General features: G+C 50.6%; 1 protein-coding gene and 1 long non-coding RNA gene across 8 annotated transcripts; one reads left to right on the forward strand and one right to left on the reverse strand.

Annotated features, from left to right (window-relative positions):
- Positions 1-49404: 49404 nt before the first annotated feature.
- On the reverse strand, positions 49405-238088 carry TTC7B (tetratricopeptide repeat domain 7B). 7 transcript variants are annotated; one of them, XM_036315423.1, is made up of 22 exons: positions 237942-238088; positions 219079-219233; positions 217143-217311; positions 195112-195242; positions 187324-187445; positions 163248-163326; positions 156044-156216; positions 148281-148344; positions 144393-144530; positions 130390-130473; positions 129362-129466; positions 126985-127102; positions 125746-125803; positions 119673-119745; positions 116969-117129; positions 103709-103825; positions 96558-96655; positions 92901-93065; positions 89957-90007; positions 82805-82945; positions 73801-74003; positions 49405-50353 (listed from the first exon to the last, which is right to left on the reverse strand). In XM_036315423.1, exons 1-22 carry the CDS (start codon positions 238060-238062, stop codon positions 50132-50134), a joined length of 2748 nt encoding a protein of 915 aa, XP_036171316.1. In that variant the 5' UTR covers positions 238063-238088; the 3' UTR covers positions 49405-50131. The 7 variants fall into 7 exon arrangements, with proteins under 7 accessions (XP_036171316.1, XP_036171333.1, XP_036171344.1 ...); XM_036315440.1 differs by lacking the exon at positions 130390-130473; XM_036315451.1 differs by lacking the exon at positions 92901-93065.
- Positions 118539-120574, forward strand: LOC118659244. The gene is made up of 3 exons (XR_004968477.1): positions 118539-118766; positions 119503-120065; positions 120160-120574. It is a non-coding gene; the product is annotated as an uncharacterized LOC118659244 (long non-coding RNA).
- Positions 238089-272404: the final 34316 nt, after the last annotated feature.

Genomic DNA, 272404 nt, shown 5'->3' on the forward strand with positions numbered 1-272404 from the left:
AAGCTCGGTGCCAGGTTTGCAGAGAAGGCACCTGTGGGGCTGATAGCTGGGCCCGATGGAGCCGGAGGTCCAGGCTCTGCCACTAATTAGGGGAGAGAAGCGGTGTCACCAGGCGTCAGCTTCCTCACGTGCCAGAGGAGAAAGTCCCTGCTGTACATTCTCCCCACTGCCCACACTTCAGAGCTCCAGGGACCAGGCTCCGCCCCGGTTCCCCCAGCACCACACATTCACCCATCTGAACATCCTCCCCGCAGGGCCGTGGGCCTTGAGGTCACAGGGGTCTTGTCTGGCTCCCTCTCCTTTTCATCCAAAAAGCCTGGCAGGATGTGGACATGTGTACTAGGGCAGGCATTTTGCTAAGCCTTACCTATTATCCTATTCATGTTGTAAACATGAACTCCCGCGGGCATTGAGGCTGGGTGAGGATTGCACTGGTGAGTGGGAACGCCAGGATGAGCACCCAGGCTTAGAGCTCCATCTGGAGCCCTGAATCCCAGGAGCTTTGAGCTCGGTAAAGGTAGCAGCCAGCGGCTGCCAGTCCCCCAGAATGAATACCCAGCCCTCCCTGTTGTGCCTGCTTCAAGCTCCCCGGCCCGATGGGCAGTTTTTGTCAGGAGCCTTCCCTGGACTGGCTTGCCAGGGCCAGGCTATCCTGCTGCACTGTCAGCAAGCCTGCATGGTGATGGGGTAAAGCTGTTGCTGGGATTTGAGGAGTTCAGTTCTGAGATGTCAGAAGGATTTCAGCTCTCCTGCCACCCCAGGGATGGTGGCACCTATATCACAGTGAGCTGGCTCATGTCAGGTCAACCGTGGCATGACACATCGCTGCCTCTTCTCTTTGCCTTCCTCTTGAGCTCCCGGGCATCCATGCTTGTGCCTACAATTTAGGTGCAGGTGTCTGTGTGCTTATTAGGACCAACACCTCTAACCTCAGGGAAGCTTCTGTGGAGTCAAGCTTTTAGAGCAGCGGTTCTCAACCTTGGCTGCACATTAGAATCACCTGGGAATCTTTTTTAAATCCTGATTTCTGGGCCTCATCCTCCGGAAATTCTGTTTCTTTGTTATGGGGTGGGGCCACAACATTAGTAACAAAGTAACAGAATTTCCTGAAGATGAGGCCCAGAAATCAGGATTTAAAAAAGATTCCCAGGCGATTCTAATGTGCAGCCAAGGTTGAGAACCACTGTTTTAGAGACTAAGAACATGAATTCCTGGCCCATTTCCCACTATTCCTCGGTAAGTGCTGTATAGGGGAATGGAGAGAAATCCAACTCCAAAGGATGGTCTTGAGAAAGAGGCGGCTGGCTTGCTCAGGGTGGCACTGGTAGGGTCCCAGGTAGAGGTTTCTGGTAGACAGACTTCAGCTGTGCCTAAAGAGCATTGAAGTTGCCCAGGACGAGCTGTCTTGTGAGAGTGAGTTCCCTGTCTCCAGAGGCATGCAAGCAGATCACTTTCACTCATGCGTCCTAATGGACCTATGCAAAGTGCTGTGCTAAGTGCTGGGGGCACAGAGAAGAATGAGGCCCAGTGGGGAAACAGGCACTTGAACAGATAACTGCAACGCTGTGAGTGTGAGCACAGGGAGGGAGTCTGCCTGGGAGTCTGCAGGCTGCTGTGAGGATGAGGAGGAGTCCCTTTGTTGAGCCTTCAGGAGGACCAGAAGTGTGTCAGGCAGCATTCATTCATTCATTCATTCGAGTCACATTGAATTATAGTTGGAAGGGCATGTTGCAGGAAAGATGCAAGTATCAGGGGAGGATAGGACTGGGGACTTTTAAAGTTCAGATTGGCTTTCACCATGGGTGGTCAGAATGAGTCTCCATGTAGAGATGCTTCTGGGGGAACATTTCCCCAGCTCCATGGGGCTCCAGGAGGGGCTGGGGCTTCCCCTTCTTGGCAGGTTTGTCTTTTGGGTGCTGCCCCTCCTTTTCCCTCCTCACTGCACACCAGCCCCTCCAGTGTCTGAACTGCTCTAGAAGGATGTGACTGAGGAGGCTGGGAGCTGGGTATCCTAGCAACCTCCGTAGCTGGTATCTGCAGGGCTCAGCCCAGACTCAAGTCTCCTTCGAATTCCCCAGCCTTCCATTAGCGGTGTGCCTCCCCCAGGGATGGGGTGTGGGCAGGAAGTGTAGCATCCAGCTCCATCACTCTCTCTCAAACAACACAGCCAGGAATGGGGAGAACAAGAGGTCAAGGGGAGTCTTTTTTTGTTTGTTTAATCTTCACCCAAGGATTTTCAGTTGATTTCTAGAGAGCGGAGGGAAGGGAGGAGGGGAAGAGAAAGAGAGAGAAACGTTTACGTGAGAGAGACACGTTGATTGGTTGCCTCCCAAATGCATCCCTATGGGGCCTGGGGAGCCTGCAACCAGAACGTGCCCCCGACTGGGAATCAAACTCTAATAACAAAGCTGCGACTACATTACCCAGCCTTCTTTGCTGCTAGATATGGCCATGCAACTAAGTTCTGGCCAAAGAAGTGAAAGCACGGTGTTCTGTAGGACTTTGGGAAAGGCTGCTTAAAAAAGATCTGACTCAGCTGGGAGGAGAGTCCCTTTATCTCCATTTCTTTCTTCTGCTGGCCTGAAATGCTGCTGTGATGGTTGGAGCTCCAGCATCCATTGTGGAATGTGAGTTGACGCTGCAGGTATAAAATGTGCCCTGAGGATGATGGAGCACGGTAGGAGCCGGGGTTTCTGAGGGCACAGTGGAGCCACTGCAATGTCCCTGGACTGCCCACCTCTTTACTTTGTGTGTGAGAGATGTAAACTATCTTAAGTTCCCCCCTCCTTTTTTCTGTTATATGCAGCTGAACCTAATTCCAGGAGTGATATAAAAAAATACTTAACAGCCAGAATGGCACGGGCACTGACCAATCAGAAGAGACTCTGGCCACAGTGTTAGGGCAGCAGAGGGAGGGTTTGGGGGTAGCAGGAGGACTAGCTTGAGTGGAGGTTTAGAGGGCGAGTGAAGCATGGTGAGTTACGAGCAGTGAGAATTGTAAATCAATGTGACTTGACGGAAATGTTCTTTCTTGCCCCCCCGTTTGTTTGTTTTTTATTGTGGTAAAATACATCTAACATACAATTTACGATCCTAACCATCTTTAAGTTTACAGTTCAGTAGTAATGAATACATTTACAATATTATGCAACCATCACCACCATCCATCTCCAACTCTTTTCATCTTGTAAAACTGAAACTTCAAACCCATTAAGCAATACCTCTCCACTCCCCCAACCCTAGCAACCTCCATTCTACTTTCTGTCTCTATGATTTTGACTATTCTAGGTACCTCACCTAAATAGAATGACATAGTATTTGTCTTTTTGGGATCGGCTTATTTTACTTTGCATAATATTCTCAAGGTTCACCCATGTTGTAGCATATATCAGAATTTCCTCCCTTTGTAAGGCCAAACAATATTCTGTAATATGTATATACCACATCTTATTTGTCTATTCATCTGTCAATGGACCCTTGGGTTTCTCTCACTTTGCTATATCAGTGGTCTCTGATGAATTTCATTTTATTAGAGTGTCATTTTTAAATATATATATTTTATTGATTTCAGAAAGGGAGCGAGATATAGAAACATCAATGATGAGAGAGAGTCATTGATTGGCTGCCTCCAGACTGGGAATTGAACCATGACCTCCTGGTTCATAGGTCAACAATCAACCACTGAGCCACACCAGCTGGGCTCTGATGTGTTTCTGATTTGCTATCCCTCATTTTAAGGCTACAGTGAGAGATCTGAACCCATATATATATATATTTTTTAAATTTTTTTTTTAACCTTGGCCTATGAGATAGACCAATATTCAGCAATAGTTCAGAATATCCAGCTGCAAAAAGCTTCCAGGGTCACCTGGAAGGTCCTTGCCTTGCTTTGCCCCTGGGTTCTCGGCACACTTACACTCTTTCAAAACCCAGCTCAAGGTGGGACCTCGAGCCCAACCACTCCCATGTTCCCAGGGCACCTTTTGCATCGCTCCATCAGGGAGCTTAGCAATCACAGCCCATTTTTATCTTTGTCATCTCAGTTGCTAAGTTTAAGTGCCTTGCAGGTGGGAGCTGGGTCATCTGTATCTTCCACCTGGACGTAGTGCCACACCTGGCACCCCGGGGACACTGGGGAAATTTTGCTAAATGAATGGCTTATAAAACCAGTAATTTTGGATAGCGATGGGGACCGTGTCACCTCCCACGGAAAAAGCCATTTCTCCTTATTTTTGAGTCATACTTGGCGTGTGCACTCTCCCCTCATTTCAATTACATTAGCTAATTAGTTCTTTGCTCAAGCTTTTCCTTGGACATTTTCCACCGAGGATATCGTTACTTCCATAAATAATTTAGGTGCTCACTGCCTATCCCAGTTACAGGACAGTGAGAGCCTCTGCTACTTCTGAACAGGCCCAACCCGCTAAGAAAGAGACGGCGGCCACCCTGCAGGGGTTCTTAGCGAGGCAGGTGCTGAAGGAAGGGCGCCTCCTGTGCCAGGCTGTCATTCCCACGGGTGGCTCCCAGTGTCTCCCACCCAACACGTGTTTCTGCAGTGTGGCCTTGACAGTCCTCCCGGGGAGAGGGGCACCTAGAGAATGTGCATTGAGGAGGATGGAGCATGGTAGGGGCCTGGGTTCTGAGGACATAGTGGAGCCACTGCAATGTCCCGGGACTGCCCATCTCTTTACTTTGTGTGTGTGAGATGTAAACTATCTTAGGTCCCCCCTTTGACGGATGGACTTGTGCTTTCTTTGACTAGTAGGGTGGCTTGTCACAATGCAATGGAAATGGAAACACCACCGGGCACTGGTCCCTCACTCACCCTCAAACCACAGATTGCTTCAAATTCAGGAACACTAGTGAATCTGCCTCTGACAGGCTTCTGTAATCCTTTCATCATAACTCTTTGATGTTATTTCCAATGATATCTTCCAGCCCCTCTTATTACCTACACACATACACACACGTGCACTCAAGGGACCATTTCTCTCTTAAAAAAACCCAAATATATATATATATATATATCCAAGATGCACAATGCACATGAGAAGATGCTCAGCACCACCAATCATTAGGAAATACAAATCAGAACTACAGCCAGATACCACCTCTTGCCCATTAGGATGGCTACAAACAAAAGCACAGAACACAAGTGTTGTCGAGGATGCGGAGAAATTGGAACCCTTGTGTACTGTTGGGGGGAGTGTAAAACTGTGCCACTGTGGAAGACAGCGTGGCTTGTCCCCTCCCAGCCTGTCCCCTCCCACCCATTCTCTCCTCTGCCACCAGTGGTCTTAAAAGTCAAGTGTCACCTGGCTGGCATTGAGTGTTGACCTATGAACCCGGAGGTCACAGTTTGATTTTCGGGGCACATGCCTGGGTTGCAGGCTTGATCCCCTGTGTGGGGCGTGCAGGAGGCTGGCGATTAATGATTCTCTTGCATCATTGATGTTTCTATCTCTCTCTCCCTCTTCCTTCCTCTCTGAAATCAATAAAATAAATAAATAAATAAAAAGAAGTCAAGTTTCTGTCCCTGCACCTCCTACCAGTGCTCACGTGTTGCCTGCAGGATAAAGTTCAGACTCCCCTCCTTGGCTAGGCTGATTCTCTTAGACCACATCTCCATCCTCATCTCTCACCCACCTGTGTGCTCCAAACACTCAGGCGTCAGCCCTTCTGAGCTTCTCATCAGCCCCCACAGTCACCGAGGAGCCCAGATGTGAACCTGTGCTTTTGCAATGCTGTTCCTTCTTTCTGCAATGCTGTTCCTTCTTTCTGCAATGCTCTCCCTTTCGTGCCTGTGCCAGGTCCCCAGCTCCTCAAGACAAGGCTCAGAACCCACCCTGCCCTTCCCCTCCAGGCTTCCTCGGCAGGTCCTGCATTCCCTCCCCTGTGCTCCCCAGGTCAGCACCCAGCCCCCAGCCCTTCCCACATGGCCTTGTTGTTGGCTCTTTGCTCAAGTGTCTCCCTCCCCAGGCTGGAAGCACTTGAGGGTCAGGATAGTACCTCATCCACGGTCATTCCCATGAGGCCCACAGTGATGGTCAAGCTCTCACACTGTCACACTGTTGTGCCAGAAGGAAGGGAGCCTGGGTTCTGTGGCCTGTTCTGCCCCAGGCTAGACTGGACCCTGCTGGGCCTCTCTGTGTTGGGAGCCTTTGTCTAGTCAGTGGTTCTTTCCCTGAGAACCTTGTGAAAATTATTGACGGCCAAGCGCCACCCCAGTGATTCTGATTCGACCCCTCCCAGGTGACCCTGCCAGGCACCAGGATTGAGAACCACTCTGAGTGCTTCTCTGGCTTCAATGTGCCCGCAACCCCCCTGGGACCATGTTGAAGTGCCCGCTCCAATCCAGGGGGTCTGGGCTGGGGTTGGAATGTCTGCCTTTCTCAGCAGCTCCCAGGTGATGCAACACTGCTACTTCCTGGATCACCATTTCAGTGGGAGGGACTTAAGTGATCTTTTCCATTCCTGGTCCACCATTCAATGGCACTGAGATAGAAGGAGGTGCAGGTCAGAAAGGAGGGGTGGGGTGAGGGAAGGTGGTGGGGGTGGGAGGTGGGTTATACCTGAGAGCTGTCATGAAGGATGCATAGGTGGGGCAAGGGGACCGAGCCCAGGCAGGCTGTGTGATTAACCCCTTCGCTGCATTGCCTCTCTCATTTCCGAGCCAGCACATATTTAATCATTTGTCCACCTCACCAAAGATTTGATAATCCCCTGCTCTGAGCCAGGCTCTGGTTGGGACCTGGGAAAACAAGGGTGTCGCTGCCCAGGACAGAGCCCAAAAACAGGCCCTGAAGAGGCACCTGGAGGGCTTTGTCGCTGGAGTGTCCCTGGGCCTGTCTGGCCACCCCACAGGGCACCCCGCCCCTCCCGCAAGACCCATGTTGGTGAGCAGCTCCTAACATGTGGCCCCAGACTGAGCTTGTGACCACAGGGCTCTGGACGGGAGGCGGGCAGAGCAGCCTGGGGCCCTCCCCCTTTCTGTTCACAACGTCCTTCCCCTCCCATCCCAGCTTCTTAGGGCCTTAGTCCTCTTTAGGCCTGCTGCCTGCTCCAGCCTTTAAATTCTATTGTCCCAGCCCACGGGCCATGTAAGCCCACCTGCAACATACGAATTTAATTCCATTCGATTATACTGCATTTGTTTAGTTATAATTTGGAGGAAAGAACAGGGCACTCACCCTCTGGGCTCTTGTAAAACAAATTGACTTCCAGCCCACACCACTCGGATAAATAATAGGCCCCCATGTTGGAAAGCCCAGGCGGGTGCCCTGGGGCGCCATTGGTCCCTGTGTCCCTTGTTCCTGGGGACTGACCACCTTCATCTGACTTCAGGTGGCCTCTCACACGTTGGCTGCCCCATCTGGTGACTTTAGTTGCTGAGATCAGCGTTCTCTCTCAGGGACCCTGGTTGCTATGGGGGCTGATGCCCTGAGCTCCAGACGGAGGAGAGAGGAGGGGGTCCAGATGGAGGAGAGAGGAGGGGGTCCAGATGGAGGAGAGAGGAGGGAGTCTAGGTGAGGAGAGAGGAGGGGGCCCAGGTCAGCAAGAGAGTTATCCATACCAGAGGGAGGGAAGCAGACCCAAGCCAAGGCCAGGCCCTACCTGGTCCCAGCCCCGTCTCATTGGGTCGTCATGTCGACAACAACAACAAAAACTACCATCATTGTCTCCACCATCCAGCTGGGACCTCCATCAGCATCTGAATTTTACTCACCTCTCATCCCAGGAGCCAGTGTGGGCTTGACAGAGAGATGCTATCCTGTGCCTCCCATGGGAGCGCGGAGCTCCAGGGTTGTGAGTCCAGTAGCTGGACCCAGCCTGGCAGTGGCCGCCATTTGCCACTCGTGTTTGACCCTTATTCCCAAACGCTCACGTGGGTGACATGCTAGGTTATGTTCTGGAATATTATTTATTCATAGTCAGTGTTTCCACTTAAAATCCTAATGGGACTTTGCAACTTATACAACAGACTCTTAGGGAACATTTACTCTGAGCCAACACTGTTTTAGGTGTTAACTCATTAAATCCTTATAATGGGCCTATGAAGTAGGTACAATGGTCACCCACACTCTACAGAAACCTGAAGAGGTTAAATAAAGCTGCTAGGCAGCGACCCTCAGCTAAGCAGCCTCTCCTGCTCTCAGTTCCAACCCTCCTTCCCATTCTCTGATGTTGTATGCCTGCCTGGGCCATCATAAGGCCACTTCCAAACATTCTGATCACTCACCCTGCCAGCTCAAATTTCTGAGCATGCGTCCCTCCAAATATGTACATTGAAGTGCTCATAAATTATGCTCAAGCACTGCTATCAGGAATTAAAATCTCAAGGCCCAATATAGACTGAGTGCAGCGCCTTCGTTTACAATGATGGAAATAAACCCACTCTTCAGAGAGTCTCCTTGAGAATTTAAAATTGGGGGCAAGGGGTAATTGCTTCTCAGAATTGTCACCGGTTTTATTTCAATGCAGCTGAAAGTAAGGGCTGTCCTCAGAAGAGAAGAGGGTCAGCATTGTCCTTTGCTTGCTTTTCTCCTGAGCTCACGTGTTTAGTACTATCTTCAGCCCATAGATTCTTGCAGGAGTCTTTGAAAGCCATCTGTCCACTTGGTGAGAGTTGATTTAATGAAAAACAACAACAACAACAACAGAGAGTTTGCAAGCCTAGCTGCCTGGGCAAACTCAAACTACCAAACATTGTAAAAATAATGAGAAGGGCCCTACCATGAACCCCTCTACACTGTGGTCACCTGACCAAGACACCCTAGAACAGCGGTTCTCAACCTTCTGGCCCTTTAAATACAGTTCCTCATGTTGTGACCCAACCATAAAATTATTTTTGTTGCTACTTCATAACTGTAATGTTGCTACTGTTAGGAATCGTAATGTAAGTATCTGATATGCAGGATGGTCTTAGGCGACCCCTGTGAAAGGATCGTTCGACCGCCAAAGGGGTCGCGACCCACAGGTTGAGAACTGCTGCCCTAGAGGTTAATTTGTAAGTGAAACATTCACAGAACTTCATTTCTTTCCTTTCACATCAGATCTTGATAAAAATTCGATTATTGTCTTTGTGTGCTCAAACAAATTAGCTTTCGCGCCCATCATAGTTTATTTCTTTGCTTCTCTGATGTTTGTTAGCATTTCTTCTATGGCTTCCCAGAGTTCTTACACATGATTCAGTCATTTTTCACACAGAGTAAATCTTTGGCTGACCAAATAAACATTTAAAAATATCCACAGATAATTATTTGATTAAATAAATACATGCTCAGAAACACAAACAGTTCTCAAAAACACTTCATGTGAGATAGGCTCAAAATAAGTGATCTGTGTTTCGTATTACACATGGTAGAAATTCTAAGCTTAATTTTAGGAGATCAAATAGACAGATACTCTGAAGGGCTTACAAACCTTCTCTAAATGGACCCTTCCTACCTGTCGCTTATTGGGTCAGTAACAGGCATGGGTCTTAGGTGGTCGTTGGCTGGAGTGATCCTGGGCATAGTGGGCCCAGCTGGACTTGTACTTCCCAAATAAGCAGAGAGATTCCATGGGGCAAACATCTGAATCTTGGAGAGATTAAAGGTCCCACAGATAGTTAATGGTGGAGCTAGATTAAAAGCCAGGTCTTTTAATAGCTGCTGCAGCATATCGAGCAAGTTCTTTATTCTTTGGTGTATTAGGCAGCTTTTGCCACAATAATGCTGTGTAACATAATATTCCCAACACATGTTAAATAGTCACAATGGACTGTTTTTTAAAGTGCTGTTGGTTTTTGTTCACTAGCATTTTTGTTTGTTTGCTACTACTTTATTTAATATTTTTTCTATCTGCATCATACATGAGATTAGTGGGGTCCGTTTTAAATCCTATGGAGGTAGCCATGACCTATATACATGCTTGATAGTGTGAACGGCAGATTCTCATGAACTTCACTTTGTAACTTTCTTCTCTTCTTTCACCAATGTGGAAGGAGGCTGGGTCCCCGAGTCACCACGTGGAGGAGAGTCACCTGCTCATTGGAAACACAGTTTGGGACTTTACAAGAATAAATAATGAACTCCCATCACATTTGGCCCACTGTCCATTTTGGGGTTTGCTTGTTACAGCAACTGGCCTTACCCTAACGAATACCATGCTCAATAAATTTGGCTTCTTCCTCTCACTTTTTCCTCTTCACGAGCCACCTGCTGAGACTTTCTCCAACCTCCTCAGACAAAATTAATGAGTCATTCTTTCTTTGTGCTCCTAGCGCACTTAGCATAAACCCCACCACAGGCGCAAAGTGGGTTGTGAATTCTTTGTTTACACGTCTTCTTTTTGAGGCACCTAGCCCAGAGCTGGTGCTCAGCAAGGGTTACTAGCTTGAATGAAGAATGACAGCCTAGTGTGCAGATGCATCAAATACATGTTCTCATAGAGACTGAAGGCTGGCTCATGTCTGCAAAAGAGTGTGGCAACAGCACATTAAGCTTTCATCCAACTTTAAGTCTCAGAGCAAACTCTTGGCCCAGTTACCACTTTGGCTCTCTGCCAGGGACAGCTCTCAGCAAAGGCTCCTGTTTTTGCAATGGTACAAATGACGTCAGTTACTCGAGTCCTTCACTTCATACCACATAAGGTTCAAGTCTTGGCTGTGTCTGGAACTGGCCATGTGGCCTTGGACATGTCACACACGCCCTTCCCTACCCCTGCCCCCACTTTTGCTCCAGCTCCAACTGCATCTAGGAGTGGGGAAGACCACTCCTGATCTGAAGATGGACCTAGACAAGCTGAGCTGCAGGCACCCGAGGCTGGGAGAGGCAGCCCTATGGCTTCTCTGAGGTCTCATGTGGCACTCATGTCAGCAGAATGCCCGAATCAGGGGCCCAGGCCTCAGCTCTCCCTGCTTTGGTCAGCTCCGCCCGGTCAGTCTCACTGCTCCAAACTCCCCAAAGGCAGGGCCACATTAAGACTTTCTGAGGGCCCAGCCGGAGTGACTCAGTGGTTGAGTGTTCGACCTATGAACCAGGGGGTCATAGGTCCCCAATGTGGTGCGCGCGGGAGGCAGCTGATCAATGATTCTCCCTCATCATTGATGTTTCTATCTCTCCCTCTGCCTTCATCTCTAAAATCAGTAAAAATATATTAAAGAAAAAAGACTGTGCCCTAACCGGTTTGGCTCAGTGGATAGAGCGTCGGCCTGCGGACTGAAGGGTCCCAGGTTCGATTCCAGTCAAGGGCATGTACCTTGGTTGTGGGCACATCCCCAGTAGGGAGTGTGCAGGAGGCAGCTGATCGGTGTTTCTCTCTCATCGATGTTTCTAACTCTCTATCCCTCTCCCTTCCTCTCTGTAAAAAACCAATAAAATATATTAAAAAAAAAAAAAAGACTGTGTGGGCCACAGTCAGCTTTCCTTTTCCCACAAGTCAGACACAATTCAAACAACACTGGAAATACCATAGTCCAGCTGAGTTTTGATTTTGTTTTTCATGACTATTATTTTGATGGTGTTTTTACTGTATTGCATATAAAATCCTTCTAAAATATTTTGTTTTTCTTCATTTATTTTGGGTCCCCTGTTTGTTGTCATCTTCAGCACTTGCGGGGCCTCCTTCTGTAGGACCCAGGAGGCAAGTGGTGTTTATCTGAAAGCGCCTTGGAAGTTGCGAGTCCCTGTATCCGCGGGAGCAGAGCCCGTTGCTGCCCACGTGGGTCGGTGCTAAACTTCCCCTTACACGTGGTCGCAAAGGAGCCAGGTCTTGGAGTTGCAGCTCCTTTCCTGGTGCCTATGGTGCTTGGAGGAGGCAGGAAGTCTTGCAAGCTGCAGAGTGTGGGGGTGAGGTGGTGACAAAGGGCGCTGGGGCCCGGGAATGGAGAGGCTGAGCTGGGCGGAAAGCCAACAGGGAGGGGCCTGTGGAAAATGCCACCTGCCCATCCCTTGGGCTCTGGGTGAGGCAGAACATGTGGAATGAGCCCACGTGCGTCCTGGTACAGGGCCTCAGAGTGACTGGCAGAGACGGTGGCTTGGTGGGCTGGGGGCTGGGGGCTGGGCACCTTCCAGCTTTCCTTCTGATGTCCCAGTGGTGGCAGTGACGCAGAATAGTTGAAAAACACGCTATTTGGAGCCAGATTGCCCAGCTTCAAATCTGGGCTCCATCATCTTGGGAAAATTACTTAATGTTTCTGAGACAGAAATTGGTCCAAACTGGAAGAAAATTTCAAAAGCCTCTTGTTTTACAGAGGATGCTGCTGAGGTCCTGGGTAGGGAAGGAGCTCACCAAGAACCCAGCTAGTAGCAGGTGAGCTGGAGCCTGAACCAAGGACTTCTGATTCCCATCTGAGTACTTCATCCATTACATCATATACAAATAGCATCTACCCACCAATTACCCCCATTTAACCATTCAACCATCCACAAATTCACTGATTCCTCCACTTATCTATCTATATACCTCATCCTATTCATTCATACCACTGGTGACAACCAAGAATCTCATGAGTCCATCTATCATCCATCATCTATCCATCCATCCAACCCTCTATCCAACTATTCCTTATCCACCCATTTACCCACCATCCTAGCCATCATCTATCTATTCACTTACCCATCTTTCCATCCAACCACCACTACATCCATCAACTCAGGGGAATGACTGTTGGGTATATAACAAGAAGTGTTTGTCATAGGGTATGAGAAGCTGCAATTATTACTATTACTCTTGTTTCTAATTCAATTCAAAGTACAGTGGGGCCTTGACTTACGAGTGTCCCGACTAACGAGTTTTTTTAGATACCAGCTGTCTCTCGGCCTATTTTTTGCATTGAGTTGATAGAGTAATTTGAGTTAACGAGCTCCTTAATGAGCTCTGTCTCTGAACGGATTAAACTCGTAAGTCAAGGCCCCACTGTAGTACTGAATTGCTTTTAAGTTCACAGCATTGTGCTAAGCACTGCTGGGTAGGGGTAAGGATTTAAGAAAAACACATATAACATTTCATCCTAAAGAAATATGACAACTAAAGGCAATTCAAGACCCTGGATTGGATCTTGGACTGGGAAAACAAAAACAAAAAACCTATAAAGGACATTATTGAGACAATTAATGAAATTCTAAAATGCTTAATTTCCTAAATTTTTAAACATTTTTAAAAAGGAAATTCCCACTGAAGTATTTAGGGATAAAGGGGCATGATATCTCTGACTTACTTGCAAATGACTTCAGAAAAAATTTTGGTATATCTCTCTATATAAAAGCCTAAGTGATTGTTACAACTGGTCAACCGAACAACCTGTGGACCAATGGCTAGGACAACGCACTGATCACCAGGGGGCAGACGCTCAATGCAGGAGCTGCCCCCTGGTGGTCAGTATGCTCCTGCTGGGGTCCAACCCCAGCAGGTCCAGGGGTCCCCAAAGGTGTGGACGGAGTCGGCGAAGAAGGAATGACACGGAGGCAGCGTTCAGGTGATCATCATAGCCGGGTTCTCTTGTCAGGGTTTCCAGCCAAGTTCTGGTCTGGATCTCCAGAGAGGTTCTGCTTCAGATCTCCAGCCAGGTTCTGTGTCCATGTTCTCTTGCTAGGTTCCCCAGCCAGGTTCTGTAGTCATGTTCCCTCGCTAGGTTCTTCAGCCAGGTTCTGTCCAGGTTCTCCAGCCAGGTTCAGTCACCAGGTTCTAGTCAGGTTCTCTTGCCAATTTCTGTAGTCAGGTTCAGTGCAGGATCTTTTGCCATGTTCTCTCCAGCGAAGTTCTTCTGTCTCTAGGTTCTGTGTAGGTTCTGTCTTCCTGGTTCTGTCTCCTAAGTTCTGTGTTCTAAGTTCTGTGTCTTGCTGTCTTGTTGCATCTGTATTTATACCAGTTGATTCAATCCTATCAATCTCTATTACAAAGGCTAGGGCGTTTCTTATCTTCATTCCAGGGAGTAAAGATTATGTAGCTTAAGCACGATTGTTCGTAGTTAAAGTGATTAATTACCCGCCTGGCACTTAGTTAAGAGGTTTTATTCCCTCCCTAACTTCAGGGGAAAATCCCAACCTGGGGAAACAACCTTTCTCAGAGAGGAGACCTTGGTTAAAACACATAGTGCCAAGAAGGTGAGCAAACATATTAAGAACAATATGCCATATATGCCAGGTCCCTTGAAACAGTAAGGATGGACCGGCTCCCGGCATGCTCCCACAACCAACGTTCCGTTCCGCAGGCAGCCAACCTCCCGTGGTCCCTCCCCTGACTGGCCAGCCCCGATTGCCCCAATTACTGGCCAGGCTGAGGGACCCCACCTGCACACGAATTCATGCACCAGGCCTCTAGTATATGTATATCTATCCATCTATAATGTATATATAAACATGGCAATATATAATTATATATGTGATGGATTATGAAAATTGATTGTTTTTTGAGAATCAAGAATAAGGATTGAAGTTTTCAAAATTACTTTTGGTTGCTAGATTGTCTTTGAGTGCAACTTCATGCAGAGACTGATTCCCATGGAGCCCTGCATTTTATTCAGGTTACAGATATATAACTACTCCCCACCAATTAGCAAAGAGGAGAATGGGGAGGGGGCTGGCTGGAGAAGGTCTGCCTCCAATAGTCATTGGAAGACGTTGGAGGTAGAGCTTGAGGTGTGAGTGGCAGCTGAGTAGAGGAAGAGGAAGCCATGGAAACCCAGGTGAGAAAGGGGAAAGGCACAGAGAAGATGGCTATTCATGGAGCATTGTACTAGGCTCTTTTACATACCTTTATTTCACTTAATCCATACAAATCCCTGCTAACTATTTCTTATTAATTATATTTTACCGATTAGGAAACAGAGTCCCAGAGAGATTGCCCATACCACTGATAAGTGGCAGAACCAGGAATCTCATGAGTCCAAAGACCTGCGATGCCTCAGGAAAGAACATGGCTCGAGAAGATGTAGGGAGAGATGAGATGGGAGTGAGCCAGAACAGAAAGACCTCGAATGCTAGGAGTGAGAGCCCAGACTTTACCAACACAGATTCCCAGAAACCTCCCATCAGGGAAGGAGCCTGGTGGATGTAGAATGTTAACAATTGGGGCCAGGGGTTCACAATGTTATTCAGCCACAACAGGAGCGATGACAATGAAGGCCCTCTTAGAGAACCCGGTGGGCAGACCCCGGAGTCTGATTGGTTCTCTTCAGGGTAGGAACTGTGTTTCACACCATAGCACCAGGCATTTAAATTTGGAGAGAAGGATTTGTGATTCTGTGTGGGCAGACTCCAATTGTGAACTTGCCAGCTGCTGCTTCCTGTTCCCTCCTGCCACAGGATGGAGGAAAGAGCCCCCCCGCCCCCCTTTCCGCCTTGCAGAATGGATGATGACTGGATGCACACCAGCTGTTCAGTGCACCCAGCCTCCCTCTTCTTGGTGACTTGGACTGCAGCCCTGCCCACCTGGCCAGTCCTGATTCCATACCAGGCCCTTCCTGAGTGGGCAAAGGGGCTCAACATGTGACACAAAGGGCCAAGACAAGGCTGAGGTCTGGAGGAATGGCTCAAGGGCAGGATGAGGGGAGCAGTGAAAGCCAGAAAAAAGTCATTTGGGATTTCAGCAAAGTAGAAGTAGAATTTTTCTCACTAGGCCAGGGGTCTGTTCTTTCTGTTCCCTGGAGGTGGACTATGATGAGGCCTTATAGGATAGCTGAGCCACAAGATGGAAGGAGCCTGGATCTCTGAAGGACAGTGAGGTGGTCAGCTGACCAACCACCCTGAATACATACCCAGGACTAGTGTGAGCAAAAATAACTTCAGTTGCAGTGATTTGTTACATGTTGGGGCCTATTTGTTATAGCAGTTAGCCTATGCTAACTAACACACAGTCTGAATAATCCAAATGTCATGCAAAGAACACCCTATTTCTGATTCTAGCACCAATTCACTCTGTCATCTTGGACCAGTCACTTTTCTGGATCTCAATTCCATCATCTGTGAGAAGAGAGGATCAGTTAGGTGATTTCCAAAGTCCCTTCTATTTTCTGAAAAGTGGACAGAATAGAACTCTACCACATATTTGACAAAATACCCCCAAATACCCTTATTTTACTGATAATATGGTAAAATAGAAACTCACAAATTATAGGCAGAGGTGGGTCACGGCAGGTTGATGCTTAAGGAGCATAGATTAATGGTAGATCAATAACAACCCAGAAAGGACATCTATAGTGACATACTATGGGGCTCTTTTAAAGTCAACAATTTGGATAAGTACACAGAAAGGAAGCTGAATAAATATATGGGAAATACAAACTGGGAAAGCTGGCTCAGAAATAAATGAGAGACTCAGGGTTCAAAATAGTCTCTATAAGGTAAGATGTTAGGACAAAGGCAACACAGGGAAATGGACTAAGATAAATTCAAGTCCTACAAAACTTGAGGGCGGAGGGAGCTTGTTTTGGCAACAGACCTTAGCAACAGGCTATGCAAAAGTGACCTGGACATTTTTGTTGACACAGGTTCTCTTGGAGCCAATACTCTTGGAGTCCTGGCTGCTGGAACCTGATAGCATCTGAAGCTGCACCAAGCAGTCACACATGGAGAAGGAGGAGGTGATTCTCCTAAAGGTCAGGCCATACCTGGTGTCTCCTGTGCTATTTAGGGGCCACTACTGCTTTAGAAGAGAGGTCAGAAAACTCTTTCTGTAAAGGGCCAGGTAGTCTAGGTGAGCTTCCATTTCAATAATAAACAGTAATAAACAAATAAGTGTGACTGTGTTCTAATAAAACTTTATTTATAAAAACAAGTAATGGGCCAGCTTTGGTCCTTGGACTGTAGTTTGCTAATCCCTACTTTAGGAAAAAAGACAGACATAAATGGCCGGTATGGTGAGGATTCTGGAGGTCAGGGGCCTGCCTGAATGGATTGGTAAAATCACCGGGTGGAATCAAGCGTGGAGAGTAAGGCATGCTCACTCAGTGGTTGCAGAGGGATAACCCTAATGACTGCAGTTACAAAAAGGCTATTTTCTTCCATGCCAACGCAGGCCCCATAAAACAACCAACGGATGATTCTGTGTCGTCAGAGGTGTACAAGCAGAGGCTGGAAGACGGGGCGTTGGGCTGGGTGTTCTGTAAAGCTCAGTCTTGCTCTGGAACTTCTGTGCCTCCCTTGACGGCCCTGTCTTCCCACCCTTCCTGGTACCCTGTACTGAGCAAGTACATCCCGTCCACATAGTGAGGCATAAGTAATACATTGAAGATGCAGCCATCGTCCCTTTGATCATGAGGCTCCAGGCGTTAGGGAGACATATGTAGGGCTGGCTGATTGGAACTTGTGGTGAAGCCCTGTGGGGGCTGGGGAGGCCTCTGCCTGCAGAGCTGTACCCCCACCCACACGGGTGATAGAAATATGGCTCCTCAAATGGGGACCCTGGCCCAGGACTGAACATTCAGAGCCTGGTTTGTGCCCTCCTGTGACCGGATGGTGGGAAGAGCTTGGATGAGTTGATTTCTCTGGTCCGTTGCAGGATAGGCATCTTGGGGGCAGGGCATAGCCATCAATGGCTGCGGATTGAAATGCAAGCCTCCCATGTGACTTCCGGCTGGCCACTGGAAGGAAGCCCATGAATAGAAGTGGGGCCTCCAGATTTCTTGGGCCAACATTCTGGATTCCCCACCTCAGTTCCGTAAGGTCAAGACTGACCTTGAACAGGTCTGACTCATTCAATCTTGCAATAAACCTATGAAATGGGGTGCCAGCCAGAAGGTTTTGGCTGCAAGTAACAAAAATCTCAATTCAACTGGCCACTTACCAGAAGCAACCGACTCATCACCAAGGGCATGAGGCCCAACTCCAAGTTAGTGAGATGGCTACTCATATAAAAGAATCCTCAATTCCAAATGGCTTAAAGAATGAAGAAATGCACCAACTATTTCAGTAACAATATTTAGTAACATGGGACCTGGCCTCCCTGGCCACAGTTGATTGGAGGGGTGGGGGCGGGGGGGGCGGGGGGAAGTACCAGACTTAGAGCAGATAATCAGTAGCCTGGCCAGCAGCCAATGGGATGGTCTGGAGCGAGATTTCTGCCCAATCAGGGTGCTAGAGGTCCAGGCTGGATCTCTCTCTTGGGAATTTGAGCCAGATTTGGAGAGACTGTGGGATGCTAGGTAGAGGCATCAGAAGACAAAACTCACACTGAAGGTAGTGAGTAGAGGAGCATGAGCTACAAGGATGTGGAAGCCAGGAGGGAGCGAGGAGTGGCGGAGCCAGCCTGGACAGAGGTCAACCATCTTTAAAGCTATGAAAAGGGGATTCTCAGTCCCTAGAGCTGAAGCAATTGTTCCTCAGTCTCCAGTTTGTTCTGGTCTTTATTAGCCTGGGCTGAGTGGCTCACCATGGAGGTCATGCCATGACACTGGCTGGGTTGCTATACCCTTTGCTTTCACAATCTCTTTATATATGATCTCCCACTAGCCCTTCACTATCACCTGGGAGGTTTCGAGGAGAGCAGTGAACCCTGTCCCCCAGCCACCACCCCCTGTCCCCTGTCCCCCGCCCCCAGGAATTCTGAGTAACTCTCTTGCAGGATCATGGAGTGGCATAGGCCGAGCTCCCTGGTCAGGTTCTCTCTCCCCAGGGCACCCTGCAGGAATGAGTTGGTGATGGGAATGGTACCTGGGTTTCTGGCCTCCCAGACCTCCCAGTGCCATCCATAGGCCAAGAGCCTTCCCTGGGCCCGAGAGAGCAAGTACTGTCAGCCAAGGCTGGGCAACTCAGCCACCAGCAGTGCCCGGGAGGTGTGGGCACCTGACATTGCCCTGGGCCTGGCTTTAGCCAAGCATGTTGGTATGAAGTACAGACAGAGTGAGGGGAGAGTGGGGAAGGCCCTGTGGGGTCTCCAGAGCATGGACATGTGCCACCTGTGTCCCCTGTCCCCCCCACCCCCTCAATTTATTAGCAACTCCTGGAATTTCTCAGACCAGGGAGATCCTCCAGACACCATAGTGGCTGAGTGTGCAGTCACTAAAGTCCAACCAAACTCCTGAACCCATCAGTTAGTATGTGAGCTGGGCAAGTCACCCCACCTCCCTGGGCCTCCACTTTCCCATCTGTAAAATGGGATGGTCATAGTATCTACCACACAGGGGTAGGAGGATTAAATGAGTTCATGTGTGGAACGGTGCCTGAGATACAGCATATGCTAAGTAAATGCTAGCCACTGCTCCTAAGGGCAAGGGCTCAGGGAGGAGAGCAGGAAGAGAGAGACCTAGAGAAAGGAGAAAAGGATACAGAGAAAAGCATGAGAAGAGGGGGAAGAGGGAATTAAGAGGGCAGAGATAAATTGTGGGAGCCACTTGGGTGCTTGCTGGTCTTGTCCACTTCAGGGTCTGCTCAGGGATCACTTTCTTGTTCTTTCCTCCCCCATGCAATCTCCCCGGAATTCTGAGGCATTCTGCTTCCACACCCCCCCAGCAGTTGCCATGGTGATGGAAACCCATACCCAGTGGAAAGTTCTCAGTGCTTAGCAACGAGGCTGCAGCACCCTGCCTCCCGCCTGTCTGCCTGTGCGTGGGCGGCCAGCAACGGCTGCTGCCAGGATTCGGGGCCAGCAAGGCCTCGGTGGAGACCCAGCCTCCCCCCACTGAATCTAGGATGGGGGCTCTGGCACGACTGGCACCAGGAACCCTCAGAGAGTATCTATTCCATTCCATTTTACAGGTGGGACATTGGGTCAGAGAAGTGGCTGGCTCAAGGTCAACCAGGACTCCTGACTCCCCTGGGTTCTCTCTCCTGGGCTTAGCTGTGAGTCCTGCAGGCACCCTGTATCTGAGGACATCACAGATAGGACTAGCAACATGGCAGGCCAGCCCCAGGAACAGGCCAGCTGCTGAGAGCCAGATGCAGGCAGGAAAACAAGGGCGCCTGGGGAGGGCCCCTCTGGCTGCCCCCCCCTTACCCCAGACACAGGGTTTGTTGGGGTGCTGTGTTTGCTCCCTTCCCAAAAGCCCCGATGCTAAAAAGGTCGCAAAGCTAGCCTTCAGCAGCCACCCTCTAGCCTTGCCTGACCAGGGTCCCACTGCCCCATCTTGGCTCTTCACTCTACCCCTACCCAGCTGATTGAGTCTCAGTCCAGAGCAGGAAGCCAAGGACCCCTTTCAGGGGTTGGTAGGTTCGGGCTTAACCAGGAGTCTCCTACCTTTGACTTACCCAGCTCCTTTTTTTCTTATGGATGCCGTGTTTTCAAAATTGTTGTCCCTCAGCAAACAGCCTTTATTGAGTAACCATGTTCATCATAGCCCAGTTTTTATCATTAAAGCCTTGTAGACATTAGCTCAGGTCTTAGAGTCCCCACCCCTCAGAACCCTGCAGGTGAAGGTTCCCAGGATGGTGACAATGGAATTGCTCCCAGGTCCTGTGACCACCAGCAGGTGGGATGTGGGTGCTCTGGACACTGACCAGACTGAGGCCGGGCTGGGCCGTATCACACCCACCCCCTCCTCCCATGGGCCTTGACTGTCCAGGCACTTTGGTGTCTCTTGTGGTTGCTGCTGAGCATCCAACTCTTGGGAAGAAGGGCCTCCCACCCTGTGTTCTGACCGTGTGACTTGGATCACAAAACCACTTATTGGAAACCAAGGGCTTTCCTTCTGCAGTCTTAGTGGCCCCAAAGAATAGAGACTACGCCCACGGTCCTAATTTTCCATGAACTCTGGGAGTTGGAAAATTCCCTTAGAGAGATCCAGCCCAGTGTCTTCATTACACAGGGACATAAACTGCAGTCTAGAGGGGGAAGTGATGTCATAGGCAGAGGACAGGTAGGTCCAGAACCAAGGTGTCGAGGGCATGGTCTCACCTCTGTCACCCCTGAGCTGTGATTATAGAATAGAATCACTTCTCTGAGCCTCAGTCTTTCCATCTGTAAAATGGGGCCTAGGTTGCCAGCCACTGTTAATTCCTCCACCTGTCATGTGTTCCTCAGGGAAAGAACCATGCCAACCTTTTCTTTCTTTTCCATGTTCCTAACACAGAGAGCTTGGATAGTAGTCCTGACTTAATCAAAAGGTAGGAACAAATCATGAGGGCATTTCCTCTCCAGACCTCTACTACTCATTCGTTTTATTTATTAGCTCATTCATTTGTCCAACCAACATTTATTCTCCTGTGTTACGGATGCAACAGTGTGGGAAGCAGACTAGGAGCTTCAAATTGAATGATAGTGCTGGACAGGTGGTCCCCACACACTGGAATGTGGGGAGTACAGGACACCATGTGAGCACAGGGGAGACCACCTTCAGTTTTGCAGAACCTAAGAAGACTTCCTTGAAGAAGTGACAACTCAGCCAAGACCTCAAAGATAAGAAGGCTTAATGTCAGTAAAGGGGCCAGGATTAGAGTTCTAGAAAAGGTAAGTGTAATTTGGAGGGGGAGGGGTTCCTCTGGGGCCACACAGTTCCACTTTCGTTCCCTCTACTTCGAAAAGAAACTACCTCACCCATAACAGGGACCAGGAGCTGGTTCAGGACCACGGAGAGCACCGCAATGACCTTCCTCCCACCATTTTGCTCTTGCTGATCCTGAGGGGCTGGCTCAGGCCCCAGAGCCCAGGAACCCGGCTGGCTACACGGATGATGGAGACAAGTGTTCTCAACCGTTTAGAATCAAAAAGCCTTTTGAGAATATGATGAGTAATAGAGAATAAATTTAGAAACATATCATAATAAGTAAATTATATAGTATGTCAGAAGGTGATAAATACTAAGAGAAAAAGACTTCTCCTTCATTCCCCACCCCTCCAAACCCCAAGTGAATGTATAAGTTTGGTGCACTTCAGGAGATTTTTAGCATTTCTGAGACCTCTGTGGATACAGTTAAGAATCTGCCACCCTCCCAGGTATAACCCACTTTGCATGAGAGAGGGAGAGGGGGTGGGAGAGCAGGTGAAGAGAGAAGCTGGGTTGATTCTGCCTGGACCCCCCATGCCAGGTATGAAGGTGGACCCCATGCTCCCTGACCAGCTGCTAGAGGCATCCCAGGACCTCGCTCCTGACTTGCAGTCCATCTCTCTATCATCATATTGATTACTTACACACCAGTATTGAAAGCAGCCACTGTTCTGGATGTTCAGGATATAACAATGAGCAGAAAAAGCAAAGTCAATGCTGCCACAGAGCTTATGGTGGATGGAGACATAATAAATAAATTTAAAATGATATTGTACATTAAAAGTGGTAAGTGATATGGAAAACAAAAAACAGATAGGGTATGAAGGATGGAGAACAACCAGGATGTGCTGGGGGTGAGGGGCAGTTGCAATTTTAAATATGGAGTTCAGAGTAGGGTTCACTGAGGAAGTGACCCTGAGCAAAGGCTTGATGGGAATGAGGGACTTGGCCTCGCAGACATGTGGGGAAGAGGCTCTAGGATGAGGGGCCAGCCATTGAGGAGGCCACGTGAGCTGGTGTGCTAGAGGAACAGCAAGGGATAGTCAGGAAGGAGGTGAGAGGGGACTAGGTCAGGGGGAGCCATTGTAATGACCAACTTCTGCTCTGAGTGGGTGGGAGCCAAGGCAATGGAGTCACTGCACCAGGTTGGTGGCCAGGGCAATGGAGGAAATGGGCCAGATTCTGGACAGATTCTGAAGGTATAACCCACAGGACTTCTGGAAAGGTCAAATGGGGATGGAAGAGAGAGGAGTCGAGAATGACTGAAGCAGCTGGAATGATGGAGTTGCCATCAACTGAGATGGGGAAAGCTGGACAGACGTGAGCTCAGTTTCCGATGTGCTCTTTTCAAGATGCCCATTGGACATCCCGGTGGAGACATGGAGGAGGCATTTGGAAATATGATTCTGGCTATCAGAGCTGAGTGGCTCAAATGGGATGGGCTCCTAAAAGGCCGATGGGGCCCAAGCTCCCATCAGAACGTGCACTCCTCCACACGTTTCCACCACTGCTTGCCCATTGTCACTGTCTGCCGGGGCAGCCCCTGGATGTTGGAACAGTCCTGACCGAGAGGAGTTCTTCCTACACTGAGCAGGTTTCTGTCCCAGGGGTCTCAGGATCAGAAAGGAGTCATGATGAGACACTGTGGCCTCTGAGTGTCAGAGAGAGATGTAGAGGAGGTATATGGGTTCTTTCATCTTCCTGGTGTCTGACTGTAATCTTCTATAAGACCAGGTTTTCCTCAGACAACCTGGGGCTTCCCCAAAATGCTCTCTTCCTCTCCAGCTGGCTCCAGGGAGCTCTGCTCTTGCCCCCAGAGGTCCCTGCCCAGCCAAGCCAAGTACTGACAATGGCTGTGAGGATTCAGTGAGAGAACATGTCAAATACATAGCCCGCTGCCTGGTGCAGAGAAGGTGCTGGGTGCAATGAGGTAATCAGCTGTGAGACAGAGTCATCTGTACTCCAGAGCACGGGGGTGGGGGTGCTAGTCCAGGAAGGAGACCCTTGACTTGATCCCGAAGAGGTGGGTAGGAGTCAACCAGATGGAGAGAGGGCAAAGGGATTTCTGAATCCCCACCAGTACCATGTCCCCAGGCCATTTCTTCTCCATAGTGATCATGCCTAGCTCATGCCCCACACCCCTTCCCCATGTCCAGTGTGATCTGCCTCCTTATTTAAAAGGTAGTGCCCAAGAGAGGGTCTCCAGAGAGAACATAGCACAGTGTACAAGCATGCGAAGATTAAAGCCTGGATTAGTCTGGATTCAAATCCAGGTCCCATACTTAACAGCTGTGTGACCTTGGATAAATTACTCAACCTCTATATGCTTCAGTTTCCTCATCTATAGACAAGGAGGATAGTAACGGGACCTACTTTGTAGATAAAGTGGGAGAATACCTGGGAAGAGTTTAGACATGGTGCGGGCTCAAGAAATGTAAGCGTCTGTTATCATGGTTGGGCCTGACACTGTACTGGCCTCAGCTTGTGTTCCACCAAGCAAACCCCGACAGGTCTGCCATGGTTCACAAAGCCTGCTCTAGTCCACAGCTCAGGTGGCCCTATTTTACAGAGAAGGTAATGCAGGCAACTCAGTGCTCAAATGACATATCTCAGACCCTATAGACAGTCCAGGGCAAAACACAGCAGGAAGTCCGGGGTCTGGCTAAGGATAGAGGCAGCTGCCAAGTGAGGGTGTGGTGGGAACTTAGGGTTGGGAGCAGGAAGCAGCAGAGACAGGATGGGTTGAGGGGTGGGGGAGTCTGTTTCCAGTAGGAAAAGGGAGAGGAAACCAAGCCGTCTCCCTCTGGGCAGTGGAAGATCGGTCCACGGACACCTGGCTGTCTCATTGGGTCCCCTCTCTGCTCTGCAGAAAATGGCTGCAGCAGAAAAGCCATTTGCTGAGTCACCCAGTCCTGGAGCTTCCTGTAGAGCTGTGTCAGCAGTCTTCACTCAGTTCTATTCCCCGGCCCAGCAGCTCCTGGGAGTCTCAGCTTTGGCTCTGGCCTGGCCGCCACCTGACTGTGTAGCCTTAGGCAGGTTGCTTCACCTCTTAGACTCCTAAACTTTCCAATGGCAGCTGCTATCCCCAGAATACTGCCTCTAGGAAGCCAGGGATTTTGATGGCCAGTTGGCTGTGTATCCTAGAGCCTACAAGTAAGTGAATGAATGAGTGAGTGAGTGAGTGAGTGATTGAGTGCCAGCCGTGGTCTGAGGGCAGTGGTGGAGGCCAGATGAGCTAATAGGCAGCAAAGGCCAACTTGGTCTGTGTTTGATCTGTGCATACACTGGTGGCTGGACCCCTCCTTCAGATGCGTATTCTCCCTAACTGGACCCAAACTCATCGCCTGCCATCCCACCCCTCCTTCTGTCACACATTCCTAGCTCCAGTAACATCACCCCTGAACACCCGCTAGGAGTCCCCTCAGCATCACCACCTTCATCTCCTGTCCATCTCCTGCTACCTCTCCCTCATAAATAACTCTCAACTCCAACACTCTTTCCATCTGAACTCCATCGCTTTAGCCAGATCACATCTTCTCTCCCCTCTTACCTACTGTTCTGTCTCCAGTCACACCCTCCTACTACCCACACCATTCCATTCCTTCTGCTGTAGTTTTTTCCCCCCCAGGGATCGTCATTGTCCTCAGGACAGAGTCCAAATTCCTCAACAGGGCCTGCATGGCCCTTGGCATCTGGACCCCTGCCTCCTCCCTCTCCATACTCCCCTCTTCCTGCTATACAACATTCCCCTTATGGTGCAGGAACTGCCATATTCTTTCCATGCCCTGTGCCTTTGCACATTCCATTCTTTTGGCCTGGAATGTACAAGGGCCTCCTTGTCTGCATGATAAACATCTGTTTCTCAGATCTCAAGAACATACAGGGAACCAGTCCTAACCACCCCAAAATTGACAATTCCCCCTCAGACCTGTACAACTTTTTATAAACACGTTTTTTTCATTATACCTTAAATATTTGGATGCCTCTTTCCCTTATGAGATATTTCTAGAATAGGCTCATGATTTATACAGATTGAACATGACCATAAATTTGAATATTTAAATGGAATCACATATCTAGCTCAAGTAGATGTTCATAAATATGTAATCAATGAATGTATTGATTGATAGAAAAGATGGGTGGACAAATAGGAGGATGAAAGAAAGAGTGATTTGATAAATGGATGGATGAAAGTAAGGAAAAAATGAATATATAGCTATACCAAAGGAATTAGGATGAAAAGAAGGAATGACAGCTGAGTGGAAGGAAAGAAAAATAGGTATTGAATGGAAGGGTGTAAGGATACAGAATGTATGTATGTATGCATGCATGTCTAGATGGTTAGATGAATGGATGGCTGGTTGAATGGTTGGTTGGATGGGTAGATGGATGAAAAGATTGAAGAGAGGATGGAAGGAAAATGGAAATATGGAAGAAAGGAAGAAACAGAGAAAGGATGAATGCATGAATGGAAGGGAGAAAGGAAACAGGAAAAGATAAAATGATGGATGATAGATGGATAAATGGGTGGTTGGCTAGAGGGGAACAAGAATGTAAGTGAAGATAGGAGGCAGGATGGGAGGATGGTTGAGTGAATGAATGACTGCTTAGATGTGATTCACAGGTAGATGTGACAGTTTTTACGCCACTGGTCAGCTTTCTCACACGGCAGCCTGGGGCTCCCAGGTCATCTCTGAAGCTGGTCCCAACGGCCTGATTTGGTACATTAGACCTTAGATAATAAACTAATCATCTATTTGTGATTATTAGGAAAAACTGGAATGCGATTTAGTTCAGCAGACTCAAGGGCGTGTCAGAGGGTGTAAGCAGCCTGCCTAGGTCACAGCCAGTCCTGAGATCATCTGCCTCAAGCCCAGTCTTCTAGTTCCCTCCAGGGCTCTGCATTCTACTCTTAAATTTGCTCAAATCTTCTCCCTGGAGGCTGTTCTGAGTGGTGCCAGCCTGTCCACTAACCTGGGGAGAGCTTCTTCATGGAACAAATGAGAAAAGGAAACGACCTCAACCGAAGGTTGAGTCTGGGGAGGCCTGAGCAGCTGCCTTTACACACCAAACGTCACCCTGGGCACATTCCTGAGCAGGAAGAGAGAATGTGGTCCAGTGCCAGCTTCTAGGCACCCTGCCAGGGCCATGGCGCAGAGAAGGTTTGGGCGGCATTAGAGCGTCTGGGTGTCCAGAGAACCCTCGGGGGAGGTGAGCGGGGAGGTCAGGGTGCCCCTCACTGAACCCAGAGCAGGGTCTGAGCACGGAGGAGTCTGTAGCCCCTCTACCCGGCCCCACCCCACCCCCGTCCTCTGTGGTCAAGGTCTGAAGGCTGCACCTCGACCTGTGTCTCCAGCCTTGTCCCCCTGGTAGCACTCACTGCTCTCTCTCTTCGTTCTTCACCATGGCCTCTATCGTGAAGTTTCCAGAAGATGCCTGGACACCTGTGGTTCCCACACGCCGTCCGGGGTCCCTGCGTCCTGGTGTGGGTGGCAGTGACCCAGGAGAGCTGTGCTAGGGGTGTCATTTGCTCTTTCCCCTTCCACACTCAGCCCCACTCTGGGACACCGGGGGTGACCTCCCTGGAACTTCCATCTTCACCCTCTCACGGAGACTTCTCGAAGCCCCCTGAGGGGAGGGGCTTAGGTCTCTACCACCCAGACATGGACCCAGCACCCAGGGCAGGAGGGGTCAGAGCGGTCATCCAGATTCTGGAAGGTCCCATGAGAGGTAAAGCCTTCCCTTCTTTTTAGCCGCTCTATTTATCTTTGCAGGTTCTGCTGCTTCTCGTCCCTGCCCCCCCCCCCGCCCCCCCAAGGCAGCCTAAGGACAAAGCATGTATTTATGTATTTTTGCAACAGCAGTGTGCCGTGCTTTCTTTTTCTCCCTTTCTTCCTGGAAAATAAGTCAGTGCTTTCTTTTCATGCTTCCTGATCACAGCGACTGAAAAGCCTGCTGTGGAAGGTCCGGGAGAGTCCGTGGTCTCAGGGAGGCGGCCTGGCCGTGGGGTGCACGCGCTCATTTCCTGGGTGCAGACGATGACAGTCCTGGGCCAGCCTCCGCCGCGCAGCCCTCTGTGGGCCCCACGCCTGCTGCGGTTTCTAACGTTGCTCTGGCAGAGTTAAGAGTCTGTGGTTTTTAATTATACCCCAGGACACCGCCAGGCCCTGTTCCAGCCGCCGCTCTCCTGATGGGCCGCGCGGAGGGACTGCGGCAGGTGAGGTCTGCAGCCGGCATGCCCATAACGCAGGAAAACACGCAGAAATCTGCATGTACGCCACCGGCGATGAGTCCTGGGAGCCTGTGCAAAGAGCCAGGTAGAAAGCCTCATTTCAGAAGACGTGCTTGTGTAAGTGAATGTCTGACGTTTACAAATACTGAGCAGAAGTGTGGTCACATTGTACTTGGGGTTTTATTATTGAGCATCTTTACGGTCTCGGTCTGGTCTCCTAATTGCCTCAGTCTTGCCCCTACTGCCTGCCTTCGGCGTCTCAGCCAGAGGGAAGCCTAAGGCTTACACCATTCGGAAGGGGTCAGACACCTTTCTGCAAAGGGCCAGACAGTCAATATTTTAAACTTTGTGGTTCCCACAGTCTCCAGGGCAGCAACTCGACTCCGCACAAAGCACCTGCACAATAGTAGACACGTGGGCCTGGGTGTGTTCCAATAAAACTTTATTCAACAGAACAGGCTACGGGCCTGACTTGGACTTGGGCTGTATTTTGCTAATCCCTATCTAGGAAAAGGACAGACATTAATGACCGGAATGGTGAACACTCAGGAGGTTGAGGTAAATGTGGGTTAGTGAAAGAACTGGGGGGGGGGGGGGGGGTTAGGGTGGAAAAGACTCGGAGAGTTTCTTTTCATTCATGACAAGACAAACCCCATAAACAATCAAGGGGTGAACTCCCCATGGTTAGAGGTGTGCAAGCAGAGGCGGGTGTGCTTTAATTCCCAGGCCTGTTTTTGGAGGGAGAGGTCCTTGCTTCTACTCAAAACTCCCCACGGCCCCTCGGGGGCCCCTGATGTGGCTCAGGGCAGAAGCCAAAGTCCTCACGAAGATGGACAACTGCTGTGTGTCCGGACAGCTGCCACCACAGCCCCCACCCCACTTGCTTTTCTTACAGCACGGCACCAGCTTTCCTCCCTTTGCACGTGGGGCCTGTGCTCTCTCCCCCGGAACCTTGGCAGGCCTATGACTTTGGTGGAAGTGACATTATGTGACTTCCAAACCTGGGTCAGAAAAGGTGGCAAAGCTCTGCCCAGTTCTCTTTGGATGTTCCCTCTGGGAGCCCAGTCGCCATGGTGTGAGGAAGCCCAAGCCACATAGAGGCCCCCGGCTGAGGTCCCAGCTGACAGTCAGCCTCAACCACGTGACACCAGCCCCAGCCCCTGTCCCCATGGGAGGCTCCGAGTGAGACCCAGTCAACTCCCAGAGCTGTGGGCTGTAGCAATGAAATGTTGTTTTAAGCTACTAGGTGCTGGAGGCGATTTGTGATCTAAAGCAGCGGTTGCCAACTGGTGGCCCGTGAGGTCCGAAAGGTTGGCGACCGCTGATTGAATGAGTGGATGCTGAGGTGCTCTCTGCTTCACTGATCTGGGTCCACTGGGCACTGACCCCTTGCTGAAAACCAGCCCCACCTCCAGGATCTCTGCCTGCTTCCTTGCTCTCTGGAAGCTTCTCTGGGGGCAGGCGGTGGAGCAGTGGTTCTCACCCTTCTGGCCCTTTAAATACAGTTCCTCATGTTGTGACCCAACCATAAAATTATTTTCGTTGCTACTTCATAACTGTAATGTTGCTACTGTTATGAATCGCAATATAAATATCTGATATGCAGGATGGTCTTAGGCGATCCCTGTGAAAGGGTTGTTCGACCGCCAAAGGGGTCGCGACCCACAGGTTGAGAACCGCTGTGGTGGCGTTTCCTGGGTGTGGCTCACTGCTGGGGTCCCCGCGGGTGCTCTCCAGGCCTCGGACACATGGGGACATGGCTCTCTTCAGGCTGCTCCCCTCCCAGAGTGATGAGAACAGAGGCCCCTGCCCCGAGGCTGAGGGCTGCTGGTTATGGCCCTTGATCCTGAAGGTCCCAGGAACTATCCACTGCTCTGGGCTCCTGCTGCCGCCTCCCCAGCAGTGGCCAGACGCCCAGCCCAGCTGGTCTAGGACTCCTGGCCGCCTGCCTGCATCCCCGCAGAGCTCACCCACCACCAGGCCCGCTTCAGGCCTCGGAGAGAAAAATGTGCGTCCGGGAGAGGCGACAATCCTGTCCACTCCTCGCCCCCAAGACACCCCCCTTTCATGGACAGTCTTTCTAAGATGACTGACAGCACCCATTCCATTCAGATTTCACCTGGAACAGCCCCGCCCTCCCCCGCCCCAATGCCCCTCCAGGATGTGGGGCAACATCAGGTCCCAGGGTGGTCTCCGAAGAGCCCGCTATTCAGTATTATCTTCTGTGACCGCCGATCCCACTTCTATTCTCCTTCCAGTGCCCCCTTTGACCTTCCCTGCCGGGCTGGGAGCTCGGCGGGCTCCTTTAAGGCACGTGGGGCCGGGCTCGCAGCCATCCCGGGCCTCGCCCTGAGCGGTGGGCCGTGGGCCAGGGTGGGGTGATCCTGGGTCAGGAGACCTCTCCAGGAGGGCCCGCCTCCACCTTTGAGGAAATCCACTCTGTTCCTCAAAGGATTCCCTGTGAGTCCTGCCAGCCGAGGTACGCAGGGCCTTTGTTTGTGGAGCGCGGGTGTGGGCAGGGCGGGTGGGGCAGGGCTGGGGCCAGGAGGAACTCCCGCCCTGGTGAAAGCCCTGCTCGAGGGCCATGGGTGTCCCCAGAAATCAGCTTCTAACTCCAAAAGCTCCCCCTCCCAACCCTCCTGGGTCCCCTGGTGAGGTGAGGCTGAGCAGGGACCCCAGGCAGGAGAGGCCGAGCCCAGAGCCCAGCCTGCCCCTCCCGCAGAGGAAGGGAGCCAGGGAGGGTGGCGCTGGCTGAAGGTCACACAGGAGCCCTGGCCGCCGGCCACCTTGGGCTGGGCCTCTCGCAGGAGGCCTCGGGTGCACAGAGGGCTCAACGGTAACCCTTCAACATTCTCTCCGCCGGAGGTGACAGCTGGAGGCATAGCTGAGCCTTCGGCGGGGCTGGAGGAAGTTCATGTCAATCCTATATACATCCCCCAATAAATCCTATAACTGCAGCTACCACTGTGCTAGCGCCCCGGGAGGCTGGTTAGAAGTGGTAATTTGTTAGCTGCACGCATGAAAATGAACACCACGATTCTCATAACCCTGCCTTGACGTGTCTTGGTGTCATAAGACATTAGAGTCTTAGAAGTGACCACCCTTTGGGTTGTCCCCCACCTCCAGGGGCCGGGCCCCTGGACGGCGGGCAGTGGGCTGGGCAGCCTCCCCCACCCACCCCAGGGATGGCGGTATGAGTGGAAAAGTCAACCTGACAAGCTCAGGGGGCCACGTGACAGGACTGATAAGCTTGGTGACCAAAAGTGACCACACAGGATGATCTGATCTCAAATTCCTAACTGGGCAGACATGGCGGGCAGTCACGTCCTAGACCTATAGCTTCCTTAGCAAAGGCCACTCTGTACCTTCAGGGAGCCTGTCTATTGTCTTTGTGCAGCTACTTTGAAAGGTCAGAGTGGTTTTCTTCCCCAGACCCCTCAGGGCACAGCCACCAGCATCAGCATGGAGCCCACAGAACCCCTCCTTGTTATCTGGTTGCCCGCATACCATCTCCACGTGCTGTAAATGTTAATTGTTAACTCTCCTGCAGCCAGGATGCAAAGGAAGGATGTGTTTTTCCATTTTGCTTTTTATACGGCCCTGGAGATTTCCTCGCTTTGCCTTCTCCGCCTCCTTCATCTACCACCAACGGATTTGCCGCATCTTCCTTAGGCCTCCTCCTTTGATTTCTCTCTCTCTTTGATTTTAATGCATAAAATAAGCTGCAAAACTGCCTTTCTCCAGAGCATTTTCTCAGTCCGTCGAGATCTTGCTTCTGGGCATGTCCTCAAAAATTTGACTCAAATAAACTCTTATAAAACTTTTCTATAGGCCTGGACGTTCTCCTGCCTACGCGGGAAGGTGGTGAGGAGCTGGGGCTGAGCCCAGTGCTGACGATCAGTGTGTAAGGGACAGGTGGCCACCTCCCCCCTCCGTTCTGTGTAGAAGACAGAACCTCAGCTGCCGGCCTGTTTCAGCTGCCCCTCCTCTGTGACCTTGGGCTTGGGTAACCTCTCCTCCCCGGCCTCAATGTCTCCATCCCAGCCCTGAGCCCGGAGGGGCTGAGCTGAGTGACCTCTCTGATGTCCTCCAGTCCTGCCCTGTGGTGAGGACACGGGCAGCTCAGCTCCGGGGAAGCCCCTGGGAGGGGGTGGGGGTCACCTCCAGCAGCCCCGGGCTTGACCGACCTCAGGAAGGAAAGAAAATGCTCTTTAAGTTGTCATAACAGAGCGGGCCTCCAGGCACCTCCTGTTTACCGAGGCTGAGTAAATACAGCCAGGCCCTAGCAACAGGCACAAAGGGGCCCTTGTGCCACCGCCCGCCCTCCCTCCCTCCCTCTCTCCCTCTCCTCCCCAGCGCAGCCCAGCTGGAAGGCTCTAGGAGGCCACCTGGCAGGTGAGGGGTGGGTGCAGACCTGCTGTGTGAGGGGCTGGGGCATGTCGGGAGCCAGGCCCGCGAGGACCCTTCCTCTACAGGCAGGAAATTCTGCTCTGTTCTTCCCATCCAGCTTGTCAGCCGGAGCTGGATCACAGGGTTCAATGTCAGTCTTGCTTTGAACCTCAGTTTCCTCATTTGCAATAAGAGGCCACTGCACCCCATCTGCTTCTCCAGGCCTCCTGGAGAGCAAACGAGATGATGCTCATTCTCTACCCCCTGCCCATGTGCAGACAGAGGGGGTTGTGATTTCAGGCCGTGGGGCAGCCCAGGAGTCAGGATAAGTGAGTGGTGCCCTATCCAGTGCTCGGAGCTCCCAGAGCCCCATCTGGACAAGGAAAAGTCCCACCACTGGGAGCCGGCTCTGTGCCGGGCCCTGGGGAAGGGAGGAGGATGGTACACCCTCGCCCCAAAGGCTGTGAAGGGTGGAGCATAAGGCAGATAAGAACAAGGGTTGATTTATTTTTTATTTTTTTGTTAATCCTCATCCCAGGATATTTTTTCCATTGCGTTTTAGAAAGAGTGGAAGGGAGGGGGAAGGGGAAAAGAGAGAGAGAGAGAGGAGGGAGAAAGAGTGAAACATTGAGGTGAGAGAGACACGTACGTCGATTGGATGCCTCCCCCACACACCCCAACCAAGGCCGGGATCGAACCTGCAACCCAGGTACAGGGCCTTGACCGGAATTGACCCCATGGCCTTCCGGTGTGAGGATTGATGCTCTAACTACTGAGCAACGCCAGCCAGGGTGCAAAGGACTGGTTTTTATAGTATGTGAAGTGTCACACAACTCAATAAAAAGATGAATCGCCTGGCTGAAAAGTGAGAAAAAGACATGAAGAAATAATTCATAATACGATTCCTAAAAGAATGACTGATAGACACGTGAAAAAATCAACCTTACCAGCCACAAAAATGAAAATAAAAGCAACAGTGAGATTTACCCCCTCCCCCCCCCCCTTAGATTAGAAAGGTTTCTTCTGGTGTTGGCAGGAGTGTGGGGAAACGGGCACCTTCAACAATGAATGCGCTGCCACTTACTGACCCTTGACCACTGACACGAACTTCCCGTGCCTCACTTTCCTCGTCTGTGAAATGGGCCGTGATCATGTGCACCTTGCGGCCTGTGGGAGGACTAAATGAGTGATTGGTATAAAGTGCTTAGAGCAGTGCCAGGCAAGGAGAATACATTGTAGCTATTATTTATCTGTATTATTACTCTTGGTTCAAAGTATACCTTGATAGTCTTCCTAAAGGCCAATTTGGTAAAAGGTGCCCCAGTTTTAAACGTGCTCACCAATTCCAGATCTAAAGAAATAATCAGACAAATGGATATTCAACAGAGACTTGTTTGCAAAAACGAAAACAAAAAATTGGAAATAATCATAGTGTCCATTAATAGGGAACATGCTGGTTAGATTATAATCCATCTCTCAGTGGAGAACCGCCCAGCAATTAGGTTAGATAGGGTGGGGATGTTTGTATCGACATGGAAAGTTCCACAGGTCAGGCTGATGGATGAGAGCAGGTCATGTGACAGCGGCTGCAAGAGATTCCGCTTGTGTGAAACTGTAAGCACAGATTGTAGGTGTGGGTGCGCACTGTCAGGTGTGTGGGGGGATGCTCACCGGAACACCCGCAGCCCTCTCCTCTTAGGGTAGCTTTTATTTTCTTCTTCATACTGTTTGGTGTAGTTTAAAGTCAAATACAAAAAATAAAATAAAATAACAAAGTCAAACAGTCATGCATAAAGTTGTTTTTAAAAAGCTTACCAAAGCCACATTCTTTAAGGCTCACAGGCAGTGAGTGCTGAATGGAAACCCGGAGGCCTCACTCCCCAGGTCTGGAGACGGACAAGGGCGAGAAGTGCCTTCCATCAGGGCCTCTCAGTGGGGCCGAACAGAGAGCCAGAGGCCGTCCAGGTAGGCAGGCGGCCAGCATGGTGTGGCGTGCCTGGCAGGAGGGACACGTGTGACAGCTGCCCGGCTGGGGCTGGCCGCACCGGGAGCTCAGGGTGTTTGCTGGTTCGGGGACCCCAAACGTGGTGCACACAGTGACATGGGCCTCGCCTCAGGGAGGGTCCTTCCCAGAGCCCGTGGCCTGGACCAGAGCCCACGGGCACCCAGGGTGTCAGCAGGACCCGAAAGAGGAGGCTTTCGGACAAAACCCGGACAGGGACATGCCTCTGAGGAAAGCAGTGTCACCGGTGCCCGGGGAGGAAGGCCCAGGCTCTGACGGCCAGGCCCCAGATCTCAGCTATGGCTCTTCCCCCTCCTGTTTTGTTAACTGAAGGGCAAACATATTCCCTTTTATTTCAGAAGGTGCCTGGCAGCCAGGCAGCCCCAGCAAATCCTCTTCATAAAGTGCAACCACCGTGGGTGGGCCTCTGGGCTCCGAGTGGCCCCTGAGATGCATCAGGGCGGGAAGAAACGGGTCGAGAGCTGCAGCAGTCGATGTCTGGGTTTGGGGGACACAGGACACTGTGATCAAGTTTCCGGTGCCTGGGGCAGGCACAGCAGGTAGGTGGCCCCCTGCAGCTTCCGGTCAGCTGTCTGGGGCAGGCCCATTTCCGGCTGGACTTGTTGCCTCCGTGGGCACAGCGGCACTAGAATCCGGGGTCCCTTTCCTCCCTCCCCAGAAAGCTCAAACCCCTGTGCCTTCTGTGTCTTCTGTCCTCACATTGCCCCCTGGAGGACGGACGGAGGATGGAGCTCAGGGCCACATGGCACCAGTGCCAGGCATTTTAAGGGGCCCTTTAGCCCCTCTTCCTGGCCTTCGGAATCCCAACGTCATTCAAAACGGCAGAAAACCAGGCCAGGGGATCCATCTCGCCTCCCTGATCAATGGTCCTGTGCACCTTTGCCAGATTCTTTCTTCCCGGCCTCCCTTGCAACTCTAGGTGGCCACCGACCCGGTTCCAAGCAATGACATACGAGGGAACGTCTGTGGGGGTGAGGGGGAGGAGGAACATTTGGGAGAGCTTTTGCTTCTTCACAGAAGGGACAGGTGTGGAAGGAGAGTTTTCTTCGGCCACCGTTCCCTCTTCTTTCATGCCGGAATGCAGACACGATGTCCAGGGCTGCAGCAGCCATCCTATGTCTATGTGGCACCAGGTTAACACGGAGGATGGTGGGCAGAGAGATGGAAAGAACATGGTGCTTGCTGGCCTCACCAAGCTGCTATGCCCAGGGCCCTTGGTCAATAGCAATTACAACTCTTTTGGTTTAGCTCGATTCTGATACTGTAGTCAAACACACCAGGGAGGCAGGGAGGTGGGACTTGCTCAGAGGGAGCGCAGGTAGAGCACCTCGCCCGGCGCCATCATCACCATCTCACCTGTGCATGCGTGTGCGTGTGGTGTGCTTGCTTGCAGTTGCTTACACACATGGGCACACATGGCTGGGTAGGCAAAGTATATGTCCACGTGACTCCTGGGGACAGAATGTGATTCCCGTCCAGGTCCTATGATAGGCTGGGAACTCCCCCACCCTCCTGAGAGGCAGTTTCCTTACCTAAATGGGGAGGATAAGGACGACTGACCAAATTGACACCGTGTCAAGCCTGGAGATAATCCAGAGGCAGGGCAAGAATCCTGGCTCCACCTGGCAGATGGGGAAACTGAGGCTCAGAGGGGTTCTGTGTTATATCACAGTCATGAGCCAAGACATGGTGAAACTGGGACTTGAATCAGATTTTCTGCTCCACCGCACACTGTGGCCTCACACAACGTTCTGGGTGTGGGAGGGCTGTGTGTGCATGTGTATGTACCGAGGTGTGTGTGTGTAGGGTGTTTCTGCACAGGCATGTGCAGGGGTATGTGTACAGAGGTGTGCGCAGGGGTGTACAGGGTATGTGCAGGGGTGTGAGTATAAGGTGTGTGCAGAGTGTGTGCGTGTGTGTGCAGGGGTGCGTGTACAAGGTGTGGGCAGAGGTGTATGCAAGGGTGTGTGTGCAAGAGTGTGTGCGTGTGTGTGTGTGTGTGTGTGTGTGTGCAGGGAGGGTTTACAGAGGCAAGTGCAGGGATATGTGTACAGAGGTATGTGTGCAGGGTATGTGCAGAAGCATGTGCAGGGATGTGTGTGCAGAGACATGTGCATATGTGTGCAGAGGCATGTGCAAGGGTGTGTGCAGAGGCATGTGTATGTGCAGAGGCATGTGCAAGGGTGTGTGCAGAGGAGTCTGTGCAGGGTGTGTGCAGAGGCATGTGCAAGGGTGTGTGCAGAGGAGTGTGTGCAGGGTGTGTGCAGAGGCATGTGCAGGGGTTGTCTGGAGGGGTGTGTGGGCACAGTCACACAGGCCAGTCCATAGGCTCTCGGGACTCCAGGCTCCAGTGGGCTGCCTGTGTGACTCTCCTGTGGCTCTCTGGGCCCTGGGGCCTCACAGCGGCTGCTTCGTGCTCCCTTTTCCCAAACAACATCAACAGCAGCAGCAGCAACAGCAACGGCTCCCAGGGGTGAGCCTCCTCCCTCCTGTTTACCACCTGCCTGGGCCTCCCGCTGGGCGGCTCCAGGCTGCCACCAGCAGGGGCCTCTCCCAGGCGCCCACCCTGCCCTCCGGTACCTTGGGGGCCAGCTTTGGTGCAGCTGCTCCTGGGGAGCTGCCTCCCTTTCCTTTGGTGCCAAGACCCCAAAACAAGAGGCGCTCCCCAGCCTGGGGGCTGGTGGGGGCCTGTGGGAGAGAGAAAGAAGTCAGAGGCTCCTCACCCTCTTCCTCATCAGAGCAGATTTTCAGGTTGTCCTGAAGACAGGGGTCCACTGGGACCCCAAGTTCCAGAGGTGGCTCAGTCATGGCAAGATGCTGGGAACCCCTCCTGTCTCACCTTCCTCCTCCTAACCTCCCTGCCCTCACCTCCCTGCATCCCTGGTAGAAGGAGATTCTGCCCTCCCCACCCCTATCGAGAGCTCAGGGCAATCCTCCCCACCCCTCAGTGCAAGAGACAGCCCCACAGGCTCACCTCCTCGATTTCCTCACCACAAACACACAGTCCTGCTGTCCTCCCCCCAGGGAATCTTTGATCCAGCTCAGGCGCAGCTCCAAAAAGTCATTAAAAGAAAGTACAGACAAGGAGAGGAAAAAATTGCCCTTCGTCAGAATAAAGCCAAACACTGTCACCCGCCAGGACCGCTGGCCCTCCCCCAGGAACTCCAGAGAACCTCCGGGGGCGGGGGGGGGGGAGCTGGAGGGAGAGAGGCAGAGGGGGGGGGGGGGGCCGGTTATGGCCAGGGCTTTGCAATCCGCTGGGGTGCAGAGCCCAGCTGCATTCCTGCCCAGGCCTTGGACAAGCGCCCAGATGCTTGGGGAGGGCCACCTTGCAGGTTTGGGGGCCTGGGTGGGGGCTGACACAGAGCAGGCCCAGCAGAAGGGCCTCCTGAGGCCTCTGCTATTTCCCACAGCTCACAGAGGTGTTGAGAGGGGACCATCCCAGCCTGAGACCCTCACAGAACAGCCGGGATACCCTGAGTGTTTCTGCATCCCCCGGGGCCCCCATGCCCATCCCTCACTGGCCTATGTGAGAAATCACAGCCGTGAAGACAGCGTCCTTCAAGAGCCTCCCTTTCTCAGCCCCCAGCAGCGGAAACTGAGGCCCAGAGCAGACACCCTGATGGGGCTGGTACAGAAATCTGGTTCTCCCGGCATCGTGCCGCTAAACTAAACAGCTGATATTCATTGGTGCTTACTGCAGGGGGCCCAGTGCTCTGAGCTTTCAATACATGATTGATCGTATTTGGGTTTTACAGCAAACTGATCAATTAAGTACCTTTATGACCCTGCCATTTACAGCTGAGTAAGCTGGGGGGGCAAGGGTCAGACACAAGGGTGCATAAACTGGTGGAGGCAAGACTCGAACCCAGGGCAGCTGATTCCAGTGTCCTTGGCCATGGCCTCTGAGGAGGGCCGGGAGAACGTGGCAGTCCTCCGTTCTCTGCCCCTCCCCGCCCGGGTCTGTCTGCTGCGGACCTGGTGCTGACCTGAGATGCAGGCAAGCTGAGCAGTCAGTCAGGGGCGCTCTGGCTGAGACCCCGCCCCACAGGAGGAATGGAAGGGGCTGGGGCAGTATGTGCACAGCACTTAGCACAGGGCAGGAGTGTGGCAGGTGCAGTCTCAGGGCAAACCGTTAACGTCTACTATTAATGTTGCTATGGAAAGAGCAGCACCCACAGTTTGAAGCCCCTCGGAGTGGACGTGTTGGAGGCAGTTAGACAGACATGAGCGGAGCAGGGACGATGGGCAGGTACGGAAGGTCACCAGGTAGAAAGCCCCAGGTGCCCAGCAACGGACAATCCGTTGCAGGGGGGACAGCATCCCCAGGGTGACCATCCTCCCCTAGCGTGTCGCTGGTCCTGAGGCTTGGACCCCTGACCTTTCCTCCCTAGAGGCAACATCTAGGCCGCAGTTTATTTCAGCTCCAGGCCCAGATAAGCAACAAAACCAGCCACGGCTGACGTCAGGACCAGCTGCATGGATAATGACCCCCAGCCTGAGACCACAACCCAGAAAGGACACACCTGGAAGGCTATTGAATATTCCATTCAGCCAGCGGTTCTCAACCTTGGCTGCACATTAGAATCGCCTGGGAATCTCTTTAAAATCCTGATTTCTGGGCCTCATCCTCTGGAAATTCTGTTTCTTTGTTATGCGGTGGGACCACAATATTAGTAACAAAGAAACAGAATTTCCGGAGAATGAGGCCCAGAAATCAGGATTTTAAAGAGATTCCCAGGTGATTCTAATGTGCAGCCAAGGTTGAGAACCCCTGCATTAAGCTCTTTCCCTGGGACAAACCCTAAACTCTCCGCCCTTAAAGCCTTAGGATGGAGGACCCAGTGGCCCCCCCACCCCTCCCCCTGGCAGATAACCATTGGCTTCCTCACTCCCGAGCTCCAAGGCCCTTGCTTTGCCTTCCTAACTTGTTGCCTAAGCCCATTTCTCCCAGGAATCCCTTCTCCTCCTCTGTGATTTACCCAATACATGTTCTCTTACAGTTTGGGTCTGGGCTCTGAATTCTTTCCTGGCCAGAACCTGAGTACCGAGGCTGCTGAACCCGGGTTTGGTCTGGCCCACCGTTAGACACCGGGGGCTGTTCCTACAACAGAAGGGCAGGTGGGGGTGTCTGTGAGGGTGCAGTTGGAAAGGACCAGGGGAGCAGAGCGCAGGGGCAGGCTCTCTCAGGGAAACCAGCAGGGCAGTGGGAGAGAAGCCATGGCTGGGAGGCAGGGGCTGCGGTCCAGAGCGGCTTCCCCCGGCAACTGGGCCTGGCAGGGCCTGGCGGTGAGCAGAGATGGCTAGGCTCTTGCCATGGCTTCCACTCTTCCCTGGCCGGCCACAGGCCTTTCCTGGCTTCGGGAGTTTCTTCGCTGAGAGCCTGCCCCATTGCCTGTCCCAAGAGGGAGCTGCGTGTGTTTTTTTTGGGGGGGGGATGGGATTAAGGCAGGGAGGGGGGCCTCCCCCTCCAACCCCAGCCCAATCCTGTCCTTTCTTGCAGCCATAGTTGGGCTCCACACTACCCTCTGCCCTCCCAGCCTCAGTAAAACCAGAGGGAGCCAAGGCCCTTCAAGAGAGACCCCTCCTTGCATTGCGTGATGGGGGAGCTGGTCTTTGGCTCCAGATCCGAGCCTGTGTTGGTTGCCAGGGCAACAGCAGCCCTCAGGGAGGCAGGCCTGACAGTTGAGAGAAGATTGGAAGCTGGGTGTCGGGGAAGCACAGCCCAGCCCCCTTTATCGCTCTGTGTTGTCAGGGAAGTGTGTGCCTGGTACGTGCCTGGGTGTGCAAGCAGGGTGTGTGTGTCTCGCCGTGTGTACACACGAACCTGAGACCTATGAGCATCTACCCCTCAGTTCTGCAGGGGAGGGGAGGGGAGGCTGAGGGGAGGGAGAGAAGGGAAAGGAGGTGGGGGGAAGTGGAAGAGTGGGGAGGGGGGAAGGGATGGGAAGGGAGGGGAGGAGGGGACATGGGGGGGGGGAGGGTGCCTTAGTTAATCCTCCCAACAGCCCTCTGAGTGAAGAAGTATCATCATTTCAGAGATGAAGAAACTGGGGTACATTCGTGTTTTGAGGTGGAGTCCCCTAGACCTGCCGGCTCAGACTCTTCCCCTCCCTCCTTTGTCACTCCTGCCAGTGCTGCAGGGCCTGAAGGACACGTTTTTCTGGGTCCTGGCGGACTTCGAGCTGGTCTCTCCCACAGATTTCCTGGTTCACCTGCACTCGTCCTCCTGGGTGAGGTGGGGCAGCAGGAGGGCCCATCCAGGTGGGGTCCGGGCAGGGGCAGAGCGTGGACCCCACAGGGCTGAGGGCCAGGGAGCCCGGAAGGTGGCGGGGAAGGGCCCCGGGGACTGGGCCTGACCCCCCTGGCCAGCTGGGCTGCAGCAGGTGGCGGTCCCTTTCCTGCCCTCACCTCCCGGGCCCTCCTGCTCCGACCCTGGGCCCTGGGGCGCTGGGAGAGGTCAGGGCTGGAGGGAGAGAGAACTTAGGGGAGCAGCCTGGGCACAGCCAGTCTGGCTTCAAGTCCCACCCCAGCGGCTCGCCAGCTACGTGACCCTGAATACGTTTCCCAAGGTCTCCATAGCCCGGCCTTTCCTCTGTGACAGGGCACACTCCTCTGTGACAGGGCGTGTGCCATCTGCTCTGCCGCCTCACAAAGTGCCACAGACGGGACTGAACGGCGGACACTGGTTCCCACAGCTCCGGAGGCCGGAGTCCGAGATAAGGTGCCGGCCGGGGTGGCCCAGAGGACGCCTTCTCGCCGTGTCCTCACATGGTCTTCCTCTGTGTCTCCGCCACTATTTCCTCTTCCTGCTTCCCAAACCCGCCAGTCACATTGGACCAGGGCCAGCCACATGACCTCGTATCACTTAGCACCTCCGTAAAGCCCTGTCTCCAAGCACGGTCACACGCTGAGGCACTTACTGAGGGCGCGACTTCAACGTACGAATCTGGGGGACATCAATTCAACCCATACAGGACGCCACACGAGCCCAGCCTCAGAGGTTGGTGTGAGAATGACTCATCATGAAATGTAGCTTAGCAGGCCCGGCTCTGCCATCTGTCCTGGGACGACGTTCTAGCGATAACCTCACAGCCCAGGGTGTGCGCAGGCCTGCACCCCTGCAGCCGAAGGGGGAGAGAATGAGGTGCCCTCGGTGCGCCCAAGCCTGCCCTGCCCCCTCTACCACAGGGAAGGGCAGGCGCGCACAGCTCCCAAGTCCAGACCACGCCCTCGGACTGGCGGGCATAGCCCAGCTCTAGAGGGGATGGGGCAAGCTAGTGCAGGACTCTATTCCTCAGATGGGGAAACTGAGGCATGAAGAGGCCAGGCAGGGCACTGCAGCAGGGGGCTGAGATGCACCGGGGCTGTGGGCCCTGCCCAGGGAGTGGTGGGGCTGCTACTTGCTCCACCACCTGCTCCTGGCCACCTGGCTCATGAGGTGGGAGCAGCAGGTGGGCCTGGCCTGAGCAGGGGAAGGGTCCCCCGTGCCCCGGTCCACGGCCCTTGCCCCAGGCCCGCTTGGCCGAGCCCCCACTTCCTGAGCTGGCTGCCGGGACAGGCAAGGCTGCCGAAACCCTCCCTAAAAAGGAATCAGGCTGCGGTGGCCAGGCTATTTTTAGACAATTGTGTTGAAAAATCCCCAAAGTACGTGTAGCATCATGCATTTCTTTTTCTTCAGGAAGGAAAAAAGGAGGAGTAAGGGGATCCCCCACCATGGGGAAGGCCCTCCATGGTCCCCTCCGCGGAAAGGCAGTGGCCAGGGCCCTGCAGCTGCCCAGCCCTGGGTCTAAGAACTCAGGGCGTGGGGACGGGCTCACCTGGGCCTCCGCCTCTGCCTTCAGGGGGTGCAGGGCACATAATCATCCCACATCACAGCTGGGGGGACTGAGGCCATGCTGTCCTTGTCCCTATCCTTCAAAACACAGCCTTATGGAGGTACAGTCAGCACATCGGAAACTGCATATATTTAAAGTGTACAACTTGATATGTTTTGACAGATGTAGACATCCATGAAGCCATAATTAAGAGAGGGAGCACACCCATCACCCCCAAACATTCCCTGATCCTGTTTGCAACCCTTCCCGGGCGGCCCCCTCCACCCTCCTCAGTCCCTCCCTGCTCTCAGCAACCACTAGTCTGCTCCCTGTCACTGTAGATCAGTTGGCATTTTCTAGAGTTTTCTGTAAATGGAATCATACAGTATCTCCTCTCTTTTTCTCGACTGGCTTCTTTAACTCATCATCCTTATTTTGAAATCCATCCACATTGTCACAGGTAGCGATGGTTCATTCCCGTATGTGAACGGACCACAATTTGTTTACCCGTTCACCTGTTGATGGACATAAGGTAGCTCTGGACATCCATGAACAACTCTTTGTAGGGACAGATATTTCCTTTTCTTTGGGGTAACACCTGGGAGAGGAGTTCCTGGGTAACTCTATGTTCAACTGTTTAAGAAACTGCCCATCTGTTTTCCAAAGTGGCTGCACCTTTCCTTGTGCCTTCCCACCAGCAATGCTTAAGGAGCCCAGTGTCTCCACAGCCTCGCCAGCACTTGTGATTGTCTGTCTTTTTGGTGACGCCCATCCTAGTGGCCAGTCATCTCCTTGTGGCTTTGATTTGCGTTTCTCTCATTGACTAATGATGGTGAACATCCTCTCGTGTGCTTGTTGGCCCAGATCTCACTTAAAAAAATAAATAAACGTTTAATTTTGGAATAATTTTGGATTTACTGAAAAGTTGAAAGATGATACAGATACCCACATACCCCTCACTCAGCTTCCCCTTATACGAACCCTTTCTATTCCCTGGTACGTCTGTCATGACCGAGGAGCCAGCGTTGGAACGTTACTATGAAGCTCTCAGCTGGACCCGGAGTCTCCATTTACAACGCTACCGTCCCTTTCTTGCCCCAGGATCCCACCTTAGAACCCGAGCCACACTCTGTTTGGTTGTCCTGTCCATTTCTCAGACTTTCCTTGCTCTTGCTCTTGACACGTTGGAGGCATATTGGTCAGATTTTTTGCAGAAAGTTCCTCGATTTTGTTTTTTTCTGATGTTTTCTCACAACAGGACTGGAGTTCTGGGTTTTGGGGAAGAAGACCACGGAGGTGAAGGACCTTCTCTTCCCACCCTCCCAGGGGCCTGTGCTCTCCACGTGACTCACCGCTGCCGACGCTGACCTTGGTCATTGGTGACGTGGTGTCTGCCAGGTTCCTCTGCTGTAACGTCACCATTTCCTCCCTTTCCCAACTCTCTACTCTTTGGACGGGAGTCACTAAGTCCAGCCCACACACAAGTGTTTAAGCTCCCCAGTCTCACTTTTATTTGAGGGTCTTCTGTGCCAGGCACCTCACGCTGACACTACTTAATCCCCATCCCCACCGCTGTCCCTCCAGGAGAGATCCCAATAATCCCTACACTTGGCAACATTTCCAACGACAAAGAATCGGGGTCATTCAGCCAAACCCTTGCTTGCCCTTTTTACAGATGAAGAAAGTGAGGCCCAGAGAGGCGGTGACTGACTTACTTATGGTCACACCACGACCAGAAGGAACGTGGCCTTGGGGCACCGGACCAGGGCAGAGCCCGGGAAGGATGTCCTGGCCCGGAGTCACCGCTCAATAGGCATTGATTGGCAGGTGAGGTGGGCAGGTTGAAGGAAGGGTAAGGGTTTTTGTAAGTGATAAGGTTCCTCTATGGACAATGTAGGCAGCCACGCAGGACACCTGCCACCTCCCACTTACCTGCACAAACCAGAGAAGCGAGGATGCATGATGCCCAAGGGCAGACAACCCCACACTCTGCTGTAAGCATTGAATGCCCCCTGCCCCCCAGGCTGGCCATACAGCAGAAAGGCTGGGGGAAGCTGGATTGGGGTTCCAGCTGGCTACTGATGACCCCTTAGATGGTCAGTTAGGGGCTAGGGCCCCATAGTGAGCAGACACAGGTGTGAGCATAAAGTAGAAGGGCAGTCGATTAATACATATCAAGGGCATTAAAAATGTTACTGGATTTTGCCCTGGTTCCCGCACGGTGGCCATGGAATCAGATGATCAATTGGATCCTGGGTGGAATGAATATAGGAAATGCCTTATCACCCTGAGTCTCAGCATTCCCATCTATAAAATAAGGGTGGATATGAGAAGGACCCTTCTTGGTGTGTGTGTGAAATTAGGGTGTTAAAGTGTGATTAATCCATTGGCTGGCTAGCAATATTGTACAGGCACCTCTAATGAACCCTCTATCCTTCCAGGACCCAAGACTCGATCTAGTTCTGTGTCCAGGTGCCTTTTAGGACTCAGTTGCCTGAGCTGACCAGGAGGGAGGCTGAATCCAGAATCCTGCCCTCAGAATGCGGTTGTATCAGCTCCAGTGGGCCTTTGCGGGAGGGGGGGGGGGGGCTCTTCTCATGCCCGAGATGCCAGAGAGTTAGGACCTCGCCCAGCCCAGACGGCGTCCCTGCTGATGGTACCATCTGTCTGCGCCATGCACGCACTGGGGCACCAGCTGGCGAGGGGAGCTTGTGGGAGGGCAGCCCACAGCCCTCACTGCTGCTCATGAGTGGTCTCTACGTGGAGCTACCACACAGAATCCAGCAATTCACACTGACCGCCTGTGCTCTGGTCACAGGGTCCTTCCATGTGAAAGAGGGAGGCAGGAGCAGCAGATGCGACAAGGAGGATCAAGGTCAGACGACTCATTGCTGGCTTTGAGGGTGGAGGGAGGGGCCGTGAGCCCAGGAATGTGGGCAGCCCCTCAAAGATGGAGAAGGCCAGGAACAGGTTCTCCCCCAGCCCGCACCCCTTCCCCCCCCCCCCCCAAAGGAACGCAGGCCTCTGACACCTTCTGAGACCTGTCAGAATCCTGGCCCCAGACTCCAAGCTAATGGAGGTGTGTTGTTTTAAGCCACTAGATCGTGGCAATTTGTTACAGCAGCCACAGGAAACTAACACAGTGGGTGTGGATGCTATGGTCACAAAAGAAAAGAAAACGCTGCTAATTTTTTGTTTTAAACGGCAGAGTTGTAGCCCGGCTGGCGTGGCTCAGTGGTTGAGCGTCGACCTATGAACCAGGAGGTCACGGTTCGATTCCTAGTCAGGGCACATGCCTGGGTTGTGGGCTTGATCCCCAGTGTGGGGCGTGCAGGAGGCAGCCGACCAATGAGTCTTTCTCATCATTGATGTTTCTATCTCTCTCTCACTCTCCCTTCATCTCTCTGAAATAAAAACATATTTTAAAAAAGGCAGAGTTGTGGGTAAACTAGCTTCATTTCCACACAGGGGCTATTTTTCTGATTTAATTTTATTGTTCTTAAGGCTGCTGTTGGCTACATGAAAATATTTGTAAACACTGACTTATCGACTTTGAACAACCATATTAACAAAAACAAGGACTTTGAGAGGACAGAGTTGTTTCCTATTTTCAGCTTAGAGAACGCTCTTCCGACCCACAGTCATCCCCCACTCACCACTTCACGCTTCTCCAGGGGCTCCACCTACCTGGTCCTGATTTATTTCCACCTCTGCTGCTGTCTCCCCAGGCCCGGTCTCCCCTGCAGCTCCCAAGGCCAGGGGCCCTGTGTCTGCCACAGGGGGTGCTCGACACATGGTCACTCACAGGAGGAAGGCCTAGTTCCTGCTGGGCTCCACGCCAGGCAGGGTGCCCAGGAGGCCTCGGGGGCATTCAGCAGGGGGGTCCGCCTTCCTGGGCTGTACCTTCCTGGGTGCTGTGAGGGAGGGTAAGGCTGGCTCTGGCCTGAAGGTATAAACACCAGGGAGCCAAGGAACGCCAGGACGGGCGCCCCTGCTGAGCACGCGCTGCCGAGTGAGCACTGTTTGTGTCTTACCCGCTCCGAATCTTCTTAAAAAAATATATTTTTATTGATTTCAGAGAGGACGGGAGAGAGAGAGAGAGAGAAACATCAATGATGAGAGAGAATCGTTGATCTGCTGCCTCCTGCACGCCCCCTACTGGGGATCGAGCCCAAGACCCAGGCATGTGCCCTTGACTGGAATCGAACCTGGGACCCTTCAGTCCGAAGGCCAATGCTCTATCCACTGAGCCAAACCAGCTAGGGCCCCACTCTGAATCTTTGCAGCCACCTTGGTTTGCCCATTTGACAGATGGGGAAACTGAGACTCAGAACTAGTGAGCCCCCTAAAGCTCCTCAGAGAGTGGGCATCCGGGCCCAGATTCAAACTCCAGCCAGCTGGCCCCACAGCCAGATGTGAGCCACCCACAGCGCATGGGGGCAGGGCTGCTTCTCGCCTCCCTCCTCACGCTGGACTCAGGGCTTGAGGACAACCCTGTGAGGCCCAGAAGGCCAAGGAGAGGAGAGGCCACCAGCTGGCACTGTGGACAGGGCAGGACCCACCTAGGGCCCTCACCTCCTCCTCCACGGGAGGCGCCCTGCAGGAGCGCAACAATGAAGTGCAGTGGGAGTCACCGCCTGGCCTCCAGCTCGGCTGCAAATAGCTCTGCGTGGGCAGAGGGAGAAGAGAGCCAGCTCGTCCCCTCCTGCCCTGCGCCAGAGCTCCGTGTGCCCCTGGATGCTCACCCCTCGCCCTGTGCTGGGCAGGGGAGAAAGAAGCACGACCTTGCAGGGTACTCCCGGGCCCAGGCACCGGGCTTCATTATAGCAACATGCCCAACAGCCCTGGAAGTGTCCCCCCCAGAGAGCCAGAGCTGGAGGTCTTTCTCACTGGAGGCGACGTGACCAGGCAGAGCTGGATTCCAGCCAGATCGGTGTGACCCACAGCGCAGTGGTCACCAGGAAGCCCTATTGTCCACAGGGGTCAGGGGTCACCCAGCAGAAGACGGGGAGGCTGCGGGCAGCCCAGATCACCATCTGGAGCTCCTGGCTCCAGGCAGACCTGCAGAAGGCACCCTGCAACCTGCCTGCCACCTCCTGCAGGGAGCCCCACTCGGCCTGAGCCTCCAGGGGGGTCCTGCTGCAGCCTGGCTCTGAGGCCACACATGGTGGCCCTGGGGGTGGTGGCCCCTGGCTGCACCCCAGGATCCCTCCAGCTGCCTGCTGACTCAGTCACAGTCCGGAAGGCAGGCTGGGCAGGGCTGCCTGTCCTTGTAGGACCCTGAGATGCAGAGAGGGATGGTGATTCAATCAGGGTCGCCCTGGGCAGGTGCAGAGCTGGAATGGGTATCCCAGGGGATGGCCTTGAGGCGGGGGCCTCAGCCTGGCCCCCAAAGGCCTTCCAGAGGACGTCTTCGCCTGTCTGAGACATTCACAGGATGTCCTTTTCCTGGTCCCATCTGGCTGCAGTGTGGGCAGGGCAGTAAGAAATGAGTGACAGAGAGTGGGAGGAGAGGAAGGCTGGTGGCAGGAACAGGAGCTCTGAGGGTCAGCCCCCGAGGACTGGCCTGATGCGCGTGCGCGTGTGTGTGTGTGGTGGGGGGGGGGAAGGGGGGTTGCACGTGGAGTCCTCCGGCTCAGTATGGCCTGCCCACTGCCTGACTCCCTGAGCAGGACCCACAAGGTTCTTAGGAGCTTTCGGTCAGGTGTGGGGTGCTTTTCGAGTAAGACAGGGAGAGGAAACAGAGGTGGTGTGGAAGGAGGAAGAGGTGCAAGGAATGCTGAGAGCTGCTGGGTCACCATGCGACCACCTTGCACAAGGCCTGAGAGCACTAGTCACAATTCTCCAATGCGATTGGTCCCTGAATTGGACAAGCTTACCCTGCGGGCCATGAGAGGTGTGGGGAGAGGAGCGGGGGAGGGAGAGCAAGGGGAGAGAAGAAGAGCAGTGAGAGGACTCCCTGGGGTGGCCTGGGGGACGCGGTGGGCAGGGAGGTATGGAAGAGGGAGCCAGTGGGGCATGGATTGGCCTTCAGCCGAGGCATGCTGCCCACCCTAGCCAGTACTCGCCATGCTGGGGTGAGTGGGGGTGGGGGGGACCACAGGGCTGGGGCCCTGGCTGGTGCCCCACGTGGACAGGGTGGAGGGTGGACATAGAGAGAATGTGAAGCAGGTACTTGGCTAAGGGCTGGACTTCCCGTGGGCAGATGGGATGGGGCATCTGAGGCTGACTGTGTGACCACAGAGGAGATCCGAGTGACCATCTGGACGAGTTGGGCTGCTCCATGTGGTCAGACATGGGCACATGCATGCTCTCTAGGCCATGAAGACAGGTCAGGAGCACAGGGGACGGAGGCCTTGGTCCCACCTGAGGGGGTGGATCCTAAGCTCACATCCTTCCCCAGCCCGGAGAGTGAGCCTGGGACCCACACCCCTCCCCATCCAGGCCCAACGTGGCCCTGTCCCCAAGGTCCTTCTCTGCTGGGAGGGGCTGGCACTCTTTAAAGAAGGGCCTCCTCTCTCCCCTCCTCTCCTTCCTCCCTCCTTCCCTCCCTGGTCTTCTCTAACTCCTCACCCTCACCCTCAGCTTGCTCTCCAGCTGCCTGAGAGGCGGGAGCCTTGGAAGGAGAACCCCCAAGGTTCACTGGCTCTACCTGCAAGGACCCCCTGGATCCTGCTTTCTAGGTCCTCATCCGGGCTGGCCCTGCTTGCCCCAACCTCTACATAGGATGGCAGGGCTGGGCTCGACCCTCCAGTAGGTGAGCTGCTGCCCCACTGAGCCCCTGCTTTCTTGTCTCATGTTGCAAATTCCATGACTTATGGGGCCCCAGATGCCACCTGGCAGGTCAGTGCTGAGCCTGGGGTGCCTATCTGCTCTGCCCATAGCAGATTCCTGTGTCTCTCCCCACCTCAGCTTGCCCCCTTGCCTGCCGGCCCAATGAGTCAGGGAGGTTATGTCTAGCTTGGGTGGGGTCCTTTAGACTTTAGGGTGTATAAGACCAGTGCTTGGGTGCCCTCCACGTTTTCCCGGATCCTGGCAAGGTAGGGCCACCCATAGATGCTCAGCCGAGAAACCCCGGGGGTTGGAGAGTCCTGCTCACGTTGTTTCTGGTTCTTGGTCTTTGCTATCCACTCTGTTGGATTCAGCCCTGGCTTCACATTTGGCCCCAACACTTCTACACCCTCCCCTCCCCCTTTCCCCATCCCTCACCCTCATGGTGCCTGGAGGGCCGCTGTGATTCTAGCAGCTTCTCTGCTCAGGTTTAAGTTCAGCAGAAGAGTGAGAGCCTTTCGTAGCAGCTCCCACTCTGATTGGACCACTTCAGGTCACATGCTCATTCCTGATCCTCTGTGGCTGTGAATGCTGGATATTGATTGGCCAGACCTGAGTCACATGCTCCAATCCCAGATAAATGGGGAGAGTTGGGAAAGGTGAATTCCCACACTAAAATCAGGGTGGCCCCCAGGTGCAGACAGCTCCCCACCCACCCCGGGAACTGAGCCTTAAGCTTCTGTGTGCATTCACTAACGACATAGGCAATGGGTCCATTTAAAAATCTTTTTATTATTAACATCATCTTCCCATTTAGCCAAGTGTCTGTCATGTATAAGGAATGTCGGTAAATATTCCATTTGAAGCTTCTTTGTACATCTTTCCATTGATAAATAAACTCTGAATTCACATAAAAAAGTTAAACTTAAATAACTCATATTTCCTTCTCTTGTAACAGGCATATATTGGCAAAATATAAATATTCTTGGACTCAGGCTTTGTTCTAAGTGAGGACAGTAATTCATCACATGGTACAAGTATCGACAACAAAACCAAGAAATCGTTGGCCGGAGTCCTGGCTTGGACTAGCACTGAGGTGGGAAAAGAAGATTCACATTTGGTTTCTGGGCCAGGGGTGGGGCAGGGGGGCGAGGAGAGAACAGCTTTCTTTACAGCTCTGATAAAAATAATCTGTGCTGCCACTGAATTTTAACTTTGAGTATATTCTTCTACATTTTCGGATTATTTCCATAACCATGTTACTTAAAACTCAGATGTCAACTAACAAGATATGGCACATAATCCATGTTGAGCAACGTCAGTAGATTCAGAAACGGTCATTGGGCGGCCGAGGCCACAGGCGTGCACGCAGGAGAGTGATGATGCGGGGTCGTCTGGTCAGATCACTGTGGCCAGCCGCACGTCCGCCCAGGGCCTCGGTGTGGCAGACTTGTTCCCTCGGGGCACCCCAGGTGGGTGCGAGGCTGCCGGGCGCCTGCTCAGAGCACCCGGGGGATGATGGTGAAGGGCACCGCGGGGCTGCTGGCCTCCAGCTCCAAGGCCATCAGGAAGCACTCGGTGGCGGCTGTGTCATTGCCCTGAGCCTGGAGGACCTCGCCCAGCCCGTTCCAGACCTCGTGGGCCGTGGAGTTCACCTGCACCGCGTCCCGGAGAATCTTCTCCGCGAGGCTGTAGCGGCGCAGCTGATGAAGGATCAGGGCCTGTAGGCATCAGAGAGACAGACAGACAGACAGACAGACAGTCAGCTCGGGGCTCCCATCTGTCCTTGGGTTTCAGCAAGTCCCTTGGAGGCAGGCATGTGTCTGCTTAGGCTGGGCATACAATGAGCTCAAGTTCTCCTGCACTAGGGGGCAACGGCCAGAGCAGCCACCTGAACTGGATAAGTGCTGACATTCAGCCACTTTTGAATGAGAAATAAGCCATTTCACACAATTCATCTGAATATTTAACACCGGGAGTGAACCAGCGGCAGCGGCACGGTCTGTTCTGACCCAGTGGGCGGTCCTGTACGTACCAACTGACACCTGCCCCAAAAGTGGGGGGCGGGGTGACCCACGGCCAGCACGGCCTGGGGCTTCCTGGCAGGGAGACTGTTAGCAGTGACACAGCAGATGCTTTCGCGATGTTGATGACACCAGGCACGGTTCTAAGTGCCTATGTTAGTTCATTCGGTTCATCTGGGGAGCCCCCAAGGAACATTCACATGGGTGCGGGCACCTGGCGTGCGGCCTGCTCTCATTGCTGCGGAGAAAGAGCCCGCAGTGGAGGAGCACCTGACGCAGCGGAGAACTATCCACAGGCACCAGGGTTCCTCCCCGTCTGCAGGTGAGAGTCACACAGCTAGCTGCCGCAGCGGCCAGGGCGGCCCTCCCACCGCCTTCCCATCTCCTCGCTGCCTGAAATCCATCTGGGAGGATGGGGGGGCGTGGGGGGCGGGTGGTCCTTTAGAGAAAAGCCGAGAGCGCGACACCCTCACTTCCCAACCTCGCAGGGCAGGCGGGAGAATCGGAGGCCACCTGCCCAGGTTGCAGTCGACAGGATGTGAGGGCTAATGAGTTCCTGCCTCTTTCTTCCGGGGGAGGTAATCAGCTGGAGCTCCCTCTAGAACATTCCCACTTACCCAGCAGAGAAGCGAGGGCGGGAGGGGTTCTGGGTGCTGGCAGCCAGCAGCGGGCGAAAAGATGACAGAGGAGCCCCATCACACCCCCGAGGCGTGGCTTTCTCAGGGCATCTAAAGTGCCGAGGGCAGCCACCTTTTCTGAGTGGCTCGCTCTACGCGGCAGGGAGACACACGGCGTGTGCTTGGCAAGGGGGTGAGGGGGACACGCCCCTTGGCAGGATGGAAAGAGGCCTCTTTGGTTACTTGGCTGCAAGTAGAGACTGTAATTGAGGTCACACCACGCTGGGCACGTGCTCACATGGCCACCTCTTTAGATTCGAGGAGACAAGGTGCAGAAAGGCCAAGTGTCTTGCCCAGGGTCGCAGAGCCAATGAGTGCGGAGCTGCTGGCCAGCCCGGGGCTGCCTGAGGCCCCAGGCCCCGTTCTCCCCAGCCTGCCACCGCCTCTGCCGCTTCTGGCTTCTGCCGCTTTAAGAGACAAGCCCCGAGCCCCTGAGGCACTAACCCAGTTACATCTGAGCAGCAGCAGATGGGCAGCTGCCCCGCTGTCTCTTCCCTTTCATTTCTCCGGCCACTGGCTGCCGCTCCCTGTCCCGCTCATGGCTGAGAAGTGGCTCCTCTCCAGGGCACAGATTTGCCCCGGCTCCGGATGCCTGTTGGGAGCCAGGAGATTCGCCCAAGGACTGGGAAGGCTCCTTGCCCCCGTTTGTACCCTCAGACTGGCTGTGACTTTGAGGCCTGGGATGGCTACAGGTGCCAAAGGACCGGGGGTCCTGTTAGCCACCAAGTGGACCAAGAAGATGTGGGCCCAGGAGGAGCAGGGCCTCGGCCCAGCGAGAGTGAGACAGAGGCCACCATTCTCGGCAGCAATGACTTGCAACCCCCCGCCCCCACGCCCCCTGCAGGAGTGGCAACAAGACCACCAGTCCTTGTGCTGGGCATTTTACTTAGAACGGGGCCAGCTGCTGGATCTGGGTGCAGCTTACCATGGGGTGCCAGAGGGTCTATGGCAGGGGTAAGTCTACTTGCTCCCCACAAGCTGGCAGAGAACTAGCTGAAGGGCTAGTCTGCCCATCACCCTCAGCGCTGGGCAGCCAGGAGCCTGTGGGTCTCGTGTTCCAGGGCTCCTGTGGGCTTGGATGTTCTGCCTGAACCCACATGCCGAGCTAGGAACAGGCTGCGCTTCCTGGTGACCCCGAAGCTTCCTGAGCAATCTGGTTAGCGGGACTAATGCCGAAAGCTGGAGATGCCCCGGGAGGCATCACAGACCTGCCAGGGGCTGCCAGCTCGGGCTGGGCAAGGGAATGAACCTCGGCCCCTCCCCAGTGCCCCGGCGAGCCAGGCGCAGCTCGGAAAGCAGTCACACAAGGAATCGACCAGAACAAGCTCCGGCTGGGGTCCGGCCACTGCTTGGGGGCGAGCAGTGCTGGCGGGTGGGCCAGAGGCAGCTGGGACCTGGACGCGCTGGACGCCAGGACTGCCTCCCCACCCAAGCGCCTCTGCTGTGTGAGAGGCCTTCCCTGGCTGTGATGTGCTCTTAGGTGCTAGAACCCGGACACTTTTCCCCAATTCTACAGGCCCCGCCTCCCCTCTTTCCCAAAGATCAAAGGCCCAATTCCTGAGGCTGGCATTTAACTACCAGGATTCTCCCCACCAGCTATATCCAACTTCCTCCCAGTATGAACTCCGTGGTTCAGACAGCCCAGGAATATCTGGGGGATGCAGCCCCAGCCCCCTCCCACTCCCCATCCTTAGCCAATCCCAGCCTGGGCCCCCCACCGGGGAGCCATCTATTCCAGTCCATCTGCCCAGAGCCCTGACGATGGATCCAGGGCCGGGTCCACTGGCCCTGCAGCAGCGCTACCTGGAGCACACGACTGGCTCCCAGCCCTCCAGGCTGGTAGGAGACAGATTCCGATGACTGACATTTCATTACCACAATCACCTGCCCTACCCCGTATCAAAATTCCCAAACCACTGGAATGCCTGCCCAGGTCCCAGCCATGTGCTGGGGACCCAGAGGAGGGCACAAAGCAGTCCTGCTCTCCAAGCGAGGGGCCCAGTGAAAATCCTAATGCAGCCAAGCAACTGCTCTGTGCCAGGCGCCGGGCTACGCCAGGGCAGGCAGTCACCCTCGCTCACCGCTAAGACCTGCCTGAGACACGCCTGCAGGGGAAGCGCCAGAGCTGAGATGCAAACTCTCGCCTCTCAGCTGGCCTTCCTTTCTCCTCTCAGGCAGGATGTGCAAACAAGCTCCCACCTGTGGCCACCCTGCCTTCCTGGAGCCACTGGGGGTAAGGAGGCAGCTGGGGCCGCCTCCCGAGAAGGGGGAACCACTGAGGAGGTGGCTTGTTAGTCCCTTTCTTCAGACACAAACGAAGACGGCCTCCCAAGCTTAGCCTGTAATTATTATAATCAGGTCTTTTGTACATTAAGCTCTTAGTGCTGCACCAAATTGGAAATAAGGGATTAAATTAAACCTGTTATTTCAAACAGACAAAATGGACTTGGCTAGTTGGAGGACAATTAGCACCTTCCCCACTCATGTCTTTGTGTGAGTGTGATAATTGCTGCCACATGCCGAGGGCGCCCAGGCCTGCGGGCTGCCATGCCCCAGGCTTCCCGCGGCAGCCCTGGCTCAGGCCAACACCCCGGCTGCAGGACAAAAGCCCTTTTGGGAGGTTTTAGACACCCCCCTGTGCCATGCTCAAGTGCCAAGTCAGCTCTCCCAGCTCAAGGCCGTGTCACGGGCCACTGCTTGCCCTCTAGGTCTAGGAGACAGGGAGATGGCATCGCGCATGAGAGCATCCTTCCCCAAGCCAAGCCACCGCTAAAAAGAAGCCACACGGCTCAGCTCTGGCTGGGGGTCAACCCCCGCCCCGCCCCGCCCCTGGGGGCTGCTTTTTCCCAGGCAAGAGGCTCTGCAAAGCACACGTTCAGCCGCAGGATGGAGATGAACACCTCCCGTGTGCTTTCCTTGCCGGCCTGGCTGCTGCTGCTGCAGACTCCTCGCGGGCCCTGCTCTGGGCAGGCTGCCCTCGCTGCGGCAGAGCCGGCCTGCGTTCCACAGAGGCTGCGGGCCCACCAAGGCCAGGGGAGGGGAGGAAGTCCGGTGTCAGGTGGGACAGGAGCCCTTAAAGATCCTCTGTCCCGCCCTGGGTTGCAAACGACGCCATCACACCACGGCAGGGATGGGGGTGGGAATTAGGGCAGGGCCGTCAGGAGGTCCTTCAAAAATACCAATCCCTGGAGACACAGGCACGGACCCACAGGCTCTATTAACACACTGTGCACGGAATTACAACCAGCGCGTCCTATGTCTCCGGTTACAAAGTGCTTCACAGCTGTGCTGGGTGGAAGGGACTGATTCATCCAGGTGGCTCACCTCCTCCTCTGCTCCCATGAGGCTTTGCTGCACCTGCCCGGAGGGCGGGGCCTGGGTGAGCGGTGGTCATCTCTGCAACCCCAAGCCTGACGCCGCCCAGCAGGGAGGCGGTCCCCAGGGAGCAGCCCCATGGGAGAGGTGCTCTGTTCCCACAGGAGCCCAAAGGGTTGCCATGGCCGCCCCTTAAGCTGGCTGCTCCTGCGCCACAGATCTGACACGGCTCCCCAGGAAAACCCAGAATCACCTACTGCCCGCTGGTCCTACACTCTTTGTTGTTGTTAATCCTCAACTAAGGATATTTTTTCCATTGCTTTTTAGAGAGAGGGAAGGGGGGGGTGGGCGTGGGGGAGAGAGGGAGGGAGAGAGGGAGAGAGAGAGAGAGATATCCATGTGAGAGGACACATCAATTGGTTGCCTTCTGGCACGCACCCTGGCCAGAGCCAGGGATTGAACCTGCAATCCAGGTATGTGCCCTTGACGGGGAATCGAACTGCGACCTTTGAGTGCTCAGGATGATGCTCTAACCACGGAGAACACCAGCCAGGGCTGGTCCTACACTGCTTTACCGATGAGGAAACAGGGGCCAGAGAGGAAAAGAGCCTCGCTCCAGGCCCTGACCTGCTGAACACCGAAGAGGCTAGCTAGACCCTGAAGGTGTCAGGAGGAGAAGCCGACATGTGGCGAGTCCCCACGGTTCAGACTCCGAGCACAGTGCTCAACCCCAGCTGCTCTCTGCTTGTCCTGCCAGGGCGACGGGCCTGGCACAGGGAGAGCTTTCTGGAAGACGACCAGGCCACCAAGAGTGGCTTCCAGAAGCCAGAAGGGAATGAGGACCCCACAGGAGCCCCTGCCCTCCCAGGAGCTGTGGGTTGGCTGGCCGGCTGGCCTGGAGTCTGCGTTAGGGGAGCTGTAAGCCTCACATGGGAAAACCAGCACACTCCCACCGCCGTTTCTGTCCAGGTGTCTGCATTTTCCTTCCTGAGGAGGCGGCGGGCCAGACGGAAGCAGGGGGGAGTGAGCGGTGGTCTCAGAATGTGCACAGACTGCGGCCAGTGCCGCTCCGAGGAGACCACGGGAGCCGCGGCTTTGAAAGGATCTCCCTGGAGCAGCTCTGGGAATGCAGAGCCCCGTGCAGCGCCCCCAGCCCTTGCTCCTGGGCGCCCGTCCTCTGGTGGGCACCACGGGCACCGTCAGTCTGAGCAGGAGTGTTTTGTGGGCGCAGCTGAGGGGGGCCCTGAGCCCCGCCCCGCTTTCCAACCGTGCCTTGAAAAGGAAGGGGACACACGCAGCGGGGCAGTGCCCGGCACCCCCACCTGGATGCCAGCGCTCCGTGGGGCCCGGCCCACGCTGGGCTCTGTTTTGTGTCTCCCTCTGTTTGTGTTCAGAGCTTAGAAATTGCAGAGCTTGCCAGGGGCTGATGTGAGTCCCTGCCAGCTCCGCCCGCCGAGGAGGGCCAGCCTCACCAGGCCAGGCGGCCCACAGAGCCAGATCCTGGTGCCCTGCTGAGGCCCAGGACGGCTGAGCCCCACACCCGTGCCCACCGGAGCTCCAGATGCGCCCGTTCACACTGCGGTTCAGCCCTTCCCTAGGTCAGTCAAGGGCGAGTCAAGGGCGTCCTAGAGAAGACCCCCCCCCCCCCCCCCCCGGGAGTCGGCGCAGGTCCCTTTTCCTCTCGGCATCTCTGAAGTGTGGGCGGGGACTGGAGTGGGGCTGGTCTTTCTGTTTTGGCGATTTCGTTCAGTTTGACACAGTTTCCCCCACAGGCCAAGCAGCCAGTCCTCACCACCTCGCACCCTTCTAAGTGTTGTGCCCAGCAGCTGGCACCTGCTGGTCTCCAAGCCCCACCCACCCTGCCCCTGGCCCTGGGGGTGAGGGGACCGAACATTCATGAGGCCGGCTTCAGAGCAACAAAGGGCTCAGGCGTCCTGTGCTGGGACTGGACGAAGAGCACGAGGGGCACAGGAGGGAGGGAAAGTGCGTTGGGCGGCTCCTGGCGGAGGCCCTGGGAGGAGGCAGGCTCCGGAGGCTGGCCTTTCTCCATCTATGACGGGGCTGGACACTGACAGGGACTCTCCCGGCCTCCCTGTGGCCTGTCCTCCACGACTCCCACTCCCCCTGCTCACATGTCAGAACTAAAACCGGGTGGCCCCTCCCCTCACTCCTCTGCAAGTTAACTAAACCAAGTGCCCCTGACCTCAGGCAACCATGGGGTGCAGTGCCCAGGGAGAAGCCTGTGGCCCCAGCAACCAATAAGGAGAGAGGGTCTGGGGCAGAGGGCGGGCAGGAGGCCGTAGTCTGGCACTAAGCAGACACCTCTGGAGGCGCACCCTCACCAGTGTGTGCTGTGAAGGGTGCTGAGTACTCCAGAGGGAGGAGGAAAAGACCACCCCCCCCCCCCCGCCTGCTGCCCGGGGTGACCACAGGCAGCCGGAGAGCGGCCCACACCTCTGCTCACTCAGGGTATCTGACGGCTGCAGGAGGCTGCGCTCTCATGGGGCCCCTTTTCCAGGTCAAATGTTTTATTTGAAGAAATGTGCCTTTTGGGGACCAGACCTTTCTAGCATTGAACTCAACTCAGAAGGAAACAAAACTCAATTTTTCAAAAACCTCTTAGTTTTCTAAGCCAGAGGCCAGCTAGCTCTGCAAGCAGAAACCCTAGGGGTTAGCAGGGGGCCTGGGCTTCTGCTCTGTGACATACAAGCCCCTCTGCCGTCCCGACAGGCAGCCTCCTACCCTTGCTTGCACCCTCCAGTGACGGGGAGCTCACCACTTCCCCAGGTGCCCACACCTTCAGTGGGCAGTCTGAACTGTTGGTTAAAAACGTGGAGCCCTAAGGAGCCCTTTTATCTAATTCCCACTCTCTGATGTTTGCTGAGTCTTCTGGGGTCCGGCAGAGTCCCTCCCCCTCCTACCTGACAGCCCTTCAGGGTCTGAAGAAGCTTCCAGAACAGCCCCACACAACCCTTCCACTCATTCCAGAGAAATGGTAGAGAAATGGCAGATCCAGACCTGCCCCGGCTCCCCTGCCTCTTGGAGCTCAGCTGCTTAACCTGGCACCTGCAGGAGGCCTTGCCGTGGGTTCCAGCGAAGGAGCCAGTAAGCCCAGGAAAGACTCCCCATCTCCCCCCTTTAAAGCATCTGACTCACAGAATCTGCTAAAGCTGCTTTCCTCCAGGATGGTTGGGAGACTCTGATGTCAGGGGTGACCACCAGCAGGGAGGCTGGGGCGTCTGGCCTAGAGGCCACCTCAGACTCAGGCCCCTGGGCCCCAAATTTCCTTTGGCCTAATTTCTTTCAAACGGGTGCTTCAGCACTGGTGCCGAAATCCCCCAGGCTGTGGTGGCTTTTAGAGAACAGTCACTGGGGGTGGGGGACATTGAGGGAAGGGCCCGCAGCGAGCCTGCCAGCAGCTTCCAAGTAGCAGAGACCCTCACCTGCCCCCTCTCGGCAGCAGGCACCGAGCGGCCAGGGGTGGCGGAGAAGGACCCCAACACTCCCAAAGGGCCAGCCAGCCTCTTTATTAACAGGCAGGAAATGGGCACTGGGCGGGAAAGCACTCGCTGAGATCACAGTGAGCTGACAGCCTCCGGGGGCCAGGTTTCCAGGGGGTTCCTTCCCTTGGCTACAACCAAAGCTGTTCTAGTTCTTTCCTTCCCCCCACAGACTCCTGTTACACGCCCGTGCTCATTCCTGCACCCAGGCGCCAAGCACAGGGCCCGGCTGTCACTCCGGCCAGGCCCCCTGCCTCTGCCTGGACAGGGTGGTGTGGTGTGGGTACTGCCCCAGACACCCGTGAGCGGGCAGGGCCGTCTCTCATGTGGGGAGGCCAGTGTTGGCAGCAGACCGAGGCCTGCTGGAAGGATAACAAGGTGCTCCACCCCACCCCCTTCTTTTTAAGCCAATGAGAAGGCTAGCGCGCAGAGTCGGGGTGACTAGCTCAGGGCCCCGTAGCTAGAGGAGGAGCTGCCACCCCTGCCTGTAAGAGCTTCCTGTGCGATGTCTGGCCCCGCGTGTCTAATTCTTTCGGGAGGAGACGCCTCTTCTGGATCATACCTGACAGGTGTGGGGCAGGCTCCCACCTCTCAGCAGCCATACCTGGGAGGGCAGGCACCTGGCCCAGGTACCAAGGGACGCTGGGCATCTCCTTACTCTGCAGCCCAAGACCGTTGGTAACAGCCTCCGCTCCCCAGGTGGCCGTTTGAAACGCAAGCTCTGTTGCTGCAGTGGCAGTAGCCCAGAGGCTCCGCGTGGACAGGAACGCTAGCCACCAGCTCTTCGCAGAGAGAAAGCGCAGTCTGACCCAGTGCCCTGGGACCTGCCTTACCCAGCCCGTGACTTCTATGGTGCTAACACTGTCCACTGGTGATGGGCAAGAGACTCCTGTTGACTGATTTGTATATTTCCCTGGCTGACATTTCTTTTTATCCACCTCCCCCAACAACCAGTCGGGCAGAGGCGACAGCACAGGGCGGCCTGGAAGTCGGCGCTTCCCCACACCCATCCTCGTAGGGGAAAGTTTGGTGCTAATCACCCTCCCAAGCTGAGGTCCAGCCTCCCACCCTCAGGGGACAGCGGCGTGGGCCTCTGGGAAGCTGTGAGCGCAGGCTCAGCCTTCCCCTGGGGCCCGGAACCTGCTTGCCCAGGTGAGAACAGCAGCCCAGGTGGCCACATAGCTCCTCCGGGGGCGGGTGGGGCAGACACACACTCCACGGGGCATGGTGGGAGAGACAGGACTCCAGGGGGTGGGGGAGTGGAGGTTCTCCATGGTCAGAAACACTCCCCTTGTGACCACCACAGAGCTGAGCGGGGGCTTCCCGGGAGAAGCCAAGAGTGTGAGGGCCCTGGGACCCGGCCGCACTCCCGAGCGCCCTTCAAATGACCCTGCCAGGCCTCTGTGTCAGTCCGTCCTCAGACGGGGTATGGGGTGGGCGTCACAGTACCTGGGTCTGACCGTTTATCACCAACTGAAAGCAAAGGCCTGTCGCAGCTGTTCCAATACAGTGAGAAGTCCTGGCCCACCCTGGGCAGGACAGGGCCGGAGAGGTCACACGGGGAGGACGCCCTCCCAGGCCTGCTCCGAGGTCCACCACCCACTGCCCGCCTTAGAGCCTGCTCTCAGCCTCGGGACCCAGTGGACATGAGGAAATACCTGCTGACGAACGGCAGTCCCTGTCCCTGGCAAGTGCCCGCATGGTGCACTGTAGGCACTCAATAGATGACTGTGGACTGGGTGCCATGGCCCAGCTCCACGCAGCCGCCCACTCTCGTCCAGCCCAGGGTCCCCATGAGGAGGGCACAGGGATGGTTTTGCACCAACTTGCACCTCTGGGTGCAGTGGACCTGTGCCCCGGTGGGAGTGGAGAGGGTGCTGTCGGGGTGGCTCCATGGTGAGTGTGCCCCACAGCCAGGAAAGCTAGCAAGGCTTCTAGGCCCCCCCCCCCGCACCCCCCCCTGCCGAACCCACCTGGGGGTGCAGGCTCCATCTGGATTTCATGGGGAACGGGGCTACACAAGCAGTAAGCCAGAGTGCTCCCACAGTCCCTGCTGGGGGCTGCCCCCTGGAGGCCCGCCCTGGGGGTGCCCTGTGCCCACGGCAGTTGGGGAGGGACAGTTCTCTCGACACAAAGGCCGGTGATTCACTACCTGCCATGGGGAATGTGGTCATTTTGGTGAGTACCTTCCCCCTCTCTGCCGGGATCTGGCACCAACTATTTTTCCATTTTCAACAGGAACAGACAGGAATGATAAGATACTTTGTGATGGGAGGAGGATTGGAATTGATAAGACTTGGAAAATATTTTTCCACTAATAACAAGAGGACTCACACATGGAATCAGGCAGGAAGGTGGGGGGCGGTGGGGTGGGGAGCTTGCTCTGCCTGGCACCCCTGGTGTGACAGCAGGGAAAGCTGTGATTTAGAGAGGAAAGGCAACAAGGCCATTTGCTCGGAAACGGGGGCTCTGGTCATAAACTCCCCCTCCCCCAGCTCCCACCCCAGTGACGACAGCGGCGGCCATGGGGAACCACTGCTGCTGCGGAAATGGAACAGACACGGAGCCTGGCCTTTCCTTTCCTACACAGATGAGCTCCTGTCCTTGGCCACTTCAACATGGAACAAATCAGCGTCAAGATTGGAGCCATTTCCTCCCACGTCCCTGATCAGCGCCGGTGGGAAGAGCTCACCGATGGTCCCTCCTCTGAACAGCGGCGTTGGCCGAGCAGATGTGTGCCGGCCACCTGCCGGGCTCACATGAGCACGGAGCCCGCCCCAAGCCCAGCGCCTGTGCAGGGATCCAAATGGACCCCGAGGGGCTGAACACCACTTGGAGGGAGACGGAGGAAATTGGAGAGGAAATTAAAGCCGCCACGAATATTGCTCCTGGTGGTTAGGCCACGTGACACGCACACTGTGTGGGCTTAGGAAAGACAACGCTGCACGGCTCGCTGGGGTGCACAGAGGGGCCGCTGCAGCCAGCAGTGACCTGCCTGAAGGCGCTGTCTGCCCGGGGGCGGAGGGGTTTGGGCCCCAGCCTCCCTGCAACCCACCTGGGCACCCCTGCTCTCTGACTGGGATGCTTTGCTGAGAAGTGACCCTTTCCTCCTCCTGAAGAATAGGGAGGGCCAGACCAGGGGGAACCCTGTACTGCACCCACACTCTCACAGCCGCCCGCCTTGGAAGCGTGAAAGGCACAGAAGGCTAACAGCTGCTTATGGGCTGGGCAGCAGCTCAGAACTCATTCCCCCTCACGGCAGCCCTGTGAGGGTGCACAGCTCCTTTCTGCATGACATCATGGCCAAGGGCATGCAAATCAGCAACGGAGGGGAGGGGTAGAATGTAAACATGGGTCTTTTTTGCTCCAAAATGTGTCCCAACCACACTCTCCTCTAGTCCACCTGCCCGGACAGTTCTGAGTCTTGTTCTTTCTCCCCGGGCCTCCACTCAGCTGTCTGTCTCTACCTGGAGTAGCAAGGTGAGCTCCGGAGTACCTGTGCCACAAGCACCCTCCACCCCAAACATCCCAAGTCAGGGACACTGTGTTCTTCTCTGTGTCTACTGACACCTTCCCCCCCCCCCCCCGCCATATCCTTTGCCTCCCCTCCCCCTGTTAAACCATCTGGGCTAGAGTCCAGTGATGTGCCAGCAAACTGGCTGTTGGAAAGAAAAACAACAGCCTTGATGGTAGTGTTTGCCAATTTCCGTGGTATAAATACTACCACAGCTGATTTCAAGCTGGCCGTGATGTCATTGCAGGTGGAGCTGGGGAGAGATGAGCAGAGGGGCTCGTGGGCTCAGGCCAGCACTGCCTGCATCTATCTCAGCGGCAGGAGCTGAGGAGGCCCCGGGACACCAGAGAGACCACACAGGGACACGCAGGTGGCACCCTAACGCAGGCCCGTCCTGTCGGCCGAAGCACACTGCTATCCTGATGACGGAGGGGGGGTCAGCACAGAAGTACTGTTTTCTCCAGGGAGAAAACACAGAAAGGGAGAAAAGAGACACATCTCCTTTTGTCACCCAACAACTCGACTTGGGGAAGCTAAGGCGCCCCTGAAACACCTCCGTCGTCTGGGACAGAGGCTGGGGGCCTGGTCTTCTCCCATTCAGTCTCCAAGAGATCATCCAGCGACACAGCCTTCTGAGCTTGACTTCCCTGCAGCCACTTTTCTCATGAACCGGCCGTGTCCCCCGTCCTACTCACCGGTGGGTGTGGGTGCCCGGGGTGGTGGGGTGGCTGGAGGGGGCTGCTGTCAGCAAGGGAGACAAGGCCATAGCGGCTTTTAAAAATCATTCCAAAGGCAGAGGCTGTTTGTCACCTTTGTGTACGACGCCAGCAGTGGGCAAAGAAGTTAACAGCTTGTGGGAGTTCCAATTAGAGAGCCAATTATAACTGGCTGGCCTGCCTGACTTTGAAAGGCCGGGAAATGCATGTTGTCTTAGGAGGAAGCAGATTTTGCTTCTAGTTGGTTCCGGAGGTCCCTGCGGGGAGCACGTGCGTGTGCTTTGGTCCCAGCCCCACGCCTCTGTCTGGATGCCTGTGGCCCGACACGGGACGAGAGACCTGTGGGGACGGGGTGCCTGCAGGGGAGAGGTGGTTTTCCGCAGAAGACACGCTTCCATCCTTTATTTATGAAGCAAGACGCAGGAGCATCACATCCGCTAGGCTCCCCTGTGGGGGGCGGGCCCCCCGTTTCTGCCTCATTTGGAAGGACATCAGCCAGCATTTCAATTACGGATTTAATCAAGACTGACCCCTAGGCAAGGCCAGATCCCAGCTGTGTGTGTGTGTGTGTGTGTGTGTGTGTGTGTGTGTGTGTTCCTCCTGCAAGATTCCCAGGTCCAAGTCCCAGCTATAGTTGGGGACTGTTTCCGCATTAGTAAATGTCCCTCCTGCTCCTCAGATGTTGGTGTTCCTGGGTCCTGTCCTGGGCCCCCCTCTCTGTCTTCCTCTGTGATTCACATCCAGGCAGCCTCATGCCCTTCCATAGCTCCGGCTACCACCTACAGGCCACTGCCCCCCAACCATGGCTGAGCCCCAGCGTGTCCGACCTCCTGACCCACCCAGCCACACGCCATGGGGCCTCTCTTCCTGAACGGACCTGGGTCACCCCATCTCGACATGGCCACCCTGACTTGCTGCCTCCTTCTTCCCACAGCTGTTCCTCCTCCCGTCTCATCTCACCCATCCAGGCGCCAGCACCAGGTGTCCTGAGTCAGCCTGGGACCTGCGGCTCCCCCATCAGCCCTGAGCACGGAGTCCACATTCTCAGCGTCTCCCACCTGGGACTGTCCACGTGTTATCAGCTGAGTCCAATCTTAGTGTCTCTTAGCTTCCACCGCCTCTAGAATGGTGTCTCCCAAATGCAAACCTGGTCACGTTACTTTAAACATTTTTTTTTTTTTATTGATTTTTTTACAGAGAGGAAGGGAGAGAGATAGAGAGTTAGAAACATCGATGAGAGAAACATCGATCAGCTGCCTCCTGCACATCTCCTACTGGGGATATGCCCGCAACCCAGGTACATGCCCTTGACCGGAATCGAACCCGGGACCTTTCAGTCCGCAGGCCGACGTTCTATCCACTGAGCCAAACCGGTTTCGGCTACTTTAAACATTTTTATCTTGAAAAATGTCAAACGTGAAGAAAACTAGAAAGGCCAATATAATTAACATCTACATACCTGTCACCTAAATTTAATAACCGTTAACATCTTTCATATTTGCTTTATCTACTTTTGGGGCAAGGGTTAGTATTTTAAAGTAAATTATAGGCATTTTACCCCTAATACTTCAGCATGAATCTCTAAAAAATAAGGATGTTTTCTTATGTAAGCACCCAACCATATCATATCACACCTAACAAAAGCAATCCTGCCTCATTATCGTCTGCTACCTGGCCCTCGTGCAGGCCCCCCAAGTGGCCCATGCTTACTCCAACAGCTGGGCTTTAAAATGACATATCTAAGCTCCATCTGTCCGCAGCTGCGAAGGAGTCCACATCTCTACAAGCTGCTGAAACCTGGCCCGCAGGCCCCACCTCTGTGGAGCCCCTTTGGTCTCCCCACCTGAGAACAGGTCGCCGCGTCCTGCACACCTGTCTATCAGAGTCCCGTGACTTTTCTACACTCACTCATACATGCCATGTCTCTCCTGGGCGTTGAGGACTGGCGGGGAGCAGTGTACCTGTCCCCTCAGGACCTAGCCCAGTACCTGGCACAAAGCTAGGTGCCCCATCTCACAGCTCACTGAATCCTCACCACGACTGCTAAGGGGCCGTATGCTGAGCAAATGGCGACCTAGTGCGATGCTAAAGAAGACGCCGGGACAGGGCCCGCCAGAGCAGGTGCTCACACACGGAGTCCTTCCTGCGTCCCAAGCCTTCGGGTGAGGAGCCAGCTGATGCTCTGAAAGGCTTGAATAGAAGCAACACCAACACAGGTATTTTCAGAGACAGGAGTTCCGTGAACACCAAGCAGAGGAGAAAGGAAGGGATCCGACTGAGGAGGGGGGGGGTCAGCATCAGGGGTGAACCTGGTGGGAAGTGAAAGAGGCAAAGTCGCCCGGGGAGGGGCATCTGCGGCCAGGCGAAGCGGCCTAGGGTCCCAGGAACCCTGGCCGAGGCTGTTCAGCCGAGGAGCTCTCGGGGACTGGGAACTCTCTGGAAGCTGGGGCTCAGGTCAGAGAGCCCGTGGTGGGGCTCGCACTGTGGTTCTCATCGCTCCCCGGGAGGCTGCCGAGGCCTTGGGAAACACACGAGGGGCAAGGCCACCTCTGCCCTGGGCAGTGCTCTCGCCAAACGTCCCTGGGTGGAGCCTCCGCCACCTGCACCACACTCTCTAGTCAGCAGCACGCACATTCGCGCCGATCCCTCCCAGACACGCTCATGGGGTCTCGAATCTGTGCAGGAGAAGGGCAGGCCTCGCTCTCCTCATGGCCTTCCCAGAGCCCCAGGGCTTGAGACTTGGTGATTCCGGTACATTTGTCACTGGAACATTTGTCACTCCTTCCTCCTAGGCAAGCCCTTACCTGCTAGGTAACAGGAGGGGTGTCAGAGGCTAGCCTAGAAACTCCTGCACCCAGCCGGGCTCAGAATTCAGGGCGGGAGCTGGCCATCCGGGCATATCTGGGGCTTGGGCAGCTGTGAGAAGGGATGCTACACAGCAGGGAGAGAGCAAGACTACGCCAGCTGGGAGCACAGGGAAAGGAGACAAGCTGAGTAGATGCTGCTTGACCTCAAGACACAGAGTGGGAGCCCTCCAATCCCTTCAATCCCCAAAGACAGTGGAAAATTCCACGGCCTTCCCTCCCCCTCCCCCCGCAAGGGGCGGAGCTCCCTGGGCCCAGAGCTGATCAGTGAAAACGGGGATCAGATGACCTGACCCAAGCTGGAGCGCTAGCTGTGGCAGGCAGGCAGGCAGGCAGGCAAGCAGGCAGTGGAAGCGAAATGTCAAATGGTACTGGAAAGGGGGGCAGAATCTCTGAGACTAAGTGGTTTGGATAGAGTATGTCAGATTTCAAATAATTTTAGATCATCATTACTAATGAGACACTGCACGGCACTGCCTGTAATTAGTCACAGAAGACTCCAAGCAGAAAACAGAAATAAACAGAATTCATTCCTCCTTAAGCTGCAGCAAAGCAGCCAGTGACACGGCTTGCATCCCCCTCCCGCCCGGGTCCCTGTCGCTTCTGGGCCTGCGATTTCGATTTCGGGCCCGGGAAGGCAGGGAGGCCTGGGCCGTCTCTCCCTGGCCAGCTGAGAAAAGGCTGCAGTGGGAGGAGGAATCCAAAAACCAAGCGGAAAACGTCTGCAGGGAACATCCTTGCACCCACGACGCTGTTTGGGGGGGGGGGGGGGGCTCCTGGGGAGGGGTGGCGAGTATGTGGGCCACGGCCACGCCAGAGTCCTGTGGACGGACAGCAGAAGGTCCAGATTCCCCGTGACGCTCTCCTTGCTCCAAGGAGGACTCACGTGCCCAGCAGCCAGAGAGTGTTTTAAGCTAAAAACATGCAGCTCCAAAAGGATATAGCTTGCATCATAAAAAACCTTTCAATTACCTGGTTTTCCCTGTAGAAAATTTCCCCAGCCCCCCGCCCCCCCCTTTCAGTGTCCCTCCACTGGGACCAACCTCTGAGAGCTGGCTGCCCTGGGAGGCTCAGTTAACAAGCTCCGACCGGCCTCAACGCCAGTTCCTGGGCCAGGCCAACAAACCCACAGAGAAACCGTTAACCTGATGATTCGAAAACTGCATATTCCGAGGATATTGGCTCAACATCTCCTCCAGGGAAACAGCATCCAGTGCTTGGGGGGCTTCGTCGTCAAGGGGAATAAAAACAGCTGTCAAGTTCGAGTTCACTTGTAGCTGCTGGTCTCTGTTCCCCCTCCCCCACCCACCTTGCCTACCTGCCACCCGAGGTGTCCACAGGCCACTGTGCCGTCTCAGGCCTGACACCTTCCCCAAGGGGCAGGCAGACAGGTCGTGAACACATACTCTGCGAGGTCCAACAAGTGCTTCAAGGGGGGGGGGCGGTCGCAGGCTGAGCCCCTCTGCAGGTGGAGAGGGGGTGACATGGGAGCCAGGCCCCGGACAGGCTCTGCACTTCCTGCCCCCAGCCCATCTCCGGTGCCTGACCAGCCCCTGCCCTTCAGGCCGAGGCCCCCTGCCTCCCCCCGAGCCCAGCCAGGACAGATGCTTTTGTCTCTACTGGACAAGTCATACCTCCTGGGGTCTCCACCGATTCCTTTCAACCTTAATACCCTGGGATACAGGCTCGATAGAAAACAGTAATACTTTAAAGCAAAAGTACCATGCTCTTGGCCAACCCCCTGCTCTGAATGATATACAGTGTATTCTTATTTTAGCTCCTCCACTGGCTAAAATTTGGTCACGCTAGACCAGAAGGAAAGCCACACCCATGGCCAGCTCTTCGAGAGATGTCTCACTCACTGTCACAAAGATGCAAGTGTGGCCTCGTGATGGAGATGGCAGTCCTGCTCGTGACTAGTGAGGGCGTGGCAGGAGTGTTCACAGGCTTACGGAGTGCCATGCAGCCCGCATGACTCACTTACCCTGAACGATACCACCACCGGGAGGGCACTGTTATTCTCCCCAGTTCACAGCGGAGACAGTGGAAGTACAGAAAGGTTAAGGAACTCCTTTCCAGCCCAGCCGGAGCGTGGCTCAGTGGTTGAGCGTCCACCTATGAACCAGGAGGTCACGGTTCGATTCCCAGTCAGGGCACATGCCCGGGTTGCGGGCTCCATCCCCAGTGAGGGGCATGCAGGAGACAGCCGATCAGTGATTCTCTCTCATCATTAATGTTTCTATCTCTCTCTCCCCCTTCCTCTTTGAAATCAATAAAAATATGTTTAAAAATAACATTTTTTTAAAAAAGGAACTCATTTCGGGCCACACAGTAAGTGACAAGACGGGACGTGAGCCAGGCCGGCTGGCTCCGGTGCCACGCTCTGACCTCTGTGCTGTCCTACCATTCCGGCTGCAGCGCTTTTCTGGCTCCAAATTCTCCATTTCACCTCAGACAGTGAGAACCAACACACCAGAAAACGATGTACGAGGCTTTACATTTCTCTCTAGAGGTTCAAGATATGCTCATGCCAACCATTAACAATTCTTAAAAAGGCCGCAAGCTATCAAAGGAGCTAAAGCACAGTGTGGGCCGTCAGAAGGGAGAGAGGTGAAGGAAGAAGAAAGCCTAGACGCCCAGTAGAAGGCGGCCCTCCTGTTTGCTTTGCACCGTTAGTCCGAATCCCAATCATGGTGAGGAAAGGTGTTAGAGAAAGTAAGGCCTGTCCGCTTCCCAAGGCGTACTATCAGCACACACACATGCACAGGAAGGGTGGGCCCCTAAATAGTTCATGAGTCTTTCTTCAAAGAAAAGAATTGTTCTCAATTTTAAAAGCACCTTTCATCCTGAAAGAAAATAAAGTACAATTACTGGATGAAAGAGCCTCCTCACTAGACCACGGTGACGTTTTTCCTGCCAATCACTCTTTCCAGGCTCCCTCGGAGAGAAAACGGATACCTGGATGAAAGAGATCCGCTTCTGAAGATCAGCATCCACCCGGGAAGGGCACCTCCGCTCTGCTTCATTAGCTTAATCGTGCCTGGGTCTTGTCCGGAGGAACAGAGGGACCCACGGCCCCTCTTCAAGACTGGCTCCTCCCAGAGAGAGATGTGGAACCCTGCCCTGCCTGTGCCCTGGGCTGCCCGCGGCCCCGGGTCCCCCTAGCTAGACTGATGGACACATCAGACAGACACACAGACACTGGTCTCTGGAGTAACCCTGAGAATGTCATAAACTTCAGGCTGCGTCTCTCCTCCAACAGAGGCACAGGTTGGAAAACATGCTGCTAGCTAACAAAATATGAGACAAGCGATCTTGCCCAAATCTCATTAAACAGATGGACACTTCAAAAGATGGGGAGCGAGAAAAACACCCAAGTTTCATATTTTAGCAGTGCATGCTGCCCCCTTCCCTCCATCAAACCCGCTGCCTGCATCTGGCTTGGCATGCACATGGCTCTTCTCCGTAAACAAGCCCGTGAGCCTGTGGGCAGATTACAGAGGCGCAGCCTTCTCTCAGAGCAGTGCTGCTGTGAGGACCACGGCAGGATCAAATGCTGGAGATGTTAAACAACTTAGAGCAGTGGTTCTCAACCTCCTGGCCCTTTAAATACAGTTCCTCATGTTGTGACCCAACCATAAAATTATTTTCGTTGCTACTTCATAACTGTAATGTTGCTACGGTTATGAATCGTCATGTAAATATCTGATATGCAGGATGGTCTTAGGCGACCCCTGTGAAAGGGTCATTCAACCGCCAAAGGGGTCGCAACCCACAGGTTGAGAACCGCTGACTTAGAGCATAGTGATGATCGGATGGATTGCACCCTGCACCCGCCCCCTGCACAGCACATGTGCCTTCGAGCAGATCGTCAATGAATGCACTTTTCAGACAGGCAATGTTCTCTCTGTCAGCCTCTGCTCCCGATGTGCTTCCTGGGAACACAGCCCAACACCACTTCTAATGTTTTTACACTTGAGGTCAGGTTTCTAATGCTTCAGAAACCCAAGATTGTGGAAAAAACCCTCAAAGACGCCTGGGGAAGCCTGTAGTCGAAGCCATCCAGACTGAACTGGGGTTTTTCATGTTAATGTCCATGCACAGAGGACACGCTAGCACTTTTGGACCCACCGTGCCCCAAACAGAAAGCTTATTCTGTGATGAGTTGGCCCCTTAGAGTGACTCAACACTGAGCCACCTCCCCGTGGTCTCCCTTCTCCACCCCGCACCCTGCGGCCTCAGCTGGGGCAGGTGGGCCTCAGCCATGCTCCTGGGCGGGTGGCTGGGCCTCACCCATCACCTCCAACATCTCTCCTCCCAATCATCGGCCCCTTTCTTCAGGGAGCTCCACCAGCGGGGTGGGACTTACCACGTCTTGGAGCGACCCTCCCGTGCACGGTGCTCCCTGCCCTCCCCTGGCCTGCCTTGCCTTGGGAACTCCGACATCCAGGGGATGGCTGCTTAACCTTCACTCCCCTCTCTCCCGTCAGCTCTGAAATGCCCTGTGCCTGCTGCACCCGACTGGCCTTAGCTGCAGGCCCCCCTCAGGCTGATACATTAGTGCGCTTCCTTCCCCACTGCTCCCAGGACCCAGGGGGAGGGGGTGTGGGGGGGGGCGCGGGTAGGTGCCCTGGCTCCCCACTGCCCCCTTCCCAGGCTTCCCTGGGCCCAGTCCTCTAAAACCTGCCTCAGGCCTGTCTGCCTCCCTCTCCACAGCTGTCCGCGCTGCCAAGCCCCGATGGCCCCACCATCTGCTCGGGTTGCACACCTGTCACCTGGACGAGGGAGATGGAGCATCTGCTCCTGTTTCCAGGACACACTGTTTCTCAGCAGCACTCCCCCGTGCAGCCTCAGCGACCCCTCCCCTCAGCCTTCCTGGCTCCCTTCCACGCTCATCTCTCCCCTGAAAACCCGGTTCCTTTCTCACCCCCACGTCTCACACTCTGCCCTCCAAAGCCCAGGCTGACGTTATCAGAGGACAAGCAGATGTCCCTGTTTGCGGAGCCTGTCCCCGTCCTGGTAATTGTCCTTGGCCACCCTGAGTCTTGGTGTCTGTCCTTGGCCTGGGCAGTGTTGCCCAGGGATGCGGTTCCTCTGCCCTCAGTCGTGCCTCCCCGCCCCCCGCCCCATTTCCCTCCCCTCCCCTCTCCTCCTCCAGGTCATGAAAAACTGGTGGGGAAAAGCTTGCTCTCTTTCATGAATTCATTTTGGGTACTGGGAGCAAAAGGCTTTTAGGCATAGCACGCGGATGTATGTACATTTATCCACATGCAAAAATGATATGAAAATATGCCCTTAGATTTTCTGGAAAAAAAGTCCTATCAGCTTATGAATGCTTCCCTTGTCAACACAGCTACGCAATCCTTCTCCCCTAGCTCAGCACGCCCTTCTCTCTGCCCACACTCAGCTCTCTGCCGCTCTCGTCTTGTGCCAACTCATTATTAACAATAAGCACATTAATTCTCTTCTCCCCCCTCTCTCTATGTGGATTTAAACACATATGAAGGCTAAAACTGTTGGAAAACTGTCAATTTTCATTGGGTTTAATTCATATTTCTCTTGTCAAGCCTGACCTTCTATTAAGTTTAATGAATACCATCTGCCTCCATGTCATTATTGCTTTTTGACAATATTAATGAGTTTGCATTTCTGCTTAAATCACACCTCTCCTCCGAGCTGGGTCGGGCGATCTGGCACATGTGCCACTCACCCCCCAACCCCCAGGTTAACGAATAACGGCTCTTTATGGAGCAGGCAGGAGCTCTCCGCATCACCTCAGCCACCTGGTCTCCACCTGTAACAGACGCAGGCTCCCTTCCTTCCAAACAGCGCCCCCCACGGGCCCTCCTGCTCCGCCCCTCCCCCGTGAGCACTCTGACCACCTCCCCTCCTCTGGGTTCGTCCACAAACCATAATTGGTTCCTCCCCCTGGAACCTCCTTGGTTGGTTCCCGGATGGTCTCCGGTGCTCGTGTTCTTCAAGCTCCTTCTAGTCTCACCTTCTAAGTCCCGCCCTGACCCAGCCTGGGCAGACATTCCTGGCCCACCTCTCATGTGCGCACCCCTCTCCGAGTGCCAGGCACGTGCCCAGACTCTGTTCCCGCCTCCCTCGCCACTTCAGTTAAGGGCCCGGCTTTTCCTGGCCTCGACCTGGTAGAAAGACAGCTGTGAGCCCGCTGCCGGGCCCTCCTCTGCACTTAGGGGCCGACGGGCCAGTCTCGTTTCCATGAGGGTCAGGCAGGGTCTTTGGTGACTCAGGTAGAGATTTTCAGTTCCTCTGGCGCTAACATTACCCCCATTATACAGCTGAGGCAACTGGGGCACAAAGAAGGTGAGTAACTTCCTAAGGTCCCAACACTAGTGAGAGACAGAACTGGGATGCTGCCCAGGCCAGTGTGGCCTCCAGAGTGTATGCAAGGCCACTTTCCTCCCTTCCTCCGTGCAAAGCTCAGGGAGGGAGGAGGAGAGGGAGGGCTGGGATGCTTCCCGGCTGGAGGCCTAGAGTTCCAGGGGCTGCCCCTCCATGGGCTGGGCTGGGAGTACACAGCCCAGCATGCATCGTTCACAGGGTCACCAAGAAGGAACCCTCCAGGCCGCCTGTTGGGAGTCCCACATCACAGTCCCTGGGTGGTTTCGGACCACGAGTATCTCAATTCCTCGGCCTGCCTCCAGCCTGGAAAGTTTTTAAATAGATCCAATGCCCTGAGAACAGTCTCAAGAGTTCATTGTTGTTATTTTTTCCTGGTGAGACCTCCAAAGCAGCCCAGTCCCCCGGCCAGAGAAGGCCAGGCGGGCCTCTACCCCGGGGCTCCCCAGCCCTGGGTGCTGGGCCCACTGCGCCGGCTCCTTTCACAGAGGGAAGCGCCTGGCATTCGTCAGGGAGCTCAGGTGTCCTGACAAGCTCCGAAGGTGAAACCGAAAACCTCCCTGGTGCGATTTTCCTATTTGATCTTTTGTCTCATGTGTTCCTCTTGGGGATGGACAAGAAATACTTCTCTGAATAATTCATACGCCCTGAGGTAGAAGCACGCTGCCTCCTTTTAATAAGAAGGCGGGGCACACACCTCGACATGCCCTTCCTGCAATGCTAGAGAAAGCTCGCAGATCTCAGAAGCTCTTGCGAATGCCTCTCGCCATAGTGAGACGAAGATGAAAAGCCATTTCTAATCAAACTAGTGTTGGGATAGTATGTAAAATTATAAAGCTGTCCTGAGCTACGAAATGTTGATAAAGGGAAGTTGAAAAAATTAAGTAGCTGTAATTACTATAAGGTCTGATTTATTTTTAAAACTGAAAATGGCTGTTGTCAGTTTTCTATTTAATAAGCACCTACTAGGTGCCAGGAACTCTGCCAGGCTTGTTAAGTAAATCGTTTCATTCAGGTCTCCCAGATGACTGGGTAAGTCACAGCCCAAGTCACAGGAACACCGAGGCCCCTGGAGGTCAGGCAACAGCCGGAGGTCTCAGGGCTGGGGCTGAGCTCGAGCCTGACTGGGAGGCCCCCCTCCTGGTGCCCAGGGTTGGGTGCTGGGCTTTCTCTGCTGAGAACCAGTCACTACTGCTCAGCAAGAGAACGAAGGCTTTGGGCTCCTTCAGACAACGTCCTAACCATGTCCTCTTAACACCTGGTAGAAACTCACAGCCTATCTAGTTGAATGTTTCCATTTCACAGAAAGGAAACGGTGCAGAAAACTTATGAGCTTTTCCCGAAGTTAAAGGGCCAGCAAGCAACACGCTGGGGCAGGAACTCCATCCCTGGAGCTGTCCTGTGCTCGCCCTCACAGATCACACACCGCTGACTGTGGGCCCTGGACTCCACTGACGGTGCAGAGGGCACCCCGCTTCATCACAAGGCTTCCTTTCCTGGGCTCACTGAGTCACGGAGGCCCGGTGCTAACAATGAAACAGAAGTCCAGAGCCCCAGCCTGGCCAGCAGACCAGAGAGAGGACACGGCTTTCTGCCAGCTCCGGGGGCAGGGCAGCCTCATGCCTTTGGCCTGGGCATCCAGACAAGGGATGTGAGTGCACTTGTGGGGAGCAGCACCCCATTCACTGTGGACCCTAAAGCGACTTACCTGGTCCTCTGGGTCCTCTGACAGGGCGCCCCTACTAGGCGTTGACCTTGGAGACAAGCTGGAGTCTCGGGGTCCCACAAGGTAAGAGGCACCAGTTTGTAAAGTGCTCTGACTTCCTGTGCTGAAGTCTCTCCTGGGGGGCGGGCACCCCCAAGGTGAGACCCAGATGACAATGACAGTGCCCAGGGCCATGGGACTGTCTTTATTAAACCTGAGCCACAGGGTGGCTGGGACCGGTGGCCAGGGAACCCTGCCTCACACCCTGCCCGCTGCACCGGGCGGGCTGCTGCAGCCATGCACCGCCAGCTCCCGGGGCTCCAGTCACCCCACCCTCAGGAGGAGCAGAGCCGCTGGCTTTGTGCATCGTGTTGGCCTGGCGGGCGAACCGCCTCTGGGACCACAGGAGGGTCTGAGGGTCACGAGCTCCCTGCTGCTTCCAAGGGGAGCCCCACCGAAGAGGGGTCCCGCCGGCTGTCAGACTCACCAGTCGCTGCATGCTCTTCACGTGGGTGGGGCTGATGGATAAGGCCTCCTCGTACCACCGCCGGGCTTCGTCGATGTTTCCTCGGAGCTCGGCCACCTGGCCTCGCATGTACAGGACGTTGTGGGACATGGGGAAGAGGTTGGCAGCTTCCTGGGTACAGGCTGTGGCTTCTGCAGGCTTCCCAATGCCGATGTAGACTTCGGCTGTGGGGACAGAGCAGGGGATGCTTTTCTGGGTTCCTGCCCTTCCGAGGCCCCGTGGACAGTGTGACTCTAGTGGGGACATTTACCGCCTCCCCCCCCCCCCCCCCCCCCCACACACACACAAGAGCCTGGCAGGGGCCCGTCGGGAACACACAGGACCCAGAGGCAGCCAGTCCCCCGCCCTGAGTGTAAACGGCTGCAGGTCGACAGTCCTTCACGCCCACTGCTACACAGGGACCTGAGTCACGCATATCATGGGGCCTTGAAGGGGACACATCACCACCACCAAGGGGGGAGTGAGGCCTGTGCAGGTTCCCACCTGGAACACCTTGGCGTCTGGGACACCCGCCCTCAGCGCCGACAGCCCCCGAGTGAGCTCAAGGACAAGCCAACCAGAAGCACACAGCCCCTCACAGGGCTACGGCTCTGCTCTCCGGCCTGTCCTCTGATGCCAGCCAGTGTGACAAGGGCAGCGGCTGGGGCGTACATGTCTATGGGGGTGAAATAAAGTGGCTGCTCCATTAGACCCTGCCCTCTGCCAGGGGACGGTGCTGCGCCCTGGAGACGGTTAACCGGTTAACTGTCCCACATCAACCAAGCTCTTGGAACCACAGAGCTGTCACTTTCAAAAAAGCAGGGAAACGACCTCCAGCCTCAGGCGTCCACTCTCCCAGAGTCCTGAATGCTCTGCTGCCCCGCCCGCCCCAGAGCCCATCACACGTGTCCAATGCCCCAGCCTGTCTCTCAGGCACACTCAACCCCCTCTTCCCCCCCAAGGGCTGGGACCACGGCCCCATCGTCTTCCTAGTGCCGGGACATCGGACTTCTGTGTCCTCCTCCCCTCCTCACTGGCTGCTGTGCTCTGTGACCACTGACGCTTCCACCTCCAGGCCAGCCCCGCCCTCCTCCGTTCTGGCCTTGACCCCTAGCATCAAAGATGTTTGCCCCTGTATCTCTGAGCTACTTATCTGTATGTTAACATACAGTGCACACGGAAACAGAAACAGAACAGGAAAAAGAGAGAGAAAAGTTTTACAATTTTCCTCGCGCACCTAATGAGCTGTGTCCTGGAGGCGAGGCCTCCGCAGCCTGGCCTCCGCCTTCGGCCCCACACGCCGCTCCTGCCTAAGGCCCTTCCTGCTGCCCCCACCTTTTCCTGCTTTCTTTCCCTCCCTGAACCCATGGACGTTCATCTTGTCTCATTACAGTCCTTCTAGAACGTAAGCCACGCGTCACAGGTGCTGTTCGCTGCCGTGTCCCCCGTGAAGGCACAGTGCAAGGCACACAGCTGGAGCTCAGGGAATGCTGGGAGTGAATGAGAGACTGAATGAGGTGTGACCTGCGAGGCGGAGTGGCCCCAAGTCTGAGGACCACTGCCTCCTCAGGGTAAGGAGGATCCCGGCCGGGGGCTGCAGCTGCAGGATGTGGCCCAAGGTGCCTGCCGTGGGCTCGGGCTGTGCCAGTGTGCGCTGTGCAAAGGTGCTCCGGGCAGAGCAGGGCTGAAGTCCAGCCTGGACTCCGCTGGCCGGTGTGTGCCGGGCACAGGGCTGTGTCTGCCCAGGAATGTGAGGACTCTTTTCTTCTCTCAAAGGTGCCTTTGCTGGCCACACCTGCTCCCTGGGGGTCTGTCTAGCCAGGGGGGGGAGGGGCCCTTTTCTGAGACTCCCACAAAGGAACACTAAATGTCAGAGGCAGCCGAAGGGCTGACCACAGCGTGGGCGCAGTCACACCTGCGATGGCCTGAGAACTGGCAGACAGGGAGGAAGGGACCTGGTGTCCCTTCAGGTTCTCCCCGGCCTTGCAGGCAAGGCCCACAGGCAAGCCGGCCGGCAGGGAGCTCAAAACCTGACCCCTCAAAACCATGTCCTTTACCCAAAATTCTGCTTCCCTAAAGGGGGGGGGGGCGTGACTGTGCTTGGGAAACAGACCTTAGCCACGTGGTTGTGGGTAGCCCCTGCCCGGGCAGGGCAGAGGGGTCCCCAGGAGCACAGGTGCTTAGAACCCGCCTCCCGTGTCCACTCTTTCATATCTTTCAGCAACGAGAGCCAAGAGGAAAGGGGTCGTGTGCGCTGACGAGTGTCCGGTCACCCTCCCAATCCTCAAGGCCGAGGGAGGCCCTCATCCCTACGGGCTCACTGGGGCTGCCTCTGGGGGCTCAGGAAGCGAAAGGAGGCGGCGACTTTGTTTTCATGCGTTGGTCCTACCTTGAGCTTCTGGGGCGGGGCCCCACGCTGGGGCCTGCAGTCCCCCGGGGGGGAACCCTGCCCAGGTCCTGTCCTCACCGAGGGCTTGGCTGCATGGCTGACCTTTATTTCCGAGTCTGTGCAGAGGGGTCCCTCCGCTAGGGGCTCGGTGGGACGGCGAGACTAGCTCCTGGCTGCATTGGCCATACACTGTGTCCCCTCCCAGGCCTTGGTCCGGATCTTCTCCTGACTCCTCAACCCTTTCCCCTAGCCCTCCGCCCCCAGCCCCCGCTGAACTTGACTCATCGTTCAAAGAGGAGACAGAAACCAGCTGAGCCGACCTTGAGCCCCTTCTCGCCACTGAGCCCTCACGCCCTTCGTTGCCCACTGCGCCCATCCACGCTGCCCCTTCTGCTCTGAGGGCCAGCCCTCTGCCCGAGCCCTGGTGCCGGCACTCTGGCCTTCTCGAGCGCGTCACGTCGGCGCATGTCCTCTGTCTTCTGGATGACAGACAGGGTCTCAATCCTGACTGCATCACCCATCAGCGGTCAGCAGGCTCCGTGTCCACCTTCAGCCTTCTCCCTTGACCCGCATTCCTCCCCAGCTCCCCTCACGTCCCCACTGTGCTCCCCAGGGTTCTTCTTGCAGAAACGTGCCCTTGCCCTTCTCGCCTCACTCGCCATCCGCGCTGCAGCCCACATCCGTGTGGCCCGTCTCCGCCACGCCACCACCTGTCTGTCAGGCCACCAACACCATCCGGTGAATCCAACAGACACTGTCTCCACCTGACTCGGTCGCTCATCAGCATTTCCTACTTAAAAACAGTTATTTTAGTAGCTGTGCGGTGCTTGCTACGCGCTGGGCACTCCACGCACGGTCCGGTGCACCTGTCACACCTGTCCCCATGTTGGAGAGCAGGGCGCTAGGGCTCAGAGGGGTCGCCCTGCCGTGGACACCACGGTGGGACCCGGGTTCCACTCGGCCAAGTCCAGAGCCCTCGCTCCCCACTGCCGCATGGGCTCCTGTGTGCGCCCCTTCTGCGGCCACCACCGCCCCTCCTGTCCCCTCCCGCCTTGCTGCCCACTCCTTCCGTTTCTTTGGCCTTTCCTCCCGCAGCAGGTTTTAAATGTGGGGCCTCAGCTCCCTGTCCCAGCCCTCTCCCTCCTCCACCGACATTCTCTTCCCAGCCATTCGCATCACGTCCCTGGCTTTGAACCCCACCCCCAAATGCCTGTGCTGGACATCGTCACTTGCATGTTCTCAGGCACCTGACACAAGTTCTCGTCCCTGCTGACCCCACACACCAGCTCTTCCCCAGGCTTCCCGCTGCGGAAAAGCGAACCACCAGCCACTCAAGGGACGACAGCGGTGCCCCAGTTTCTTCATCTGTCAAATGAGGTGAACAGGGCATTCATGCCCCATAAGGCTATCATGAGGACTAAACGACACGAGACACAAAGTTCATGGAATACTGTCTGGCACACGCACAGTCCTTGGTAAGAGTTAGCTACTTGCAAGCTGTAGACCATTAATTAAAACCCGCCTCTGGGCAGAGGAAGGGGAGTCTGGTGGGGCTGACTGAGCAACAAGGGCACTGCGTCAGCAGGCAGGACCGGGGACCGCAATCCCTCCCACAGGCGGGCGCTCCCTCTGAGTGACAGCAGGCCACCTGCCTGGGAGCTGTCTTCATCTCGCCAGGGGAGGGGCCGTGCCACAGGGTTATCCCTCGACTCTGCCCATGCAGCCTGCTGGTGGCTGGGAGGAGCCTGGCAGGGGGAAGGGCAAAGGGCCAGGCCAGGGCCAAGGAGTCTGTGAGAGTATCATGGCTCTCAATTCCCAGCAGAAATCCAAAAATCTGATCTTGCACATCTAAGAATAGCCGTCGGTTTCGACTGTGAGAGGTGCCAAAGTGAAAGCTATAATTATTAGTAAGTAACAAGCAGAAATTAACCACCTACTGCAAAGTCATTTTTAGCTGCCATCCCAACGTGGAAATGGAAAGATGGCACCCAGGCTGCTTGGCTGGGAAGGGCCCTGGTTCTGCTCCGAGTCACTGAGAATGAATGGCTCCAGTGGCAGCACCGAGGTCTGCGTCAGACAAAGCGGAGGGCGATGGGTGCGCGTGGAGTGAACATGAACACCTCCGACTCTGCCGCAGGAAGCTCAGAGGCGCTTCCTTCTGTCCAGCCTGGCTTTCCTTCCTGCAAGAGGGGCCGACAACCCCTCCGACCTTCTTTATAAAACGAATGTACAAGTGGCACTGGCAGATCCCCCGGACTTTCAGGAAAAGAGACCGTAAAAATGGGTAGTTGCTTTCTAAATGTCAGATGAAGGCCAGCTGCCATCAAGAAAAGACGGATAAATGTATGTTTTAAAAACTGGCAGTAAAAAGGACAAAAAGCACAAACAAACAAAATAAAAACGGGGCGAAATATTTCTAGCACATATCAGACAAGGCACATTTCTTTGACATAATAAATGCTTACAAATGGAAAGAAAGGCTGGGCATCTAAGCAGATGACTGGGCGGGCGTCCTGAGCAGGCAACTGAAATGCCATCTTCACCCGTCAGACTGGCAAACATCGAGAAGTTTGGTAATTCGTTGCGTTGGCAAGGATGCGAGAAAACGGGCATTCAGACATTAGGGACTGAATATAAATTCATACAATCTGACACGATTTATCAAAATTCAAGTATGCGCCCTTTGATGCATCATTTCCACGTTTAGATACAGATACAGAACAATACACATAACAATACTTATTGATGCACTGTCTATAACAGCAAAATACTAGGAAGAATCTAAATGTTAAGCGAGGGAGTCTGGTGAAATGATGGCAAGTTCATACAATGGGCTCATGCTCTGCAGCTGCGGGAAGGTGTGAGTCAGCCTCGCGTGTGGGGCAACAGTGACCTCGAGTGTGGCATCTCAAAGGTGCCGACTGCTGACTGGGTGCCTGTGGGTGGGAGACAGGCTCAGAGATGGGCAGAGTCTTTTCGTTCAATGCCTTTTGTCCCTTTCCAATTGTGCACTATTTATTCAAAATTGCATTATTTATTCAAAAATAATTTAAATAAAACTGTCACATGGGTCCAAACAAACCAGGGGAAAAACATGCACAGCCCATGCAGGTCGGCCACCAGGTATTGTGAGGAAGAGTCTGAGGAGGTGCTGGAGGGGGGGAGGGCAACCAGGGGATGGGTCCCACCCCATTGGAAGGCGGCACCCTGTCCCAAGCACCCCTGGTCGGCCTGGGTCTGTGCTCCCTGCTGGGCTCTGGCCGGACCCTCACAGAGCAGATGAAGGCTCGGGGGTCCTATTCACGATCTCTCTGCCATTCAAATGGACATACAGGGACCCTCTCCTACAATAGCGGGGAGATCTGACCTGTGACCCTCAGGCCTGAAGCTAGCTCTGCCCTGGGCTCCCATCACCCGTTTCCACTGAGCTTGCCGGAAAAACAACCACCATAGAAGAGACCCACAAACGTCACAGAAACGCCTCGGCCGTGGGTGTCAGACCTGGGTCTAACCAGTTGCTTCTGAAGCTTGCAAAACGGACAGAATCTGGCAGTGCTGCTAGAGCTGATGTGGACGCGGGTGTTGCCTGGTTTCCATCAGCTGTCAGAGAGCGGGTCACGTTTACTGTGCCTCTCAGAGCAGCAGAGCAGAGCTCCCACCGCAGTAGCTAACACGGCACAGTTTGAGGGAGCCTGTCTGTTGAGTTGACCTCTTCAAAGACTATATGAAGAAGACATGATATGAATATATGATAAAATTCTACATCTTAATTCTAACAAAGCCATTGCTTTAGGTCCTTACGGCACAAACCCTACAAAGGTCCTAATCGACTCCAGCCATTCACATGACATACACGTTCGCCCGCGCACGCAAGCACGATGCATATTCTGCCCGGAGTCAGGCAGATACGGCACCCGGTTTCCGTAAGTTCAATCTCACTCACAGGCAGAGTGCCTCCCGCCACCCGTTACCAGCAGTGAGGGCTTTATCCTGTCCTGCAGGTGATGGCAGCGAGACATGGAAGCGACATGATTACATAAAAGCCCCAGGATATCTCCACACTGCTCTGCAATGTTCCAACAGCAGCCACAACATTTCCTCCCGAGAGTCACGGCCAGACGCGCAAAGAGGAACCAAGTCTGGATGGCTGAGTGAGTGGCAGCAAGCCACAGGGGAAGCCGTCCTGGGACGTGGCTCTCACTTGGCCATCAACTTTTCCAAGAAAGAGGCAAGAGGAGTAAGCCCGTGAGGTCCACGGAGCTCATGCCAGCCCACAGGGTCCCCTTCAGCTCTTCTGGTTTTTTAGACGTTGGCCCTTCAAAACTATACTCCAGCCTGGCCAGTGTGGCTCAGTGGTTGAGCATCGACCTATGAGGTCACGGTTGGATTCCCGGTCAGGGCACATGCCCGGGTTGCGGGCTTAATCCCCAGAAGGGGGCATGCAGGAGGGAGCTGATCAATGATTCTCTTTTATCACTGATGTTTCTCTCTCCCCCTCTCCCTTCCTCTCTGAAATCAATAAAAAATACATATTAAAAAAACAAACTAGAGTCTATGGCCCATTTGGAAGACAACCTCGCTTCCCCAGTGGCTCCCACCCTGGCCCTGCAGGTTCAGCCAGAGTCTCCTGACCCGACAGTAACCCGTCCTCCTTTTCCCCCCGTATTCTGCAGTCACTGCTCATAAAGGCCACTGGATCGGCCAGGCGCCTGGACGGGGACTGGCCTTCTGTCAGAGAGCAGTGGAGGCAGGCATGACGCTGCTCCCTGCTCTCCCCGCCAGCGCCCAGGACCCAGGAGAGGCCGGTGCTGGCATGTGTCCGCGCAGGAAGGACCATCGGCACATTCCTGAATCAGCCCTCACGTGTATTTCTGCTTAGAAGGATATAATTTGTTAATTTGCTGTTGTTTTATGGCTCAATTAAAGGTGCCAAGGCAGAAGAGGCTGGCTGAGCCCAGTCTGCAACACGCCAAAGCCAGGTGAACCCACCAGGTTTTCCTGTAGGAAGGCCCGCCAACAGTTCCAAACAAGGTTGGACATCATACAATTGGGCCTGGCAAACAGCAAACAGATGGCCAGTGAGGACAAGCACTTTCCCAGCCGCATTTGGGCTTTCACCACGCGCCCTGAGAGTCAAGCCAGGGACGGCCTGGGAGGGCCTTGCAGATCAAGTGATAAAACATGAGGAACAGAATTGTCTTTTATATGGAAACATAAAAATGCAAGCAAACCATAGCCCTTGTTCGCTCGGAGTCTGTAAAGTAGGATTCTTGTTGCTGACATGCCTGCGTGCTGGATTCATTTGGGGGCTTTCTAGCTACGTAAAAGCAGCCGCGTGAAAAGGAGGAGGGACATGGTGCCTGCCTCCCGGGCTAGTTTCTCGCCCAGCGGGTGCAGTACCTGCCTCCTCACTGTGGACTACCAGGAGCGCCTCAGAGAGGGGAGCGGGGAATGGAAAACACTGCCCCTCCTTTGCTTCGATAAAGGCACCGTGTCAGCAATCTGTCTGTGCCTCTCCTGGGGACTCCGAGTCTCACTGCCAGGATGTGCCAGGCATTGTGCTCATCAACCCCGGAGACAAGCACTATTACTCCCATTGTGCAGATGAGGAAACCGAGGCTGGGAGGAAGCTATTAGCTTCAGTCCATGCAGCTGTTCAGTAGTAGAGCTGGGACTCCCCTCCAAGTGTGCGGGGCTCCCAGACTTCTGGGTCTGGGCCTCCATGGCACGCTGTCTCCCGCAGAGAGAGCCTGGGGCGTAGCTCTCTGGGCCCTGCTGCAGCACAGCCCACACACAGCAAGCTCCCTGCGACCCTTAGAGTCCAACTCGAAGAGCTTTCCTGGGTGCTGCTCTGTGCCGGGCTCTGGGTCAGGGGATTGAGGCAGGGGAGGGTGGGGAGACAGAGGAATTCATGGCTCCTGCAAAGAAGTACAGGAGTCTCCCCTTCATAGGATGTTTTACTTTCTATGTTTCAACTGTGGTCCCAAAATATTACATGGAAAATTCCAGAAATAAACAACCCACAAGCTTTAAACTGCACGCCAACCTGAGCAATGGGATAAACTCTCGCACCATCCTGCTCCCTCCCATCTGGACAAGATTCATGCTTTTGTCCAGGTCGCTGGATACATGGCCCGCCTGTCAGTCACCTACTAGCCCTCTGGGTTATAGAACAGACTGTTGGGGAATCACAGTGCTCGTATTCCAGGCACCCCTATTTTACTGAATCATGGCCCCAAAGTGCAAGCGTAGGGATGCTGGCGATTCAGCTATGACAAAGAGAGGCCGTAAAATGCTTCTATTTTAGTATGATGGTTGTTAATCTCTTACTGTGCCTAGTTCATAAACTGAACTTTACCATAGGTGTGTATGAAAAGGAAAAACAGTACACAGAGGGCTCAATACCACCCAGAGTTCCAAGCATCCAATGGGGGGCCCGGCACATATCCTCCGCGGATAAGGGGGACCACTGCACTAACATTTTGGTGTGACTGCCAAAGCTCCGATTTCTCCTGCTGAGGGGTTGTGGGCCCCAGAGGCAGTGCCCACGGGATCCTGCAGCCTCTGGCCCGGGGCCCACCGCGGGGCAGAGCGTACCTGCGTGGAGCCAGATCTGTGCCAGTGTCATCCAGGGGTGCAGCGGGCCCTGCTTGGGGGTGCTGCTCTGCAGAGACGAGGCCACTTCGGACAGCGCCTGCTCCACGCGGGAGGCCGCCACGGATGTGGCGTGGATCGAGCCTATGAGAGGTTTCCGAGAAGATAACATCAGGAGTGAAAGCACAGACCCAACCAACCAACCGCCACCCGCTCCCACACACAGACAGGGGTGCAAGACGGACACACGCCCCTTTCCCCACGAGGTTTCTAGGTTTCCTTGTCTATAAAGAAATACAGTCACGGCAGCGGAAACTACTTCCCGTCCTCTGCTTTAGCTCACCTCTCAGTCAACAACCAGCCCCCCTGCTAAGCTCCCAGCTCCCTCCAGAAGCCGTCTGTGGGGTGTGAGTGGGGGCAGGAGGGGCGGGGCCAGTGCACGGCTGGGACACACCTGTTAAACACGGCACACGTGACGCCTACACAGGGAACTTACAGAGCATCCCCGTGAGGGCCTAAACCTAGAAACAGCATGCTCGCCTCCTGGCGACCCCTGCAGTAGATGGGGGCCATTTTCAGGACAAACCTAGCAACTCCCCACTTCATTCCCTGGCCTTTGGGAGGTGGGCAACACCCCCAGATTTGAAACCACGTTCTAGAACACGACTTTACGCTGGTACTAGATGCGTGGAGGGCGGGTGACAGCGAGGACGCCCGGGCCCAGCGCCTGCTCCTGCCTGACGCTCCCGGAAGCCCTGCTGTTCTGAAAGGAAGGGAGAGGAGAGGAGCTCGCCCACTGGCCCACGGAACTTGGTGGAAGAACTGCTTTAGGTTTTTTCAGGTCTTATTTTGATTTTAACCTTTTTATGGAAAAGTGCTATTTTAACTTTGATAACCAGGACTTGCTGCAGTTTCCCTGAGATTTTGAGTGAAATAAAGGAGGTGGCCGTTGCTTGTGCCTGACCTGACAATGCTGGCTTACCTGCTGGCTGAACAAGCGGTTTTCAGCCGTGGCTTCACCTCGGAATGACTTGGGGGTTAAAAAATCATGATGCCATAGATGCATCCCAGACCAAGGGCATCACTAACTCCAGGGGTGGGGCCAGGCGTCTATTCGTCAGCCACCCCGTGATTCCATGGTGCGGCTGAGATGGATGGTACCACTATTCAGCCAAGGAAAGCCCGAAGGCGTGTTCTACACATGCCGACAGCCTGGCTCTGCCGCTTCCCTGCGGCTCAGCCACCTGGGCACAGAGCTCCCCAGCGTCTGGGTCTCACAGCCCCTTTAGACTGAAGAGTTGCTGAGACCCCTCGAGAGAGTTTGTTTACATGGGTTATGTCTATTGGTATTTACCTTAGGAGTCAAAACTGAGGTATGTTTAAAAGAGTCATTAACTCACTTCAAAATAATAATAAATGACGGTGCTAGAAAACTTCTGCGAATTTCCCACCAGGTCCTCTGGCTCCTTTGCTACAAGAACTTAATGGCTTTGGGAGGGGCTCCGTGTGCTTTTTGGATGAACTGCTTTGTTGGTCTGGGCCACAAATGAACGGATCAGAACTTCTGCCAAATGAACGGGTCAGAACCTTCCCTCGTGGTACCTATGTACAACTAAGCTAGTGGATTCCTCTCCTTGGAATGTCTCCCTGTGAACAAGCTCTGGGAGTGATGGCGATGCTGACAGTGGCGGCCACCACTTCCAGAGAACATTCCATGCTCCTGGCACTGGGATCAGCACTTTACACATATTATCTCATTTAATCTTGAGGCAAAACTGAGATTTAATGAGGTTATGTAAGTTACCCAAAGTCATACAGCCAACAGATGGCAAAGCCAGGACTCAAACACTCGCTGGGATCCAAATCCAGCCTTTAAATCCAGCCCTGACAGCACTCCTCCAGGAAGGCTGTGCGAGCCTTCTGTCTCTCCCCTGTCACTGGCCCGCAGACAGCCCGGCCTCGGTGCTCGGGGCTCCCAGGAGCTTATCACACCGTTGTCTGTGAAAGCTGAAGTCACGGTCTCTCCTATTGGACCGTGGGCGGCTCCACAAGACAGGAACCAGGCCCTCCACTGAGGCATTTTCAGGGGTAGCATGCCAGGCCCGTGGCAGATGCCTGCGGATCGCATGTGTGAAGGACTGTGTGCTGTTTGCAAATGCGGCACTGTCTGGGTTTGGATGAGTGGCCCTCTCTTTCAGATGCTCTCCTTCTCCTTCTCTGCTCTCCTTCTCACAGCCAGACCTCACTGTCTCACAGGGCTGCTCGGTGTGGCGGTCATCATGCCCTGGACTAAAACTGACCGTGGACGTAAACACTGTACCTCACTCAGGGATCCCCCTCCCCACCCCCCACATCTCGAGAGGAACTAACCCATTTGGGTATGGAGCGTGAGTGCTATCAGGACTAATCCTTCCTTCCTGGTCAATCCCTTTTTATACACACGTCACAGGGCGGAGACCCTTCATGTTCTGGGCCAGGGATGGATATCGGAGCATTCAGATATTTACCAATAATAGCAGGGGACTAACAATAATGGCAAAAATATTTAACAGTCAACATCTATATTCCTGGCAATGGCGCAGGAAATAAAATTCTTCCACTGGATTAGAATTTGGAGGAAAACAAGGGCTAAACATCATTTTGAATCAGAATGAATGTATCTGATTAAAAAATATCATCCAAATATAATCAAAATAACTTGCGTCTTACTGTTTCATAGGACTGAAATGGTACATGTCAAAATACTGTAGATACTGGATTCTGATTTATGTACGTGAACACTGAGAAGTGCTCATCTAACCTACATCTTTTCTTTCCCACCAAAGCCAACGTGTTCCTACAGCGTGCATGGTGTGAAGCTTGGAAAAGGAATCGGACGGAGGGTATCGGACATATTTCTAAACGGAACCTATGGCTGGAGAAATAAGCTTCCGAGTCATCCGGTTCGACAGGTAGGCCAGGGCGAGTGCGGCTGCTGTGCTTGTTTACCACACTTGCTGGAGAAGTGCTTGTCGCCGTGGCAACCCTGAGGGTGAGCAGCTGCTGCGCTCCAGCGCGTCCCTCGGTCACAGGACACAGTGGCTCTGAAACCGGGCCCTGGGAGCTGCTGCAGGCGGAGGGAACATGCCCCCAGACCTGGCCCAGGTTCTGTGACCTAATTTAATGGCCTGAATGGTCCAGGCGCCATAAGAGGCCACGCGGCTGACGGGATCTGTGCTTCCCCAAGCCCACTGCCTTTTCTCTCCTCACCCAGCCGCCCCAGTGGAAGCGTTATCTCGGACACCTGACACGAAGGCAGGGGCCACTTAAGAACGGTCCTGAGCCCTGCACCCAGGGCTTTGTCTGGGCTTCCCTTGGACCGCCATGTGCTGGGGCAGGAGGGGGCGGGGGAGCGAGGCAAGGGCCCAGGGACTGTGGGGCCGAGGCATTGCCCTGCGGACCAAGAGGCCCAGGAACCAAGGCCGCTGGCCTCGGAAGCTGCGCGTCAAGCTCCGGCCCCTCCCGAGGACTTCTGACCCAGCTCCTGTCATATGCCGGAGCCTGTTGAGAAACCCTGTCACAAGCAGGACACTGCGAACAGTCAGCTCAAATTGCCCTTGCGGCTGAGCCTTTACCAAAATCCCTTTTCCGGAGCACGAGACCTGCGGCTCATTTCACGCAGACCTCCGGTGTGGCAATCGCACACGGCCTGCATGTCACCTCTCCAAGTTCATCATTCAGAGGACCTCACAGCCAACAATTCTGTTCAGCCAGGGGCACGCTGCATTAGGCGGCTTGGTTCTGTTTGAGAACCTGGCGTGTCCACAAGCAGGGCACTGGACACAGAGCATGCTCTGTCCCGCTGTCCTCTGGCTGGGCCTGGTGGCACTGAGTGAGTGGCTATGGTCTAAAGGACAGCCACCTTCCCTCTCCCCTCCCATCTTCACAGCACGCAGAAGGTAAGCTTGCCCTAGAGCAGCGGTTCTCAACCTGTGGGTCGCGACCCTTTGGGGGTCGAACGACCCTTTCACAGGGGTCGCCTAAGACCATCCTGCATATCAGATATTTACATTACGATTCATAACAGTAGCAACATTACAGTTATGAAGTAGCAACGGAAATAATTTTATGGTTGGGTCACAACATGAGGAACTGTATTTAAAGGGCCAGAAGGTTGAGAACCACTGGCCTAGAGGAATCCCTGCCCGCCCAGTGACAGGCGAGCAGCAGGGTCCCAAAACAAGGGACAACGGTCACGTGATGCATAGAAAAAAAACCCTCCACCAGAGAGACCTCAGTAGATGCATCGCACACGCGTGCTCGGGATTCTGGCTGCTCTGTGCTTCCCGGCCCCAGAACGAACTCCGGGGCCTCGTGCGCATGAACATGGGACCGTGGTGGAGCACCAGCCCCTCTCTCTGCCTGCCTGAGGCCCGGCAGCGACCTGCCCGCCCACCCGCGCTGGTACCACGCGGAGCGGCTCCAGCCTGGCATCGAATCACTGCCGCGCAAGACTCTCTGTGTTCATTTTCCCTTGGTCCTGACGTCATTCAAGGTTATCTGTCAACAGAGTTTACTCAGCTTCCAGTTCCTGGAGGCTGACCCCCTCACCCCCCAATCTATTAAAATAAGCAGGAAAAGAGGAGCGATTCACCTCTAAAGCCCCTGACTGCCGAGCCGAAATCCGCGTGACTCAGCATTCTGCCGCAGAGCTGTGCTTAACGTTTTTCATTTTTAGCAGGAAGAGAATTTCTGTTTCTCAAGTCAGGGCTTGGGAGCAGTTAGTTCAATACTGCAGACTGCTGGTGGCTGGTGACCCCTGACCCTGCCACCTGTGCACAGAGAACCAGGGTGTCCTGGGCTGAAGGAGGTGGCGGCTGAGTAGCTAGTGATGATTCTTAGTTTTTGAAGGGGGAGGAGAGAGAGTCCACACTCACTTCAACCCTCAAATTAGGTGTATTCTCTCGGTACCTTTGTAAGAACATGAAACATTTTGGTGCGTCTCCACCGCCCGTCTTTGCTGGGGGTAGTCCTGTCTGAGCAGGCGGCAGGGGTGTGGCCTCCTGGAGCTGCCTGTCACCGCCCTCCCACCCACATTTCTAATCCCAAGGTGGCTACCTCCCTCTCTGGAGCATGCCCACTAATGTGACGGGGACATGGGGCTGGAGCGGCTCTCGGGACAGCTGCCTGGTCCTCCCCCAACCCCACTGGCCAGGAGGCCTCCAGCTGTGGGCCCCTCTGACACGTAGCTTGGTCACCATTCTAGTAGCGACTGTTCCTTTTTACGGAATGGAAGAGAACAGGACAGCAACCCCAGTCCCCAGACGAGGTCACAATTTCCCATCGACTAACAGAATTATCAAGCACAGTTGAAACCTGACAAAACGTGCCTCTGAAAGGGAAGGCTCTTCCCGGGAAAGCGTTAGGGAAGGGTCGCGCTAAGGCAGGGGGAGGCAGGGCACGGTCCCAGGCGGGCATGCGGGGTGGCCCGGCCAGGCGGTCACACAGAAGCGTGGGGGACACCATTCCCATGCATGCAGGGAGATGCCAGCTGTCAGGGCCACGCGGCCTGGGCTGGAGACAGTACCTGCTGGAGGACCACACCGGGAAGATGCCCCCGTCTCCATAGAAACCCTCCCCGATTGCTAAGGCTGTGTCTCTGGCCTGAGTGCCCTTCTGCCTGGGGAAGGTGTTTTCGTCTCTGAATGAGGCGAACAGGAACAGCCTCTCAGGTTTGGGGGACCGTCTAATGACTGGACACGTACTCCTCAACCTCTACCCAAGAGCCATTTATTATTGATTTGTCAATCTCCTAAAACCCCATTCCATCTTGTTTAAAGAAAGACACCACAGGACTAATGCAGACTTTAATTTAACCCAATTAGCGAGAAAAGATTTATATTTGAATCATTAAGGCTGAACTTTTAAGATGGACACCCCTCAAATGCAGTGGGGTCAGCCATAGAACTGTCCTGGAACCCAGTGTCCTGACCTTTGAGAGCTGGGCTGCTTCTAGGAAAAGTAGAAAATACAAGTCCCTGGTATAAATGTCCCGTCCCCCCCCCCCCCCCCCCCCCCCCCATGAACCATGACGCCTCACTGTAACTAACAAGGGCTGCCTGAAGGTTTAATGCCGCCCGACTTCCTAAAAATCAAGGCTTTTTCACGTGTCCGAGGAGCCTGCTACTGCAGGGACCCTGGCGTGAAATCTTTTTCTTTCTGAAGAACCCTAATGTAAGGGTAATGACAAACATTTGTTTTCTATTATGGACTTTTAAAGGCAAAATGAAGGCACATACAGGCCAAGCAAGATTTCAGAGGAAAAATCATCTCCCGGAGGGGTGCATTGGCCACAGGCAGCAGAGGCTCCGATCTCCAATGCACCGGATCATCATGTACCTTAGCATTTCCAAGATGCGGGGCCTGGAACAGCGATTCCACAGGGTGGGGGAAACGAGGCAATCGGGTTGGACACACTAGGTCAGAGCTAAGAGAGTCTTGAAATTTTTTTTTTAACTGCAGGACTTCTCAGAGCCTTTAACGTGCTCATGTGAACTGTGAGTCTCTGAAAATATTTGCCCAGGCAGAATCAGCGTCTCAGAAACAGCCTTCGGAAAATGTGACCATTCCCTAGTGCCTTAAAGAATACCACCTAAAGCGCTAGTTCTACATCCGGGGAACTGCTTTGTCTCCTTTAAATTTTGGCAGATGTAGTTTACGTTTTATGATGTCTGTTTAGCTTATTTTAGGAAAACTAATGATTAGAATTGCTTTTCTATGCTGCAATAATGGCTGAACTGGAAAGGAATTTCAAGATCCAACTGGTTCCTTCTTCACAAAATTTACAGATGGCCCGCACCTGGGCCACCGGTGTCTCATGTCTGATCAGCTCAGGGGCCTTCTGACCCTCCACTGCACAGCCTGACTTGGGCATTTTCCCCGCTGTGCCTTCTTCTGTGGTCCTTTCCAGGCAAGTACTGCCTCCTCAGAATGTAAATCCAAGCGTTAGCACCTCAGGAGAGATGAGCCCCGGGGGCGAGTGGGCAAGCGGGTGGCAGCTGAATGTCCACACCATCTCCACAACCACCCGCCAGCAACCACCACACACATTCCAGGAGGGAGGGAAGCGTGACTCTGAGGCCCTGGGGAAGGTTAACAGATCGGTGGACTACTTACTAACTGAAAAAAGGGAGGGAAAACCATGAAAGTATACTTCTGGAGAGTTGCCTTGGAACAACAAATCAAACCAAAAATTAAAACCAAGAAACAAAACATTTGAAAAATCAAAATTGAGGCTAAAAAAGCAAATAGAGTACTAATAACCTTCCAACTGTAAGTCTGGCTGTCTGGAATCGGATTGCAATTCGAGAATGACACAGAGTTTTCCACTAACAATGATTTTTTTCTTTTTTAAACAAAGGCCAACTGGGCATTCCCCTCTCCGTCTCAGCGCTCTGGGCGCAGGCAAGCTGACCGATTCATGTACTGTGTTTTGTTTCCAGGGCAGGAAATTCCAAAGGGAAGGGAAAAATAATCAAACAAGCGGTTTTCAGATCTTTCCACCCATGAACCCTGATTATGATTCCAAGAGTTTGTAGGGTTTGGCCAGTTTTCATTTCTATGAAGTCAAAGGATTGGAGGGAGAAATTCATAAAACGTCAGGTCGTGGCTGTCTGTCCTACAGAAAGGACTTGGGATTCAAGTTCAAAACAACTTTAATCAGGAAATTCTACACTTACCGCTGACGTATGGTACGCTTTCCCCGTCTCCAACTAAGCGCTGCATCCACGGGGCGGGGAAGATTCTCGGGAGAGTCAGTCTTAGTTTAAACACCTGGTTAGGGCCAGGTGCTCCCTAAAGGAGGGAGTGGGGGAGATGACTCATCGCCTCAAAAATGAACAACTGAGCACCATTTGGGACATATGCATACGTTCAGCAGAAAGCCAAGTGGGTGCTCCTCACCCAACATTTTATAACTAATCTGCTATACAGTGCCTCACTAGAGCCAGGATTTCAATTGTCCGGGTTTAAAGGAACACAGGGTCCCGGGGATGCAACGTGATACAGACTGGCAGGGCCTGGAGGTCGGAGGGCTTGTTGTGCAAATGAGTGAACGGCCATGGGAACATTGCTGAGGTATTCTAGAACAGTGAGATCCCATTTTATGACCAAAACACTGGGCAAAAGTCAATGCAAAAGACAGTTTTAATGGAAAAAAATGAAGTTGGCAATTGCTGCTAGGCATTGTTTTGAAGGGAAAAAAATATCTATTTTTAAGAAGGGGATTAAAAACAACATAAGCAGTTTATAGTTTACCAGAGGCCTGGTGCACGACATTCGTGCACTGGGGGGAGGGGGCGTCCCTCAGCCCAGCTGCGCCCTCTCGCAGTCTGGGACCCCTTGGGGGTTGGGGAACGGGACTAAGCCGGCAGGGGGACATCCCCTGAGGGGTCCTTAGCGCTGCCACGGAGGCGGGAGAGGCTCCCGCACCAGCCATGAGCCCGGCTTCTGGCTGAGCGTCACTCCCTCTGTGGGAACGCACTGACCACCAGGGGGCAGCTCCTGCATTGAGCGCCTGCCCCCTGGTGGTCAGTGCGCATCATAGCGATCGGCCGTTCAGTCGATTTGCATATTAGCCTTTTATTATATAGGATAGTATTATCTCCGTCTTCCAGTTCATGAAACTGGGATTGCCATTCAAGCAAGGTTCAGAACACCTGGTATGCAGACAGGTAAGGTCTGGATGTCTTATTTTAGGTCAGTGGTTCTCAACCTTGGCTGCACATTAGAATCACCTGGGAATCTTTTTAAAATCCTGATTTCTGGGCCTCATCCTCCGGAAATTCTGTTTCTTTGTTATGGGGTGGGGTCACAACATTAGTAACAAAGAAACAGAATTTCTGGAGGATGAGGCCCAGAAATCAGGATTTTAAAAAGATTCCCTTGTACAGCCAAGGTTGAGAACCACTGTTTTAGGTGATAGCCTTGTTTCTGTCCTGGCTGTGTGTGTGTGTGTGTGTGTGTGTGTGTGTGTGTGTGCATGTGTAACAAAGCAGGCTAGCCATCCAAAAGATGAGCACATTAGAGAAAGTAGTTTTCTCTGGCAATAGTTCCCCTTATGAGCTTTTGTTCAGCATATAACTGCGCATTTGGAACAAAGATGAGCCCTTATAAATCATGGATATAGGGATTAATTTTTCTGGCCCTCCCAGTAAAGTGAACATTAAATAAATGAGTCTGAGAAAACAAGGGTGGATCTCCTGAGAGCCATATTTAGGTCCCATTTAAAGCCTTTACCAACCAGCATTCCATTTAATTCAGGCTTTTTCTTTTCATCGACAGGTTCCCAGGCACCCTAAACAGACTTGAACATTTCAGTATTATTTAAAAGCAAGATTATATTAAGATGCTGCTCAATTTTTCTGCCTACTTTCAGAACATAAACCCTACATTTCCCTTCCCTGCAAATGGAAAATAATTTACAGCACTGCTTTTCAAAATGCTGTGCAGAACCCATGAGTCCTGGAATTATATGGGGCATTTTTTAAATGCAGCTTCCTGGGCCCTACCTCAGGCTGACTGGACTACACACTCGGGGTGGGGCCCAGTGGATCTAATCTACAGTTTTCAAAGCTCTTCGTGTGATCTTAATGCACAGGAAAGTTCGAGAACCACATATTTAAAGGGCATATGACCATTATCTTTCGAGAGTTAGCTTGATTATTGCATACTTATTGAATTAATTTCTAAATTGAAAAACCAGAAATATGTAGAATAAATTATCTGCCAATTGTTCTAATTTGCCTTTTCAAAAACTGCAACTTTAATTAATGCCTTTATATCAATGCCAGGAAAGCACAGAAGTACCTAGAAAAGCTTCTATTTCTTCTGCTCAAAATGGGTTTCTTTACTTTTCACAGAGAAGGCTGGAAATCGGGCACCAGTACCTCCTCCTGCCCCAAACGGCCTTTTGGATTTTCAAATTAGCAAGATATCTCTCTCAGATAAATTTGATGGAGTTTCCCATCCAGCTTATCAGTTAGGAAGATTATCAGAAAATGAAACATCAGGCAAATGAAGCAGATCTAACAGGAAAGAAAAAGCCATAAACCATGTTTACACCGAGAGGGTTCCTGGCGGGGACCTGGGCCATGGAATGAGTGAGCTGCTGAGGGCCACACAAAGGTATCGGGTTTGGGATGAGAATGAAGATGAGAAGATACAAACAGGTGGAGAGGAGATTCGGTTCTTGAAAGAGAAGAGGAGGAGGAGGAGGAATCTGACACTAAAAAGTGAAGAGAAAAAAAAAAAGATAAAAGCAAAAAAACTTTAGAAACACAAAGAAAAAATAAAACTAGCTTTTAATATACTCACATAAGCTGCAAAGAAAATGAGGTCATGTCATACACAATCATTCCTCTACTTGACAACAGAATACAAGTGTTTTTTGAAGAAAACAAATCTGTTGTTTCCCGTTGGTTATTTAATTGCTCTGCAGTAACAGCATGGCGTCACCGCCACTCAGGTTTACCTGGGCACCGATGCAGCCATAGACCCACTGAAAAGAACACGTCTGTCACCGACAACACCCAGGGCATTCTGGGGGAAGCTATTTGCCAGTCCATTGTAAAGGGTGAGAGCTTGACTTTTCCTAGGTTTGCTTTTTATGAGAAGCACTTACACAGAGCGTACAGTGGCGCCTCGGTTCTCGGACCTAATGCGTTCCGGAAGGCTGTTCGAGGGGCGATGTGTTCGAAAACCGAATCATTCCCCGCCCCTCCTTAGAAACAATGTGAATTGAATGAATCCGTTCCAGACCTCCAGGTGATTCCACGTTTTAACTTTTCTTATATCCAGTACCTGTCTAATGTACTGTTTAATCTATAAACAAACACTTCTTTTCTAAAATTTATCAAACCACCCCCTCCTAGCCTCGTTCCAGGGGTGTCCTTCAGGTCAGCCTGCAGCATCTTTGCTTGTTCACATCCTAGTACCACTGCCTCCAAAATGCGGTCAGCGGCTAACCGCTTTCGTTTATCCAATCAGTCGCAGTTTTCCCACCTCTTCAGTTGCCTGTGATCATTGTTTCTTTCATACCCTTAGCAACATTAGCACTCCTGATGGCTGTTGTATATTTTTAAGTTGTGCTAATCATTGATTCCGCCAGCCACAAAAGCATCCTCTCCTTTGTTTGTTGGCTGAGAGATGCTTTTTTGTCATGCTAGGGTATCAGCCTGAAAGGGTTGTCAGTTTGAAAATTGAAGTTTGGTTCAATAACCCAGACATGTTTTCTGTGAGCAACTTGGTGGAGAACCAAATTGCACGAGATGGGAGATGTTCCAGAAATGAGGTTTGACTGCATTTATGTTTTCCCAGGCGCGGATACTGAGGTACAGGACGTGCCAGGTCTCAGCCCGGGGCAGTGGGGCGCTAGCTCTCTAAGCTGGCTGGTGGCTGTGCGCTGGGCACTGGAGAAGGGGCTTTATCTTTAATATAACCCAACACCTTGCCAAAGCAAAATCATTCTTTTAACTGCATCCTGTTTTGGAGGCCAAGGGAAGAAAACACTTTTTTTTCACCCTCTATTTAAGGAACTACCGATTTGTTCCAAAGAAAAGATAGTGATTTGCAGCTTCAGAGTTACGACTGTCACCCCACTGGATTCCTCTCTCCATGGCTGGGACCATTTGATGACCGAGGGGGTGGGCAGGAGGGCCAGAGGTGATGTTAGCTGGGAAATCATGTTCTTTTGTGGGGAGGGCTTTTCAATTTGCCACATCCATTTAATAAAACCCACAGTCAGTCCAAAGCTCCTAGACATGGGTTCCCCTAATGGGACTCCACAGATCTGTGTATGGACAATTTCAGAGGTGGAAACCCATGCTCTAAGTAACTAACCACTCCCCAAACCAAGCACTCCTCACCCGTACTGTATAATGACGTAGGTGTATAGCAATGGTGTTGTGCTAATACTTTTTAAAGGTTCTTATCTGTTTGACATATACACTGACATTTTAACAGGTGAAATATGATGTCTGGGCTTTGCTTTAAAATGCTCTACAAAACCCGAGTGTGGGGCGGGAGAGATGGCTGGGAAAAGAAGGCTGGCAGCAGACACATGGGGATTCATTGTATTACATTGTAGCCTGGTGTATCTGAGTATCTTCCACAGGAGAAGATAAAAAATAAACAGGGAGTGAATTTTAGTTCAGGAACAGAAAAACAAGAGATGTAAGCGTGCCCGTGGCTTCACAAAGGAGTCGATGTGCAGTGGACGGCGCAGCATCGGCAGGACCGTGAGGTGGAAGTTCACACGTCCACTGGCCACATGCCCTTGCCGACACCAACAGGTGTGGCTTTGCTTGTGGCGGATGCCCGTGCCCTTTAAGTCAGGGAGTTTAGAAGAACAGTGAGGCCCCGGAGGTAAAGGGGTCTGAGTACGACTGTCCTCGCAGGCTCCTGGGGAAGGGGCCCAGGAGGAAGAGAGCCTGGTCCTGACAGCCGACCTTCCAATTCTAGAAAGAGGGGGTTAGAGTCCCCTCTAGCAGGACTGGACTGGTCTGAGTCAGAGTCTCTGCCTGGGTTGTAGTCTACACCCAGTAAGGCCTGCAGATCAGTCCGGGCGGGACCATCGCAGGGGGAGGCGGAGTGCGGCTTGTCAGTTTGCATTTGGCGCAGTGGCCGCGGGATGTTAAATGTTAAATGCACTGGTGTGCAATTTAGGCTGCTTCCAAGGCCCGATGTCCTTCTGACCTAGGGCCCTGGGATAGGACTTCCCAAGCTGATTTTCAACAGGGAGCTCAGCACAGGGATGCAGCCTCCCGGCCACTGCGACGCCGCCGGGCTTGGGTGGGTACCACAGTGGCTGCCAGAGGCCCTATCCCTCCCATCCTGACGGAGGAGAGCCTGCCAGGAGCCGGCTGTGCGTGCCTCAGGCCTGCTCCCTCGCTTCCTCTGGGGGGGCTTGCTCAGGAGCTGGGACCTGGCCTGGGGCAGAAGAACCTGGAGGCTCCTCTCCAAAAGCCAGCCCATGAAGAGCAGGCACACCCAGCCCGGGACTGGCCTCACGCAGGCCCCGGGGCAGCGGAGCAGCAGCAGAGCCAGGTTCCGAGTGATGCACTGGAACTCCTTGAGGCTCAAAGCAGAGGGAACTTCTGTATATGTTGTGGGTCTGTTGAGTCCTCCAAATTGCCACTGAACAGTCGGAATTACTATTAGAATTGCTTGTTGGGAGTGTTGGCAATGACGGGGGACTATTTATTCCTCTGTACTTAGGGGGATGGGGAGAGGCCAGTGAGAGGGAGGCACAGACATCTCTCAGAGGCGGCGCGTGCTACGGGCCTCCACGTGGGACAGTGGAATCAGAGCTCAGAGCCCCCCCACCCCCCGCCTCCTACAGGCTCTGGTGCTGGATGTATGTGTGTTCACATGTGCAACTGATTAGAAAGCAAAACCTGGGTTTCAGCAAGGTCTGCAATCTAAAGCAAGAGGCAGAAATGGGAAAGCAGAGGGGAAGCTGTGGAGATGGGAACAATCTAATTTTAGTTTTGAATTTTAGGCTCTAAGAGCAAGGGGGAGAAATAGACAGCCCTCAGCGATGTGCTGGCCATGTCGCACGACTTCCCCACGGTGCACACACTTGGAAAGGACACGGGGAAAATGCATCTCAGTTGAGTTTAACCGACTTGCGTGAGTTGTGCTCCCAGCCCCAGTGGCCGTCCTCATCCCCGCCCCTCGGAGTTGGCACCATTCCGCCCCGCCGGCTCTTCACTCTCACCTGTCTCCGGGTCGCTGAAGTCTGGCAAGGTGATCGTATTGAGCTGCCGCCTGTCTGCAATGGTTCTATCTAAGAGGCTGCTCCCGCGTCCAGAGTCACTGCAAAACAACAGCGAGGAATGTCAGTCATGTGAAGGGTGGGCGGGAGGAAACAGATCCCACCAATGAGGACTCCTGAAGAGCAGCTGTTGCTGTTGGGTGCGTTTCTGATGTTCTTCGGCACCTTTTCATCTGTTACAGAGCACCTGCTTCCCGGCTGGGGCTGGGACTGCTTTCAGCCATCAACATCACTAGCGTGGCTTCAACCACACCCACAGACCTTGCTGATTTCAGCCTCTTTTTGTCATTATCCTATCTAATAAAGAGGGAATATGCTAATTGACCCTCATGCTGTCATGCCACAGCCAATAAGGAGGGAATATGCTAATTGCCCGTCCCACCCTCAAAGATGGCGGTGCCCACAGCCACAAGATGGCAGCGCCTAGTCCCCTCAGCCCTGCCAGGGCGGCAGGTGTGCAGCAAGGCCAGGCCTAACCCCAGTGGGCCTTGAATAGCGGCTGCCCAGGGCCTTTAATAGCGGCCCTGGTCACTAGAGGCTCAGGTGACCAGGGCCGGCCGAGGCTTGCGCTGCTGGCAGTGGCAGCAGCAGAGGTGTGATGGGCATCACCTTCCCCTGATCGCCAGTCCTCTCCCGCCCCTGAGGGCTCCCAGACTGTGAGAGGGGGCAGGCAGGGCTGAGGGACCCCGCTCCCGTGCATGAATTTTCATGCACCGGGCCTCTAGTAAAATATAAAAACTACAAGCCCAGGGCCCCATCCACCTTACTCCGAGTCTATAGCTCATCACGCCCGTACATGCCCTCCTCATGTGTCCACTCGGCGCCAGTGCTTTTTAGCCCTCGCCACGCAGGGACGTCACAGGGCACTTCTAAAACCACTCATGCCCAGGGCCCACTCCAGAATACAAAATCAGAACTTCTGGGGCTGTCAACACTTTTCAAAGCTCCCCAGAAGGTTCTAATGTACAGGTGGATGCAAGGACCCCTGGCCCCTACTCTTCAAAGGGCAATCACAGCCATGGCCTCGTTTGTGTCCCAGAACAAGCCTTTAAGATAAATTGGGTGTTCGATACCCATTTGGCACACGAAGAAGAGGAGGCGTGAGGTCACACAGTGAGCGGGTCGTGGGTAGGGCTGGAGCCGCAGCGCCGCCCAGTGTTCCTGAGCCGGAGAAGTGGCCTTGGGGGGGGGGGGGTGCAGCCCAGCAGGTTGTTGGCCACTTCCTGCACGAATCCCCTCTCCAGCTTTCTCCCACATGGGACCCCCTCAGGCGTAACTGGAAGGACACACAGCTAAGGGACTTCCGCTACACAGACTCCTGTTTTTGTTGATCTTTAAAATTTTGAGAAGCTTGTAAGCAAAAACAATACTATTCTTCTTTTTTCCTCTCTCATGATAATCCCATCAAAGAACCTCCCAAAACAAGCTGATTTGCCTCTTGAACTGTGAGTCTTTAATACGTTCCTTTGTCCGTTTGTTATCAATCTGGGGGCACTAAGGGTGATATTTTTTGTTAAGAAGTTCAAATTCTACAATAAAGGAACACAGTTTCCTTCCTTACTGCAGCTGTTGCGAAAAGTGGCACAAACAAGATTTGGTCTGAAACTTAATATGGTTTGCAGGCTGCAGTTTCCACCTCAGGGATGGAGCTAGAGAAATCCACAGGAAACAGGAGGAAGCCTGCTGCATTCAGGACAGAGGGCCGGGCCGCCCAGACGTTCTACATCCCCCGGCACATGTTTTCCGGAAACTGTCCTATTAGTTATTTCCACCACCAAGAAACAATAAATGTCTCTGAGCAGCAGCTAACATAAAAGTACATGCAAATTTTCATTGAACACATTACTGTCTAAATGTTTCTAGCACGGGTCTATGTGTTTTTAATGCAAACATTACTAAAACATTACAAAAATAGGAATATTGCAATGGCTCCCACTTAGGAGTTTTTCAGAAGATGTTATCTCAAAAGGGAGTGCATTTTCCATCATCTTGAGGATCCCAGACATGCCCTGAGCTGTTGGTGTTGAAAAGGAGGGTATGCCTGGGCTTCCATGGACCAAATCCGAGAAAGTGGATCAGAAATGTCCATTTCAGCCACAATCCTGGAGGCTTTCCACCTCACCCTGTCTCGGGGCACAGGGCTGGCTGCCACGTGTGATGCTGGGTCCTGGGACTCAGCAGGGATCTGTCCCTACATCTGTCCTATCAAGTAGGTCGAGTTGGGCAAGGCCACTTCCTGTGCTGCAGAGACTCCCCATCAGATGGAGGAGTCAGAAGAGGTATAGCGTCTAGGCACACCCAGATGTCATTATATACACCTACAAACACGCACCTGAGGGCCGTGTGGTTGGCTAATTTCTGGAGAAGTCCCAGCCGTCTGGTGCAACGGGCGGGCGGGGAAGCCGGGTGAAGGACCACCTCCAACTCCAAATGGTAGAAACCCCAACTGAGGCCAAAATTTTAACCTGTGACCTTCACCCCCCCCCCACCCCCGACAATGACACGGCGTTTATTTCCCCTCCACCAGCCGGGAAACTCTATTTGGCTACGTTCCCTAGTTCCTTTGGAAAACAGAACATACACATAACTATTCAACACGGAGATGCTGTGGTTTCTGCTCTGAATGTTGTGATGGATGAGAATGTGGAAGAAGGGGCAAAGGGGGCCCTGCCCACCCCGAGTCCCCGTCACTCCCTCACTCTGGCCAATGTCTCTCCCGGAAGCCTGGAAGCTGCTTCCTCTCTCTCCCGGTCACCTCTGCTTGGACCCCTCCCCGCAGACCTCCCGCCCCCCCAGGTATCTCGCATCTTCTCTGCGGGGCCCTAGGCTGCCAGGCGCTCCCACCAAGGGGAGGAAACCATTCCTGGTCAGTGGTCGAGAGGATTCAGGGAGAGAAAACTGGAAGGAGCGGCAAATCCAGGGTACATAAGCTGAAGAGATCCACCCATGTGACGTGCACAGCAATGATTTCCATTCCCCACCAGGACTGAAATTCAGAGTGAGCTGTAGTGATGGCTAAAGCTACAGTGGGGACTGGAAGCTTCTCTTGGAAATCCTCCACCTTTTTTCACACACGGAGGGTAACCAAGAGACAAGCCGGTGGTAGGCTAGGAGACAGAACCTGGACTTCTTGTCGCAGCTTTGCCTCCTCCCAGCTCCGGGGGTGCCTGGCACACAATGAGCTGATGTGAGAGGGGGCCTTGGACCGGACACCTGATGCCTGGCCTTCTGCAGGATGCTGAAGGCTGGATTACAAGAGCCAACGCAAGTTCCCAACATCCCAAACCTCAATTTTCCCATCAGTAAAATGGGTATGACATAACATGACATTTTCCCACTTTATAGGGCTACTTTCCAGATGGAATCGGGGCACACTTTGTAAAGGAAAAGTTCCACCAAAACGGCTGTGAATTAGTGTGAAATGGGGCCTCTAAATTCCAACTGAGGTTAGAGCGAAGCAACCATCTTAAAAAAAGAAACCACAAACTTTAAATGCTACTCATTAATGAGTGATTGAAGTAAGAATTAGGGAGAAAGTTTTCTTCCCATCACATGGCTGCCTGCTGGAGATGGTCCACGTGGCAGTGACAAGCGGGGAAAGGAGCGGTTAACAATAAGAGACAGAAATAATAGAAGCTGGCTCTGGCTGGTGTGGCTCAGTTGGTTGAGCATCGTCCCATAGACCAAAAGGACACCAGTTCAATTCCCGTCAGGCACAGGCCCAGGTTACAGGTTCACTCCCCGATCTGGGTGCGTACGGAAGGAAACCAATTCACCTCTCTCTCTCTGTCTCTCTCTCTGTCTGTCTCTCTCTCTCTTCCACACACACACTCTCCCTCTCTCTCTAAAAAATCAATAGAAACATATTTTAACAAAGAAGCTGGCTGTCCACTCAGAGAGGCAGAATGGTGGTGGAGGGAGCTTTAGTGTCAGACCTGGGTTTCACTCAGCTCTATACTGACTTCACTGCTTGCTTAGCTCCAATTTTATCTCCTACGAATGGAAGGACAGTGGTTATCCTGCAAGGCTAACAGCACGGGGTTGAAGACCGCATGGGAACGGCGAAGGCCAGCGCCGCCCGAAGGGAGCGCCTCCCTAGCTGAAGGCTGTCCTGTGCGGTCCAGGAGCTGCTGGGCCTCGGATGGGGCTCTGGCCGGTCAGAGGTCACACCGTCTTGGGTGGCCAAGTGACAACGCACAAGCGGAGGGGGCGTTAGAGACGACTAAGAGGGTGAAGACGAAAAAGGAGGTGGATTTCTATCCTAAATGCAAGCGAAACTGCAGACCTAGGGAAGCAAACCCAGGCTTCTGCAAGGACAGACACCCTGCCAAGGGGACCCTCGTGAGAACACCCACCATCCTGCTCACAGCAAGAGACACATCCTCGGGCGGCAGGTGGGACGCTCTTTGCAAGCTGTCTACGTGCGGTTCAGGGACCAGCTCAGAGAGCTCTTCCTTCCAGCAGAAGAGGGCCGCGCAGAGAACACGAAGCTGCGTCTGTTCTCATCTGGCCCCACTACTGCCCGTGTCGTCCTGTGCTCTGCAGGCCTGCGCCCGCCTCAGGATGGAGCTGGGAGGGGCAGGAGCCCCGGCAGGTTGAGCAGAGCCCCCACCTCCCCCCTCCCCCTGATCAGGCTCCAAACCAGGCCCCCCTCCCCCATTTTTACCCCCCCCCCCCGCCCCCATCAGTGTGGACCTTCTCCAGGTAGAAACCAACGGCCTCCCACCCAGATGCTTGCTGCCTCGTTTTTGTTGTGGTTGCTGCTGTTTTATACTCACGCATGTGTTCATGCGATCCCACCCTTTTCTAAAACCCCCTGTGACCCGATCGATCGAAGATTCACGGCTGCTGCACCCAGCGCTGCCCTGATCTGAGAACTGCGACGCGTGCTGTCCCTCTCAGGACACAGCCCTCCCCTCTGGAAGCTCCATTCTCCTGCCAAGGTCAGTCTCCTCACCATTCGGGGAGGATGTCTAAATTTGCACAATGGTAAGGGCTACAGGAGAAACATTTATTTATATCCCAGAGAAAATAAATGAAGTTTTTTTAAAAAAGAGGAAGCTCCTTAATAAGGGGCTGCCTGCTTACCACCCCCTCCCTCAGGCTTTGGGAATAGCTGGAGGGAGGAGTAGCTGGAGGGAGCAGTAGCTGGAGGGAGGAGTAGCTGGAGGGAGCAGTAGCTGGAGGGAGGAGTAGCTGGAGGGTGCAGTTCTGTGATGGGTCCCCCTCTACCCACCCCCACCCCCATCCCGGCTGCGCCTGAAGCCAGGGTTCCTCCAGCTCCAGCCCTCAAAGATCCTTTAGGAAACAGAGGAAGTAGGGACACAGCCCAGGCATTTGGTTAAGTATTTTTAAAAAGCTTTCCAATTCTGCTATTTTTTTTTTCTCTTCACATTCAATATTCTTGGTTGCTAAGTGGGAGGAAATGTGGGGAGGTGGGAGAAGTGTGGAGAAACTAGGGGAAACTGGCAATGCGCACGCGGGTGGATTTATTTTCTCATTTCTAAAGGGGGCACAGGCAGAGGACGGTGCTCGGGTGAGGATGGTAGCAGCGGCCTGGGGAGGGTGTCCTGATCGCTGGGCTTGTGGCAGAGTCTCCCCAAACCTGCTGCTGCTGATAGGCCAGGAGGGAGGGGCTTTGGGGAGCATAAATACGAGCATTTTCTATTTCTGCTTAAAGACTTAAAGAAGGAGAATTTTTAAAAAATTAAAATGATCTTTATTTTCAGAACATACCCACAAAAGGAAAGATAGGCTTCTCATCAAGAGGAGGATTTATGGTTACGAAGGGAACTCTCGCCTAAGTCCTGCCCCCCAGCTCTGCAAGGGAGCCCCCTCCTGCTGCACCCCCATGGGGCCTGCGGTCCCGACTGTTAATGTCAGTTCCCAAGGACCCATGCCCTTAGCAGGGCCCTGATCATGACATGTTTCTTAACTGCAGAAACTTTTGTGAAACAGAATCTCACCGGGAGCCCCACCTACACTCACTCTGCTGCTCCCTGCTGCCCACCCCACCTTTCCTCTCCCCAGGCCAGCAGCTGGGGGCCACGGCCACGGCCACAGCCACGGGCCACGGCCACTGCCACGTGGCGGCCTCCTGGGAGGGCCAGACTGAGCAAGCCACACCCTTAGTCCACATGTACCATCTGAGCCATACGTTTTTAGGCTCCCAACTTTGAAGAGCATAATGTGAGCTGGCCATACATCTACCTGCGAGCTTGAAAAACACTCTGAATGTAGGAGCAGTTGTTTGAATTCACTGGACTCATCACATCCCTGTTTGTTACATTACTTGCCTGATAGGGCAGGCGCATCAGAAACCTAGACACGCAGCAGAAAGAACTGCCCAGGCTTGAACATGGCCACTGCAGGTTATGGGGTGTCTTTCAGCACATGCCGGGGGTGGACAGTGCACGCCCCCAGGTGATCTGCCTCTGAAGGGTGGGGCCCTAGGAGTGACTCCGCTGACCACGCCTGGTCCAGATACAATCGATTTCCACCTTGCACGAAAGATAATCCCAAACAACAAATTTCATTGTCCTACAGGACAGTGTTTTTGCATGTATTTGCAAATTTGTTTCAGCGTATCTATTTTTAAAGTCCTCTTTGAACAAGCCCTACCATTTTACTGATTCCCTCTTTAGCTAATGAGGTAAATAAAATCCTTGACACATGCTTAATTTCTATTTGAGTCATGACTTTAACTTTTTGAAAACAGCACTTTCCTGTGCGCATAGCAATTTCTCCTCTCCTTAGGAGGGCGTGGCCTCTCGTCTCGGCGGGTCTTTTAAATATTCCTGTAGGAATCCGATCTGGAGTATACAACCGACTAGCCTACCCATAAATCGTCAGCTAGTCAACCATTGCGAGCTGAGCCGAGTGGCCACCACGGCAGCAAAAGCAAAAGAAACCCATGACCTATGGCCTCACCAGCCACCAGGAGAAAATCCCCTTAAAGAGAGAGCGTGGGAGGCTCCCCGCTGCCATCTGCTGTGTGGGGGCCTGGAGGGGCACTGCGCAATGCCAGTCAGAGGGCACTGAGAGGCGGGGGCCCACGCGAGCCCCACACAAAACAGGCCCCGCTGGCCTCTTACCTGGGGTTGGTTAGGTTGTAGCAGGATTTCCATATTTGCAGCATGTGCTTGCAAGTGAGCAGCGCCTCATCCGGGCCCCGGCACAGCGACTCCAACTTCACTTTGGAGAACAGCAGTCTGTGGTGGGGAGACAAGGGAGAAGAGGACACAGCTGACACCCGAGGGAGTGGCCTGGTTCGCACTCAGGAGCTACTGCACTCACTCCAGAATGGGGCGTCCAAAGGCCTCACCCCAACAAGGGCTCCAGAGCTCCCGGCTCAGCACGGGGCTTCGTCTGAGCCGCACCTGAGGCCAGTGCAGGCAATGACCGTGTGTGGTCGGGCGAAATTCATCCGAGTGGCTCATTTTATTCAGGACACGGGGATTTCATTAAGAGCATGCTTTTCCAGAACAAAACCAATTCTCCTGCAAAACTGCAAAAATTCATTGAAAGCTAATCTTGATTTGTCTACAAAATGACACAGAAGATGTGTCTCAATTGATGTAAATATCTGCAATTAACCTTCCACAACGATCCTCGCCACGTGAAGGTGGACAGATCTCATAAGCTTTGAAAAGCTGGAGCTGAAGCGCTGCCACGAAGGGCGACCCCTCCCCTCTGTCTTCCCAGCCTGCTATTTAGCAGCCAGGACTTCACCACCTCCTTCCATAACCGTGGTCTCTTCCCTACTTTGTTATCACCAATGGCTTCACCTCCATCAGACCTTCTGAGCGCTGAGCTTAGACCCTTCTCTCTTTCTGGGACCCTCAGCGTTCTCCCACGCAGAAATTTACTTAGGTCTCTCTGTCCGCATCAGCTCTCTTGGTCCTGCGCTCATCACGATCAAGGACCTGCCAAAGCCCCAGCATGAGCCCAGGCACCTCTTCATGGTCTTCCTACCCCTTGACCTGCACAGCTCCAAGAAACTGTAATATAAAGACCTCCTGCCCTGGTTTTGCTCAGTGGTTACAGGGGTGGGGACATACAAGGCCCTAGAAATAATTGGTCTGGCCCTGCCAAGGCATTAGGGGTGAGTTAATGAAATGTTTGACCCAATATAGCAGGCTAATTTTTAAGTTGATAGTTGTGTATGACCCATGAATGATGTTATAAATACCCAAATGGCCCTTGGCAAAGAAAAGGTTTCCCACCCCTGGGTTAGAGCATTGGCCCTCAGACCAAAGGGTCACGGGTTTGATTCCCAGTCAAGGGCACGTAACTTGGTTGCAGGCTTGATCCCTGGCCTGGGTTGGGGCACGTGCCGAAGGCAACCCATCAGTGTGTGTCTCTCTCATATTGATTGATCTTTCTCTCTCTCTTTCTCTCTCTCTCTCCCCCTCCTCCCTCCCTTCTACTCTCTCTAAAAATCATTGGAAAAATATCCTTGGATGAGGATTTTAAAAAATCTCCAAAAATAATTTTCATTCCCAGCTCAAGAAACTACAGTGATTCCTTACTGTCTGTAATAATAAGTCAAATCCCTCACTGAGTCCTTTAAGGCACTCGGCCCTCTGGCCACGCCTATGGCACATCCCGGTCTGAGCATCCCTCCGATGGACCCGTTACTCCTGCTAATAGAGTTCACTGGCCCAAGGCTATGGTTCTGTCATAATCCTGTGAATATATACGCCATGTTCTCCATCTTAATCTCTACTCACCACATATCTCTTCATTCTTCCGAAATTCACCTAAACCCACCTCATCAAATAAGTCTTCAACTAATACCACTTTTACCCCTTCATAGTCTCTACCCAGTACGGACCAGATTAGCTGGTGCTTGCTGTTAAGGAGGAGGAGGAGGAGGAGGAGGAGGAGGAGGAGGAGGAGGAGGAGGAGGAGGAGGAGGAGGAGGAGAGAGGAAGGAGCTCCTCTCCTTGTGCACCTGGCCCTGCGTCTGGCCCTTTAAGAACAATGTCAATGCCATCTCTGTAAAACCCCTTCTCAGTGGCTGGTGTTTCTCTCCCTTCTCTCCCAACCCTTGTCTCGGGCCTCACCTCCATGGCGCCTAGAGCTGTGCTCAGATGTCAATGGGCCTGAAATCAGCATTTGCTCACTGACTACTTTCTCTATCAATCAGGATATAAAGAAACATGTTTCTAGTGGTTTAAGTTAGACATCAGGGAGAATCCCTCGGCCACCTGCAGCGTGACGGCCTCATTTGAAGGCCCTTTGGAGGAGTTAAGTCTCTTTTTCCTCCGGGGTCCCGAGATGGAACGAGGGTGTCCTAACCGTCACTGCCCAAGCTCAGGGCGAGCTGGCGCCAACCACTCCCTCTGAATGGAATGCAGGGTGCCCCAGGGGACATGCGGGCTTCTGGGGAGTCGGGGGCCAGCTTCCTCAAGCCCGGGCTTTTAGGGGCCAGATGATGGAACGGCAGCCAGGTAGTGCAAGGGATGCGGTCTCTCAGCTGCAAGCAGGTGGGCATAGAGAGGGAGCCCAGGCAGGCGGCCAGGACTCGGTTTCTGCTCAAAAACTTCTCAGGAAGAGGGAATTCCCTGAGGCCTGTCCAGGCCCACCTGCAGGAGTGACAGCCACTCGGGGGGTGTGGAGGGGCTTTAAGGGGCCAGATGCTGACGCCTGCTGATGTCTTCAGTGAGCCTGGGAGGTGGTGGAACGTTTCCACCAGAACCTCCCACCAAACTGGGTCAACGGGGAGAGGTGCTACCACAGAAGGAGAGGTGCCAAGGGTCACCTGTCAGCTTCTGGTGGAGACCTACCGGAGGCCGAGACCCGCCTGGATGCGGGCTGGTTGCCGAGCAATTCTGGCCTCGGAAACCTGCCTAGGACGGGGCGATGTTCTCTGGGAGCCACCCGAGTTCCTTGGGCTCGGCCGGGCTCGAAGGGTGCCTGCCCCAAGGAGGGCCTCCAGCTGGTGGGGACTGTCCCCACACAGGCGGCGCTGTGGCTCCGACAGCAGTGCCCATGGGTCCGTTAATGGTGCCCAAATGCCAGAGCCCATCGCCACGCCTCAGCTTGGGTGGGGGACAGTTCTGAGCAAGGTTCTTGGCTGGAAAAAGAACTTCTAATTAACATGAAATAACAGCTTGCGCTTACTGGCTGAGGATGTGGAGTTGAAGAGGTGTGGGCTGGATTTAAGGGAGCCAGACAGGAAGAACAATAGGTGAACTGCTGAGCCCCGCTGATGGAGAGAGACAGAGGAGCACAGGAGAGAGACTGGCAGGGAATGGCAGCCCAAAAGCACGGGTGGGGGGGAAGCGAGGGCTCAGCCGCCGTCAGCGTTCCCAGTACAACGGGCAGGACGCCTCGACGAGCCTCCCCCTGCGATACGCCCTCGAACGCACAAGTGAAGGCGGAGACAAAGGCTCTGCCTCAGAGACTGCTCCTCATCACCATGTCCCCAACCCGAGCTCATTCACAGGCAAAGACAACACCAACAACAGGACAAGGAGACCATCACCACATTCGCCGAGCCTGCTCCCACCCGATAGGGCTGCTGGGGACCTCTGCCTGTGTTGCCTGAGCACGCCAATGACGACTAGCATGAATTTGTGCGGGTGATGTCCACAGGTATGACACTCGCCTGCCGAGGAAACCGCGAGGCCAAAAACAAGCTCCGAGAAAATGTGGGACCAACCAGCACCGAAGGCATCTCAGTATGTAGCACCTTTAGGGGGGACAGTGGAGAGTGGCGACCAGAGACCGTCTGCTGCCCGTCACCCGAGTCTGCCCATGAATAAAGTGAGATGGTTCTCTAAGAATAGTTAAGAAGTCACCTGCTGGGAAAACGGTCCACTCCTATCCCCTATCTCTGGCTCAAAGTTCATTAACCCAATTTACACATTTGTTGTTCAGAAGCTGATTGAAAACTTACAGGAAGTTCATGAGGAACAGGAGAAACTTGCTAAAATGCCCATCTGATGGTACTGACAGCCCGAATCTAGCGTCTCACGCAACACCTTTGGAGACCTGGCTCCTGCCCATGTCCTTACCCTGTGTCGGCCCACTGCCCGCGGTGCTCATCCCCCCTTCAACCAACATCAGCTTCTTCTACCTGCCACCCTCCTTCACGCCCCTGGGTCTCTGCACATGCTGTTCCTTCTGTCTGAAATGCCTTTCCATCCTTTTCTGCTTTTTAAGCATCTACTCATCTTTCAAGATTCAGGCCAAACAGCACCTCTTCACTGAAGCCAGCCTTAAGTACTAGGAGCTATCTACTTCCAAATGGAAATGCAGTTCCAGAAAAGACAAGCGCTCTCAACTGTGGGATAACAAGCTACAAGCCAGGAAACGTCCGCTTGCAAGACAAGTGATACAGCAGCAGCAGCAGCAGCAGCTGTCAGACACTTTAAATATTTAATCACTGGTTCTTACAACAGCCTGCAGGTTAGGCTGAGAGGGAAGTGCGTGTCCAAGTTCACGCTGCCAGGCACCGGGTGGACAGCGATGCAAACCCAAACCCATGAGGCTTCAGGGCGCCGAACAAACCGAGGAGAATGGCTTCAACTGGTCTAACCACACCACCGACACTAATGATCCGTGCGGCACTTTCTAATCCATTGGCAAATAGCTCGCACCCTAAGATATGCGAAGATCCGTACCAACTACCGTGTGGAATTAAACGTGGCATAAAATACAGTTCCTTGCCCTCAAAGAATGTACAGTCCAACCAGGAGGAGAGACCAGACCACGGGGGCAGGTGGGGGCTCTGAGGCGTGAGAGGGTGGCGGGAGAGCCGGAGTCTGGGCTGCGGAGCACAGTTCCCGAGGAAGATCAACGTGGGTCTTTAAAATACTTGCCTGTGGCCTGTGCTCTCTGCGACCTGTCTCTTTCACCTAAAAGTCAGGCGCCTATAAAACTCTAGTCATTTGAAGGGTCCAGTTAACCAATTGGACTAAAACAGAAATGTGTGCAGACCTAACGGAACTCTACCAGCAGATGTCAGCTCACAGGCCGCCTGACGGAACCCCTACACTATGGGCTTTTCAGGGATCGACTCTGAGTACCTGTTCCCTTGGCAAAACCCCAAAGCACACACACGCTTACTGCCGGTCGGAGTGCCTGCAGAGCCCCCGCAGGAGGGTGGGAGGGCAGGGCTCTTCCCATCCATGCATCTTCTCTAGGATAAAGCCCTTGCCTGGCCAGTATGGCTCAGCATCGACCCAGGAACCAAGAGGTCACTGGTTCGATTCCCGGTCAGGGCACATGCCCAGGTTGAGGGTTTGGCCCCCAGTAGGGGCCGTGCAGGAGGCAGCCAATCAATGATGTTCATCTCTCATCGATGTTTCTATCCCTCTATCCCTCTCCCTTCCTCTCTCTCCAAACATAGAAATCAATAAAGACATTTTAAAAAACAGAATAAGGCCCCGTCGAGCGACTGACCCGGGAGGCGCACTGGCAAGCGTCCGCCTGGGAGTTTTAGCCCCTGAGGAAGTTCTAGACTCCGACCACGTCGAAGGCCCACGTTTCCTCAAGAAGGAGGCGCTGTGCAATGTGCCCACGAGACTGGGCAGGCCACTCAGCGTTTCTCCACCACGGCCTTGCTGTCATGTGACTGTCCCAGCCCAGGCTCCCAGACCTGCTGGTTCCTGGGGAAATCCACACCACACACCCTTACGTAGCAAAAGGAAGTCTTGGGAGCAGACGCCTGGCTCTACGGAACTTAGCAGCCCCTCATCCTTGGTTAGAGGCTGCGCATGAGTGGCGGGTGTTGGGGACGGTCCATCCTCTCTGAGGGCTGGCAAAGAGGAGGGCTCCTGGCCTAGTCCCGCCTCCTCTTTCTGACAGGCAGGAGCTCCTGCTAGATCCCTATCAGTTACATTTTGCTTCTCATTTCAGTCAGAGTGTCGACAATCTGGACTGCTCCCCCATCCTTCTGGCGATATTTTTAGAACAAATAACTGACACATTTAGCTAACATAAATCACCTCAAGAAACCCCAGTTTGGCTCATTTTTTTGCTCCTGCTTCGGCCACTAATCGGATTAGCGTCCTAGAGCCAGCACTGAGCTGGAAATGGCCCAGACTGAAAGCACCCCTGGAGTCACACCGCCCCGGGTCAGGGGCCCCTGGAGCCACACCGCCCTGTGTCAGGGGCCTCCTCCCAGGCCCGAGGGCGGCACCTTTATGAAGGGGCCCTTTCATTTATCACTGTCCACAGAGCAGCAGCACGTGGACACCAGCAGGCAGGACGGGGCCTGGGTGCTATCTGACCAGCAGAGCTGGGGGCTGAGGGTGGAAAGGAAGTCCGAGGCAGAGGACCTGCCCTGGGGCTTGGGGAGTGACTGGCAAGCAAGCGTCTTTGGCACAGAAGGCGTCAAACAGCCTCTGGTAAGGAATGTGTGACCAGGAACTATCTGATATACTCTGGCTCTAAAATAAAATAATCTGTTCTTCCTAAACCACAAAGCCATGGTCATTTCTAAATGGGGAGCAGGTGACCTGCAAGCGAGTCTACTCCCCAAAGGCCAGGTCGCTGACACGGGGCAGTGTGACTCCAGGGGTCCCTGACTCAGCTCCCTCGGCCAATTTCCCCACATTCCCAAGTCTGAGGATGTGACATGGACTCGAAGGAATCCACGCAGCCTGTAAGACAGAAACGGCTCCCTCCACTGAAGTCAGGCGGGAGCCAGGAAGAGAGAGACGTGCAGAGTGCTGGGAAGACGGAAGCGGCGGTTAAGAGCACAGATGTGGAGGCCAGACTGCCTGGGTTCAAATCACAACTGCACCACATACTAGGTAGGCTACTTAAACTCTCTGTGCCTCAGTTTCCTTATCTGTAAAATGGGAATAATACTACCGACCATGGTTGTACTGATGATTAAATTATTTAAAATGTGGGGCGGAAACCAAGATGGCGGCATAGGTAACACCGGAAATTGCTGCCTCTCACAACAACTTCAAAAATACAATGAAAAGACAAAACGGACATCATCCAGAACTACAGGAAGGCTGGCTGAGTGGAAATTCTACAACTAGAAGGAAAGAGAAAAGCACTCTGAGACTCAGGAGCTGTGGAAGTAAAGTGCAAAGGTACGGAAGCTCGCGTGCGGAAAGGGGCTGGTACCTGAGGACGCGGCTATCTTTTTGAATCGGGAGGGAGTCACAAGCTCCCGACTGCTCTGAACTCCAGTTCCGGGAAGTCTCTGGGGATCCAGGGCTCATACGGGGAGAAACTGGACTGTCTGGCAGCAGGCAGAACTCGGAACTTGAGGGTGGCTTTCCCTCAGAGGTGCTTGCAGCAATTACCGGGACACTGAGACGTGGGCCCCTTAGGGCAGGGCTGAGGATCTGCCATAGCTGCTTGCTCCACGCCCTTTGATTCCCTGAGACCCCACCCCACCCAGGCTGCAGCAGAGGCTTTTGCATATGAATACCCTGGCCCTTTGCAACCTGAAAATTACCTAACAAATTGCAGCTGGGCCAGACAGACCCAGAACTTCCAAGAGAAGGCCCAAGGCCCCACAGCAGCTTGCATTGCTTCACAGCTGGGCCTCATCAGGGCACCTCCAAACTCCAAAAAAGGAAGGGGAATCTGCAGTTCTCTTCATAGCTCCTGCTGGGTAACCTCAGGCAGAGGCTAAATTAGCACCTCCTTAGATCCAAGAGCCAGTGTACCCAGTGGTCAGAGGGGGACCATCCAGATTACAACTCCTCAGATCCATAAGGGACACACTCAGGGCACAGACTCAGTGAGCACCAAAGCCCCACTGAAGCAAGTCTTGCCCCAGAAGGGTGTCTTCAACACAGTTCTCCCACTGCAGACACAGCTGATTCTCACAGCCAATTGGCCTGGAGGTCAATTCCTCCCAGTGATCCTACAACAATCAAGGCATAACTACAACAAGACTGTGCACAAAGCCCACAAGGGGGTGCACCAAGAGTGTCCACCTCAGGTAACTGGGGAGGCTGAGCCACTGGGCCCTACAGGACACTTAGCACACAAAACCACTCTACCAACACAGGGAAGCATAAAAAATGCAGAGACAAAGAAACAGGTCACAAATGACAGAAATGGAGGAAAGCAAATGACTGTATATAGAGTTCAAGACCACGTTTATAAGGTTTTTCAAGAATTTTATGTAAACCACCCATAAATTTAGTGAGACCCTGGAGGATATGAAAAAAGACCAACTAGAAATTAAGCATACACTGACTGAAATAAAGAATAATATACAGAGATCCAACAGCAGACAAGAGGATCCCAAGAATCAAGTCAAAGATTTGAAATACGAAGAAACAAAAAATACCCAACCAAAAAAGAAAAAAGAATCCAAAAATATGAAGATAGTGTAAGGAGCCTCTGGGCAACTTCAAGCGTACCAACATCAGAATTATAGGGGTGCCAGAAGATGAGAGAGGGCAAGATATTGAAAACCTATTTGAAGAAATAATGACAGAAAACTTCCCCTACCTGGTGAAAGAAATAGACTTACAAGTCCAGGAAGCGCAGAGAACCCCAAACAAAAGGAATCCAAAGAGGACCACACCAAGACACATCATAATTAAAATGCCAAGAGCAAAAGACAAAGAGAGAATCTTAAAAGCAGCAAGAGAAAGAAACCCAGTTACCTACAAGGGAATAAGACTGTCAGCTGATTTCTCAACAGAAACTTTGCAGGCCAGAAGAGAGTGGCAAGAAATAGTCAAAGTGATGAATACCAAGAACCTACAACCAAGATTACTTTATCCAGCAAAGCTATCATTCAGAATTGAAGGTCAGATAAAGAGCTTCACAGATAAGAAAAAGCGCCCCAACCCCCTGATTGGCCCTGCTCTGTGCGTGACAGGGGGTGGCACCGCAACCTCCCCATCGACCCTGCTTTGAGTGTGACAGGGGGCGGTGCCCCAACCCCCCAATCGGCCCTACCCTGAGCGTGACTGAGGGTGGCATCGCAACCTCCCGATCCACCCTGCTCTGTGCATGACAGGGGGCGGCGCCCCAACTCCCCAATCGGCCCTGCTCTGAGCCCAACCAGGGGCTGCACCTAGGGATTGGGCCTGCCCTCTGCCACCCGGGAGCAGGCCTATGCCAGCAGGTCATTATCTCCCGAGAGAGCACAGACTGGGCTGAGGACCTCCCCCTCCCCCCGAGTGCACAAATTTTTGTGCACCGGGCCTCTAGTCCTATATAATAAAAGCCTAATATGCTAAATGTCTGGTCATCTGGTCGGCCATTCAACCAATCCAAGTGTAATATGCTAATGATAGGCTAAGGCTGCTCAACTGCTCGCTATGACGTGCACTGACCACCAGGGGGCAGATGCTCTGACCAATAGGTTAGCTTACTGCTGGGGTCTGGCCAATTGAGACTGAGTGAGATGGGCCAGACACGCCCTGGAACCCTCCTGTTGTCCCTCCCCAGCACCAATTGTGCACCAGTGGGGTCCCTGCAATCCGGGCTGAGGAACCCCCTGCCCTCGAGTGCACGAATTTCGTGCACCAGGCCTCTAGTACATACATAAAACAACCAATTCCAGATGAACTCTCAGCTTTAAGTGTGAAAGAGAATGAGAGAGCTCCCAGAAGATAACTTGGGAGACTACCTTTATGGTCCTGGAGGAGGCCAAGGTTTTAACTAGTCACAGGATTACTATCCTTGGATATGATTGGTAGATTCAACTATTTTAAAATCAGTAACTTCTGTTCATCAAAAGACATCAGTGAGAGAAAGCAAAGACAAGGTACAGCTTGGAAGATTTTTGCAACACATATAACCAATGAAAGCACTTGAAATCATAATATATAAAGAAATCTTACAAATTAGTATGAAAAAAGAGAACCCAATCAGAAAAAGACTTCTTGTGCTTCACAAAAGAGAGAAGCGAAATGACCAATAAACAAACAAACAAACAAACAGAAAGGTGTTCAATTTCATTAATTATGAAGGACAGGCAACTTAAACTCACACCGTGATACCATTAACCAACAACCACCAAAAATAAGTCTGACAACACCCAGTATGGGTGTAAGGAGCCACATGGGTCCCCAGGCACTGCTGGTGGGAGTGCACAACGACACAACTGCTTTGGAAAACAGTTTGGAATGATGTGGTGAAATGGAAGATACACATAGTCTATGGCCCAACAATTTCACTCCAAGGTGGGTGTATAGCTAAAGAAATGCTCGCACATGTGCACAGGGAGCCTGTGCGGGAATGTTTACAGCAGCATTGTTCATAATAGCTGAAAACCACCCACACACCACTTACAGGAGGCTGGAAAGACAAATCTTGGTGAGCTTCTACAATAGGTGCTGTTCATAGTATAAATGAATAAATTGCTGCTGTGTGCTATATGGATGAACCGCAGGGACATAATGTTAAGCAATAAAAGCAAGTACTTTAAGGATATATTCAGTATGATTCCATTACAATTTTTTTTAAAACATGCAAAATTAGAAATTTCCGTTATTTAGAAGTAAAGCATATATGGCATAGAACCACAAGATAGTGCTCAGCGCAGAATTCAGAACAGTGGCTAACCTGTAAGGTAAGAGGTAAGGCTAGGATAGAGGGGTATACAGGAAATTAAAATCAATATTAATGTTTTTTTTCTTAAACGCAGAGGGGATATACATACATATATCAGTTGTATTATTGCTTCAAATATACTTACTAAGTAGTCTTTTTTGCTTCTACTTAATATTTAATATCAATTTTAAAAGATTCTAAAATATCATATTTGAAAACACTGTTATCAGTAATAGAAAGAGGAATTCCTACGAATTATTGAGTGACTACCATGTAATGATTACAATGAAGGAAGGCACTGCTTGCAATGCCTTAAGTGCACTGGCGAAGGCAGCTCGATGCCCTGAGAGTTCTGGCCTCTCTGATGTTCATCCTCACTGCCACTGGACATGATAGAGGTTGGTGTTTAAGTACCTGGGGTAAGCTTAACAGGCACCAAAACGTTCTGTCATCCTCAGGCTAAGAGGCCGGCTAAGTTGCTTTCTGTTCAACAACTGAACAGTGGGAAAGGGGTTCACCTCCATCCAGCAGGTGCTGAGCACACATCCATTACGCCTCAGCCTGTGGGAGGCATGGCTGGGGGGACCCACCACACAGGGCAGTCCCGCTCCGAGACCCACAGCCCGCTGGAGACAAGGCTGACAAACACGCGGGTAACACCACATGACAGGTGCCCGCAGGATCTTGTGTAAGCTGCTGCTGAAATGTTTTACCCAGGCTGGGAACAGACCATGGGATCGACTGACTACATCTGGCCCAACTGTTAATAAAGTCTTCTCGGGGAGAAGTCTCTCATCACAGAGGAAGAAATACAAATATTTAAAAAGCAAACAAGTCGCGGCCGCTCTCGGACCTGCTGACATATGCCTTGCTTTTTTTGAGCTCACAGCCTAACATTAAAATAACAGGCTTGCATTCCTCAAATGTCTCTACTGCTGTTCTTCCTTACACTGCCTGAAAGGCTGTCGGCTGCTGTCACTGGAGACATTGCCGTATTAGCCGCCACTGTTTACTGCTTGCTGTGTGGGTGGCTATGGGTCTAATAAGCCCTCCCCGGGAAGGTCCCCCAGGCGTCTCTGCTCTAATGAAGGCGCTGGGGGGGCGCGGCGGGAAGGTGGCTTTATAAATATGGATGAGAGAAGAGGAATTTAATTGCATTGGGCTGTACTTTACCGACGGGTAAAGGACAGGAGACTTTTTCAAGTGCTTTCACCACTTTACGGTTCCATGGGCTAACCAGCTTCGGCTAAAATCCGAGATATACTCAGTATGCAAAAGAGCAAGCCTGAGATCCGCAAGCAGTAAACACTGCGGCAAAGCTCTTCAGTTCGCTCTGCATAAATAGCTGAACCTACAAAGGAAATCTCTAGTCAGAGGTTTCCTGGTTATAATGAGAATTTTCTGGATGGGGAGAAGAGAGTGCTCTTTTCACTTGGAGACAAAGAAATGTTTGTAATGGAAATGTGTGCACCGGTTTTCCAAGGGGAGCTGCTGAAACTCTCTGATTAAAAACACAGTGAGGTGATGAGGCAGAGAAATCAAGCCAAAGGCGATGCACTTAAAATGTGGGTCTGCACTGATTTCTGAAGGTGGAGAGAGCCAGCCTGGCCACCAGCTTCCCGCCCCATTACTGCCCCTGCCCCTGCCCCTGCCCTTAGACAGTTAGAACCTGCCAGGCGCAGGGCTGTTGACTGTCTCTGGCCACTGTGTACCTGTTACTAAGCTACTCCCTGAGGAAAAAATAGGAGCCCAGGAGCCCAAAGACAAAGTCCTGCTCAGCACAGCCTCGGCGACAAGCCTGGGTTCGGGGATTCTACGGAAACATGACGATAAGTAGACCATTCAAGCATCTAGCAGTCTACAACGACAGTTCTTAGGTGAGGTACAAATACTGACTGATTTGAGGAATTCTGTTTCCTAGAGAATAAAGCCAAGGCAGAAAGAGGTCAGCTATCTCATTTGAAGTTGCTGAAATATAACCATCATCTGACACCTTGGAAGGTAGACCCTGGAATTAACGCAGGACAAACAAGCCCTGAAGCTGTAGTTCCCGCATTCCAGTCACTGGAGTTCGTCTAATACAATGTTTGCCGTATCCAGGTGTGCCTACCAGTATTTACTTAACATTTTTATTGAAAGTGACTTTAACGCAACTCATTGAAAAAATTTCTTAGTCTCCCTCCAAGCGACCATTTCCATGCAATCACACTTTGATATGCAGTTATATTTTTCTAATGTACATTTAGGAATGCATAACTATTAAAGTAAAAACATTCGTCCACAGCCCATCTAACATCCTCTCCTGGCCCAAGGGTACACGATGGAAAAACAGATCACGTATTTTAACTTAACAAGGACGACCTAACAGACTACGGCTGACCCTTGAACAATACGGTTTGAACTGCGTGGGTCCAACTTACATGTGGATTTTTTTCAATAAATACTGTAAATGTATTTTCTCTTTCTTAAGATATTTAAAATAACATTCTCTTTTCTGTAGCTTACTTTACTGTAGAGTGAAGTATATAGAATACATGTAACATACAAAATGTGCTAACCCACTGTGCATGTTTAGTGATAAGGCTTCCATCAGCAGTAGGTAGTCAAGCTTCTGGGGCGTTAGAAGTTCTCCCCAGATCCTCCACCTTGCGGGGGTCGGCACCCCTAGCCCTTACATCAAGGGTCAACAGTATATGTGTTTCTAAATATCATGGGGAAGAAAGAGTAGAAGGAGTTTTGTGCTATTTACGCTCAGGGTGTCCACGAAGAAGTCAGATTTCAGAGAAGGACGTTGGGAAGAAGTGAATGTAATAGCTTTCGCATAAGGAAAACGCAAGCCCAGGGTCACTCACAGGAAGTTCTCCGGGTACTCGCTCAGGGCCATGTCCACGATGCTCAGTGCGTCGTGGGAGTGCTTCTGGGCCGACAGCAGGAGGGCGAGCAGGTGCAGGGAGTTGACATCATCGCCTTGAAGCTGAAGAGCCTGGCGGACATACCCCAGAGCCTCCGGTATCTGGTTTAGAACAAAACCAACAAGAATTTTTAAACACACGTGCGCACACACTCATGCATGCACACACGTGTACACACACGCACACACACACATGAAGCCATCTTTATGAAAGCACCGGGATATTAGCCACAAACACGAAAACAAGACGCTCTCTTCAAGCAATAGTCTAATCATCAAAGTAATACTGTTTCTCTGTGTAACTGCCAATACCCCTAAGTAAACACTTTCTCTTTTTCTGCAAAAATGATCTACTTTGAATTATGCTAAAGATAATTTTACTACATGGAGGCACATAGCAATTGCCAGAGGTTTTTAGTGGAATTTAACAGCCTTAACTGAACTGTTCTCACTTTTTAAAGTATCACTGAAACAAAAGTGCTTAATAAGTCACGAACTTTAGAACAGCTTTCTAAATGACCAGACACCCATGATTCCTGCCAAGTTCCTTTGCCCTGGTTCTCCATCAGGGAAACACACACACACACACACACACACACACACACACACGCATACACACACAAAAGCCCCACACCTTCCCAAACCACAACCCAAATACCCTGATCCAAGAAACAAATGGCAGTGCCACGTTCAATGCCACATTCAAACTCAAGTGGGACAGGACACAACCTTGACCTTAAAATGCAATAGCTGTTCAAGGCTTTCTTCAAAATCATCCAAGCACGATGGTTGATAAAATGCACACGAGTACTGAACACCCTAGATTCCATGGAGGTTTAGCAGTCTCTGGGGAGAATTATAACCTGAAGCTTTCTCCAGAGTCAGCCTGGGACCCCTCCGGTCTCCCCTCCCAACGTCAGTCCCCTGGCTGGACCCCTCTCAGCTCTCCTGCTTCTTCTCAATCTCTCAGAAACCTCACTCCTTCGTAGGAAGCCACAACTTTGTTTTTTTCCAAATCGGTTAGTTTCCCTCTGCAACTTCATTTTGATGAATTTGATTATAAATGTTGGCTACGGAGGCTTCCTGCTTTGAGCCACAGAGTCATGGCTAACACAGCTGGAAGGGAGACCATCTGCCCAAGCCATCGTTTACGGGAGGAAGCTGAGTCCAGGGTTGAAACGACTTGAGCAAGGTCACCCAGCTGTTGAACTTCTGGGACGAGAGTGGCAGCTACATCTTCTGATTCCTCTCCCACCCTCTCCCCCTGCTCAAAGGGCACTGGCTCTAAAGATAACAGGCCACAAGCCCCTGCCCGCGGTCAGCAGGAAGTTCAGCCGCCGGGGCCTGGGGTTGTCATGCTGTGTGCTCACAAAGGCTCTGTGACCCTGTCCATCCCCCGGGTGAGAACTGGCGGTGTGAACAGCGCCCAGCCTGCACTGTGGGGAGGGTCGAAAGGCAGGTGTCAATGTGCAGTCTGACCAAAGCAGCCAGGGACAAACTGACACAGGGTTCACAATGGCATCCTGCAGGGACAGCTGACTTGAAGGAATGCAAGGCTGGCTCCTTCATTCAGTGAGTGCTCCCAAGTGCCTGCCACCTGCCAGGCAGCATTCCAGCTGCCGGGTCAAAGCGGTGACGATGACAGCCATGGCTCCTGCCTGCGTGGAACCTCCCCTCAGGCGGAAAGACACCAAACAGGAGAGCTGAGCAAGAGGAAGGGGCCGTGCAGGCTGCGGCAGGTAGGAGGCTTGACGGGGGAGGGAGAGAAGGTCCTGTGGGGGAGAGGAGCCAGGTGGCCATCATGAGCCCGCAGCTGTGAGCCACCCCATGCCAGGTGCGAGGACCTTGGTTTCCTTAGTCCCCAGGTCGCCAAAGGGAGCCGCCTCTCCGGGAAGTCAGATGCATGCCTGCAGCCGGGCCTGCCAGGAGAATGGCACGTCTGGGGAGCTGACCTTTCGTTCACCCTCCAGTCAGCGCTAAGGAATGTGCTGGGGTTACCACCAGTGTCTTGCACCTGGTGGGCAGGCAGGCATGCGGCCAGAGCCTCCAGAACAGCTGGGAGGGGACAGGAAGGGACGAGAAGGCACAGGCAGCTTCTGGAGACTTGCAACAGGGGGGATGAAGGCCAGCGAGGCTGTCCCTCCACCGAGGACACTGCTGACGCTCCTACTCCAGGAGTCACCGCGCGTAATGTTCAGACCTCCATGTATTTGAAAGGAACTGGTTGGTGCTTCTGTCTAGGCCTGCTGGCATCGTCAATCCCTGATACCTTATGGCAACCAGGCCCCACCCCAATCTCCACCCTGCTGAGAGCTCAGCATGGGCTCTGCTGGCAAGTCACACGGGCTCTTCGATGACCCCTGGGTTTAAGGTGTCTGCCACGTGCTGTGTCCATGTTGCCATCGACCCCGGGCTGGGCCCTCCAGGTCTATGGACTAAAACTCCTAAAGCAGAGCCTGGCCTGTGTCTATACAGCTGATGCTCAAACTGACCAGAGCACCCGGGTCTTCGCTGTGTGGAGGAGGCCCCTGGTCCAGGTCGGCCTGGGGTGGAGGACCAGCTACTAACTAACTCAAGCTGAGGCGCTGGAGGAACTGCATCAAGACAGAGCATGCACCCAGTTTAGGAACATTCAAGAAACTGACCTGTCTGGAGATGGCGAGCTGCAGAGCGAGGTAGAAAGCGGCTTGGTGATCTGTAGGTGACAGACTGTGGGCCCTGGAAAAGTATTTACGGCTGTTAGTACCTGGGAGAGGCCATTCTACTTTCCCTATCCAACAAGTAGTCACATTTGCATTTTTATCACTTGCATTTTTATACTAAGCCCCCATATTTAACTATTGAATGTCTCATTTAAACAAAGGTTTACTAATAAATGTGCTGTCTTTCCCCTTTTCTGTGTACACGAATGAGTGGCCTGCTTTGTGTTCGGTCCACCTCTGAAGCAGCAGCCGTGACCCTGGGCTCTGAGGAGCAGCCTGGAGGTGCAGAATCCGCAGGCCCTGAGCTCTGAATGCTCACCGTCACGCTGGGACACGGTGAGGCCATGGGTGTCCTGGGCAAGGCCATTGCACTTTGGTTGAGTTTTGGCTTGGCCTTAACGCTACCTTCACCCAAATTTCTGGATTTCAGAGAAACCATACGAAAATCAAGACGTGGCTTTGCTGGTAAAATGAGGTTCCATTTTTGATGAACTCACTCTAGGAGAGGAGGAGGAGACTCATTCAGTCTTCCAAAGCTACCAAGCCCCATGCAACTCTGACATATAAAGCTAAACACCTGGCTTAGGGTTACTGACTGGCCTTTGACACCAGCTGGGAAGAGCTGTCCTGGACTCCTGTTTGCAAACGTGGCCATTCTTGCTCTTATGTGGGAGTCAATCATATTTCACCACGAGCAACTCAACATGGGGCTGTATACGAGACATAACTCTCTGCTGGACAGCCTCGAGGGAAGAGAAAACCAACTTTACTTTCTTTACAAGGCACGATGGAGCAGACTAATTAAAAAACGGTGGGGCCCAGATAATAAACAGCCTTTCATTCTGTTCTGTCAACATTCTGTGATTAAAGGAGGATCTTCTAGGGGCAGAAAACAAATTCAGGAGGAAAAAGAAAGCCATACCCCAGGCAAACACAGTAGGGATAGCTTCATGCAGTAAAAGGCCTTTTCATGGAACTGTCCATCTGCTGTGGGGAAAAAGACTAAGAAGGCTTCCAGGTGTTTGCCATCCAGAAAATACGCCGAGTCCAACAATTTGGGCCATTGTTTGGGCAAATGTGGCAGCTCCTGTGGGGACTGGGGGGAGCAAGGGGAGTCTGTCCTTTTATCGCTCTTAAATCCACTCTCTGGTTACCTTACCAGGAACTGTGTCTAGGACTCTCCTCACCATAGGGTAACAGGCTCAGGCTATTTGCCTGTGCTGCCCTTTTAAATCTCTCGCTTCTACCACTATGCTCTAGTTTTTATTATTTTACTAGAGACCTGATGCATGAAATTCGTGCAAGAGTAGGCCTTCCTTCTCCCTGCTGATGGCACCGGCTTCCCTCTGGCACCTGGGACCTGGGCTTCCCCCACAGCCCCGGCTTCGTCCAGAAGGTCGTCCAATCTAATTAGCATATTACGCTTTTATTTTTATAGATAAGTATTGGTCTTCCCATGAATTTGTACACGGCTACTGCTTCAGAGGTGGACTGAACACAAAACAGGCCACTATCATTCCCATACACAGAAAAGGGAAAAAAGAATCTTTTTCTTTGATGTTCATCAGAAATGAGATGGGATGTCATGATTTCTGTTTCTCTCAATTATTCAGGGGAAACTAATACAAAATGAGTTATGAAGAGACAATGAATTATTCAGCATTCTTTATTTTATTTCACTTCTTTCCTAATGAATAAAAAGCCAGGTTTCTACAACCCTCAGCAAGAACCCCGCAGAGCTATCATTTTCTCAGCCCAGGTTAGGGTTTTCAAAGGTGAAGTTACATCAGATCATGATTGCCTCCACCCGACACCACCCAGGTGAGGAGCTGGCCATGGCCTGGTGGCTCTGGGTAATGGGTGAGGACAGTTCTGACATGAGACCCACCTTGGCCTCATCAGTGATTACGTGCTGTGAGCCACACACCGTGACAAAAACAACCAGGCAGGCTGGGGATCTCGGCGTTTCTGGGAAGATTGGGCAGCAGCTGAAGAACTGCAAACCTGTCTAATGATGGATATCCAACTGCCAATTTCTCACGAGGCACAACTTAAACATACACACTTTAGCCAAAACCGGTTTGGCTCAGTGGATAGAGCGTCGGCCTGCGGACCGAAAGGTCCCGGGTTCGATTCCGGTCAAGGGCATGTACCTGGCTTGCGGGCACATCCCCAGTAGGAGATGTGCAGGAGGCAGCTGATCGATGTTTCTCTCTCATCGATGTTTCTAACTCTCTATCTCTCTCCCTTCCTCTCTGTAAAAAATCAATAAAATATATTTAAAAAAAAATAAACATACACACTTTAAAAATCTTATTTTTATAATTTAGCTAATGAGTTAAACTGACTACTTTAGCCCAGGAAAGAAAAAAGAAAATAAGGAGAATGCTCAACAAAAGAAGAAAAAGTGCATGGTGTTGATCTCAGGACACACCCATAGCCAACCTGCTCGACCAACGTCATCAGGCCATGCAGGTAAGAGGATGGACATTCGTGTTCCTGACGATTAGAACCCTGCTGAACACTGCACATGAATACAAAGCAGCCCCACAAGCCCCACTCCCATACAGCAGCACCTGGTGGAGCCGTTAGGAGAAACCCAGACATCTAAAAATGTCACCACAGGATGCTCACAAAGCACTTCCCTTGTCAAAGCAACTCCATGCCCATTAATTTAATGTATTGTCCATAAAAAAGAATTGTTAGACTGATGGGTCACCAGGCCACCTGTCCGTCCATCCATCCATCCATCCATCCATCCACCCACTCGTCCATCCATCCATCCATCCATCCTTCCATCCTTCCATCTATCCACTCATCTATTCATCAGTCCATCCATCCATCCATCCATCCACTCATCCATCCATCCATCCATCCATCCATCCATCCATCCACTCATCTATTCACCTATCCATCCACTCATCCATCCATCCACTCATCCATCCATCCACTCATCCATCCATCCATCCATCCATCCATCCATCCATCCATCCACTCATCCATCCATCCATCCATCCATCCATCCATCCATCCATCCATCAACTCATCCACCTATCCATCCATTCACCCACCCACATTATTCAGTACTGATGTGGTGCCAGGCCTGTGCCAGCCTCTGGGGAGCCTGCAGATGAACCATGCACCAGCCTGGAGAAGGGAGAACATCCCTTCTCCCCCAGATCCAGGGAGACCCAAAGTGACCATTACAGTACAGTGGGAGCAGGGCCCCGAGAGAGGCATACCAGGCTGCTGCCGGGGAGCATGGAATGGGCCCCCAAGATCACCTGTCTAGAACCCAGAACACCTTGAGGTCCACCCAGTGCTCTCCTAGACTCTGGTTCCAACATGTTCTAGAACCAAGAATATAGAAAAGGCTGAACAATTTTGACCCTGGTCATTAAGATACATACTTTATAACAGTAACTACAATTTATGAAGAATCTACTTTTAAGCACCTGGCCCAAGAGTATCCAGCAAAAGAGCTAGAGCTAGAAGTGAAATCCTGAGGCCTGTTCTCTCCCCCATATCACCCTGCTGCCTCGTTCAGTCAATTCTTCTCAAAGTCTCCTTCTGTCCAGATTACAAGGGACCTGTGATCCGTGTATTTATTAGTCAGTTAAGGGGGAACATGTACACACCTGGTTAAATCTATCACTCAGGAGCCTCCCATTAGTGACACACACAGGATGACCAACCTGTCCTGGTCTTCCCTGGTTTCAGCACTCAGTCCCATGGTCTGGGATGCTGCTCACTTCCCGAAAAACTGGGATGGCCACTCATTCCATACACACCAATGACACCACAAGCAAGCTTAATCGCAGCCAGGAGGGAGAGCACCATGACGCGAGATCGTGTTTCACACTGAGTGACAAACACGACCAACACCACCTGGAGCAGCCGATTTCTGCATGTGGGGCCGTCTCTGCACCAGGCTCGCAGCTTTGCAGACAACATGGTCTTGTTCACTATACCTCTGTACGGGCCGAATGAATTGGCCCAACTGCTGGGACTGAGCTTCTGGACGTACGAACAGTGGAGGGCCTCAATATTAAGATGCAGAAATGCAAGAGGGAGGCCTTCAAAAACCACCTTTTTTAATCTACCCGACAGCAAATCTTTCTGAATTCTGACACCAGGCATAATTAAGAGCTAATATTTATATGTTGTATCTGCAACCCCACCCCTTTTTGAGTTACACTCTTTTCTTTTTTGTATAAACAGCACTGTAGGCAGAGGATTTAAATCTATAGCAAAAAAAAAGTACTTCTCATCCAAGTGGTTTTTAAATATCCATTTACATTTAAGGAGGAATACTAATCATTCATATTTACTTAAAATCTTTCCTTACAGATTGTCAGGTCTACAGTGTACTAGAAGAGCCCTCATTAATGTGTACTTGAAACAAAATTATTTATTTCCTTGAAAAATATTCTTTATTTCACACAAATACTAATTTAGATTAGCCTTTGCCAATAAATCACGTAGGTTAATAGGGTTTTATTACTCTTTATTTCCACAGGAACTAATATTTTAGAAAATCTCTGAATTGAAACCTAAGTAAAAGGCACAAGAAGGAATTCGGGTCCATGGAACAGCTGTGACATAACATGAAGTTACGAATTGTGGCGGCTCGAGGCAGACCACCACCACGGCTGCTGTTAGAGAGCCAATGAGATGTGCTGACTTGAGAAAAGGAAAGCGGATGTAATGGCCACTTTCTGAGGCAGTCATGTGTTTCACAAGCTGGGACTGGAAAAGTTAAAACTCCATATTGTTTGAAATGGAAAGGCTTCCCTCACTCCCCATGCTGAAGAACGGCAACAAAAGCTCAGCACAGACATAGATCTGTGTGCAGGTGTCAATCCGGACTGTGTGTCATTACCCAGCCTGGGACAGGCAAGGTGAAGGCACAACCCGCAAGCCTGGCAGGAAGCAGAAGCGAGATGCAAGATTTTGGACTAACCGAAATCAAGTAATAATGGTTTCATGAAGACAGGGGCGTGAACCCTGCGGTAAATCCGTAGGCAACCCCGGTTCTGGGAAAGAAATCTAGCAAAGGGTATTAGTGACTGAGGTCCTCATGAAATGTAGGTGCAAGTAACTGAGTTTCTAATACAATTCCAAGAAAGCAACGTAACGCAGATATATTTAAAGTGAGAGGATCAATAGCAATTGTGGATTTGCCATCAGGCGGCTTTACTTTCAAGCAATGATTCGTTTTAGTGATTTATTACAGCTGCGATAAGAATAAAATCAGGGCAGTGAAGTGCAGTCAGTACCAGAAAAGTTGGGTTAGAGTCAGGAGACGATGATTCTATCCTGACCTCAAAGGCAATGTGGCTCTGTAACTCCCCACTCCTGCATGCCAGTCCCTCACCTGCAGTGAACATGCTGCTTGTCCTGTCTACCTGTCTGGTGTGGGTGAGGACGAGTTAAATGAGGGGTGTGGGAGAACACTATGACACGCAAGCACGTGCTAATTATAAAGCATTCTCCGAATTTCACGGCAGGTACAATGATGGAGACAGCACAGGTATTATGGAGCAAGACAGGGGTGGAGGCGACTTGACTGTCTTCACATAGTATTTCAGAGACTGCCCTAAAACTTAACTTTTTCATTTCTTAACATAAAAATCTGCAGCTTCACGGGCAAAAAAAAAAAAAAAAAAAAAAAACTAGTAAAGAATGATTCCGTTTCTAGATGATGACAAATGTCTTTAATAAAAGGAATCATCTCCCTACACATACAGAGCATCTGCCTTCCCAGAGCTGAACTGGCTTTATTAGGAAGGAAGAAAATGTGCCCGAAGGCTGAAGGACGGACAGATGAAGAATGCAGATCTGCACGGTAACAAATGATGCGGCGAGCTTCCACATGTGTGTTCAGTGCTCGGGAGGAAGGACTCCCGGGGGAAAACACTGTTTACATAATCTTTATAAATATCTCTCCCTTTTATACTCATCACACTGTGGTGTCATTATGCACAGCCGAGTGAAAAGATGAACTCCCACTCACCTCTGAAATGCAAGAAGCGCCTTTCTCTGCAGGACCTCCTGCATCCCTCGCAGCGAAGCTGAAAAGGGTTCCATCAGTCAGTGGCATGTGTCGGACAAATACAAAGCTCATCACAAAAACTACACATTCCTTTGGATTATGAGCAGCAAATTCTGGGTGGGTGTGTGCTCAGTGCTGCCCCAGGCACTGGGAGACGGGCCACGGAGCCCAGGCCAACCCGGGGCCCTGGCACTCGTGGGTGTAACTTGGCATGATGCCGAGGGGACGGCGTGAGTTGAGGGTCATTCTTGGTGCCCCAGGCAGAGGGGGCCATCTTTAAAAGACCAGCGGGAACTGCAGAGAGGGGCCCGGCTGCTTTCTCAAGTGCAGGCATGTAACTGGGTGAAGCCTGGCTCTCCCAGGAGGCAGAGCAGACCACCAAGCACCATGGGTGTTGGGCTGGGCGGCCTCAGAGGGCCTCTGGCACCGAGCAGCTGTGATCCTGGGCCAGGAAGGGCCAGTTTAATTCACACTGTGCAACGGCCAGGACTGTTACCACCTTGATATGAACACCAGGGACTGACCTGACCCGCCCAACACTGGACCAGGAAAATCAGTTCAGAGGTGAGCCCGGCCAGTGTGGCTCCGTGGTTGAGCATCGACCAGGAACCAGGGGCCATGGTTTGATTCCCGGTCAGGGCACATGCCCAGGTTGCAGGTTCGATCCTCAATGTGGGGCGGGCAGGAGGCAGCCAATCAATGATTCTCTCTCATCATTGATGTTTCTATCTCTCTTTCCCCCTCTCCCTTCCTCTCCGAAATCAATGAAAATATATTTTTTAAAAGGAAAAGAATGACTGCATGGAGAAAGGGCAGGTCCTGACCAATCAAGGGGCGCTTCCTGGAAGAGGCTGGCCCCGAACTATCCTATATTCCTGTGCCTAAGACCCAACATCCCTTCACAGGTGGACCGCCCAGCCGAGTGCTGGGGCAGAGGCAGGCCCAGGCTGGGTGGGATGAATCGGTTCTCAAGGCCCCTGCACCTGCCAGCTGGCCCCCTGTGCACCACCAGCCCAGCCCCCCCTTCCCTCCCATAGCCAAGCAGCACAAGCAACGAGGACCGCAGCAGCAGGGCCCCACAGGACAGCACAGAGCGGCCCAGCTTAGACGCCCGCCGGAGACAGCGGGAGGTGTGGGAACCCGCGGTGCAGACGGGCAGCCGGCCTGTGTCCCAGGGCCCGAGGGCGGGGCGTCTCTCACCGTCAGTGGCCTGCAGGCTGTACGTGAGCCCCAGCGCTAAGTAGCCTTTGGCCTTGAACTCGGACGTTTTCTCTTCCGCATCAACGACAATTTTGGCAAACTTCTCAGCCTCTTCCAGCTGAAAAACCAGACACATTGAAAACAACGACAACCTGCAGAACTTCCAGCACGAGTTACCAGAGGCATCGGCTGCCAAGAACAGATTGCTGATGAGTCACCGTGAAAATGACTCCCAAATCTTCCGAGTCCACCGTGGCAATTCTCTCTGTCCGAGCCCTCTGACAGCCCTGAGGACCCCACCGCGCCTTTTCCCGCGAAGGTTTCCCTCCTGCTTCTCTGCCTTCTTTTCCGAAGTCACTCTCCTACTCCTATCCTTTTCACGCCTGCTTTTTACGGACTGGTTCTGTCAGGAGGTTGTGCACGGTGCTCAGAAGCTGAATGTTATATACGGGCTGGGCAAAAGCAGGGAGTACGCGGAACAGAGTTTGTTCTTGCATTATTACAGATTACTTACTGCATTGTTTGTATTACAACTGTGAACCAGCACTGCCTACCCAGATAGAAATGTTTTGGGTTTGGGTCTTACCTTATTATTATTATTTTTCAAATAACATAATGCATCCATTGAAGCTTGGTTTCTCTTTCTTATAAGCTGTTAAAAATGCCAAAACTGCATCTATTTATTCTACACCGCACAGCACGCGGACCTGGCACGAGCAGATGCGGTGAGAGAACGTGCACCGGTAAACTGCACCCACAGTGAGGCCTTCCGCACAGGATATTAGAGGCAAATAATAAGATCTGTTCCTTCGAACTATGGCAAATGTTGATGCTATTGAGGCTGGGTGACAGTACGTGGCAGCTCATTACACTCTGTGGCATTTGGAAGTTTTAATAATAAAAATGGAAAAAATATATACAGGAAAGATTTGTTACTGTTATCTTAAAAAAAAGGGAGTAGGCTTACTTTAGGCGTTGGAGACGTGTGTCACAGTCATGAGCAATGTCATGCTGCAGGGAGGGGGGCCCGCGTTTGCAAACGGAGGGGCTGGGTCCACTCCTGTGCCTCCTCCTGCGCCCCGTCCTGCGCCCACTCCGCCGCTGCCCACACTGGCCCCGCACTGTGGCCCCACTTGTCGAAACCTGCCCAGACCTTCACAGCTCTCTGTTTCAGGCGAGAGCCTGCTCTTTCAAAATGTCTTTCCCTCCCACATTTTACCAAATAAAATTTAACAAAGGTAGAACGCTTTCTCCACAAGGCTGACTTCTGTCCTGTTGGGTGAGAATAAATGGGGGGAAAGCACCAGCAGCAAGGACCATAATGGCAAAAACCTCAGCTAGTCTCCCCAGTCTCCTGGGGGAGTTCTTCTTATCACTAAGCTGTTATTTTGTTTGTTTTTTGTTAATCCTCACCTAAGATATTTTTTCCACTGCTTTTCAGAGAGTAGGAGAGAGGGATGGAGGAAGGGTGAGAAGGGAAGGGAGAGAGAGAAAGAGAGAGAGAGAGAGACATCGATATGAGAGAGAGAGACATCGATATGAGAGATATATCGACTGGTTATCTCCCACACGTGCCCCCAGTGCGGAGCGAACCTGCAACCCAGGTATGTGCCCTTGAACCTGAGACCCTTTGGTGGGAGAGCAGAGGCTCTGGCCAGGGCTTCTTATCACTAATCTTGATATGCAGTCAAAGAAAAGACAGTAAGACTATATTGTATATGGCAGGGATCACCATCTCAGCAGCTAGTTTGAGCTTTCTATTGAAATGGTAGATTTTGGAGGTACTAAAACTGTGACAAATCATACTATTCCCAAATCCAAACTGGAACAAGAATATCTGAAGAGGGAAGTGGGTGTGAAGGCAGAGTAAAGAGGAAGTTGGCTTCCGTCTGCCCGGTGTGGCTCAGTTGTTGAGCATCGTGCCATGCACCAGGAGATCACCGGTTCGACTGATTCCCGGTCAGGGCACATGCCTGGGTTGTGGGCTTGTCCCTAGTAGGGGGTGTGCGGGAGGCAGCCGACCCATGTTTCTCTCCCATAGGTGTTTCTAGCTCTCTCTCCCTCTCCCCCCCGCTCTTCGGTCCTACGTTAGCTTCACACAGCCAGATGTATCTGAGCATGAATTCCCACTCTATCATTTCTACTTTCCAAGCACAGTCCCATGAAAAAGAAAAACTGGAGCCCCGGGAACATGCTGATCCCCCACAGTCCAGAGGGGTGGGGTAGGTGGGAGGGGGCGGATGGAGAGGCCAGAGGAGCCGGGGTCTGGGGCTCTGGGCAGCCTGTGTGTGTGTAGCTGGTGAGTCCCTGCGCTTTCCTCTCTGCCTGGAAATGCAACAGGCTGGCAGCCCTGCCCTGAGCGCGGCCAGCTACTCACCCAGTGAAGGGAGCCCATGCACAGCTTGGCGGCCAGCAGCGGGATGGTGGCGTCATCGGGCTTCAGCCGAATGCATTCCTTCAGCACCTTCACGGCACGGGCAGACTTGGCAAAGGAGAGAGAGTGTTTCTGTGAAACTCGGAATGTCTGACAGAACCAAACACTAAAAGCTTCCCTGGGGTTTTGGTTAGCTGTCCTCTTAATGCGGTGTTCCAACGGGGAGCCCAACCCCGCAGGGGCCTGGGACGGCAACAACCAGAACATGGGTTTCTGAGTGACAGGGCCGTAAACTGGGGTTCAACTTCCCTGGAGTCACCCTCATTTTCTTCCTTCCTGGTGTTATTATGAAAAATAAGCGTTTTATAGCATAGCATACTACATTTCTGTCTCCACCTCCCCCAAATAACCTTATATCACAGACTTAACAATTCGCTAAATGGCAGATTCATTAAATGGCCCCAATTAATTCTCTTTATTGAGTACATACCATGTGGGGGTACTATACTAAGCACCTGGTGGGTCTTATCTCATTTACCCAATAACCACTCTAGAAGTTGGCCCTATTATTGCTACATTTTACCGAAAAGGAAAGAGACACGGTGACCTGCCCCGGGTCACACAGTCCAGACCTCAGCTCTGGCAGCTGGACTCCAAAGCTGACGTTTTCCACGAACTTCAGACACATCCTGATATAACAAACGGCCACAGAGAACCACACAACTTCCCCTCCAGGCGTCAGTTTATGCTCCCAAATGCGCGAGAGGGCCAGTGTGAAGAAAGCAGCCTTAGTTCAAGCCACATGGTCACGTGACGAAGTTACAATGGTGAGAAAAAGGCAAATATTTCAGAATTCTTCTTCTCAATGATGTGTCTGTGTTGGCCCCCAAATGATTAAACTTGATTGTTCATTTATAAATGACCACAGGCAGCTTCCTATGCCTTAGGCCTCTGTGAGGGATGCCTCCGTCCCTGGGATTGGAAGGCACTGCGCGTGGACGCGGAGAACCGCACGCAGAAGGGGGACTCACTTTTCCGGCCGCCATGAGTGACAGGGCAAACTGGTACCAGAGGTGGAACTCCTCGAAGGCGAACTTCATGGCTCTCTCTAAGCACTGGTGGGCGAGAACAGACGCAGACACGTGAGCATGGCCGTCACACGCCACGTGAGTCTGGGTCTATGCACACTGCAGTGAGACCGACAACCTCTGCTTTCCTTGGATGCGTGAAACACAATCTCCCACCCCGCCCCACGGGGTGGCGTGCACTGTGCCAGACGCCAAGACAACCCACCGGTGATGAAAGCACAAGCCTTGGTCTCGGGCAGTTTTCCCTCCGCTGCAAGGAAAGAGGCAGGGGCGCCAACAGCTCCAACACAAGGCCCCACCTGACAAGTGGGCGAGATGGGGTTAGTGAGGGGCAACCTAACCCAGGTAGGGGGAGGTGTGGGCTGGGGATAATGGGGGAGACAGATGCTATGGAGGGAACACCAAGCAATGAAAAGCTAACAGTACTTAGAAACTGATTTAGGGAAGGGGACAGAAATGATGAAGGTGGAAACAAGAATAACCATCACATTGGCTGAGATTAGGCAAAGGAGCCGGTATGTGGAGAGAAAGGGTCGATGGTGATAAAAAGTAAGTGTGTCCTACCAGCTCTACTGCTAAGAGGAATGATAAACATCAATTGTTTTCCTGATGAACGAAAGGAGTGCAGCAGCTTACACCACCTGTTCTGAATCAAAAGCTAGATGCTGCAACTTTACAGACTAGACCAGTGGTTTTCAACCTTGGCTGCACATTAGAATCACCTGGGAATCTTTTTAAAATCCCGATTTCTGAATTCCCGGAGGATGAGGCCCAGAAATCAGGATTTTAAAAAGATTCCCAGGTGATTCTAATGTGCAGCCAAGGCTGAGAACCACTGAACTAGATCCATGGTTGGCAAACTTCGGCTCGTGAGCCACATGCGGCTCTTCGGCCCCTTGAGTGTGGCTCTTCCTAAGCCTTAGGAGTACCCTAATTAAGTTAATAACAATGTACCTACCTATATAGTTTAAGTTTAAAAAATTTGGCTCTCAAAAGAAATTTCAATCGTTGTACTGTTGATATTTGGCTCTGTTGACTAATGAGTTTGCTGACCACTGGACTAGACTATGCTTGTTTTTGTTTCCTTAACAAGTGGTATGGACTGAATGCTGTGCCTCCCCCCCACCCAACAAATTCATATGTGGAAACCTAACCCCCATAGATGGTGCCAGAAGGTGGGGCCTTTGGAGGGTGATTGAGTCATGAGGGCAGAGCCCCATGAATAGGATTCGTGTCCTTATAAAAGGGGAGCGGTCCCTAGTCCCTCCCGCCGTGTGAGCCCGCAGCAAGACGCTGGCAGCCTGCCACCCAGAAGTGGACTGGACATCAAATCTGCTGGAGCCATGATCTTGGGCTTCCAGCTCCAGAGCTGTGAGAAACAAGCATTTGTTGTTTATAAGCCTCTCGGTCCGTGTATTTTGTTATCGCAGCCTGAATGGACAAAGACACAGCTTTTGGATGACATGGGCTATGGGGCCAGGACCCATTCTAGCTGCTGTACCAGACCTGCCTCGTTGGTCGTGCTAACCCCACGAGGTCTAGGCAGGTCCTTTCTGTCCCTCCCCGCACAGACGAGGAAGCCGGAGCACAGCCTGCTTCGTGCCCAGTGAGGTCCCAGCGGGTTCTGGTGGAGCCGGGGTCTGAACCAGGCAGCTCTCAGCACCACACTCCGCTGCTCCGACATGCCACGCCCACTTTCCAGGCCCACGCATGCTGCACAGAGCGAAATACAGCTAAAAGGCCCCCAGAATGCCACAGAGCGCCCGAGCTATTTCTGAGCTCCAGCAAGATCTTTTACTGTTAATGGGGCATTGCTCCCTTGGCCTTTTGGGGACCCCCGAGGCACTGAGGACTGAGGTCTTTCCAGCTTGCAGAATTTCCAAGGAGCCTCACAGATCCCACTAAGCCCACCAGCACCCCGCGTGAGGATGCCGCGCCCCAGCCCACCTCAGGGTGCTCAGCTGGCGTGGGTCCTGAGTCACAAGTTTCCTCCATACTTACTGCCACATCCTTCACAGACCCCTCCCCGCTTGGGCCTCTTTCTCGCAACTATAACAACCTGCAGCCCACAATAAGCCACAGGGGTATCACACAGGGATTCAGGAATGAAGTCAACAATGACGAACTGGCCCCTCACCCTATTTCAGAGGTGTCTGGGCTCCGGCATCACCACTCTTTCTTCCTGTGGGCTCCTGGCATCGTACATACGGTGATGCGCTGCCTGAGAAAGCGCCCAGGCAGCTGCAGATGCTCCTGAAGTCTCAATGCCAAGCACGCCGCTTGGTGTGTAACCTGTCTTCCCCACGTCCCTGCAGACGTCAAGATTACACGACTCCCCACGCAGCTCAGGTCAACATTCCTCAATCACGGAAGGAGGCCCCTCCCAAAGAATGCCTCCAAGCAAACCAAGAGCTCAGCTGTCACCGGGCATTTGCTCTCCACAACATCCGCATCCTGGACTGGGTGTCTGCTCACCCCAATTCTCTTTGACTACCCCTTTTCAGCACCTTAGTCATATCTGTATGTGATAAAGTAAAGACTTCCAGTTTTAATAGAGCGAGGAGATTGGGAACAGAATATATACTATAAAAACAAAATAAGAGCATTCCCATTTTAATGATGGTTCCATTCTAAAAGAAATACTGATGAAATGGACTTTTAAGACACAGGTGCTAAAGCCTATATAATTCTATTAAACAATGTCACCCCAGTAAATTCAATAAAAAAGAAAAAAAAGGAGACACAGGAGTTTTGTGCGTGTTGGGGCCTTTAAGAGGCTGCTTCAGTCTCCCAGGCCCACGGGCTGATGGCCGGGAGGGGACAGAGAAGGCAGGCATGGGGCGAGGACAGCAGTCGAGAGGCATTAGGGCCACATTTAATCCAAACTCCTTACCCCCAGCCAAGGGTGGTCATGGGGCTACGTGAAGCGATGTTGTAAATGCACGTGAAATGCCTAGAAGGCTGTCAGGCGCAGAATGAATGGACAAACACGTTAGTGGTGATGTAGCTGTTATGAAACGAAGACGCAGCAGATCCTGTGGGCTCGGGGGTTCTACACGAGGGGGAGTGCAGGGGAGGAGAGCTCTGGGCCGGGGCAGAGGACGGCCGAGGGGGAGTGGCCTGGAGCCTCTGAGAGGAAAGGAGAGATGAGAGAAGACGCTGGCCCTTCTTCACTTCCGGTGTCCAGTGAAGAGATGGCGTGTGGGCCTGGGAGAGGGATCCGGGGCCTGCAGATCCCCGAGTTACCCACACAGAACAGCCAGTGGCATCTCCAAGTCATCCCCTTACCAGAAGCGAAGGTGGATTTGGCAGTAGGACTGTTTCTACCAGGAAAGACAGGCGCGGGCGCTGTAATCACCATGCCACCGCCATCGCTCCAAAGCCCAGACCACATTCATCTGATGCCACGGATACTTGGTAGAACAAGAATTAGCCTCTAAATGGCATCTGAGTCATCTGAGTGGCCGTCACACTGTCCCCTGCAAAAATGTTTCCTTTGGTCGCAGAAGCATACCCTTTCCCGCTGTCACTGTGGCTTTTCACAAATCAGTCGTCCCAAGGGGCAACAGGAATGAGCAGCTCTTTGGCACGAGAACGGGATTTAGCAATTACCTTCCTGGTAGGCAAAGCCCAGTGACATGAACCGGGCACATGGCAGCGACAGCTGTACAGCAGCACAGCACGGGAAGCCAGAGTCTATTTTCGGAATTCGAGAGGGAGACTGAGCATCCAGGAGTCCGTGGAGGAGGGGGCAGTAACAAAATAATCAGATTTTGCCTCAAATTGAGCCTGGAGCTGAAGTCTAAAATTCATCACCATTAAAACAGAATAAATAACATAGTGCGCTGCCTTCATTACTCACCTCCGTGGGCAGGTGGGCCGAATCCTGAGAGTTCTCATAACTCAGGTCCTTTCATCGGGTAGGAAGGTTTTCTTTCCTACGTCCTTTGTACTTAATGAGCCGGCTAACAAATGTAATTCTTGCAGTTGTGTTACAGAGCTTCTTAATCTAAGATGGTAGATGGATAATATTTCGTGCCTTTATTTTTAGCAATTAAAGACTAAACAATTTAGACATTTGGGACCGTTATCTTGAACCCACAGAAGGGCATAAGCAGGGTACGCTGAAACCTCTCAGATGATGTGGACACACTCTTACTTTATGGCTGAGGAAACTATGAGCCAGAGAGAAGACAAGACCTGCCCAGGGTCACCCAGTGGCAGAACTGGGATTAGAACCCAGGTCTCAGGAGGCTCAGCTCAGAAGGCTTATTTCTGAATTAACTAAAAATTAATTAATTATTTTAATTAATTAAAGTGGAATTTGAGATATCGAAGCCACAAGAGTCCAGGAAAAGTTTCTAAAGAACATGCTCATGGGGCCCTTAGCTGCAAATAAAAGACCCTCCCAACCCAAGTTCTGAGGAAACAGGTGGCTCCCACCAAATCTTGCTCAAAATTTTCTCCCCTTGAATTAAAAATAAAATAGAGCAAACCCCACGCTGGTTCCCCTCTTCCATTTCTCTTTTTGCTTTAAAACAGCAACACTGCTTCAGGCAGAGGCGTCTCGAACCCGTATTGCTTTGGCGCATGCTTAGATTAAAGTGCACCATTGCCTCCAGCGACGGTGGGAGGCGGGGAGGGTGGGCTGCTTCTCAGAGGGCACAGGCTTGACTGCAGAACTGAATGCTGGTCGCCACCGCCCAGCATGCTCTCTGCTCAGCTAGATGACGCATCCTGATCAAGTCTGCACGCGAGTAACGGGTCTCCAGGATCTCCCTCTACTACATGCTCCGCCTGCTGTTCCTGCTGCTATTGCTGTTCTTTGTTATTCTAGCAAAATGAACCTCTAAATTCAAGAAACGGACATCTCATTCCTCTACCTCCTCCCTGTTCAACTGCCTCTCACCTTTGGTCTTTTTCTGTCTTCAGTCTCTCTCCCTGGCTTGGGGCTTCAGGTTTGAACCTTTAGCCACAGCTGTCGCCTCACCCACACAAGGTCTGAGGGAGGGAAGTAAGGAGTCGCGGGTAGAGCAGCCCAGAGGGCGTCATTACAGCATTGGTGCCCAATCAATGCTTGACTGAAGGAATCAATATGGGTCGAGTGTTAGGAAATCCTTTATGGATGGCCATGGACAAACAAGAAAGCGCTATGCGGAGTGTGGCAAAAGGCAAAGAATTTGGAGATGATGCCACACCAGATAAACCATGGCCTGCGGGTTTATCTGCCTGCTTCCAGAGTCCAAAAGCTCAGAACCGTTGTAGATGAGCACTTGCCATCAATGTGTAGAGGGCATACTGACTTTAAATCCAAACTAAATAAAATGCTACCCCCAAAACAATCCCATTCATCTTAATGCACCTGTATTACGAAAAGGTGTAGTCACTCTTATATGTTAATTTAATCAATAAAAATTTTGTGGCAATTTGTTTCCTCTCTTGTTATATCTACAAACATCCTTGATTTTGGTTCTTGGTTCTCAAAACCTAAAACATTTAGTATCTGGTCCTTTTTAGAAAAGTTTGTCAACCCCCAGAATAACTATGGGGCACTTTATGTCACTGAGGCAGGACTGACTTGCCCTATTGAAGACATAGAACAGGTGCAAGTTACAAGGAGACAATTTCAGATGAATCCTTTCTAATAACCAAAGAGGAATGGAATGGTATGCGTTAAATACCAAGACCTGTGCTGGCTGTTTCACACCTACTGTCTCGCTGAGCTTCACATCAGTCTCTGAGGTGGAAGTCCAGAGTGGCTAAGTATCTTTCCCAAAGTTGCACAGCTAGGAAAGGGCAGCATCAGGATTTGAACCCAGACATGCCTGACCCCAAGGCTGAGTTACTTTACTATGCGATGAAAGACACTCCTAAGGGTCATTACAGCGGGGATTTTTACATTAGAAAGCAGATTATCAACACCACCAATAAGAACAGTAACATACATTTTGCATACACTATCTCTTTAAGCATCATAATAACCATTGGAGGTAGGTCCTAGTATTACCTGTATTTTCCAATACAGGTTTAGAGTTAAAGGAACCCCTTCAAGTTCATACTTGGCATGTAAAGTAGCAGAATTGGAAGTCAAACTCAGATCTGATATCAAAACATGAGATATTAAGATGGCAATACTATCCAAAGTAATCTGGATAGTTTCAATGCAACCTGGATCAAAATTCCAAGTCTTTTTTGCAGAAATAGAAAAGTCAATCCTCAAATTCATATGGGATTGCAAGGCGCCCAGGACAGGCAAAACAATCTTGAAAAAGAGCAAAGTTGAAGAACTCACATTTCTTGATTTCTCAAAGCTCACAACAAAGCTATAGCTATCAAAGCAGTGTGGTACCGGCATGAGGATAAGCATACGGGGTGATGAAACGGAACTGAGGTTGTAGGAATAACCCCACACATCTATGGCCAACTGACTTTCAACAAGGGCGCCAAGTCCATGGGGAAGAATAGTCTCAATGAATGTTAGGAAAACTTGATTTCCGCATGCAAAAAAATGAACTTGGACTCCTACCAATACCATATACAAAAATTAACTCAAAGTAATCAACAACCCAAACATAAGAGCAAAAATTATAAATTCTCAGAGAAAAACATAGGAGTGAGTCTTCATGACCTTGGACTTGGCAATAGATTCTTAGATATGATACCAAAAACATAAGCAACAAAAGAAAAAAGTTGATATACTAGACTTTATCAGAATTAAAAACTTTTGTGCATCATCTGCCATCATAAAAAAAGACGAACTGCAAAATGGGAGGAAATACCTGTTAAGGGTTTATTATCCACAATCAATAAAGAACTTCTATCACTCAATGACACAAAGAGAAATAACCCAATTTGAAAATGGGCAGAGGTCTTGAATAGACATTTCTCCAAACATAATACCTAAATGGCCAATAAGCATACAAAAAAATATTCAGCACCATTAGTCATTAGGGAAAAGCAAACCAAACCCACAATGAATTACCACTCCACACCTATTAGAATAGCTATTATAGCAAAAACAACAGCTACAAAGTAGCAAGTGTTGGTGAGAATACGGAGACACCCCTTGCTGCTGGGAAGGTAAAATGGCCCAGCACTGTGGAAGAGTTTGGAGGTTCTTCAGAAAGGGAAACCTAGAATTAACGGTATGACCCAGTGATTCCACTCTTGGGTATATATCCAAAAGAACTGAAAACTGGCACTCAGATATGTTCCCTACAGCATTATTCACAACAGCCAAAAGGCGGAAACAATCCATGGGTCCACCCATCAACAGATAATCAGATAAAACAAAATGGGCCTATACATCCAATGGCACGTATTCAGCCAATCCTATCTAATAAAAGCGTAATATGCTAAGTGTCTGACCAGGGGGCAGACGCTCCGACCGGTAGGTTAGCTTGCTGCTGGGGACCTGGTCGATCGGACTGGGGGAGAGGGCCGGACATGCCCTGGAGCCCTCCTGCGGTCCCTCTGTGCCGGCTTCCATCGGCCCGATTGGGCGGCTGGCCAACCTCCTGCAGCCCCTCCCCGGCTAGACGGCCCCCATTGGCCCGATCAGGACTGGGCAAGACAGCCCCTCTCACCCCAAACGCCAGCCAGGCCGAGGGACCCCCCCAACCTGTGCACGAATTTGTGCACTGGGCCTCGAGTATAGGAATAAAGTCTGAGACGTTTTATCAGATGTATTATCACAACATGGCAGAACCCTGAAAACATTAGGCTGATGAAATAAGCCAGACACAAAAAAACAAGTATTGTCTGATCACAGGTTACCAGGTTATGGGGGAGGCGGGAGTGAGGAGTTATTGCTTACTGGGTAAAGAGTTTCTACATGGGGTGATGGAAAATTTAGAAATTATCACCATGGTTACCTAACACTGAGTGAAATTAATGCCATTGAATTATATACTTTAAAAAGGTTAAAATGGCATATTAAATTTTTTTAAGTGAAAAACTTTTTTTCATTAAGGACTATAAGAAGAGAGCGATGATGCTTAATAAAAAAAAATGCTTTCCTAAGATGGGGTTGTAGGCACCAGTGGCCATGGCAGGGGCTGAGATTCTTCCGGGTAGACCTGTCATGTAAAAATGATGCCGCTGGTCCCTCCCGGATGGGGTGACCCCCAGCGCTGCCTACGGTGGGCCCATCTCTTCCTCCGCTGCCTATTTCCCAGCGAAATGACCTTCCGTTTGTCTCACACACCGAGGAAGACGGAGCGGGATGAGAACGTTCGTGGCCTGAAGCACTGGTTTATTCAGCAGGTTTTACTGAGCACCTACCATGGACCAAACCCGCAGCCCTGACTTCCCAGGAGTCAGGCCACACTGGTGCCTTCCACGGACCTGGGCACCGAGGTCCAGGCTGAGTGTCCGCGGTTCGAGTGGGGCTGCATTTAAATACCAAATTCTGATGTCAGCTAACACCTGGCAGGCCTGTTAGGCAGACCCAGTATTCAAGCGCTTCTCACAGCGCTCCCCGACTAAATAAGTGTTTGGCTTGGGGATGGAAAATGTCCCTTTGTTACAAGCACTAGCCAGACAGTGCTGCCCACAGAACCATAATGCTGTTGCGATTTATCATAAACAGATGAAAAGAAATTCAACAAGGAAAATAAAAATACCATTCCTGTTTTTGACGCTGCCGTGTCTTTGCAGAGGGGACACATGCGTCCTTCGAAAAGGACCTCTTAACATTCTGTCGAAATGGAGCCCCGAGGAGTCACATTAAAGAAACAAGCCCCTTAGCGGCTTGGGTTCATCCTAGAAAACAAAGGAAGCCGGGCTTGTTGCTTTACTTTTAATAGTGCGGGTTGTCATGCCAACCAGAGCTGCTGCTTAAACCGAAGGGGGAAAGTGTTCCTTCCTACACAAGCCTTTCGGCGGAGCTCACAATGAGTCTTTAAAAAACACACAAAAGCTCATAGCACTGGAGACACGCAAACACTGTGCTTATATTTAAACCTGTCAGAATGAGGATGTAATGAACCTGGGGTGTGCACTGCCTCTGTACAAGGCTCCTTGCCCAGTAGCGGGCTGAACAGTGCCCTGAAGAAAGAAGGCATTACCTGTGGGCACACACAGACACAGCCAACCTCGGGGTGGGAAGCAGCCTTCATCCTGAATAAATACAACGGGAGAGAGGCAGGGAGGGCGGCGTTCGTGTGAAAGTAGCTCTGCGACTCCTGCCAGCGCAGTTCCTAAAAGCCTGGGTCTGCACAGCCCACCCAAAGGTGCCAACGGCAGGAGGACAGAGGTGGGAAGGCTGCTGGGACCCACAGCACAGGCGCCCCCGCCTGTCCCCGTCTGGTGCGTGCCCCGGGGCTCAGGTCCGCCCAGGAGAGGGGCCAGGAGGAGAGCACGCGGCCTGATGAGGAAGTGTTGACATCGGCGGGGGCAAGAGAGGAAGGAAGCGTGAGGACGTGGTGAGGAGGTGACACCTCTTCTCTCGCGGTGGCCGGGGGCTGTCCGCCTTCTGGTCAGAAGCGGTCCGCCGTGTAAAGGGAATGTCGCTGGGCAGTGTCGCCGAGGCACAGGGGGCCCGCTCACAGACCAGCCGAGGGTGATGGCCCTGCTCACAGGAGCCAGGGCACGGTCTGCACCGAGACACGGGGTCTGACAACCGGGCTTCCTGGCCGACGCCCCCATGAGAACAGGCCCTCAGCTCCCGCCCTCAGGCCGAATGCCCTCACACTGCCATGACCCTGATGACAAAGGGTGTTCCCCGGCTCTCAAGACTTTAATTCCCATCAGGCCTTGAGCAGCCAGCCAGTTCATGTATCGGTTGTTCCTAACCTCTCGCTGCTACCCCCACCTGCAAATTCTGCAGCAAGTGGCCTGCTCTGTGCCCTGCCAAGACCGTGCCCACACTATCCAGTCTTCTCTGATTAGAGGCGACCCTGAGCACTATGGGTTAGGGGTCCTGACCCCCGTGCTGTCGGAAATCTACGTAAAACTTCGGCTCCCTCAAAACTTAGTTGTCCCTTTGCACCTGTGGGGACCTGTGGATACCAAAATCCTGGGTACTCAAGTCACTAGTATAAAAACGGCGCAGATCAACGCGTACAGTCGGCCCTCGACATCCGCAGACTCCTAACCTCGGAGGGAAGATAGTAAGGCTTTTATTTTTAAAAATTCATGTGTAGGTGGACCCGTGCAGCTCAAACCGTGTTGTTCAAGGGTCGATTGTAGTCATCTTTTCATGTTTCTATTTGATCTCTCTAGGTTGGAAAATTCTAGAAGCCAAAGACCTTTTTGTGTACTTTGTTGCTTGCCGGTGCCTGGCAACCCCTGGGCATGCGGTGGGTACTCACCCCTGGGAGTACGGTGAGTGCTCAGTGAGCTCGTGTGCTCTGCTCTGAGTACTCTGCACGGATTAGTGAGTAACCTTCACAGTCGTGAGGCAGGTGTGACATCCTCCCTGTTTCGCAGAAGGAAGACCTGAGGCAGGAGAGGTTAATAACTTCCAGGATCACACAACTGGCCAATGGCAGGGCAGAACTCGAGGCCAAACTCTCTAGGCCTGTGCCCAGGATGCCCAAGGTGCTGGCCTGGGGTTAGGGGTACGGAGGCAGGGATACCAATGCAAGGAGAGCAATGACTGGGAACATCCACAATAAAACATGCACGATTCGATCCCACTTGTTTACACGTCCATAAATGTACATTCATGAAGGCAAACAAGGAAAGATAGGCAATGGGCAGGTAATGACCCCAGGAGAGTGGGGTTCCCAGTGACCTTTATTTTCTTTCCATATTTATATGTACTGCTTGGTTCTTGCAGGGCTGCTGCATGTGGCAGACACATAAACAATGAAGTAGATTTCATTACGGGAGAAAAAGTAAAACAAAACAAAATTAAAAGAGAGGGAAAAAAAAAGGGGAGTGGGGAAGAGCCATCGAATGTTTCTTAACAGAAGGGTGGTATGCCCATCCCTGGTTTAGAAGGCTCACTGGCACGGTGCAGGAGATGCAGAAGGGGAAACAGAATATACCACCATGCCAAGCGATGATAATGATACCCACTAACCATCGCAGGCCCAAAGAAGTAACACAGGAAGTTTAAATGCCAGCTGCCCCCACAGCGGCACTATACACCACAGCCAAATGCCTGTCGACTGACAAATGGATAAACAAACTGTGATACGATGGAATGTTATCCAACCATAAAAAAGGAATGAAGTACTGACACATGCTACAGCCTTCTAAGTGAAAGAAGCCAGACGGAAGGTCAGATACCGGATGATTCTATTTATGTGAAATACCCAAATTAGGTGAATCCATAGTCAGAAAGCAGATGAGCAGCTGACAGAACCTGGGGGTCGGGCAATGGAGAAAAATCACTCAGTGGGTCGGGTTTCCTTTTAGGGCGATGAGAATGTTTCGGAACTTGATAGAGGGGATAGTTGCACAACAGTGGGAATGTACTCCATGCCACTGAATTGGGCATTTAAAAATGGCTATGTTTATGTTATATGACTTTACCTCAATTTAAAAAAATCTGGTTAGTCTTTCAACCTAAAGTGCTGAGAAAAATGGAAGGGAAAATTAGGATTAAAGAAAAAAAGAGAAAACCCCAACAAATGAGGGAAGCAGGACACCCTAAGTAAGATGTGGCCTGAGACGAAGGGTCCGAGCTCAGTGAGGGCGACCATGCCTGCCCTTCAGTGACCGAGCTTCCAGAGATGGAACCGTGTCTCCAGGGGCCACCGTGTTCACCCTCCACCTACAATCCCTCCTGTTTCACTCAGATCTGAGACCACGGGGCTTGGGGAAGCTCTAACGGCAAAACTAAGTAGAAATAGCAAGAAAGGTTGAAGCCAAGTATTCGAATCCTTTATTACTGGATGCAGACCCCGCGGGGAGGCCTCCCCAGCGCCAGCCACACCAGGTGGCAATGTGGCCTGGCTGCCTCCCCGTAGACTGGGAGCTGCTGGTGGGCAGGGACCGCACCTGGCTCAGGTGTCCCGGCCTGAATCACAGCCCCTGGCAGAGAACAGGGGACTGCAAACATATGTGTTGAAGACATGAGTGTCCTCTGTTTTATCAACAGCTCAGATACGGTACAGAACTCAAAAGGCTCCCAGGGATATGCCCTGATACATTTCCCTGCCCCCTTTCTACTCTAGCTCCTCAGGCAACCTCTGGCAAGGTCGCCATTGCTTTAAATGTGCCTCCTGCAGTGAAATTCGGAACCGCAAAGGCTCGGACAACCAACGGGACCAGCCAGTGACGTGGGCGCCAGGTCACTGCCACAACATGGCAGCTAAATGCGACATCAAGAGGAAAGTCATCTGGTGAAAACAAGGCTGCTGCATTCCGTGCCAGGAGGAAACACAGGCCCGGGAACGCCACCTGGCAGAGGAATGCTGCTAAGGTGACAGCCGCCCCCCTCAAGTCATTCATGGCATGACGAGAAGCCTGTGGGCAGGGGCCACCAGCCTGTGACTAAGGCAGCACCTCCCGCGGCTCACACCTGTCCCAGACGCAGGCCATTTCAAGCCGGGGAAAGGTCGTGCGGCCCCGAGATGTCACGAGAGCAGACCCGTGACCACACTCAGCCTGGGACCCAGAGAGACTTCCAGTGGTTCATCTGGAGGGCAAAGGTTCACCTTCGAAGAACCCCCCATGGGCTAGGGGGCCCTGTCCCCGCAGAGGGCTCCACGGCCGATGCGGGGCGTGGGAACTAAGCTGGCCAGGAGGAGAGGGTCCCAGGAGTCAAAGCACCAGGAGCGGTGACAAATCCAGGCCAATCCCAAGCCTGGGCACAGTCCCAGGGGGTGGGGGGTGCGGGGAGTAACAGGAACATCAGGACAGATCGCCTTATCTAGCTGGATTGTGAAGGGCTTTTTTTGAAGAACGAGTAACCATTGCCCTGTACAGTCACCAAACCGAAGCCTAAAAAAAGGTCCAGGCCACACAGGCTCAACTGCTGTCCGTGGCTCCGGGCAATGTGGCCGTGCTCCGCAGGCTGGACGGCGAGGCGCGCTTATCTGATTTCAGCAGATCTGTTACTGTATTTCATTCCCTGTCCTCCTGCCCAGAGGCTGCTGCAATGTGTATAAATTTAGAAAAAGAAAGATGAATAACATGGAAAAGTCCATTTTAACCAAATGAGTTGTTTTCTCTCTTTCTTTCTCTTTACTTCACTAAAGAAAAGATAAAATGATCTTATACTTATTTCGCCGCTACCACCGTGGAATCTGGTATTCTGGGCAGCAGCTCGGTTATGCTTAACCACAGCGCAAGATAAAAGTCAAGCTTCCATCCCAAATGTTTCTGAGAAACGGAGGGAAGGAGATGACAGCACCTCGCCCAAGATCGTATGCTACAAGGGTCCCTCTGAACGCAGACGCGGTTGACAGGAAAGCCTGTCCCAGCTCGCCGGTTGAGACCCTGTGCCCACAGCTGCCGTTTCAGCAGGAGTCACATATGATGCTTTAAATCAAATACAGCCCGTTTTATAAGGAAATAATATCACAGATGGGTGATTTGGGGTATGGTGGAAATTACACTGAAAGAGAAACTGCTAGAGAAATGCTTGCCTTCCCTCCCAAACTCACAGCCAGTGGGTGTTGGGACCACTGGTAGGAAGTGACCACCAGTGACTGCCCCCACCTGATCGCTTAGCCCAGTGGTCAGCAAATGGCGGCTCACGAGCCACATGCGGCTCTTTGGCCCCTTGAGTATGGCCATGAAGTTTCAATCGCACTGTATGTGCTCGCCCGCACGTGGTATTTTGTGGAAGAGCCACACTCAAGGGGCTGCAGTTTGCCAACCACTGGCTTAGCCCCATTTCCATTTCACAGAGGAGCAAACCAAAGCTAAACCCAAAGCCATGTGCCTGCTGGTGACAGGGGTTCAGGACCAGGTCCCTCGGCTGTCCCTGCGTTCAGACCGCCAGCACCCCCCACCGCCTGGAAGCCATCCCGACGCGAGGGCGGTACCTCCGACAGCATCTCAAACTGGCCTCTTCGCCCGAGAGCAATGGTCAGCAGGTCATAGATCACCGAGGCGCTCTGCAGACTGATGAGGCGGTCGCTCCTGTGCTCGGGGATCCTGCTCAGCACGGCGTCCCGGTTGGCCTGGAAGCAGCACGGAGGAGAGAAGCAGATGGTGAGCCAGCCGTGCACACAGCCTTCACTTTCGGGAGGCCACCTCGGCCTCCTGCCCTAACAGCAGGGTCTGGAGACAAGGGCGGGGATGGGGAAGGGGGTCTGTCGCCTCTGGTTGTTTGTTCAAACTCCCCAGAGCGCCACAGCACGTGGTACAGGGTGTTCTCCAGACTGGGGGGCCTGGAGGTGCGATCCTGTAGGACACGTGTCCCAGTTGGCAGGTATGTGGAGGGAGATTTAAGAGCCAGTGAGTGCAAAGCGGGGAGATTTCTCCTGGGCTCAGGCTCGCTGCAGGCACAGCTGTGCTCTGGGGCAGCAGATCCCCCAGCAGGTCAGGCCCTGCTGCTCCTCACTCACAGATCCCGCTCTGCTGTATGTCACCGGCCCCACCCTTCCATCACCAAATGGTGGCACCACGTTCCATCGTCCTACGGAGACATGTCACACTTTTCCTCCACCCCGAGGGCACACTCAGGTCCCTCGGTGACATCCTCGCTGGCACAGACTACAAAGACCAATCCGATCTTGTTTAGGGAAGCACAAAGCAGATGTGTAAGTGACAGCAAGAAGCAAACAGATTTTTATTTTAAAGACATTACCACAGAGGACTCAAGAGAACACCTGCCTATTTCACATCGCCACTGCTTAGCAAGGAAGACAGCAGGCACATTCAAGCTTGTTAATCCCATCTATCTAGACATCAAAGGCTCCTTACAGCAACCTGTTTTCATTACCTTTGAAATGTAATTTCTCTACAGATTCCTCCAGACAAACCCATGCGAGGAGACTCTAACCACTGGCTCCCTTTCCTCTCCACCCCCCCACTCCCCTCCCAGGGAGTTAGAATCAATAGTTAGATCTTCCGGTCCTTCTCCCCTGCTAACTACCAGAGGTCTCCAGATCTACCGTCCCTGGGAGCACGAAAAGAGACCCCCAGCTCTTCCTGTGCAAGTGGTCACATGAGACGGGGCCGCTTGTCCGAGGAGGCTGATGTCTGTCTTCCTGCCTGACATTCAGAAAGACTACGAGCACCTTCTCTCTCACTAATGAGGCTAAAGGGCTTCTTTTTGTGAGTCGGGGGCATTTGCTTTTAGCCACCCATCAGCACTCACTCACTTCAAAACTCCTCGCTCCTAAATGTCAAAGACAAATAAGAATATATGTCAGGCCACTTCCTTCAAAGTGAGTCATCGCCTATGGAAATAAGCCTGATTCTGAAGATTTTATCCTTAAATTTTTCTTGTTAGGAGTGGCTTTTCAGCCAACAAAAGAAGCTCGGGAGGAAAACAGGGCTTGCTGTAAGTGGTCTCATTTAATTTATTTGCTATAAATGCTCCATGTTGAGACCAACGCCTGGAAGAGAACAAAACAAAATACTATTTAAGAGAAATTTTCAAGTTATGCCAAATGCATTCTTTTTTTTTTAATTTTTAGAGAAAGCCTATGGTTTTCTTTTGAATAAAGAGTACAATACAGAACCTTAAACTGATCCACAAATAATAAAGATCCCGGAGTATTGTATCAGTGTCGGTTGTACAAATATAGTCCCAATGACTCCTTTCTCCTGGGGAAAACTCATTTAATTTGAGGCAAGAAAGCAGTACAATTCCCAATGAGTTCTTGTACGTGGAGAGACTATGGACAAATTATGCTTCTAAGATAAAGTCAGAACCAACAAAAAATACAATTTTCCCAAGTACCAAGAAAAACAACAACAAGCAATTCTCATTTTGGTTCTGAAATTGAGCACATTCTTTTTCTGTCCAAAAACAGAAAAATCAAGGAGTCAAGGAACATGAAAAAAAGGGGCTTCCAAAAGCCACTTAATTTAGGTTTCTACCTACATAATCATGGAATGACTTACAGAGGGAACATAATCATTTTGGTTGGGAACCTCACCCTTCATATTTATTGATGTCACTGGATTTCACCAGCCCCTGACGGGATTTCCAGAAATTAAATACCACAGAGACAGACCTGTCTCAGAGGGCTCTCCATTTTGAGCCTATGAGTTCCTTGCTTCAGTGAAGGAGCAGGAGAGATGGAGCCATCATCCCCCAGGACACAGCATTTTAGAGAGGGGGCCGTGTTTTCCAGATTCCAAACGAATACATGATTGACAATGGAACTCAATATTTCCCATCAGAACTGTCCCCATGCTTCCAGAACTTCTACAATGTAACCAACCAGGTTTGACCAAGGAAACTGACTGCTAAGTTGCGAAGAGTCCAGCTCCGGGTGCAGGAGTGCCAGCGAGGAGGCCACCACGAGCTGCCCCCGTCGAAGAACTGATGACAAAGCACGGTGAGACGTGTCACCGACCGCGGTGCCAGGCCGTCCCCATGCGTGCCTTCCCCGACTGTGCCGGGGCAGAGGAGAGGGTGTAAATGACACCGTGCTAAGTTACCAGCTGACAGTCCGGGAAAGGTGAGCCAACGGGGCAACCTGTCTCCTTCGGAGGAAGGCAGGCCAATGACGTCAAAGAGCTTCCAAGGAGAGAGAAGCGGTAACTCAAGCAGTCTTGCTCTTGTAAACATCTCTGGGCCATTGCACAGAACAAGAAAACCCGAAGCTCTGAATTAAGGAAGCTGTCCTCCCAGACCAAGCCCGGCCCTCCTGACCCCTCCCTCCGACACATGGCACACGCACGTTCTCTGGCTCATCTCTCAGCCTTTCTCACCTGAGTGCATGTCAGACCTCCCTTCAAAGCGTGTGCTTGGGTGAGAAGGAAACACTTCTCTCGCTTCGGCTAGGATTCCTTTTGCTCCTCCCTTGTCCTCCTGCCTGCCAGGTGCGGTGCGGGATGTGGGAGGGGACAGTATGGCCTACCGGGAAGACCGCTGCACGGGGAATCCAGGCGCCTGCTCTGGGCCTCGGGTTCCCCACGTGTAAAATGAGTGAATGGGCATGAGGACCTCTAGGTCCTTCCAAGTCCCAGGCGTTGGCCATTCTGCTCAGGTGCTGGGCACACAGTGGCTTGCCAAGGCATAACCACTATAACACGCATTACTCCTGAAAGATGCAAGCCAGGGCTGTCACGCCTGAAGATACACAGAGTGGAAACCCAATAAATGATGAGCAAGGAACTTCCAGACCTCAGATGTGATATCCTGGCCAAACACGAAGAAAACACTTCGGAGGAATTTAGGGTCTGGCAAAAGCGCCCTCCCAGCAGCAGAGCCAGGTGACAGGAGTGAACCGCCCCGACTGGGCGTGCAGTGCCCGGGAGCAGTGGGAGCTTGGGGAAGGGGCCTGTGTAGAGGCCCAGGCAATTTCATCTGAAAACCAGAGGTTCAAACACACAAGTGATTTCTCTCCAAACTCTCCCTCCCTCCATGGCAAATCGAGAAGGCTCGGAAAGGTGACCCTTGGGGGCTTCCTTCCCCTGGCAAGGATCTTTGTGGTCAATTTAGCTATAGTTTACCTATAGTATATGCTTGTGTTAGTGTTCCAGCAATACTTGGTGGATAAAGGAATAAACTCAGCTGCCTAGTAATTGCTCGGGGAAGAGAAGCTCCATGCTCCGGGGTGACCAAGGAATGTGCTACCCAGTCCAAGAAGAAACATCCCTTCTTTTAAGCCTCTACTGTTTCTTCCCACCAGGCATCCCATCTTTTTTTTCTCCCAAGGAAAAGGGTCACTATACTGATGCAGCAGCCATATCAAAAAAGGGACTTCAGGAATAGGGAAGACAAAAACGTAAAAACACATTCTACTTACCATGGATTCACTAATCAGCAATAACAACAGGGCTTCTTCGGTATTTTCTTGAGGACAAAAAATGCTGCATAAAGAAAACCAGCTTTGATATATGGCAATCTCAAAATAACACAAAATCCCTGACTATGAGCAGGACGAATGCTAAAAAGCTTTAAGATTTTTTATATAGACCCCATGGAAAGCAGTGTATAATCTGGACACTTGAGTTAATTTGCTTATTTCTATGGTAATCTATGGAATTTGTACGTTCTAACTATACATTTTAATAGCAGGCAGCAGGATGAAGTAAAGCTGTAAAAACCAATTTGAAAGTCCAAATAACATGTAAGCTTGTGACAGAAGCAGAAATTTAGATGGCTACAAACTGACATTATCTTCCGAGCTTTCTCCTGAACGCGCGATGGAGGTGTGATTACAGTACTCCTTTTTACCGCTTTCTTGCTAACTGGCACATCTTACATTGTCCTTAAGATGAAATAAGAGATTGGAAAAATTTTAGAGTTTGAATAATTCCTAGAATTCTGTAAGAATGTAGTGAGCTATCTTACTTAACCTTGTGTTTTATTATGGGGTGGCATGCAAGATCTAGCTGTCTTATTAATCAGTTTTATGGAATCTGGCTGAACTCTGACATCTTGGATTTTAGAAAAAGCTCTTAAGCACGATGTTGTTCAGGAATAGAGAACAATAAAAACTAAATAGAACCCAAATATGCATTATCTATACCCTATATTTTATGCTTTGAGCATTTAAAAACACGTATAGCATTCTCCCCCCCACCACAACCCTTCAACAACCCCCTCCTCCCGCCCCCCGATCTGAAGCTCTAGAATCCTTTGAGTAGAATTGAGTGTTACCACAGCTGGGCCAAACTCAACTCTTTTTCATGAATTGGAAGAGGAGTGCGATAAAGATGAACCTGGTTAGTAAAAACCTCCTGGATGTTGTGGAGAGGACTAAATAAAAAGTAACGTTATCCTCTCAGGGGGTAAGACTACAATCATTTAACTTAAGAGATGAAATGATTCTCACACACACACACACACACACACACACACACAATGGCAAAAAAAAAATGTTTTCCAAATTATTATAAATACTTGCTCTCTTTGAAGAGTTGGCAACTTTTATGTTGTATCAAAGGACCATAAAAAGCAAGACAGAAAAAGTATCGTGCCTCGTACTCTTCACAAGTCTGACTTCCCTACAGGTAAGAAAAGCACCTGTGGAATGGATCTTATCGCTCTTGCAGGGCTAAACTTTTAGGAAAAGGCTAACGTTTAGGAAACAAAGAGCAAGATTCTGGAATCGGCAGTGCCTTCCTTAAAGAGGTAGCTTGAGGTGACCTGAGATTTGAGAAGATGGAATACTTCTTCCTCCTTAAATTCAGATACAGAGCCTACGGGTTTTGAATTAAGAGTGGGGTGTGTGTGAGTGTGTGTGTGTCCACCCAGCGATCGTTTCCTGATATCCTGGCTTGTGCTTACATGCGATCATTAGCATTTTTCATGGCTAGCCAGTCCTGCATTGTCCAGACTAACTGAAGAGAGAGAGAGCCCATGCTAATTGTGATTTAACACCAGCCAATTCAGCCATGGATAATCCCCAAATTCCACTTGAGCCATCCAGACTGCTTAAATGCGCGGTTGTTATTTTTACCAGAGCTGCTAACAAGTAGCACATTGATTTTAATTCCACTTCCTCTCCCCTTCCTTTGGAGCCAGGCAAGATGGAGACCCAGGAGCTGCACAGCTCTCAGGGCTGGTGGGAGAAGTGGGGGCGGGGAGGGAGGAAGGGTAGTTTTAAGAGGCCTGCCTGAAAAAACAACACACTGGAATGCCCTCTCAATAACTATAATTTCTCTAGACCCATTTCTGGCCATTCCTTCCCTCTTCCCTATTCAGGAAAGCATGGAGCTCAGAGTTCAAAGTCAAAATTGTTGGGGACTTCCCTTTTGTGACATTCTCTTCTTGGGGCCCAAGATTCAGGGGTGATGCGGGGATGCTCAGACCTCAGAGGAAGTTGACTGAAGGGCAGGGTGGGGGATAAAAGGGGACAGGGAGAAAATGGGATCAGCGGGCAGTGAGGACCAGCTCCGGGAGCTGGGCTGGGGGCTGGCAGAGGAGGCCGCGCAGGGCTGCTGGGCTCCCAGTGGGCAGGCTGCGGTCTAGTCTTGGCCACATGACTACCTCACGGGCTGACCTTCAGGCAAGTTGCTCTTTCAGTACTTCAGATGCATTTACCACCTCCTTACCTGATTTTACAGAAGACACAGGGGACAGGGGCGAGAACCCTCGTTGATTAACAGTAGTCATGATTACTCTCAAAGAATCACAGCCCTTTCTGAAAAATGGCACTGTATGTGGTAGAAGCAATAGTACAGAAGGAGGTAACCCAACTTGATCCAGACGCATGTCCTCTTTCTGTCATCTAGCCATTCTACAACTGATGACAGGGCGCATGTCCTAAGATCAAGGGCGCCTTCCAGGTGTCAAAGCAGCGCTGTTTAGGTGTGAGGAGGGCCTGGAGCACCCCTCACCCAGGAGAAAGTTGGTTTGTAAACAATGACATCAGCTCCCAGGTCCAGCAATGGCGTCTGGACCATTTTACTACGCCTGGCTAAAGGAATTCTGGGGAATTCCTGGAGAAAACTGCCTCTGATCCACAGCCAGCCAGATACGAGCTGAAAAATCAAAGCCAAGGATGGCTGCACCCCCAGCCCCAGCCCAAGTCGCACTGTCTGTCAAATACGCCAAGGCCCATGATACCGCCAGTCCTGGGCTTGCCCGGAGGATGAGGTCCGAGAGAGGAAGAGATTTAAATTAAGCGTGGCGAGTGCCTCTTGATTATGAGGGGTCGGCCGATCCCATCTGGAGGTTACCTAGGCTTCTACATAATTCGTCCCTTTCCTGTCACTCCACTTGGTCAAATTCCTTCATAACAAAGAAAAAAGGGCCCTTCACTCAGATCAGCCCCAGCACACTGAGCTGTGCCGTGGGTGGACTGGGCGAGTCCTGCAAAGCACATGGCCTTGCACAAGGTCTGCCGTGCTCCCGGTGAGAGGACGGGCCTCCGCCCGAAGGTGGGCCAGCTGGCCCGTGTACACGAGAGCTCGGGAGACAGCGGCAATCTCTTCCCAAGCAAAACCATGACAAATAAGTGATTTTTTTCTTTGACACTAGCATCTTCCATGCACCAAAAGAAGCTATCCAAAGAGCAAAAAGAGAGCCCAGGAAATGCAAGTTACAAATACCTCCAATAGCACTTGTTATCCAAAAACAGGAATTTGTAAAAATCATGAACAAAACAACAAACAACTGAATGTTTTAGATGATCTGAAATAATCCCTCCTCCAGAAAAGACACACTACAGACATAGCAAAAAGGTGGCAGGTTCGATGACCGGCTGCACGTATCCAGGTTAGGAGTTCGATCACTGGTACGGGCATGTAGGTCGCTCACACAGCTTCAGTTCCACCATTATGTCATTTTCCTGACCCTTAATAACCCTTATCTTTATACTTAAAACAGCGTCTTCATACTAACCCCAACCTCTGCACTGGCTACCAGGAGGTTCAGACCTCTATTTAGTACTCCGTGATCACTACTTTCTCCTCCCAGGCCTACAAAAAAGTTAAGCAAAATATCTGGCACTCCTAGCTTTCCATAAACTTTTCACCATTCACTTCCTGGCAGAATAGTGGCTTTTAATTGCATTCTTTATTTTCGTCTAATTTGCATTTAATTGTCTAAGCCACCACAAATACTTTTTATAAGGAGGAATACAATGAAAGGAAAGAGATACCTGACTGGAATGCACACATATGTGCACTAAGAAACACAGGAGAATGTTCATAGCACTATTCTTCTTGGCCCCAAAGGAGAAACAACTCAAAAGTCCATTACAAGTAGAATAAATCAATATATTGGAGTATATTAATAACGTGGATAGATACTATGCAGCAATGAAAACAAACTCTTACTATATGCAAAAATATGGGTAAATCTCTCAAATATAATATTAGACAAAAGAAGTTAAACAAAAAGTTTAATATATGTTTCAAAGATGAACCAGACATATTCTTATGATAGAAGTCTGGATTGAGTCACCCTTGGGTAGGGATAGTCATTGGGAAACAGTATAAAGAGGGCTTTTTGAGTTATTTCTTGATCAGGATGCTAATTACATGCATGTGTTCACTTGGTAAAAATTCACCATGTTTTAGGATCTGTGCCACTAACGTTTGCTTTGTATTCAAGTGAATTGGTGATAATGTCCTTTTGAGAACTGGCTGATCAGAGAGTCCTGCCTTGGTAATATAGAAGCCCCAAAACAAATATAACCCAACAGCTTTTCTCTCTTTATAATAAATCAGGAGTAGGATTGTGAACATGTAAAACTAGAAAGTTAAAAATTGATGGTAATAACTGAAGGAATAAGAAATAGTACAGAAATAAATGAAAGAGAGTAGATACACAATTAAAAAATAAATAAAACCAAAAATTGGCTCTTCAAAAAGATCAGCAAAATTTGATAAAATTTTTAGCTATACTGACCCAAAAAGAGAGAGAGAAAACTCAAATTACTAAAATGAGAAGTGAAAGACAAGACACGACTATACCAACCTTATAGAAATAAAAAAATATATAAGGGTATGTTATGAACAATGGTATGCCAGCAAATTAGATATCTTAGATAAAACAAGCAAATTTACAGAAAGACAAAAACTACTAAAACTAACTCAAGAAGAAATAGGAAGTCTTAATAGACCTATAATGAGTAAAGAGACTGAAGTTGTAATGAAAACCTTCCCACATACAAAAGCTCAGATGGCTTCACTGGTGAATTCTATCAAACAATTAATACCACTTTTCCACAAACTCTTTTAAAAAGTAGAAGAAAAAGGAATACTACCGAACACATTCTATGAGGCCTGTATTACCCTAATACTAAAACTAGACAAAAATATCACAAGAAAAACTACAGAGCAATGTATTTTATGAATATTGATGTAAAAACCCTCAATAATATCTTCATCACCTCTCGAAACTAACAAGTCAGGCTTGACAACAAATAAAAGAAGTATATACCATGATGAGTGAGATTTACCCAAGAATCCAAAGCTGGTTTAATATCTGAAAGTCAATTAATGTAATATATCGCATCACATCACATCAAGAGAATAGAGAACAAAACTCATACAATGATCTCAATAGATGCAGAAAGCATTTGATAGATTTAAAACACCCTTTCATAAAAAACAATACTCAAACTAGTAATAGAAGGGATCTTCCTCAACCTGACAAAGGGCATCTATGAAAACCCATAGCGAACAACAAACTTAATGGTGAAAGAATGGATGCTTTTCACCTCCTAAGATCAGGACCAATAGAAGGGTGTTTACTCTGTCACTTCTATTTAACAATGTACTAGAGGTCCTAGCCAGGGCAATTAGGAAAGAAAATGGAATAAAAGACATCCAGATTAGAAAGAAAGAAGCAAAACTAATCTCTATTTGCAGATGACATAATCTTATATATAAAAAAAATCCTAAGGAATCTAAAAACTATTAGAACTAATGAATATTCAGCAAGATTGTGGTATACAAAAATCAACAGAATCAACCCAAAAATGAAATTAAGAAAATAATTCAATTCACTATTGCATAAAAAAACTGCGCGCGCGCGCGCACACACACACACACACACCCCAATTTAGAAATAAGTTTAACCAAAGAAGTACAAACTTTATACCCTGAAAACTACAAATTGTTGAAAGCAATTAAAGAAAGCCTAAATAAATAGAAAGAAATTGATGTTCATGGATCAGAAGTCTTAATAATGTTAAGATGGCAATACGTATCAAATTTATCTACAGATTCAATGAAATTCCTGTCAAAATCCCAGTTGCATTTTTCTTTCCTGAAATGAACTGACTCCAAAATTCAAATGCAAAGGAAGGTGGGTAGGGAGGACAGTTCAGGGGTTCTGGGCTGATTTTGGCTGATCACCTTCCAATCACTTGCACATGAATATGTTGTAAAATTGATTGTGGTCATGTAAGCACAACTATATGACTATATTAAAAGCCACTGAATGGTACAATTTCAATAAGTGAATGGTACATATAGTATGTGAATTACATCTCAATAAAATGGTTAAAAAAACCAGGTGTGTATCTGTCTGAAATGAAACATGTGACTCAGTAACCAATCCTGGTATGAAAATGGTTCCTTTACCTAGTAACTGCATTTTCTAGATCTGCATGCTGCCTCCACAGTTCTCCCCATACAGATGGGGAAGCTGCTGCTAGGAGAGTCTTAGTGGCTTAGGAAATAAAGAAGCTTGAGCTTTCTGCCTTCGACGGGGGAGGCCACACTGGAACAGCATCCACACAGAGAGCGCGCTCCCTCCACCCGCCCTCCATCTGTCCACCTTGATCTGGGCAGGGAGCAAGAACTGACTTCCTCAATATACCTGGCACCTTATATGCCTGTCTATCAGAAGCATCTAAAGCAGAAAAAAAACCAATGTAGGGTCTATTTTTAAGATATAAATATCACTTTCAAAATGAACCCAAATCTACTTCTAAATAGTTCAGAAAAAGGGGTCAGCATTGTAAAGTGACCTTGGGAATGGCAAGAACACATGTTCTATGAATCCAGATAAGGACGAAGGAATAAACAGGCTGTGAATTAGGCAAACTCATGGCTCAACAAGGCCATGAAAAAGGAGGATAAAAATGAAATTAAAATAAGCCCAGGGAAAACGTTAAGAATATGCTCACTTGTCTGAATTTGTACAAGAAAGGCAAACTGATCAAGATGATGAGGGAGAGAGACGCTTAAGAAGACTAAGAGACAGGTGCTTTGAGAAAAGCTGTCCCTTGACAGTGCAGCAACCACTTTCAGAAGGTACACGTGTAGTAAAAATCTATTCCCTCCTCCTAACCACTCCCCATCCCTGCCCCGTGACTATCGGTGCTTTCTCCGGGGCCTGCGGTCTCTTGGCCATTTTTCTAATTTGACAACAGCCGGAGAGGGTTTCCCTCTTTATTTATACATGTTCCCTTTCCTTCACGGAGAGATTCTGAAATGCCATCGTGCCTTGTCCTTACAAGAACAGGCAAAGATGGGAAGTAAAGGCTCTGAGGGAAAAGTCAAGAATAAGTCCACATCGTTCCTGCCTGCTTGCCCTTCTCACGGTCTCTCTCCCTCCTTCCCCTCCTTTCCTGGCCTGGGGAGACCCAGGTAGAGGCAACAGCGGCTCACTAGCCCATTATCCTCACAGGTGATCGAGTCCCAAATTTAAAACTTAAAATAACCAAGAAGTTCTAAGGAGACAGCACCTTCCAATCAATCACTCGCACATTAACTCTCCTTCATATAGCTAATTCAGTTTAAAACAATTTTTTTAAAACAAAAAGATGAAGGAATGGAAGCAAAGTACAAAGTTAACTTGCTGGCTTTACAACTAGCTTTCTCGCTGACTGCATACAATGCTGGGCTTCTTCCGATAAATGGACTGAGAAGTCAGAGACCAATAGCAGCGGCTGAGATGGGAGCCTTTCCCGAACCGGTGCACAGACGTTTGCTGAAAGTGTGAGGAACAATGAGGTGCCTCGCTTAAATTGGTCAATGACACGTCTTCATCGGGTTTTCTTTCAGGGGAAAAATATCTGCCCTCGAACTTCTACTCATCGTTGAATTTTCCCAAAGCTCCCCCCCCTCCCCTGACATATAAACGAGGAATCGGCTCCCATACTTCTCTCCTGAGTAGACACGGGCCTTCCGGCTGAGGCTGTAGGTTTTTGTGTTGGCTCCTTTTCGGAGAGGGTCGTCCAGAGGCGACCGGCACGGCGGGTCCTCCAGAGGGTTCCAGTAGCTCTGTTCACACATCCCCCGTAGCAGGATCTCCGCCAGCTGCCTCGCTATGGTCTGGGACACACAAAGGAGCAAAGGCATAGCATGAATCTGTTTTGTATCATTCAGTCACCCGTCTGCTCAATATTGTTCAGTCATCACTTTGTATTACGCACTCTTCCAAGGCTCATAATGAAATGTTTGGATGAAATTATATCAGTTGATGACAAAACGAAGACAGGATACACTAAGATATTTGGACAATTTCAAAAACTAAGTTCATGCCCTTCAAATGCCACCTGCCTCGGTTACACTCTGAAACACTAAACCTGTTTACAAGTGAAACTTCAGGTTAAGCTCTTTTTCAAAAACCCTTATAAATAACAGGTGAACTGCAAATATTTTCATCACCTCCCAAACGATGCCTGCTAAAGCCCACACTTCACAAAAAGCCACTACTCAACCTAGGTCAGTGGTCGGCAAACTGCGGCTTGCAGCCACATGCGGTTCCTTGGCCCCTTGAGTGTGGCCACGAAGTTTCAATCGCACTGTACGTGCACGCCCGCACGTGGTATTTTGTGGAAGAGCCACACTCAAGGGGCCGCAGTTTGCCGACCACTGACCTAGGTGATGTTATCCCTGAAAAAATCTCTGCTTTGATGATAAGATGACGTCCAGCGTAGATTTTCAGACTGTCTTCCTCCCTAGAATGCCACGGCCTGGTCCTCCATGGCCCCACCCTGGGACCCCGCTCCTGACAGCCCTGTTCTCGGTGACCCTGGGCCTTTGCAATGGAGAAGGCCAAGTGGGGAGTATGGCTAATGATCCAGAGAGGCCTTTGTCCAACGTTGGGGAGGCATCTCCTTCCTCACCGTGAAAACCCAGGGGTGCCTGGTCCTCCTGAATCGATGCAGATTACTACCTTCTCCAAACTCCAGCTCCACCGCCCACAGCAGCCCAGAATGATGTATGGGGGGAGGAGCACGCGGCTTCTACTAAGAAGTATTTTGTTGACTGATGCGTGTTAGTTTGTTTCCAATGACAAAACAAGAGGAAAGGTAAAAACAAAAAAAGAAGAAAGAAGAAAACCCTTCTGAAAACAGAAGCACTGCACCTCAGGTGGCCCATGATCAGCCAGAGGCGGCAAAAGAACCATCCACCAGCAGCTTTTCCAGGAGGTCTCAGCGCTCTGCAAGACGCAGACAAAGGATGCTGATCTTCCCTGCAAAGGAGCCTTCTTTAATAATATGTTCCAGAGGAGACCTCTGCTAGGCTTTCATCCATGTGAAATCTCTTTAAATGCCGTGAGGAAACTTAAACACAACCAAATCACTAGCTTAGTGGTTTCCGATAATCACTGTGTAAAGGCAAATTTTCTTGATTATTCTCAAGTAAGACTCATTGGCTTTAACTGTCTATAAAAATGTGAAATTAAACCACTCCTATCATCCCCAACTGAGCCATGTGTAAAGCTCTCTTAAGAACACAATTTCCAGGGCCTAAACGATTCCTGAACTGTTTTCTTAAACCTTCCGCTCTGGTTTCACTTGGACTCACTGCAGTCGTCTAGCTAATGACTTCTGCTGGGAGTGTCGATGGGCAAAAATTACCTGCGCTCCCCGCAGCTGAGCAAGAAAGGATGCTAAAGGAAAAAAGGCACAAGGACCTTCATTTTCTGGATATGGAGGGATTCTAAAGTGATAAAAACCTCTGCCCCACACAGTTTGCTTGTCCACTACTAGATCGCAATTCCCTCGGGCATTACCCTTCCAGAGAGACCTTTACAGTAGGTTTTGATATGTGCATATTCTAAAGGCACCCATCACTTCACCAGTGCCCTACCGATGAGAAAGGATGTCTGCTTGCATTCACTGAAAGCTCAAATGACGTTCAGGAAGAATGATTAAATATGAGGAATTATCAGCAAGATCACCAATATCTATCATACCTTTTGTTTTATTTTTAATTTTTTAAAAATGTATTTTTACTGATTTCAGAGAAGAAGGGAGAGAGATAGAAACATCAATGATGAGAGAGAATCATCGATCAGCTGCCTCTTGCATGCCCCACAATGGGCATCGAGCCCGGAACCCAGGCATGTGCCCTGACTGGAATCGAACCGTGACCTTCTAGTTCATAGGTCGAGGCTCAACCACTGAGCCACGCCAGCTGAGCCATATCATTTATTTTTTACCTGAAGGTTGCATTTAGCTTGCAGTTTTAATGCTTAAAAACTGCTGGTAACTATCAAATGAACTCAATTAAAGGAAGGAAAGGAAGAAAAGGGGCCCGAAAGAAGACTCGAACTTTTACATACAAACTCAGTCATGAAATGCACTTTTTTGTATGTATTTTAAAGTGTAATAAAATTCACATAAGATCACCATTTAACCATTTCAAGTGTGTACAATAACGGCATTTAGTACATTCACAGTGTTGTGCAATCATCACCACTCCCTGGTTCTAGAACATTCTCATTACCCCCACTGAAACCCCAAACCCTTTTAAGCAGTAAGTCCCATTTCTCGCCTTCCAGACCCTGGAAACTACTCATCTGCCTTCTGTCTCTGTAGATTTGTCTAGCTGGGGTATTTTCCTAAAGTGGAACCATATAATGGGAGGCCTTTGTTTCCGGCTTCTTTCACTCAGCATAATGTTTTCAAGGTCCATCCTCGCTGTAGCATGTGTCAGTGCCTCACTCCTTTTTATGGCTGAATGCTATTCCATTTACGGCGGCACCACATTTTGCTTACCGAGCTGTCAGCCAACAGACACTTAGATTGTGTCCATCTTTTGGCTGTTGTGAATGGTGTTGTTATGACCATTCATGCACAAGTTTTTGTTTGAACACCTGCTTTCAATTCTCTGGAGTATTTATCTAGGAGTGGCATTGCTCTAAATGTACTTTTAAATCATTCTCTGCTATGGTTTCACACCAGACTGAGTTTGACAAAGCAACTTTCCATCTCATATGACTATCACACATTTGCAGTTATCAGCTAATCTAGAAAGAATCAAATGGCTATTAAGACCAATGAAAACCCTGTCTGACGAATGGCAGTAGCTGGAGAGGCTTTCTGAGGTCCAGGAAATAAGACCCAGGAAGCGCCTCTCAGTGAGGGTGGGCTAAGAATCACTGCGCAAACTAGAAAATGGGGCTCCCACGTCCTGCCCAGCACCGCCCAGCTGGCATTTCTGAGGCAGGCACAGGGATGTGGACAGGGTGGGGCAAAGGGAAGTTTACAGTTGTTCCCATGGAAAGTAACACAGTAATTAATGATCAATAATCAAAAAATACAGTAATAAACTTCGTGTTTCCCCTACTCACAGCTGTAAGCCTACTTTTGCCCTACCTTGTATTTAAGTTTCTCTCCAAGAATTCTGACACATTCCTTTAAAAATATATATATGTATTTGTATTGATTTCAGAGAGGAAGGGAGAGGAAGAGGGAGATGGAAATATCAATGATGAGAGAGAATCACTGATCGGCTGCCTCCTGCATGCCCCACACTGGGGAGCCCACAACCCAGGCATGTGCTCTGACCGGGAATCAAACCAGGGACCTCCTACTTCTTAGGTTGGTGCTAAACCATTGAGCCATACCAGCCAGGATTCACACACTTTTGGTTAAGTATTCAAGGAATTAAAATAGTTTAACTTAGGTCACAGGAGGATCATCAACCAAGATCAAAGGTCTACTCTCATTTTGTTTTTTTGAAATATATTTTTATTGATTTCAGAGAGGAAGGGAGAGATAGAAACATCAATGATGAGAGACAATCATTGATAGGCTGCCTCCTGCATTAGGGATCGAGCCCACAACCCAGAAATGTGCCCTGACCAGGAACTGAACTGTGACCTCCTGGTTCATAGGTTGACACTCAACCACTGAGCCACGTCGGCCGGGCTACTCCTCTCATATTAACACTGACCAGTTAACAGCTGAGAATGTCCAGGGGCAGCTCCAGTCTACCCAGACTTTCTTTCAAGGCCTCTTCGCTGTAATTCTCAGAAAACAAACAAAGAAACCTGTCTTCCTTCCTAACGTATATCTATTTATAAGTTCAAACATATTAATTTAAAAATCATAAACGTTATAATGAAAGATATTCTCTAATTCTGAAAAATAACATTAAAGTTAGCAGCAGGCAGATTCCAACAGTGTATTCAATACAGTCGCTCTTTTTAATGAGAAAAAAAACCATTCGTTTCCTTAATGAATCAATATATATCTTTGAGAGACAACAATATGAACAAATGCTCCATATGTAAGCAATTTTGAAAGATGGCCTTTTTCATTGTGCTTGAAAAAGTTATAAAAACATTTGCTAACATAATCAGTTACTTATATTATGCTTCCAAATTTTGGATAAAGCTGTTAAATTGACCAGCTGAAACGTTTTATGGAATGTTGGGAGTAGATCAATGAGGGGGAAAAAGGCAATGATTTTTATCCATATTTTTCAGTGGTTTCCCTGTAAAACATGGATAAAAATTACTACAAATTGAAATACTTTGAATTTCTTAAGGCACCTATAAATCATATGACTATGTAAATAAATATTGAAGACCAAGTGAGTTGTTGTGGGGGGGAGGTATGTGTGAAGTCCATCTTCTCTCACCCCCATAGTCCCAGGAAAGCCTATGGCTTAGCCATCTGGCCCCATGAGTTATATGTCTGCATCTAAAACTCTGGAGACATCAAACGGAAGATACAGCCTCGTTTCTGTGACAGGAATCCGTTAGCCTGGCCCCAGGGCATGCTCTCTTACAGCATTTAAAGGATTTGTGATCATGGGAGGACAATCGCATGGATGACAGAAGACAAAAGAAACTTCGATCTTACATGGGATTTCTGTATCAGTGGTGACAGGCAGCATTTGCTCCCAGTAAGCACCAGGCCTTTGCCCAAACCCTCACTCAATGGCTATGGCTCTGAAGGGCAAGCTATGAAGGTGTGATGAATGTCTCCAGGAAGGAAAGGGAAGGATTAAAAAGGAAGAGAGAGAAGTCAAGTCAAAAGGAGAGCCAAATGGCTGATCAACCTGTTATTTAACTTCTAAGTTTTATAGCCAATACTAGAGGCCCAGTGCACGGTCCCTAGGCCTGGCCTGCGATCAGGGCCATCTTCCCCAGCTGCCCGCAGCCGGCCCCGCCCCCTCACCCCCATTTGCCATTGGGTGATAGGTGCCTGATGGCCTGGGGAAGTGACCAAGAGGTCAGCTGTTCCCACCTGCTTGCTGGCCCCGCCCCCCGCCATGGGTGGCCATCAGGAAAAGGGACCAAGAGGTGGTCAGTACGCCTCATAGTGACTGGTCCAGCGGTCGTTCTGGTCGTTCTGCCTTTGGGGTTAATTTGCATGTTACCCTTTTATTATATAGTATAATTAGTTAAACAACTAGGTACTGCTAAGGGCTAATCTGCTTTGCTCTGTATGAATCATTAGCATACAAGCAATCCCTTCCCCCAATGGCATCTGGGAGGGCTTACATTCTACTTGCCTTACGGGATGCATTTCTCATGTTTAAGAGAGAGCACTACAGATGAGCAACTGAAAAGATGCCCAACATCATTAGCCATCAGGGAAATGTAAACCAAAAGCATGATGAGACAGCACCTCACGCCCACCAGGATGGCTACAGCGAAAAAGACAGACAACAACAAATGTCGAGGGTGTAGGAAAACTGGAACCTCATAACTTCTGGCGAGAATGTAAAATGGTGCGACCACTTTGGAAAAGAGTTTGGCAACTCCTCTAAATGTTAAAAATAGAGTTACCATATGATCCAGCAATTCCATTCCTAGGTACATACCCAAGAAAAATGAGCACATATGTCCACATAAGAACCTGTATAAGAATGTTCACAACAGCATTATTCATAACAGCTAAAAAGTGAAACAACCCAAACGTCTATCAACTAATGAATGGATAGGTAAAATCCTATATAATAAAAGCCTAATATGCAAATTGTCCCCTCAGGCGGTCGTTTGACCGGGAGTTCGACCGCTCACTATGACGTGCTCTGACCACCAGGGTGCAGTGCAGAACATGGCGGAACATGGCAGACATCGGCGACTTCTCTCTGGCTACCTGGGAGCGAGGGTGATGGGGATGGAGGTGTGGTGAGAATGCAGGGTGTCTGCTGAGCTCACTCTCATTCCCCCTGCTACCCTCCCCTGGGACAACAGGGCTCGTGCACTAGGGAAGCCCCCACACTCAGGTGCCAGGTGCCCATGAGGAGCCCGCCCCGCACCCACGCAGCATCTTCCGGGTGAGCCGGGCCACAGCCGCCAGGACCACAGGGGCCAGTTGGGCTCCCCATGGGTTTGCACAGAAGCCGGTCTGCAAGGCTGGCTAGGAGAGAGCACGCTGCCTGCTTGGCTTCCATGCAGCACTGCTGGGCAGCCCAGAGGCCCACGCTGCGCCCTGGCCCGCAGTGTCCGCCACGCTCACCACACCTACATGTGGGGACTCAGGTGCTGTGACTCAGGCAGAGGGGGGCGCACGAGGACCCGGGGGCCCAGGTGCTGCCCAGGGCCCACAGGTCAGCTGGGACCTGCCCTTCCATGCCAGATGCTCATACTTTGATGGCCGGCCAGGCCTAGGGACCGCACCTGTGAACAAATTTCATGCACTGGGCCTCCAGTGTCTTATATCCATACAATGGAATACTATTTGGTAATAAAAAGGAACAAAATGCTGGTGCAGGCTGCAACATGGGTGAACCTTAAAAATATCCCAAGTAAAGGAAGCCAGTCACAAAAAGACCACATATTGTATAATTCCATTTATATAAAATGTCCCAAAGCTGGAAATCTATAGAAACAGGAAGTAAATGAGTGATTGCCAGGGGCTGGAGAACAGGAAGAATGGAGACTGACTACTAATGGCTATGGAGTTCCTTTTTGGGGCGATGAAACCTTTTAAAATGAAATATTAGTGATGGCTAAACAATCCTGTGCATATACTAAAAACCACTGACTATAAACAATTAATTATATGGTATGTAAACTATATCTATTAACATATATGAGAGAGAGAGAGAGAGAGAGAGAGAGAGAGAGGAGAGAGATCACACTTAGTCAAGTCATTCACCATACTTACCATTCGCAGGTTCTGAGTTGTTCTCGTCTCGACCGCTCTGAGGAGCTCTCTGAACCTCCCCACTCCTCTGGTCAAGTTCCTGTGTGCACACAGAATTTGACAGGGTTTCCATCTGGCGTGTATTAACATCAAATGTTTCATACACATATTTCAATGCATTTTATCTACATAAAAGCTGTTGGCTATATTTTAAGCAACAATTATCCTGAATGTGCCCGTCCATCTTCATTCAAATCTCCAAAACATGACCTAGGATTGATGGATTTTTGTGTTTCTGCAACCAAATTTTCTCACAAAAACAAAAGTTGGAAAATCAATTCTGAGGCTCCCTTCTCCCCGCCCCGCAAAAGCAAGATATCTTGCCAGAGTCTATCTTCATCCTTACGTGGCTCCGTGGTTTTCCTGCTCTGCTGAGTGGCGCTGAAATCTGTCTTTTCATCTAAAAGGTGGGTGGCAACTGGGCAACAGAAATATCCACAAGGCACCGCATGCAGTGTGGGGAAAGGCTACTTGTAACTTGCCATTTTTATGGGTGAGACAGAGAGAAAAGGTGTGAGAAATGCGGGGCTCCACCAAGCAACCACGCTGCATCTTTGCAAACATAAATTACCGCCCAATAAATCCATCAAGTGCTCCCCCACCCCCCGCCTCCAAGCCCGCGGAGAAGCCAAGGGTCAGAGGCCCCTTCTGGGAGCAGCTGTATGAGCATGGAACCTGAGCTGCCGGCGGCTCAGAACACATCGCATCCCGCTGCCCCACACACCTCACAGGGACGTGTTTGGTGACACATTTCATTAAGGGACAAATGATTCTTGAGTAACATCCTGGTCAATATATCCAGGCCCCACTTGTCCTCGCTGAAAGCTGCTGCTCAGCTGGCGCACTCCCCAGCCGGTCCCTTTACATTGAGCGCCGCTACCACCTATGACATAACTCGGGGATATTTATAACCTGCTCATTAGAACACATCTCATCTTTCCAAGACGCCGCAGAGCCGGTCAGCCGGTGCAGACCTGTCAGCCAGCCCCGCAGGCTGTGGCAGATGCTCCAGGCATTTGGCCCTCTTCTTGGATGACATTTTAAATTGCACAAAGGTATTAAATCAAACTGAATGTGGGTTCTGTACGTTACAAACACTCTCAAGGGCTATCAATTCGCCTCTTCTACCTACATGACATCCCAGAACTCTCATTCACAAGAACAGCCCCAGAACTTCGCTCAGTTTATTGGCACGGGTACACAGAGACTCCCATCTTCCTCTCCCCCACACGGATCGGGTGGTAGCAGATCAGTGTTTTATGGGGGCACAGAAAGGGAAGCGCGTGCTCAGGACTCGAAGCAGCGCGGGAGGAGATCTAAGAGACGTGGGTACGAATCAGGTAACAGGCCTGGGGACATGCAATCTCCTCTGCTTTCCCCTTCGTTTGCTTTTATGGGATCCGTGTTCTCAGGCAACAAAGTGCATTTGCTTTTGGACTGAAGCTCGGTTCTCGTAAGCAACGTGGGGGAAGGAGACAGCGACAGCTAAAACGTGGACGGGCCGAAAGGAGTCGTCTATTTTATTCCAGAATCACTGATTAAGCTCCCACGATGTACGAGGCACAAAAGCAGTGGCATTTTGAACTGTATGACAGGGGTGAGACTGAGACGACACAATGGGAGGCCCAGGTTGCGAGGGCTGTTTCCCAGGGTGGAGATCAGGCCTTGCACGGGCAGCATCAAACCTACACACTGTAACTCAGGGAAGGCTGCAAGATGGGAACTGGTCACTCAGAGTGAACCCGCGTCCTCCTTGCAGAAGGAGTGACTTATCGAGGCAAAAACACAATTTTCTAGCTGTAATGACCTAACACTGTCTACTCATTATGACACGGAAGGGACAGGGCTTGCTCAGGTCCCCAGGCCCGGCAAGGGAGTGAGCCGGGAGCTCTGTCACCTTCTTGGGCAAAAGAAACTCGAAATGAAGTACAGCTCAGGAGAAAGCACAGACTATGAGATCAAGAGCTCAGGCCTATGTTTTGTATCATTAATATGCAAATTACTTTATATATATATATATATATATATATATATATATATATATATATATATGGCACACGGTACTAATTTCATGCATTCCAGGGATGGCAGCCAATGAGATACTTCTAGGAACCGGTTCACAATTGGAGAAAATCTGTTGGCCCAGGTGAAGCGGCCCAGCGCCCAGGGCAATGCCTCCATCGCCGCCTTAAAGGAGAAGGATGGATAAATTGACTTCCCCTCAAAGGCGGAGGTGGCTCTCCCGTGCAGGACCAAGGCCCTCTGGTGGAGGCTGGAGGAAGTCCCCCAGACCAAGGGGCAGTCACACATGCTAAGGGGAAACGAGGGCATGTTCCCAAAGCACTGACGTTACCTTGGAAGCAGATACAAGTTTTTCTCAAACTGTTTCTAGTGTGTTTCTGTGAATCAAATTCTTCCTCAAACTGGGAGGCATCCTGCCGGTGAACCAAGGATCCACAGCGGCCGCAAATGTCTCGGCAGGCCTGGGGCTGTGCTGCCCCATGAACCGCGGCCCCATCCGGCTGACCGCGAGGCTGGCTGTCCAACCACAGGCCAACTCGGCAGCAGGAGGAAGGAGGAGCTGAAGGTAAAAGGCTGCTCATTGTAAATATTAGAAAGTGAAGAAGAATCCAGATGCAGAAACATGCGATTCTCACGGACGCCCACACCGTTCATACATCTGTAGGTCGCATCATCTTATTCAGCCGATCGCTTTCACTGTTGGCAGCAGAAAAAACAATTTCTAATCTAGTTGGATAATCACGAGACAAAGGAACAAAAAGGGAAATTCACTTGTAAGAATTACATTCTAAATGCTATGAAATAACCCGACTGGAGGCAAGTGAACAAACGCCACAGGATTGCTTCTTGTCTCTGAACTGTTACTTTATCCTTAAAATGTTGTGATCAACAACTAGGTGGAAGGAACTGCTGCTTAAAACCTCTGCTCCAGAATGAGGAGAGGCGAGGAGTGTCCCTGGGGGTGAGGGCTCCCACAGCCCCCTGACAGGAGGTCAGTTACCCATTTCAACACCCCTGACAGAGCGCAGTGATGTCAGAACTCATTATGGCAAACCATTCTCCAAATGAATGTCCTTGCCAACCCCGGAGCAGCAGGTGCGTTGGCAAACTGTCAGAACGCGGGGTTCACCCCTGCCTGGCTGGGGCCAGCTCCCCGAGCCGGGTGCCTGTTTATCCAGGTCAGACGGTTCCCAAACAGCTCCGCTCTGACCAGGGAGAAAGTGCCAGCAGGTCCCTGGAGCACCAGCCCGTTTTCAGCCAGAAAAACAGGCAAAACCCCGCTTCCACTTTCCAGTGTCACTGCCTGTCCCCAACCCAGTGTCCCAGGGCCTTGCTCTTGTTCAAGCGCAGGCAACCTCCTGCTGGGTCTCTGTCCCTTTTCATGGGGACACTGTTTCCCTCTCCCTGACCTACTTCCATTTTTTCCTTCTCTCCTCCCTTTTCTATCTGGTCTCCTCCTCCTCCTGAATCTCCTCCTTCCAAGGGCTTGTCTGCTGGCCATGAGGTCAGTGCAAAAGCATGACTTCCTGCGGACACCGGCGGGAGGGGCCTGTGGCTTGCCTCTTGACCCCCTGGGCCCTGCAAGCAGCACTTTTGAGGTCCGGCCTCTGAAGTGTACATTCTTATGAACAAGCCTGCAGCAGCGCCTGGTTCTGTTCTAGGACTCGGAACGACATCCTCAGCTCCTGAATACCGTCACTGGGCCTGTGTATCTAACCGAGGGGGGGCACGGGATGGAAGCAGGGCTCCCAACCCCAGATAAAAACGGAAAACTCAGAGACTGAGAACCACGTCGCCTCGCGATGGGCGCTACTTCAACAGCAAGCTCAGAATAGGGCTTTGTTCTTCCTCTTCCCGTTTCTTGGGAGTGAGAAGGGGAAATACAATTCTCCCCCTTAACTTATCCTTCTAAATTATCGTCTGACCTCAGAGCTTGGCCCAGGCCACCAATCCACTTAAAGTCATTATCAACTATCACTGGTGTGCACACTCAAAGTCCTGATGTGAATACTTTTGTTGTTCTGGATGTCAAATCCCTGGTCTCTTACCAACCATCACTTTTGGAACTCCCAAGTGGCAGGTTATTCCAGCCTTTACTGAGCACCAAGTCCCAGCTGAGGACACACTGGCGAAGGCCACCACCCCTGCCTCAGGGAGCTCAGAGGCTTCACAGCCCCCAAAAGAATGTAGGCGCCCTGAGGACCAGGGTCTTTGTTTTGCCCACTAACATGTCCCAAATCCCTCAAACAGAAAGCGCTCAGTAAATACTCATGGGGTGAATGTAATTCAGAACTGCCAGAGTCAGATGAAGCAAGGCCACAGGGGGTACATCCCCCCGCCTCTCGTCCCCCTTTTCGGCACTGCTCGTGACGGGCAGTAGCACAACACAGCTTTCTCCTACACAGAATCCTCATGTGCCCGTGGTGGCTGTGCCTGGGTGCCCAGGGGAGGGGTGACACGCCGGTACCAAGCGGTCGCCGGGCATGCCTGGCCTGACAGCTTCGAGAAAGCTATGTAGATAATGAAGATTTCAAGATTAAAAAAAAAAAATCTTCCAGACACTTCAGGGAAACTTTCCTTCCCACATGCCTTTACACATGCTCCTCTCTCTGTCTGAAGTGTCCAAAGAAACTTCAAGTCATCCATCAAGACCCAGCTTCTCCGGGAAGACCAAGGCACCGGTCCTGGGTGCTCCCAATGGGAGCGCCTGTATTTTGAGCACAGGTGACACTTAACACACTGATTTTCATGTGTATTTACGTCTGTCTTCCAACCAAACTGTGACCATCTTGAGAGCACAGGCCCTCTTTGTACCGCCTCTCCATGTCCCAGCAGCCTCACAGAGCTAACCAGGCACCCGGTGACACCTAGTAAGCGGTGGACCCCACCCCACCCCCCACAAGAGTGAGCACAATCTTCTATTCTGAAATCCCTTTCCCATTCTCTTTGCTGAGAAGAGCTTTCTTGATTACCAAGGGAACGAGTGAACCAGGTACTTCTTACGTCAGGAGACGTGCCCATAGGTGTTCTGGACAATGTCCACGCTTATAAGCCCAGGAAAACAGACGTATCGTACACCTCTAGGCCCATCTCTCTCTGTTCCCAAGCTCGGGAACCGCTTCCCCTCCGTTGATATAACCGTTAGTATCATCAATTGGAAAAGTCTGAAATCAAAACCAGAGACCCAGAGCCGGAAAGTGGGGCAAGAAAAGGCCATCCTTCACCGTCCAAAGGCTCTCCTGGCCGCTGTCGGCTGCTGCCCCGCACAGGCCAGGCTTCTGTCCTCTGCACACTCTGGCCTCGGATCCAGTGACATGTGTTGTGAAGACAGATGCTCTCGCGGCCGTCAGGGCCCATGGACCCGACCCACAACCTTGGCCTCGTTAGCAAAGGACTCTCTCTGACCAACGCAGCCAGCCAGCTGCAGCCCAGATACAGTGACGGGTGTGACAACCATCCGCGCTGGGATGTGAACAAGCAGGCAAAGCGTCCGGAAGTCTCATTTCAAACCTAATGAGAGTTGTGCCAGGCTTAACAACATTTTTTTTGCCTACCTCAGCAACTGAGGCTTCCTTGGGACAAAAGCAGAGGGAATAAGGCATTTTGGTCAGCTGGCCGGGCAGCAGGCAGCAGACAGGCAGACTCTGTGTGCCAGGCAGTAGAGGCACATATCTACAAAGGCCCGGAGAATCCTCTCAGGTTCTCGACAGGGACATGCACAAAGGTGCCTCCCACATGGCGTGCAGAAGGCCTGGATGAAAGCTGGACCAACTGCTCCGGGAGCTCAGGCAGGGGAGCGACTCAGCCTTCTGCTCTTTCTCCCACTCCCAATCCCCGAGTCTCCGAGGAAAAAGAAATAGGGCCAGGCTTGCTTGGTCTCATGTCCTTCCTTCTTTCCAACCGCTGGGATTGAGTCAAAGGATAGCCATCCTCATTCAAAAAATAATTGTTGAGCCCTGGCTGGTGGCTCAGTTGGTTGAGCACCGTCTTGTACACCAAAAGGTTGTGGGTTCAATCCCATTGGGGTGAATATGAGAGGCAACCAATCAATGTTCCTCTCTCACATTGGTATTTCTCTCTAAAATCAATAAACATATCCTCAGGTGAGGATAATATATATATATAGCTGCCTGGCCGGTGTGGCACAGTGGTTGAACAGTGATCTATGGACCAGGAGGTCATGGTTCTATTCCCGGTCACAGCACATGCCTGGGTTGTAGGTTTGATCCCCAGTAGGGGGCATTTAAGAGGCAGCTGATTAATGATTCTCTTATCATTGTTGTTTCTATCCCTCTCTGCCGAGGTCCAGCTCCAGCAGGTCCAGGGGTCCCCAAAGGCGTGGACAGAGTCGGCGAAGAAGGGATGACACGGAGACAGCGTTCAGTTGATCAGCAGCCTAGCCAGGATCTCTAGCCAGGATCTCCAGCCAAGTTCTGTTCAGGATCTCCAGCGAAGTTCTGGTTAGGATCTCCAGCCAGGTTCTGTGTCCATGTTCTCTTGCTAGGTTCTCCAGCCAGGTTCCCCAGGTTCCCCAGCCAGGTTCGGTCACCAGATTCTGTAGCCAGGTTCTTCAGCCAGGTTCTGGCTAGGTTCTCCAGCCAGGTTCAGTCACCAGGTTCTAGTCAGGTTCTCTTGCCAGGTTCTATAGTCAGGTTCAGTCCAGGATCTTTTGCCATGTTCTCTCGCTAGGTTCTGTCTCTAGGTTCTGTTGCCAGTTTCTGTCCAGGATCTTTTGCCATGTTCTCTCCAGCGAAGTTCTTCTGTCTCTAGGTTCTGTGTAGGTTCTGTCTTTTAAGTTCTGTCTTCTAAGTTCTGTCTTCTAAGTTCTGTGTGTTGCTGTTTTGTTACATCTGTATTTATATCAGTTGATTCAATCCTATCAATCTCTATTACAAAGGTTAGGGCGTTTCTTATCTCCATTCCAGGGAGTAAAGATTATGTAGCTTAAGCATGATTGTTCATAGTTAAAGTGATTAATTACCCGCCTGGCACTTAGTTAAGAGGTTTTATTCCCTCCCTAACTTCAGGGGAAAATCCCTACCTGGGGAAACAACCTTTCTCAGAGACCTTGGTTAAAACACATAGTGCCAAGAAGGTGAGCAAACATATTAAGAACAGTATGCCATATATGCCAGGTCCCTTGAAACAGCAAGCATGGACCGGCTCCCGGCACCTCTCTCTGAAATCAATAAAAACATTACAAAAATTAAATATATATATATAAACACACACACACACACACACACACACACACACACACACACACACAGTGGGGCCTTGACTTATGAGTTTAATTCGTTCCGTGATGGAGCTCGTAACTCAAATTCTCGTATGTCAAATCATTAAAGTGAACGAGTGAGACATGTGACGCTGGGCTGATGTTGTGGCGTTCACTGTGACGTTCGCTGCGCCAACTAGCGGTGGGGTATCTGAAGCTGGCTTGTAACCCGAATTTTAGCTCGCAACTCAAAGCAAAAAAATCGGCCGAGAGACGGCTTGTATCTCGAAAAACTCGTTAGTCGGGACACAAAAAGTCAAGGCCCCACTGTATACACACACACATACACACACACACACACACACACACACACACATATGTTGAGGGCCTACTGTGTACAGGGGAGGCAATAGTGATTCAACCAATGAACATGCTTCCCCAGGAACTTATAATGATGCTCAACTTAACCCTAGAAGCCAAACAGTTTTTAACACAGTTGGACTATTCAATCTAATAATATTTTTAACAAACAAGCCAGCATCGCACATATAAGGACTGTTCTCCTAAGTATTCACCTGGAAATCCACATCTTTGTTGATAAGCTTAGGCATAACAGAACAGGGACTCTGGAGCCAGACTAAATGGGCTCAAATCCAAGCTTTACAACTCACTGGTGTTGATCTGGGGAAAGTACCTGTGCCTCAGTTTCCTCCTCTGTAAAATGGTGATAACAGATGTGCTCACCTCACTGACTGGTTGCAAGCATTAAATGAGTTAATAATACATGCAGTAAGTGCTTTCTGGTTGTTTGCATTATCACCACTATTATCCTCAAAACTCTGCCATTGCTCCAACAGTCTTGGAATTCTGGAAGCTACCGTCTTGTCAATTTATAGCGCAGGAAAGTCTGTTTTACTTCTTTGGAGTCATTTAATTTTGAAGGGAAGAAAAGGCATTCCCCGGTTGGACCCATTCATTCACTTTGCTATTTACTGGAAAACCTATCATGTCCTCAATAACAAGACAACTGATGTCGGGTGAGGCTAGGAAAATGCTCCTCCTCTGGGACGCTGGTGACTCTCAGGAAATCATGGCGACATCTCCCAAGATGCCAGTGTCCATGGGGAGGTGTACAGTGTGTCCGCCGAAGGCCACAGGCCCAGGGCAGCCCTGAGGAGCCGAGGACCCAAGGTGCTGGCGACCGGCTCTGTCCTGTCCTATCTTGGCGAACACAGCTAGCACTGGAGAGAGTTCAATCAAAAGGGCCAGCCCAAACTCACACGTGAACTTGGGTGGCTGAGCCGCTGACGGTGGCTTGAGTGGCTCACATTGGAGGTTTGGGCAGTTGAACCACCAGGGCTTTATGAGCGTGTGATTCAAAGCTGACACTGTACTTTACTTCCACGGAGGAAAGCGTCTGCGGCAGGTCCGGCCGGAGCTGGAGGACGGGGTGAGGAGAGCAGGAGAGGCTGGGGCTCCGCACGCCCTGCCTCACGCTAATGACATGGAACACGGAGGAGCACCAGGCAACTTCCCATTCATCTTAAACGCCAATAAGCACATTAGTAGAAGAAAGACAGTTGAGGGGGTAGAAATGGTCTGCTACCAATATGAGTTCAAACACTGATCGATTCTTAGCAGCAAAGTCACACAGATAAAAGGACATCTGACTCTCCTGTTCCCAGGCCAGCGGGGCCGTGAGCGGGACAAAGGCAGAAAGGACGTGGGGGGAGGGCAGTCCTTCCCCCCGTGCCACACCCTGGGGCTGACAGTGAAGAGCAGGGGAAGAGCAGGAGCCCCCTTCCCTGCCAATCAGGAAACAGGAGGCCTGCATGTACAAAGCCACCTCGGGGACAACGTTTCAAGAGCTATGAATAAAACAGTCCAAGGGACTCAGTTTAAAAAAAAAAGGGCCTTTCAATGTAGGGGTCACTAGTCCCAGTGGCTTCAGGAGCCAGGCAGGCGGCAGGCCTGGGTGAGGAGCGGCTCGGGGGACAGAGGGGAGCCACTGCGGGGTGCTCAGGCCCAGGCCTGCCCAAGGCGTCCCGTTCCCAACCAGGCCTCTTACACGCAACGGGGAAGGAGAGGGCTCTGCTGGGCAGCTGGTACACAGGAGCCTCCAATCTGCTCCTGGGGAAGCAGAGCGGTTTTGCTCAGTGTGAGGCCTGCCGCTGGGATTCTCATTCTTGTGAGTCGTGCCAGATAAGTTGCTTGGGCCTGGGAAAGGCAGTAAGTTGGGGACAGAAAAGAAGAAAGGGGCAGCCCTAGCCGGTTTGGCTCGGTGAATAGCGAGTCGGCCTGCGGACCGCAGGGTCTCGGGTTCGTTTCCAGTCAAGGGCACGTGCCCAGGTTTTGGGCTCGGTCCCTAGTGGGGGGCATGCAGGAGGCAGCCAACCCATGATTCTCTCTCATCATGGTGGTTTCTATCTCTCTCTCTCTCTTCCTCTCCCTTCCTCTCTGAAATCAATAAAAACATTTTTAAAAAGGGGTGGGGGCGGGGCCAAGGGTTGAGTGTGATCAGGAGCAGAAGGGGAAAGGAGAAAGGAGTGTGAGGCGTGGAAACGTGGCAGAGGGAAAACACCCTGATGCCAGGCACACGCCGAGAAGGGGAGGAAGGAGGGCAGCAGACCTCACCTGCGTCCTCATCTATAAAATGGGACTATGCCTACTTCCAACGCCTGGGGAAGCTCCTGGCCCAGTGCTCAAAATTCCGTCAAACGTCCCACTGCCCAGCCATCCGCTGCCTCCCACCACCACCATCTGGCCCTCTGTCCCACAGATAAACATTTATTGGGCAGAAGCCCAAAGCAGCCACTGGTATGTTTGTGTATCTTTGGTTTAGCAGAAAATAGTGCAAGATCAGAACTGTTTTCTATTATATACTATGTCAAAGTTTTCTTCTCAATTAACAAGTATTTATTTAGCACCTTCTGTAGTTCTGTGCGTGAGAAAGCAAAGGCTCGGAGAAATTATGTAACATGCCCGGGATCATCACGCAGCCTGCAAACAGAAGAGTTAGTGTTTGACACGGGCTCAACCTCATTCCAGCGCCAGAAGAGCTGCCGCTGTTCCCTGCCGTGCAAAAGCCCGCAGACAAACTGGAAACTGTGACTAACTCCCGTGACACAAAAACAAAAGCATCACAGAGGCGGGAAGGGAGAGAAGCAAGAGAGGCTGGGAGCAGCAGGGCCAGATGACGCCTCCACATGGACTCACTATATGGGCTCGAGAGAAGGAGCAGGATTTGTGGCCCCTTCCCGGGGGGGGGGGGGGGGGGGATGACAAGGGGACAGCAGAGACAGAACTCGGAAGTAAGACAGTTGACAAAGTGATGGCGATATGGAAATGGGTCTGTCCAAAGTTCGTTAGGACAAGCTTCTACCTGAAATCCTCTCATCCTTGCCTCATTTATTTGGCCCTTCCCAGTGAAAATGCACACCAACTACTTAGATGGTAGTTTGACTGCACCTATGAGCCACCTACAGAGAAAAAGCTTTGTTAACTACCTTATCGGGGCCAATGCCACCTGTGGGGCAAATATTTAATTTGTGCAGGGGAATGAGCTATTTTCAAGCCCCTCTAAGCCATCTACAAGAGCTGACATCTATACTAATAAAAGGGTAATATGCAAATTGGTCAGGACGCCCTCACACAACAACTGAGTAGCGGTCGGACATCCCCGAGGGGTCCTGGATTAGAGAGGTTGCAGGCTGGGCTGAGGAGACCCTCCCCACCCCGTGCACGAATTTTGTGCACCAGACCTCTAGTCCTATATAATAAAAGCCTAATATGCTAAGTGTCCGACCATTCGACCTGTTGCTATGATGTGCACTGACCACCAGGGGGCAGATGCTCCAACTGGTAGGTTAGCTTGCTGCTGGGGTCTGGGTGATTAGGACTGGGCAAGATAGGCCGGACATGCCCTGGAGCCCACCTGCAGTCCCTCCCTGGTCCTGATTGGGCACCGGTGGGGTACCTCGGCCTGGCCAGCACCCTCTTACAATCCAGGACCCCTTGGGGGATGTTGGAGAGCTGGTTTTGGCCCAATCCCCGCAGGCCAGGACCAGGGACCCCACCAGTGCATGAATCCATGCACCAGGCCTCTAGTTTACCAAAAACCACTGGCAAGACAGTTAACAGTTATTTCACTTTCTCATCAGCTCCCCGAGGACAGTGACTGGGCCTCACATGCCAGGACAGAATAAGACCCGGCTGCAAACCTACTGCTCACAGGCTGCTGTGAGGATCACACAAGGTGGCAGTCCTTGCTCCGTGAATGCTAGCCATCATCATCATCTTCTGCGGAGGCAACAGTAGCCAGTTCCAGGCCATCCCCTAGCCTCGTGGTCAGCAAACCACGGCTCGCGAGCCACATGCGGCTCTTTGGTCGCTTGAGTGTGGCCATGAAGTTTCAATCGCACTGTACGTGCGCGCCCACACGTGGTATTTTGTGGAAGAGCCACACTCAACGGGCCGCAGTTTGCCGACCACTGCCCTAGCTCATTGTTCCAGATGGTTCTCCAACCAACCTAGTGAAGCATGCTGGACTTCATTACCTCCAACGGACAAAGAGGGAAACGGGGTCCCAGGGAGGGGAAGGGTGAGATCTGCCCAAAGCTCAGTGAGTGAGTGGCGGAGCCAAGACTAGAACCTGGACCTCTTGATTCCCAGTGCAGGGACACCTCCTGCCCTCTGCTGGGCACTGTTCTGTCCCACCTTTTACTGTCCCCCTCCCATTCTTTTTTAACCATTTTATTGCATAAAATATAGATACGGAAAACCATAAAAAACCAAATATATTGCTTAGGGAATTATTAAAAGGTAAACACCCTTGTAATTACTACACCCCCCCCCCAAAAAAAAAGACCATTGTCACTCACCCTCTAGTTATCTAAATAAATGGAGAGATCTTGGATTGAAAAATTCACTATTGTTAATATGGCAATCCTCCCTAAATTGATCTCGAGATTCACTGCAGTCCTTATCAAAATCCTGGCAGCTTTTTTTTTTTTTGTAGAAATAGACAAGATGATTCTAAAATGTATATAAAAATATCAAGGACTAAAAATAACCAAAATAATTTTGAAAAAGAATGAAGTTAGAAGACTTACTCTATATATTTTTAAAACCTGCTATAAAGTTATATATTCAAGCCAGTGTGGTATTGGCTTAAGGATAGACATATAAATCAATGAAACACAATAGAGACTCCAGAAATAAACCTTTACATTTATGTTCAATTAGTTATTTTTTACTAATGTGTCAAGGCAATTTTATAGGAAAGGAGAAGACTTTTAACAAATGGTGCTTAGACAAATGGATATTCAGATGCAAAAAAATTTAACTCAGACCCTTATCCCATACCACATGCATATTAACTCTAAATAGATCAAAGATCTACATGTAAAAGTAAAAACTATAAAACTTGTAAAATAAAACATGGGAGAAAATCTTTGTGGTTTTAGATTAGGTGAAAATGTCCTAGATATTTCCATAAATAGAAAAACTGAAAAATTGAATTTTATTAAAATTATCTTTTCCTCTTTAAATGATATCACTAAAATTGAATACAAACCACAGACTGGCAGAAAATATTTACAAATGCTATATCTGATAAAGAATGTGTATCCTAATAATGACAACCCAAATGAAAACAGGGCAAAATAGTCAAACAGATATTTCACCACAGAAGATATGAGAATAGATAACAGGGACAGGAAAAGCTGCTGAACAACATTAATCATTAGGGAAATGCAAATTAAAGCTATAAACCCACTAGACTAGCTCTAAGTTAAAAGCTGGCAATACCAAGAGCTGAAGAGAATGGAAGGAAACTGGGACCCTCAGATACTGCTGGCGGAAATGTAATGTGGTGCAGCCACTTTGGAAAACAGTTTGGCAGTTTCTTAAAAAGTTAAACATGGACTTATCAGATGACCCATCCATTCCATTCCTATGATTCTATCCAAGGGAAACGAAACATATGTCTGTGGAAAAATTTGTATGCAAATGTTCATAGCAGCCCCAAAGTAGAAACAATCCAAATGCTCATCAATTGGTGAATGGACAAACAAAATATAGCATATCCATACAACGGAATAACTAACAAAAAGGAGGGGCCTATGGGCACATGCTACAATGTGGGTGAACCTCAAAAACATTACACTAAGTTGAAGATGCAAGACATAAAGGACTCAGATCCCACTCCTGACACCAGATAAAGACCAAAAAAAAAAAAAAAGACATAAAGGACTACTAGATATTCTATGATTCCATTTATGTAAAATTTTTAGAAAAGGCCAATCTATAGAGACAAATCATAGCTAAGTGGTTGCCTGGCACTGGGGGTGGGAGTGGGGACTGATTGCAAATAGGCTTGAAGAACTCTTTAGGGTGATGGAACTGTTGTAAAGCTGAATTGTACATGATTGCACTGCTGTATAAATTTATTTAAAACTATTAAACTGTAGCCCAGCTGGTGTGGCTCAGTGGTTGAGCATCAACCTGTGAACCGGGAGGTCATGGTTCTATTCCCAGTCAGGGCACATGCACAGGTTGTAGGCTCAATGTCCTGTGGGGGGCGTGCAGGAGGCAGCCAATCAATGATTCTCTCTCATCATTGATGTTTCTGTCTCTCTCTCCCTCTCCCTTCTTCTCTGAAATATATATATATATATATATATATATATATATATATATATATATTAAAAAACAAACTGTATATTTATAACATTTGTGCTATAGAAAGTATACCTGAATAAAGCTGCTAAAATATATATTAGCTTGCTTTCTGATAATTCCTGGCTATTGCCCCTTCCCCCATTTTTACGTCTACCTTTTCCTTCTTTTGTCTCTTCTTGGTCAATTTTCATTCCACTCTCAGCAGTTTCCCCTCGCTCTGGGGCCCAGTCCCAGGAAAGAGCCCTACTGGGTCAGAAGGGCCAGGCTGCTCCCACCCCACAGACCTTACTTCCCACTTTCAGCTGCTCATCTCAAATTGGCTAGAGGCGCTCTCCAATAAATACTTGTTGGCTATTTTAGGGTCTCCTGTTCTCCGGTCCATCAGATGTCCCATCGCTTCCTTCTGCTCTCACCCACACAAATGCAAATTACATGCTAGCCTGGAGCTGTTGGTAATTTGTCCCCATCAGCCTGTCCTTAGGGATTCATGAGTATACCCTGTCATCTAGTTTTGTTGTAAACGCTGTTCATGGGTTTTGGTTTTCCTATCTGGTTACTGTGTCTTTTTTATGTGGATATATGAGGAGATTCAAATGCCACCACTGCTGTTATCATCTTCCCAGATTTCAGTTGCCAATTCTTACCTTCCCATCAGGGAGCTGACAAACCCTTCACTTACTTGTTGAGCCCATTTATAATGCTTACTATGTGCCAGACACTGTCCAAACACACTATAATTACTAAGTCACTTAATCCACTAACAACACTATGAAGTAGGTACTATTCTTATCCCCAGTTTACAAGCGAGAAAACTGAAACACAGAGAGATTAAATAACTGGCCAATGTCACAGTAAATGCAAGAGGGAGGATTCAAACCCAGGCAGCTGGATCCAGAGCCAGGGCTATTGGACCACTAGACTACGCTGCTCTCAAGAGCTTATAAAGTGTACTGGTCTGGGAGACTTAGCATTCAACCATGACTACCTCCTGTCCCTAATCCTCCCTAACAAGGGGAAATCTTACCCCTCCTTCAAAGACCAAGTTCGAATGTCAATTCTAAAAAACTTGAACTCACCCAGACAACCAGCTTTTTCCTCCTTCCTCCCCTCCTTCTTCCCCTCCCATCCTTCACGCTGGTGCTTTTCACCAGGTGTTCCCCGGACTGTTGGCGTTCTTGTCTTCCCCAGGAGCTCAAAGAACATTGGTATTCATCTCGTGCCTCCAGAGCACACCCTAGTGCAGGGATGGGCAAACTTTTTGACTCGAGGGCCACAATGGGTTCTTAAACTGGACCGGAGGGCCAGAACAAAAGCATGGATGGAGTGTTTGTGTGAACTAATATAAATTCAAAGTAAACATCATTACATAAAAGGGTACGGTCTTTTTTTTTTTTTAGTTTTATTCATTTCAAATGGGCCGGATCCGGCCCGTGGGCCGTAGTTTGCCCACGGCTGCCCCAGTGACTGTCCCCTAGCAGACTCTCAACAAACATTCGTGGAATTGAGTAGGCAATTGTTTTCCTTCTTAACTAGCTCAAAATGTACTTGGAAAGCAATAAAAGTGCATCTTTTTTGAAAAAAAAATCTGTATTCAGAGATTTTACAAAGTCTGGCTAATGTTTTTCTGGGTATTTTTTGGAAGAAACACAGCATTGGATTCATCGTGATATTTTAGTGGCTTGTTTACAACATGCAGAGATGGCTGCTTCGGATGCTCTTCTGCCAGATTCAAAGGAGAACCAGCTACCACGCCCACCAACCCAGCGCCTGCCAGCAGAGCCAGGACACAGAGCAAGGACGCAGAGCAAGCAGCCGAAGAGAGCTACAGTGTGTTGGTGCTGGGCCTAAAGAATTAGCACCAAAGTCACTTGTGAATAAGAAGTCAAAATTCAAACCTAAAGTAGAGAAGGTGGAAAATCCAAACATCAATTGAAAAAAGAAATTCATTAATTTTTTTAAATCTTGTAATTTAATGCAGGACTTTGATATGAGAACATACATTTTTATCACAGAGTTCCTTATTTGTGTGCAGATCAATGGCAGACATTGCTCCACAAATACAAAGGCAGGTATTTGTAAGAATATGTCTGGCCCCTCTCATTATCAATAGAAGGTTCTAGTGTTTCCTAAAATAAAATAAAAAAGTAAGAAATTCTCCAAAGATGTCTCAGTCGTTTTCTGGGCTGTAGCTCAATCTCTCTAAGAGTTGACTAAAAATACCTCTGCAAAAAAGAAAAAAAGAAGAAAAAAGAAGGAGAGAAAAACAATGATTTAAAAAGAAATAGGTAGGAAGTGAAAAAAAGCTGGGGCCTCCACCCCCACCTTCCCTCATGTAAAACATTAATGCATTTGACACCTAAACCAGGGGAGGGAAGAAGTAGGTTAACCATGAGCTAGAATAAGGATGCTCCGCGCTTCCCCACCCCCTCCCGGGCAGCAGCAGCACGGCCTGCTCTGCAGCACAGACATCACCAAATTACCCAGAAAGCTCCCAACAGTCAGCGAGGGTGAGCCTGGCTTCCTTCTGTCCAGACAGGATGTGAATTCCTCTTTCCCCTCACACACGTGTCATTTCAATGCCTGCCCCTGCGGGGCTGCCTACGGAGGCCACGCCAAAACACTCTCCTGTGCTTCTCTGTGCAATTTCATTCAGCCCGTGAAGGGTTCAACTCCAAGAGTCACATATTCTTTTTAAAATGTGGGTCGAGGAGGCCCTGGGAGCAAATGTTCTGAAACAACTAACCCACAGAAGACAATAATTCTCTTTCCTGTGGTGGGAACTCCGGAATTCCATCCAGATGTGCATGTGGTACGCTGAAGGAGGCCTACAGCACAAAATGCTGCCATGCCAGGGGCTTCTAGAAATGAACGAGTCTTCCGGGGCCTGCGTAAGGAGCTTCTTATAATAAAGCCACCATCACTGTAAATACCCCCTCCCCCCAGTCTCAGAGACAGGGCACAAAACAGAGGTCCCTATGACCCAGAAAAGCTATTTGTTCCTGAGATCAAGGAAATCATTTGACACCCGGCCCCCTTCACCCTCTTTTCACACAAGGACATCATATGCAAGAAGACCTAGATGGTCAGTGACATTCTCCCTCTTTCCCACCAAGAAGCAGCAATCAGAGCAGCAGGCCCCATGAAGCCAGTCCAGGTGGTTCTGTTCATCCTTACATCCCAGGACCTAGCACAGAGTTCAATAAATATCTAGCTTTCAATACATGTATGTTGCATTAACTACGCTTAAACAAAACACACTGCTAGGCATCTGTGAGCCACAGCCATCTCAGCTGAAAACGGGTTCGTTTGTTCGTTCATTCGTTCATTCATGTCCAACTGTACGCCAGACACTGCTCTAGATACAGATCCCTCCCCAAATAAAACAGACAAAGTTCTACCCCAGTGGAACTTATATTCCAGTGATTGGAGACAGACAGTAAACAAGTTATATCAGGAAAAAATACAATGAGGACAAAAGGTTAACAAGTTCCTTTCCTCTTCTGCTTGAGAATTTGACCTTAGGTTAACTTTCCAATTCTGTTTCCCTGGAAACCTAATAAAGATATAATGTCAATTATGTTACTAGGCAACATTGCTTATGTTAAAAAATGACCCTGGGGGCACCAGAGTGGATAAAGGGGGTCAACTATTTGCTAAAGGAAACTGAACTTCAGGTAGGGAGCACACAATGGACTACACAGATGCCCGCCCCGCCCATCCCGCCCCTGCACTTGGGGAGCCTAGAATGACCTCCCCGTGCTTCTGCTGAAGCCAAGGACAGACCATCACGGAGCCACCCGCTTTCCTGAACACTGACAACGCTTCCAGGTGGCACAGGACTCTGAACCCTCACTATGTGCTGGCGCTTACAAAGTGCCCTGAAAGCTATTACCTGGCCCCCATGGTTCATCCCGGAAGTGGTCTTAGAGATCCAGAATTAACATTGACAAAGATTCCTTTGTTTCCATACTCAAGTTCTGGTGGCATTAAGGGATGAGCCAGACCAATATACATTTAAACAAACCAGAGAAAATTGGCTGACACTGTTTCTGACATAAATAATTACATCTGGACTGGCTTTTAAAAGTTCTTATTCTCTGAGTGGAATGCACTCCTTGGAGCCATGCTACTTAGTACTCCATTTTTAAGAGAGTACTGAGTGTGGGCAACGTGGCCTGGGTGGTTAGAACTTGAACTTGGTGTCAGCGGATGTGCAGGTCCCAGCTCTGCACCCACCAGTGGTGTGGCCCTGAGTAAATCATATTGCCTTGTTTATTGACTATTTCCCCAACCAAGATGTCAACCCCATAAGGGCAGGGACTGTCTGACTTGTTCACTTAGAACAGCATAGCTAGTGAGATTCTTGGTAAAACTTTATTGAATGAGCCCGGCTGGTGTTGCTCTGTGGTTTGAGTGTCAACGCATGAACTAGGAGGTCATGGTTTGATTGCCAGTAGCGTATATGCCTGGGTTGCAGGCTCGATCCCCAGGAGGGGACATGTAAGGAGCAGCCAATCAACGATTCTCTCTCATCATTGATGTTTCTCTCGCTCCCTCTCCCTTCCTCTCTCTAAAATCAATAAAAACATTTTTAATAGCTACTGTTCATTTTTTTAAAAGCACAAGGGAATAGAGACTTTTTAAAAAAAATTACCGAATGACTATTGAATGTCATTGATTCCTCTGGACCCAATTCCTCATCTATAAAGGGCAGCAACTAAAACAAATGTGCTCTCATACATTTGAGCTCCTGGGTTTTCAGCTATTACAAACATTTCCCTGAGTAGGGAAATGTGAAGTGCTTAGCACAGTAAGTTACACTGATCAACGTCTTCCAGACGCATGACTGCCTGGGTGACATGTGGCCTCACCACGGTGGCCCTGGCTGGCCAGTTGCAAGGCTCAGCTTGCTCAATGAGCTTCCCTCCTGAGCTGCTGCAGTAAAGGAAGTCGTCCCCTTACACGGACTCTCTCCCTGGCCCTCCCTCTCCCTCTCCACACATCCTCCATCACCCCCATCTTCCTCTCAGTCAACTGCTCAGGTCGGAATGTCACCACTAGCCAAAAAAAAAAAACAAGTAAAATGAGCCACGGCCAACTGAAAGGGCACAGATGACTGCTGGCACTGGACTCCTGCCCAATGAACCACCCGATTCTGGGCCCTTCCTGATATCCCAGCCCCATGATCCACTAGCCTCTCCATACGGGGAGGATAGATTCTCTATTCCTTAACCTGGTTTTCAGTCTTCCACCATCTATCCCTCCAGCAGGAACTCTACCTTAGAAATTAAAATGGACAAGGAAGTAACATTTATTGAAAATGACTTACCTACAATGCCACCACTTCCTCCTGTTTCATTTGCACCTCTCTTTCCCCAACCTGGCTTCTGCTCTTAAACCATCCACCAAAAGTCTATCGAGGTCACATGCCTTCCATGTTATCCACTCCAATGCCCTGGTCTTTGCCCTTATTAGTATCACAGCACCATTCAACACAGACGTGGTCCCTTCCTTCTCCCGGCACATCCTCCCCTGTAGGCTTTCCGGGAACACACCCTCATGGCGTCCCTCTGACCTCAGGCAGTCCCTCCACAAGTTCCTCCCCTTTATTCAACATCCAACTATTGCTGGGTCCTGGGCAGTCTTTGCTTCCCTCGCTACACTCTGTCCCTTATTGATTTCATCCAGTCCAATGTGATGAAACTCCTGATTTATAACTCAAGCTCCAACCTTCCCTCTGTGCTCATACTTCGTCCTAGCTAACAAGTCCACTCAGCTATATGTCTCATAGGCATCTCAAAATTACGCATCCAACGGCAAATCCTTGATAGCCCCATTTCCAAATCTGGTCCTCTCCTTGGCCCCACTCCATCTAACCAAGTCTCAAGAAATCCCCAGACTTCTATATAAACCTTCACTCCAAGCAGACTGGCCTCCTTACACCCTGCAGGGTATGTAAGCCTCTCAGCACAGGACCTGGCACATAGTAGGTTTGCTCAGTCGTCCAACAAGTATTGATTGAGTGTGGCTACCTGCCAAGAACTGTGCTTGGTACTACATTGGTGAATTTAAGGAACATAACCCAGGTTCTCAGGGAGGAGATAGTCTAGTAAAGGAGACAGATAATGAACCCGTAAACCAATGTACGGAGTTACGAATCGTAGTCAGTACTGGGAAAGGAATGTGTGCAGTGAGAGCGGGTAACAGAGGGCACCTACTTACATGGGGTGCTCGGCAGGGCCCTCGAGAAAGTGACACTGAGATCAAGACTCGCAGGAAGTAAGTGGCCTCCCAGAACCACGCTTCTCTGGCAATTCTGGCTGCCAAGACTCACTGTGTGTGTGTGTGAGTGTGTGTGTGTGTGTGTGTGTGTGTGTGTGTGTGTGTGTGTGACATTTCTCCTTCTCAGGCTGAGGGGATCCCCACGCTGAGGTCGTTTTCCCGCCCAAATAACATCCAATGTTACTGCGTCAGCCCGGTCAGCGCCCCCTCTGAATACTGTTATCAGGTGTTACCCTAGCTAACTGTTACGCATCGTCAGCAGCGCCCGCTTCAACCAGCCGCCTAAACAAGTGCCGCTCCTTGATCACTGGTAGTGCGAGGCTCAGCAATGCAATGAGTGACGGGTGCCTGCTTCGTGAGCTTCCTCTCCCGCTGCAGCCTGACCTTCACCTGGTCCCACGTCCCCCTGGAAGGTCAGCGGGCAACGCCAACGTGGGAAATTACCAGTGACCACTTGCTGTTTGCCCGATGCCTCCCCAGTGTTTCCACATGCATTTTCTTATTTGTGCTTCGCCACGGCTCTAAAGTAGGTGGGGTTAGCCCTATTTTGCAGATAAAGAAACGTTTGCCTGGTGAGGAGAAGGGCTGGTTCCAAACCCAGGCCTCTGGCCCCAGGGCCCTTGCTGCCCGAGCCCAGTGCCTGCCGTGGGCGAGGCAAGGCGAGACCCTCGGAGGCAGCCGTCCTGGTCCTCTGAGGCTACGGCTCTCTGACTTCACCCTCTGCAGAGCCTGAGCAGGATTTTTTTTTCATCCTTAATAGGCCTGCCGCTGCCACCCGGAGGGAGAAGAGACACAGCTGGAAGCAGATGTGATGTGTTCCAAGTCAGCCCCGCCCCGGACACTGGGGTGGACAGCAACCTCCGGGGCTGAGAGGAAGGGAAGAGAGGGTGAGGAAAAGGGGGAGCAGAGGGACCAGGAGAGGAAAGAAGGAGAAACAGGTGATCTGCGGCATGGAGATGAGGCATGAGGGAAAGTTGGCAAGAAAACACCAATCAGCGGAGGCTGGGAACCACCCCCGGGCGGGTCTTGCTCCAGGGCCCAAGGGCTCCCTCACAGAAGGCAGGCGCGGGACAAAGCCACTGTCTGAGGGTCCAACCAAGCCCCTCCGCACGGAGTGACCGCAGGGGTGCAGTGCTAAACGGACTGAACCCGCAGCCAGGTCGCCGTGTGTAAAACAGGGGCCGTGCTACTTATACTGCCGACCTCAAAGGTGGCAAAGGACATGAACGAGATGCCACCATGAGGAGCAAGGACGATGAAGGCCAAGTACTTGGTACACAAAAGCATCCCTGGGGTCTGAGGGATTAGGAGGGGTTAGGGATTAGGGACTGGTCCAGGGGTCAGGTTCTCTCTGAAGGAGACTCAAGGTCACTAGTTTGGTGCTCACTCTTGAAAAAGATGGGAAATTATGAAAGAATAAAAGTGATTACTACAACTCCTTAAATCCTCGGGGATGACAACCAAAAAACTGAATATCTTTAAGTATATTTTTAAAGAAACAGATGTGCTTTATCCATTTCTGTCTCTTATGGCAAAACTCTTGTCTAATGCATTTCCCTATCCCTGGGAATCAGTCAGACCCTGTCCACGACATGCTCCCAGATGCCCGTTTTTAAAGTGCGGAAAATCAAAAGGTGCGAGACAAGCACGGAGCAGACACATCAGCAGATGGAGCCAGGGGAGGCACCGGGGCGCAGGGACAGCAGCTGCCCCATCTGCCTCTGCTCTCAGAGCTGCTGCCTGTAGGCAGCGACTGACAAGTGATTCCCCGGTGTGGCCCTTGGGCCCTGAGGAACCCTGATGGCACTTGGCTTGACCAAAACTTCCCACAGATTTCTCTCCTTCCGTGGATATTTTGTGGTCCTGAAACTGGCCTTGACCTCCACCTCCCCCAAAAGTAACCCCTCGTCACTGCTGCACAGCCCAGTCTTCCGAACACTGCACTCGCAGGCACACTGTGGAGTAGCTGGCCCAATGCCATCGCAATGGGTCTTCAGAGCCCAGAGAGAAGGGCAAGGACAAGAAAAGAGAAGCAAAGGCTTCCAAGTTGAGCAGTCCCTTAACTTTGGCCACATCAGTGGGAATCCCCTTGAACTTGGGTAAAATGAGAAATGAGCCAGTAAGCAATTCCCGGCATGTAACCCATCATCTCGTGATAAATAACACACCTCTCAGACTCATTACTCTTCAGCTGGGCTCAGTGGGCAGCCGTGTCTCATGGCAGGAGGTCAGAGCCCAGTGGCCCTGCTGCTCCTCCTCAACAAACAGCCTTCAGAGATGAAAACATGTTACCCAGCCCATCCTTATCAATCTCACACAAAGCACTTTCGATGGAAGGGGTGGGTGTGGCTCCCCAGAGAGCCCCCAGGAAATTGCGTATCCACCACACAGCTCACAGGTTAGAGGGAAGGAGGGTATTGGTTGGGGGTCCTCTGTGATGACCACCATTTATTGTGAAAATGGAGAAAAAACAGACACTAGAAAAAAAAATTCCACATTCCCTCCCTTCTCCCTCTACTAGTAAAACAGCAAAACTCAGCTTAGAGGGCATGCACCATCGCTCAGACAATCTCAATCAATGGCAGATGAGATCCAATTTGAGCATATCATAGTGCCAAAGCCACCAAGCCATTCCAAACCTTGGGGTGTCTGGTGTGGACTATGCCGAGCTGAGCCAGTGGCCCTCAGAGCACAGCAGGCCTTGCCCATAGTTTAACAGGCTCTGGGAAATAGGCCAGTGGAAATTGGATGTGTGTGGCTCTGGGCCATGAGGAAGATGGAATCCCACTTCCACGAGCTGCGCCCCAAGGTTTGAAGCTCGTAACAATGAAGAGGGAGCAACTCCATTGTTCATGTATCCAGAGGCTGGGACTCGTCCTAGAGGAAGGGAACAGGCCTCTGGGCCTCCATGCACAGCCCAGCAGGAGCTACAGAGGAACCGATACCTACTGTTGGTCTTCATGCACATCTATCCTGCAGCATAATGTCAAAACAAGGGACAGCTGAAGAGATTTGGAACAGAATCATGGCATTTCTCATAAGAGCAACACAGAAAACAAACATCGAGTGCATTAGAGAGCTCTCTCCCTTACATTCAGGCTCTCAGACCCTCTTCAAAGGCAGCTCAGGTAGAAAACGTTCTTGTGTGGCATCACAGCCACGCTCACTTTCTGAGCCTGTCTGAGCCTGGCCAGTGTGGCTCAGTGTTTGAGCGTGGACCTAGAAACCAGGTGATCAGGGTTCGATTCCTGGTCAGGGCACATGCCCGGTTGCGGGCTTGATCCCCGGTAGGGGGTGTGCAGGAGTCAGCGATCCATGTTTCTCTCTCATTGATATTTCTATCTCTTTTCCCTTCTCCCTTCATCTATCTAAAATCAATAAAGACACATTTAAAAAAAAGAAAACCGTGCAAATTGGATTCTCTGAACGGATCAGCCATTCCGAGGAAGATGAGCCCGTGTGCCAGGGTTTCCAGTTCATTACCTTTTCCCCTAACGAAGGGCGGGGAGGGGGCTGTGCAGTCCCGGTCCCCTGTTGGGAAGGCAGCATAAAGCACGGCTCCCATCAGATCCCCCTCTGGGCTTGGCGCTCCACACTTGTGACCCAGACTCACACAGGAGCCCCCCACCCTCTCCTCCCACCTTCAAATCTCACGGGAAACTGAGAGAGCCAGGTGAGGTGAGAAAAAAGAGACTATGTTCATTCTTTTTTTAAAAAAAATCCAATTATAGTTCATATTTTAAACAGTTTTGTTATACTAACTAAACTGAAGACAGTGTTACAAGGCTCTCTATTCTTCTTGAGGACCTTGACGAAAAAATAAAGAAGGCTTACCCATTTTTGAAATAGAGGACATGGGCTCTCTGAAGTCCTGTTTCTAGGAAAAAACCTAGTTCTTGATCGTGGGGAGCAGGGCCAGGCTTAGGGCTTCTGTTTTGAATATTAGTAAGTATTACCTAGAAGGGGAGAAAATCGGAAAACTAATCAGATCCACATCCAAGTCTACTTCCTTCAAACCCTATCGCTAAATGCAGTGCACAACTAGAAAACTCAACGTTTTTGCAAACATCTGTGCAAAGGCCCTGGTGCAGATGTGTCAGGATCAGGAAAACAGAGAAAACGACTGTGAGACAGGAGGCAACCAAGCAACCTGGGGACAGGTGTGGCTCTCCTGGCACTGGGGGCTGAGGCGTGAAGGACGCTGATGCGTGCCTGGTGCCAGGAGAAGCATTAGAGCCGGAGTGGCTCTGCTGAATGCCAGGATGTTGACAGAGAGGCTGAATGGCACAGAAGCAGGTCCCAGCAACGGCCAGAAACAGTCATCACCCACCAGAGGCCAAGGTCACGCACTGGCTGGCAGATGCAGCTTCAGCCTCACATGAGCTTGATGAGCTCAGAAAGGGCTGAGAAGTGCTGTGACTGGCACTGGCCTAAAGGTAACCGGGGAAGGCAAACTCTCCAGGCTCCCAAAGTGAGGCCTGTGGGCTGGGCAGCAGTTGGCTGTTCTCAAGGGGCAAGTTGAGAAAAACAACCTAAGCATCAAGTCTCCCGCACTTGACCTCTTGTCAACAGATAAGGAGGCTTTAAAAGCTTAAGTTTGTAGCCTTGCAGGAAAGACTCCCTACTAATCAGGAGACAGGATTTTAAGTTGAATGGGTCACAGTGATGTACACAGAGGCCACTCTCTTTAAACTCACAAGCCAAATACAGCATTCATCCAACAGAAGCCGCTGTGGCTCATTAAAAATCTATATGCCCAGCTGGCATAGGCACTAAGCATCGACCTATGAACCAGGAGTTCACAGTTCGATTCCAGCCGGGCACATGCCCGGGTTACGGGCTCCATCCCTAGTAGGGGGCGAGGGGTGCAGGAGGCAGCCGATCGATGATTCTCTCTCATCATTGTTTCTATCTCTCTCTCCCTCTTCCTTCCTCTCTGAAATCAATAAAATGTATTTTTAAAAAATCCATACAAATGCTCTCTAAACACACTGACCACATCTACTGGAAGTCAGGAGCTCTTTGAAGACCCAGATGTTAGTCAAACCCCCAAATACTCTAGAGGTCTTGAACTTATTTTCCAAGTGGAGTTAAAGCAACCGCTAGTTCTCTAACTTGCAAGGTTTGGGGAAAAGAAAAGTAGGAGGCACCCAAATGGACAATATGTCCTGGAATGAAACCCAGTGGGCGACCCCTGAATTTGCACTGCATCCCAGCATCTTATCACAACTGCCCGGCTGCTTCACGACGTCTGCAAGTGCTAACAAGAAGGTGTTCCTCCCACCTCAAAAGGCATGGGTGTTTTTGGCTCGAATGCAGGCCCCTCCCCCACTCTTCCTCCTCCAGTGATGGAGATGCACACAGTGGGGACCTGAGCACTTGTCCCCTCTCCCTTAAGTCTCTCTCAAGATGGCTTCATGCATTCCTCTGAGCTTCAAAAATCAGCTGCATGCTGCCAACTCTCACATTTATCATCCCTAATGCAGACTTGCCCTCTGAATTCCAGACTCATATATCCAACTCCTTCCATGTGGAGGTCCAGCTCTGACACCTTTAAAAATGATCCCTCATGGGCTTTTGAGGATAGTTGTTAATGTCAAAGAATGCCTTGACTATTTTAAAGCAAAAACAATCCAGTATTGTATAAAATTTAAAATCATCTCAAAATTCTATCACAGAAATAACCAGTTAGCACTGATTGATAGTCCAGATATCTCTGTTATCAGGAGAGAAAGATAAAAATCATTTTGCAGAAACTGAGTTGTGTTCTGTGTGTGTTCAAATTTAACCCATTCCATTTAATTTTAATGAAAATTGATAGGAGAAACTAAAGTGTGACCAAAGCAATCACTCAACTTTAAAGAAAAATGTGGTTTTTTTCCACAGAGTTCATAAGAGGTCTCTCTAAAGTTTAAAATATCTCATATTGTGTGTGTGTGTGTGTGTGTGCGCACATGTGCAGTGAAAGAGATGAAAGAAAGCAGGTGATTCTTTTATCTACATATTTTAACGTTATACAGTATCTATTGATTCACAGTAAAGATGAGGAAATTAAGATACAGTATTTATATTTCATACTTCATATCACCTTCTTATAATCTATTTATATAAAAGGCTAAGTGACTGACCAGCCATTCATCCAACCGACCGACTAGCAGGTACATATGACACGCACTGGCAATTTAAAAATAAATGTTGACTTGCACATGCACGATACATATAAAGCTCTCGCTGGCACCAATCGCACATGTGTTTCAATCTGTCATTGTCGATCGTGAATTTCGTTGACACTTCTATTATAGAGAAAGGGAGAATAGCGATATTAAAATATTTCTTCTAATTAATTTCCTTTCAATGTGCATGAATCTGTGTACCAGGCCACTAGTGTTGTAATAAAAAAGAAAAAAAAAAGACAGCTAGTAAACAAATAGATGAAAATAATTCAACCTGTCTGATAGTCCAAGAAATGCAAAAACTAAAACTGCAAGGGCCATTTTCACCTAGCAAATCAGCAAAATAACTTTTATACAGCAAGCCTGTCAAGATTGCACAAAGCCACTCCCCTCCTGCACTGCCAAAGGTAGAGGAGCTTAGCCTGACTTGTAGAGAGCAAGTGGGCACAGTATATAGTAACGAAAATGTTAAAACATAACCCCACTCTGGAGACCTCCCGTCAGAAACAATGTGAAGCAAAGGACAACGCTATCTGAAGGAAGTTCCCATCGCAGCATTATTCCCACAAGAGGTTACACCTGACAGGAAGTTAATTATACCATAGAGCCCACCCTATGATACAGCTTGAAAACACTTCCAGGTCCTGATATAATGCTGAGTGAAAAAACACAGGTTAAAAATACTTTAATGCTGTACAATTATGAAGGCAAAGACTGACTGAGCATATATAACAATTAAAATGAAACTTTTCCAGACTTTTCTAAGTCAGCTTTAAGGATGTTGCAGCCTACTCCCCCAGCTACTCAGGCGGCAGCCTTCAAGTCCGAGCACACGGCCGCCCGTCATTCCTGACCTTCTCTGAAGGCGGTGTTCACTCAGATACGCTGCCTTAGCTTTGAACTGTGACCCGCTGCTGCGGCTTCAGTGAAAAGGCAGGGACGGGAAAGGGGACGGGAAGGAAGGCTCTGTCCTTTCCTATCGTCTCCCATTTGAAAGCCAACAGCACAGCCACGTGGACCTCCAGAGTCACGGCCTGCCTTTCTCACGGCGCACCGAGCACTTGTCCCAGGACATCTGGTTTGAATTCAAGACACAGTAACTTTAGTCTAATCCAGTTCCGAATCCAACACCTCAGCCATGTCACTGCACATTCTTCCCGAGGCGGGACACCATAACCACAGCAAAACAACGGCCCTGCTGACCGCTGGGCGGCTCCTTGGTGAGCAGAGGAAATCTGGGCCGGACCCTACAACATTGGGGCCCAGTTGTTTCTTTCAAAACCCCAGCGCTGAAACAGCCCCACGCAGGCTGGACGTCCCGTAATTTAGCAGCAACTCCTTTGCTGAAGGGTGTGAAGGAATGAACTGTCAGCAGAAGGTAGGGTTCCGCCCTGGCACAGCCTCTGCTGGAGAAGGGGCACCAGCTGGTGGGCTGATGCTGGCGAAGGACAAGGACAGCATGATTTCATTTGCCAAACACAGGGCTCGCGCTAGGAGAGTCAAGGATGAAGTCATCTTTATTCCTGTCACTGCACCAGCAGAAGCTCCTTGCGGGGCAAATAACATTATTTGCTGTTGGCATGATGCCACCACCTGAAAGTAAACGAATCAAGGCCATCCTGTGTCCTTTCTAATTCTATCTGCTCTAATTCCATTTGTTTGATTAAATTATTGTATGTACACAATGTTAGAGCTATTTTTTATTCCCCGTTAGAGAACAAATTATCAGAGAAAAATATTAATAGATGTCTCTGTAACCCTAAAATAACAAGGACAATACTGAACAAATATTTAATGCCCACAGCTTTTGTGTATTCACGTTTTCCTTGGCTCTGCCTCCACATCAGGAACAGGGTGGGGGGTTGGGGGGCAGAGAATAACATGTGGGAAGCTCCTTGCATCCCAGCTAAAGACACAGAGACTCACAGAGACTGTTCTCTAGCCTCAGAACAGTCAGGCAGTATCAGACCCACCATGAAAATGGAAAGCTAGACGCAGTGACTGGACCAAGGTCAAACAGTCAGGGGTGAACAGAGGTCCAGAACCCAGATATCACATGGGGACTCCAGGCAGAATGCTGTCCCATTATCTTCCACACAAGAAAGAGAAAGGCGGTGTTCAGTGGTTGAGCGTCAACCTATGAACTAGGAGGCCATGGTTCGATTCCCAGTCAGGACACATGCCCGGGTTTTGGGCTCCATCCCCAGTGTGAGGCGTGCAGGAGGCAGCCGATCAATCATTCTCTCTCATCACTGGTATTTCTATCTCTCTCTCCCTCTCCCCTTCCTCTCTGAGATCAATCAATATATATATATTTTTTTTAAAAGAAAAAGAAAGTAATTTTTCCCATTAACATTCCCCTAAAAATTCTTTAACATTTTAAATAAAACAGTGTGTTTATAATACTCCAGATTTTTACCTAAATATCTGAAATCTCCTAAGATTAGGACAGATTCCACTGTCAGGTGACACAGGAACAGAGAGTGACAAGGAAACTAACATTTACTGTGTGCTGACCAGGTACTTACTGGGAAGAACATGAGTGAAATCATTTTATCCTCACAGCAATGCTCTAGCAATTATTATTGCTATTTTACTAATGAGGATCCTGAGACTGTACAGAGAGGCTGAGTAACTTGCCCAAGTTCCACAGCTAAGATCCCAATACCAGCAGCCGCTTGGCCGCTGTGCTCCGCTGCCTCTCACAGCTTAAGGGGAAGCCAAGATCAGCCCCTCCCTGAAGAGTCCCCACCTTCAGGGAGCAAACACCTCTAACATCACTGGACACAGCCACTTTTAGGGAAGCTCAGAGAATAGAGCTGCCTGGGAATTACAACCCAGGGTTCCCAAACGGAAAAGTCTGGCCACAAAGTTCCACCTGTCCTCAAAAGTTCTCCCCCAATTTTATTCTTGCCAGTGCATGAAGTTAAGAGCCAACTGATAAGGAAAATGCCCAAAGGTCCTGGTCACTACAGAATGGCTGGGAAATGAGGGGAAATCACTGAGTGACGGACTGCCTTGGCCCAGCAGAACCAACACAGGGACAGAGCGTGTGGCGTTTTCTAACTCACAAGAGCTGCCTACCCAGAAAATCAAAGCACTACTCGCCCAAGCCTGCCCCAGCCCTGGACTTCCTTCAGATGCTATTTCCTTGAAATTTCTGTTTTCAATTTTACATAATTCTCAAGTCATTTAAGTTAAAAAAAATTTGTAAGTCCAAGCAGGTATCCTCATTGTCTTGTCTCATAAAAACCCTTGAACTTTCACTGAGCCCGAAGGTCACTTACGGAAGGTCATCTCTCCTCTGGGCTTCCATCCACCAACAGATCGCTTCTTGAGAACCCACTACAGTCAAAACAGATGTCTGGTTCACTCAATCTCTCTCGTTGCTACTCTCTCGACTTGCTGGCTCTGGGGAGGCTCAAAGTGCTTTCCCAGGAAGGAAAACTCAGACTAGAAAATCGAGCCAGAAACGTGAAAGTCGTCTACACACCCTGAGACTGGACCCTGGGCTGAGGCTGCCTCCCCACGCTACTAAGAGCCAGGGTTCGCCTGGCCAAATACTTGGTGGCTGTGGGAAACCACAGTAGCCTGGGACAGGGAAACGAGTAAGTGCTGAATTAGGTAAAGAAAAAGCCAGTTCTAATTCTAGCTTTGGCCCCAAATTCCTCCGTGCCCCTGGCCTCTCCCTTTCTGGGCATTTTCTTCTCAAAACCTAACGTCCTATGATCACCATTTCCCCAAAACCACCAAAAAATTATTTTATATCCTCTGGATCTCCTCGACAGCCTGGCTGAAGAATCCAGTGGTGAGCGGGTAGTTATAAACGAACAAGACAGGAAGTACATCCAGATTTGCCAATTCCCACGCCATGAAAGACACGGGTAACAGATGAACCTCCTTCCTCCCGGCCCGAGAAGGCAGCCCCTCCAGGATAGGGCTGGGCAGCCGCTGGACAAAGACAGTGCAGAATGAGGGCCCGGAGAGGCGAGGGCTGTGGGGCCCACAAGAACGGCTCAGCCGGGTCAGCAGTTTCCCTGCTGGGAGCCCGGCTCTCGAGGAGGCAGGCAGGGAAAACCACGTGACTTTGAAAGCAAGCTGCATGGTCATTTCTCTAAAGATCAATCGTAACTTTCGAATAACAAACAAACAAACAAACAAAAACCCTTCCTCATAGCAGCCTTCGGATAGAACACTTTGGCAAGATGGCCAGAGGTCTTCCTGAATTCCCAGATGTGCCCAGCCGTGGCTGAGAGTCCATTCTGGTGGAGGCCAGGCCAAACGTCACTCCACCGCCCTCCCCCCTCCTCTCTTGTGCTTCCACCTCCTCTCCCGGCCTCCTACAAGGCAATTCTGATCCTCTCACACACATTATTTATGAAGAAATCATTTCCAGTCTGTACACTTATAAAATAACAAAAAACGAACCCTGACTTGGTTGTCCCTCTCTATTCTAATCCTCACGGAGACAGAGGACCTATGAAAATGATGGGAAACAAGATCATGGTTATTTTCAAAGACTCAGAGGATTTCTAATCATTTCAAAATACCTCGCAGGATACATCTCCGGGTCTGAAGGGGAAATACCCTTGTTGAGCCTTCGTTAGACTCCAGAAAGCTCTGCTGGGGGCAGAGTTTAGTAAAAACAAGCGACATTCATTCAAGAATCCTGGGCTAAGTGCCTTATTTACATGACCTTTCACAATCCCCACAAGAACACCGTGAAGTAGGAGCCATTATTATGCTCCTTTTACAGATGGGGATGTTGAGGCTGAGACGTGAAGGAGCTTAGTTAGGCACGAGCAGAGCCAACGACAGAGATCCTTCTAAACAAGAAGCGACGCACACCTCCCTGGCCCATCCTGCTCCAGCGCCCCCTGCCCGAGGGCGTGGGCTCGGGGTCTCTTGCCCACTCACTCCCTGGTCAGGTGTCCCCCTGTTAGCTGCTGGTCTCCATTCCCCACACGACAGGCAAACCGGGGACTCTGAGGAGAAGCCGTCCCAGAAGGTCTCAGGGGATACACACCTGCTCCGAGCAGGTCGGCTGAGAGTCCCCGGCAGACCTCCGGCCGAGCCTTCGAGGTAAAGCCTCCCAAACCCAGATGGACACGGTGCTGGCACAGAGTCCACCAAGGACACGTGAAGATCCACCCACTTTGCGAAGGAGAACGGACATAGTAGCCAGCTTCAGGGTGGAAGGGCATGAACAGAGGCACCCCGTCACTTCTGCTCAGAGCGTGTCCAAGTGCCTCCCCAGCACTGACCCGTCTGTGCTCACGAGGCGCCACGGTCGCCACCAGATTCGCCTCGGCGTCAGGGAGAGTAAGGAAAGCCTCGCGCCCAGAGGCAGACAAGCCGAGGGCTTTCCTGAGGTTGACCACAGTCCTTCACAATTTGATTTGATTTTTTTTTAAGTATCCACTGGAACAAATGCACGGTCCTCACTCACCCTTTCTATCTCTTGGAGGTACAGGAGCGCGATGTCCCCCGCTTTCTCATAGCAGGTGATGACCTCCTGTTCCCTGTCCGCGTGGAGGTTACTGGTAGAAGAGGAAACAGGCAACTTCTCTAAACAAAGTCCTAAGAAAAAGATCAAACACAAGCACTGGGTGAGTTGCTTTTCATGGGGCTGAATTTTTAAACTGTTGCTCGCGAGGTTGAGGAAGTGGCCGCAGGAGCCCACGAGCCATCGGAGAAGCAGATCCTCTGTCCTGCTCTCGGACAAACGGAACATCAGAAAGAGCATCCGAAAGTTAGAGGAAAGAGGCCCCTGGCCGTGCTCACAGCACCGTTCGATTTTGATATCCAGGCTGAGGACTGGATCACTGTGACCCCGTTCAGACCAAACAGAGCTTCTCAGCCAATGACATCCCAGGGTCCTTAAGGAATTTTAAAGGTAAGTTAGGCTCGTGGAACAAGAACCAGCTAGAGGATATTTTCTCTCTCAAAATGTACACTTAACCAATCGAACATAAACATGTTTAGATGCTCTCAGGAGGCTCAGTTACTAGAAAAATCGTCCAACTCTCAGCCTTAGCGTCTGGGTTCACCCTCACACCATGGACCACCTCTCAGTTCTGGGCTAAGAAAACACCCAGAACTTTGCTTTGTGGGTGTTTTTTTTGCAGATGGAGGAGGTTCTCTCAGCCAAGAGAGATTTCAGGGCTGGGATGTATGAAAGGCTGAAAAAAGAACGATGTTGAGGGCAGCAGCTACAGCCTGACCCCAGCCCTGGGCACCCAGCCTGGAGCAAGTTGGACTCAGGGTTCCACACATCCCCCTCCATATAAAAGTGTGACAAGGCTTACTACCGACAGAAATTGGAAGGGGCCAGACAGAGTCGCAGGAAAACCCACCCACTGTGCAGATGAAGGAGCTGAGGTCTGCCAAGGTGAAGTAAGAGACTTGCCCCAAACCTGAAGACCAGTTACCAGCACCACGGGAATCAGAATGCAGGCCTTTGGCCTCCCAAGTAACACCCATCATTAGTTGCTGATTTTCGAAGTGGATGCCACTACAGAGAAGTCAGACACACGAAAAACATCAGAAAATGACCCAAAGCCTCACGTGCATCATTCTGAGACTAAATAGCGACAGTCCCTCCGGCTGCAGCGGCCACGGGAGGCGGCTGTACGATGCGGGAAGGAGAGGCCGCTTCTATGCACAAGGGGGCAAAACCTTAGGACCTACCTGCTAGCTCAGGGGCTGCCGCTTTGTCACAGAAGGTGCAGCTCAGCCAATTTGACAGATTTTAACAGCGTTATTGGGGTAAGATTGGCATGTAACAAACTATATGTTTTTTCAACGTTTCCATATTTTTGTTGTTTTTATTTATTTCATTTTTACCAACTCAAGTTCATAGTTTTCATTCGGGTTCACTCTGTGTTGTGCAGTTCCATGAGCTTTGACAAATGTTTTAAGAATGTCAAGTGTCCACCATTACTGTGCTGTACACAATAGATTCACTATTCCCTAAAACATCCCCTCCATCCCCTCCTCCTGGCGACCACTAACTTTTCTATTGCCTCTGTAGTTTTGCCTTTTCCAGAATGTCATGCAGCTGCAATCATGCAGTCTATAACCTTTTCAGACTGGCTTCCTTCACTTAGAATACTGATATAAGGTCCCTCCATGTCCTTCTGCGGCCTGATAGCGCATCTCTTTTTGTTGCTAAATAATAATCCATTTACCCATTAATCTAGTCAAAGGCATCTCCACTGCTCCCAAGTTGGGGCAATTATGAATAAGCTGCTACAAACGTTCGTGCGCAGGTCTTTGTATGAACATAGTTTCAACTCAATTAGGTAAAATACCAACAAGCACAATTGGAGGGCTGTCCAGTAAGAATGTTTGTAAGAAATAGCGAAATAAATATATTTTCTTTGCAAATCGATGGTATTGTTCCAAGGTTCCTCTATCCTTACTGACCATCCATCTACTTGTTCTATCACTTATTGAAGTCTCGAGCCTGTCAGTGGTGGTTGCTTTCAGGGTTTCACTTAACACAGTCTCTTCACATGCTGTTAAATCATTTCACATATAGTATAACACATTTATAATCACATATTTCCACTTCCCTCTTTCCAGTCTTTATTCTCTTAACATATACATTTGACTGTTACACAGGTTACAAATCCCACCCTACATGGTTATTGTTTTGGCTGAAATAGTCAATTATCTTTTAAAGACATTGAAATAATAAGGGGGAACTCGGTTGCCAATGTAGTCATGGCACCCAGCGCTCTTCATCCCTCTGTGCAGGCTCGTGTGTCCTTCTGGCAGCCTTTTCCTTCTCCCTAAAGGGGTTCCTTCAACATTTCTGACAGTGCAGTTCAACTAAGACGACGTCTCTCAGTCACTGTGTGTCTGAAGGCTTTATTTGGCCTTCAGTTTTGAGAAATATTGTCATTGGTTGGCAGTTTGCTTCCTCTGCCCCACCCTCCCCACTTACTCTAAAGATGTGCTCCACTGTGTCCTCACTCCCATGGTTTCTGACAATAAATCTGCCGTCACCCTCATGTTTGTTCATCTGCCTGTTTCTGGCTGCTTTTACAATTTTACTGATTGTGAGAAATTTGGATTGTAAAGTGCTTTGGCTTAGTTTTCTCCATATTTCTTGTGCTGGGTTTCCTGGAGCTTTCTGGATTTAAGGGCTTATAGTTTTCATAAAATTTGAAAACTGTGCAGTCATTATTTCTTCAAATATTGTGTTAACTCTTCCTTCGTTAGGGAATCCAATTACACACATTATTAGGCCACCTGAAGTTATCCACAGCTCATTCATGCTCTTTCCACTTTCTTTTTAATTTATCCTTTCTGTTTCATTTTGGATAAGTTTCTACTGCTATATCTTAAAATTCACTAATCTTTTCTTCAATATCTAATCTGCCTTTAATCACATCCAGTGTATTTTTCATCTCACACATTGTAGTTTTCATCTCTAGAAATTTTATTTGGATCTAATTTTAGCTACCGGACTTTTTGAACATAAGGAATACAGTTGTAATGACTGTTTTAATGTCCCTCCAGTCAAAGCTGTTTATGCAGTTGCAAAAAAATAATCACTCAGCAACCTCACCCGTGTGAACTGTTACAACTTCTTGAAATTGTCTTTGAAGAATGCAAGATAAACTGAACAAATTCACCATTTGGTAGGATGGATCCAGAACCACTCAAGAGCAAGCACTCGCCGAAACCGGTTTGGCTCAGTGGATAGAGCGTCGGCCTGCGGACTGAGAGGTCCCAGGTTCGATTCCGGTCAGGGGCATGTGCCTGGGTTGCGGGCATATCCCCAGTGGGAGATGTGCAGGAGGCAGCTGATCGGTGATTCTCTCTCATCGATGTTTCTAGCTCTCTATCTCTCTCCCTTCCTCTCTGTAAAAAATCAATAAAATATATTAAAAAAAATGATTATTTAAAAAAAAAAAAAAAGAGCAAGCACTTGATTTAAGCTCCCAAAGGGTGCTCTAAGTTCTCCTCTGTGCAAAATTAAAACCACCAGAAAACAGCAAAAAGAGACAAATTGTTTTATAATCTGCCTTCTGCTTGGGTGAGAAGCAACCAAAACATGAGCAAGTTGGTATCAGATATTTAATGTAAAGAAAACAAAATTCTCTAGTGTGTTGAAGGGCCAGGAAGAAAACGGGTCTACTCTTTGGTGCTTTGTACCACTGCGGCTGGGCTCGGACCACTACGAGTCACCAAGATGACCAATGCCCTCTGGGACCTGCCACGCCCACAGAATCAAAGAAAAGGCAAATTCCGTTCAATACAGTTTGACTATCATCTGCATTTGGAGTTCTGAAATATCAATGTCACCTAGGGCTGCAGTCTATGACCATTCATAGTCAGTAAGAACATTAAACCAGCTTCTAGTATAAAACTTCACCTTCTGGTTGAGAAGAGACTGGTATCTTCTGTGGGTTTATGTTCTAATTAGGCAGATATGTGGACCCCCAAGTCTAGGCTGGCAAACGGGTCTCCAGCAAGGAGTCGATATCTTTGGGTAGGAGGCTCTTTATGGTAAATGTTGTTTCTTTCCATCTCCCAAATGCTATGCCATTCATCCCACGTGCCAGTGGGCCCATGGCGAATTCATGGCCATGTGGCTTGGTTCCAGAATATTTCGTTCTCTGTCAAAAGGTGCTACGAGCCCTCTCGATTGGACATTTCAAGTGTCTGGGATCAGATCAACATTGTCTGAGAATCAGCAGAGTCCTGGGGTCACGGCCCAAACTGGCCCTCATTAAAATGTCCGATGGCACCTTGTCAGTTTGGGGAGCTATCATCAATAATGTTTCTAGTTACTTTCTTTTTCCCAGAGAAATGCATGACAAGAAAAGCAAAAACCGGACTGGATAAATAACTGATGTGACAGCAATACCTAAGGGACATCTCAATAAGATCTGCAGGTCCAGAATCCAAGCTTGTACAAAACAGAAATTAAGCATTTCCTGACCAATCCTCAAGGCCAGCTTCAAAGCATGGGTGAAGCAAGTGGCTGAGCACGTGCTGCGGAGCAGCCTCTGGACCCCGAATTGACCTCCCTCCACAGGAGGGAATTGCCGCAGATAGACTGACTTCTGAAAGGTGCTTTCTGTGAAGGGTAAGACGTGTTAAAAAACTAACCATAAGCAAATCATTCCGGCCACACCCGATGGCTTCTGAAGTTCTTTTGGGTGCATTAGCCTGTTTGGTCCTGTTTCACAGGCACTATCTCCTTCCAATGTTGTGGAAAAAGAAAGTCCCAGAGAGTTAGGTGACTTGCCTAAGGTCTGAGCAGGGACCAGCTCTGGACATTATAAGGGAGCGGGAGCCAGGGCAAATGTACCCTGCCCTGGGTAGCATTCTAGCAGGAGACAGGTCTGCTGAGTCGGATGCAAAGTGGAGTGTCTGTACAGACGCCAGCAGACGGGTGGGGTGTCACCGTTGGGAGGGGCACCAGGCAGCTGAGGAGCGGGCTGAGGACCCCGGCCAGTTTAAAAGTTCAAGTGTGCCCTAGCCGGTTCGGCTCAGTGAATAGAGTCGGCCTGTGGACTCTACTGGCCAGGTACGATTCTGGTCAAGGGCATGTACCTGGGTTGCAGGCTCAATCTCTGGCCCTGGCCGGGGCGCATGCTGGAGACAACCCACTGATGTGTCTCTCTCACATCGATGTTTTTCTCTCTCTGTCTCTCCCCTTCCTTTCCACTCTAAAAATCAATGGGAAAATATCCTCAGGTGAGGATTAAATAAATAAATAAATAAATAAAATAAAAGTTCAAGTGTGCCCGGCCTCAAGTGTTCTATGTCCGGTGTGACTTACAGAACGGAACTCAGCAAACGGGCCTCCATCTCTGCTTCCCTCCACACCGAGCTCCATCCCCTGTGAAAGGAGCTCCATTTTATCTCCCCAGCGACTACCCGTCGGGGCTTTGGCTGAGGAAGTGGAGAGCGGCAATCTCCGGCCAAGACATCAGTGATCACTCAGGGGTTAACACCCAAATTCCTTCAGGATCCCTCAGCTGGGGCCCGACCTGGGTCTGTAGGACCGAACAGTTCCAGTAGCATGAACGGTCCATTCGTCCAGGCCCTACTCGGCACCCAGCACGATGCCGGGTGTGACATCACCATCCATAATCCCCACAGCCGCTCTGCAAGGAGGTGCTAACAGCGCCTTATAGATAAGCTTGAACTTAGGGCTCCACAGCTAGTAAATGATAACGCCAGGTTTTGACCCCTGGTCTATCTGACTACAAAACCCTGCTCACAACATCCTGCGTCCACTGAGCCGCTGACAGCATATTCAGTGCCTGATAACAGCAATGACAATAAAAATGAGTTTCCAATTGCACAGGCACAGAAATCAAAGTCCAGGGCCCCAGGGCAGTGGTGCTGTTCTTCCACTAAGAGCTGCATCACCCCAGGCAACTCCCTGGATGCGGGCCTCCCACGCCATCTGCGGTAGGAAGGGGTGAACTCCAGCGATACCATCGTAGCCGTATAACTCTACAAGATTAACAGTCAAAACAAATATTTTGATTTTTTTAATCGCATTAAAATGAACAGGGAATTAATTTCTTGTGAAGTTATGCAACACAATGAAAGGCCATAAAACATAATTATGTGAACTATGTACCACAACATGAGGCACTGTCCGCATTTCTCTTAATCGCATCTCTGGAAGCCAAGCCTGGGACAGGTACACCCTGCTGCTTTGCTGTAACATGACCCCCGGGGGAATCTGTTACTGGAAGTACCAGAAAAACTTTATTATAACACCACGTCTCTAATAACCGAGCCCCGTGGTATGGGCTTCAAAGGCATTGGGACAATTTCCAGGGATCTCAATTTCCAAGGCTGAAAAGAAACTCAGGAAAGGATTCCAGATCCTCAGAGCACAGTCCTGGCCAAGGCAGCCCGGACTGCGGGTCCCGTGTTCTCACCTCCAGAAAGGCCACACTCCCACAGGTGTCAGGTGTACCTCACTCCCTGAGAGGACAGGCCCTGTCCAGGGCGTGGAGCGGAGACAGCGGATGGAACCCACCACAGGCTGGGGCAGCAGGGGCGGCAGCTGCCCTAGACCTCCTGTGAAGTCCCTGTCACTCCAGAGCCTCTGTGAGCTCTGGGGGTCGCTGGGCTGGGAGCCATGGTTGGCCCTTTCTGGGCATTTTCAGACATTGTTGTCTTGTGCACATGTGTACACACACACACGTACACTCACACACATGCCACTCGTGAAAGAAGAGCATGCCAGGCGCTGCATTAGACATCCACCTGCTAGAGCGCATGAACTTTCCACGTCCCTTCCACAGTTCTGGGAGCAAACGAGATGCTCACTCGACCTGAAATGCTAAGCGAGCGTTTGCAATCTGAACGTCTGCTCTTTCAGCGTCTACTGAGTAGCCACGTCACAGCCATGACCACACGCGGTGAGTGCTAGCTCCCCGCCAGACACTGTGCTCAGAGTGTGACATGGTTCTTCTGACCTCCGCAGCGCGAGGGGATTTACCGTCATCCCGTGCTCCAGACGAGGGAACAGGACTCGGAGCTGTTCACTGACTCACCCGAGATTACACAACTGGTGAATGGCAGAGCTAGGACTCCAGCCAGACACTCTGACTCCCAGGTTCTTGCTCTTAGCCCTCACATTGCACTCTCCCATACCGCCGATTTATCTGTCCGTCTTTACATGCAGAGCAGTGCTAAGCAGTGGCTTAGCGTGGGCCCTGCAGCCAGTTCCCTGGCTCCTAGTCCACAGCGGACTTTCTATGTAAAACGCCATGATTATTCTTTGCATCAGTATTATCTTTAGGTAACAGTAGGCTGGAAGGTCTCCACGTGGGAGCATTTTATTCATTTGTTATGTTATTTTATATACATTTTAATAACAGATTATTGAGATATTACTCACATACCACAAAATTCACCCTTTAGAAGTATACAATTCAGCGGTTTTAGTATCTTACTAATAAAAGCCTAGGTGGTCCTCATGCCGTCATGCCATGATGCCCTCACACCGTCACAAGATGGCTGCGCGCACCACGGGGACGGGACTGGCTCTGGCCGACCTCTGTAGGGCAATCCATCGAGGAGCCCCGGATGGGTGGGCAGGGCCTACCTCTTTGGGGCAATCGATTGCGGAGTTCCTGCACTGTGAGAGGGCACAAATTTCGTGCACCGGGCCTCTAGTAGTCACATAATTGTGGGACCATCATCACTAGCTAATTCCAGAATATTGTCATCATCTCAAAAAGAAACCCCATAGCCATTAGTAGCTGCTCCCACTCCACCCTCCTCCCAGATCCTAGCAACCACTAATCTACTTTCTTTGTGGAAGCACCTATTCCGATTATTTCCTACAAAGCGAATCATACAATATGTGACTATCTGTATCTGGCTTCTTTCACTCAGCATGTCTTTAGGGTTCATACTTGTAGCCAGTACCAGAACTTCATTCTGTTTTTAAAAATTGAGGTGAGCCGAAACCGGTTTGGCTCAGTGGATAGAGCGTCGGCCTGCGGACTGAAAGGTCCCAGGTTCGATTCCGGTCAAGGGCATGTACCTTGGTTGCGGGCACATCCCCAGTGGGGGGGAGTGTGCAGAAGGCAGCTGGTCGATGTTTCTCTCTCATCGATGTTTCTAACTCTCTCTCTCCTTTTCTCTCTGTAAAAACTCAATAAAATATATTTTAAAAAAAATTGAGGTGAGATTCACATAACATAAAAGTAACCACTTTAAAGTGAACAAGTCAGTGGCATTTATTACATTCATAATATTGTGAACCTCCACCTCTATCTAGTTTCAAGTAGTCCATTCCTTTTTATTGCTGGATATTCCACTGTATGAATACAATATGTTTTATTTATCTGCTCATCGACTGATAAACATGTGGGTTGTTTAAACTTTTAGAATATTATGAAGAATGTTGCTATGAATATTCATGTACTAGTTTTTGTGTGGATGTATATTTTCAATTCTCTTGGATACATACCTAGAATGGAATCGGTAGGCCACATGGTAATCCTGTGTTTTATTATTTTTAATCTTTGTGTTAAAAATCACATCTATTCTCTAACTCCCAAACTGCTGGGTAAAATATTAAGAAGTGAAAATACATGGTCCTTTGAGCAGGCAGACCTGGAGTCAGACCCTGGCTTCTCCAATCACTAGCTCTACGACCTAGCAAGCTCCTCAGCATCTCCTGGCCTGTTTCCTCGGCAAGCAAACGGGAATAACAGCATCTGCTCCCATTGACTTTATGAGGTGTAGCCCAGTGCCTGGCATATAATAACTATGCACTTGATAAACAGAAAGTACAACTACTAACAAACCCCTTTCCTGGGGGCGATTCCAATCCTCGGTTTCTTTGAGGGGGATCTGAGAAATACCGAAGAGAAAGGAGAAGAAAATAGAACCACAGCCCACCCCTCGGAATGAAGCCCAGTTAACACTGCAGCACAGACCCTCAACCTTAAATAATACGTGATGCCACGCACGCTCGGTCTCGATTCTAGTTTCTTTCCTTAAAAAGGTGGGCTTATCACCAGGGGGATCCCTGCAGTGCAAAGTGTAGCCCCTGGATGTGCCAACTGCAGCCAGGAATGAGAGCTGCCAGGGGAAAGGTGTCCTTTCTTCACTCAGCAAATTCTCACTGAGCACCAACTGTGTGCAGGGCGGCAAGCTGGGGCTCACGGAGCGGGGCGTGGTCTTTTCCCTCCAGAAGCGCCACCTCTGGTGGAATGGAGCAAGCAGGGGTTTTCAACACAACGTAAGAGGTACATCACTGAGACGGATGTGTGTCCCAGAGCTAAGAACCGTGGGCCTGCACCAAGGCTCCAGCCCCAAGCTTTCCTTGGGCTCTGCGTCTCTGCTTGCTCCCAAGAGAGGACCAATGAGAAGTCTACCAACACCACCAGCATTAACCGGGAATATGGGTCAATGGCAGTAAAAGGGCTTGTTGCTCTTCTGACACCATCTAAATATAAACAGGAAGCTCTGCCTAGCAACCTGAGATGAGTGGCTACATGCAATACAGCTCCCCCCTCCCACCACTGCAGCGTCCTTACATCCAGACGGGAAGGGGCCTGGGAGGTCGCCAGTGGAGACACTGAGGGGCACCAGGCTGCACAGCGCAGCTCCGCCCACTCTCACGCCCCTCCCCCCAGTTTCTGGGTCTTGCACACAGGCAAAAGCACTCAGCGGGGACTCGGGGCCCCACTTCTACCCCACTCCCTCCACTCATGGGCTTTCCAATAAAATTACTTTTTCACTGCACCTGAAAGGATCTCAAGGTTTCAAAAAAAGAAAGAAAAGCAGCTTCTCAAGGAAAAACCGGGATCCCCTCTCTTCCCCTTCCTCTCACTCAGCAAGGAGGAGATCCAAGCTATGAGGGGTTCATGATGTGCCCATCATACAGGGGCTACCGCAGAGACGACCTTGAGCCCTGACCTGGAGCCCTGCGGGATGAGCTAGCTACCAGGCAAGCCCGCAGAGCTGGGCCACGGCCCCCAACAGACGAGGGGGGGGGGGGGGGGGGGGATCTGCCAGGGAGGAAGCACTGCCGGTGGTTACATGTCTGTCCTTGTCAGGACCCCTAGAAGGTCATGGCCATTAGCAAATATCCCATTCAGACAGGTCAGAATTAGGCTCTGTCCCTTCAAGAGCTGAACGTTCATCTACCAGGAAACCCTCCCGGAACCCTCCGTGGACGTCCTCGCGGACAATAACTCGCCCATCAGCAGGGCTCCCCGAGCCCCGTGCGCGCCGGCCGGGCCTGTGTGCAGCCGCCCGCTGGAGGCACCGCTTTCTGGACACGGCCTGCGCTCCCTCGGGGCCTCCCTGACCCGAGGTTAATAAGGAAGGCTGGCAATGCACCCTGCTTCGCCGGCCCCTGACCTCGCCAATGTGAGGGCCTGCGAGTGGCGAGTGGCCGGGAGGCGGCGCCGGGCGCTGGAGGGACCGTGCGGGAAGCAGGCGCGGCTCTGCGCAAGCGCGAACGCCGGGCGAGGACGCGGCTCCCGCGCCCCCTGGCGGCCGTGGCCGGCACAGCGGGGATGACCTCGGAGGGCGGCGAGCAGCAGCAAGTCGCAGGTGGCATGGCCTACAGGGCTTCTGGCATAGGACTTGCTCAGAGCCTTCCGTGGGATTCCGGGTTTTGAACCCCGCAGTTTAAGTAAGAAGCCCGAGTGCTGTCAAGGGAGAAGGCGTTTCCAAGACCTCCTGCGAGGTGCACGCTGGTTCTGGGAGCCACTGGACACAAACCAGGGCACCTGGCAGCACCCCAGGGCGACTCGGCCTCTTTCGGTCAGCTTCAGCAGTCTCTGCACCGGGGCGTTTCTACAGAAATGACACGCCAGCCTCAATCTAGGAAGCAAGCACTTGACAGCAAGGAGAAAAAGCCGGGGCTAAAACAGGGGGTCCACCCTTCGCTCCTCCTCTGAAATGGGGACCCTACCCCTTTCCCTCTCATAGTTGTTGTCAGGGTTAAGGATGTTAAGGGGCAAATGCTTAGAGGGTGTTTACAAGGAATTTTTTAAGACATTTTAATTATTAATCATTTACTATTATTCCAGAACCTAGTACCTGGTAGGAGCTCAAGAACCTGAGTTCTCCCTGTGCTGGGAGGCTGCAGTGTGCCCGGGTCCGCCTGGCTCACGGGTCAAGCAAGGCCCTGGAGGCCCAGCTGCAGCCCAGCCCCAGTGTGGCTGGGGGACAGCCAAGAGAGCCAGCTCTGACGCCCTCCTTCTGCACAGAACAGTCTGTGCTCTGCTCCCACCCCCAGAGCTCTGAGCTTTCCAAATGTGGATACGTTTTTCATTCCCGAAGCATCAGGAACATTTGGGGGAGAAAATGAGCACCAGACATGACTTGAAAATGATGGAAGCTAAGTCACGGGTGGTGGCAGTCAAGCACTGTAGTAGGAGTCACGAGTCCTGGTTTTGAAATATCAAACAGGAGCCTGGACTAACTAGGTGCCTTTTTTAATACCTTGGCCAGCTTTGTATGAGTCTAGGTGGAGAACCTAGCAGTAAGGATCCGAATCCTAAGAGTGAACAATACAGCAGCGAGCACACCATGCAGGGGAGAAAACTACATTAAAGAGGCCCCAGGGGTCACAGGCTTTCAACGAAAATGAGCCACAGGAGATGGGCTCTTCAGAGCCAAACAAGCTGAAACACCGTCCACAGATTGGGATGGTCCAACCTGAAGCTGAGTGTGGGAGGGAGGAGTTACAGACAAGATTAGTTCTTTTATATCAGGCCCCAAACACAATCCCGTTCCATCTAAAATGGAGAGGATTTCCGAATACACTGAAAACACTGCCCTTGGGCGTAAGTAACTTGTATGTTACTCAGATACAGTTTATCTTGGATTGTCTGCCCCTAGATGCCGGGGGGTGGGGGGGGAATGTCGACAGAACCATCCCGCACAAGCACCCTGTGTGGCGGGCATCTAAGCAAACAGCTTAGATGAGACACAGCCCAGAGTCCGGCCCAGAGCAGGCACTCCCGTATTTAATGGTTTAATGAATCCATTACATGATCTAGTTTGAGAGAGGCAAGTGGCAGATGCAAAATAATTCAACAAAAACTGAGCAGCACATTGGATGGTACCAACTAGAATAGAAGTGGCTCAGAGGAAGGAGAGATAGGCGTGGACAGCGGAGGTGGAGAGGTTGTCACTAAGGTATCACTGAGTGTGCCCTCCTCACAGGGAAAAAGAGAGGGCTCCACGCTGGAGAAGAAGACGGGCAGAGGTGGGAATGAGCCTGGCAGCGGTGAGGGCAGGGAGGTGGGCGGGCAGGCCGCAGGCAGCCTGGAGCAGAGTGTGGGTGGCACAGAGCAGGGCACAGCCTCCGAACGCTGGACAGACGCGCAGCCGTGCTGAGACCTGAATGGTGAGCAGGAGGACTCATCAGGAGCCCGAGCTTCAACACTGAGAGAAAGATGACTTCTGGGAGGGTGTGGGGTGGGGTCCACTCTTGATTACCTCAGTGTGGACTTTTCCCTGGTGTGTGAACCTCAGACCAGTCCAACTAGTTCTGGCCCTAAGCCACTGTCTACTTACTGCCTTCACCACATTTAACTACAACCTACTTAAGAATCTAAACCTGCCACAATGTTCACGTGCTCATGTGTCTCAGGCCCTGGGCCCCGGGGAAGGCTCTGTGTCATCTGCACCCCCTCCCCTTCATCGGCCTGGCAGATGAGAGGGGCCTCAGTTCTTGCCTTCCTCACTCTCTGTGGTCCTGGGTGAGCTTCAGCCACTCCCGAGGTGTAAGCAAATCTATACACAGTCACTTCCTTAATCCTGAAACAAACAACAAAACCCACAGTAAATAGCCTGGAGACCCTGGCGCTGAGCAGCAGCCCCAGAATTCGAATGTCTCCCTGGACGCGCCCTCTTGTGGTCACAGAGGTATCCTCACCTTCAGCGCCAGCCCAGCATCTCCTCCAGCGCTCCTTGCCTGTTTTAGCTACATCATTACCTGCCCGGCGAGCTAAACTAAAACTCTCACAGTCATCTCGATTCCTCCCTCAACCACCTTCCCACACCAACTCTCCAACACACACACTGTCTCAATGGCCTACTGCAACCCAGGTTTCTGCAGGATCTGTCAGGGCCCAGCTGGGACAAAGCAATCAATCTAGTTCTGTCACAAAAAGGAGACAATGGATGGAGTTGTCTGCAGAGGGGTGAAATAGATGAGAAGCCAAAAAGGATGGCATTGCATCCCAGAATTTTGCAACAGCAGGAGGCCACTCACATCCCTAGGACAAAGGGAGGAGGCAGAGTTACAAGAGCCCAGAAGTTGGGGCTATTGGGTGGGAAATAGGACCCAGCAGAAGCTCCCTAATGGGGGTCAAAACTACAGAGGAAGGGTTTGTCTGACAGAAGCTGGAGCAACTGAAGACACCCAATTGCTGTCAAGGTGCTGCCTGAGGCAAAGAAAGAGAAACACCCTGGATTCCCTCTCCTCTTGCCCTGATGTCCTGCCAGTGCCTCCAGTGGCCAAACCAGGCAGAAATGAACTGGCTTGGGCACCTCCGAAACGGCCTGTACAAGTCAGATCCCCTGAAATGCAGAACAGCAGAGGAGAAGGGCTCAAAGCCAGCTCACCTTCACCATGATCTTTAATTCCTTCTAATCTATTCTCCGCTCTGTACCAGAAAGATCTTCCCACTTATAAGCTTAATTTGGTCCTCCTGCCTAAAACCTGGCAGTGGCTGGTAGTTTCCTGCAGAAAAAATAGGACTCACCCATCAGGCTGACTTTGTCGATCAATTGCAAATACAGAAAATGCTGTTTCCCTGGACGATACTGAGCGTACTTTATAACATGGGATGAGCTGCTACTCCAGGTATCACTGTAGAAGAAAATAGACTCTTCCTCAAGAGGACTCAGCCTACATCCTTTCTGACCAGAACTATTTGCCATGACTGGGAGGCTCAGGGCTTTAATGAAAAGATGTCATACAGAAGAAAGTGGAGAACAAGGAAAGGGTATTAAACTCTATGAAAGAAATAGAGTAACAAGAGATTGAATTAGTAATAAAAAAAAACTTCCTACAGAGTAAAGCCCAGGCTCCGATGGTTTACTGGTGAATCCTACCAAATGTTTAAACAAGAATTAGCCCCAATCCCTCATACACTCTTCCAAAAAGTAGAAGAGGGGGGAGCGTGTCACAGTTCACTCTGTGATGCCAGTATTACCTTGATACTCAGACAAAGGCATCACAAGAAAAATAAACCAAAATATCCATAATGAATACAGATGTAAAAATCTTCAACAAAACATTAGCATACCACACCCAGCAACATACAAAAAGAATTATGTACCGTGACCAAGTGGGATCTATCCCAGGAATGCAAGATTGGCTTAACATATGAAAATCAATTAATGTAATAAACCATATTTAAAAAATAAAGCACAAAATGCATAATTATCTTAGAAAAGGCATTTAACAAAATTTAACACTCTTTCATGATAAAAAAAAAACACTCAAAAAAACTAGTAAAGGTGAACTGGCTTTGATAAAGGCCATTTATGAAAAACCCACAGCTAACATGGTACTTCCTAGTGAAAGACTGAAAGCTTTCACCCCAAGACAAAGACCTCTGCTCTGGTCACCTCTATTCAATATTGTATTGGAGGTTTTACCCACGCAATTAGGCAACAAAAATAATAATAAAAGGCATCCAGACTGGAAAGGAAGAAGGAAAACTATCCTATTTACAGATGACATGATCTTATATATATAGAAAACCCTAAAGATTCTATAAAAATTATTGGAGCTAAAAAATGAGTCCAGCAAGGTTATAGGATGAAAGATCAATACACAAAAATCAGTTGTATTTTCTATATACTAGCAGTCAACAATTAAAAATCAATTAAAAATGATTTTACTATGATAACATAAAAAAGAATAAATACTTAGGAATAAATTTAACAACAGGAATGTAAGTCTTATACACTGAAAACTACACAACACTTTTAAAGAAACGAAAGAAGACATCCCATGTTCATGGATTGGAAGACCTAATATTGTTTAGATAGCAACACTCTCCAAATTGATCTACAGATTTACCACAATCCTTATCAAATTCCCAGCAAGCTTATTTTTGCAGTAATTGGCCATTTGATTCTAGTGGAAATGTAAGGGACACATAAAAGCCAAAACAATATTTAAAAAAAAAAAAAAGTTGGAGGACTCACACTTCCCAATCTCAAAAGTTACTACAAAGCTATAATAATAAAAGACAGTGTGGTATTAGCATAAGGAGATATATATAGAGAGACCAATGAAATAGAATTGAGAGTCCAGAAATAAACTCTTACATTCATGTTCAATTGATGTCAACAAAGATGTCAAGACAATTCAATGGGGAAAAATAAAAATAGTCTTTTCAACAAATGGTGCTGGGATAGCTGAATGTCCACATGCAAAAGAATGAAGTTAGACCCCTACCTCACACTATATACAAAAAATTAACTTGAAATAGACTATAGACCTAAATGTAAGCATTAAAACTATAAAACTAAAATAAATAAATTAAAAAAAGAAACAACCAAAAAAAACACACCTTGATTAGGCGATGGTTTCTTAGATACCATATCAAAAGCACAAAAGCAATAATTGAAAAAATAGATAAACTGAACTTAATAAAAAAAGAATGATACCAGCTATAACATGTGAGAAACCTGAAAATACTATGCTAAGTGATAGAAGCCAGACAAAATATTACATATTTTATGATACCATTTATATAACACGTCTAGAATAGGCAGATCTATAGAGACAGAAAGTAGATTAGTGATGGACTAGGGTTGGGGAGCATTCATCAGGTAATGGGAAGTGACTGTTAATGAATACAGGGTTCGTTCTGGGGTGATGAAGATGCTCTAGAATTAATTTTGGTGATGGCTGCGCAACTCTGAATATTAAAAAATCACTGAACTGTACACTGTAAATGGTTGTATTTTATGGTATGTAAACGATATCTCAATAAAGCTGTTTTTTAAAAAAAGCTATAGAGCATATTGGTAATATGAAAAACTGAAACAACACAGATGTTCCACAGGCAACTGGTTCAAAATATCCATAAGGCAACCCACTGTGCAGCCATTAAAAAGTGTTTTCAAGCCCTAACCGGTTTGACTCAGTGAATAGAGTGTTGGCCTGCAGACCAAAGGGTCCCAGGTTTGATTCTGGTCAAGGGCATGTACCTTGGTTGCAGGCTCCTCCCCATCCCAAGCCCCAAACCCCAAGGCCCATGCAGGAGGCAACCAATCAATGTGTTTCTCTCACATCAATACTTCTCTGTCTTTCCCTCTCTCTTCCACTCTCTCTAAAAATCAATGGATTTTTTTTAAAAAGATATCAAAAAGTTTTTTCAAAAATATTTAATGACATGGAAAATAATTATACACATATATACATAGAGTGAAAAAGTAGAATATAAATATATATAGAATAACTCTGGGCATAAAATAATGTATGTATATCTACATATTTATACAGTTTATATATTTAAAGATATATATAGTTTAAAGATACATAGGTATTTATATAAAAATATATATGTTCTAAAAGTGATTAGCTCAAATGGCTGTATGGTGACAAACTTTATTTTCTGCTTTATGTTTTTCTTTATTTTTCAAATAGCCTATACTCAACAACAGAAAAACGAAAGAATAAATGTTCCCTTTCAGATCAAAGAGATTCTATTCAGTGTTGGCCAGAATGAGAGGCGGCCCGTCCCACACGCTGCGCAGGAAAGCACACAGGCACAGCCGGTCTGCAGGCCAGTCTGGAAATACCTCCCTTTTGACCCAGAAACTCCACCTCTGGTGAGCCCTCCTAGGGAAGCCACGGAGAACAAGCACAAAGCCCAGCTGGGAGGGCATCCGTCACAGCCTCACTTACATGTAACAGTGAAAAGCTGAAAACAACTGACATGTCCCAAAATAGAGGCTTTTGAGGTCAATGTATTTTAGCTTCCCCATACAATGAAATGCTGTACAGCTGCTGAAATGATGCACAAATGGACCGTTTGTCACGGGAAGTGTTCATGACTGCAGTGAAGTGGGAAAAGCAGGTCGCAAAGCAGGAGATGCGATGTAATCTTATTTTTATTTTTAAAAATTCACACATATGGTAAGTATAGAGGAATACACGAACATGTCAACAGGGGTTCCTGGTGGCTGTGGTCCTACAGTAACTTCTCGCCAATGAACTGTCAGCAGAACTTATGTGTGTTACTTCCGCTCCCCCTGGACACCTCCCTTTTCCTTTCCAAGAGCTGCAACATTCCAGCAACCCAGCTTCAATCACACAGCTGTGGGCTGTGTCCCCAGCAGAAGAGGGATATGAGAGCCAATGCATTTTGGCCTCTTTATCACAACAGGTACATACCAAGACATTTACAAAGGCCATCTCTAGGAAGGCAAGCCACTTCAGCTCCCGCTGTCCGAGCTGCAGAAAGTCACCCCGTGTCCAGGAGGGCTAAGTTCCAGAAGAGAGTGGCCATGTGTCCACTGGTCCCAAACCATGCCTCCCATTTGGGGAAAAAACATCTGTGCCACTCGGGGCCCTGGAGATGCCAATGGCTATCTCAATCTGCCCCCAGAGCACAGACCTCTACTCACTTGGCTACCCCAGGACTACCAGAAGCTAGAGTTTCTCCACTTCTTCTATTCCCATTCTCTGTTTCTCTACTTAGGTTGAAGAGATAGGAGGAAGGAGTGGGGGGCGATCGGGTGGGGAGAACTGAGGTCCACTTAGGAGCTCCCTGATAATGGAAATGAACTGGAATGTACCACCTTCAGGAAAGACACCCATGTCAGGTGCGGTTATGGTGGGATGTCAGTATGATCTCACAGGTATTCCCATAATTAGCAGAAATGACTCTGAATCATCTAAATATGCTCAGTATGCTATCTACATGCAAAAACAAACAAACAACCCACAACAAAACCCACACATCTGACCATGACAGGCTAGAAGCAGACACCCAGAATCACCTGAATTACATGACAGGCATCTTGGTAGAAATCCAAGGAAGGGAAGTTTCATACATTTCATTCAATAATTGAGCACCAACTATGTGCCAGACACTGTGCTAAGTTCTGAGAAGCACAAACAAACAAAACAGAATTCTTCCCGTAGAGCAGCGGTTCTCAACCTGTGGGTCGCCACCCCTTTGGGGGTCAAACGACCCTTTCACAGGGGTTGCCTAAGACCATCAGAAAACACATATATAATTACATATTGTTTTTGTGATTAATCACTATGCTTTAATTATGCTCCATTTGTAACAATGAAAATGCATCCTGCATCCTGCATATTTACATGATGATTCATAACAGTAGCAAAATTACAGTTAGGAAGTGGCAACGAAAATAATTTTATGGTTGGGGGTCACCACACCATGAGGAACTGTATGAAAGGGTCGCGGCATTAGGAAGGTTGAGAACCACTGCCTTAGAGGAACTCCTCACTAGCAGGGGCATCTGGCAATGGTACAACTAATCCTAGGACGATTTTCAGGTGATTCTAATCCACTGTGCTGGGACAATACTGAGCAGGTTGACTCTGAAGATAGGACTCGTGAGCCTGAGGGACAGAACTTATAGGAAGAAACCTGGGCGAGGGCAAGGAGCGAGTCAGGATGGGGCTGAGGAGAGGAGGTAGGCAAACCCAGGACGTTCTCGAGTGGCCTGATTGCTTTCTCCCCGAGGAAACCTGACCCGGCCCCAGCGAGCTCTGGTCCATAGACCAACAGCGCAGAGAGGTCAGAACATGGGCTCTGGAGCCGACCACTCTTCACACTGAGCCCCGTGTGCCACTCGGTAGGAGCCTGGGCCCTGGAACCGCCCAGGCCGGGTCCTGCCTCCATCACCTCCCGGCTGCAGCCCCCTCGGCAGCTATCTAACCGCCCCGCACTCAGTGTTCTCATCTGCAGAATGGAAAAAACAACAGTGCCTACCTCACAGGGTGGCTGTGGAAATTGGCTGGTACCCAAAACAAAGGGCACAGCACCTGGCACAGAGCAGGCCCTGCCATCATTCCCAGAAACCTCGCCCAGTCTCCTTTCCTTTGTCTGTAAATTAGGGTTTGGGAGGATTAACGAGACAGTAAAGCCCTAACATGAGGTCCTCCATAACTGAATGACGCTGGCTTCCAATTCCCAGGAAACCACGCTAACGTTACCGGGCCAGGGGAAGAGCTCCCGGCCACGGCTGGAAGGAGGAGTTAGATGTGGGTGTTCACTGACTTTCCGGGCTCTGGCTGGAAGCCCTGGTAGAGTCTCACCTCAGGAGACCATGCAAAAGTCTAGGTGACCTATGAACCTGTGCAGGTCAACTCCGCCGCCTACCACTATGCGGGCCGCCCAGGGGAGGGGGGCAGGTGGGGCGCACGCCCAGCCAAGGGGCAGCTGCGCTTGGCTCCAGCCTGGTCTCGCTCTGGGAGAATGAGGGGACAGCTCTTCCCTTCTTTCCAAGAAGATGGAAAGCCAGATTGTTAAGTATTCCTGATTTGGAAATGCCGGCAACTAACTCGAAAGCATTGGAAACACTGAACTGACTCAGCACAGCCCGCCCGGGGCCTGCGGGCCAGAGGTTCACGCCTTCTGATTCAGAGGCTTTGTACACTAACGTCCCTCCAATCCTCGTTGGCAATCTCCCCTGAAAAATTCTCAAGGACCCGATGAAGAAAGGAAAAGCCAAATATTCTGACACAGCTCGGCCAAGAGCCTCTTGAACTCGTGAGAGAACTGGCCCATCTTTGGGAATTTCTGTGAACTAGAGGGGCAATTTCCTGCCATTATAAGTCAATTCTAGTGGCTCCCGCACCAAACGCTTACCTTCCACGCTAACATTTCCATCGGGCTCACTGCGTGCCAGTTCTGTATAAAGCACTGAACATATACTATCTCATGTAATCCTCATGACAGTCCAATGAGAGCCTGATAGGTGGGGAAACTGAGGCACAGAGGCATTAAGAATGTGTACAAGGTCACACAGCCAGTACAGCGTGGGAGTTGGGCCCAAGCGGGTGGTTCAGCAGCCTCTCACCTGGCCAGCCCAGGCTCTGGAGGCCTGGGGCCTCCACAGCTGCAGCCACTCCCTCTAGGCAAAGGTGACCCTTCCCTGTCCCTGTACACCTGTGACTCCACATGTGCCTACAGAGTCAGAAACTAGCCAGGGCCGGGTCTCCCCCGAGCCAGCCAGTGGGTCCCAGGAGCCAGGTCCTCATCCAGGGCTGGGGACCCACTGCTAACTACATATCACCAGGCCAGACTCCGGGACCAAGTTTCCTGTCCTCCTCGCTCCTGTTGCATGGCCGTCACAAGACTAAGCTGGCAGTGCCACCTGTAGACAGTCTGCTACCACCAGGCCGTCTCAGAGGCAACACTAAGACCTGAGCTCTTGCTGCTAAGCAGCCCTAGAGCCATCCCCCAACCCCAACTAGCAAACCAACTTCTGGCTACGCTGCACCGGGCCCCACGTCAATCAGGCAGCTGGAAACTGCCAGAGGAAGCTTTGCAGAATATCATTCTTGGCCCGAAATAATACACACACATACACACACACACACACACACACACACACACACATACACACCCCTCCCATAAGCCAAGGCACGTGCAGTGGCTCAGTGAGCACCCAAGAGAGAGGAGGGCAGCTATGTGGCACAGACCCCAGCACACCCCATGACTCAGGAGGATGCAGACACAGGCCGGGCGCTCTCAGGACCCCCTGAGAGGACCCCCTGAGAGCCTGAAAGGACTGTGCCCAGTAAACGGCCAGCATGCCCTGTCAAGAGTGACAGCATCTTTCCCGGCCCACGGGGGCGTTTAGAGGATTAATTAGGCGAACCTGGCAGTATTCGAGTTCCCCGGGGAACTTGGGGACTGTGTCACCCCCGTCACAAAGCTCTTAGTGTGTCTGGAGCTGGGTCTTTGTTCAGCATTGCACGGAACACCAGGTCAGACGGCTGGCAGCACTCAAGAGGCCAGCGCACTGCTGGTCGGAGGGTCGCCCACCCAGGGCCAGGCCTCCGGGCCAGCCACTGTCAGTCACGATACAGTGTGAACAGTGGGTGGCTGTGTCAGACGGTCCACTTCTCACCGTGGCCGTCAGAAGTCCAGAGCGTCTCTCCTCCTGCAGGAGGCCTCCGGGTCCTGCTGGCCTGCAGTGACCGCTCCTGCCTCTGAAAAGCTGTCACCTGTGTTCAGCTTCTACCACTTGCTGCCTTGTGTGGGGCTGACATTTTAAAATGTCATTTAGCAGCATTTAGTGCGTGCCAGGTACTGCGTTAGTGCTTCACGTACAATATGTGACACAGTCTTCACAAGTCTATGATGTGCATGATTATACCCATTTCACAGATGAGGAAGTGGCCACGTGAAAAACTCAAACAACGGGTGTCCTCCCTGTGTCATTTCTTCCCATGAGACTGCATCCTCTCACACTGATTACAAACTCCTTCCCGGCAACCAGGGTGACACTTACCTCACCTTCTAGCCCCCGAGCCCCAGGGCACACAGGTAAACACGGGATGACTGACTGTTACAGTCACTGCCACTTGGAGCGGCCACTTAGCCCTTAATTATCACACAGGTAGCATTACTGAATAAAAATGTGGTCAGCCATGTGGCCAACCGGCCATGGGATAAGAATCCCTATAAATGTTCTGCAGCATCTTAATGACCAAGAAAAGTCCCTGTGCACGTTGCATATTAATTATCAGAAAACTTGGCTGAGACGTTGCTCTCTCCTTTCCTCAGTGATAACTGAAGACCTAGGCTCTGAGGAAACCGGGTGTTGCTGAGCCGCACATTACCCAGTGCCAGCGTGGGCCCAGCCCGGCGCCCTGCTGGGAGCCCATCACCAGCCAAGGGGTCAAACCGCAGGCTCCAGGGGGGCTCTGCTGGCTCCAAACGGCACGGCCCTGGGGGACACCCTCCCAGGGACAGACGGCGCAGGCCTCACCTTTGGTCGCGTAGGCTTCCGCCAGCACCCGCAGCCTGTAGGGAGGGACGGCTGTCAGCGGCAAGTCGTCGAGGCCCACCCGCGCGTAGATGTTGAGAGCTTCCTTATAATCTCCTTCCACGTAGTTCAGCTTGGCCATGATCAGATTGGACTCTTGTAGCAGCTCTGACTAGAAGGAAAAGGAGAGAAAACGCATTTTCCTGCTATAATCGGAGGGATGCTGCCTGGGGACCCATCTGCTACCTCAAAGCTGGGGCTCTCCACAGAGAAACGGGGTGCAACGGTCAGAGCAAGATCGCTCACGGCAGCCCAAGTGGAAACAGCCCAAACGTCCATCGGCTGAGGATGGATAAGCGAAATGTGGTGGAGCCACACGTGGAATATCACTCAGCCATAAGGAGGAAGGAAAGACGACACAGCTACAGCACGGACACACCTCAAAACAGTGTGCCCAGGAAAACGCCAGTCGTGAGAGGCCCCTCCCGGGGGCATATCACACGGCCAGAATGGTCGAAGCTACAGACAGAATGTAGGCCAGTGTCCGCCGAGGGCTGGGACGGTGGGAATGGGAGGAGCCAGTTAACGGTGAGGGGTATATTGTGGGGTGATGAAAATGTTCCGAAATTCAGGTACAACTCTGTGAATAGTCCCGAACCACTGAACTGCACACTTTAAAGAGGTAGACGATATGGTGTGTGCATTATATTTCAGTGAAACAAAACGGAAACCCTGAGGTTCCCCTAAGGTAGCTGAGCTGGACTGGGGCAAAAACAGAAGGACTACTTTATGAACAAGACACAGACGCACCGTCGCAAAAAAGGAAGCTCCACGGGCTTCCCGGGGGTCTGCCCACTGCACTGGGCAGGACCTAAATAACCGGAGGAGAGAGGCTTTCTAAATCCGTGCAAAAATCAGCACCTGCTCTCGTTCCAAGGGCGACTTTCCTCACGGAGCCATTCCATCCTGCTGTGGTCACTGTCCCCTGATGGGCTCGCCTTCCCATCCAGGCAGGGAGGCCAGCTGCCCCAGGCCACGCCCACCGGCTCCCATTCCTGGCTCCCCTGCCCCCCTCACAGCAGAGAAAGAAGAGGCTCCCAGCATCTATATAAGGAGACAGATTTATCTCCCAGGCCTTCCCTCGGAAGCTAAGCTATACAAGGCTGGCTTTTTCCGCTTCCAGAAGCACGCATTCTGTAATTTAAAGCCGTGACAGAGTCGACGGCTCAAGGAACCAGCCAGAGCATGGCAAAGCAGCTGTGTCAGCCATGGTAGCCACTTCCAGGCACTCTGGGAAGGGAGCAGAGACAACAGGCAGAGCTGGAGAGGATGGTGGGAGGGGCAGGGCGAGGGAAGGTGAGATGAAAGGGGATCCAAAGGAAGCAGAGAGGGAAGGCTGGAGAGGGAAGCGGAGAGCTGAGCCTAAACAGAACGGAGAACTGGCAGATGAATACATAGAAGCGTGGTGCGCAAGGCTTTCTACGGGGGGGGCGGGGGGACGGTGTCTAGGGTCCAGGCTCGGCGAGGGAAGTTCGGGCCTGGTTCCCTCCCGCACCGTGGTACCGGGCTCGCCGTCCCCAGTAGGAAACCCCACACAGCTCTCGGCCACAGCGGCCTAGGGCGTTCATGGACCACGTATTTCAGGCAGGAAATGGGGTAGTAAGTGGCACTCCTGATTAACCTGTTTCCTACAGTGGAACAGGGTGTCAGGTTGAGCCCTGGGTCACATATGACAGCTCACTCCAAGCACCTGGGGAAGATTAGTGCCATTTTCCACAATCGTATCTCACTGAAGGCTCTCATCAGCGGGGGGCCGGCCCATGGATCACACAGGAGCTGGCAGGGAGATGCTCCAACCCCACTCCCCAACCACACAGCTCAGAGCAGGTGGCGCCAGCACCTCCCCATGGTCTCCCCTCGTCCCAGAGGCCCAGGGTACCTTGAGGTTCCCTCGGTCCAGGGCGGCGGTCAGGTGCTTGCGGACCTCGGTCAACTGGGGCCAGGGGCCTCGGGGGCTGGCGCCCTGCCGCAGGGAGTGCTCCTTCAGGTACTGCTCCAGCTTCGACTCCCCGAGGAGGAGTTCTGCCATGTCATCTGTCAGGACAAAGGGAGAGGCTAGGTGGGCGAGGAGTGGTCTCTGTGCTGGGAACCCCCCAGGGCCTCAGGACCCCCCACCCCCTTGCTCCACACCCCCAACGGGGCCCACCTGGAACCTCATAACCTCAGGTGGGGCCCAAGTAGGTACCATCTTAGGGTGCCGTCCGGGCAGCAGTAAAGAATGTTCCAGTGTACGCACTCAAACGGGGGGTGGGGGGGGGGGGGGGCGGGCTCAAGCACTGTCCTCTTTTGTCAAGAAATTATGGAATCTAGAAAGATGGATACAGTGACACAGAGAGAGCTCCAGTTCAGTAGAAAGACATAAAGCTGCCTTGTGATTCATTCCGTCTGATCTTTACAAACACACACAGGGCCCAACCGTGTCTTTCCTGAGAGCGATGCAGTGGAACCTCCCAGCCCGCCGTGTTCTATGGCCTTGGTACACGGATACGAGCCGGGAGAATGTCTGTACAGTCAGATTCTTCAAACGAGCTTGTGCCAAAACAAGCTGAATGCAGGTAGTCTGTTTTTGTCCAAAAGTCAAAACTATACAAACAGCCCGGCCGGTGTTGCTCAGGGGTTGAGCTTCGAACTATGAACCAGGAGGTCAGGGTTCGATTCCCGGTCAGGGCACATGTCCGGGTGGAGGGCTTGATCCCCAGTGTGGGGCGTGCAGGAGGCAGCCGATCAATGATTCTCTCTCATCATTGACGTCTTTGTCTCTCCCTCTCCCTTCCTCTCTGAAATCAATAAAAATATGTTTTAAAGAACTATACAGACACGGATATCAGGGAACGTTTGTACGAAGGCTTTATCCCTAAGAGTGTAATACTTATGGAGTGACTTTGTTGGTTAATAGACTAAAAAGCTCACTCCAGCGGCAGCTCTTTGGATCCACACATCCAAGCTGTTCTGAACAAAACCAAACAATCTGAACACCAGCCTGAGCACGGTCTATTTCCTCTGTGGTGGGACAGAACCTCATTGTGTCCAAATATAAAAGCAGCTTTAAAAAGTCTGGAGGGATGTACCTCAAACCCATGCTAATAGTTACCACTGGGGTGCAGAAAAAGAACCCCAACTGGGGTTAGTGGCCAGAAGGGACCTTAGCTTGATCTTAGTGTGCCGGTCCTAGAGGAACAACCACGGGTAGGTCTAGTATTGGTGCAACACAAAGTTCACTGAGACTCAGGGGCGGGGCCTCCGAAGGCCAAGAGCTGGACCGAGAGCCTTTCCAAGCCCTCTGCTCAGTGACCCAAAGCTGCCGGGTCTCCCGTTCCCAGCAGCGCCTTCGTCTGTGCTCTGAGCAGCCAACAGTAACCTGCCAGAGACGATGCCGAGGGCCCCGGGGGGAGCTAAGCAACACCAGAACGGGCAGCGTTAGCTCAGAGATCTGAGCTCAAGGGTTCTTTGGTTGTCCAAGAAGAAAAAGGAAATAGGACATCAGGCAAGACCCACGCAGCAGGGTCCCCCACCAGCGAACAATAAAGCTACACCTACAGAGGGCTCAGGGGCGCCAGTGTAACCCAGTGGATGGACCAGCCGCAGCACCCGTCAGGGACGAAAGTAAAAAGCAGCTTCCTCCCAGAACGGAAATCCAGCTAATAAAGAAACCCAGGGCTCGGGGTGAAGGGTGTGTAGGCAAAGGCCTGCTGGTGAGTGTCAGGGCATTCACATGCACAATCTTAAAGGCTTACAAGAAGTACTGCTACAACAGAACCTGACTGTTATACACCAATACAATGCACATGTGACAGATGTATGTTTCAGGGTGGAAAATGTGGGGAAAGGCATTCCAGGCAGAAGGAACAGAATGTGCAAAGGCATGGCACAGCCTGGTTGTTGGGGGAACTCCTACGTGATTTGTTAGAGCTGAACCATGAAGGGCAGGGAGAGGAAGAGGGGAATGGTCCTGGGAGTTTCCTGCCAGGTGGGTGAGGATCAGTTCCTTAGTTCTGGAAGGAGCCGCACGCTCCGAGAGAAGAGCTTACAATCTAAATTGAAATTCAGCATGGCCGCTACAAAACCATTTCTGAACTTTTTTAAATTTCCAGGCTCCAATTAATCTCTCAAGCAGATTGTTTTCTTTATCCCCTGCAAAAGGTGATTCCCTGCCACTCACTCTCCCAACCAGGAGGTAGAGATCTTAACCACAGCAAGGGGCTCTCGTGCCAGAGCGATTACACCGAGGCCGCACGGCTCACTGCTAGCGGTGAAGGCGGGCGGCCTGACCACAGGCACTGGCTGCACCTGCCAAGGGCCTCACGGCAGGATCCACCAGCGACAGAAGAAAGGGCGCCACCTAGCCGCTGCTCATGCCCAATAGTGTGCCCAGCTGCGTGCTGGGACAGTGGGACACAAGGGGAAAAGACCCCTCCGGGCATACAAGAAGGTTCATTTCAGATCAAAGAGTTAAATATAAAATAAAAGAGCATCAAAATGGTAAGAAGAGACTTTCGCTTCCAGCCAAGACAGACCAAATTTAACCTCCCGTCGGAAACCCACAAAAACATGACAGACTATATTTTTAAATAAAAACAATTTTCAAGACACTAGACATCAGGCGACAGAGGAGTGATCCCTGAGAACCAGGCAACAAGCCAGGTCAGCGCTAGGATTGCCGGGAGAGTTCTGGCGGCAACAGGGGAACGGGGACACAGACAGCAGAATTCTGCCTCATGGAAGACTTCAGTCTCAGTATCTCTTCCCCTACTTCCTGCTCCCACTCCCTAGGCACTGAGGAGGGCACAGCTGGGCACAGCTGGGCATTCCACAGGAGCAGGCAGAGCTGCGGGACTGCAATGCGGGGCCGGGACGTGCCTTCCAGGATGGAGAAGCTCAGGGTTGCCCAGGGCTGGTTTCCACAACCCCACGACCATTTTGGGGGGTTTAAGTGAGGCTGAGAACCAGCTCTCCGGTGGCTGTTAGCGGGCTAAAGCCTGACATCAAATAGAGACCGCTCCTGAGATTAGCATGGGCCTCAGCCCCCGGGAGGGGCCTCTGGTCCCCTGGTTCATCTCCAAACGGACGATCCCCAATCCAGTAAGCCCGGTGGCTGGCACAGTGCAGCGCCCAGGCGGCCTCGGCCTCCCTCAGACACCCAGGGACGGAGGGGTTGTGACCTTTGCCACTTGAGGTGACTGTCCCTTCCTCACAGCCCTCTCCCTTGTGGGATAAGCAGCTGGCGCAGAGATTTGATCAGATGATGGAGGAGGGGGAAAGTTAGGGTTTCTACTCTATTTCAGGGAGTACTTGATATCAATACAAAAAAAATCTCTAGAGAAGCATTGAGGCCTATTCAAACCATTCCTGCTGGGGCCCCGATCCAAGAGGAAAAAACAAGCCCCTATTCACGCGGGAACTGGTTCTTCAGCGGCCCCTTTGTTACCCAGCAAAGACGGCCCAGTTCTTGGTTCTCGCGTCTCAGTCTCAGGGTGACCGCAGTGAATCCCATCCCCGGGTGCATCTGGCTTCTTGTAAGTCGCAGGTAGCTTACAGGTGTCTTAATGTTTGTGTGCTGGCCATGCCCCCTCCCCTCCCCCGCACAGAGCGCTGACACAAAACAGACAGTCAGGTGCTGTAGGGCAATTTAGCAACATCTGCCACATGATCGCTGTACCTGAACTGTCTGGCCCAGAAATTCCAGTTTTAGCAACTTACCCCACAGATACGTGCGCTTGGGGCGCGAAGGTGGGCAGATAGGGATGTTTACTACATGCACCCCCCTGGTGACAGCAGAGGACAGAGGTAGCAGGTGTCCTGCTGAATGGAGTGTGGCCCCCATGCGATGGGACACAGTGAGCCCATGACACGAAGGAACAGACCTAAACACCAGCCTGTGGCGGCCGGACTGCCCTCAGGGCCCCGGGTCCTGCCTCCCTGAACCCACATGCTCTGTGGCTCTCGCACGGACCTGGGCGTGGCCACATGACTGCTCCGATTACAGGACAGTGGCAAAGCTGACGCACACAGCGCTTGGCAAAGGCCATAGCCGCTTCTGCTTCCCTCTTCTCTGCGGCCGCCACGGGAACGTGCTCGGGCTGGCCTGGGCCTGGGAGGCGGGAGGGCCAGGTGAGAAGCCCAGCCAAGGGCAGTGATGACACTGAGCTGACCCGCAGCTGCCCGAGGACGCACAGCGAGCCCTGGCAAGCCCAGAATCTTGCTGTTTTAAGGCACTGAGTTTTGGGGTGGTTTGTTATATAGTAGATAACAACCTCAGAGACAGAGACCCCAACTAGGGTGTGCAGTATATCACTATTATGTGTAAAAAACAAAGCCAACAACAAATGTTCATGGAATGTACAGATACACAGCATATGACTAAAAGGGCCCCCGGGAAAGTCCAAACAGTGGTTGTTTCTGTGGAAGGGAGGAGAGGGCACGGAGATAGTGCAGGAGGCAGTTACCTTTCACTATATACTTTTTAAAAATACATATTTTTTTTCTTTCTTTTTTTTTTTAAATATATTTTATTGATTTTTTACAGAGAGGAAGGGAGAGAGATAGAGAGTTAGAAACATCGATGAGAGAGAAACATCGATCAGCTGCCTCCTGCACATCTCCTACTGGGGATGTGCCCGCAACCCAGGTACATGCCCTTAGACCGGAATCGAACCTGGGACCTTCTAGTCCGCAGGCCGACGCTCTATCCACTGAGCCAAACCAGTTTCGGCCATATTTTTTTTCTTATTGCTTTCAGAGGGGAAGGGAGAGGGAGAGAGAGAAAGAAACATCAATGATGAGAGAGAATCATTCATTGGCTGCCTCCTGCACGCCTCACACCAGGGATTGAGCCCACAATCTGGGCATGTCCCCTTGCCCGGAATCGAACCCAGGACCCTTTAGTCTGCAGACTGGTGCTCTATCCACTGAGCCAAACTGGCTAGGGCCACTATATACTTTTTAAATGTTTGATCGTTACTACCACATGCATTCATTACCTACACAAAACAACCAGGTAATTTTTTAAAAACCTAGAGCAGCTTGGCCGGTATACAGGAGGGTACACAGGACCTAGTCCATCACCTCGGAACCAAGTGAAGGAGTTCTAGGTCTGTGGTTACCACTGACAGCCCATCTGCCACTGCTCCAGGCCACCAGCCTCTCAGGCACACACCCTCCAGGCCCTCGGCATCCTTCCCAGGCCATGGCAATCTGTCTCTGCGGAGGGTGCCTGCCTGGACCTGCTATCCTCCCTCCCTTCTGCCCAAATCCCAGGCATCCTCTGGGATGCATTTCAGGGTCACCTTGGAGAAGCTTTGCCCGGCGCTCTTGGCCTGAGCGAATCATGTTCCTCGAAGCACTTTGCACATGTACACACCAGCCAGCATTCATTCAGGGCCTGCGAGCTCCAGGGACTTCGAGCAGAGAATGAGAGAGAGGAGGTCTCTGCCCTCATGGAGCTACATTCCTAGGCAGGTGGGACGAGGAGACAAACAGGAAAAGGCCAGACAGCGGTCAGGATGTGCGGAGAACTAAAGCATGACGGGAGTGACCGGCGGCCACTGGAGATGGGTGGTCAGACCAGGTAGAGTCTCCAAGGAGACGTGGATGAGGAGACTGAGTCGGCCGTGCAAACGGCTGAGAGAACATTGGCTCAGCGCATGGAGGACCCTGGGGTGGGAACACAGCTGGTGTGTTCCAGGAACCGCTAGAAGGCCACGGTGGCTGCAGCAGAGGAAGCCATCAGGGCGGGGGCAGTCAGAGAGGCAGGTAAAAGCAGACTTGACATTCTCGTATTTTGTGGTAAAAAGTGTGGCATCATTCAAAGTGCGACTGGAAGTCTTTGGGGTGGGGAGGGGGGTATGAGCAGGGGGGTGAAATGATCTGATTTAGGTTTGGAAAAGCTCCCTGTCTGTTGTGTGGAGAATGAGCTCGAGGCTGGAGCCAGGCACAGGCAAGAGCAGAAATGGGTAGAAGGCCACTGCGGCAATCCGGTGGGAGGCGGCAGACACTTAGACAAAGGGGTGGGGCAAGAAGTGGTGTGTAAAGGGAGTAAAGGGTGAGTGAGGACAGTTTGGGTCGAAGGTACAGTAACTGGCTATGTCCCCGTTGCTGGAACCCACGACATAATGAAGTTAAGGACCTGGCAGTGGGAGGTTATCTGGGTGGGCACATTGGGCCCTTAGAAGAGGGAAGCAGGAAGGACCAAGTCAGAGAGGAGATGTGGCAAAGGCACAGGAGTAGTCACGGCGCCTGGAGGAGACTAAACTGCTTGGCGCCACGAGCCAAGGGGATGTGGGCAGCCTGTAGGGCTGGGAAAGGCCAGGACAGAGCCCGCCCCAGAGCCTCCTGCTGACGTCGATTTTAGCCCACTGAGACCCGTTTCCAACTCTGACCCCCAGAACTGTAAGAAAACAAATTTGCATTGTTTTAAACCAGCACATTTACGCTATGGCAACAGGAAACCAATGCATTGGGGATGAGGAAAGGAGAGGGATTAAAGATGAATCCTGGATTTCAGGTTGCACAAGGGCGTGAACAGTGGTACCATTTTGCCATTTACTGAGGCGAGGAGGAATAACACCAAGAGTTCTGCTTTGACCAAGTTAAAGGACATTCGACATCCAGGTACAGAACTCGTCGGTGGATGGAGGAGACTGAGCAGGAGGTTAAGGAAGAGAAAGCCAGGACCATGTCCGTTACAGAAACCAAGATTAGGAAGTTTCCGGAAAGAGGAAGAGGTCAAGTGAGTTAAAAGCAACTGGAATATTGTCCTGGCCGGTTTGGCTCAGTGGATAGAGCATCGGCCTGCGGACTCAAGGGTCCCAGGTTCGATTCTGGTCAAGGGCATGTACCTTGGTTGCGGGTACATCCCCAGTAGGGGGTGTGCAGGAGGCAGCTGATGGATGTTTCTCTCTCATTGATGTTTCTAACTCTCTATCCCTCTCCCTTCCTCTCTGTAAAAAATCAATAAAATATATTTTTTTAAAAAGCAACTGGAATATTAAGGCAGAGAAGAGAACAAACATTCATTACACATGGCAATTAGCTGCCCAGAGGGTGACCTGGGCATCAGAGGTCTCGGGATGTACAAGGGAGACAAGCCCAAGGGCAGAGGCGGAGGGCATGACAAGGCTGAGGAGGCTTTGCTAAAAAGGATCAGGAGACGCGGCAATGAGACAGCCCCGGGAAGTTAATGAAGGTTTCGCAGGGAAGTCTAGGCCCTGTGTATCCTGCAGGGAGAGGTCGGCAAAGAGAGAGGCAGACGTGACCAGGAGAGAGGAGAGATGGCCGCAGCAGTGACGTCCTGAGGGGGTGAGGACAGGGGATCCTGGCCGAAGGCGGAGAAGGGGCTGCGGCCCTTTGGAAGGAACTGAAACCCCGGCAGTGGGGGAGGAAAGCGGTGGCCGCGGTGGTCGGAAATGAGCGGGTTTCCTAATTGTTTCTGTTTCCTCGATAAAGAATGAGGCAAGGTCATGAGCGAGGAGTGACAGGATGGCGTCCAGAGGATGTGAGAGGTCTCCGAAGAGACAAGAACAACTGAGATGGACATTTTGGAAAGTGGGAATCCAAACAGACCGGAAGAGTGGCAGCGCCTTTGAGGTCATTGGTCGCCAAGCGTAAGTGGCCAGCAAGGCCGAGGGCTTTCCTCCGGCGGCAGCAGCTGATGGAGAAGAGAAGGGCACACGCCGCAACTAGAAAATATCCATTAGTTGTCCCCGTACCTGATTTAAAAATATCTATATATATATAGATACACATACATATATATATATGTATATATTGATTTCAGAGAAGAAGGGAGAGCAAGAGAGAGATAGAAACATCAATAATGAGAGAGAATCATTGATCGGCTGCCTCCTGCACACCCCCTACTGGGGATTGAGCCTGCAACCCGGGCATGTGCCCTTGACTGGAATCGAACCCGGAACCCTTCAGCCCGCAGGCCGATGCTCTATCCACTGAGCCAAGCTAGCCAAGGACCCCACGCCTGATTTAAAATGTAAGTCATATCATGTCACCCTCCCCTCAAAACCCCCCAATGGCCGAAACCGGTTTGGCTCAGTGGATAGAGCGTCGGCCTGCGGACTGAGAGGCCCCAGGTTCGATTCCGGTCAAGGGCATGTACCTGGGTTGTGGGCACATCCCCAGTGGGGGGTGTGCAGGAGGCAGCTGATCGATGTTTCTCTCTCATCGATGTTTCTAACTCTCTATCTCTCTCCCTTCCTCTCTGTAAAAAATCAATAAAATATATAAAAAAAAAACAAAACAAAACAAAACAAAACAAAAAAAAAAAACCCCAATGGCTCCCATCTCATCCAAAGTGAAAGCAAAATCCTTGTAGCCTATCACCCTGGCTCTGACGTCCACCCTCACGCTCTCACATTCATGCTCTACCGGGACTGCCTGGCGCAGAGCAGGGGTTCCATGTGTACTTCCGGAATGAGTCCACAGGTGCTTCTCCCCTTACAACAGGACCCACCCAAGTGCCTTCGCCTTTGGAGACTGGGCCCCTCCTGGAGGTGCCTGGGGGGTTGGGGGGGGTGTTGATTGCTGAGCAAGACCCAAGTCTCGGCATTTCCACCTCAGGGCCTCGCTGCTCCCCCTCCACTACCTTAGTTCAAACTGTGACCCAGTGCAGAGGGCCTGGCCTGGCTCTTTGGAATTCTTGACTGAAAGGCAAAGACGGCAGAAGTCAAAGATTAAAGAGCTCAAAGCAATTTGTCAGGAACGGTATTTTGAGAAATCTTGGTAGTTGGCGTCCAGGCTTCGTGCCAGAGCCTCCTCCTATAGCCACACACAAGGCAGGAGCTGGAAGGCGGGGACAGGAGAGTCATGTGTGGGACAGAAGACAGTCATTCCGCTGCCCTGGCCACACGTGTGCGCCTGCTCGCGTACACACACACACACACACACACACACACACTCTTCCCCTAGACCAGTGGTTCTCAAACTTCCTAATGCCGCGACCCTTTAATACAGTTTCTCATGCTGTGGTGACCCCCAATTTCATTGTTACAAATTGAACATAATTAAAGCATAGTGATTAATCGCAAAAACAATATGTAATTATATATGTGTTTTCCGATGGTCTTAGGCGACCCCTGTGAAAGGGTCGTTCAACCCCCAAAGGGGTCGCGACCCACAGGTTGAGAACTGCTGCCCTAGAGAAACCCAGCCTAAGGAAAGAAAAGGTAATTGGGAAGTCATTAGCCTGCCGTTGGCTGGGCCTGTCCCCAGAGCTAGAAGTGCAGGAAGTGACTCTAGCGGGGCAGGGGGCACGTTATCAGGCCAGCCCAGAAGGCTTGGAAATGGCTCTTTGAGGAAGTCAGCTCCACGCAGGCAAGTTAAATGCACACCCACACTATCAACAAGCATTTTTTCAAAATTCAAAGCTCCAGCCCAGTCCCTGCCCTCGAGAGGAATGGTCTGAGGGGAGATAGGAACCACCGAGCCCGGCATGTGGTGCGGAAGGACCACCAGGTACACTCAGAGGCTGTCGGAAGCCAGTGAGGTCTGAGTTGGGCCTGAGGAATGTCTCCAAGTGAGACTCCAGGCAGAAGGGAGACTGGACACACTGGTGTGTGTGTGGTGGGGCAGGGGCAGGAAGAAGGCGACCACGGGGAGTGGGGCAGCTGTGAAGAGCCTGGGAGACCTACCTCCCCAGGCCTCCAGGACAAAGACTTCGTGCAGAGCTGACTCCCTTGGCCACCAAAAAAAGTGGCATTTACTGCAGGTCCCTGGGCTTGGCACCCTGCCAGCATCCCCTCGCCGGTTGGCACTTCTCCAAGGCTGGCTAACTTGGGTGTTGACCCTGCAAGGGCCAGAGACAGCAGGTCCTCAAGGGAGCCAGGGCTCACAGCAAAGGGGCTGAGCCAGCTCTATGCGAGGAGAGGAGAGAGACAAGGAAGGGCAGCAGAGGGGACCAGAATCTTGCCCTGGAAAGGGCCACTCAGCAAGTGTCCACCCTACAGTTACACAAGAAACAGGATGAGGTCACAGGCAGTTAGCCCAAACAGCAGTCCATCACAGCCAGTCTTCACGCAGAGCCCCAGCAGCCAGAGCCACGGGCCGTCACCCTCAGGGTAACACCAAGACTCTTAGATGTGGAACCACGCCCTGGGTGGGCACACCCTCCCATGGGCCTCCATAGCCCTCGTCCCTCTGCCACTCTAGCCCTGACGACATGTATGCCACGTCTCTATGTACTGGACCTGAGCACAAGGATGGTCTTAGAGATCACTGCCTTCACAGTCCTCAGGATGGGGGCTGGCACACAGTAGGTGCTCGGTAGGTGTTCGATGAGTGAATGAATCCAACTCAGCTCCCTCAGGGCAGAGGCCAAGCTGTTCATTTAACAATGACTTGAGTCCTACTGTGTGCCAGACATGTTATTGGTGCTTGAGATTTAATAATGAACAGAAGAGTAAAAATATCCCTACCTCATGGGGCCGACAGCCCAGTGGTCTCATTCATCTTTTCATCCTCATTACACACCCCCGCACCCACACGTGCTATCCCGGGCTCACTAACGTGGTGGCTGGATGGCCGGCAGAGGAGGTCGGGGGAGCTGTCAGAACCGGCTGAAGTCCTGGTTGTGTATTTACTAGTCCTGTGACCCAGCTTCAGGCCTCAGTCACAGTCCAGTAGGACAGGAACCCCACCCCACAGCACATCTCTGCTGTTCTTGTTCCTATTGTTATCCTGCCAGCTTCCCCTCCCCCTGTGAAGGACTGAGTAGCGGGACCCTCCTTCCACACACAATACTCCTGATTCAGGGCTGCTTCCGATAACGCCGGTGCTGGAAACTTCATTATCTCATTCACTCCTCAAAACAACTTCTGAGATAGAGAGCGGGGCTCACAGAAGATAAGTAACTCATCCGAGGCCGGGCAGCAGTAAGTGGCAGAGCAGGAATCCAACCCGGGTCTGACACGGCCAAGTCCACTGCCTTCTGCTGCAGCGGGCGCCTTTCCCCTCTGGTAAAATACCTGCCTCTGCCTAACAGGGTGAACTACTGTCCTGCTATCCAGGACTGAGGGCATCCCCCAGATGTGGGACTTGCTTTCAGTGTTAAAACCACGTAAGTCTCAGGGCAACTAAGGTGAGTCAGTTACCCTAAAGCCACTCTCTGCCCAAGACCCTCCTCCTGGCGCTCTGCCAGGCCTTACCCACTGCCACATAAGCCCACCCTGCACTCAGCCCCGGTAAATCAGGTGCTCCTTGCGGCCTTGTGAGGGATGCCATTGTTCCCCGCAGGCTGCAGGGTGACACTCTGTCCCACCCCTTGGACAATCATGGCCAAAGTTTGCTCCTGGAAGACCTTGTGCCACAATCACCTGGTGAACAATCCTGCTTCCTGAACCCAACCCCACTAAGACCTCCTGAAGCAGAAGCTCGGGCCCAGCCCCGGTGACTCAGCTGCCCAGAGCTGTAAGCTTCCTGTGGCAGGTGACCTGGTCACTCTATTTCTTGGGGTACAGGGCTCCCCTCACAGGAGGAGGGCAGGGGCTTCCAGACCTGCCTGATCACACAAATCACCCGAGGCTTGGTTTAAAAATGCAGATGTCACCCTAGCTGGTTTTGCTCAGTGGACAGAGCGACGGCCTATGGACTGAAGGGTCCCGGGTTCAGTTCCAGTCAAGGGCACATACCAGTTGCAGATGGATGCAGAAGGCAACCAATCAACGTGACTCTCCCACATCGATGTTTCTCTCTGTCTCCCCCCCCCCCCGCCCCCCGCCTTTCTACTCTCTCTAAAAATCAATGGCAAGATAGCCTTGGGTGAGGGTTAACAACAACAACATTTAAAAAAAAAAAATGCCGATTTCCAGCCCCCATCTGGACCCAGGGAATCACCCCTGAGGAGGTGAGGTCTGCGAATCCCTGATGCCCAGAGCTCCTCAGAGCATGTCCACGGACCAGCAGCTTCAGCATCGCCCACCCCAGACCTGCTGCGTCTAGAAATCTGGACTCTAACAAGCCAGCGTGGCGATTCTGGGATCGAGCAAGTTTATGAAAACACCAGTGAGATAGAAAGAATAATGGAACTGGACTCAGAAGTGGGCGAGCCTCCAACTCAATGAACATCTCCAAGCCTCAGTCTACTCCGTTTCTCCTGCAGCTGCTCTTGATGATGGACTGGGGTCCGTGTACACGTTCATGTCCAGAGCCCAGTGCACAGCAGAAGCTCAAGAAATGCTTATTCATTCTTCTTACCCACTGGCACTATTTTAACACCCGGGCAGTCAGGAAAACTACGGTTCCAGAGGATCAAGTGATGTGCTCAAGGGCACTCAGAGGGCAGACTCCCGGGGATTCTGACTCCAGGTCTCGCAGGCCTCCGAAATGACCAAAACACATCTGTTCTGTCTGGTTCTGGCTCCTCCACCAACGCTACGCTTGAGCAGGGACAGACAAGCCCGGAGGTCGGCAGAGGCTGCAGCCAGGCCATTAGGTTTCCTGTGGCTTGTGGCTTCTCTTTATAGTTTATGTGGCACCGATCTAATCCATCTGCCAGACACTGCTCATTCTCGTCTTGGTGGCCGATGGGGATGGTTGGGGGATGCCTCAAAAAAACCTCTTCTCTCTCTCTGGCTTCTCAGATGGGAAGCGCTGGCTTTCACGCAAGTCAAAGGCCTGCAACCCTGCAGCATCTGCCAAGCGTGTGAGGTCACCCAGAGGGACAGGAATCCACCCACGTGAGGTCAGTGTGAACCAGAGGCGAAGGCCTGACGGAGCGCCCAGTGCGAAGCTGCCGGCAGTGGCGGGCAATCTGGGTAAGGAACGTGGTGCACCGGTTAACAGCCGTGGGCAAACTACGGCCCGCGGGCCGGATTCGGCCCGTTTGAAATGAATAAAACTATTGAAAAAAATAGACCGTACCCTTTTATGTAATGATGTTTACTTTGAATTTATATTAGTTCACACAAACACTCCATCCATGCTTTTGTTCCGGCCCTCCGGTCCAGTTTAAGAACCCATTGTGGCCCTCGAGTCAAAAAGTTTGCCCACCCCTGGGTTAGAATGACATCAGCAGCATGTCAGGGCCACACACCTGACTCCGTGTGGCTCCACCAAGGAGGCTCCTATCATCTCTCCTAACAGGCACCCAGGGAAGGTCAGCAATGTGACGAGGGGCCATGTTCTTCTTGTCTCTGTGCTACCACTCTCCCTGGTCGGCCTCACCCCTGGGCCGGGTGCCCTCAAGATGGCTGCAGCTCCAGGCCTCAAAAACATGAACAATTTCCAGGGGGAAAAGAGAGACCATTCTCCTTCCCTCTTTTTTTTTTTTTTTTTTTTTTAAATATGTCTTTATCGCTCTCAGAGAGGAAGGGAGAGGGAGAAAGAGACAGAAGCATCAATGATGAGAGAGAATCATTGATCGGCTGCCTCCTACACTCCCTCCACTGGAACCTGCTACCCGTGGGAATCAAGCAGTGACCTCCCGGGTCATAAGTCCAAGCTCAACCACTGAGCCACTGGCTGGGCCCTGCTCCTTCCCTCTTAAGCAAGTTTACATCACTCCCAACCATGAGAAAACCTTTCCCAGAAGCCCCTTCCAGAGCAAATGTGCATATCTCATTGGCTAAAATGAAGTCACATGCTCATCCCTCAACTAATCACAGGCAAGGGGGTGGACCCAGAGCCCACCTCCAGTAAAACATAAGACACGTGGCAGGTGGGGGCTGAAAGCTGAACAAACTCTCTGTCCGAGGCCAGTCAGGAGGGAGGAAGAGGAGTGGCGGTGGAGAATGCTGGGGTGACAACCAGGGAGCCCCTGGCTGGCGGACACTCACTCGATGGCAGCAGCCCCAAAGGTAAACACCGGTCCCTGCACGACTCCACTTCTCAGGGGTCGCCATCACTTGCCCTTTGGCCCTCACTGCATTTTGGAAGCCCTCGCCTGCCTCCCTCCGGCCTGTTCCAACCGCTCAGAGGCCTCCCCGCTGTCTGTGGGCCAATCCAATACAACACGCCAAGAATGGGCTTTGAGCCCAATGGCTCATTCACGCAGAACCAGGATCCCCTGTCCTGTGCAGGCCGACCGCCAACGTGAGGTGAGGCGCCTGCCCAGGGAGGCGACCTGGGGAGGGGGGACAGCCCTGAACGGGGGAGACCACACCCACCACTAAGAGGCGCAGCTGAGATCCACGGAGGGCATACTCCGTGCAGGCAGCGGCATCTTAAGCACATTTTGGTGGTTTTTTTATTGTTTTTGTTTTTCATTCGGTCCTTACAACTACCCGACAAATTTGACACTATTATTTCGGGTTCACAATCCTTATCCATAATTTCTGAAATCTAGAATTCTCTAAAACCCAAAAGCTGTTAACTTACCGGGCAGCAAAACCTCAACGGAATCAACATGCTGCCATTGATAGGCTATGCATCCCTTTTGCAAGGACTGGTCATATGTTTTGATGCAGAAATACTGATGGGTTTTATTAGGAAGGGCTGCCCCTGACCCCCCCTGGGAGTGTCACATAATGCCCAGCATATGTACCACATGCTGAAAATTTCTGCATTCTCTTTTAAAAATAACTTGTACTTGATTTTTAGAGAGAGGAAGGCAGAAAGAGGGAGAAATATCAATGTGAGAGTGAAACATCGATCAGCTACCTCCTGCATCCCCCCGACCGGGGATTAAGCCGTAGCCCAAGCATGTCTCCTCATCGGGAATCGAACTGGAGATCTTGCAGTGCATGGGATGATGCCCAACCAACTGAGCCACACCGGCCAGGGCTGAAAATTTCTGGATTCTGAAACATATGTGGCCCCAAGGGTTTCAGAAAAGGGATTTTGGGTGTGTGGCAACACGGTACAAACGGGGTTTCTCCAGTGAAGTTACTCTCTTGGTTAGGAAACCACAGAACCACACTTCAAGCTGACACAACTGAACACTGGGGCCAGACCTCTGACCCACTCTGCCTGCCTCTGCCACTCGCCGGCTGGTGGCTTTAAGGACGACACCTCCCTCTCTGGGCCTGTTTTCTCATCTGTAAAATGGGGAGGCTGAACTACACTGGTAGTTTTCAAATGTGTTTTTTAAGTTGTTATTAGTTGTCCCTTCCAGGGACACTTTCCAGAAAAGTGCCACTGCTCCAGTGAGTGAGACCTGCCCACCAGCCACCAGGGCCCACAGCATGCTCCCGAGGGGTTCCTCCACAGCACAGTTTGAAAACTGCTACACAGCCCTGGACGGTGTGGCTCAGCTGGCTGAGCATCGTCCCATGCACCAAAAAATTGCAAATTCCATCACCAGGAGGCAGTCAATCGATGTTTCTTTCTCACATCGATGTTTTCATTCTCGCTCTCACCCCATCCCTCCTTCTCTCTCTAAAATCAATAAAAAATATATTTAGAAAAAGAAAATTGCTATACAGTGTGGTCTCTCAGGTCCCATCTGGTTCTCACAGTGTATGATTGTCTTCTTGGAGGCAAACAACCTTTCCTGTGAAGGAAGGACAGCTGGGACGGATCTGAACCAGACCCTGACAGACGGGTAGGCTTCCGACCTGCGGAGAGGCCTCCAGAGCCTAACAGCACAGGCACAGGTGGAAAGACAGTCACAAGGTGAGTGAGACGAACCAGGAGGCCCTACCAGCCACGGTGAAGGGAGGAAAGGCTGGCTGATCAAGGGAAAGAATGTCAGAAGTCCTCCTCCCTCCCCATTCGGAGCCTGAAATCCCTCCAAAGAGGAGGCTGAGGGAGAAGCTGAGCAGTCCTGGCCCCACTGTGCGTAGCCACAAGGTCACAACCCTTCTGTCCTGACTACAGTGACCATGAGCTCCGATGCGTAACTCACAGCCATCCATGTGTTACTGTCAATCAGTGAATGTCTTGAATTCAAAAATCAGGACATATGGTCGGCCACAAAAGCATGTCCTACGACAGGACCGAGATCTGAAAGCGGGATGACCGCCCTGGGAAGGTCAGGATGGAGGGTCACGGAGGTCCTGGTGTCTGAGGGCAGGAAGACTGCTATACCCCGGGAGTGTCCAAAGAAGTCATTCTAAACAACAGCGCCACCTTCTCACCCAGGACTCGCAGTGAAACCTCATCCTTGTTTCCAAAGGAGACCCTGGGGCCAGCCCACCATTAACTGCCCCCTCTTTTTACACATATGTTTGTATTGATTTCAGAGAGAGGGAGAGGGAAAGATAGAAACATCAATGATGAGAGAGAATCATCGACGGCTGCCTCCTGCATGCCCTCTACTGGGATCGAGCCCGAAACCTGAAACCTGGGCATGGGACCTGACTGGGAATCAAACCGAGACCTCCTGGTTCATGGGTCGACGCTCAACCACTGAGCCACACCAGCTGGACCAAAGTTAGGCTTTTAATCCTCATTCTAAGATGAGGGAACTGAGGCTCAGAGTAGCTACCTCCACAGTAACTGTCTTAATATTACAAACACGGCATTAACTCACTTTCCTTATTCTAAGCAACAAATGCTTTAGCTTAAGGATTTTCTCAAATCTACCCAGAACATCAAATGCATCTGATGGGGAGCTGATGCCCCCCAAATCAGGAGGAAGTCCCACCACTGGTTCAGGGGAGCCCCTATCAGCCAAAGGAAGGGAAGGAACTGCCTTCCAACATTTCTCTGAACCCCAAAGGAGTGCCACAATAATTCTGTTTTTGCTTCATCTTTTTCTTTGCTTTGCTTTTTTAAATCTTCCTGAGCAATCTCTTTGACCTTTTCAGGTCTGGTGACCTTTTGCCATCAGTGGCTGCTGCTCACCATGTGGGTTCTGGGGCAGGAATCTATCTCTCATGAGTTTCCCAAAACCAACCTTGCACTCAGACCCACGGGCCACAGTGCCCCTCACAACTCACTTCCCCGCCCCAACACCCATTAATGACCGTGGCTTAGGCCACAGGGACAAGGCCCTGGGAAGGGAGACGAGTCCAGAGGCCCGTGAAGGTAACCTGGGCCCATGCCACCGGAAGCCCATTTCCCCTCATTCCAGAGACCACTGTGCTTTGAGCTGCCTTCTTCCCCGACCCATCATTCCCAGTTGCATCAACTCTTGTTTTCTTTAAATCGCTTACTCTCCGAAGCCATCCTATTTATTAACTTCCACATTTATTGTCTGTCTCCTCAAAGGAGGGTGAGCGCGTGAGAGGAGGGGCATGGCCAGTGGTGGGCACGCATATACTGGCTGAATAAATGAGCAAATAAAGCAGGAGACAAGTGGCTCTCATGGAAAAACCCAGGGGCCTCACAAATGAACCCCTTTAATCCTAGCGTGGTCATATAATACCCTGAAGGTATTATATGCCCTCATAGCTGGGAAGCGACACAGTAAACCCAACTCCAAGAAGAAACGAGAAAAAATGCTGCAGGTGAGAAGAGGAGAAGCAAGAGGGCAAGCTAGTGAGCCTCACGGGAAGGACGAGGTCAAGCTGCCAGGGGCGCCCACGGGACGGAACACCCCTTCCTCAAATGCTAACTTCACTGCAAAGAATTCATTCTTCCATTTCAGCATGCTGGGCCCAGGCAGGTCTGTGCCTCCTCCACGTCCCTGACCTGGTCCTGACAGCTGCATTCGCCCAGAAAAAAACCTGCCCAAAGCATGGGGCACCACGGCTGAGAGTACCCAGAAGCAAGTCCTCATTTCGAGGCAAGAAAACCATAAAAGGCACACATGTAGACCATTCTTGAAGAGGACATGTGACATCCCTCCCTATTCCTGGGTCCTCTGAGGTGAGGAGGTTGAAAGCAGTGCGGATGTCCTTCCTTACAGCGCTGTCACTCCTTCATGCCTGCCTTCATGCCTTTGCTCAGCCCACAGGTGTCAACCTGCCTCCGGAAGCCAGAGGTGAGACGAGACAAAACCTCTGCCCTCTCACCAGTCCACTGGTGCCTGTGGTTTTGGCAGGTACTAACAGACAAGCAGATATCAACAGTGCTTGCTTCCAAAACAAACAAGGCCACGCGGAGCCCTGCTCTCACATGGGCTTTTCCGAGGCAATTTAGATCTGATTGGGTGCAAGTACCAGTTCCGGCAGTGGGGTCATGGACTAACTCCAGGCACCAGGCTCCTACTCAGTGACTCCCTAGGACCCCCCTCCCTACCCTAGGCACCAAGCCCTCACCCAGCCAACCCCATTTCCCTATAATCTTCAACCCCATCCCCACCTCTCCCTACAGGACTGTCCCTCCTGACTCCCCGCCTCTATTTCCCCTGATTTCCCAAACCTGACTCCCTAGGTCCACAGCTTGGACATCCTACCCTATCAACGGCAGGACAATCATCTCAGCCCGCCTTCACCACCCCACACACCGCCCAGCCTGAGCTTCCGCCTGCAGCCCCTTCGCCCATATGTTTACAAACCGTATTTCCCAGGGGTCCCTGTTCAACACGCCTATCCATGCAGCCTGCCTGCCTGAGTACACTGTGCACACAGCCTGGAGTCCCAGACACACACACACCCACGTCCCGGGGAGCTGCCTGCCCCATCACCTCCAACTTCTTAGAACCCCAAGGCCGGCCGCTGACCCCCTGGCACCCGGGTCAGCACCCGACTCCTAAGACCCCCTCCACCGACCGCACAGGAGCCCTCGCCGGCCCGACACCCCACGCGTGACGCCCGGGGACCCCGGCTCCCAAGGCCCTGGCCCCACGCCCCTCCCCTCTGGCGCCCCGGCGGCCCCGATGCGCCCTGCCCGCGCCCCGCCCGCCCGCTGCGCCTGGGGCCGGCCCACCCGCCGCAGGCCCCGCTCCCGCCGCCCGCCCGGCCCGGCGCCTACCGTTGGCGATGAGCTTGGCCGACAGCTGCTTGACGAGCTCGGGGATCCGCTCCCACTGGCACTCGGAGCGGCAGCGTTCGATCTCCGTCTCCAGCCGCGAGCCCGCCTTCTTGGAGGCCATGGCGCCCGCCCGCCCGCCCGCCCGCGCGCAGGCCCCGCCGCCGCCGGCGCCCCCTCGCCGCTCCCGCCGCTGCCGCGGGCTCGGGCTCGGGCTCCGGCTCCCGGCTCCCGGCTCCCGGCTCCGCGGCGTAACGGGAGCGCCGGCTGGGCAAGGGGCGGGGAGGCGGCGGCGGCGGCGCGAGGAGCGGCCCCTGCCGGCCAGGGCCGGAGCCGCAGCCGGGCCAGTCGGGGCGCAGGCGGGGCCTGGAGAGGCCAGGGACCCCGGGAAAGGTCACCGCGCAGGCCGGCTCGGGGCTCGGGGGCTCGGGGGCCGGCATGGGGCAGGTGGCGGGGCGGGCCTGCCGGAGCTGGTCCTGCAGGCTCGGGTGTCCAGCAGCTCCCGGGGCCTGGTTGGCATGTGCCCCCGAAGAGGCGCCCTCTGCCCGGGCACCTTGGCCGCCACCCAGCCCGCAGGTGGGCTGGCACAGCACCTGCCCAGGGAGGGGCCCCGTGAATGTCTGGGGAGCTGAACTGAGCCGGGCAAAGGCGCCAGCTGCCTTGCGCTCTGGGGAGAATGCGGTCACCAGTGGGGTTTCCTCGCCTTGGCCCTGGAGACCCAGGGCTGGGGGCAGGTGCCCCCGCGGCGCCTTCTTTCCACTATTCAATGGCTGTGTTGTGATCACCTGCTGTGTGCCAGGCACTGTTGTAGGTGCTGGGGATACAGTGGAGAACCAGACAGACAAAACGCCTGCCTCGGTGGAGCGTTAGATCCCCGTGAGGATGGAACTCCGGGTATGAGGAAGCACCAAGCCAGCAGCAGCAGCAGCATCCCTTCCTGGGCCTTCCCCCGCCTTCCAGGAGCTCTGGCTGTCGCATGCAGGGTCGCCTCTCCTCCCCGCAGCAGCCTGGGCCCCCGTTTACCAATGAGGAAGCAGAAATGCAGACACTGAGAGATGTGATGCGGGAACATCAGGAGCTGCCTTCTGCTGTGACCAGCATAACCTTCAGGCATGCCCCCCCCCCCCCAAGGCCAACAAGGTGATGAAGGGGGACCTGATGGACCTCAGAGGCTATGGACCGCCCAGAAAGGGGGAGCAGAAGGTGAAAGTTTCAACAGGGGGCGCTTTGGTGCCCTGGTCCCTTTGGTTCCACCAACAGGGGGTGGGGGGGTATAGGGAGGGGAGGAGAAGGAATCTCTACCGGAGGCATTTCCCCTCCCCCAGACCCCTACCTTGTCATCTCTAGCACAGCGTCCGTCCCTCCAGATGTTTGCCTGGAATGTTCTCTCCCCTCTGGGCCAGGAGGGAAGTACCTGTTCATTCCTTGAGACCCAGCCGAAAGGTCCCCAGAAGCCTTGCTCAATATCCAGCAGACCCCGGGTGGTCCCACAGCAGTGGTATCTCCTCCGGGGTAGGACTTTCTCGTAGCAAACGTTGCCGTAATAACAGGTAATGCTTACACGGCCTCAGTTGCCGCACTGTCGTGTGCAGTATTGGCGTCTCTCTCTGCCCAGCTAGCTGATAGGTTCTAGGACACGGCCTGTGATTGCACAGGGCAGAGTGGAGCGTGAGCCCTGACTCAGCTTGTGCGGCCTGGGCAGTGGTATTTAGCCTCCCCGTGCCTTCCAAACCTACAGCTCCTCAGCTGTAATGCCTACCCCACAGGGCTGGTTGAGAATTAAATGGGAATATACAGGTAAAGCAATAAAACCGTGTTGGTTTGCCTTAAGAGTGCAACAAATGTGAGCTGTCATTCCGTGTGTCTGTACCCTAGGGCCTGCCACAGTGTAGGAGCTTGAATAAGAGAGTGACGAATGAATGAATGAATGAATGAATGAATGAATGAATGAAGCTGGAGATCTCCAAGGTCTAGAATCAGCCTTCAAATGGTTTCCTTTAGGGTTTAGCACAATAATAAATACACAACAGCGACTGCCTGCGAGGCTTCTACCTTCACGGCAGGCCACCATGGGCTCTTCCCACCAGAGGACTCTTCGGACCGTTTGCTTGAGCGCTGAGGTTGCTGGGGTACAGGGTTGAGAGCAAAGGCTGACAAACATTGCCAGCCTGACCCAGCAGAGGGAAAGAGCTTTCGGAGCCTTCACTGCGCGGAGCCAGAGAGCGGGACCTCTTGGTCTCTGGGCTCCTTCCCACACCTGCGCCCATGGCCCAGGCTGCTCTGGCAGCTGTCACAACCACCGCAGAGGCAAAGGATTACACGGGGAGAAGATCCCCGAATTGTTTTCCAGGTGCGCTTACCTGCAGGTGGCACTGAGGGAAATTCGGGAGTGGGAGGTCATTGGTGCTAATGATAGTAATTAAGCCAACCTCTTTTTCCCAGGCATTGGTATTACAGGTTTGACAAGAATCAAAAAAATCACAGTCTGTAGCCGAATCCAGCCTGGAAGCCTGGCAATGCCCCGCAGGCAAGATGACTTCAGGCTAATTTCTTGAGAAAAGCTGGCTTATCTGGGACAGTAGAGCCAGGCAGAGCCTCAGAGCGAAGGTCAGCGCAAATGGGGGTGCCTCTGTGGTCTGGAAATCTCCTGTCCCTCTCTTCCTGAAAGCCTAGGTTCCCTGTACAACTAGAATAGAGGAAGAGGTGAGCAGGGGGAGGGGGAGGAGAGAGAACGGGCTGGTGGGGTGGGGGGAGCTCAGGGGAAACAGACACAAGTGAAAGGAAGGGATGGGCCTTTGCCCATGTGCCTGCCTCAGCCGGGAAGGCTCTTCCCCACAGACCCACCGGGTCCTCCCTCCCTTCCATTAGGTCCCTGCCCAAGGCCACCTCCTCAGAGAGGCCCTCCCGGACCAGCTAGCTAAACAAACCCTTCTCTCCCTCACCTCTCACTCTGCTATGGTTTTCTTCTCGCCACCTGACTTACGTTTGTTACTTTAGTGTTTCTTTTCTGTCTCCCCTCGCTGGAATGTAAGCACCGTGAGGGCAGGGATTTTTGTGTGGTTTTGTTCACGGCTGCATCCCAGCGCTGAGAACGGTACCCGGCGCGTAGTAGGTGCTCAGGAAATATTTGTGGAATGGGTGGATAAGCAGAAGGAAGCTGGTGGGGCTGGGGTGGACAGGTGGACTCCAGGAGTGAGCAGCCCAGTGGACAGGCCCACAGAGGAGTGGGAATCGGCTCGCTGAAGCACGTGGGTCAGGTTTAAGGGGGGACAGAAATCCCGAAGCAGGAAAGGACAGGGGTCTCAGTGTGCTATCACACAGTCACTTCTAACCTTTGACCCTTTGACCTCACCATGCTGAGCAGCAACCCCGTCATCTGGCTGCCTGAGCCTGGGGCAGCTGGCCCCGTGGCAGGCGCTGCAGCATTGCTCATGGGGACCACGGAAGCCAGGCCCCAGCTTGCAGGCTTGGGGCTTGAGTAATGATAGCTGCAGTGCCTTCGGATGGTTTTTAATTATGAAATATTTGACACATGAGAAAACATATCATCAAGGGGCGCCTGTGTAATAAAATGAACACCAGGGAACCGACAGCCTATCCCAGAGTGAACCACCAGCTTGATTTTTGTGTTTTTGTGAAACCCTCGCTTTAAAAAAAAAAAAAAAAGAGTAGTTTTATCACCCACCAAACTCACTTTCTGCCAGCCTTTGTAATAGGGGTGTGATATGTACCCGTACACATGCTATTGTCTGGTCTCCACTTTCTAAAGCTGACACCCCGTTCCGTGACTTGCTTGTTTTGCTCATTATGTTCCGGGATTTGTCCTGTGGCTGCCCGTGGTTCCTTCCTTTTCTCTGGTGTGCAGTACTCCCTCCGGACTCGACCACCCTTGAGTTATTATCCTCCAGGCGCCTATCTCCAGTGCCAGGGCTGCCTTTACAAACGAGCCTGCTGTCCAGAGGAGCTGCCTCCGTGCCCACGTTTTGAGCAGGGTCTCCGAGGATGACTTAAGATGACTGTGCCCCTTCCCCCTTCAAGGTCTCCTTTCTTCCCAGGTGTCACCTGCTGCTGCCTGGAGCCAAGGTTCCCACTGTAGGGACAAACCAGCGGGGACCTTGTGGGGCTACCTTGGTTCAGGCACTGACGCCGGTGTTTCTAATTTACCATCTGTTGCCATTCGAGAGGGATGGACAGATGAGGAGGCTGGCTGGCCCCTTGAGAGGAATCTGTTCCCAGGCTGGCCTCCAGAAACACGTGTGTGCTCCAGGGTGCTCCCTTATCCCACTCATGAAGCCCATCAGAGACCATTGTTACCCTCCACGCCCACTCTCCTATGTGGTGGAAGCCATTCCCCCAGCATCCCATACCCAGAGACCCTGTTCCCTGGGTAGGACGCATGCAGAGCTGAAATGGTTGGTAGGAGGTTGTTTTTGGGTTAAACCTGTGCGGTAGGAATCCCTTATCTTCAGGAGTGTTTTTTCACACTCAGAGTTCTGGGAACCCTTTCCTGTTATCTTATATATCCCCTGTCCTACTTTTCTCCAGAAAGGCCAAGAGTGGCTTGTGGTAAAATGCCCTCTTCTACGTGTAAATAACAACAAAGGGGAGATCATCTGACCGGCTGGGCAGCCAGAGAAGCATACAAACACTCCCGATTGTTTTCTTACACAGAATCAGATGCCGGCTTGCGGGAGGATCGCCATCAGGACCTCTCCCCCGGGAGTTGCGGGCATTCCGTTCCTTCCTTCGGCATTTGAGGCCATCACTGGATGAGAAGAGCAGGAGGCCAGGGTCAAGCCCTGCCTCCGCCCATCACCAACTGGCTTATGACCAGGCACCCTGCAATTTTCTCATTTGTAAAATGAGATCACTGCTCTAGGCGGCTGCTGGGCTCCCGCCCACGATTCCATCTTATCAGGAGTGAGGCTTGGGCAGCTGCTGGGATGCGAGGAAGCCCGGTTCCCTGGTTGATATGTGGGTTCCCCCAAGAAGGGGCCTGCAGCACCCCTCTTAGCTCTCAGGCAGCAGATCGGGTGCGGAGGGCAGAATGCTACACTGAAGCTGGAGTTAGGGAGGCCGGGTCTGATTTTCATCGCTGTGACCAGCCTGCCGTGTGGTCCTGTGAAAGTCATATCCCCAGTCTGGGTGTCAGTGAATGCTCACGTTCATTAATTGTGGGGGAGATGATCTCTGGCATTCCACGGTCAGGTCGGGTTTGCGAAATTCATCCACTGAGAAGCAAGACAAAACTCATTTAAATGCATGGTTAGAATAAGTGGGAAATAAGCATGATCTGTTAGGTACTTGGGAAAGGCGCGGGGAAGATGATGTTACCAGCTAACCCCCAGCAACACATCCGTTCAGGTCAGCGCAGCAAACCAGTTCTTTGGTTGTTTGAAGGGACACGAAAGCCTTTGTCAGAGCAGAATGCCCTCCTGAGGATCTGTTGTTTGAAGAGCAGCCCACAAGGCTTGCAGTCTCCGTTAGCAACTCAATCTCCTTCAGCCTCGGGGGTGGGGCCCGCGCCGCTCTCTCCTGCACTAATGAAAGGCGGCGGCAGCCAATGAGAGAGCCGACCGATGAGGTCATGGAGCTCCTCGGCATTTCATTGGTGGATGCGCAAGGCTTGGGCCGGCCGCGGGGTGGGCTGTTGGGTCGCAGCCGGGGCACAGAGTCGGGGCTGGGACTGTCTCCCAGCATTTATCTACCCTGAGGAGCCAGCCGCGCAGTGAGTCCGGCCCGACCCGGTCTCCTCCTGCAGGAAGAAATGAAGATGCCCGGAGGCTGGATTTACTGATTCTGGGGGAACCCTCATGGTCTTTGGTGAAAGCGGAGGGTGGTTTGTTGTAGTCCAATAAAACACACCAGCCATTTGGGAAGTTGAGCAAAGTCTGCTGGCGGGTCATCTTTGATTTCCCCCACCCAAGGCTGGGAACAAAGACATTTCTGACGTTTTGAAACTTTATAAAACCCTGATTCTCAAACCCTGATAGTGCAAAGGGATCCAGAATGCTGGTTGCACACCAGGCTCCATGCCCCCTTCTCCAGTCCTGTCTTTGCAAACCTGCAGTTGAAGAAAATGACAGGCCCAGGGGTGTGGGCCCCACTTTGGGCCACAACACATGGAAAGAATAATCGGAACTTGTCAGAAATGCAAATTCCTGGGCTGTGCCAGCCCAGACCGAGCGGCACCCCTAGTGGTAAATCAATAAACATCAGTTGAAGAAAAGATCAGGTTCCCCACCTTCCTGAGCCCAGCTGCCTTCCCCTCCCTGGGAGGCAGGAGACCCCGCAGCCTGTGTTCTCTCATAACAAACACCCCTCCCAGCTGACCCGTGTGGGTTCCTGTGATTTACCAATGTTAACCTAAAAGTAAACAGCCAAAGCAAGAGGCAACAAGCATTTATTGGAGACCCAAACGAATTGCTATTTGGGAAGCGCTGGTTCAGGCAGAAACCCTAATAGTGTTCCGATTAGTGGGTGAAGGCAAGGAGTCTTTATGAGGAAGGAATTGCCGTTGGGGTTAATAAGTGAAGGAAGAGATGTCTACAGGTGCAAGGGAGTGAAGTTATTCTTTAGCTCGACACGGTGGCGTTAATTCTGAGGACTACCTGTCATGTTCAGTCTGGTAGTCAGAATGTCTGCTTCCCAGTTAACTGTGGTTTGGAACAGGATGCTGCTTCCAGCCCGTTCCAAGGTTACTTTGCCCAGTTCAGACCCAACAAAGGTTTGAGGTCTAAGATGTGCAACGCAGTTCCTCTGGGATGGCAGCTCCGACTCCATTTTCTTTTTAAATAAATTTTTTATTGATTTCAGAGAGGAAAGGAGAGGGAGAGAGAGATAGAAACATCAATGGATGAGAGAGAATCATTGATCAGCTGCCTCCTGCATGCCCCACACTGGGGATAGAGCCTGCAACCCGGCATGTGCCCTGACAGGGAATCGAACCATGACCTCCTGGTTCATAGGTCCACACTCAACCCCTGGACCACACAGGCCGGGCATCGATTCCATTTTGAATTGGCTGCTTTTGCATTATTTTCCACCCACCCAAGGACTCCTAAGGGGTTCAGCTTTGTTTTACAAACAAGGAAACTGAAACCAAGCAGCTTGCCCAGGTCATGTGGCAACCAGGGGACACCGTGGGACAGTGGGGACAAGAGAACTGAGCTTTCAGGCCACTGCTGCCTCCGCAGGGACTCCCTCTCATGACCTCGGGTCGCAGCCCAGGGCTCTCTCCACAGCTAAGCTGTCAAGTCAACCCTCGTGCTTCCTGTTGCAAAATACTGCCCGGAATAGTCTGTGGTCAGCAGAAAGATGCTGACAGCAACATCTATTCTAGGAAGTTACTTTATTTTTTGATGAACTACAGTGGACTGGGTGGCTTGAATGAGTCTGTGGCTGAAGGTGCATGCCATATTGCACTGGTCCTCACCCCACCCAGATTTCTTTTATATGATGTAAGAGGACATCTTTTTAAAGAGGTCCTTGGGTCTCTATTGCTGCAGTCCAGGCAAGCCAACCCTTTCGCCCAGAAGAAAACAGTCCTGACACTCTTCTAAGGAGCATCCCCAAGGAAATGGGGCCCTTGCACTTGGCCTGGGACCTCAACAGATGTGTGCTGAGCGGCTGACTCAGCCTTGACCACCTGAATGACTCTTGTCAAACTGAGAGCTGGTGCTGATCAGGGAAGGCAGGGAGCAGAAAAGGCAGAATTAGATGCCCTTACTCACAGGAGGCAGAATGGCCGTTTGTCGGCATTGTGGCCACCTGGGATCTTGATCTCCTTTCCTGCACTTAGAGAATCCCCCACCTGATAAGGCAGAACCTTCCTCCCGTTGGAGAAGCTTAAATGCCAGGCACTCAGGGTGCCAGACTCCCTTATGGCTCCAATGAGGCTAATGACCTCAGCCCTGCAAGGCAGACGCCACTCGGAGTCCAGGGCAGCTGCGTTTCGATTCGGTTGCGGTTGTCTGGCAGCTGGGGATGAGGTTGGTGCTGGTGCCCGTGGGCGCCCAGGCCCAGTTGTGGTGGCAGCACTCTCTCTCCCTCCTGTGGGTGCCCAGGCCCAGGAGTGGCAGCAGTGCTCTCTCTCCCTGCCCCTAGGTGCCCAGGCCCAGTAGTGGTGGCAGCAGTCTCTCTCCTGCCAGAACAGCCTCTGTTGCCTGACTGCCCAGCTCCGGCCTAGCCCCCTTCCTCCCAGAGATTATGAAGACCTGAGATTAACCTGTTTCTGCCTAAATGAGCCAGGGTTGGCTTGTGTGGCTTGTAAGGGAGTAGAGTGCCGGTGGAGGCTTCCCAGAGGAGGGCCAGGCGCTGGTGGGGCAGGAAGAGGTGCGGGCGCCCAGGGAGAGGATGTGGCGCTCGGGCCTGGAGAGGCCCCGCAGCACTGCTGCCCTCAGAGTCACAAGTTGTGCGGAGGGAAGTGAGTCACACAGCGGTCAAGTCCTCCAGCTCTCCGCAGGGTGAATCTGGGAGGGTTTTCCTGTGCCTCTGGCTTCTCTTCCTTTGCTGCTTTCTGAGCAAAGACCCTCGGGCTTTCCCCGGCAGAAGGGGCAGTAGGGTTGGGAGGGAAAATTACTATCAGCCTCATCACAGGCAGCTTCTCGGGTTTGATTGGGAATTTCCGCTGCTCCCTGGCCTCGAGCCCAAAATGCTGCTAAGTCCTTCACCTAAAGTACTATTTTAACTAGGGGTGGACTTCCTGTCACACTTAGCATCCTGGGCACTCAACCCAGCACCTGCCACCTGCTGCCTTCTGCAGGTCATTGGCTCTTTGTGTCCACTTCTCGCTGTGTCCCTCCTGTTGGGCTCTGGATTCCTGGGCAATAAGGGCCATGCCTTAGTTTTCCGTGCAACCTCCCGGATGCACAGCTGCCCTGGGCTCATCAGCCACCCACCCATTCAAAGAGGGTGCCTTTGGGGATCCCCAAAAGGAAAGAGAAGGGAAGTCCCTCCCTCTTCACCAGGCTCATCTCCTTTCCCAGAGGAAGGAGCACTTGGGGTTTGCAGCTCTCTGTCATTTTGTCTGACACGTTGTGCTTTTATATAACAGGTGCCCACCACTCCTCCTGCTGCAGGCATTTGGGTATTTGCTTCTCTGAAAAGACTCTGAGTGTCTGAAAGGCCAGGACTGGGTCTTGATCACTTCCATATCCCTCACATCCTCTGGGTTGATGGTTGGCATGCCATGGTTAGTGAATAAAGAAACATTCATTGAATGGAATTGTCACGTCAGAGACTGCCTACAACATCTGTGTGGTGTGTTAGAATGTGTAATCTTTAAAACAAGTTGAGATATAAGTCACGTAGCATACAGTCTTCATTTAAATAACATCATTCAGTAGCTGTTAATATAATCAGAGTGGTGCAACCATCGCCACAATCAATGTGAGGACTTTTTGTCATCCTCGAAAGAAACCTTGGACCCACTGGCAGCCACTCCTCGCTGCCCCACTCCAGCTCCTGGCAAACACGAGTGGATTTTCTGTCCCCGTGGACTTGCCCACCATTGCATATACATGGAATCATACCAGGTGTGCTCCTTCATAATCGGCTTCTCTGACTTAGCATAGTGTTATTTTCAGGGTTCCTCCACACTGCAGCACAGTATCAGCACTTCACTCAGTTTTATGTCGGATAATGTTCCATTGTGTGGACACCACATTGATTTGTCCACTCATCAGACAAGGGTAGCCTCCACTTCTTGGCTACTGTGATCAAAGCTCCCATGAAGGCTGGCCACTGGGCTGTCCCCGGCGAAGATTTCCCAGAGAGAATGTGTGGCCCCTGTTACAGTGGCTGTCTACTCACGTCGCATAAAGTAAGGTGCGCTGATGCCGGGGGAACCTGTGGCTGAGGCGGTGAGTGTGGAGGGAACGGCAGGGGCTCCAGCACCATAGACTGAATCACACCACCTTGCTGTGATCTGGGTTTCTTTCTTCCGCAAACGTGCAAATCAATATTTGGCATCTAGTGGGCCTTTTTCCAAAGGTTGACTCGGAATAAACCCCTCAGTGTCCTGAAAATGAAAATTATTCCATTATTCTGTGTTAACGTAAAAACCATTGAAACCTGTAAAGAATTTTTGTGTTTATTTGAGCCAAACTGTCGACATATGCCTGGAAGCAGAACCTCAACGAATTGAGATAATGCTCCGGAGAATGGCGGGGTTACATTTGTATTTATACATTTGCAATCAAAGGAGGGACATAGGTGGGTTACATGAAATTCATTGGTGATAGATTAAGCAAAGCAGGGAAACCCCTGGGATTGGATAAAAAGTAAAATGATGGACACATACTTAGGTGGGTGCAGGATCAATTAACATGATAATGAAAGAATTTGTGGTATCTGTCCTGGCGCACAGCACATTTGGTTGTGCCCCAGGGGCTCCAGAAAAAGGGAAGTTACAAGGGTGTGTTATCATAGATGCAAAAAGACAGATAGGCTCAGTTAAGGTAAAGGTTGACCTTGTCAGTGAAGATACTGGCCTAGGATGTAACTGCCCACCATAACTGCTTTTAGTTAAAGTTTAATTTCAGACCATCCTTTGTGGTTACTTTAGGTCTCTGAGTTTGAGCTTGTCAGGTCAGCATGTGGCCCCTTTCGTTCACATCTGTGACATCACAGGGAGTGGCCCAACCTGGGAGTGAAGGTGGGGGTGAGCCAAAAGTAGCTTCCAGGGCAGTGGTTCTCAACCTTCCTAATGCCGTGACCCTTTAATACAGTTCCTCATGTTGTGGTGACCCCAACCATAAAATTATTTTTGTTGCTACTTCATAACTGTAATTTTGCTACTGTTATGCATCATAATGTAAATATCTGATATGCAGGATGTATTTTCACTGTTACAAATTGAACATAATTAAAGCATAGTGATTAATCACAAAAACAATATGTAATTATATGTGTTTTCCGATGGTCTTGGGTGACCCCTGTGAAAGGGTCGTTGGACCCCCAAAGGGGTCGCGACCCACAGGTTGAGAACCTCTGTTCCAGGGTAACGAGGCCTCAAAACACAAACTAGCATCTATTCAGTGCCTGTCAGGGTGATGTGGGGCCCTCCTTCAGCCAAGGCTGGCACTGGACCCCCACCGCCACCCCCAATGAGAGAGAGAGAGAGAGAGAGAGAGAGAGAGAGAGAGAGAGACACACACACACACACACACACACACACACACACACACGCCCTTGAGGCTCCCTTCAGCACTGGGGCCCAGATGAAACCATCCTCAGCCCCAGGGCCAGTCCAGTTCCTGCCCTTCCTTGCCACGCCTGGGTCTTTGTTCCTTTGTTCCTGTGGTTGTCACGCCTCCTGTCACCCACTCCCTTTTCTGCTTAAGTTATTCAGGAGTAGTTTTCAAACAAAGAACCTGAGTGGGACATAGGTTAATTTTAAGTCCATCAGATTTGAGAGGTCGATAGAATTGTGCAGAGCCCAAACCAGGCAGAGAGAGGACAGAAGCATGACAACCCTTCTGTGTTGTCAAGTGAACAGAGATCTTAATATCTCCTCCCTGTTCCCGCCCCCCCCCACCTCCCACCCCCACCCCCCACCCCTGCCGCAGCCCGACTCCCCCGCATGCTCAGCATGGGGCATCCCACACCTGGGACTCACTGCTCAGAGCTGGCCTGTGGGTGGAGTAGGTTCTGAACTTTGTACCATCTGCTCCCTCCCCCTGGGCATTATCTGGGTTAAACTTTTCACCCCCAAGTGGCCTCCTCTCACCAGTCAGCACGCTCTGGGCAGACGGTCCCCCTTACCCGTTGTTCAGAGAATGCTTTAAAACTATTTTGAACGGAACCACTGAAATGCCAACCTGTTGCCTGCAGCCCTCCTCTTCCTGTATCTCTGCTCTTCTCCTCCAGGCTGCGACCAAGCGCTGGCTGCTCTTTGCTGGTGGGACTAGGCCTGCACTGTCCTTTTAGAAATCCTTATGAAATCTCTCCAACGTGCAAAAATGCAAAGAGCTCTGCCGAACACCTGTGTGCTACCCCTGAGCTCAAGGAAGAAAGCATTAGAAATACAGTTGGGGCGCCTGTGCAAGTGCCTGCTTACCGAACCCAGCTCTGACCAGCTGTGGCGCCCGCTCACGCACGTGGGGTGGACGGCAATTCTCAACGGATCGAGAAAATTGCTAACAACTATTATCCCTATTGCTGATTGCTGCATTTTTCTGCCTCCAAAATGGGTCAAGGCAGGCCTGGGCGTTGAGCTGGAATTTTTGTTGTTGTTAATCTTCACCCAGGATATTTTTCCCATTGATTTTTAGAGAGAGTGGAAGGAAGGGGAGAGAGAGAGAGAGAGAGAGAGAGAGAGAGAGAGAGAGAGAGAGAGAGAGAAACATTGATGTGAGAGAGACACATCGATTGGTTGCCTCCCGCACATGCCCCAACTGGGGCCGGGGATCAAGTCTGCGAACGAGGCAGGTGCCCTTGACCCAGAATCGAACCCGAGACCCTTCAAGTCTGTGGGCCGACGCTCTAACCACTGAGCAAATCCAGCTAGGGCTTGAGTTGAAATTGTGACCTCAGCCCACTCTGCCCCCTTCTCCTATTAACAACCATACAGCCCAGGTGGGGGTGTAGGTCAGGCCCGGATTGTGACGTATCACCCAGGCCCCCGACCTTCCGCTCTGCCCAGGCCTCCCGCAGGGCTACAGGCCCAGCTTCCTCAGGTCATGCTGGCTCTTCCCACTCTGGGCTCCCCCTTCAAGCTGCATAGTGTATTCCTGGCCTTAGACCCTCCCTCAGTATTTGTAATCTATCAGTATCTTCTATGATATTGGAGCACTAGGAGTGTATCAGACGCTGTAGAGAATTTACAGTCTAACTACCCCCGAGAATGCTCCAGTCCCTGGCAGCCTGAGGGCCTGTTCCAGAGAGGCAGTGACTGGAGAACAGTAACATTAGCCCTCTTTTGCAGATGAGGAAAAGGAGGCCAGAGAAGTCTGACCCTCCAATGGGGGACCCAGGCAGGAGGGAGAGGTGGTATCAAACTTGCTGAGAAGATGGAATGTTGAGGCGGCATCTTGCCCAGCCCTCCCACCGAAGGCTGGTTCTCACGTCTGGCCAGGCTGGTCCAGCCATCGTTTCGGTTGTTTTCTAGCCACTCGTGGGCACGCTGCGTTGTTCAGTGAAGGGGTCCCTAACTCTGGGTGTCCTCTGCGTTCCCCATCATCACAGCCACAGCCTCATGCTGCCACGGGGGTGCAATTTGGAAAGTAGACTTGTGACTTGGCTCGGCTGCATCATCTGTGGCTATGAAAGTCTGAGAGAGTAAACATGAATAATATTTACCAGAAACATGCATGGATGCTTGACATACATGATTATCTTACAAAGTGAGGTTCTTGACCCAATCTGAGCATGTGGTTCAGCAGCATCTGCAGCCGAACATCCTGCCAAGTCAACACGTAGACGGGCAGCAGCGGGCAGGAGGTTCCTGAAAGAGGGGGCAGCCCCAGGCTGTCCCCCAGCCCACGCCTCAAAGGGGCAGCTGAGTCCCGGCCTTTGGTATTGCCTGGTTTTACACTGGGGATTAGTTCTTCTTTGTCTTATAAATAGCCAAACACATGCCTGGGTTAGCTGTTAATCCATGGGGCTGGCTCGGAGATTTCAGAATCACGTCTAGCTCAGTCTGAGCTGATAGCACACACCACACAGCGACCCAAGTTAAAGAAACACAAACCATGAAGCACAAGTCCAGTTTTGAGGCTGTGCCTGGCTCTGAGGCCCGATCACAGAACGGAACAGGCTGAGAACAGGCCTCCGGAAGCAGTCCTGGTACCTGTCATTCCCTATTGCCCCCTCCGGCCACAGGCCCTCCCACAGGGGAAGGCAGCACCGTTCCCAGGTAATTCTTTTCTGCAATAAACTTCTCCCATTTGGTCAGGAGGTTTCAGGGCCCAGAGAGAGGGAGGGAAGGCGACAGGGATCAAGAACAGGACTGGAGCACAGGAGGGTGGGCTATAGTTTCTAAGAAATGAGAAAGGACTAAGATTGCAAAAAGAGACCAGCCGGTGTGGCTCAGGGGCTGAGTGGCGACCCAAGAACCAAGAGGTCACTGGTTCGATTCCAGGTCAGGGCACATTCCCTGGGTTGTGGGCTCCCTCCCATGGTGGGGGGCATGCAGGAGGCAGCCGATCAATGATGTTTTTCTCTCATCCATGTTTCCATCTCGCTATCTCTCTCCCTTGCTCTCTCTCTAACAATCAATAAAAACGTATTTTTAAAAAAGATTGCAAAGAGAGCTAGGCCACAGAATCGCGAACAACTGGCAAACAGGCTGCCTCCTCAGCAAAGGAAAACGCACGGCTCTTTCTGTGCGTCCAGTTTGAGACGAGCTTTAGAAAGAGGTCCTGCCGGTGCAAACTTGATGCAAATTATAAACAGTGAGCTGGACACAGTCCAGAGGCGGGGAGTCCAAAGTCAACCGTAAACAAAGGGGCCAAACAACCACCCAAGCTTCTAAGTTAAGGGCACATTTATTTCACTCTCAAATTTTCGTTTTAGTTGGTTGAGCTCAAGATCACAATGTCTTGAGAAAAGCTCTCGGGTGTCAGTCCCGGCAGGGCCACTCCCGGAAGGAGGTGAGAAGCAGGAGAGATTTGCTCAACTAAAGGCCCTGGGAGATGGCACTGTTTGGGCCTTTTTTTTTTTTTTTGGCTTCTAGCTCAGAGGCTGGCGCTTCTGCCCTAATGCCCATCTTGGGGGGAAGGGAGCAGGAGGGCCCCAAATGCTCCCTCCCCACCAGGTTGGGGTCCCACTCCACCCGTGCTGTTGGTAGATTCCAGCTTGGTTTTCCTCCGGAGCCCAGGTCACAATAACTGCCACGAATTGAACACCTACTGTGCACCACATCTGGAATCCATATGACTACCTTTTGGAGGAGATTGTGTTATACTCATTTTAGAGATGAAACTAAGGCTTAGGAATGTGACTCACTCAACATCACATGGTTTGTAGAACTGGGGAATAAGAATTTGCACCTGCAGAGATTTAAAAATTATGTCCACAAATTCTTTAGTGCTCTTCCCTTCAAAAGGCGGGACCCAATTCTCTGCCCCTTCAGTGTGGTTGCACTTGGTTGCTGGCTTCTAGAGAATGTAATGCCGGGGACACCGGAGGTTAGGACAGCAAAGGAGCTGTGGCTTCCTCCTTGCTTCCTCTGAGATCATTAGCTCAGGGGAAGCCGGTTGTCACACTATAAGGCAGCCCTACTGAGAGGCCAGGTGGCATGCGACCAGCCGAGCGAGCCATTCTGGAAGCAGATCGGCCAGCCCCGGTCGAGCCTTCAAATGATGGCAGCCCTGGGCAGCACCTTCACCTTGACCACAATCCACGGGAGACTTTGATCTGAGCAGGGACCACCCAGCTAAGCTGTCCCCCGATGCTTGACGCACAGGAACTGTGAAATAATAGATGGCTATTGTTTCAAACCGCTAAGTTTTGGGATGATTGGTTACACAGCAATAAGTAACTAACACAGCACCCAGGCCTGTGCTCATCCCATCAATGGCTGCTGCCTCCAAAATAATGGAATTAGGTGACTATTTCTTTTTGGAAGACTGAGAGGAGCTGGCCTTGGATGGAAAGCGGGGCAGTTTAAGAGGATAAAGGTGAGGGATAACCATGAAGGTAGCAGCAGGAGAGTCATGCCTAAGGCAGGTCTGAGTCCCAGAAGATTGGAGGGGTGGCAGCCAAGGAGACTGGGAGCCAGTTGCCAAGAGCTGAGGTGATGAAGACCCAGGCATCCCCTCCGTTCTGATCACTCAGGGGCTGGTTTCCACCAGAGCCCCCAGGTCACAGGGCAGGAGAGAGTTCTGAGTGGGCGGTGAGGGGGCAAGACCTTCAGAGGACTCTGCACAGAGGCAGTGTCTGCCCCGCCCAAGGCCCTGATGAGGGCAGGCTCCTGCAGATGGGGGACAGTGGAAGAGTGCATTCCGCTACCCACACAGGTTCAGATCCAGCCATTCTTCCAAGACACAAAATTACTGATACTGTTGTGTTTCTTTCATAATCTTCATTCCAAAAACATACTGTAAACCTCTCCCCTCCATAAACCTTCTACACACAAATTCAAATCTGATATCAAGCCTTTGAATGCTGACAGTTTGTTCATTTCTTAAAGCTTGAACAAATACATCTTTACACACAGAGAAGTTGGTAAAAAGTAAACCCTCCTGCTTTGTTAAAAATAAAACTCGCCCTGGCAGGTTTGGCTCAGTGAATAGAGCATTGGCCTGTGGACTGAAGGGTCCCAGGTTCAATTCCAGTCAAGGGCACCTGCCTGGGTTGCGGGTTGTCCCTTGGGGAGTAGGGGACGTGCAGGAGGCAGCCAATCAATGATTCTCTGTCATCATTGATGTTTCTATCTCTCTTTCCCTCTCCCTTCCTCTCTGAAATCAATAAAGAAATATTTTTTAAAAAGGAATGTTATGTTTTTTAAAAATCAATGGAAAAATATCCTTGGGCAAGGATTACAAAAACAAAAAAAAAACCTCATCCATAAAACTTTCTGGCCAAACTCCCAAAGCAAGAAAACATCGCATTTCTATACCACAGCCGTTTTTGGGGTACGTGTGTGTTTCCCAGTCCATACGACTCATTCAGGCCTGCCTGAGCAAAGGGAAAACTAAGACCACGGAGGGAAAAAGAAAACATGCCGCTCACGCACGTTGAAGACAAGTAGCTGTGAAAACAATCAATAGTTCACAGTATAAAAGTTCTCAATCGCATATAGTTTACCTGTAACCAACAGCAATTGTCACGGTACTAAAGCATTCAAAGACCATCGGCCTATCGAGGCATATCTACAGCAACAAAAGAAACATGTAATTAGCTCTTCTAAATATGCCAAGAAGACGAAAAGTTCAGTATAAATGAATACTTGAAGATTCTACAGGCAAGAATGAGTCAACTCAAAAAACCCACCATAAAGTATTATAAACACGGGTTTCAGGAGAGCAGGCTTAGAGAAGCTACTCCTAACTAAATGCAGGAGGTACCCAGCAAAGAAAAACAAGCCATTCCCTTTGGGGAGAATTAGTAGATCAATACTAACAAAGATAAAGGAAGATGGCATAAAAGGCAGATATAAAATCGATCTTTGCCGTGAGGATGATTTTATTTCGTGCATCTTAAGAATGTCTTACGTTCTTCTTGAGAGACACAGAAAAGAAGCCATGCGCATAAAATTGGGATTACACGCCACGGGAGGGACTTTGTCAAAGGTTTGCCCCCAAAGGGCTTTTTCAAAGAGGTTAAGGACCTGCTCTAACTGCCGTCCAAATCGATGTTGTCAACCCACAGGAGAAGACATCACCTACTCCCAAAGCAAACCCCACCGACAGACTTCACATAGAGAGCCTTCCACTTCGGCCTTTTTGTTCAGTTTAACTTTTCCTACTGGAACGTTCGGAGTGGACGAGAAAAGGAGACAGATATGCAGGTAGAAAAGAACCTCGTCAAGCCAGGCAGAGTATATGGCAAAGACCAACAAAAGAAAAGCTGCAAGCAGGTTTCTGCAAACACAGTAGACGCTTCCTCCCTGGATGACAAATGAGCACCTGGTCCCGGCCAGGATGCGGAGGCAGCCGGCGCGCCTGAGCAGCACAGATGCGCCTCTCGTGTCCAGGGAATGATGAATAGCGACTGCTTATCAGGCCGCGGACAGAGCCAGCCAGCCAGCGGCTGCAAAGGCACCTTTAGAACCAGCCCTTCAGACTCTGGAAACGAAGAGTCGGCCAGAGATGAGCATGCACCCATATTATGTGTGAAAAGAGAAGTTTTAAGAGGGGCACCGAGTACAGCGCTTTTATTTTAGAGACACATCCACTCTGGCCGGCGCTTCTTTGGCGGGAAAGGTCAGCTTGGGCCGCAACACAGCTGAGGTGGCTGGACAGCAAAGAGCGGCTGAAAACTGTCTAAAATAGTTAACGTGGTGGCTACATACAGACAGAAGCCGCTGCAGGTGCAGCGTCTAAGGCTGCTTCATCCCAACAGGGTAACCTGGACAACAATAAGGTCAAGTCCAGCTTCTCTTAGAAAGGTGGGAGAGCCCTAGCCAGTTTGGCTCAGTGGATAGAGCCTCAGCCTGTGGACTGAAGGGTCCCGGGTTCGACTCTGGTCAAGGGCATGTACCTGGTTGCAGGCTTGATGCCCGTCCCTGGTCAGGGTGTGTGCGGAGGCAACCAATGGATGTGTCTTTCTCACATCGACATTTCTCTCTCTTCCACTCTCCCTTTCACTCCCTTCCGCTCTCTAAATATCAATGGGAAAATATCCTCGGGTGAGGATTAACGAAAGGAAGGAAGGAAGGAAGGAAAGAGGAAGGGAGGGAGGGAGGGAAGGAGGAAGGAAGGAAGGAAAGAAGGAAGGAAGAGACCCCCAAACCTGCTACGATAAAGGAAAACCCTCCCATGGCTCCACAGCCTCTCCCTGGGCCCCACAGGAGAACGCGGCCACGTCTCGGAAGGAGGCTCCTTAGAAGGACATTCAGACGCTGTTCTCCACGCTGGGGTCCCCTCAGCTCCCCCTCCCCGAGCTCCCGGCACCGCTTACCAGGAAGAACAGGTTCTAGCTCGGAAGAACCTGTAAGTGGGAGACAGTAATCCATGCAGTTGCCATGGTTTGGGAAGAACAGAAGGGCACTTTAAAAGGAGACTTCCTTTCCCGCCTTGCTACCATAAGGACTAAATGGAAGAAGATACAAACAAAAGGAGAGGAAAACGTTTTCCAATTATTAAGAAAATAGGGAAAAGAACCCAAATGCATGGGGGGAGCCATGCCCCCAAACAAACCCAGAAAATATTACCTATCTGTCCTCGGAATAAAAATGGTGTTCAACACAGACGTTCAAGTGCTCCCATCTTTTAATGGAACACGTGACCAGTTCCAAGTTTTAAGAAGCTCTTGGATACACGGTACACATCCAAAAGTGAGGAGCAGCACGCCCCTGTCCGAGGCCTCACCTGTCGGTGACGTCACCAGGAAGGAACCTTGCTCCCAGGAGGAAATTGCAGCGGCTGACTTAATAAATAGTATTGGTCAGTAGCAGTCCTAGAACACAGAGACACAGCATTATGCCCAAGCCACTCACTTACAGAAATCTTAAGAATGGAAATTTAATTTCTAATGTCTAAATACCTTCACAGGAGCAAATATCCATGTATTAGTCCAAGCCCATGAAACCCAGCCGCCGAGGATCTGATCTGCAAGCACTTCCAGTGCGAAGTGCAAGGTGTAACAGTGAACGGCTGACTTGCTGTCCGTAGGCCTGGGAGCTCACGCTGGGGTGGAGGAGGGCTGATTTAGAGTTTGCCACCAGAGGCTCATGTGCCTCGTATTTTCTCCCTAGTAAAACTATTTCTCTTTAACCAAAAATAAATCCCAGTGAGCCTCTTATCAGGGAGGAGCATTATTAAGGTTGCAAAGCAATAAAATGAAGCCCGGATATTAGCAAAAAGTGTTGAATGTGCTGCATTCTATGTGTAAGATGCGTTCACTAGGAAGAATTCACTCTGAGGTTTTGCTTAATTTACCCGTCTCCCAACACAGGCTTTGAAAAATTCCTCTAAGTGCCACAGCTTTATAAGGGACATAATTGGATGGTTCCATGATATTTTTTTTACTGCAGCACCTCCTTAGGTTATCTCACTCCCCCCCCCCAAAACCAACCAGTTTAGAACCCCCAAACCCAGCAGAGTTGGCCAATCAAACTAAAACTTCCCATTAAGACACTAACAGTGCAGTAGCTAATTTTTAAAAAAAGCATTACAATAAGAGATCAACCGAAGGACTTGTATGCATTTAAAAAAAGCATTACATTTATGTTTAGATAAAATCAACCAAGTAATAAAATGCATTCCTTACTTAATCTTTAAAAAACAAATCCTACGGCCTAGCCAGAGTGGCTCAGTTGGTTGAGCATCATCTGCTCACCGAAAGGTTGCTGGTTTGATTCCTGGTCAGGACACATACCTGGGTTTTGGGTTCGAGCCCGTCTGGGTGCATACAGAAGGCAACCAGTGGATGTTTCTCTCTTTCTCTCCCTTCCTCACTTTAAGCATGTCCTCGGGCGAGGATTAAAAATTAAAAAAAGGTGCTGAAACCGGTTTGGCTCAGTGGATAGAGTGTCGGCCTGCGGATTGAAGGGTCCCGGGTTCGATTCCGGTCAAGGGCATGTACCTGGGTTGTGGGCACATCCCCAGTAGGAGATGTGCAGGAGGCAGATGATCGATGTTTCTCTCTCATCGATGTTTCTAACTCTCTATCTCTCTCCCTTCCTCTCTGTAAAAAATCAATAAAAAATATATTTAAAAAAAAAAAATTAAAAAAAGGTAAAAACACCCAAATACTTACTAGCTATGGATGTTTTAAATACCCAAAGTTTACCACTCTGAAGTCTTTGTATTAAATCAAAATCCTTTAACTAACTTTAAAGCTACATTAAAATAATGCTGGAACTCTGGAATGTTATTTCCTGTTACAATTATATTAGTTCTTTAGGAGACCAAGCTGGTGTTAGTAGTTTGAACTACTTGTTTCCATATCTTTCATTAAAAAAGAAACAAAGAGCCCTGGCCGGTGTGCTCAGTGGTTAGAGCATCAGCCAGAGCTCTGAAGGGTCTCAGGTTTGATTCCTGGTCAAGGGCATGTACCCTGGGTTGCAAGTTCCATCCCCAGCCCCTGTCAGGGCCCATGCAGGAGGCAACCAAATGATGTGTCTCTCTCACGTCAATGTTTCTCTCTCTCTCCATCCCTTTCACACTCCCTAAAAAATCAATGGAAAAAATATCCTTGGGTGATAATTAACAACAACAACAAAGTGTGAAAAAATAAAGAAAAGAAACAGAGATACCTCACACCTTGTGATTGATTAATTATTCCAACTGGAGTGTATTTCAGGACAGGACAGGTACTAAATTTAAGGGATGGTCTTATTTTAGGTGTGTGTAAGCCCCAGGTATATGTGTGTATATACGCACATACACACTTACACAGGTACATTTCACAATGTTGAACTCTTAAGTGACTAGTAACAATTAATTGTTAAGTAACTAGAAAATAGAATAGTATTTTTTCTCCCAAACGAAGGTATATACTTTAGACTATTAATGCAACCTAATTTTAAGTAATTACAATGCAAAAATGAAGATTTAACATTGTGATTTATAATTTAACTAGAGGCTTGATGCACGAAATTCGTGCAAGAGTAGGCCTTCCTGCCCTGACTGGTTTGGCTCAGTGGATAGAGTATCGGCCTGCAGACTGAAGGGTCCCAGGTTCAATTCTGGTCAAGGGCATGTACCTTGGTTGTGGGCACATCCCCAGTGGGGGGTGTGCAGGAGGCAGCTGATCGATGTTTCTCTCTCATCAATGTTTCTGACTCTCTATCCTTCTCACTTCTTCTCTGTGAAAAATCAATAAAATATATATTTTTTAAAAAGAGTAGGCCTTCCTTCCCCTGGCTGCGGGCACTATCTTCCCTCTGGCACCCGGGACCCGGGCTTCCCTCATAGCCCAGCTTCATCTGGAAGGTCGTCTGGAAGGACATCCGGTCTAATTATCATATTACGCTTTTATTATTATAGATAATTCCTAAATATGTTACCAGATTTAAAACAAAACCCTTTACTATAATCTGGTAACATTTGAAAAATTTAACATGAAACCAGTGCAGAAACAAATTTTTTAAAGACTACAGACTGAAGATTATACATTAAGTATAATAGTCAGAAGTAGTTATCTTTTTAGGTTTCATAACATAGGCCCAAATAAATCAGCTTAATTTCTAATTAAAAATTTAAAAGACTCAAGTTTTTCACTGAATGTTTTCATCATCAGAGAAATTTTTTGGAGTTTAGATGAGTCAAGTTCGAGTATTCTGACTTTCAAAAGCAAGGACACTGAAATAAAAACACCTGGAATTACTAGTTTATACATTTTAAGTGTGCTTTATTCTAAATACTTAGAATTTTCAATACCAGCTACTATTAAAAAAAATACCTTCAAAACATTTATCACTCAAAATGTTTCAAAAGTGCTGATTTTATTGTGCTGCCATATATATATTCTTCCCATAACATTTTTATGTCAAATACTTTGCAGCATGAAACAACTTTATTTACATTTGCTACATAAGCATTTAAAAAATTTCGAAGTCTAATTTTGTTCAGTATAGTTCCTCTTTGCCAGACACAAAAGCAACGTTCAATGTGATATCTCAATTGGTGAATGAAAAGATTTATACATTCACTCCCATGTTGATAAAACTTTTGCATTCAGTCAGTATAAATAAATTATCAAGGATAGAAGTTTTAGCTGTGTCCAGTGGAGTTATGGGAGACAATAAACCTCTGCTTACTTGGTAAAATGGCACAGTCATGAGTAGCGTACTTTTCTGGTATTTCAATGGTATTGTGTTTGAGAAAAAGAAAACTGCTCCAAATGACTTCATAAATAAATAAAATAATACTGCAATTCCAGGCACAAATGAAACTGCTTCTGACAGTTAATGTAGGTAGGATATGAAAAGCTTTGAGAAAAGCACTCACCAAAGAGAAACGTATGTAAAACAAGAGCCTGGTGGTCCCATTAGGACGAAGGAGGATCAAAGCAGAGATCAGTTATGACAAAGTGGATGTGATGGCCATTCGAACTACCGCACCTTCATATCTATCCACACATTACCCAGGGCTGGGAAGGCTGGGTTCCAAGGAGGTGCCCTCTGTCTGTTAGGCTGAAATTTTGGTGTTATCTTCAAGAAAACAGTCACTCTTCCCCAAGAACCAATTTCTGTTTGTAAGAGAAGATTTTCCAACCATAATATCAATTATCTTCAGAGTTGTGGCCAAAGAGCAGAGGGTTGGGGAAGGTATTCTTTGAAGAGCAGGTGCTGGAACTAACTTCCTCAAAACAACCTGTCCTTTCTAGTGGGTAGCTCGTGTGTGTGTGTGTGTGTGTGTGTGTGTGTGTGTGTGTGTGTTTTCAAAAAATTCAAATAACATTCGCTTAACATAAAATTCTCCATTTTAGGTGTACAATTCCGTGGTTTTCAGTACATTCACCATGTTGTACAGCCATTACTTTGATTTAATTCCAGAACATTTTCATCATCCCCAAACCTCATCACCTCTGCCCATGAAGCAGTCACACCCCGTTTCCCCTTCCTACCATCCCCTGGATATCGCTCATCAACTTCCTGTCTCTACGGATTGCCTATTGTGGACATTTCATATAAATGGAATTGTGTAATATGTGACTTTTTGTGTCTGGCTTTGTCCACTTTCACTGGTAGCTTTTAAATCATTCTGAAGGGGTTAGTGCCCCTCATCACAGGGACACCAAACCACAGGTGCTCAAAATTCTCGACCTGCTCCCCAAGTATGTCCTTGCGTCTGCAGACCTCTATATCTGAGGACATCCCAGGTCTCTGCCTTCTGATCACATGGAAATGGTGGGAATGGGATGTACAAATGATCACTGGAATATATGAAGTCTCTGAAGGGGGAGAGCATAATGAAAAACAAGGAGCAACATTCTTGACGCGACTATAATATCTTAACAGGGACATGTGCCCGGATTAGATTTTTCTTTTGGTAACAGTGACATTTAACTTATTCTGGAAGACTGGTCACATTAAGCCATTTTGTTTTTTTAGTATCTCACAGCATTTAATAAGTGCTTCGTAGCGTGTGAAATGCTCTTTAAAAACGGAAGTTAAAATGAGAAACCGCGAGTAGGCTGGTTCTTCATCAGATCTCATGTTGACGCTCACAGAAAGATTTGATTTCAGAGCTGTATTTCCACAAGTCAGTTCCAGGAGTTTTAACTCAAATTGTCATATACAGGTACTCCAAAAAAGTGAACTTTTCAGGTGTTGGTTTTGTCTGTAGGGTATAGCACAAGGGTCCTCAAACTATGGCCCGCGGGCCACATGCAAATATAAATATTGTATTGGTTCCCGTTTTGTTTTTTTTACTTCAAAATAAGATATGTGCAGTGTGCATACGAATTTGTTCATAGTTTTTTTTTTTAAACTATAGTCCGGCCCTCCAACGGTCTGAGGGACAGTGAACTGGCCCCCTGTTTAAAAAGTTTGAGGACCCCTGATATAGAAACTCAAAGAATTAAGCATTATGTCTTAGCTTTCAAAAGGTGGGCCAAGTATGGATGTATTGTGTGTGAATGGTGTGCAGAACTATTTAAAAGGCTAAAATCCTATATAATAAAAGGGTAATATGCAAATAGACTGAACAGCAGAACAACCAAAGTATAATATGCTAATGATATGTTAAGGTTCCTCAACCACTCGCTATGACATGCACTGACCACCAGTGGGCAGATGCTCTGACTGGCAGGTTAGCTTGCTGCTGGGGTCCGGCCAATCGGGACTGAGTGAGATGGGCCGGACACACCCTGGAGGCCTCCTGCAGTCCCTCCCTGGCTTGATTGTGCACTGGTGGGGTCCCGCAGCCTGGCTTGCACCCTCTTGCAATCCTGGGCCCCTCGGGGGATGTTGGAGAGCTGGTTTCAGCCTGATCCCACAGGCCACTCCCCTTGGGAGGGTGCCAGACGCAGAGCTCATGGCTGGTGAGTGCTGCTGCAGCAGCATGAGCCTCTCCCGACGGGACTGATTGGGCACGAGCCCGTGGCAGGCACAGTGGGGTGAGGATGAGCGGGAGCGGTAAGTAGGAGCTGCAGGTGGCATTGGACTGCGGGTTTCAGCCCGATCCCTTCAGACCACCCAAAGGGACCCCACCCATGCACGAATTCATGCACCGGGCCTCTAGTATTTGTATAAAATAGAAAGTTGTCATAAACCAAAAGGTCTTGGTCTCAGTCTTTCTCTCACCCACACGTAAGGAATGTCTTCAATTAGTAAACACAGAAACCCTTTAGTAGCTTTTCTATAAAACAAAAGGCCAGAGGTCCCAAAGTGGCAAGAACTTATTTTATAAACTGCTACATTCCCTGTGTCTAGAACAGCATCTGACCTGACTGGGCGCTCACAAATGTCTAGTGTGTGAAGGAACAGATGAAGAAACCTGGAGCCTCCATGCGAACTGTGACAACTGAGTTATCGCTGTGAGAAGCCACTGTGGGGAGGTACTAATGATCACCTCTGGAATGTGTGAAGTCCCTGGCGATTAAGCACAATGGTGATTAAAATGATTACTACCAGGCCTGGCCGGGAATAAGGGCAAACACTGAAACAAGTCCTGACAAAGTCTAATCTCAACTTCAACAGGAGCTTGGGGACGTGTCTGCACTCCACCTGCCTGCGGAAGAAAACATAACTATCTTAGGAGGAAGGTAAAGTGCAGAGCCTCTGTGATCTTTAATACACAATGTAGAGTATTCAGTCAAACTTACGAGGCATCCTAGAAAACAGGACCCAATGCATGGAAACGGGAAGAAAATGTCCCAGGGCAATAGAAAAAACCATTACGGAATAATTAAGACTTTGGATTTATCAGACAATAACTTTAAAATTAATTTGAGTAATATGTTCAAGAACATTATAGAGTAAAAACATTAAGAATTTCAGCACAGACTTGGAATATATAAGAAAGAGTCAATGAATATTTTAAACTGAAAATACAATACATAACATGGAAATTAAAAGGAATTGGGTCTAGCAGAACAGAAGATAAATGAATTAGAAGACAGGTCAGTGAACATCACACAGAAGAAATAAAGATGGGAAACACAGAAAAGACTGTAAAAGACATATGGAACACGGTGAAAGGTTTGGAAGAATCCTAGAAAAGAGGAGAGAAAGAAGGGGTTGGAAAAATTATTTGAATAATTACTCGTTAAGAATTTCCAAAATTAAGGGAGAACCTCAACCAATAGAATCAACAAATTTACAATCCTTACCAAAGATAAAGAAACCACACACACGTATATCATAGTTAAATTGTTAAAGACCAATGACAAAGATAAAAATATTGAAAGTGACAGGAAAAAAAGACATATTACTGCAAAGGAGCAATAGTAACACGGACAGCTGACTTTTCCACAGGAATTAAGAAATGGAGTAATATTTTGAAAGTGCTGAGCCTAGAATTTCATACTCCAGCAGGCCTGGCAATAAAATAAATACCAAAGAGAGCTCTCCAGCCAGAGGGAAAATAATCCCAGAGAGAAGAAAGGAAAGGCAGGTTGGAATGAAAAACATCAGAATGAGTAAACATGGGAAAACAAAACTAAATACTGATTCTTTAAAACAGTAATAATAATAAAATAATAAAACAATGTGTTGTGAAATTTAAAGTATATGTAGACTACAGAGGTAAAATATATGTCAACAATAACACAAAAGGAAGGAGGGGGTAAACAGATTTAAACTAAAAAAGCTATTGCATTGTTGGCAAGTGGTAATGTACCAATTTAAGGTAGATTGCAAGTTGAAGATGCATGTTGTAATTTTTAAGGTTACTGCTAAATGAATTTAAAAATTTCCAACAAACTAGCATAGTAGGGGGAAATGGGTAATAGAGAATACTTGGTTTATACAAAAGAAGGCAGGAGGACCACACAGGAAATGGGACAAATTAAAAACGAAGTGTGAGATGATAGACTTAAAACCAGTAACCAATAATCACATTAACTGTAAATGCACTAGATAATCCCATTAAAAGACTACTCAGAAATCTTAGGCCAGATATTAGCACAATGAATCCACTAATACATGAAAAGAATAATACACCATGACCAAATAGGGCTTATCCCAAAAATACAACATTTGAAAATCAACTATTGCAATTCATCACTGTCAGAGGATAAAGGAGAAAAACCACATGATCATCTCAACAGAGGTACAAAAGCATTTAATAAAAACTCTCAGAAAACTAGGAGTAAAAATCACTCAATTTGGTAAATGCCTTCTATTAAAAATGTACAGCAGACATCACACCGAATGGTGAAATACTGAATTCTTATTCTGAGTTCAGGAACAAGTCAAAGAGGTCCACTGTCACCACTTCTATTCAACATTTTGCTCAATAAGGCAAGAAAAGAAAAAATGGAAAGAGAGGAATGAAACTGTCGTTATTTAGATAATACAATTCAAATATCAAACAACTAGAAATAAATCTAATCTGTACATGTAAATCTTAAAACATTGCTGAGACAAATTAAAGAAGACCTAAGTAACAGAGGGCTATACCATGTCAATGGATTGCAAAATTCAAAATAGAGAAGATATAAATTCTCCTGAAATATATCTATGTATTCAATGCAATACCAATTAAACCCTAATAGATTTCCCCTGCCCCCCAGTATATTGGCAAGCTGTTTCTAAAATGTGTATTAAAATACAAAGGGTTAACTCTTTTTGGTCCAACCTCAAGGCTGACTTGACAGACCAGGCGCTAGGAGCAGGTCCAACGTCGAGCAATAAGAACATTAAAAAGTTCAATATTCTATCCCATCAATTAATTTGGACCAGACTGTTTGATTTCCAAAAAACAACATTGGACCGCAAAGGGTTAAGACTAGCCAAGACTAACTGGAAGATCAAAGTTAGAGGCCTTACATTACCAGATATGAAGACTTTGCCAAAGAGAAGAAATGTATAATAATATATCAGACAAAAATATTCATTAATAATATATAAGGAACCCTTAAAAATCAAAAGGAAAAAACAGACAACCCAATAAATATGGCAAAGTGACTTAATGGCACTTAACAAATGAGAATATACTAATGGCTAATCCTATATAATAAAAGGCTAATATGCAAATTGTCCAAATGGCAGAATGACTGGTCACTGTGACACTCACTGACCACCAGGGGCAGACGCTCAATGCAGGAGCTGCCCCCGGTGGTCATTGTGCTCCCACAGGGGGAGCGCCACTCAGCCAAAAGACGGGCTCAAGGCTGGTGAGCACAGCGGTGGTAGTGGGAGCCTCTCCCACCTCCACAGCAGTGCTAAGGATGTCCTACTGCCGGCTTATGCCTGTTCCTCGGAGGGAGCAAACCTAAGCTGGAAGTTGGACAACCCCCAAGAGCCCCCGGACTATGAGAGGGCGCAGGCCAGGCTGAGGGACACCCCCCTTTCCGGGTGCATGAATTTTGTGCACCAGGCCTCTAGTAAAATATAAAAAGGTGTTCCACATGTCATTACTTCTCAGAGAAATGCAAATTAAAAGCACAATAAAATACACACTTGTCAAAAATAGCTAAAACCACAATGAAATACAGCCTTCCCAGAATGGTCAAAACTATAAGGCTGATGGTACCAAGTACTGATGAGGATGTGGAGCAACTGGAAATCTCACACTTCTTGGTGTGAGTGTAAGTTGGTACAACCACTGTTGAAACTACTTGGCAATATCTTCTATAGCTATATACACATCCATGACTTAGGAGCTTCATTGTTATGTATAAACCTAAGAGAAATGAGTGCACATGTCCATTCAAAATATGTAGGGTGGGGCAAAAGTAGGTTTATAGTTGTATGTCTATGAAACACAGAGTTTATTCTCATATTATTATTTATTAGTTATTGTATTATTTTTCATACAAATAACTGTAAACCCACTTTTGCTCCACCCTGTATATATGAGTGCTCATGGCAACTCTAGACATACAAGCTAAAAATTATAAACAGCTCAAATGTTCACCAATAGTAGAATAAGTTGTGATACACTCATCTGATAGAATACTACACAGTTATGAAAAAGAGCAAACTGTTATTTCTATGTGCAGCAACGTAGATGAATTTTACACTCATAATGGTGGCCCAATAAAATCAGACACAAAGACTACAGACTGTAGAGTTCCATTTACAGAAAGGTCAAGAACAGGCAAAGCGAATCTATGGTAACAGAACAGTGGTTATGTCTGAGTACACACTGGGAGCCGCATCTTGATCTGCACGATGGTTACATAGGTGCATACATGTGTAAAAACTCATTGAGCTGTCCACTTAGGATCTGTGCACTTTTCATGTTACACAGAAATACAATTAAAAAACATAATCACTGCCTATCTGTCGTCTTAGTGCTCCACTTAGGCCATAGAATATGAGAGGTGCGGCAGAAGGCAGTAGGAAAAGCTGAGGCGTGGGTAGGGAAACAGAAAGTGATCACATACGCCTCCCAGAACAAAAGAACCACCTTACCGAGCCTGTACAGATGTGTTCAGAAAGTCCACAGAGCAGACAGAATTTTTAAACACAGATTTATCTGTATGGCCCTTGAAGTGGCATTTTTGTAAAGTAGCCCTATGTTCGTACCAAATGCTCACGGCTCAGAGTTGGAAGGTTGCTCACTGTCTCACACAGATTGCTTTTTTTACCCCAACATAATTTTCATCCCGTTTTCCTTTCTCTGTCTCCATCCAGTCTTTATTTCTCGGAACTTAATTACAACCTCTAAATGTTAGTCAAAGCATGGCTATGTTAAGAAGTGGTGAGTGATATGCTCATAGCAGCACAATTCACCATAGTTAAGATATAGAAACAGCCTAAATACCCATCCGCAGATGAGTGGATTAGAAAACTATGGTACATCTACACAATGGAATACTACGCTGCTATAAAAAAGAAGGAATTCTTACCATTTGCAACAGCATGGATGGAACTGGAGAGCATTATGCTAAGTGAAATAAGCCAGTCGGAGAAAGTTAAATATCACATGACCTCACTCATTTATGGGTAATAAAGAACATTATAACCTGATGAACAAAAAGATAGATACAGAGGCAGAGAAGCATCAAAAAGACTGTCAAACTACAGTGGGAAGGCTGAGGAGCGATGGGGGTAGGGAAGAGATCAACCGAAGGACTTGTATGCATGCATATAAGCATAACCAATGGACGCAAGACATTGGGAGGGGGGTGAGGGCATATGCCAGGGATGTGGGGAGGCTGGGGGAAGGTCAATGGGGGAAAAAAGAAGATATACGTACTACTATTTGTAATACTTTAAACAATAAAATAAAATAAAATAAAAAGAAGTGGTGAGTGAGATATCATTGTGGGTTACATTAATGTGTGTGGCAATACAGCTGGACCACAGCAGCAGCAATGAAAGAAAAAGTATGACTGTGCAGGTAATGAAGATGACAGTGGGTGGGAATAGCATTCATTTGAACTGTGGCTTGACTGCACTTTTTTTAAAAAAAATATTTTTATTTTTATTGATTTCAGAGAGGAAGGGAAAGGGAGAGAGAGATAGAAACATCAATGATGAGAGAGAATCATTGACTGGCTGCTTCCTGCATGCCCCACACTGGGGATGAGCCTGAAACTCAGGCATGTGCTCTTGACTGGAATCAAACCTGGGACCCTTCAGTCTGCAGGCCGACGCTCTATCCACTGAGCCATGCCAGCTAGGGCTTGACTGCACTTTTAATTCACAGTTACATAGATTATTGCAGCATGCAGCGTCTTCAACAAGCTTTCATCCCACACCTGAGGATGCACACCATTTTAGACGGGATACCAGCTATACATTAAAATGCCAGTCTTTTAAAATTTCCTCTAAGTATGCACATATGCGGTTTTCTCTTCTTAAAAAAAAATTCACATCAGTAAACTTTTTAGGGATATTTTCAAAATTGCACTATTAAAAAATTACCATAACTTTACATATAATGTAGCACCTTTATAGCTCCCTTTAGATTAATCAAAGGAATGATAATTATCTTACATTTAATCTCCCCGTTTACCAGTATTTATAATTTGAGCAAATAGGATGGTACTATAGTACCTAAAATAAACTGTTGTGAACAATCAAATGTCTACCACAGCAACAGGTCTTAAATGAGAATTATCCCATGTCCATTCCTGCAAAATAGTGCACATTTCACATGACCAGCCTCTTTGAAAGTTAAAAATAAAACTGCAGCTAAGAATGTCAACTTCCTCAATCTTGACTGGATTAAAAAAAAACCAAAACCAACATAAATAATTATTTTCCAATCCATCTACAAGCAGAAATGCCAGAAAATAAGTCTATATATACTACTCTGTTCATACAATTGAAATTTCTTTTCCTAAGTCATGACATCTTTTTGTTCTGTTTTTGTCTTTTTAAATACAGGACTTCAAAACATAAATGAAAAAGATTACAACTGCTCAAGATGGGAAGGAACAAGAAAGGAAAATGGAATGTTCTCTTAGTGAAGAGGCAAACTGTGTAAAACTGTACAGATTGAAACAATGCTCCCCCCCGCCCCTATAAACAGAATTTAAATAACTACTACTAAGGAAAATATTCTAAGGAATGTCACGATTTAGAGTGAGGTCACTTAACAAGGCAGAATAAAACCTTTATGGTGCTGTAGCAGCTGTTTTCTTTTGGTAGATTATACTTAAAGTATTTACCTGCAATGGAAAAGAATAATGTTATGCAAAAATAGTATATGTCCTTCCATCTGTCCCCGCAGAAATACAGCAGGAAAACGAGGCCTGATGATCAACCACCAAGAATCCTGTCTCTTAATCCAAGTCTCCTTCTAAATATTAGCTCTTTACCGCGTGCTCATAAGCAATAATGGAAAGGAAATGGCTGGCTACCAACAGTATCTATTTTGGCCTGGTCGGCATGGCTCAGTGGTTGAGCACCAGCCTATGAACCAGGAGGTTCCATTCCCGGTCAGGGCACATGCCCAGGTTGTGCGTTCGATCCCCAATGTGAGGTGAGCAGGAGGAGGCAATCAATGATTCTCTTTCATCATTGATGTTTTTTTTTCCTCTCCCTCTCCCTTCCTCTCTGAAATCAATAAAAATATACACTAGTATATTAAACAACAACAACAGTACCTATTTTGCACTCATATGAAGAAGCCAATACAGATATATTTGGGAGCCACTTTAGTTTCTTACTCCTTTTCAGTCCAATAGTAGCAGAATATAAAATACCTGCACCTGCTTAATCCACAAAGGGCACAGAAAAAATTAAAAAAGCCATGGGTAAGAAATGCTGAAGATGGAACTGAAATGAGGCAAAACGAATGTTCTCAAGATGAAAATTATTGTCTCTTGAAAACTCCCTCCCCCTCCCCGCCATATAAACAGAATTTAAATAACTACTTCTAAGGAAAATGTTCTGGGCTGGCTTTAGCTCAGCGGTTCCTTCGCATACAGAGCTTTCTATTCGCAAGTTGCTCACCTAAGGAAAATGTTCTAAGGAATGTCACGATTTGGAGTGAGGTCACTTAACAAGGCAGAATAAAACCTTTATGGTGCTGTAGCAGCTGTTTTCTTTTGGTAGACTATACTTAAAATATTTATCTGATGCATATACTTCCTGTTATCTCATGATTACTTTCCCACTCTTTGAGTTTTATTAGAGCCTGCAACATTCATTTAAGTGCAAAATAAAGGCATTGCATGAAGAGGGACACTCATGTGGGGGATATAATTAATTAAAGACCAGAAATTAGGTGTTAATGGTGTAAGGCATTTGAGGGGCCCAAGTAATATATTTTCAGACTAGTGTCCCAGTGCACGGATTTGTGCACATTGAAAGGAAATTAATTAGAATATTTTAATATTGCTATTCACCCTTTCTCTATAATAGAAGTGCCAACCAAATTCATGATAGACAATGACAGATTGAAACACACGCATGCATTGGCACCAGCGAGAGCTTTATATGTATTTGTGCATGAGTGAATCAACTTAGCCTTTTATATATATAGATAAACTTGCTTAATTAGACCTGCTTTGTGATTTAGCTAAACTTTTTCCAGCCCAGTGAAGCACCCCGCCTTCTCTTTCAGGTAATTGTCAGCAACACAGCAATAAATATCAACATGAAGCAGATTATTATTGTAGATGATGCAGTGAGAACAAAGGATAAGATATTTAACTGTAGCAGTGTTTGACTATATTCTGCACAGTGAGAAAACCTGAAGTCATTTTCAAGTCCACCATTTTTTACTTCTTTTCAGCCGGGTCAAGTTTCTAAACTTTCTAAATCTCCGTTTTCTGGCTAATGAAAAGAAAATAGGATTCTACCATGTTTCCTATCTACCTAGTCCAGGACTTCTGTGAGGATCAAATGAGATGAGGCACGTGAAAATGCTTCACAAACATTTGGTTAAATTGTAAAATGTTTGCACCTGGCTATAAAGCAAGTCAGGGTCCTGGGCTGAAGAAACTCCAAGGAGGCTAGTCGCTAGGGAGAGGAAGCTGGGCATTACTATGTGACATCATTACCCAGCAACCACAGTGACTGTTTCCGGGCTGGGCTGGACTATGGGTCACATTTTGCACCACGGGGTCTTGGCAGTGTCAGCTGTGATTTGGTGGGGTGTTGCTCCGGGGTGGTGGCGGGGCCTGCGTCCCACTTTGGGGAAGCCGAGTGTTGGTTTGTGGGTGTCAGGTCTGTGGTGCTGTTTATTTTTAAATGGCCAGTGTGTGTCATGGCAGCTCCTGCGTTGAGCGTCTGTCCCCTGGTGGTCAGCGTACGTCATAGCTACCAGTTGGAAGGATGGACACTTAGCCTTTTATATATTGAGAGAGAGAGAGAGAGAGAGAGAGAGAGAGAAAGAGATTTCATTATGTTACAATAAATCATCTATAAGATGGTTATTTTGATATAGTGTAAGTGGTATATCAGAATCTCCTTTTTCACTTAGGTCTTAAAAGAATGTTAGAAGTGTGATAACACAAACATCCAATTAGGTTCTCATTATTAGTCACTGGGAGAACACCCAAAATAATCAAGTGTTCTAAGGCATGTATAGGGCCAATGATTTAGAAAATTTTCACCATTTTGAGGTACCATGATTTTAATAAATATAAAAACAACTGTTTGAAATGAAGGCAAGGTGAAAAGGTAGACAATAAATTGTAGACTTTTATAAACAATTTGAGAACATATTTTTTTAAATGATATACGAAAGGAATTTACTTATTTTAAAAAAAGTCACTTCTATCCCGGTAAGTTTCTTAAAAAAATAACTTACCTTATATTTAAAATGTAGCCATTTATACAGTTCTTGAAGAAATTAGCAGTAATATAAAAAAAATTAAAAGGCAGTTTTTCAGGGTTAAATGAATCTGCGACTCTAAGACAAGCAAGCATGTTGAAATTAACTCAGGAAACATGACTTTCTGTTCCAGTGGGTCAGTGGTTTATTATTGTATAGAGGTTTGGAAGATTTAATGAATATCAAAATAGTAAGTTTAACTCACTCAGCCATAGGATCTGGCACAGTAATTAGAAGAAACTGGTCTTTCAAAATTTCTTGCCTCTATTACTTTCCTTTTCTTAATCTTGCCTCTTACTTAGCCATACATAGTTAGAAAAGATATGCTCTGAGCCAGGATTTATGATGGCATGAAAGCTACATACTTTAGATAAAATAAAAAAGAAGGGAAGGGGTGATTTGGTCCTATCTCCATAGCTGTTATAAAGAGAACTTAATGTATGCATTTGTTTTTCTTAGACATATTTCTATTTTACTCCTAATACCAAAGGAGCCCTTCCACTT

The sequence above is a fragment of the Myotis myotis genome, unplaced genomic scaffold (assembly GCF_014108235.1).
Source record: "Myotis myotis isolate mMyoMyo1 unplaced genomic scaffold, mMyoMyo1.p scaffold_m19_p_1, whole genome shotgun sequence".
Taxonomy (NCBI): Eukaryota; Metazoa; Chordata; class Mammalia; order Chiroptera; family Vespertilionidae; genus Myotis; species Myotis myotis.

Coding starts and splice junctions, on each gene's coding strand:
- TTC7B (XM_036315423.1), bottom strand. CDS start 238,062: ATGGCCTCCAAGAAGGCGGGCTCGCGGCTGGAGACGGAGATCGAACGC. Junction 195,243..217,142: donor GGAAGCCTACGCGACCAAAG/GTGAGGCCTGCG, acceptor TCTTTTTCTTAG/GACTTTGTTTAGAGAAGTTG. Junction 130,474..144,392: donor AGTTTGAGATGCTGTCGGAG/GTACCGCCCTCG, acceptor CTCGCCCACCAG/TGCTTAGAGAGAGCCATGAA.